The sequence below is a fragment of the Microtus oregoni genome, unplaced genomic scaffold (assembly GCF_018167655.1).
Source record: "Microtus oregoni isolate MIOR12 unplaced genomic scaffold, Mior012 000003F_ref0000135, whole genome shotgun sequence".
NCBI lineage: Eukaryota > Metazoa > Chordata > Mammalia > Rodentia > Cricetidae > Microtus > Microtus oregoni.
This window is the reverse complement of record NW_024543062.1, coordinates 18,782,693-19,069,350: the sequence shown is the minus strand read 5'-3', so window position 1 is coordinate 19,069,350 and position 286,658 is coordinate 18,782,693. Positions and strand designations below refer to the sequence as shown.

Genomic DNA, 286,658 nt, shown 5'->3' with positions numbered 1-286,658 from the left:
GTGTGGGCATGTTCATATGTATGCATATGTGTACATTGTGTTCATATGTGTGCATATATGTGTGCATGTGTGTATGTATGAGTGTCTGGCTCCCAGCACACTGACTCAGCACTCAGAAAGTCTCAGGGGCATTTGGATTAAAGGTGATTGGTCTCTACTGAGCCTGGTGTTGTGGATTTGGGGTCCGACTTGGTGGCAAGGGTGATGACCGCCGTCACACCTCCCCAAAAGATCCCTCCAGACTCCCTGGCAGGAGTGGCATCACCGACACCTTCCCCAATGGCGGGTCCAGGCATGGCTCTCCTCTCCTTACCACCTACTCTCAGTCTTTAGGACAAAGGTCAGAAGAACATGGCAGACACTGTGGGCTTGCCGTGCTGGAGAAAGTCAGCCCAGGCAACCAGATTCTTGTTCCTTACCTAGAGCCCCCAGCCGGCCACAGATAAGGGGTCCGCTATCCCTGGGGTGCTGGCAGGGGTTCAACACTGTTGAAGTATCACAGTCAGTAGAAATCACTGTCACTGTTGCTGAGTTCTCCGTGTTCCTGCTGTGAGCACTCTTGCAGTTGCTCAGTCTCCTGTAGATAAGCAAAGACACAGGAGGGTGGGCAGCTGTTGGATGCTCTGCCCTGGCTGCCTTCAGAGAGAGAACTGTCAATTACACAGCCCACCTTGACTACCCTTCTGCCAGCATCAGCCATCCTTGGGGAAACTGCCCAGCAACCTCAGCTGCTTGCACCAGCTCCTGCCGGAGGGGTCTCAGCCGGTTTACACTGGCCTCCTTACTATCACAAGCTTCCTTGAACTCTCCGTGACCCTTCGTCTGGACCAACACCTACCCTGGTGGCCCAGCAGAGGGACAGCAGTGACTGCGGTTAGAGAGGCAAGCTGCCATAGGTGCAAACATGAACCTTCATTTGCATGCGGTATTTGCCAGTGATTGGTGTAACTTAACAGACAGACTGAGCTAGTAATGTGCTGAGGAGCGCTGGCAACACAGACAGCCCAGCATGGTGACAGTGGCCGTGACTGGAGTAGCCAGCATGCTGAGCTGCAGAAGGCTCAGTAGCCAGCTGCCCTGGTGCTGAAGACATGCAGAGCTGCCTGAGTGGGGAGGCCGCAGGAGGCCCACAGGGCCCAAGGCCTAGAGGAGGAACCAGGGAGCATCAGCCTTGAAGGGCGACAGGGTGAGACAGAGCTGGGGGCAGCCCTGACAGGCAGCAGAGGGGGAGCTGAGCAGTCCACAGGCTGGGCTACACAGGGGTGAGGCCGGTGACTGCAGAGACAGCTGCAGGGTGGGCGGCAGTGATGGTGGCAGCAGAAGGGTGGCAACTTTGACAGTGTCCTCGCAACGGGAGGCAGCTAAGAGGCCAGAGCAGAGGAGGGGAGAAGGCAAGAACAGGAAGAGGGCTGAGGCTCAGAGGGATAGAAACCTGGAAAGACCGAGAGAAGAGAAGCTGCAGGCCAGATCATCTGAGTTCAAGAGAGCTGCTGAGCCTGGAGGGACAAGACTCTCGGACACATCCCACAAGCAGAGCTGGACACCGCTGCTGTCAAGGGCTGAGGAATTCCCACATCCAGGCCCACACGGAAACTGGTGCCAGTCAGAATGGTTAACCCTGACTGCCCTGGACCCACGGTGCTGTTAACACTTGTAGTGCAGAGGGGATTTTTACCAGAGGCACGCACTAGGGGGCGTCACCTGCTGCTGCTGCTGCTGCTGCTGCTGCTGCTGCTGCTGCTGCTGCTGCTGCTGCTGCTGCTGTAAAACCAGAGGAGGAACACAGAAGCTGCCAGGGACAGCACCTAAGGAGCCTCACCTGCCCACTACTGGGCAGAAGGGCCCTGGCCCACTGGCTGGTGGCTCTGCCCACTGAGAACTCCTAAACATGAGACTATAAATAATATTCCACCTCTTCCCTGTGCAACTTACTCCAGCACGTGTAGACAGTCACCTGCTAGGACTGGGAGGCCAACCCCACAGAATGATAGCTTAAAGGGGAGCTGAGACCCAGAAGCCCTTGCTGTGGCAGATTTAACCTTTTTGCTGCTGGATCAAGAGAAGTCCCCAGGTGGGCAAGCGGTCCTCCAAGGCACCAGTCGTGATGTGTGTGTGCTTGTCCAAAACAGACAAGTTGTGATGCCCAGGGCCTTGGAGGAGTCTGGCAGGGTTGAGGAGGTGAATACCTCCCTGTTTTTGTTTGCTTTTCCTGTTGTTCTAAGAAAATACCTGACGGGGCAGAGAGATGCTCAGAGGTCAGGAGCACTTCCTGCTCTGCATCCCAGCAGCCATGGGGGGAAAGGAGGTGGTGCCCGTGAGTTCAGGTGCCCTGGGAGATGAGAATAGAGAGGTGTGCCTTTTTAGTTCCTGAGCCATCTCTCCAGCCCGGGTGCTATGACTTCTAAACAAAAGGAAGACTGATCGACCGCCTCTTGAATGGTGCTAGGAAGACTCCGAGAGACCCATGGAGTGTGTCACTCAAACACCACCCATAGCTATAAGTGGGCAGACTTAGTGAAATCCCCACCCCTTCCACTCCCCCCCCCCGTGTTATCCGTCATCTAAATGAACACTAGAAATTGGGATGCTGGAAAATTGCCACAGTCAGGACCTGTGTTCTCTCCCCATAACCCACCTACCAGTATAATCCCAGCACAGGAAGGTGGTCACAGGAGGCTCCCTGGAACTCCCTGGCCGAAGACAATGTCTCAAAGGATATGGACAGCAGATGACACCCAAGGTTGTCCTCTGGCTTCCAAATATGTGCACGCACATGTGCCCATACATACTTGAGAAAACACACACACACGCACACACACATACACAAAGTCTCTGTTGTGTGATACTGCATAGCCCTATGGTCCCAACTACTGGGAGGCCGAAGCTAGAGGATCAGTGGAACCCAGGAGGTCAACCTGAGCAACACAGCCAGACCCTGTCTCCATCAAAACTAAACACCCGGCAGCAGCATCCCTGGGGAGGGCAGGAGAGTGAGGAGGAGACACGAAGCAGAAATGGGGCAGGTACACTGTAGGCACTGCCCCGTCCCGCTGTTCCTCCACAGCAGGTCTGGCACTGGGGCCTGAGCGTGCGGTCCTGGTTGGGCCAGTGTGCTTTTTGCTGAAGTGAGTTCTGAGTCTGGAACTCTGGAAGGGCCTGGATGATGCTGAAACACAGTGGGAGGTTGTGAGGTCCCGTGCCACAGACACTCAGCTTTCTGTGAGAAGTTTCCATCTCTCTCCACACCTCCCGTGTGTGCCCCTTGCGGTTCCTGCTGCCGCTGGCTCTTTCTGGTTTTGAGTCAGACCCATCTTTGTCTGCCCGACTCTGGCACCTGTCTTTCCTGGAAGCAGAAAACAGGGCCCTTCAACCCGGGTCACCTTAGATATGGGTAAATTCTGACTGCCTGAGGCCAAGGTATCCCCCACCCATTTGCCTTTGCCCAGCTTAGTCAGAGAGACATGTGACCCCAATTCTGGTCAACAGGTTGTAAGGAGAGTTCCACTGGGGGCTTCTGGGAAAGAGTCCATAGCTTCCATGTCTCTAGGAAGACATGGATCCTTCTGACCACTGGATATGATACATGAATGTTTGCCAGGAGCTACCGCTGATGCGTTGAGATTACGAGGCAGGCACGGAGATGACGGTGAAGAGAGATGTCCTTGATGCCAACACTGAGCTGTGCACTTAGCTAACCCCAGTACTGCTCCTCCGCGTCTGAAGCCTCACTCAGGGAGAGGGCAGAGTGCAGCTGTGCTCTTTTATTTCCAAGCAAGCCTTCGATGGCTCGTTCTTGATGGCTCCATTTCCAACCGGGCAGAAAGAAGGTCAATGACCTACCCCTGCGCTGAGCCTCCTGGAATCCCATGGGTACCAATCCCATTTGACCCAACCTCCAACGAGGGCCTACTCCGTGGGACCTGTACTTCCCAGTTACACTCAGTTCTGTGGCTTTGTGGGGACATCTTCATCCCCAGGGGAGCTAAATGCACTCAACTCCAGAGGTCAAGGTCTCCAGGCACCCACCACAGCCTCCTCATGTCCCTCGAATGTCAAGCCAGCTCTCAGAAGGGGAGAATTTTGAGGTTTTAAATGTCATTTAAAAGCTAGGAACGTAGCAAGCATGAAGCTTGGGTTCTACCCCCAACACCCCAGAACCTGGGTGTGATGGTGCATGCCTGCCATCCCAACATCCAGAGGTAGAAACAAGAGGATCTGAAGTTCAGGGTCATTCTTGGCTCTTGGGAGTTCGAGGTTAGCCTTGGGCTGGAGACCCTGATTCAAAAGTCAACAAAGTCCAAAAACGTCAGTTAGCACCCTATCATTAAAGAAGACACAGAAAGGTAAATTTCCTGAGGAAAGATGAAGTCCATCACGTTTATTACTAGAGAGCATGTCAGCTGGGCAAGCGCCAAGACACTGTGTGTTCTAGTCTAGTGACTGCGATCAACAGCAAGTGACTTAGAGGAAAAGGGGTTATCTCCGCTCTCAGTTCCAAGTTTCAGTCCATTACGTATGGCAGAAATGTCACACAGCTGATCACATACTGCCACAAGATCAAGGGAAAATGCTGGCTGGCTTACAGTTCAGGATCCCCTGCCTAGGGAATGGTGCCACCCACAGGGGACTGGGACTTCCCACATCAGTTCACACAAGACAGTCCCACCTAGACAGCCTCACTGGTCAGCCTGGTCTATACAATCCCACACTGAGACACTCTCTCCAGGTATCTGGGTGGCATCAAGTTGGCGGTTCAAGCCAACTCACAACACGCTAGACCACCATCACGCACCCTGTGGTGTCACCTTCCAGCAGCTGGCTGACATTTATGCCCATCTGCCTGGTGGGTTCACTCTGACTTCAAAGACGTACGCTTCTGGAGGGAATGGCTTTGTGCCGTTCACTGTGTGTCCTGCATCAATATCCCCGCAAATGCCTCACCTGGTTCATCAAAAGGGCGAAGAAAACCTCAGAAAGTGAAGAAGAGTGAGTGATTCTCTCCCATCACATCCCGGGACGCCACTCAGACATCACCCACAGGCATACATGGCTGGTGGGACTTAAACGTCATCTGAACCCAGCTAGTGTTGAAAACCATGCAGTCGCTCCTATGGGGTGTATATACATTCCTTTCTTCATGCTTGTGGGTGACAAACCACCTTAAATCCTGGGTGGGGTGGTGGAGCCAGGTCTCCCGAGGCTTCCTATAGTTGGGCTCCTCACTATAGCTGCCTCCTGGCAATTACTGATGAACAGATGGGTACTGTTTTGGTTGGTTTTATGACACTAGGTGCTCCCAGGGGATCCACTTATGCCCCAGGGGAATCTTTATAAGTTACTGAAAGAAACTCCCCGTGGTCCCTTGCCTGGGTGGGAGTGCCCCTCCCTTCTGCTCCTGGGGTAAAGCTGCCCTGTCTTCTCGGCTTGGCTCTTCGCAAATGAACAGAGCCACCACCCACTCAGCTGGCAAATCCAGGCCCTGGTCCAAACAGCATCAGGTCTGTGTTGCCCAGCAACTCTCCCCAGTTTTCCTTTCATGCCAGGCCATCCCCGTGTCACTGAGCTCGAGACAGGTCTCCCACCTGCCCTGTGGGCTCACGCCAGGCGACTCCATCTCTATCGTGGGCCGCAAAACAGCTCCCAGAGGTTTCTCAGAAACGGCTTTGAAATCCAATCCGGATCGCAAGTCTGCCTTGAGTGGCGTTCAACTTCCAGCATTCTGGGGCAAATTTGGATTTAATTAATTTCTCTTGCATTCCAAAGTTGAGTGATACTTTTAGTTTCTGCTCTTTCCTGGCCTGAAGCCTCACACCGCACTGGTGGAAAAACTGAGGGGTAGGGGGAAGGAATGCCTTCTCCAAAGAATTCACATAAAATGGATGGGAACTGTTGCTCCGGGGGAAACGATGGGTTTCCAAGCGTGCAAGCAGGGCCACGGGCTACCCTGGCAGTCCTTCTGTGAGTCTGGGGACTTCTGACTCTAGTAGGGCTTTGCTGCATCATCTGGTGTGTGACTGAACCTGGCGATTTCAGTCTTTCTGGGCCAAGTGTCTCTGCATCGCTGCCTGTGTGCCGTGCAGTGACCCAGCCAGGCAATCTGCATCGCTGCCTGTGTGCCGTGCAGTGACCCAGCCAGGCAATCTGCATCGCTGCCTGTGTGCCGTGCAGTGACCCAGCCAGGCAATCTGCATCGCTGCCTGTGTGCCGTGCAGTGACCCAGCCAGGCAATCTGCATCGCTGCCTGTGTGCCGTGCAGTGACCCAGCCAGGCAAGCTGGGTGTGTGGCTGCACTCTGTGACTTGTGTCTGATGTGTGTGACGGTGTCAACCTGATTTTGTTTCTCTTTCTGTCTTTGGCACTGCTGGGGATGGAAGCCAGGGCCTCACACACGCTCGACAAGTGCTCTACCACAGAGCCACGCCCCCAGCTCTTTTGTATTACTTTTTATTTTGAGTCAGGGCCTCATTAAATCGGCAGTCTTTGAACTCATGACCCTTCTGCTTCTGGCTCTTGAGGAGCTGGGATGACAGGCTTGGAGGCCAGGGGGAGCTGTAAACAAGGCACGGCTTTCATCTTGCGGTTCTGTCAGTCTGAGGTTGCAAAGAATGACTCAAAATAAAAGGTAAAAGCAGGGCTAGGGGTGGGCCGTCAGGATGGCTCAGAGGGTGAGAGCATTTGCTATCAGCTCTGGGGATCTGAATTCTGTCCCCCAGACCTCACAGGGTGGAAGGAGAAGACTGATTCCTACAGCATCGACTTGTTCTCTAACCTCCCCGTGTGTGTCATGGTAGGTGCATAACCCACCCCCAAATAACTGTAATATTTTTTAAAAGAAGGCTGCCCCAGCACATACAAAGCCCCTCTATCCCCATTGCCAAAATAAGTTCCACCCTGTCCACTCCAAAACAAACTAAAACGCAGATCTCTCTCTCTGTCTCTCTGTCTCTCTCTCTGTCTCTCTCTCTGTCTGTCTCTCTCTGTCTGTCTCTCTCTCTCTGTCTGTCTGTCTCTCTCTCTGTCTCTCTGTGTCTCTCTCCTTCCCTCCATCCTTTTCTCTCCCTCCCTCCTCCCCACACTCGGCAGGGATTTATGCATGAGTTTAAAAGCCACTGTGGGAAATCAGGTGGAGAATTTCTGCTCACCTCAGCAGTGTCCTGCAGGCCAGGAAATTGGTTTGTTTGACCCGTGTACTCTTCTATTCTCCTTCCTAGACTTTCTCCAAAACCCATCAGCCTCAGGGCAGCTGGGAAGAAGGCTCCAGCTTCCACGCGAAGCATCCTTGGGTCCCCTTCCAGCCCCGTGTTTAGCAGTGGTATGTCCTTGACCCACGCTTAAACTCTCTGATCTGCTGTTTCCAATCTGTAGGAATGGAGAATGTGGTTTTCAAAGCTAGTAGGACAGAGCAGATGACCTATGTCACCAGCCAGCATCTTTCCTTCCCTAGCTCAGTGGGGTTGCCCCCAAGATCAACTCAAGCATCGGGAAAGAACACATTTTCCTGTCTGTTCCAAACAGCATTTATCTTTCCAGGCCTCAGTTTCCCCTTCTCATTGGCAAAAATTCTGTGAAAGAAAATAAGGTGGTAGGGCCTGGGGAGAGGGCTTCGTCAGCAAAGTCCTTGGCATACAAGCATGAGGACCTGGGATGGGGTCCCCAGCATTCTGGTACAAAGTGGGGTACCATGGCACACAATTGTAATCATAATTGAGGAAGTGGATACAGGAGACCCTGCCAAAAAACAAACAAAGAAAACCAAGAACAGAAAACAATGGAGAGGAGAGAAAGACCTGAACATTGACTTCTGGCCTCTGAGTGCACACACACAAACACACATGTGAGAAAAATAATCCCACAGAAATGAAATCACATTAACAACCTTTGGAGAAGCCACTATAACAGAAAGCCCATGGTGGGGGTGGAGGCAAGGCGCTGGCTCCCCAAGCCTCTGGAACACTTGTGTTAGCATTCTCTAAAGCATTTGAGTTTCCTGGGGGAAACAAAGGACATGAAGTTTACATGGAGTTTAGTTAGCAGCAACCACAGTCAGCATCCGTGCAGTGATGAAGCCTGCTAGGGAGCAGAGCTGAGGTGCCCTTGCTGGGTTCCCCAGCCTGGGGTCCTTCACCAGACCACCTTTGCTTAACACCCACAGTGCTCTCTCCCTTCTCAGCAGCGGGTCTCAACCTGTTGGTAGCAACCGCTTTGGGGGTCCATATCAGCTACCCTGCATATCAGATCTTTCTATTATATTTCATAACAGTAGCAAAATTACAGTTACGAAGTAGCAACAAAAATAATTGGATGGTTGGGGGTCACCACAACCTGAGGAACTGTACTTTACAGAGAAATGCCCATGCCAGGGTATCCTGGCCTGGAGGACTGACCCAGACAGGGAGAAGCTGACCCAGTGAGTGCCACCTGCCCCTGCAAAGAATGAAAGAGCTCTTCGCTCTGGAAGAGGTGGCCTGCCAGCCTCAGCAGGGGTGACCTGAGATCCCAGGGTTTGGAGTCTGTCCGTCTGCGCCCCACCCCCACCCCCGGTGTGAGAACAGGCAGGCAGAGATAAGAAAGTAAGATCTTGGGTGTGGGCTGATGTGGCTCCCACTGGGTTCCCAATCCAGGAGTGAGGAGGAAAAGGGAAGCCAGCAGCTGCCACCGGACTGCCAGGGATGTGAGACTGCTGTCCTTGGAATCTGTAAATGGCAAGCCTCCATCCGGACTGTGGCTGTCTGAGGTACCTCAGGGAAAGATATCTCCAGCTCTGCCTGGCGACCCAGCAGCCAGCAGAGACTGGATCCCAGAGTAGGAACCAGCTGGAGACCCATGTGGAGACAAACAAAGGCCCCAGGTTTATTTTTCTCTGCACTTCTGCACATCAGCAAAATAAACCAGAAGAGGGGAAGCCGGGTGTTCTCAAGTCCCTCCACAGGCAGGAGCACCGAGGGCCACCAGCTGGGTGGCCAGGTAGAAGGCCACAGGACTGTCAGTGCTTGCAGAAGCTTATTGAGGGCTGAGATGTAGCTCAGTGACAGGGTCCTGGCCCGGTATGCCTGAGGGCCTGGTATGCCTGAGGACCTGGCCACGGATCAACAATCGGGTGAGATGGCTCAGTGGGTGAAGACACTTTCCACAAAGTCTAATGACTTGGGCTCAATCCCTAGGACTCACTTGGTGGAAGAGGAGAACTGACCCCTGCAGGCTGTTCTCTGACCTCTACTGAAGTGCACTGGTGTGTGTGTGTGTGTGTGTGTGTGTACAAATAAATAAACATGTAGTCTTCTAGCCCAGCCTTACCGTGTTCAGAGGGTACCGTAGACAACCCGTACCTTGCCCGTCCCTCTCCGTCCCCACACAGTAACGTCTCTGGCCTGGGTTGCAGTAACTGAATGGGAGTTGGGGTTTTCTGGGATGTCAAGTTGGAAGAGGGGCAGGCCAAGACAGGAATAGCTGTGGGCCGCTACCCTCTGGGGCCTGTAGATTTTCTACTCGAACTCTCTGGCGTCGGGAGGGCTTGAGACTGTTTCAAATTATCTGTGAATAAATTTCCCTTTGGATTGTCAGGCGGCAGAAGTGGAAGAAGTCTCTGGAGCCAGCACAGACCTGCAAGAAAATGGCTGCCAGAAGCTGGGGACTTGGCTCAGGGCTGCATGTTCACGGCCAAGGCCTCTGCTTCACCATCTGAAATGAGGGTCTAATAGCAACCAGGTTGGCCAGGAGGGACCCGAACAGCAACCCCCACACTCTAGGCTGGAGCAGACATCTCTTTGTCACAGGGTGAGCCCCGAAAATGAACCCTCTGACATGGTAGGCCACATCCTGCAGTGAGGAGGGGGAGGCTCTGTCCCCCTGAGGAAAAACACATTTTTGAAAGAGATTTACCACAGGAAATGGAGGTAAATTGCAGAAAGCTGTCTTGTGTTCACGGTAAACCTCAAGGAAATATGATCTTAAAATGAGACAAAAATTAGTCACGGAGGCTTCAGATGGAGGCGAGAAAGTGGGGTGAGGGTGGGTGGGAGAACCAGGCCCTAGCACAAAGGAGCTTGGGGAGCCCAGAAAGGGCAGCAGGAGATGAAGACAGAGGGCCAAAGGGAAGTTAGCATTGAAGATACAGAATGTGGGAACTCAACCTGCAGGTTGTGGGAGGGTCCTATTGTGTGTGTGTGTTGGCGCATAATCAAATAATAGCTTGACCACACTCACGGCCGGTTCATGGCTTTATCTCCTCAGGGTCTGAGGCACTGGCCCCATCTTGACTTCTCTGAGGTCAATCTTAATGAATATAATGATTGGTCTTGGTTGTCACCTTGACTGGATGGATAGATGCATAAGACTGGTGATCCAGTCTTAGGGGAGGAGGCGTCTCCAGAGGAGACTGACTTGGAAAGAAACCATTCAACAAGCTAGTGCCCAGGTAAGGAAGGCATCAGAGGAAGGCAGTACAAGTCCAAGCCCCTCTCTGAGGCATCTCTTTATGGCTGCAGCTGCTGTCGGCTGACCTCAGACTCCAACTTTCTGGGCATTTGAAGGTAGACTTGGTAGCCGTGACCCTCCGTGGAACTTTAGACCATCAATGCTGGACTCAGACTACGTAGATGGAGCAACTGCTGTTGCCTCTGTCTTTCCAGGATGAAGATAGGAAGTCACAGCACCACGAGTATAAAACAGCTAGTCCCATCCACAGCCTGGAGCCAAGAACTGTACACATACTGCTAGCTCTCTGTACTTACACAGTCCAAGACCCAAACCTAGGGAATGGCGCTGCCCACAGAGGGCAGAGTCTTCTTACATTGACAATAAAGGCTAATTTACAGTTCTCCTTTTTAATGTGCCTACTTTCTATCAGTTCTGTTCTTCTAGAGAATCCTGCCTCCTTCAGTGGAGACAACCAACCACGGGGGCTCTCTCGGGCTCAGTCTTGTGATGCCCAGCTAGCCTTACGGGACTCTGTGGGAGATCATGTGGCAGAGTCTTCTTTGCTAGGGAGAGAAGAGAGAAAGGACCCTTCTTTCCTCATGGACAATATATTACCTGCTCTGTTGCCTGTAACCACGTCCTCTCCACAGGACAAGGAAGAGGAAAGGGGTTGCCTAGGGGGGTGGGGGAAGAGCTGCCATGTTGCTGACTCAGCCAGTCTGCCATCTGTCCGCCTCTGAGTTTGTCCTCATGAAAGAGTAGACTCATGTTTTGTTGTTTTGTTTTTCTGTCTTCACATGTGGTGCACATGTGTGTGTGTGTGTGTGTGTGTGTGTGTGCGCGCGCGTATGTTTTACATGTATATGAGCACACAGATATGGGGGTGCATGGACACACAGGTTTGACATGGGAGTTGTGCCGAGCCCCAGCCTTCCTGTCTGTCTGTGAACGTGCCGGCGATCTATTCTGACCTGCAAGCGCAACTGTCAGCCCTAGCAGCTGTCTCACACACCTTCTCTTGGTGTCACAGAGCAAGGGACCTCCTTTTCGGTCCCAAGCTTCAAACAAGTACCCCTTTCATCAGAGACTGGCATGGCACTCCCCCCCTCATATACCTTGGCTTTTTACTACGGGTTGTGTTCATTAAAATGGCCCGGAGGAGAGCGCCTCAGGCAGGACACAGGCACGGCTAGCGACCCGACCCTTGAAGGCCGGAGCCTCGCAGCCCTAGGCTATGAGCTTAGCGCCAATGCAGCATTCAGACATGAGAAGTCTGAACAGAGACACACACCAAAGCTCTCTGGCCAGATTGTGGATCCGGCTCTAACATGCTCAGGACCAGAAGAACTCGAGACTTTTGAATACCTCTTTACATGTTGTACAACCTTAGGGTTGTAAGGTATGTATTTACTTGACAGTTTAATCACTGCGTGCAGAGCAGGGTTCCACAGTGTGGAATTTTCCACTGGAGGCATTACATCAGTGCTCAGAAAGGTGTTCGTTTTGGCAAAATGTGGTGTTCCCTAGCTGGAATCTCAGCACTTGAGAGGCAGAGGCAGGAGTATCAAGAGTTCAAGGCCATCCTGAACTGCATAACAAGATTGGACCAGCCTGGTCTACACAGTGAGACTGTTTCAAAAGAAAAAAAAGTGGGGGAAAAGTGAAGAGATTTTGGGACATTTCACATTTAGATTAAGTGACCAGAGATGCTCAGCTTGTATATGTTAAAAATACTTTTATTTATTTATACGTACATGTCCATGTACATGTCATGACCCACGTGTGGTCAAAGGACAATTTGTGGAAGTTGGTTCACTTCTTCCACGTAGGTCCTCAGGCTTGAGGGCGAGTACTGTTACCTGCTGGGCCACCTCACTGCTTCCCCAAACTTTTGTTGATAAGGTGATAAGGTCTGTAGCTTAGGGGTAGAAGTCTTGCCAAAGCCATGTTAGGCCCTAAGTTCGATCCCTCACTGTGCAAAAATTAACAGCCTATGTCCTGGGAAACAATATCTGTACTCTGGGTAATCCGGTATCCCACTATGTCTGTGGTAGTGCTTCTTGGCCCGGGTCAGCCAGAAAGGTCGCCCTGCGAGTCAATCCTGCAGCTTCTCTTTTGCCCCTGACTTTCTTCCTGGAGCCCACTTCTGAGATCCCACACGTGTTAGGTCCCTATTGTCAGGAAACTGTGAAGTTCCGTACCCCATAGGTGCTCAGTTCTCCAAGCCAAGGTATAACGGGGTTGGCATATAGAAGGTTCTGGGCTATTTCCTGGCTGAGTTCTGTAGGTTTTCCTGGAATGGGTGTCAGGTGTCTTCCACCCCAACAGTGGAAAGCTGCTACCCGGCATCCCATGCTGCTTTTGACTGTTGGCCCCATGAGGCTGAGGGACTTACTCCTGAGGGGATGCATGCCTGAAGTAGCCAATCACATCTTTCTCGCCGCCCCAGCCAGCCCTTCCTCCCAGCACCCCACTCTATTCTCCTTCTCCTACACCCTGCTCCTCCTTGGCCCTAATCTCCTTCATTTGGGGACATTTGTTGTGCCCTGGGGCTTCCCATTATCAATTCGTGTGGCTGGGGAGTGGAGTGGGCAGTAGCCCGGGGCCTAAGGAGAGGCTGCACTGCTAGGTCCCTCTGGTTGGCAAGGCTGAGCCTCTCTGCTGAGTTAGCCTGCGAAGCTACAGTATGCTTCGCGATGAGGAAGGGACAGAGTCACTGCCATCATTGAATCTGGGGAGATTGTATGACAGGAGGAGAGAAGGACAGAGGAGAGGGCAGAGAGACATCAGGAACCGGGGGTTCCTCTGCACAGGGGTGGAGGAGTAGAGGGTCTTGTGTCTGAGAGCCACGTGTGCATGTGTGTGTGCATACATACTGACACGTTTGGTAGACGAGGGATTAGAGCAGCATTCAGAACCTGGGAGACCTGGATTCTTTGGGTCATGAAAGATACGTGACAGGGAGCATGGCTTAGCCAGCTGATTCACAGTTGAGGCTGGGCAAGGACCCAGTGGAGAGATGGCCTTCCCAGAGTCTAGGTCTTAAGAGAACCCAGAATGACCCTGGGTCTGTCTGCTGTGTCAGCCCTCATGGCTGCTCTGTGCTCCCTCTGGCTAAAAGGAGACCGGGAGGTGGCCTCAGAGGTGTGAAGCTTGTCTCCCCAGACACAGCTAAAGCCTCCTTGGAGGACAGAATACAGGAGGCAGGATGTGGACCAAATCAGCTGAAGCACATGGGTACCCAGGAGAATCCCGCAGAGTGCTGAAGTGCCCTTCTGTGTGCCCTGCATCAAAGTGGTCGGGAACGGAAGGCAGAACGGCGAGGGCTGTAACAGCTGGCTACCACGGTATGGCTGCTTTTCTCTGGGATTGAAGCTTTATGCAGAAAATGTCTTCTTCAATACATGCTTTTATGGAAAAATTTTTCTTTTTTCTTCTTTCTTTTGCTTTTTCGAGACAGGGTTTCTCTGTGTAACAGCTCTGGCTGTCCTGGAGCTAGCTCTGTAGACCAGGCTGGCCTTGAACTCACAGAGATCCTCCTGCCTCTGCCTCCCATCTGGAACAAAAAAATTAAGATTTTATTTTAAGGACTGGAGAGATGACTCAGAGCTTAAGAGCACTGGCTGCTCTTCTAGAGGTCCTGAACTCAATTCCCAGTGGCTCACAGCTATAACATGATCTGGTGCCCTCTTCTGGTGGGCAGGGATACATGCAGACAGAACACTGTCCAAAACAACAAACAAACAAACAAATAAGATTTTATTTTTAAGCCAGGCAGTGGTGGCGGACACTTTTAATCCCAGCACTCAGGAAGCAGAGAAAAGAGGATCTCTGTGAGTTCAAGGCCAGCCTGGTTTACAGAATGAGTTTCAGGACAGCCAGGGCTACACACAGAAAAACCATGCTCAAAACAATAACAACAACAAAAAGTTTTTATTTTAAATTATTCATGTCTGTGTCTGCATGTGGCTATGTGCACAGGAGTGCAGGTACCTGTGGAGGCCAGCAGAGGGCGGCAGAGCTTCAGAAGTTACAGGTAGTTGAGTGCTGCCTGTCATGGGTGTTGGGAACCAGATTTAGGTCCTCTGGAAAAGCAGCCATTGCTCTCATAACTACAAAGCCATCTCTCCAGCCCTGGAAAATTATGTCATAAAATATTTATAATAAAACAGTAGCAATGAAAAGAGTGTGCTTTTAGGGGACCAGCAAGATGGCTTAGTGGGTGGAGTTTTTCCACCAAGTCTGACAAGTTGGGTCCTTCCTGGAACCCACGTTGTAAAAAAAGAGAAATGACTTCTGTGAGTTTTCTGACCCACATGTATGCTGTGACACACACACACATACACACACACACATACACACACAAAATGAAACAGTGTAATTTAAAAACAAATTTGTTTTGTTTTCGAGATAGGGTTTTTCTGTGTAGCCCTGGCTGTCCTGGAACTCACTCTGTAGACCAGGCTGGCCTCGAGCTCAGAGATCCGCCTGCCTTTGCCTCCTGAGTGCTGGGATTAAGGTGTGTGCCACTACCGCCCAACTTTAAAAACAAATTTAAAAGATGCTTTTAGAAGAAAATACTTTCTAAAAAAATATCATTTCTTACATTAAGAAGCCAGCCCTTTGGGTTTTCTTAGACAATGGCAAGTGCAGAGAACCTTCCAGATCCCCAATCCCAGCCTGGTATTGAGACCAGTAAGAATGTCTCCTTAAGGCAGGGCAGGGGTGCCGGGACCACATCCTCTTAGCTGGGGCTTCTGCCAACCTTGAAAATGTAGCAGTCTGCCGGCTCAGTGAGTGTAGTATCATCTCTTTCGACTTCACTGCTTCTCAGTGTGGCCACCCAACTGTCTCTTTCAACCCACCCACCCTGAGAGGCCAGGGCCTTCATCCACTCCATTTTACAGATGGCACACTGAGGCCCAAGGTGAGTCCATCCTCCGAATCATCACCTGGGCAGAGCAGGCGACTGCAGGACTCTGTTCTGTTTCCTGGGTCTCTCTCTCAGCTTTGATGGCCTGTGTTCAGCTTTGGCACAGAGGAGCCTTGGCAGAGCAGCCGGCCGGGGCTTCCCTTCTTGCCTTTGGCGCTCTTCCTTTGAAAGCAGCTGGGTTCTCTAGAGTTTGACACGTTCCTCCACTGTCACATGCTGGAGCTACAGAAATACATCCCAGAGGATGCCTGCAAGCTGGGCTAGCAGGCAAAGAAGGGCTCATTAGCACAGCTCACTGGGGACCCAGTGGTGCTCAGAACGGCGCTGGTCCTACCTGCAATCTCCTGAGCCACTGCATGATACACAACCAATAAATGCCTCTCCATTCCTCCCCTGGCGCCTACTGCTGAGCCCTGCGCGCAGCAGGCTTCCTTAAATATTTACCGAAGGAGCGAATCTGGCTGCAGCGCCTGACGAAGCAGGAAGAATCCATCGGAGAGCCTCGGACACCACCGTGGAAATGCATTGCACCAATCTGTGGCCATCTGTCAGGCTCTCTGAAGGACCAGAAAAAAAGCCATCAACTTTCCCAAAATAACAGTGGCAGGATTTCCTGGAGTGGGTAGGGCCGGCACCGGCTATAGCTGAAAAATGGGACCAGCATGCTGTCCTGCACTAGGGGACTGGGGACGGCCCTGGGGACTGGGGACAGCCCTGCCAGGAGTCCAGATGCTTCCCGCAAGAGAAGAGCCTGCCACTCATGCCTGCTCCACCTCTGCCCGGGTCTTTCACCACATCCGCTGCTAGTCTCTTCCCTATGCACCTTTTGGTGGTGGCTGAAGAGCTGGCAACAAGTCCAGGCTCCCATGTGGGTCCAGTGTGTGACTCTGGACCCTTCCTGTGCCTCAGTTTCCTCATCAACACCATGGAGCTAAGAGGATCATTTTCCAGAGAGGGCTGTGAAGAAGGTGGGGACAGATGAGAAAGATGAAATGGCATCAGGTGTGATGATTTGCACTTGCCATCCCAGCATTTGGGAGGCAGAGACAGGAGGATTACCATGAGTGCTAGGCCAGTCCTTTGAGACTCTTCTCAAAACCAAAATCAGGACCAAGGAGATATACAGGGGTGTACACACTTTCCACCGAGCCTGATGACGTGTTTGCTCCCCAGGCACCACACAGTGGGAAGAGAGCACTATCTCACACAGGTTGTCCCTGACCTGCACATGAGTGTGTGTGCCCATGCACACACACACACACAAACACACACACACACAACTTTAATTTAAAAACCAAAAATAAGAATAAAGCATTTACATAGTGTGCATTTGCCAAATGTGGCTGTTTTTATACCCACACCCAAATAAGGCGTGTTCCTCCCTCCGCCCAGAGGCCCTCTGGTCCCTAGCATCCCCTGCATCCACCCAGAGGCCCTCTGGTCCCTAGCATCCATTGCAGCCTAGGCTGCAGCCATCCACAAATTTGCTGCAGTCAGGGGTCTATTAACCACTTGTATCTGGGAGTATATGTGTAGTGACCCTCACGTCCCCATGGGATTCCTTCCACGACCCCTTGTAGATGGTGGCAGGGCACAGAGCCCTGAATGTGTTGTGTCCCCTCGTCTAGCCTTCAGGGTGTCACACACACCATAGTTGTCCCCTCCCCCCTCATACCTTGACACCTCCGCATCACTGTTCTTATGGGTTCATAAGTGAAATTTGATTCATCATGACACCCCAACAATCAGTCCATGTTCAGGGATGATTCTGGGCTGTAGGTGACTTCTCTCTTGGGCCTGACAGTGGGCACTGCTGCCTGGGGTTCCCATGTGGTTTGGTGCCTAACATGGAGGTCTTTGTTAGGTCTTCATTGCTGTGACAAATGCCAGCGCCAGAAAACTTCAGGGAAGAATTAGTTTGACTCGTGGTCTTGGCGGTTTGGGTTCCCAGCCAGCTGGTTCCATTGCTGTGGACCATGGGTGGCTCTAGCCTTCAGGGACTCTGGGAAGGAGAGCCACTCACCTCATGGTGGAGAGGAAGCAGAGGGACAGGCAGGGAAGGACAGGGCAGCATATAACCTCCAAGGACCTCCCCCACCGACCCGCTCCCTACAGCAAGGCCCAGCCTCCTTTCAATTCCATCACCTCATGAACTAGATCCTAAGAAGGACACGGTGCCTTTCCCTTAGGAGCTCAGAACCCACCAGTTAGTACAGACTAGGAGACGTGGCCCTCATCCCCACCTAACCCTTGGCCCTTTGCAATCTGCCCCCATCCACAACTCTGGAGCCCACGGTTGCCCCAACCTAAACAACCAGGACCACAAGGGGCCCATAGCCCTCTCCATGTTCTGCTTGGGGCCAGTGTGACAGTCAGATGGAGCTCCCTCAGACAAGGGGCAGTGTGGAGCAAGCATGGACACCCCTCTCCATTCGTCTTCACACCCTTCCGCCTGACCTTGTCCAATCACCCAACCTCTGGGACATCTGGGAAGTTACCTGTTTGTCTCTCCACACCGCACTGCCATGAACTCACTGTCAGAAACGTAGACACCTTTTTGTGTTTTCCTTAATGTCACAACAGTAGAGTTACAGCTACTTCAACCTGTCAGCTGCAATTTGTTGAATAGTCTCAATTTCCCTTGAGAGACGGAAGCCTAGGTTCTTCTACTCTGATCATAACTGATGATATTAGCTCTTGGATCACACATATACCACATGGTAAATCAATAAATCCATCCATCTATCCATCCAACATCTATCTATCTATCTATCTATCTATCTATCTATCTATCTATCTATCTGTATCTATCATCTACATCTGTCTACCTATGTCTTCCATCTACCCATCTATCTATATATATATGTATTATGTATGTATCTATCCATCCACCTATAATCTATCTACATCTATCTGTCTATCTATCTATCCATCTATCTATCTATCTATCTATCTATCTATCTATCTATCTATCTTATCTATCTATATCTATCTTCTACATCTGTCTACCTATGTCTTCCATCTACCCATCTATATATATATATATGTATGTATTATGTACGTATCTCTCCATCTATCCATCCACCTATAATCTATCTACATCTATCTATCTGTCTGTCTCTCTATCTATCATCTACCTACATCTGTCTATCTATCTATCTATCTATCTATCTATCTATCTATCTATCTATCTATCCATCCATCTATCTATCTAGGCTACAGAACAGTCCAAAAGAGTCAACAGTAGAACTCAAGAAGCTTCAAAGAGGCGTGAGAAGCAAATGCCCAAGGCTTACACAGTGGAAAATGTCCTTGTGGGAACTGGAGGAGGAATTGGCCTGAGGTCTGCAGGAAGTGCCAATACAGAGTCAAGCCTCGGGGTCAAGGTTAAGCTGAATCTCAAGTCGAGTTGCGGGACCACAGAGGATGTCAGAGTCCAAACAGATAAATGGCGGATGGATGGATGTCAGTTAGTGTACAGCAGGGCTGAGTGTCATCTCCTGACATGGCCGAGAGTTCTCAGCCGGTGGGACCACACAGTGGGTGATCAGAGGACAGGTTTGTGGGTCACCGTCTCAGTATTAGGTGTCCTCCTTTCTGTGGGGTCCAGGTGAGGGGTTTGCACCCTGTCCTCTATCTGGGTGTCTTTTATGTTCTCGGGCTTAGATGCCCTGATATGATTTTAATTGCCCATGTGTTCACGTGGCCCCAGTTTACTTTGGTGATTTCAGAGGGCAGAGTCCTTTCGACCCCTCCGGATCCATCATTTACCCGTCTGTGAGTCATGCGTGGGTCTGGACAGTTGCTTCATTCACGTCCACCAAGGAACAGTCGGCCTCCATGCACTGCTTGGGAGATGGAATCTGGCCTGAAAGCCTCTGTGTTACCTAGCTTGGACTCAGAAGGCACAGCCTGACTTCCAGCAACGCCCCTCCCTTCCTGGCTACTGAGTGCCCGCTTCTCCCAGCAGGCCTTGGGAGAGGTTCTCTGATACCTGCCTGGCTTCCAAGGCTGCAGACAACAGCCCCTTCATGTTGCTCCTGAGCGAACTCAGCCAACCTGGCTTGCTCAGCCCCACAGAGGTGAGAGAGTTTGCTGTTTGCCGCTCCCAGTAGGCAACTGGTTGGGAATGAACACAAAGGACCCAGTGTCTGTCCCTGGACGCCAGCACATGTGCAGCCTCTGCCTCGGGACGGCTTTATCAGCCACATACAGCTCCAGCCTTGTTTTCTCAGGTGTGGGGTAAACCCATGGTCTCTAGTGCAATGGAGCCAGCGGCCCCGCCTGAAAGATCATCAACCATCGGCACAGTCGGAGCTTGTCGTGTGAGCCCAGGGGCAGACCAGACAGGCCAGTCTCCAAACCCCACAAAGTGCCTTCTTTCTCCTCCATCAAAGTCCTGGGGCAAGGAGGGGCCAGTCAGGCTTCAAGATGTCAAGAGCGAGCTGGCAGGATGTGGTCGCTCCTGCTGCCAGGCAGGGAACACAGGAGCAGTAGTGTGGGAATGGGCACAGACTCTGGGACCTGGGCCAGAGGAGGGAGGAGGACACTGAGCCTGCAGGCTGGGTGGGCCAGAGAGAAAAGTGAGAACGAGAGGGATCTAGGGAAATGGGATAGGTCTGGCAATCAGGCAGAATCACCCACCCTCCCACCTATCCATCCGTCTCTCCTCCCATCTGTCTGTCCATCCATCCATTCATTCATCCATCCATCCATCCATCCTTCCTTCCATCCATCCATCCAGACATCTGTCCATTCATTTGTTCATCCATCTCTCCATCCATCTATCTATCCATCTACCCTCTATCTGTTCATCCATCTGTCTGTCCATCCATTTATCCATCTGTCCATCCATCCATCATCCATCTATCTGTTTAGCCATTTATCCAGTCATCTGTTCATCTCTCCATCCATCTATCTCTCCATCCACCCATCTATCTGTCCATCCATCTGTCTATCCATTTATCCATCGGTCCATGCATTTATCCTTTTGTTCATCCATCCTTCCATACATTCTTTTATCCATCTGCCCACCTATCCATCTGTCCATTCATCCATCCAACCATCCAATCATCCATTTTCTGGTCCTCTTCTCCTTTGTCCCTTCATTCCACTCCCCTATCTGTTCTTCATTCTACCCTTCCTTTTTGGCATCTACCTAAATATCTCCTGACCCTTCCTTTCTTCTGCTTTTTTCCTTCATTTACTCTACCCTTCTATCCACCCATTCATCTTCACTTCCTCCTGCCCAGCCATCCAGTCCATCCAGCCCCCTCTTTCCCCACGATTGAAGAAGTCCCCCCTCCAGTCTAAATACTGCAAGGTGGTGAACTGTGTCCAGCACTGACCATATGGAATCTGCAGGTGCAAAAGGCACATTAAAAAGTGACATACAGAACCAGTCGTAGGAAGGAGTCCGTCACCCACTCCAGGGCCACTCAGGGCAAGTCAGCAGAGCTAGTAGTGACAATGGGATGGAGGGGCCCCTGGCTTCCTGTGAGGATGTAACAGGCTTATTAGAATGATGTCGTGGGCTAGCAGGGAGGTCAAATGATTGCTGAGGACAAAAAGGCTTGGTGGGGACATGTCTGGAGAAGGGACCTCTCAGTTAGGGGCCCAGAAGGCTTACAGATGGCAGCACTGGAAGTCTTAGGCTTCACAGTGGAGCCAGGCTTGTTCTGCAAAGGGTCAAATATTCTAGACATTGAGAGCTAAGAAGCAAGTCAGCGACATTATATAGGTTTTTGTTATTGTTTTGTTTTTCGAGACAGGGTTTCTCTGTGTAGCCCTGGCTGTCCTGGGACCAGGCTGGCCTTGAAATCAGAGACCCACCTGCCTCTGCCTCCTAGTGCTGGGATTAAAGGCGTGGGCCAACACACCTGGCATATAGGTTCAAAATATAACAACTGGGTACAGTGTTTCATAAAAGTCCTACCAGCAAGGATAGTAGAATTCTCTTTTTCACATACTTAGGCGTGTGTTGGGGGAGGGGTGCGCATGCCACAGTGCAAGAGTGGCTGTCGAAGGGAAACTTGCAGATTTGATCTCTCTGCTCACAATGTGAGTCTTGGGAATTGAACTCAGGCCGTCAGGCTTGGCAGCAAGCACCTTAGCTCCCTGAGCCATCTCATCAGCTCAAGCATGACATTCATTCTTTGGAAGAATTGTTGGGAATGAAACTGTGCTGAGCTGCAGGTCAAGGTCTCTGTCTCCTGTCTCCTAGTTGAGTCACGCTTTCAAGTCTGCTCTGGGCCCACAGACCACAGAAGGCATGACTAGAACATGCTATGTGGGCCACTGTCTACGACCTCTGCGTGGGTCAACATTCAGATAACTCTCCACCCTGTGTGGCCTATAGAGCACCCAGGTTTAGAGGCAGTGACTTTGTCCTTGGGTGCAACTGGAGACTCTCAAGTAAACAGCAAGGCCAAATCAATATGACGAGGACTCTTAGATAGCCATGTTGGCAGCTGCCATTGAAGATTCTGGAACTGGTGATAGAAAAGATATCCAAGGAAGGAACTCAGGGTAACCCTGATTCCTGTCCACTGTGTGTGTTGTTCATGGGGATCTCCAAGGGGCCATCACCAGAGACGGGTGGCAAGGTTGCTGAGACCTTTGAAAAACAGAATTAGGGTTCAGAGTGAGTTCCCAAGTTACCAAAGTCACCAAGATGGGGCTGTGAAATTGAAGGTGTAGAGGCGGACGGCCTGGATATTGACAAGGTCCTATGTGGGACCTTAGACAGCAGGGGCAGCAGATAGGGGTCAAGCAGTCTAGGAACCATGGCCTCCAAGCAATGGCAGGTGGTGTGCACTGGAGCCCTGTGCCAGCGTGGGATGGGATGGCATGAAGTAGGGTCGCTCGGGGCAGGAGAGCTGGGACACTCCCCAAGCTCACTCAGCGTGCCTTTTCTGCTGCTGACTGCTCTGTAGCCAGCAACCGGCATAGGAGTTACCACTCGTGGGTCTGCGCTGGACTCTCCTGGAAATGGCTCCCAGGTCCGCACTCAGCCTTGTCCTCTACTGCTGCCCAAATGTCACCAGTGGCCTGGCCTGTGCTACCCCATAGCACATAGCTACATGCATGTTAGCCCCTTTCCTTTGGCTCTAGTTTGTCTTGCTTGCTTGGAATGTTGTTGCCATCTCCACTGGATGTCACTGAGGACCATGCAAGGCTGAACGCCTCACTCCTGGGGCATTTTCCATCTCTGCCTGGCCGGCTGCCTGCTCATCCAGCCTCCGCTGACAGGTGTGCTGGGCCTCAGACCCCCTCTCCCCCAACAGAGGACCCAGTGTGGGTCTCACCCATAGTCGCTCTGGCATTCAAATCCTTGGTCACATTCTCACCTTGTGACCTTCCCGGGGACACTTACCTTTGCTGAGCTATGTTCTACGATTCACTTCCCAGCCCAACATTCCCACCCGGCTGCACCAGGCACCCACCAGGATGTCAGGAAATGCCTGTGGTGTTCAATATCATACCCCTGACACGGCGCCCAGTGCCCGACAGATGCATAAGTGTTTTCTGGAAGTTTCTACCGAGTGGCCTGTACCATCAACCTGTTTCCCCATAAACACCAAGACTCCATTTCCGGTCACAGGAACACAGGGCCTGTGTTCACAGCCTTGGGTCAACACTGACCCAAGCCCTGGCATTTCCCGATTCCTGCCACTGGGCAGAGTCTGGGTGCGGTACACATGCAGCCTCTTTTCCAAAACCATGGTTGGTTTGAAGTGAGAAAGCGGAGGCCGGGGAGGTGCCCTTCTGGCCACGAGGCTGTTTTCACGACTTCTCACGTAGCATCAGGAGCCTGCCAGCCGGACCCACACTGCGGCCTTGTTCCCCTCAGGCCTCCACATGAACCCGCCCAGGGGCCTGGCTCGCCTCTACCACTGGCACCGGTCAGAGAGCGCCGTCTGCCTTCCATCTTGAACCAGCTTTGTGGGAAGTGTAGGTGGACGCTGGGGGTGGGCTGGTGTGCCCCTGGCATCCCAGCAGAGCTGTGCCCCAGGGCAGAAGTTTGGCACAGGAAGCAGCATGAAGCTTTGCTTGTCACCAGGAGTATGAGAACCAGAGTGTAGGCCGGTAGCATGCGGAGCTCTTGTAAGCCTTTGCTGTGTAAGATGCCACCCCGGCCTAGCTTGAGGGACTAACTGGTGGGGCAAGGCTAGGACAGCAGGGATGTTCAGGGAAGACTCTGGTAGGGAACCTTCTGCGGGCCGCTCACACTTATGTTGGTGAATGTGGTGGGAATGTGGACACATGACCGCTCTGACTGGTTCTGCCGCTCCAGGAGCGAGCAGCCACGCGAGCCACAGACAGCCGTGTCTCACAGGACCCTGGAAGACAGGAAGCACTTCAGGACATGGGTGAAGGCAGCGCCTTTCTCTTCTTTTCTTCCTTTCTTTCCTTCCTTCCTTCCTTCCTCCCTCTCTCTCTCTCTCTTTCTCTCTCCCTCTCTCTCTGTCTTTCTTCTTCTTCCTCTCTCTCTCTCTTGATTTATTTTATTTTTAGATTTGTGTGTGGGTACCTACTGAGTCCAGAAGAGGGCTCTGGATTCCCTGAAACTGGAGTTACAGACAGCTGTGAGCCTCCAGATGTGGGTGTTGGGAATCAAATCCAGGTCCTCTGCAAGAGCTGTAAAGAAATCTTTAACATTGAGTGACCACTTTTTTCTTCAACAGGATCTTATGTACCCCAGGCTGGCCTCAAACTCACAATGCAGCTGAGGATGTCCTTGAACTCCTGATTCTCCTACCTCTGCTTCTTAAGTTCTGATTGCAGACCATCATACTTGGTGCATGTGGTCAGAGAACCCAGGGTTCCATGAGTGTCTTTCCCACTGAGCTACTTCCCCAGCTCAACTCTTTCTGGATTCGTCTACACAGGCCCAGAACCTCACCCAGTCAGAGCAAATGCATTCTTCCTTCTTTCCTGAACTGTCACCTCCTGGATCAGAGATCCCAGCAGGGAAAGACTTTGGCAACCTCGAGAAGGTTTGGTGTCATCCCCCGTGAGTATCATGGCGAGCTATTTGAACCAGAGCTGGCCCACACTTTTAAGAGCATCTGAAGTTGTGGATTTTTCCCCTCCCCCCTTCATGGACGTCAGCTTCTTAAGTAGTAACAGCCGAATTTGGGAACCCATGTGTCTGAGGTCTGCATGGGTCCTCCGGGCTCGGCGGCTCCAAATGACTTTCTGATCTAAGAGAACAGAGAGCCCAGAGGCTGTCCCCATGCCTTCCGGGGAAGCTGAGCAGTTCTGCACCTGTCTCTGGTGTGATGCTGCTGAACCCAGTCACCACGGGCGACTCTGGTTATTTACTATAAAGTCTACATTTAGAGAAATAATTTGCTTCGAAACCGCAGGGTCCATGTTTCAACCACACGCCTGCCACAGGTGGCCAGTGGCTGCCACACTGGCCAGTGTCCATGTGGACTGCGCCCATCTCCGTGGAAGCCTAAGGGAGACTCACTTCCTGTGACTGAGTTTCCCTGTTGGCTGGTGTTCTTTATACTCTTCCAGAACCTTCTTTTAAGGGTAGATTAATACACTTAACACAGCAGGCCCCAGGTACCCACCGTCTGTGACCCCCAAGGATGTTTTATGCCATTCCACGGACGTATCAACTGAGACACCGGAAGCCGCCTGTCTGTGGGAAATGGGCTGGACTCCCCCTTCTCAGCCGCCTCCTCCATCTGTGTAACAAATGACCTTCACAGGGACGGATGAGTCAAGGCCTTCACTGAGCCAGCTGCAAGTTGATCAAAGCTAAGCCAAAGGCCATGGGAGTTGCTTTGAAGTGGGCCCACAGCAGCAGAACAGAGTTCTCTCACCACGCAAAAGGTCCCTTGCACCCTGCGGAGCTCCAGGAGCGCTGATGTCACAGGGTCAGAGTGTCACCAGCTTCCTTCCCCTGTTTGTTTGACTCCCTGGAGTTCTGCCTGCAGTGAGGTGAGGCCCTGGGGCCTTTGCAGGAGCCCTGTGGGGCTGGCTGCTGTCAAAAGGGGGGTGGTGTCACTTCCCTGCAGTTTGGGGACATCTGGCTGCCTGCTGAGCCCAGCGCTACCACAAAGGGCAAGAGGGGATTATGGTCACTATTATTTCAGCCGTCTTCGAAAAAGAGAAGCCCTAGAATGCAAACTCCTTATTTGAATATGTCCACTTGAACAGACCACTGTCCTTACAGGACTCCAAGGACATGGGACAGCTGTGTCTTAAGACAGCGAGTGCCACATCTTAAAGGCCATGTACATCTGTCACGCCCCTGGGGTCATTCTGTGAGCCCACCCTGACTCCGGTCCCTATTCCTTCAAGAGCTTGGAACTGCCCAGCCCCAATGCGCTCAGCATGAGTGGGAACGAACTGGTTATCAGCCACAGAGCCCAAGACCAGTGAGAGGCTGGGACCAGCAAGATTCCTGAGATGGGATCCAGACAGGGTCTGTGGTGGAGGTCTGAGTTGTTTCTGTTTCCTGCTGGTGGCATCATGACACTAAGTCTTTCTTTACCAGCTGGGGTCCGTGGGGGAAACCTGAATTCTATGGTGGGCCGGCTGAACAGAATGCCCAAGGCAGGGTCTGCAAACATGGCTCACTTCTTATGGTGCCTGGAACGCTTGGTGGCCACCTTCAGCAGCAACCGGAATGGGTAACCTTGGGGTCCCTCATCTGACCTCTCTCCCTCCACCCTGATCTATCATCAGAGCCTTTAGAGTGTGTAACAGGCACAAAGGGTGTCACTCTGCACCTTGACTCTGGAAACTTCTCAGTGAACCTACAGATTCACAGCAGGCCGCAGTGGGCTCAGTTAATCATGTGTGGGGAAGGAGGTGATAGCCCCCGTGAAGGAAAAATGGCAGTCCCCTAGCCACCAGAGGCCACTCAAGCTGTCAGCAGTCTGCTGGGCTTTGCTGGGTCCACCCCCCTTTAGAAAGTGTGTGTGTCACTCATCCTAGGGTGAGAACAGGTATCACCCGGGAAGGAGTCACAAGGCTCCTGCCCTAAGCACAATGTCAGCTTCTCAAGAGCAACCCCTGCAGATAGAGCTGTTTTTCTTTCTGGCCCCAGAGTTAATTATCAGAACTGAACTGCGAGCCTGTTTTCCTGTTGGGTCTGCCGGTCTTTACAAGCCGAGGGCTCGGGGAATCATGTTGTTCAGGCCTTGTGCGCACAGTATCCAGCCTGGCACACGCAGCAGCCAGCCGGGATGAATAAAGTCTTTATCCATAGTCCCCGCTCTTTCCCAAAGCGAGGCTTTAAGGTAGCCTACAAAAGAAGAGCATCTATAAAGAATAAAATAAAAAGACACCCGTTCTGATGCCAGGTCGGGTGGAACAGTGTCTCCAGCTACCCTCGGAGCGTCAGTGTGTGAGGATTCAGCCCTCCACTTCCTGCTAGTCAGGCAGAATGAAGGGCACAGCGATTCCTGTTTATTTCTGTCTCCTAGTTCTAAAATACATCTTACGTTGGGTTTTAGTAAGGAACATCACGTTGGAGTGATCGTGACAACTGTGTGGTAGCAAATGTGTATAAAAATTTCTGTGTGGGAAAAAAAAAAATTTCTGTGTGGGCCAGGCTGGCCTTGAACTCACGGAGACCCTCCTACTTCTGCCCGCTGAGTGCTGGGATTAAGGGTGTGCGCCACTACAGCTCGCTGATGATTCTCCTTCTTTCTTTGTTATTGTGTGTGTATATGTGAGTCTTTATGTGGATGTGACCCTGTGAGTTCAGAGCCCATGGAGGCCAGAAAAGGACATTGGGGCCCCTGGAGCTGGAGTTCCAGGCAGTCGTGGGCCGCCTGAAATGAGAGCTAGGAACTGAACTCGGATCGACTGGGAAGAGCAGCCAGTGCACTCAGCCACAGAGCCAGACTCTTTGTTCTTTAAACCAATCCCCAAATGCCCCTTGGCTGGAGAGACCATTTCTGGCCACCTTGCTCCTGTGCCATCACCTCTGGTCACATGACTTTGTTTCATAGCAAGTGTTGCTCCGCAGTCACCCTGGTTCTTGCCTGGCTCCCCTTCTCAGGAGAAAAAGGAATAGACCTTAAATAATGTCATACAGCGCCTTGCAACTGCCACCTAAATATCGTATATTCTGTGCCTGAGTGACATCCCCAAATGCCAAGGATACAAGCAGTGGGCGAGGCCACCGCCTACAGTCATAGATGCTATGTACTGCGCAGCTGACACTTCTCTAGGCCATGGTGCCTGATGAACACACACACAAGCACATCACACACGTACATACACACACACACACGCACATTCACACACACACATACACACGCACATTTACACACACATGCACATACATACACGCACATACACACACGCACATACACATACACACAGACAAACACATCACACATGCACATACACACACGCACATCACACACACACACAGACACACACACGCACATACACACACAGGCACATACACAAACATGCACACACAAGTTTTTGTTGTTTAATGAGGCAGTGTAGAGAGACATACAGAATCTTGACCCTGGGCCACTGTGACTTGGTTGGGTGGCATCTTCCAGCCTGCAGCCAGGCCATCAGCTCAGCTGACTTCCTGGATTGGGACCAAGAGCACCCTGGACGACACATAGAACCTGGCACTGCTCCCCAAAGCCAGCGGCTCCACAGGACTGAAAGTGGCTCACACCCCTGCTGTGGCTCAGGTATCCCCATCTCCTGAGACAGTGGCTTCTCCCCTTAGTTTGCTGGCCCTTTGGTTTCTCAGACAGCCTAGCAAGTGGTTATGGATGGTACCCCCTCCCCTCTTTCCCAAAGTCAAGAACAAAACACCAGAGAACCATCTGGCCATTTCTCCAGGTCTGCTGGGGCCTTGCCTCAAGGTCACAGGGGACGGTATTCACAATCCATAAAAGTGACAGGAGACATCCCAGTACCTGTGTTATTCTTGGACTGGGGCTCCATTTTGGAGACAAATGAACCCCACTTGAACCCCAGGAATGGGATCGCTGAGGGTATTGTATATCTCCCTGTGGGGCACGCAGCAGCATGGGGCTGGGGACCCTCGGGATGTATGAGTTCCCTCTCACTTTGTCCTGCCTGGCTGTGGCCCTTTCGTCTGTCTGAGCTTCCACCCAAGGATGGATGGAGGTGACCAGGTGACAAGGTTAAGAAGTGACATTCCGGCAGAGAGAGAGCATGGACAAAGGCCCCATGGCAGAAGCTGACAAGGAGGAGGGCCAAGGCAGCTGGCACGGAGGTAGCAGAGGTGTAGGGAGGTGGATACAGACCCAGCCACACCAGCCCGGTGTCCTCAAAAGATAATCTTGCCTTATTCTGTAAGCCAACAGGAAACCATGGACGATGGCCAGGGAGGCCAGGACTGGGGTTGGAGCATGCAAGGTTAAAGGTGCCTTGGGCAGCCGTCTGCCAGTGTATCTGTCTGATCTCTGCAAAACTTACCATCCAAATGACAAATGAAACCCGAGCTGTGTGGCAGACACCAAGGAATGCAAAGGGAAGTCTAGAATGGCATCTCCCACTGGAAGAAAAAAAAATGTGTGTGTGAACATATATGTGGAGGCCAGGCACAGACCCTGGGTGTCTTCCTCAAGTAGGGTCTCTCACTGAACCTGCAGCTCACAGGTTTGACCTGACTGTTTTTGACCCAGGGATCTTCTTGTCTCTGCCTCCCCACTGCTGGGAAGACGCATGCACTCCCCCCGACACACACACACTGTATAGTTTGGGGAGTGCCCAACCAGGTAGTTACCAAGTAAAACCCATGTGGGGGTGACATCAGGGGTCATGCCACATCTGGGGTGTCTCCGCCAGCATAAGACAAGGTAAATGGAAGGAGCAAACCACCAGCTAGAGCTCCGTGGTCCCTCAGGGTTTGAAATGTTTTATTTCTGTTATTTCTGTAACATTATGGGGAGGCACATGCCAGCAAGTGGCCTGTGTATCTCTCAGGTGTCCAGAATATTCCGACTCCCGACTCCCGTAGGAAAGGATGTACCAGAGAGCCTGGGGCAGGCCAGCAGTGGGAGGTGGGCTCAGGCTGGGCCATCTCATTCTTGGAACATTTTACCTGTGGCAGTGACCCCAGGCTGCCACGCCCTGTCACAGTCAGGTGTCAAGAAGGCCTGCAGTGACAAGCCAATCCCTGAGCTGATTGGAAGCTGTGGCTTCCAGTGCCATCTCATGTTCTCACCGGAGTGATGGGGGGCAAGGGGACCCTCCAGCAGAGCCAAGGGCCATCTCATGTTCTCACCGGAGTGATGGGGTGCAAAGGACCCTCCAGCAGAGCCCGAGGCCCAAGCTGGTTTGCTTCTGTGTTAGTGAATGGACACAACACTGGTCCTCATTTTGTGATGTGGGCTGTCTTACCCTCCCCAGGTTGTCACGTGAGAACATGGCTCCTGTCTGGCTCTGTACTGTGGTTCCCTGAGCTTGGGCCATTTGGTTCCCAGACCCTGTGGCCATCTTTCCCTGCCATCCCAGGTGACCTGGGAGGCTGTTTTCCTGTCCTGTTTTAGAGTCTTCTGCTGGGGCACACTACAATAATCCAGTTCAACACCCTTTTCTTTTCTTTTTTTTTTTTTTTTTGATTTTTCGAGACAGGGTTTCTCCGTAGCTTTTGGTTCCTGTCCTGGAACTAGCTCTTGTAGACCAGGCTGGCCTCGAACTCACAGAGATCTGCCTGCCTCTGCCTCCCGAGTGCTGGGATTAAAGGCGTGCGCCACCACCGCCTGGCTTTCAACACCCTTTTTTTTGTTTGTGTTTGTTTTTGTTATTAGAGACAAGGTTTCTCTCTGTAGCTCTGGCTGTCTTGGAACTCACGCTGTAGACCGGGCTGGCCTTGAACTCACAGAGATCCGCCTGTCTGCCTCCCGAGTGCAGAAAAAGGCGTGTGCCCAACTTTCAACATCCTTTTATTGTCTCTGCTTTTCCAGTTTTCTATGACCGAAGGCCACAGTCCACAAGCACCCCCACCACCAAGCGCCGGAGCACGCGTGAGCCCTGCCCCCACACTAGAGCATTGCCTCTTCCGGCATTTCCTACACCTGGAGCCCCTGCAGGCAGCCTTCTACATCCATCTGCTCACATGTGGTGTGATGTCTCTGAGTCACGTGTGTCCTTGCATGTGTCGCAGATCCACCCCTGGGCCCTGCTGACCAGTCTTCCCTAAAGGACCTGCTGCACTCAGCAGTCGATGGACAGTTGGGCTGGCTGTGAAAAGATGGTGCGATGTTGTCCATCATGGCCTGCAGGTACTCGCACAGACTTTTCCATGGCTCTGTTCCCGTCACAGACTCACTGTTACACTTGTATTTAATCGGAGGGTCCTGCCTGGCTGTTTCTCCGTGTTCATCCCCTTTGCATTTCCATCAGTCATGCTTGAGGGTTCCAGTTGCTCCAAATCCTTGCCAACATTTGATACTGTCTGTCTTTTTTAGCCTTAGCTATGGGGTTGGGTTAGGCTCTGAGTTAGGCTTCTGTCTCATTGCTACAACCAAATGCCTGACAAAAGCAACTTAAGGAGGAAGGGTTTATGTAGGCTCACAGTCTGAAGCAGCACAGTCATCACAGGCAGAGAAGCCAGGGCAGCAAGAGCAACACTGTCACCAGGAGGTGACTGGCAACATTGTACTCCCCGTCAGGAAGCAGAGATGGATGCTGGTGCCCAGTTCATTGTCTCCCTTTTATTCAGTCCAGGAGCCCAGTCCAGGGGACGGTGATGGCCATATTTGGGTGCATTTAATTAACTCAATCTAGAAACATCCTCGGAGATGTGCTCAGAGACCTGTTTCCATGGTGATTCTAGATTCCATCCAATTATCAATCAAGATGAGCCATCTCTGGTCCCCGTTCTGGCTTTAGGCTTCTTGCTCTTCCTTGCTATGTAACTGCAGTTCCTCCTTCTCGGGCTCTGGGCTTGTCAATGATGGCTCAGCTTCAAGCCACGTCCCAAGAAGCCTGCCTATGTCCAAGTGGTCTTTGAACCTCTGCTGGGCTGGGTTGGCCTATTGCAAGATGAAAGACACAGAAAACTGTCAAATCACCCTAATTGTTCCATCAGTACCAAATCAGCCTACAAACATGTGGACCAGCCAAGATTGATCCACAGTGCTGCCAGCAGCCCTGATGCCTCCAAATACAAGAACATGAACTTCTATAGATGAATGACTAAATCTGGGGCTGCTTGTTACTCAGCATGACTAAGAAACAGATAGCCAATACATCTCACCAGAAGACTGAAGCTGGGAGATAGATTATCTACTAGGCCCTCTTCTAAGCTTTTTCACGAACTCAGAATTGTCCATTGAACAGATGAGCAAACCAAGGCTCAGAGAACTGTAACCACTCACTCTAGGTCACACAGCAGAAGTCAGGGCAGATAGTTGTGACTCTGAACCCAAGACAGGTGCAGAAGCCTGGGGCTTCCTTCACCCATTTGACAGGTGATAATTGGGCAACTACCATGTACCAGGTTGAACAAAATGCTCAGGTCAGAGTGTTGGCTCCAAAGTCACACATGGCCTTTTCCTCGTGGAGTATGGAGTTTGAAACAGGATGGTCATTTGTCAAACGCCTCACCCTGGGAAGAGTGCCACACAGGGAAATTTCTCCTTGTAGTGAGGGAGTGAACTGGGGGCCTGGCCTAGAGGATCAGGAGTCTGGCTTGGCCCTGGTCATGCCTGCCTCAACTCACCATATGATTCTCTGTTTCTACCCTGATTCCTTCCCCAAGCCCTGTCACTGAGAGGCCCAGAGGATGTATGTCCAAAAAGTTATGCTGGCATGCACTGACAGCAACAGCCACCTCTGCGTGTGTGTGTGCATGCACACACACATGCATGTATGTATGCATGTAAGTGTACAGCCACATGGTCATGACAGGGCTCATTCTTTTTCTTGTTTTCATTTTATGAGTGTTTTGCCTGTATGTGTGTATGTGCACCTGTGGATGCAGTTCCTGTAGAGGCCAGAAGAGGGCATTGTATCCTCAAGGACTGGAGTCACAGACAGCTGTGAACCCGTGTGGATGCTGGGAATCATACCCAGGTCTTCTGGGAGAGCAGCCAGTACTCTTAACCTCTGATCCATCTCTCCAACCCCTCAACCATTTGTTAATGTTCTTCAAATTTGCTTCACTCTGTCCTGCTGGAACACTAGCTTTTCTAGGAGACTGTAGAGGTGCCGTGAACAGGTGAGCAATTCTCATCAGTCAAGTGCATTCAGTCGAGGACAGATGTCGGCAGCTGGCCCAGCCTCCGTGCTTCTGCCCACACCTTTGCCTGGCACTGAGTTCTGGCCACCCAGAGGAAGGGGTACCACATCTCACTTGTGCTGGGTGCTGTGTGAGCAAGCAATAGCCCTGTGTGCGTGCGGTGATGACTTAGTGCAGTGGTTCTCAACCTGTGGGTTGTGACCCCTTGGGGTCTAATGACCCTTTCACAGGGATCACCTGTTAGATATCCTGCATATTAGATATCTACGCTATGACTCATAACAATAGCAAAATTGTAGTGACGAAGTAGCAGCGAAAATCATCTTATGGCTGGGGTCACCACAACATGAGGAACTGTATTAAAGGGTCGCAGCATTAGGAAAGTTAAGAACCACTGACTTATTGTTGACCAGAAGTGGGTCATGAGATGCGGAATAACAGGAGAGGCAATGGCTTGGCATGCTCCCGGCGTCATGGGAAGGGAACAGGACAGAGAGACAGCCATGAAGACAGCGTTACGCAGCAGGTCACCACCAGGTAGCTAGCTGGGTCCCGGCCCATGAGCTGCCTCTCTTAGCCACACGCAGGGCTCCTCCTGGGAGGCGAGTGTGAGCAGTGGCCTCTTGCAAAGGGAACGCCACCCATCCAAGATGCCTCCTGCCACAGGAGGTTTCGATCTGCGGATTATTTTGCAGTGTCCCTACAGCTTTGAGGAGAGAGATGTGCAGGTTTTCCTGAACACAGTGGCTCTTTCTCTCTGCTTGCCTTGTCTGGTCTCTGTCCTGGTTTGTTACCTCCATTATGACAGATGCATCTTAGCAAGACCTAGGCCACTTGTAGGCCCTTGGTCCTCCTTCCTCAGTGTCCTGGCCTCCACTATCACAGACAAGTGCAGTCAGATGGGTGGAGGGCTTGGCCGTAGAGACGACACTGCCACCAGATGGGATAGCGCCTTGTGTGTCATGTGGACATTTTATGATGGCTCAGATGCCAGGTGAACGGCACCCACCATCCTCTCTGTCGGGTCCCCAGCAGGATTTCGTTCACCTCACAGTTTGGGATCAGGTGTTTTCATGCCCTGCCCCCCAACCTGTTAAGTTCTTAGGGTTTGGGCTGCTGCTGTCCCTGTTGGCATCACTTAACCTCCACAGTGAACAGGGGAGGGCTGCTGGGGACAGTAAGGGGCAGTAGGGGATGGGAGCAAGGCCTGATGGCTCAGCCACTCACCTGGAAGCCTGAGGCAGGACAGTCACAAATTCAAGGCCAGCCTGGGCTACAGAGTGAGACCCTGTGTCAAAATAAGAAATGAAAAGAGATCTGGGAACTGCAGGATGAGCAAGGTTCTAGGTTCTGCACTAGGACTTCAGAAGAAAGGCAGTTGATGCTGCAAGGTGTCCACCAGAGAAGACCGTCTAGACATGCTTAAGCTAACAGAAGGTCTTTATGGTCTGGAGAGATGGCTCAGTGGTTAAGAGCATTGCCTGCCCTTCCAAAGGTCTTGAGTTCAATTCCCAGCAACCACATGGTGGCTCGCAACCATCTGTAATGAGGTCTGGTGCCCTCTTCTGGCCTTTAAGCATACACACAGACAGAATATTGTATATATAATAAATAAATAAATACTTTTTAAAATATTTTTTTAAAGAAGGTCTTTATTGGCCACTGGGTGTTGGCGACCCCAGCATAGCACCAAGCCTCTCTCAGGGTGAGCTTTGAAGCACAAAACCACATATTGGTTGACAGACCTCAGTTAGCAAGAACTGTTATCCAGAAACAGAGCTGCAGGAGCCAAAAAGCAAGGTTAGTGCAGTTAGGGATTCCCCAGAACTATGAACTCTCATGGATTGGGTCTTTGTTCTTGTTGGTGGAGGTTGATCCTCCTTGTGGGGTTTCAAGGCCTGAGTGGTACTCCCATCACGGCATCAGTTGTGTTGAGGTCTGGGGCCCTGTTACACTGGTGGAGTTTTACAGATATTAGATCATGTAGAGGAAGAGGAGGCCTGAAGCCCGTGAACTGTACCAGCTCCTAGACTCCTAAATTTTCTCAAAACTTTAACAACCTCGTTTTCTTGACATTTCCTTTGATGCTCTTGTGGTCCAGGCTCCCAGTTTTCCTGCCAGGCCTCTCTTCACCAGACACTTTCTAGTTTTCTTACCGTGGCTTGGAGAATCTGTGTAAACAACACCATGCTTCGGGCTGGCAATCGACTAATCCTGGGCTAAATCTGGTCCGTGGCATCTGTCTGTCAATAAACCTTCACTGACACATAGCAGTGCCTATTGCTACCAGGACAGATCCACAAAGCAATCTTCCACATGCACAGATCAAGCACGCTGAGCCAGTGAGGGGTACCGAGGGTGAAAGGTGGGGTACACATAGTCAGAGCTTCAGAAATTCAGAAAACCTGCCTGGGTTCCAATGGGCATGGCCCATGGACCACAGGACACCCCCAGCCTTCAGTCGGCTTCCCTTCCCTTCCTGCCCCTTCCTGTTCCTTGAGCAAAGGATGCAAGACAGGGCCTTACACACAATGCATAGGTTTTTTTTCGTGGAGCCACCCCCATCCCTGTTCACAGGCATGACAGTCACTGGCCACAGATGGTACAAGAGCCCTGGAGCTGGGGTAAGTCACATTGGAATGTGCCACACCTGCAAAAGACATTGATTTTAATGGGTTTCAATGAAAAACGAATGCAAGTATATATATATACACATATATATATGTGTGTGTGTGTGTGTGTGTGTGTATCAATCTCCAGATTAAATTATAATACTGGACAAAGGGACTGAATAAAATATGTGATTATAATTCATCTCACCTGTCTCTCTTCCCACCCTCACTGCTGTGGCTACTAGAAAAATCTCACCTGCCCATGTTGTCCCATCTGTGTCTCAAATGCTGCGTCTGTCACTAAGTCAATGATACCGGAGCATCCGTCTTTGGTCCTGTTGTCAGACGCTAAGTGAGATCAGGAGCTGAGTCTCCCGGCCTCTGGGAGCCTCGTTAAGGGGAACAGCATGGGTAAGCAAATGAGATGTCACAATCGCCTCTGCCCCCTGCTCTGAAGCCTGTTTCTTTCCCTTCTTTTAAAGTTCTGTCTCCTGTCACCTGCTCCTCTATAGTGTTCCTCTAAAACCTCCCACCTCTAGGATGCCCAGATGGCCCTGTTTCTGAGCAGATTCGGTCTTTCCTGGGCAGTCGCTCTGCGAGTGACCCTGCATGTCTTTGTCCTCCTCCACCCATCACTATTTTTGGGGGGGGTCACTGGTGAGCCCATTCTTCCCACACCTGGACCCCCCAGTGTTTCCACCGATCCTTCTCTGGCTCCTCCTCAGTCCCTTCAGATGAAAAGTGAACCAAACCTTGTGGAGTGCCTTGTGTCCCTTTGAGACGGGAGGAGGGGACCCTAAAACAGTGGCTCTCAGGGAATTACCATGCCCCCGAATCCCATGCATCGGAAAGAGCAGACAAGGCCCTGACAGGGAGTTCCGCAGCCTCGTGAACAAGGCTCGGGTTTTCATTTTGTCCTGTATGTAAAAATTCTAACACTGCCCTAGGAAAAGGCCAGAGAAACTAGAAAGTTCTCTCTCCCCAGATGCAGCCAGACTGTAAGCAGACCTGTTTTCTTTTTATCAACCTCTGTTTCCTAATTTCTTTGAAACACAGGGAACACAGGGTTTACCAACTTAGGTGTCTGGTTCAGGTTAGCTCACTCACCCGCCCCCATGGCTCGAGTCTCCCTCAGGTGGGTAAGGTGAGGAGGCCACTCTCATGGACAATGAGGCCATTCCTGCTTGGAAATGCCTATCTCCACCTCGCTGGGACCTGCCTCTGCTGCCCAAGGTCAGAAGTGCCTGTGAGGGACAAAGCCATTCATGTCCTCCACACCAGGCCACCAGAGAGTACCCCAACGCCTTGTATCATTTTCAGGGTACACTGCAGAGCCATAAACAGCTCTCCAGGCCCCAAATTAAAAAGGCCTTTTTATTGGGGGAACAGACACAAACAAATGCCAGGCTCCAACTGAAATGAAAAAACCAACCCATGCCAATGGCTGCAGTCCACACATTCAGGAATGTGCCAAGCCTGTTGGTGTGTGCACGAGGAGGAGGGAGAAAGGTCCCCAACCAGATCAGCATTCCCAGCCTCCAGATCCAAGGTCCTGGACCCCCAGGAAGAAGGGTAGACACCCCCTCCCAGCCAAGAACTGCAGCAGAAGGCTGCAGCCAGGGAGAAGGGCCTCTTAGACATGACAGGGAAGTACATCCCTATCTGGGCCTGCCACTCCTCTGGGACCCAATGTCAGCTGACATCCTGTCTTTTTGTCTGTCCTCTGCCAACAGGACTTGGTTCTTAGCTCCATGCCCAGTGGTCTGATGATGACAAGTGTCACTAAGCCCAGAGGGATGTCCCATCCAGGGACTCTGTGACAGATAGCAGCCATGTTACAGGATGGTGCAGCTAATTGTGTTTGCCTCTTTGGGTCTGCAGAACAGAGCCCAGGCGGTCCTGTGTCCCACTCGGCGTCCACAGATGTCACCCAGCAGCAGAGAGAGCATCGGAAATGAGAACCATACAACTCAGAGTGAGCTGATGCTCAGACCAAGGGAACCCCAAGGATGACAGAAGAGCCTAGGAGCAGTTGTCACCCCACACTCAGACTGGCCACAGCAGGTCACAAGCCAAGTCCATCCCCAGCATAGCAAAGGAAGCTTCCACTATCACCGTGAGCAAGGCAGAGTGACAACCAAGGGGCAGGGGCATGGGCCCATTCTTAGGGGTTCTAACATTGTCCCCCTGTTCAAGACCACTGCCCTGCTCTCAGGGGAGCTGAGCTGCGGACAACCGGCTGGGCAAGAACAAGGGACACTGAGCCACACTACCGTGTGGGTTGGGCACTGCTCTCTACCTCTGGGTCAGGGAACAGAAACAAGGAGGCTAGAGAGACAGCACAGAAGTCAAGGGCCCATGTTTCTCCTCCAGGACCAAAGTTCATTTCCCAGCACGCACAACCAGTGCATATGCACTCAGGAACACATACAGACCCCTAATTGATTATAATGCACAATAAACCTTAAGAAAAACAGAAGAAATGAGCTATAAACACTAGGGACAGAGGAATTAGTAAAGCAAAGCAAACCCTTCTTCAGAAGGCTGGGCTGCAGGTCAGCAGTGGACTCTCCTGGTGTGTGCAGAGCCATGGACAGTGCGCATAGGAAACGGGGAAAGAAGTGGGCCTGGACAGACAGCTCAGTGGCCAAGAGCACTGCCTGTCCTTACAGGGGACCAGGGTTCAGGCCCCAGCAGCCACATCAGGCAGCTCACAACCTCCTGTAACTCCAGCTCCAGGGGAGCTGTTGCCCTCTTTTGGCTTCCACAGGCATCTGCACACACACACATACACACATACATACATACATACATATAGACACACATACACACACACACACAGATATGTACCTGTGCATGCACACACACACAGAGATATGCACACATACACACACACATACACACATACATACATACATATAGACACACATACACACACACAGATATGTACCTGTGCATGCACACACACACAGAGATATGCACACATACACACACACAGATATGCACCTTCACACACACATACACACACAGATATGCACCTATGCACACAAAGATATGTACCTGCAGGCACACACACACACACACACACACACACACACACACAGATACGCACATGCATATGTACAATTTTTTTCGAAGCTGAGGACTGCACCCAGGGCCTTGGGCTTGCTGGGCAAGTGCTCTACCGCTGAGCTAAATCCCCAACCTCGCTTACGTACATTTTTTTTTAAATTAAAAATAATTAACAGTCTATGCAACCCCAAACCTCCACAAGTCTCCATCCTTACAAGTTGGCATAGTCTTTGTCCCAAGCTTCAGCTTGCTTCACCAATCAAAAACTCATGATGCCAACATTGTTGGGATCCATCCCACCTGCTGATCTGGGCCCTCTTCAGCTGCCATGGGATTGGTTCCTAAGGACAATCTCAGAAGTTCTGTGGCTCCACACACGGAGAGCTCTGCCAGAGAAGGGCCCAGAAGGATTCCTGTGTCTCCAGCCAACCTCATCACCACCTCCCCCAGACCTGGGAAGAGCAAGAAGCAGAGCAGAGAGGATGCAGAGTCCCTGGCTCCCGATGCTCGCAGGCCAGTGACTCAGCCTCGCCTTGGGGCTGGCCGCCCTGCATCACTGTGCAAACCTGAGGTAGATGCAGATTCAAAACTACTTTCTCCAAGTTACATCTTACTTCAACTACCCTATGTGTACTGCGGGCAGTATAGGCAATGGGGCAGGGTGTGTCCTATACATGCCTGTGTGTGTGCACACACATGTGTGTGTTTGTGCATGTGTGTTTGTATACATGCCCTATACATACATGCCTGTGTGTACACACACATCTGTGTGTTTGCGCATGTGTATTTGTATACATGTGTCCTGTAAAGGAGAGGACTTTGGAGACCCAGTGCAGCAGAGATTTGGCAGTGAGTCCCTTGGCATCTATGGTCACTTCTGTAAGCAAGGTTTAACTACAGAAAACATTGATCCTTAGTTGTTTTAGAAGGCAGAGGGTCATGGGTGCCACTGTGCCCCCTCACACTTGAGGGTCTGTTAGGAACCTCAGAATTTGACCCGATGAGACCCCAGATGGGATGGACCCCAGGTGTAGGATCCTATCTGCTTCATCTGCTCTGCTCTCCTGTCGGTAACAGGGTCTGGCAGACAGAGTTGAGATTCTATATTCACTGGTCAATAGGATAACACACCCAAACAGGCAGCAGGCAACACTGGGGGGGCCTGGAGTTCTATGCCATACACCACCAAGGTGCCGAGGCTGGCAAGAGGCCAGGCAGCTATGCCCCATCCCTGCCTCAAAGCTTGACCTTGTCCCCATTGCCACCTCACCCTCACCATTGCCAACACAACTGGCCAGGCAGTATGACAGCCAAAAGTGCATGCCTAGACAAGTGGCACCCTGCCCTGCAGCTTTGGGAGACCAACGCAAGCCGCTGCCGGATTCCTCCTTCTGGACGGGCTCTCTCTCTGAACCTGGAGCCTATGGACTCAGCTAAGCTGACTGAGCAGTGTGCTCAGGGTATCCACTGGTATCTGTCCCCAAACGCGGTTACAGGAACCCACCAGCATGCCAGCGCGCGCGTGCGTGCGTGCATGCGGGCGTGCGTGTGTGTGTGTGTGTGTGTGTGTGCGCGTGCGTGTGGTGTGCTTTGGGATCTGACCTCAGGTCTTCCTGCTGGTATGGCGGCCTGCACCATCTCTCCAGCCCGCTTTGCTTTATGTAAATTTGCCAGGCAAATGGAGAGTATATGCAAATGAGCGAGCGCACCCTCGTAGTGTCCCCAGCTGCTGCTCCTTCCTGCTTTCCGAGGAATTCCTTTCCAGGTCGACACTGGGTGCCCCGTGCGGCCTCATTCCCCTCACCTCTCACTGTCCAGCGTTTGTTCTATAACGTCCCTTCTGCCTTTACTAGGCTAGCAGCTGCAAGGCGCCATCACTCATGTCTGAGGAGAAGCTGCAGGAGCCAGGTAAAGCACTTGGCACTCAGATGTGAGGACCTGAGTTCGGATCCCCATGAAGCTGGATGCAATGGTGCCCACGTTCAATTCTAGCATTCCTATGTCAGGATGAGGTGTGGAGACCAGTTTTTCCCCCTCAAAAACAAAACAGGGTTTGAGACTATCACCAAGGGAGGGGGATTCCTGGCCTCTGTGTCTGGGGCCAGAGTAGCCAGCCATGGGGACCCTAACTTTCACTAAGACTCATCTTTGCAGGGCTGGAAATCTCAGGGTTCATTCCAACATGGAAAGTGTGCTCAGTGTCTCCCCACACCCAATCTGCAGCCCAGTGAGAAGAAAGATGGTCACGGGGCAGGCGCCATGGAGTGGACTTCAAACCTATAGCTTTGAGATCCAGTCCAGGACTCCCTGGCTCGGGCACAGACTCACTGTAAGTGGTACGTGGAATTTACAGTCGTGACCTAGCCTCTCATGCAGTGCGAGATTTACACAGCCGCATGTGAGCGTCTGTGTGTGAGTTTGCATGTGTACCTGGAGATGGAATTATGTGGAGGGTGCTAACAGGCAGCTCTCGGCATCTGGAAGGTGTCGGGTTTAATGCCCAGAGCTGCTGGCCAGTCAGCTCAGAGCTTGTGTGTGCTCTGGCTGCAGCTGTGCAAACTCCACAGCCCCAGCCCGAGGCCCCTATCACCACGCCGCTTTGTGAGCCTTCCCTGTGGCCCTGGCCCCAAGGCACTGGCCTGGCACAGGCAGGTCTGTCTGAGGCTACGTTCCTTCCTGCCCAGGAGGGAAGCAGCTCCACGAGGGTGAGGCCACACCCAGTCCTCTCCCAGGGCATCCCACCGTGCACCCCACCCTTCAGGGTTCTTCCTGAAGGTTCTCTTTATTCTCTTTCATTATGGCTGTCACTCAGCTGACAAGGCTGACAGGAACACAGTGTGTATGTAGGGACTTGGGGGCATTTGTAACCCAAAAGTGGGGGTGGATTTGAGGTTGACAGTTGACCCCAAAAGCAGAGACAGAATGGGGTTGGGGTGTGACAGCAGGGGCTGAGCAAGGAGCAGAGAACAGAGGGGCATAGGTGGGATTGTCCCATGAGGCTCCGGCCTGCACAAATGCCACCCAGACGAAGGAGGATGAAGTGGATCACATCTGTTAACTCACTCATCTGTCCATCTGTCTGTCAGCTGTCCATCCATCCACTCATCTATCCATCCATTCGACTTTCCATCCGTTCATCCATCCATACATCCATCCATCACCCACCTATCTACCTATCCACCTATCCATCCGTCTATCCGTCCATCCGCCCATCCGTCCGTCTGTCTGTTTGTCCATCTAACCACTGATCTATCTATCCATTCGACTTTCCATCCATTCATCCATCCACCTATCCCTCCATCCTCATGAACAGTCTGGGCTGGTCTACCCCCTCCACTCGGGAAGCCTCTCTGTGCCTTTGCGATGTTCTGACCCACGTGGGGAAACAAGAACCAGAGACACACAACATGAGCAGAGTGCCAGGCCCGGGTGTGCGTGTGAGGACGGCAGAGTGGACCTCAATGCTCACGAGCCTGCTGTTCTGGCAATCGGCCGAGGGCATCCCTGTCACCCCCTGTTCCTGGTTCTCAATGCAGGTGCCAGCTGGTCCCTACAAGTGGAATACACTCTCAGCAAGTGTAAGAGATGCCCCAGGGCTGGAAGTCACAGGTCTGAGGCACCCTAAGGTCGTACATGCAAGCCTACATTGAGCAGCTGGAGGTAGGCAAGGAGGACAGAGGTCCCAGCAGCCCCGTGAGGGTCCAGTTGGCCAGCTTGGGAACAGGATCTGGCCTTGACTGGTTGCTTCACTTCAGATCACGACTGCAAAGTGACCAGCAGTTTGACCCTTCTTGGTAAATGAGCCGGGGGCCTTCACAGCCTTCCCTGTTCTCCTAGGAGCCTGTGAAAAGCGGGTGTGGGGGAGCTGGGACCAATCACTTAGGGTGTCCCCACCTCCTTGAAAGGAAGGCAGATAAGTCAGCACCCATGCCTGATTTTCAGGGCTGGCCTGCGTCCTACCTCTGCTTTCTGTGCTACTTAGGCAACAGCTGCCACAAGTGGCTGTCGGTGGAGCCAAGTGCCAACTACAGTGACAGTGGCTGTAATATAATAGCAACCATGACTGCAGCAAGCCCTCGTCCTCTGGGCTCACTCTTCTACCAACGCATTCAAGTACTTCATAACCTTGGGGGAGGGGCTGTCATGTGGCCCATTTTCCAGACCAGGAAACTGAGGCGGAGAGGCTGGGTATCTTGTCCAAATACCAAAAGATGATAAGTGAAGATGCGTAGACAGAGTCACCAAACACAATGCCCACCCCCCTCCTGAGCTTTGGGCACATTGAGGGACAAGCCTGAAAAAAGCCAGAGAGACATCTCATGACAGATGAGGAAGCACAGGGCCCAGAGAGGTTGAGCAACAGGTGCAGGACGCCCAGCTCGCTTCTTGCACAGCTGGATTTCAAGCCCAGAGTGCGTACATAGGTCAGGCGGCATTTTTGACGAGTTTAAGACGTGTTAGAGTAGTTTGGGGAAACTGAGTAGAGAGTACGAAAGATCCTGGCCTCTCCCTTTCGGGTCCATCCTCTTCCCACTCTCGGCTTCTCCCTGTGGCCTAGTCACTCAGAGACACAATAATCGATCGATGCCACCGTTAACATCAGCACCATGGCACAAATTCCGAGGGTTTTAATAATGCACAGAGACAGCTCTTCACCACTCCAGTGCCACACAGCACAGCTCACAGCCCTGAGCCTCTTCATACTCCCCCTTTCTTCCCTGCTCTCTGGACTCCTGACACCCCTGGAGCTTCATCTCCATGGTTCTGTCTGCTCTAGCTCCCCTCACCCACAGCAGGTTGACCCCTTTACGGACTCGGGTTCTCTTTGTGTCTCTTTATGGCTATGGACTCTTTTCTTGTCTTTGTGTACCCGTGAGAGGGCTGGGGCCTGTCAGGTTGTCGTCAGGGCAATACCATCATGAAGAGGGTCCCAGGTTTCCTGGGTCCCAGGTTGTTCCACCCCCAGGGCCCTGCAAGTTCATCCAGGGCAGAGCCCAGCAGTGGGCAGCCAAGAGAGTCGAAGGGCGATTCTGGGGCAGCTGTTGGGATGGAAGTCCTCGTCTATATCCACAGAGAGACACATGCCAGTCCCACACAGGGCATTTCCCTGCAGTATCCCATGATACCAGGAGAGTCACCATCGACAGAGGAGGGCCAGGGCCTCCGTAGATGCTGACTGTTGTGTACCCGTGAGAGGGCTGGGGGCAGGCCCCAAACAGGGACATATAAGGATACCTGCATTTGGTTTCATGGATAGAAACTTCCAAAAGGGGGGGAGCAGAAAGCCGTCTGTGAGCTGCTTGCCTCACACACATGAGGATGTTGTGTTTGATCACCCAAACCACTATAAAAAGCCAGGGGTAGCCTGCACACTTCTAATTCCAGTGTCAGGGAGGCAGAGTCTGGCAGGGTCTTAGCTCCCACTTCTATTCAGTGAGCTCCAGTCAGTGAGAGACACTGTCTCAAAAGCCACATAGATGGTTCCTGAGAAAGAGTTGACCTCTGGCCTTCACACACATGCCTCTTTCCAGAACACACATATACACACATATATGCACACACACACACATATTTATGCTCTCATGTACACACAAACATGCACACATACACACACACTCTCACATTGTCTCTCTCTCATATATACACACACACTCTCACGTGCTAGCGCTCTTTCTCTCTCTCTCTCTCTCTCTCTCTCTCTCTCTCACACACACACACACACACACACACATGTTGGAAGATACAGGAATCTAAATCCAGCATCAGGATAGGAGGGGCTGGATTAGCATGGCCAATGTCAACCCATGGAAAGGTCTCCAGTGAGTGGCCGCAGGGCTCCATCTCTGTTCCTTTCCCTTCAGTATTTGCTGAGGGGTTTCCACGAAGCCTTCATGGGACTGTGCTCAGGGTCAGAGGCACACAGAGGAGGCCTGCATGGCACTGGAATATTGAGGGCAGAACGTGAGGTGAGTTGTGGCGGGAACCAGCATCCTAACAACGTAGAGCGAGAAGAGCGAGGATGCACAGACAGCGTGGGAAGGGAAGGCGGCCCGGTCTGCTCGGCAGTCGCTCTCAGGTGCCGGCCTTCTCTAGGAGCTCACATGCACCCCATCGCTCCCCACAATCACTCCATTGTGCTCCTCATGGCCCTGGTTAGTCCATGCTGGGCTTCATACAAGGGTCGCATTCATTGAACTGCCTATAGGAAGGAAAAAAAAAAGAAAGAAAATGCAAACATACACCTTCTCCCATAAAGAGACTCCCAGGAGTAGAGAGCCTTCTAGAACGCAGTGGAGCCTCTGTCAATTCTTCTGAGAGGCTTTGAACTTAAAAGATTTGATGGCATTTGACACACCTACCATGTGCCCACCCCCTCCAGCTTCTGGGGATCAGAAAGGGAACCCCACAATTTCCGAAGGCCATATGCTCCTTGAAGAGGGTTGAACCAGGTAATTGGGCTGCAGAGTGGCTGGGGGAGGGGCAATGAGACAGGAGGTCAGGGAGGGCTTCCTGGAGGCAGCAGGGGTTGCAAGAGAGACAGATCTCATCCCCCACTTTCCCTCTGAAAACCTAATGAGAACACAGAATTTGCTTCCCGAGCCTCACCAAGATCAGAGATCACTGGAAACTTCCAGATGACCGGCTCGCTGCCCTGCTGACTTCTGAGCAAAGGCCCTCATCCTCTTGTGCTTTATCCCATGCCAAGAGACTGGCGCTCCCACGAAGACAGGTTCCCCACCCAGGCTCGTCTCTGCAGAGTTCCAGTTTGCTTCTGTGTTGAGAAATTGGTTAACGAAAGAATTCAGGAAATTGTTGAACAGAATTCAGCATTTCTCTCTCCTCTTTCTCCCTCCCCTCTCCTCCTCCCTCCTCTCCTCATCTCTCTTCTTCCCATTTCTCTCCCCTTCCTTCCTCCTCCTCCTCACCCACCCCCCCTTTTGGGACAAGATCCCTGTAGCCCAGGCTGGCCTCAGACTTACCACGTAGCCAAAGATGCCCTTGAATGTGAGTCCTGCCTCCCCACTTCTCAAGGGCTGGGCTGGCACTCAGTTCCAAGGCTGCCTTTTCCTTCCTTATTTTCTAACCTTCTTTCCTTTGCTTTTGGTTTTCTTCTCCACTTGGATTTTGAGCAAGAAACCTTCCTACCCACTGTAATATGTTTCCCCATGAATGTCACCAACCTAAGTAGGCCAGAAAAATAGTAGTAAAAGGTAAGGAGGACGGCCAGGAGTCAGGATAAACAGCGGTCTGAGAACCTTCCAGAAGAAAGCAGTGTCCGCTGCTCCGGCCTAATTCCTCCAAGGGCAAGCTGCCAGTTTACTTCCCAAGGGGTGGTGTCCCCGTGGCAAGACAGCCTCTTTAAGTCCTCGGGTAGGAAGGGGCAGCACTGGGGACTCCTGGAGGGCCAGGAGCGAAACAGGACTCTGGGTTCTAGGAAATCAGCCATAAGCTCAGCACCTCCATCCTAGTGCTGCGGGAAGCACTCAGGCTTGGAAAGGAAGGGTGTTGTTGTTTTGGTTTGGTTTGGTTTTTCAAGACAGGGTTTCTCTGTATATCTCCGGCCATCCTGAAACTCACTCTGTAGACCAAACTGGCCTTGAACTCACAGAGATCATCCTGTCTCTGCCTCCCTGAGAGCCGCCACCAGAGAGGAAGCTTTTGGGGGAAGAAATCTTTCTGGACCATGGACCCATGAGAACTTTAGCCGTCCAGGGCCCTCAATTGCCTGTTTCTGTGATTGGCTTGAACCACGCCTGCCAGACCCATCCTCTCCCTTCAGCGCTGCTCAGTGCACACGCCACAGCCAGGACTCTGATCTGCTCGGTCCTCTGGGGCCCAGGCCCACCTGCTGTGCTCCTGGAGTCCGTGTAGGTGGAGAAGGACCCTTAGGAGGCTTCCACGTGGCCTGTTCCGTGGCCACATCCATCCCCATGGCTCAGAGAACTTGCTGCCCCACCCTCATGACCTGCTTGCTTCCACAAAGCCCCAGACAAGCCATCCCTGTTGGAAGCAGACTGCCAGCCTGAGCTGCAGGGGGACCCAGGCACCTGCTCTCCCCTCTGTCATCCATGCCTCTCCCCGGCCTCTGAAGTCAGTCCATCAGCCTATTCGTTCGTGGTGTGGAACAGCTGGAGTCAGAAATGTTCCTTCCGTTCATCAAGTGGGAGACCTTCCCTAGTGCACCCCACGGCCACGTGTGCACCAAAGACTGGGCGCAAAATATCAACAGCTTGGCGAATTGGAGATTCCGTCCATTCATGTCTCTTCAATCTATCTGTCCTTTCAGCCATTTATCCATCCATCCACCCACCCATCCATCCATCCATCCATCCATCCATACATCCATCCTCATGAACAATCTGAGTGAGTCCATCCCGTCTACTCAGGAAATGCTGTATAGAAGCCACTCTGTGCCTTTGCGATGTTCTGACCCACTTGGGGAAACAAGAACCAAGGACACATGACATGAGCAGAGTGCCGGGCCTGGATTGCGTGTGCGGACAACAGAGCTGCTGGCTCAGATGCTCAGGGCCTGCCAGCTGCCCTCGCCTTCCTTCTTCCCATGTGCTTCTGCTCAGCTGTTTTCCCCCGCCCTCTAGGAATCTCCTCTGTCCCTTTCTGCAGTGTTCCTCACCAGGTGGCTCACGGCCACCCTTCCTGTGTCCTCACTTCACGCTCCTCTGATACAAAGGTCGTGTCACAACCAGATCGAAGTGTGCACACCACACCTGTGATCCCAGTGCCCTGAAGACGGACACAGGAAGATGGCAAGGATGGGGCCAGCCTGGGCTACATAGTGAGACCCTATGCCAATACACAAAAGAAAATAAAAAATGGAATCTTTAAAAAAAGCTGGGCATAGAGGCACCTGCCTTTAATCCCAGTATTTGGGAAGCAGAGGCAGGCGGATCTCTGTGAGTTCAAGGCCAGCCTAGTTTATATAGTGAGTTCTAGGACAGCCAAGACTAAGTAGAGAGACACTACCTCAAAAAAACAAAAACCAAACAAACAAAAACTATTAGCAGTGCATGCCTAGGGCCTTTGCCCGTGCTGTTCTCTCCCTTAGGGATGAATGCTCCTCCCAGTCAGTCCCTTCTCACCCATCTGGCTTCTGAGTGTACGGCTGCTGAAGGAACTCCCCTGGGTGGGGACCCCAGGTGGTCCCTCCGTCCCGGTCATTCCCCCACCACTCCATGTTATCTGTGCTGTTTGTAACTATGAAATTATCTTCTTTAACCCTCCTCTCTTTCTGTCCGCACCGGCCCAAGGCCTAGAGACCAGCCTGGCATCCAGCAGGGACCTCGCTGGCACCTCCTGCAGCGAGTGATATCAGATAACAACCATCCCAGGAGGGAGGCCCTTTGCGTTCCCTTGGCTCCTCAGAGCCCTCGTTGCCCTGCCCAGCCTTACAGCCACGCCTGGCATCCCAGCTCTGCCTTGCCTGTTGCCTAGGCATGGCGCCAGGCGGCTTCCTCCACACAGCCCTCCGTCTGCACTTCCAGCTGGAAAACCACACGGCCTGGACTCGGATCTGCCTTGAAGGGTGACTGCCGCGATTTGTTTGCTACGTTGTGTGGTGCGTACGCAGCCACTTGAGGGCATGGGGGCACCTCTTCTTTATGTCTTTAAGGTGGCAAAGAGTGCTTCTTTCAGTGTAAGGACTGGACCCTGGTCTCCCCTGAGGTCACGTGGTCCAGGCTAGCCTCAACCTCCTCATGTAGCCAAGGATGACCTTGAACTTCTTCTACTCCTCCTGCCTCCACTTCCTAGTGCTGGGATGATGCCGTGTGTGCCCGTGTCTGGCGGCTGGGCTTTACGGTCTGCTGTCTTTCCGCACAGACTTTGCCGTAGCCCACAGAGTCAGGGTGCCCTCAGATGCCCGATGCTGTTGCTGCCCCTTGAAACTGCTCTTGAGATTAGTGCAGTGCCTTGCTGCACCTAGGAAGGAATCACAGAGATGTACAACACCCATGGTGAGCTGTCACCAGTGGGGACAACTCTGTGCCCCTTGAGCTTCGGTTAACAAGGGCATTATTGGGAAAGCTGGGGTCATCTGATAGGAATAGAAGTTATGTAATCTTACCCCCTCCACGGACACCCCCTCCTTTCAGGCTCCTGGGGCTGGATAGACTTTTCTTTGTCCTTACAAGGTCCAGCCCAAGCAGAGCTGAGGGTCCAGGAAACGTGTTGACTTTTAGACAGCTCTGCAGGCTGGACAGCGAGATGCCTCCTGCACACATCGGGGGTGAGCTGTATCCATGAGGGTACACACGCTTACATCTCGGGGCTGGGCTGGGGAGCGCTTCAGGTTTGGGCTTTGATTACAAGATTCATTCAACTTTCCAAAACCAAAATGAGGGCCTCTGGCTACTTCAGGAACCCCGGGCTGGCTGGTGGCCACACCTGGCCTGCAGCGCGTTCTGCGTTTTAATGGCCCTCATCACCAGCTTCATCCCACCGGCTTATTTAACTGCACTCAGAACATAAATAGGTTTCTGTTAACGGGAACCGGGAGACACTGGAAAAAGAGCCATTTCACCAGGAGCCCCTTGAAGCCGGAGGTGTGAAGCAGCGAGTCCACGGCCAGGAAGAGCCTCCCGGGGTGAGAATTGAGGCCCAGGACAGCTCCAGGGTCCGCCTGGCCCGTGCAGCTGCCTTGTTATTTTGTGTGAAGCTTTGGGGCCCCAGCTGTGCAGTCACCACACTCCTCTTCCCTCTCCCCATTGGGCTGGGAGTAAGATCTGAGCAGGACATGACTGAACTAAACACAGAGATGGCCTCTCTGGCCAAGCGGGGACATCGGTGGCTCAGGCTGGACCCAAGTCAGGCACTGTGTGAGAGTTTCTCAGGCAAAGACCCTAATCCCCGAGCTGGGAGGGATGGCCTCTGGTCCAGGTGGAGGGTCTGCTCAGACATACAGTCTGGAACGCCACAGTTGTGGGGGAGCTGGGCTTCAGTGTTCCCAGGACAGACAATACAGCACCTGCTACTCAGAGAAAAGGCCACTGTTGGTCCCCTTCTGTCCTCTTTTCTTTCCACCCATGCCTTCCTGGCTGCCACTCAAACACTGAGTTGATCAAGGATGAAGACCTGTTCAGGGAGGGCCAGAGGTATACGCCACCCAGACCCTTCCCCTTGTCTCTAATGCTGAAGGGTAAGCATGTGTCTATGTGAACACGTGTGCCTGTGCCCATGTGTGTGCATGTGAGTGGTGTGTGTGTGTGTGTACATGTGCATGCACATAGGTGCATGTAGGATGTGAGTGGGCACGTGTGTGTAAATGCGCTGGTTAGTTAAATTCAGCTCAACAAACTTGAGTCACCTAGGAAGAGGGGGCCTCAACAGGGAGTCAACCCCATCAGATTGGTCTGTGGGCGTATCTGTGAGGCATTTTCTTGATTAGTGATTGACACTGAGGGGCCAGCCCACTGTAGGCGGTGTTATCTCCACGCATGTGTTCCTGGGTGCTATCAGAAAGCAGGCTGAACCAGCCAGGGAAACAAACCAGTGAGCAGAGTTCCTCCATGGCCTCTGCTTCAGCTCCTGCCTCCAGGTTCCTGCCTCAAGTTCCTGCCCTGGCTTCCGGGGACAATAGACTGTAAACTGTAAGCTGAAACAAACCTTTTCCTCCCCAAGTTGCTTTTGGTTGGTGGCTTATCACAGCAGAAATCTGAACTAGAACAGTGTGGGTGTACACGTGAGTAGGTGTAAGCATGTGTGTGGATGCGTGTGTTTGTGAAGGGGCACTGGTGTGAGCATGTGTGTGAGTGGGTGTATGTGTATAGGTGTGTGTAAGGACACACAGACAGCCTGGGGTATGGGGTGGGGTTCCAGTGGGGAGGAAGGGCTGTACCCACTTCTGTGCAGTCTGCAAGGGCCCCTGTGCTGGCTGGTTTTATGTCAACTTGACACACTCTGGAGTCCCCTGGAAGGAGAGACCCTCAACTGAGAAAATGTCTCCAGAAGATCGCTGTTGGGCATTTTCTAAATTAGTGATTGACAGGGGGGCCCAGCCCATTGTGGGCGGTGCCGTGCTGGCCTGGTGGTCCTGGGTGAACAAGCCATGATAAACAAGCCAGTAGGCAGTGTTCCTCCATGGCCTCTGCATCATTTCCTGTCCTGTTTGAGCGTCTGTCCCGACATCCTTCAATGATGGACTCCAACGTAAGCCAAACCAACCCTTTCCTCCCGACTTGCTTTTAGTCCTGGGGTTTCTTTGCAGCAGTGGCAACCCTAAGTCAGCTCCTTTCTGGAACGTGGTGAAAGAAACACAAATAACTCCTAAAGCTTGAGCCACGGGGACCTGTGCTCTCTGGGAACGAGGTTACCCAGGGACTGTGGGGGCTCAGGGGCAGGTGGGGAAGAGCACCCAGGGCTGGGGGTGGGGGTTCGGAGGCAGGTGGGGAAGAGACCCAGGGACTGTGGGAGGCTCAGGGACAGGTGTGCCAGGGACTGTTGGAGCTCAGGGGCAGGTGTTGAAGAGCACCCAGGGCTGTGGGGGGGTTCGGAGGCAGGTGGGGAAGAGACCCAGGGACTTTGGGGGGCTCAGAGGCAGGTGTGCCAGGGACTGTGGGGGCTCAGGGGCAGGTGGGGAAGAGCACCCAGGTACCGGAGGTGGGGGGCTCAGGACCCTCCTGGTAAGTGGAGTCCAAACAGGACAAAGATGGGTGGATGGGTACGTGCAGCTCTCTGGTGGCGCTGTGCCCAGCTCTATTCTCAGGACACATACAAATCCACTGTCACGTGTCCCTGTTCTTCGTTCTCATTGACATTTGGCACCCTTGCTGCTGGCCTCTCCCCGAGTCTGTTAGCTGTGGAGCTGTCTCTGAAGGCCACAGACTGCCAATCTTCCCTGCCTTACCTGTTTCATGACCCTCTGGGACTCAGTGACAGCCTCACCCCGCATCCATCAGAAGAGTCTGCAGGCTGGCTTCCACGGCTGTGTGACCTTGGGTCGGTTGTTTAACCCCTCTGAGCCTCTAGGACTCCATCTACTTTATCTAAGAATGCAAAAGCAGAGTCTCATCTATTGTCAGGGCTAGTGTTCAGGCCACATGTGTGTTCTTGCGAGCGGCCCATGAGGGCCCAGTCTGCCCTAGGAAAGGTCAGTTCAATGGGGCTTGGACTAAGAGGCCTGTGGTACCCCAGAAAGAAACCATTTGTCTTCACGCCCTAGCGGCTTGGCCTTTCCCTCTGACAGCGGTGAGTTCTCCCTGCAAAGAATCCAGGGAAGAATTCCAGGCACCTTCCCTCTCCTAAAGGGGTGTGTGTATGTGGCACATATCAGGAGCACCCCACTTACCCTTCCTGTGACATATTTGTGTCCCCCATCATTTTCTTGCTTCTAGACTTCCCTCTTCAATGTTGGAAGTGTTGGATCCACTCCCAGCTCTGCTTCAGAACCTTGAGGTATGGAGCAGAGTGTGGCACGCTGGGCTGTCACTGGCCTGCTAGTGACAAACCTCATTTCTAGCCCCCCACAAGATCCCCGGCAGCTGCAGCTGCACAGAATCTATGGAAGCTGTTGCCCTTTTCTTGCCTCTGACATCTCCAGACCATGTGGCCTCAGGAGGAGTCAAGTGCTGGCAGGACTGGCTTTCAGTGAGCAACAGCCCCAGGCCTGTGGCTGTGGATCCCCATAGGTCAGAAGTAATGACCACAGTCACCTGCGTGGGCGTTCATTTGGCATTTGGCATGAGGCTGGGCTTTTCCTGCCCATTGGTGTCCATGTGTCTTCAGTGTTACCCAGCAGAGTTTGGGTCCTTCCATGTGCCGGTGTAAGGAAATTTCCAGAAGTCAGCCTGCATTGTCTTGAAAGAGTCACTGATGGAGGAAGTGTCTGTTCAGGGTGAATGGGTCAGAAGTCAGGACTGCAGGAGGCGAGGGCTCAGGCCTACATCAGAGACAGCAATACAAATGTCACTGTCACGTTTAAAAGTCAAAAACAAATGTGGACAATTAAAAAAAGCCACAGGGTATCAAAAGATTTTATATTAAAAGATTTTATTTTAAATTATGTGCCCGTGTGTGTCTGTGTGTAGGCTTATGCACACTGAGTGCAGGAACCCATGGAGGCCAGAAGAGGGCGTTAATCTGGAATTGAGTTACAGGTGTTGCCAACAGTCCAATGTGGGTGGCGGGATTTAAACTCTGGTCCTCTTTCAAAAGTGTGATGTGCTCACCCACTTCTCCAGCCTGATATCCAAGTTTAAAGCAAAGCCAGGGTCTGTGGTACAATGTTACTTTAACTAGGCAAAGGTGTGCTACATTGGCTTGTGCCGCCTTTGTTTAACTACATGAAGATGTGTTACATTGGTTTGTGCTGTGTTTGTTTAACTATGTAAAGATGCATTACTGTTTCCCCTTGCCTGCCTAAGGCACCTGGTTGGTCTAATAAAAAGCTGAGCAGCAAATAGCTAGACAGTAGAAGGATAGGTGGGGCTGGTGGGCAGACAGAATAAATAGGAGGAGAGAAGGAGGGAGAAAGAGATGCCCAGGGCTAGTCAGCCAGGCAGCTGCCAGTCAGACACAGAGGAAGCAGTGAAAGCAGGATATACAGAAAGAAAGAAAGAAAGAAAGAAAGAAAGAAAGAAAGAAAGAAAAGTTAAAAAAACAAAAACAAAAAGCTTCAGGCAAAACGTAGATAAAGAGAAACAGACTAAATTAAGTTGTAAGAGCTAGCAGAAAATGGGCCTAAGCTAAGGCTGAACATTCATAACTAAGAAGTCTCCATGTCATGATTTGGGAGATGGTTGGTGGCCTAAAAGAAAGCCTGGTGCACTGGTCCTTAATTTGTATTCAACTCACCTTCAGTGGCTTCCAGAAGGTTCTTTGGGGCTGTTGAAAGTTTGAGGGCAGGACTTTTTCTAGCGAGCAGTGGTAACCAGTGAGCTCCAGCACACAGCACTAGAGAAGGCCATACTTTCACATTCCAGAGAGGACTGTCACCAACTTTATCCTGTGAAACTCAGTGACAGAGACCCATTCCTGGTCACGGGGCCCCTGGCTGAAGTTTCTTGTGGGTCCCATTCAGGCAGCCAAAGCCCCAGGTTCATTCCTAGATGACATAGACATGGGCCACATGCTTTTCTAGCAAGAGTTCATCCTGCCACGTCACTGTGACAGCCTCTGGGGCACCCTGTTCTCTGCCACAGGGCCTTGCATCCTGCTGTTCCCTCTACCTGGATTTCTGCTCAAGTGTCACCTCATCTGGGAGGCCCTCCCTGATTGACTGGCACAACCACCTCTGGTTATTCCTGCTGGTGGTACCTTTGTTGAGCCCCAGCCTGCCTTGCTGGTGTATCTCCCTGGTTCACTGAGCAGATCTGAGGAGAGGCGGCTGCACCTGAGTCCAGGTCTAGGCACACCTACAGGCCAGAGGACTTGGAGGACAAACCTCCAGGGGCCACTCTGAAGCTGGGGTCTTTCCCTCTGTACAACAGATGTGTCGGAGATGTACTTGCCCAGGTCGCTTGCCCCCTATGCTGTGTGCCAGCCTATCCAGTAATCTGCAGGTATCAGGGATCCTGTGTCCAGATGCAAGACTGGAGGCAGGGTGATGGGATGCCCTCCAGTCCCTGCCAGAAAGGCAGAATGGGAGCCGTGGGTTCAGCTCCTGTGGGAGATAAAGCGGGACAGGGTGGGCAGAGTTCTTTCCCTGAATAAGACTGTTTAGAGCAGTGGTTCTCAGCCTGTGGGTCGAGACCCTGGGGGGGAAGGGGTCAAATGACCCTTTCACAGGGGTCACCTAAAGTTCAAGTGTTTACATTATGATTCATAACAGTAGCAACATTAAAGTTATAAAGTAGCAATGAAAACAATTTCCACATGAGGAACTGTATTAAAGAGTCAGCATTAGGAAGGCTGAGAATCGGGTTTTAGAGAAACCCGGAAAAGCAGGTGTTGGGGGCTTCTGGAAGTACACACACACACACACACACACACACACACACACTTCCCCACCCCCCCAGCTTCCTAACCATCTCCGTGCCTCCACTTTCTCCAGAAAATGGAGATCAAAGGCAAGCATGCTTTCACAGGCGGACTTGGAGAATTAAACACAGTGGTGGGGAGAAGGGCCGGGTACAGCCATCTACACTCCAGGTGTCCTTCATTACCTGGCCCCAAGTGGCCCCGGGCTTCCCTACCCAGACACATACACAGAGGACTCAGGTGGTCCCTGGAGCAGATCTTGATCCTGGGTCTTTTGAGTATACGGCCCCCACTGTAAGTGTCCCCCTCCCCCACTGCCCCTTGCCCGTTGCTGAAGGTGCTTTTTCTCGGAGACCCAGGCCAGGTGAGGGAACTGCATTGGCCTCGCGGGTGGCTCAGCGTTCTTGCTGAGTTGGCTGTGGACTCAAGTCAGCATTTAACACCACCAGGGTGGGATGGTGGTGCCTTCTGCAGGCTGGGGGACCTTGCAGTCCTCACCCTGCCCTGACCGGGTGGGTGGCCGGGGCGGGAGCAAGAGGCACAGCAGGAGGAGGGCGGGGAGGGGGCGGCGCCTGGGAAAGGAGGCTCAGCTGGCGTCTGGAGGCGGTTGCCTCGGGAGCGGGTCTTAGCTGGAGCCGCAGGCCGTAGCCTCCTTGTCTCCGATCCAGTGGTGGCGGGGACCCGAGCTGCTGGGGCCCGCACTCCGCGCCCGCCAGTCATGGTGGGTCACCTGCATCTGCAGGCCATGGGGGACACGCGGGAGCAGAGCCGCGACGGCTTGCTGGACAGTCCCGACTCGGGACTGCCCCCCAGTCCCAGTCCTAGCCCGCCCTTCTACGCCCTGTCGCCGGGCACCCTGGAAGCCCGTGCCACCACCGAACCCCCAGGACCCAGTGAGGCGCCAGCGGTAAGACGTGGGGACCCGGCAATGGGAGGGCCATGCAAAAGCCAACATGGTCTCCTCCCTCCTGAGGCGGATTGGAGTTGCACCGGACTCACCAGGACCTGTAGGCTGGGAGTTTCAGGGTGGGTGCTGGTGGGCTAAGTACTGAGTAATGTCCTGGTACCCCCAAAGTCTACCATCTGCAAAGGGGCCTGTTGTGGCCCTCTGTCCGTAGGTCCTATCTGTGCCGCCGCCGCCGCCGCTGCCACTGCCGCTGCCTCCTGCCCTGTTGACCCATCCCAGGGCTGCTAAATGGAGACATTTTTGAAAACGCAGCTAGCTCTGCCTGAAAGCCTTCAGGGACTTTGTCTCGTGGGTTGTAGAAGTGGAAGTGTTCTCGGAGCTGCGACTTTAGGGCTGCTGGACCCGCTTTGCCTGGATTGCTCTGGGGATGGGGCAGAAGGAGCAACTTGAAGAAAGGACGGCTGAACACAGCGGCATGACCACGTCTGTGGCTTGATGGTCTCCACTGGCTGTGCTAAGACCTTTCCCGCCAAGGTGTGCGGAGCACAGGGAGCATTTGAGGCTCTTTAAACAATTAATGCCCAGCCTGCTTCCCCCTCCAGGCACTGACCTAGTCCAGGGCACAGTTTGGGTATCTAAACTTTTATTTAACTCTCCCCAAGTGACTCAAGCATGCAGGGAAGTTGGAAGCTTATCTTGAATTAAATTTGCATCTCTCTTTGGGGGGTGGTGGTCAAGGTCTTTCAGAGCAAATACTAGTGAGCAATGCTGTTCTCAGGAACCTTGGAGACAGGCCAGCAGTGTTCCCGCAGCTGTGGGTTACCTGGTGTGGGCTGCGTGGGGGGGAAGAAATCCCAGAGCATACTCTGAGGGAGATCAGAAAGAAGGGAGCGGGAAGATGTCGCTCCAATTCTGGGTGACCCAGAAACCTCCTTCTGCACGGAGCTCTGGATGCTTCCCATGCCTTCTGGGCCAGCCATAGGCGCTGTGAGAACAGCAAGCCGGGCTCGTTAGCCTGGCTCTGCAGCTGTTACTGTTTCCTTTGCTGGCTAAGTAGGTGCCAGCTACGGAGCTGTACTGCCATGCTCTGTGACTTTGCCTGGGCAGGGAGACCCGGGGCCGCTGGAGCCCAGATAATGAAGGACACCTGGTGTGTGGATGTCATTTTCCTCAGGGATGGCTCTCCCCACCAACGTGTTTAATCCTTGCAGTCGGCCAGTGAGTGCTTACATGCCTCTGGTCTCCATTTTCTGGAGGAAGCTGAGGCACAGAAAATGGTTAGGAAGTTGCCCAAAGCTGCCCAGAACAACCTGGTTCCAGTGTGCATGTGAACCCGCCCTGGTTTTCACTGCAAGGCGAATTAACGGCTTTTACCCTTTTAAACAGAAAAACAAAATGTGTAGCTACAGGGTCGAGGTGCTGCTTTTCATAGCGAGAGGAAGTTGTAGCCCTGGCAACCTTGCCTCAGGTTTGGGGCCCCAGTTGTGGCCCCGCCCATCTGTCCATCTACCAGTCACCACCCACCAGGATGCCCATCTCCTTGAGACCCCCTTCCTTCTGTACTATATGGTTTAATGGCCACCCTGTTCCCCTGCTTGGGCAACTCCTAGGCCCAGGTCTAGGCAGGCTGACAATTGCCAATCGATTGATTGATCTGCTGTGTGGGATAAAAGAAGGCTGCCCATGACTTGCGGCCCTAGTTTCAATTGTGTGAGGAAGAGGCTATGGAAAGGAGCTCACATCCCCGGCTCCCTCCCAGCCTTAGTGTCATGGTGAAGAACTGTCATTCTAGTGGGGGGGTACAGCCACTGCCTTCGGTGTGCGGCACAGTGCTGGGAGACATGGCAGCCGTGTGGGGTGACTACCACAGACAGGCAGGTCGGGAATGGTGCCTCAGAAAACCAGAGGGAACCAGGGAGCCGATTCTAATCATCCAGGGCTGAGATGGATCTTAGTCTAAGAGGGTGGCCTGTACCAATGTCCTGTGGCAGAACGCGGAGACCAAGAGAGGTCTAGCTCCAGCCCTGTTAGCTGAGGCTGGGAACTGATGCTCTGGTTTTTTAAAATAGGTTTGTGTCTTTTCAGTTCCATGAGCCCCCCGGACCCCGGATTAGAAACCTCAGGCAGGGATGTGACTGAAAAGTTGGGTACGAGGGATACAGAAGTGGCCTTGTGTGTGTGTGTTGGGGGTGCTGCCCTCCCAGGTAGCTCCTGGAGAACAAGAGGCGTTGACTGGAATGGGGGCTGCTTGGCTGCTACCTTCACCCCTGAAATGCTCAACCATCCATACAGGGCTAGATGAAAACAGACTGACCCTAGCTCGGCCATCCAGATAGGGTTAGATGAAAACAGACTGACCCTAACTCTGCCACTCTGGGCTCCAAGCTGGACTTCTGCACCAGGTGATAACATCGGGTGCCCCCACTCCCTGAATTCCATCACAGCTGTGGTGCGTGGGGCAGGTATTCAGGGAGCCAGGTCCTCCTGGCTGAGGACAGACAGGCTCCCAACACTGACAAGGAGTTTGGGCCACTACCCCCTAAACACCCCCCCCCCCCCCCCGTCTGGTTTTATTGCCCTCAGAGGACTGCAGGTGGTTTTCAGGATCTGACCCGGGGGCTCTCTGGGTGTTAGGTGTTTGCTTAGACAAACTCACTGCTGAATGACAGGAGGTGACAAGAGGCAGCGTGGGGAGTCGCTGCCTGGGAGACTCCACCTCCCCAGTCTCTCCTGGTTGATTCATGAGGAAGTCTAGGTTCAGTAGTGCCAGGTAGACTGTGCTTCTGATGTCACTCTGGACTATCCAGAGGGGCGGGCTTCCTCCTCCCAGGTGGGTGCAGATCTGGGCTCTAGTCCAAGCAGAGCGGGAAGGACATGATACAGGTGTCACTCTTAGGGCCTCTGCCCTTTCATTTCTGTGAAGGCTGGTGTGAGGTGAGGGGGCTGGTGCCTGGAGTCAGGAAGGATGGGTGGACAACGGACAGATGGACAGATTGAAGGGAAAACGGGAATGGAGATGGGTGGACGGAACGGACAATGGATCGATAGGCAAAGGGGACAGGGCTCAACAGAGCCATGGTCTAGGTGAGGTGTGTGTGCGGGCTCTTGTGGAAGGGAGCCAGTATAGGAGGTGAGTGGGCGGAGTCTGTTTGCAGAGGCAGTAGGGGAGGCAGGCAGATCTGCCGGGGCCTCCTTCCACCTGGCTGTCCTTCACCTCTCTCCAGAGCCCAGCCCCCACGGTTGGGGCACCTGCCTGGAAGAGTCTCACCTGGAGTGTGAAGAGCAGACGGGACACACCCTGACAGGTGTCAAGGGAACCCACAGCAGCCACCTTCTGGGAAAAGCACCACAGATAGGACTGGCTGGGAAGGTGCACAAACAGGTGGTTTAAACTACGCAGGCCACACTACCAGACAAGGCCTAAGGAGGGCGCTCTCTGACTGGTGAAGACGGTGAAGTTCATTCCTGGCTTCCAGTGGTAACATCAGTCTAGTGACAATCTGTGGCTTCTGCTGGGAACCCTTGGCTAGGGTAATCTGTGGTACTCTAGCTTGAGATGCCCCCCCATCTTCACCCAACTCTGGTCTTGTGTCTCTGTTTCTAAGGACGCCAGCCATCCAGTTAGTGCCCACCCTATCCCGGGGCGACCTCACGCCTCTAGAGACCCCATGTCGGCTGGAGGTTTCACCCATAGCAGGGGGTTTGGAACTCAACTACCCTTGTGGGGACAGTCAGCACCACCAGTTTTCTGGCTTGCGGTGGGGACCCATCGTGGGGACCTCTCCTAATTGCTCTCATGACTGTTCCCCAGGCTGTGCTTCAGTTATCTGGAGCCTAAATTAGACCCTTGGGGGTCTCCTGACTTCTCCTAAGCAGGTGGCATTTTCTGCCTAGTGTGGCAGACTGGAGGGAGAAAAAGCTCCACCGCCCACCGGCCATCAACTGCCCTGGTCTCCTGCGGGGAGGACAGGAACTTGGGCTGCTATGGCCTCTTAGCTTCCTTTCCTCCTGGGCCAAGGTTAGAGTCAACCCAAGCCCATCACTGGAGCTCCTGGTCGCAAACATATTTGACACACAGCTAATGACAATTAGAGCTTGGGAGGATGAGACAGGAGGATTGCTGGGCGTTCCAGGCTTGGTCGACAGAGTGAGACTTAGTTCAAAACAAACGAGAAGCTGCCGAAGGTGTCTTGCAGAAACCCATGTAACCCCTTGTAAAGTATCCACGTGGCACTGTGTGTGGGGGGGAGGGGAGTGGCACAGCCATGGAGGCCCTGGCTGTCTGGTCCCTCCAGCAGCAGCTAGTGGGGCGTTCCCCTTCCTCACTGATGGGTGTTTATTGGTCTAATGATTTCCATGGGCTGTGGTGCTATTTGGCCCCGTGGCTGTACCCAGGGTCTTGTTCACCTAGGCCAGCACACTGTCACGTGGGGCTGTCTCTGTATTGTACCTAGCTCTCTGCCACAGCGCAGTATCGCGCTCTCTGTGGCTTTGGGTTTTCCCAGGGCGCCAAGGCTTTCCCATGTCGCTACACCTCCAGTCAGCCATGTTTACATGGGCCAGGCAGTCAGTGACCATTATTCTCAAAACTTCAGCCTTGGTCTCTACTTTATCCCCATCTGCCCAGGTGACCAGTAGTTAGCCAGCTGCCCTGGGAAAGGGGAGGCTGGGGTCATGGCCAGCAAGTAGTGGGGGGGGGGGGGCGTTGGAGTTGGTAGAAGATGGTATGGGGGAGGATTGACCTGCCCTCAGCCTTCCTTCCCATCTATCCTGTGTCCCAGAGCTGCCAGAGGATGCTGAAACCTAAGGGACTGGCCAGCCTTCAGTCCAAGTGTAGGTTCTACACAGTTTCACAGTTCAGGTCACAGGCGCACACTGAAGCGCTGCAAGCTGTAATGGGAAGACTCAGATTTACCTTGTATGTTTATGTGCGCTATGTACATGTCCAGTGCTCACAGAGACCAGTAGGGGGCAGTTTGTGAACCACCATGTGGATGCTGGGATCTGGGTCCCCTCCAGAAACAACAGTATGTGCTCTTAACTACTGAGCCAACCTGCAGCGTCTTGGACAATCTCTTTAGAAGAGAACAGGGCCCTGATCCCTGGAAGGCCACCTTTCTGGGGCTTTCTGTGCTCCAGGAAGCCTACTGAGGCAGATACTGTGGTGTGAAGACCGCAGTGCATATAAAATCTCAGGATACCTGCCCACCATGCATGCCCCAAGGGTGCTAGAGCCCCCCACCTCCATAGTCACCATAGGGCTGTAACCCAGCTTCTAGGGGGGACACTGTCTTCCACCTAACACAGCTGGGTTTTTCCCGTGAGCTCTGCAGGCCAGCTGGAAGGTGAGACATTCTCAAAACAACCCTTAGTCAGGGTTTTGACTGCAGAAATCTACAGGGGGTGGCTAGTGGCTGCCACCCAGTTCCCTTCCCTTCCAGCCCTAGAACCCTTGGTAGACCCCTTGGGTATGTTGTGCCCAGCTGCTGTGTCCCCAGTGGACATCTGGGCTCTGTTCTCTCTCTCAATGCCTGCACTCCCTGGGGGCAGCTGAACTGTTTTTCCAGTGGGGCCCTTTGGAGAGCAGTACCCCCTTCCTCCATTTGAATTGGGGAGCAGTACCCCCCTCCTCCATTTGAACGGGGAGCAGAGCACCCCCCCCCCGCCTCCTTTATTTGAACTGGGCTTTATGTTCGACTGACCGAGTCACGTGGGAAGTCTGACTGAAATGGGGCTGCCCAGGTAGCAGTGTTGGGTCCCCTCTTTTTCCATCTGTCTCCAGGTTCTCTCTGTGCACCTGAGGTTGGCCTTTAACTCTTGAACCTCATGACGCCACCTTCTGCGTGCTGGGGTTACAGGTGCGCCACCCATTTATGGGGTTCTGGAGATGGAACACAAGGTCTCACGCAACCTCTAATGCCTGAGCCAGTGCCCCAGTCCATTGGCTGATTTTTTGATTCCAGGTGAATCAAGCAGGGGCAATGGTCCCGTGGTAGCAGGCTCACTTGGTGTTTTAGGCTCTGCAATGCTCTGTACCGTGTAGAACACACCCACCTCTCTGAACTGAATGCTTAGTTCTTCAGCCTCAGCCTGGGTACATGTTCTCCCTCCTCAGCAGTCACATAGGACCCCGTGCTGTGCCCAGGGCACGACAGTTGCTCAGCAAACTTACCTTGTATGTGTGGGGGACGCCAAGCCACAAACAGCCTCTCTGGTATTATTCCCATAAACACCTCATCTGGGAGTTTGTGACGGGGTCAGTGCTGAAGTCACTCGATACTGAGGTTGCCTGGGGTCCCCTGGGAGCTGGGTGCGTCCACCTGGCCCAGGAGCTATCTATCCCACCTGGGTGCCCATGCATGGGGACGACAGTCATGCTCCGCCCTCATGGGGTCACGCAGACAGGGATGTGGGGATGTCTGTCTGAGCCCGTTCTCAGTACTGGGGGTAGTGTATAAATCATGACCCCCCCCATTTCTTCACATAGGCCACTTCCCTCTTCCAAAGTCCCCCAGCCCAGGAGATGAGGCCCCGTCTGCTGCCTGTATTCTTTGGAGAGAGCATCAAGGTGGACCCCGAACCTGCGCATGAAATCCGGTGAGTTGGCCAAGAGTCAGGTGGGTGGGTCCTCTCTAAGGGACCCTGCCGAGCTGGTGAAGGGGTCCTGCCTGTGAGGGCAGAGCAGCCAGTTTGGGGCTCAACAACTCTTACCCTCTGGTGCTGCCATGCCCCCCCCCCAGGCCTTCTTGGATCACTGACTGGTCCCTCTGAATGGTGGCATCACCCACCAGCCAGGGCTGTGGGAACCTTCATAGGCCTTCCAATATAACAAAGTTGGGAGTAGACTACAGGAGGCACCTGCTTTCTTTTCCCATGTGACCTTTCCCATAGTTAGCCTCTGCCCCCCAAATACTCCAACATAGATATCCCTCCATGGTGACAATCCAGAGCCACAAAGCCACTGCCTAAACAGCATCCATCATCCCAATCGTGTCCTTTTTAGTCTCCCTCCAACCCCCAATTTAGGGTCCAGCTGGGACTTTGACCCTTCACAGTCAAGGTCAAAAGAGGGTTCTGTGTAAGGCTAGCCCACCGAGGGTGGTAGGCTAACCACCTTCGTTACCTACTGTCCTCCCCAGCTGCAACTCTGAGGTCACCTACGCCTCAGAGAGGTACTTCCGTGACAAGATCTTCTATGCTCCGGTGCCTACAGTCACAGCCTACAGTGAGACCATAGTGGCGGCACCCAACTGCACGTGGCGCAGCTACCGCAGCCAGCTGACCCTGGAGCCTCGCCCACGTGCCCTGCGGTTCGGAAGCACGGCAATCATCTTCCCCAAGCTGGCCCGCAGCTCTTTCCGCACCACGCTGCACTGCAGCCTCGGTCAGCCACGCCACTGGTTCTCCTCCAGCCTGCAGCTGCAATGGTGTGGGGAGGCCGTGCCCAGTTCCCACAGCCTCGAAGTACTTTGAGGAGCCCAGGGTTGGTGGCAGAGGAGCGGAGTCTGGGAGAGGTCCTGGAAAGACGGACAGATAGACGGGGGCTCGGCCTGGAACCTGGGCCCTGTGGTCTGGACCAGCGAGCATGAGGCTGCTTTTGGCAGCCTGTCCCTACCACAAGCTGGGCTGACTGTGCCTCAGCTCCAGCCTGGAGGAGTCTGAATGCATCTTTCATTACCTTTTATAGCTGCCAGGCTGTATGGCTTCGGGAGCAGGGCCAAGCATGTCCTGGTGTGCCCTTGAGGCAGAGACAGCCCTGTGTACCACAGGACACAGGACCCAGCCTCAGTAGTGGCCCAACTCCCAACCTCCTTCTCAAAGAGGAGCGTTTCCAAAACAGGTCATTCAAACGTGCTCATCCCCGCCGAGAACCCTAGGTGCGGAGGGCTGAGCTGGCTTCCCTTGGGCTGAATTGGCAAAGACTGTGGCCTCTGGCTGCCCAGACCACATCCTTCACTATGCAGGGTACTACCCTCCAGGGCAGTCCCAAGTGTCCTCACAAGACACATTCCCACCTAGCTTTCTGGCGGGTGCCCAGGGAGGCTTCAAGGCTAATGATGGGACATTGCCAACACCTGCCTATGGCTGGCTCTGGTTGAGGTTCTGAGCCATGCTGTGGACTCGAGAGGAAGTGTGTCAGCTCCTGTTGGCCTTCATTCTCACCCAGGGCGGATCCTACCGTGACAGCATGATTTCTGAGTACCAGGCTCACCCTTCACCCTTGCATCTATGGTGTTGGGAAAGAGAGCCTTGATTTTGTCAAACAACCTGGGGCTGGCCCATGGTGCCCAGGCTAAAATGATCCCCCATTTTAAGTCCATAGAGGTAAAGATGTCCCTTTAGCCTCAAGTGTCCAGTAGCTGGAAACCTGCCCGCTGTCCCTGTGGTGGCTCAGTGGAGGGAAGGGACACCCTTCGTGGGGCAAACAGAACTCAAATGGCTGATAGATTCCCGTCTATATAGCTTATCAGAGGTGCCTTGTGGTTAATGAACGACCTAAGTTGTTGGTGACTTATCTTAATAAAACATACACAGCCAGGATGCCTTCAGTTTCTGAGGTGCCCTGGGGTGGGGGAGGGGAACCCCACCTTTCCTCCCACTAGCACTGCTCTCTGAAGGACCCTGGCTCCCCTGCTCCTGGGGGACAGAGAGGACCCATGGTCTCTGTATATGCCAGCCTGGCCTCTGGCTAGGCAAGGGCCCTATCAACAATCTACGGTCACAAGTCCTAACTGGCTTTCCACACTGATGGCTCTCATCTGTTTGAGAATATAGGGGTCCCCAGGCTTCCAGCTTAAAATGTGGGGAGCTTGGAGAAGCCCTACACCCCAAGTTCCCCCTCAGCAGATTACCTGTCCTGTGGTCCCCAGGGGACCTGGAGATGGGGAGAGGTGCCAGGTCTGAATAGTTCCTGTCCCAGCCCTTGGGACTCTCCACCCAAAGGTCATGTTCCCAGTTGCCCTGCCCTAGGGTGCTTTGTGTTGGGCCTTTCACCCGGCCTTGCAGTACCAGGAAGGGAAGACCCTATAGTGGCCCTGCGGTGGCACCTGCCCCCAGGGTGCTAAGGTTGGCAATAATTGAAAAGTGCCCTGTGCCTGGAGGCACCTTTTTATTTATTTATTTTTTTTGAGATAGGGTTTTACCACATAGCCCTGGCCGTCCTGAATTTTGGGCTGACCTTTAACTCACAGAGATCCGCCTGCCTCTGCCTCCTAAGTGTTGGGATTAAAGCGTGTGCCACCGCGCCCAGTTTGCAGCTAACTTTTTTTATCCTGCAAAATGGGGGAAAATCTGCAGCACCCTTACCTGGAGTCAATTTGAATCCCATTCCCGCCAACCAGACTCATGTCCTGCCTGGCCTCTTGCAGACACCCCACTTTCTCCGTGGGCAGGAATAGAGAATCTTGGTCCCGAGCCCAGGACTATTGGGGATACTTTTCTCCTTTTGTCCATTTACCTTGTTATCACAGTCCCCACAAGGAGCAGAGAGAAAGTGCCCAGGAATGGTGTGGGCTGGGAATTCAAGAGGTTCTGATGGAGGTGACAGGTGGGTCCCCAGAGCTCCCCGGAGAATCTATACCAATTGAGTGAGGCTTCTTTGTTGGCCATCTTGGCTTCATCTGGCATGGCCTCAGATCCCTGGACCAGCTGCCAAGGATGAGGGACATGTCGTCCAACACAAGCCACGAGTGGCTTTCTCTGCTCACGCCGGCACCCCGTGCACCCAGCTGACAGAGCACTCTGCTTCAGCCATCACCACGGGTGTTCTACAGAAGGGCAGGCCACCGGAGAGACACCCCAGCTCTAGCGGCTGCTTCAGGGCTTCTCAGCACAACCAGCGCCCTTGTGTCCTGCCGACCTACTTTGTAGGCCAAGCTTGACCCAGTCCTTTCCCACCACCCTCACCGCTGTCGCCCAAACCAGTTTAAAAAACCAGCCATGGCCTTTCTCACACATTCCCGGTCCCCACCCTGGTTTCCAAGTGTCTCTGGCTAGGCCGCACCTCACTCTGTTCCGATGGGCTGTGTTCGCCACAGCTCTGCCTCTCTCTTGAAGGCTGTCATTTCCAGGAAGTGCCCCTGACTGGCCTGGTCTGTGTGTTCCTGAGTAAGTCCAGGAAACCGGGCATGGCATCCACCCTGTGGGAAGAGCTCTCCTTTGGGGAAGGGGTCACGTTATAGCTGACGTCATGTAGGAATACGTCTCTCTGTATTATGAGAGCCAGAGAACATGGGGGTTCCTAGAGCAAGGTGTGCCCCAGCTGGACTTCATAGCGTCATCTTCCTGGGATGAGAAGTCACATGAGCCTCCATTTTAAAGACAGAGTGAGGACAAGCTACTCACAGGAGACAAAGACTCGAAAGGCATGCGGAAGCCACAAGCTCTGCCTCCACATTGTCTGGGCCTCTCAGAAACAGACAAGGAAGAGACATGGTTTCATGTCTGAGAGGCAGAGATGGGGCTGGGCTCAGACCAGCTAACTCTATTTGGTGGTCGCCAAGGAGGCAGCTCAATGGTCTGACAAAGCAACCTGCCTAGCCTAGTGGAGCTGGTTATGTCCAGGGTGAGGCCCTACAGCGCCACCTGCTTGCTGGCTTTTGTATTGCAGCCTGGACACAGGCTGAGCCCTACCAAGGCCCCTGTGTTCTGGCCGGCATAGTACAGGCCTGCATGTGACTCCCAGGTTTCTGCTCATGACTGTTCCTGTAGTTCACAGATGAACTCAGGGCAACTTGGAGCCCCTGGAGGATGCAAATGCCTCTCCCCACCCCAGACATCCCAGGTAGCTGGCACCGGGTGCTTGGGGTGCACTGGGGAGGTGGTGCTGGGGTCAGCAATACCCACCTCTCGTTGTCCACTTCCTCTTTCCACTCCCTTCAGCCTTCCCAGCTACACCTCTGCCCAGGGCAGGTGTGGCAGGTATGGCTGCTTTGGATTCCCAGGCTGCCCCCTGCTATGGAATCTCTTTCCTTCAGGCAGACCCACTCACCCGCTAGTAGAGCCAAGGTGGGCTTCCTTCTGGACATCTGTCACAGCATCCTTGGCTGCCTGGGTTTGGAGCTGAGGTTTGGGAGAAGGCTGACTCCTTTAGTATAAGGCAGACACCCTGGCAGGTGTGTAGTGCAAGGCAGGGCTGAGCTCACGGCTCTGCCCGATGTGTAAACTCTGAGTGGACGGCCTCTGGTGACTCCAGCCAGCACCATCCGCAGGCTATGGTATGAGAGGCGCCCAAACCTGCCATCTACACGGGTAGGCCAAGGGAGTTCAACCCAGGTCAGTGTTGGGAAGTTGGAAGCTAAGAAGAAGGCCTCCTCCCTTGAGTTAATCAGGCAGTGGGTGCCAGAGGCCTAACATCCCATCCCTTCCCTCGGGAAGTCCCTCAAACCAGTTCTGGAGACAGGTGAAGCGGACAGGTAGAGATCAGCTGGACCGGTTGGTATCGCACGCAGGGCTCTGCTGTGCAGAGGGCGTGTGTAATCGTGAGGGGCGCCAGGCTGCAGGCTCAAGGCTACAAGCAAAACACACATCTCCGTGTGAAGTCCGGAAGCCCCCTTGGCTCTGCTGTGGGAAGGAACTACTAATGGCTGGTTTTCATGTCACCGTGTCACAAATCCTCACCTGAAAAACTGTCCTGATGGTTTGGATGTGGCGAAGCCGACCCTGATGGCGGGTGGCACCTTCAGGCAGCAGTCAGATAAGGAGCCTTCGTCAGGAGAAAGGTCATCTCGCCCTTTGCTCCCCATGTGGCTCTGCCCTCCCTGGCTGACCTGAGAACTGGAGTTTCTAAGCTTGCATCATGCAATAGGGACCAGCAGACTCCAGAAACCTTCCGGGCTCCCAGATGCCAGGCTGGTACTATGGATGCACGCCACCTTGTAGACTCGGTGACTAAGGGGTGTCACCCCTGCCCCAAGTGAGAGGCAAGCTGTTCCGGGACATTCGAAATGTTGAGGCATTCAGGATCTGGCTCTTGTTACGATTTTAAAGCTAACTTAAGGAGCCAGAGAGATGGTTCAGTGGTCAAGGCATTGGCTGCTCTTCTAGAGGACCTGGGTTCTGCTCCCAGCACCCACACTGGTGGCTCATAGCACCCGTAACTCCAGTCTGATTTCTGCCGGTACCAGGTAAGCACGTGGTGCACAGATGTATATATGGATCAAACATCAATGCACATAGAAAAATAATACAAATATTTTTTAAAAAGCTTATTCTTAATAAATTCTGATATCTATATATATATAGATATCAGAATTTATATACACACAAATATATACATACAGAATATATATACATATAGAAAGACAGAAAAGAAAGGAGGGATAGAAAGGGAGAGGGACAGGGTGAGAGAGTGTGTGTGCACAGTGGATCTCAACCAGTGGTCATGACCCCTTTGGGGGTTGAACGATCACAGGGGTCATATACCAGATATCCTGCATATCAGATATTTACATTACGATTCATAAGAATAGCAAAATTACAGTTATGAAGTAGCCACGAAAATAATCTTATAGGTGGGGTCACCACAACATGAGGAACTGTATTAAAGGGCCGCAGCATTAGGAAGGCTGAGAGCCACTGGTCTAGAGGACCCTGACTGAAACAGACCACCAAGGTGGCAACATGGCTCTTTTGAGCCTTTTTATGCCAAACCCAAAGATGTAGGATCGGTCATTTTGGTTAAGCCAAAAAAAATACCACCAACACAATGGGCCAGAAAAATAAAATAGTTCATAGCAAGAAACAAGAGTTGCCCAGGACACCCTCACCACAAATGTGACAGACACGCACCCTTGTCGCAGATGTAACTGCTGGACATTTACACTCATAAGCAAGAACACTAGAAACCTCGCCATGGACAAGGACCCCATGCCTACTGTAAGACAGTAATCTTCTCCATGTAAATGATGTATGTACGCTGTCACTATGAGTGAGAACGCCTGCCACCTTCACAAGCATCCACCCTAGGCTCCCATTGCAGGTGTGAATGTCTGACACTCACCACAGGTGTGAACACCCCACAACCTCATCACAGACTCAACTACTCAACCCCCCCCTGCACGCAACACCGCATATTGTCAACACAAGTGTGAACACTCCATGCCCTTACTCCAGGCACAAACGCCCCACAGTCACTGTGGTGTGAACACCTAGCAGCTTCTGCACATTGAACCCCTGTACAATGACCATGGGTGTAAATACCCAATGGGCTCCCCATAGGGTACCTGGTGGCTTCCCCATAGCCGCGAACACTGGATGCCCTCTGGTGGCACTCTACCTGGGGTGCTGCGGTCGTTCCGCCACCGCTGTCCAGTGAGAAGCAGAGTGGAAGCTTTGTAACTTGAGTATAATTTGCTTTTTAATTGGAACAACATGTGTAAATGACAGAATGCCGCCGTGCACAGATGGCGGCCACAGAATATGCATCAAGTCCATTCTGCTCAAGGAAGGGAGGAGGGCGGGTGCAGGGCTGTGTGCCGGCGCCCCTGCCCCCCAGTCCTGCGTATAGTGGGGTCACCGCCTTGGCCGGCACACGCCTCTGGAATGGTAAGCAGAGGCCAAAGCGCAGCAGCAGTAACGAGAGTCTCCTTCCTTGTGTGAAACGTCTGAATTAACTCATTGAAGGTATCAAAAATATACCCTGTAAGCCAACACCATTTACACCTGCCTTCCCTCCATCGCCACAGCGACGGCCGGAACGGTCCAGTTCCTACAAACATCCGTGCCCCAGGCCATGCATGGACCCTTGTGCACCCACCTGTTTGATGGGTTCCCAGTCTTGTGGGCTGGGTGGCCTTTGGGGACTGTGATGACAGCACTGGGGCAGGATAAGCTGGGAACATTTGTCCAGAGCGCAAGCGAGCGGGCTGGGGGCAGAGGGAGGGGCGGGGCCACGAGCTCAGCTTAGACTTTGGTTCCAAATGCGTTAAGGGGCGAGGCAGTGGCGTGGAGGTGCCTGGTCATCCTGCGTTGGGTCCCCGCTGCCCCAGATGCATGCGTGCAACTGACACATGATCGCTGTACCCCCGCCGGGCCCTCTGTTCTCCGCTCCTGTGCACTCCCCTCTCAAGCACCAGGTAAACATCCCCTGAGTAAGGTCACTGCGCAGGGCCAGCCCAGGGCGGGAGTCTTAGTTAAGGCTTTAGACAGGCAGGATGCCAGCTCTGGATGGACAGATGGGTGGACGGACAGATGGACGCGCAGGCAGACTCAGGGGCTCCTTCCTCAGTGGGGAGAGTCAACAGCTGCCTGCTCCATGCTGGGCTGCTTCTGCCTCCTGCAGGGACCTGGCACTGCTCCCCTCCAACTTAGAGTCACTCGCTGTCCGAGAGTGTCTCATACTGTGAACACAGCAGTGGCTTGGGCTCCTCATCCCAGGCATGGTGGGGACCAGTCAGGGGCCCACTGCCTGCGGCCAGGCCGGGTGGAGGTGGGGAGGCCATGACACCTGCCTGGAGCCGCATAATCAAAGGGTTGTAGGGGAAAGGCGTGGACCCTGTGGGAAAGATGAGAGCACTGGAGAGGGTTCTGTGAGCAGCGTAACCACCCCGGGACCCTGCTGCCATACCAGGAGTCAGAGCCTGGGTCTCCTGGGCTGGCACCATGCAACCTTATCCCTTTGCCTCTTCACTGCACAGCCCTGCCACCTTTGGCTTAGACTGTGTAACCTTTCCATTTCTCTCTCTGGTCTGCCTTCCACTGCCTTCTGCTTTTCTGCCAAAACCCTACAGTGCTTGATAGGCATAAAAGGATGCCAGGCTCTTCTGCAGAACTGGTCTGGCCGGCTGTGCGGATCCTCTGATCTGTTGCTTCCTACACCCTTCGAGCTAGGGGGGCCAGGGACCACCTCTCTTGGGTGGCCACCTTACCCCTTGTCTACATCCCTACCCTGCAGACACGCACCTGCAGATGAGGGCCGGTCCTCCCACACCCGGTTGGTGAGGGGTGTTCGGCGATTGCAGTCCCCTTCTGAGTGTACTGAGGAGACAGAAGGTGGCCGGTCTCCGGACCCCAGGCCTGGGGCTGGGGACTTGGCTTTTCGGCTGCTGGGTCTGCCAGAAACCTTGGCTTTCCCGCCACCACCTGCAGGGGACAAAGTCCGGAGGGGATGAGTTAGATGGTGCTGATGGCAAGATACCCACACCAACACTGAGGAGGGGCAGTGGGTAGGGGACTTTTGCCTTGGGGAACCACCTGCCTCCTAGGGCTCCTAGACAGGAAGCTAGTGTGAGAAGCCCTGAGCCGGGAGACTAAGAGTTCACCAGATGGCCCAATAGAGGAACATTTTAAGGAAGGTTGGTGACTACCCTTCTAGGTGCCCCTCCAGGACTGTACCCCCTCAGTGAGAAGCATCAGATCTTGGCTGAATGACATACACTGCCCAAGATGGCCCTGGGCTATGCTAGACCTGAAGGCCTCTACTGAGAGGTCCAGACCTTAAGGCTGACCTGACTCCCGAAGCAGACAGCCGAGCACCTCTTTGGTTGTGCCCTTACTTGGGGACGGCAAATGCTAACAGGCATTGGCCAAGTGGGAGCTGACTGTGTGCTGTCTGACCTTGAGGGGTCATGTGCACACTAGACTCGTCCCAACACATGGTGGGCCTGGCCACTGCCATCCCTGACCACGCAGCAGCGGAGGAGGGGGTGGGACGTGGGTAGCAGTGTGAGCACGGGAGAAGCAGCAGTGCTGGGGCCGAGGGGGCGCCCTCCACAACATGGGGTGTCAGACCAGTTCTGGATTAGCAAACTAGATGTCAAACACGCACAAAAATAAGGCTCCCAAGCTCGAGGAGGGAGGTGAGAGGATTAACGACACCGGGGTGGGGAGGGACACAGCCGGGCGGGCGGGGGCAGGCCTGCAGACCTGGCGAGGTGAGTGCGTGGTCACTCCGTCCGTCAGCAGTGGTTATGGGCATAGCGGCAGCGGGCAGGCTGGCACTGGCATTCAGAGGGTTAAAAGCATTGGCGCCGAGCGGCGGGGGCTCTTCCCACTGATCATATTTACCCATAAGCGCCTTTCTAATAATGGCCTCTAGCCCCATGTTGGTGCTGGCGTGTTCTTGCACCGCCTGGCTTCTACAGGTCATAAGGCCTGGGAGAGAGACAGACAGACAGACACATGGGGGCCGGGGCCAGGGAGCCAGAGGGCGCGAGAGAGAAAGGGGAGGGAAGAGAGAGAGACACAGTGAGACACAACTGCAGTGTTGTTCATCCCGCCCACCCGCCAGTCTGCTGGGTATTGAAACTGCTTCTGACGGTCCCTGCAGCTCATGGCTGCTCCAGGGAGGGGGTCTGGGGCAGCTAGAGGATCCCCAGCCCCATTCCTACTCTGTCCTCAGGAAATCAGAAGTCTTCTCTTTACTCCAATGCCAGCTGAGGCTGTTTATTTAATTTTGACTACAGTGGGTGGCCTAAGAGGAGGCTGTCAAGCCAGAGCTAGGTGCTAGGGATGAGGGGAGTGGGGTAGAGATCCAGCCATGGTGTTCTGGAGGGTGGATTCCAGCAAGGACGTGGGGAGGGAAGGTGACCAGAGGACCCCCTGCGCTCCCCCCTTTCCTCAAGGGGGTTAGGGACCTCAGTTTGCCTGATCCCCCAAGCTGGGCTCGCCTCCCCTGCCCCATCTCTCCCCATAGGAGCCAGAGGAGAAAGGTATAGAGCTGGGCACAAGGGATGGGGTCACAGCCATGCAGTTATGTGCGTGCGAGGACAGGGCAGCGCTAGACAGGTGTAGGGCCACTCCACCTGAGCCTCTGCAAACCCTCTTTATCTGGCCCCTCCCTCCCTCCCTCTCATGAACTGTGCTCTGGGACGTTTTGCAAATGCCAGGCTGGGCAGACTCAGGATGCTTCCAGAACCTCTTGAGGGCTGGAGCTTGATTAGCAGGCCTGGAACCACAGCCACTTAAGAGGATAACAAGCTTGAGCTAGCCTAGTTACAGAGTGAGTTTAGTCCAATCAGTGCTAGCCTGCACGATTTAGAGATAACTGACTCAGAGTAAAAAGGAGTAAGAGGATAGACAGATGGTCACTCAGGGGCAGGACACTTGCTGGGGAAGTACAAGGTCCTTGCTTCTATTCAAATGCCAAAAGAAATCCTTAAAACCCAGACAAACAGAAAGAGAACAATGGAATAACCAACAACCACCAAACCAACCTCACCCCAAACTCAACAAACCAAACCAAAACCCCCAAATCATTACCAACAACAAAACCATGAACAACAACAACAAAACCTTATCTGCAGGATTCCCAGCCTAGGCCACAGGCCATTCTGTGGAGTCCTGTGAACCTCCAGGCTGCCTGAGCCTAGTGAAAAACCGCAGGGCCCAATATGCTAGCAAGTCCCTGGTTTGTAAACTAGCCAGGCTCCTGAGGATGGGAGGGGCAGTCACTTTCACAACCCCACTCCAGGGTGACTGTTGGTGGCCCAGGCTCATCTCCTTCACTTGCATTTCAGGCAAACTTGGGGCCAGGGCCACTCACAGCAACAGGTATCTTCCCTCAGGGCCAAGTTATCAACAACAAAAACAAAACAAAACAAAAACAAAAGTGACCTTCCCAACAGGGGTAAACATTAAAAAACACAACCCCAAATAAACAAGCCCCACCTACTCCTTCACATCCAGAAGAAGGCGGAGGGGGACAGGGGAGCCTCCTGGGCCTTGTCCCCAGGGTGTTGAGCTCATGGTTCAATGGCACTGGGCACAAGCATGACTTTCCCCATTTATCTCTGGCAGGATATTAGTGTTACCGGCCAGGCCTGGAGATATGTCTTGGAGAACTAACATTTAAGGGAAATTTATGAGTAGGTACACACACATGCGTGTGTGCGTGTGTATGTGTGTTTGTGTGTACGAGACAACTAAATTAGGCTTTAGTACAAATCACTCACTGTATTGCCCTATGAATTTATGTACATATACCTGGGTGTCTAACATCTATATCAACATTTAGAACACTCTAGAAACATTTATTTCCAACCACATTATTGCCTTGATTGAAGTTTCCTTCTGCTTGGGGCTCAGCAAAGTCACCAGTATGTTTCTGGGCATGTGACATTCCCTGCCAGAACCCCTCCTCCCTTCCGCTTTGCGGCTCCTGTGGTCCTCTGCAAATGTCCCCAAGGATGTGTCTGACCATCTTGTTTGCAGGGTCCAAGGCTCCACACCCCTTGTTCCTCTGGCATGGAGTGCATGTCCCCACAGATGACCCTGGGCCTCACTCAGTCCCCTTCAGGTGTCACCAAGCCCATTTGGTCCCACCCAGTTTTTTTCACAGGAACAATACAATTATACCCATGGAGACCATGGCCAGGAGCCTGGAGCTCCCCCCCCCCCCCCAAGACAATTTAAGTCCCAAGCACCTTACAGAGAGCCTGCAATTTCTGCCACAAACTGTGAGTTTGACACCCATTTCCGTTATGCATCCTCATTTGATTTCAAGGCTGAAGCTCCCCATGGAATCCCCAAATGGAGACTTTAGTATGAGGGATGCCTGTGTACATTCTAAGTTCAGTCCACCTGGTTCACATTTGGTGACACTCCCCAGCCCCAGCAAATGCGCAGGTGTTTCCAGGTGATGTGTACCTGACTACTTGAGGAACCCTGACCTTAAACCCCAGAAACTCCTCACATGGGGAAGACTCTAGGCAGCGGAGGCTGGCTGGCCTGCTGTGTCACTCTGGGTCCACTGACCCGAGAAGAGGGGTCAAACTTGACCCTGAATCAGCAGTTGGGGAAGAGAGCTTGCTATGCAGACACGCGGGAGGGTTACCTGCTCCTGTGATGGCGGGCATATTGAAGATTTCCGTCCCAGGCTGGCCAATGTCTAGAGATGGGTGACAAGGTAAGCAAGGTCTGAGTTCACCGGTTCTGGGAGATCTGCACCCTACCTGTCCCCTGTGTAGTCTGAGCTGAGCATCTGGGCACAACCAGGGACCTAGTAAGCTCCAGGCTGAGTCTGCCAGTTGGCTACCAACCTAGGCTTGTGCTACCAGCATGGGCTTCTATAGTCAAGCTCCGGAAGGGGAGAACCTTGCCCATCTGTCCAAGCCACCCAGGAAGGGAACTACTGCTGGGAGGGGACGGTGCAAAGCCCTCACTTGTGTTTCCAGTGCGTTTTCCTAAGCATCTGGTCCATGTGACCCTGAGCTAAGGATAAAGGTCCTGTCCACCCACGTCAGTCCTGGTGAATGGCGCCCTGTCTGTGGCATGATCCTGGAGCAATGTGCTATGCTCCCTGGCACTCGGGTATCTGCACAGGCTTTACTGAGCGCCTATAGCGTGCAGGGTATTATTGTCGCACTGCATACCAAGCCAGTTAGTACTGGCAAAATGTAGGCTCCTCTGGGGTGGGGCTTAGAGTATTAGCTTCCTCCCAGTGCCAGTCCCAGCCCTGGCTTCCCCTTACTGTATTCTGGCTCGTTCCGGTTGTGGGTGTTGAGTTTCTTGTTGATCTCCTGTTTCTTAGACTTCACCATGGCGGAGTTGCTCTCAGTCAGCTTACTGAAGAAGGCTGGCGGCTGGGTGGTGTTGCCTGGAGACTTGGAGCCCATTCTGAGGGAGCAAGAGATGCCCGGGGTCAACAGGCTGGCCACTGCCCTTGCAAGCCTTTAGCAAGAGGGAGCTCAGCCTGCCACTTGAGTCACAGTGAGGTGCTATAAAGACCAACCATTTCCCCATTCCAGGCCTGCTGGGGTCCATACTTAGCCTTGGTTTGGGGTAGCTTGTGAGCGTCCAAGGTGGTCTATGAGTTGCCCCAAGAACCTCTTGCAGCCAGTTTTAACACAAGAAGCCCCAAGGACACACGCTCCCTGAGGCTGGAAGCCTGTCCACTGTGTCCCCATCCACCTCTACCCTGTCTGGCCCAGCTTAGTTTACTCTCAAATCCGCAGTATGAATTAGGCTGAGATCCTAGATGGGTCAGGGTGCTGCCAATGAGTCCCATGACGGTTTTTCAGCTGCTGAGCTGTGAAGGGGCTAACAGCCGCCGCAGTAGAGGGCTGAGGCCCTGGTGTACATAGAACTGAAACTGCTGCCTCCGGGCAGGGTTTGTGCCCTGGGTACCTGGGCTCTCCCGGCTCCCCGTCCCGATACAGCAATGGGTATGCAGTACTCCGAGGGTGTCCTGGTTCAGTCAAGCCCTCTGGTGGGGACACGGGTTCAATGCCATCCTCGCTGCTGCCCAGAACTGATGTTTTGCTGGGTTCTGGAGACCTAATGGAGACAGCGTCAGCCAAGGGTAGAGCTCTTCCCGGCAAAGGGGACAGCCCACTGCCCACAGCAGGGCTCCACTATAAGGCAAAGCCCTGCGTGTTTCCCTGTGAATGGCCAGAGGGTGGCAGCTGAGATATGGAGTCCCCTGGGCTGCTGAGACTGGTCCATAGGAGGAGCTTTTGATTTTTGTTTATTTTTGAGTCAGGACTTGCTGTGCAGTCCAGGCTGGCCTAACTCCGTGTCCCCAGAGCCCCATCCAGGCTGCCCAGGGTGTTCTGACCCTGAGACACCCGTGCCAGAACCTCACTGTTCCCCTGAGATCCGACGGCCTATACCCGGGCCTCTCGGAGGCCTCGCTCCGGTCCTGAGCCAAAGGCCCACCTATTCCCATGCCCGGAGCACCAACCCAGCCAAGGTAAGAGTGTATGTGTGTACATGGTACGGGATGGCAACTCGCTTCTCTATGCCTCAGTTTCCCCATCTGCTCAATGCTGAGTGGTATGTCTGATCCCTGGCTGAGTTGGTATATATAGGGTACACAGCTGGCACCCTACTTTGTGCTGGTTCTGGGACCTTAGTGAGCTTTTACTACCCTGAACATCAGTTTCCCATCAACCCAACACCCCATTGAGCTCAGCCCCACCCCACTGTCCCTCAGTCGGCATCTGACGCAGATGTGAGTATATCCTCACCTCTTGCCCCCTTCACTGTGCGGGGATCCCCGGGCTGGGGTGCCATGTTCAGGGGGTGGGAGGTAGAGGTCACTAGGTGGGCGGCGGAGATCCAGGACAGGGCAGCTGGCTCCAGGGAAAGAGTAGAGAGGGGCGGGCAGGGGGCCACTGAGCTGCTGTGGGTGGTGACGCGTGTAGTCCTGTGTGATGACCTCCTGCAGAGAGGGGGGGCAGTTCAGGGGCCAGTCTGGGAGGGTAGGCAGAACCCTGATGCGATTTGTCTCCTGAGTAAGTGTCCCCATGTGGCCTTATGGTGATGGCACCAAAGGACTGGGTGTGCTGGCCACTACATGGTTAGCACCTGTCAGACTCTGGGATGTCACCCTCATACCCACTTGCTCTCCCAGCGGCAGGGACAGAGACAGGCACTTACACTGATGTGCTGAGCCAGGGTGACCACCCTCTGGTGACCTTTGATGCCTGGGGCAGTCTGGAGGAGTGGGCTGGATGAGGGTTGGCTCTCGGGCAGTGGCCGCAGATGTGGGAGGTGGGCAGCATCCCCACTGAGCTTCATGGGGCCTGAGGACACAAGAGAGCTGTCAGGGGCGGGGGACAGCTTGGGGTTGCACCTCAGTTTCCCCACCTGACGCTCTCCCGGGTGCCACCTGGCTGCTTGTGTCGCAGATCCCCCTCCAAGTGGCTCTTCTCTAGCTCCTCCAACGGTTTGGAGAGCCCCTTGTCGTGGGTTAGGCTGGGCGAGCTCACAGGGCTAATGGGTTCCACCCCATCAGGGCTGTAGCCAGCTCCACCGTGGTAACCTGTAACAAGCGGGCTGGAGTCAGAATGCGGCATGGGCCTGGGCTGAGGTGCTGGCTGTCTCCAAGCCACTCCTCTAGACTGGCTGGGCCTTAGGGAGTCTGGCTTGGGCAGTGGGGCTAGGGTGAGGAAAACAGACTGGTGGTGGTGAAGAAATGGGAGGGCACATGTGTACAGCGGTGGGGTGGGGGCTCAGACTGGACTATCCCTGGGTCCCCTGCCTCCTCTGACCCAGCGCACAGAACCTCATTCTCTCTGGGCTGGATGCTGGCGTGGGAAGGAGAGGTGGACACCCAGCCTTCCTGGACAGCCTTAGCCCTCTTCTCCCCCACCTTATTCCTGCCTTAACTTCCTCCATGAACAGGGGCAGCAGTCAGCTGTAGCCCCCACATCCCCACCCCCCTAAACGAAGGTGCAAGTGGTGGCAGGAGATGGGAGGCGAGTCGGAGTCCAAACCACAGATCCATTCATTAAAGGAAAAAAGGCGAAAAAATCCAAAAAGAAAAAAGGAAAAAAAAAAAAACAAAACCAAAAAAACTCATGATGAAAGGATGTGCAGATGATGAGAGCCCGTGCGGGCTGGAGTCACCACAGCGTGTGAACTGACCAAAACCAACCAAAAAAGGGGGGGAAAAATTAAAAGCAAAGATCTGAAAATATCTTTAGGCCACAGATGGGGTAGGCAGGCGGCGGGCCGGAAGTCTTACCGTCGCCTGGGGAGTCGTTGGCCAGCGAACCTCCTTCTCGCGGCCCCCTTTCGTGAGCAATTTGACGCGTGATTATTGCGTCTATGAACGTGGCCGCTGTCAGGGTGGTCTTACCCAGAGAACGGAGTTCCAATTCCTGGATGGAAAAGGGTTTACTTTGAGTCTTTTCTCGGTGCAGATCTGAGGCCGAGGCAGGCGCTGGCGGGTCCGGACTGGCATGGTGGGGTGCAAGGCTCTTTGCTGGGGTGCGGGCGATGGCTGTGTGGCTGGAGCTGGGGGGTGCTAGGGATCGGGGCTCAGAGCTCTTGTTGGGTGAGGAGGAAGGCTCCCGGGCTGGGGGCTTGGCGAGGAAGGCATGACCAGTGTCCACACGGGGCCGCTCAGGCCGGGTAACCCGAGAAGTTTCCTTGGGTAACAGGACGGGCTCCATGAGGGTAGGGTAGACCCCTTCAAGGGTGCCACCGAGTGGGCAGTGGGTAGCAGGTGGGAATGTGGCAGCTGGGCGGACAGGTGAAGAGGTGGAAGTGGACCTGAAAGGGAGAGAAAGAAAGGTTCAGAGAGTGTTGGCCACCCCCTCGGAGTCCCTGCCGATGACTAATAGATGCTTGCACTCCGAGACTCCCAAATAAGCCTGCCCTCCTGGACTGACCTATGCTGGGCCATTCAGTCCCTCTTGCCCAAAGCTTTTCACTGAGTTCCTACCAGGCACCAAGTACCATCCCAACCCTGAGAATTCAGCACCAATTAAGGCAAGGATGACAGAGCTTCTGAGAAGACAGCAACCCATGCAGGAAAAGACAGACTATTCTTTCCCAAGGATGGCCACTGCCACACGGCCAGATGCAATGGAGGTGAGCAGAGGGCAGAAGCCCAAGCAGGAGGCGCTCCTAGAAGCTGGCACAGATGCATAGCCTCTCAGCAGCAAAGCACACGAACCAGGGGACACGGGACTGGCATCCCGGGCAGCACCAGCACTGCAGCTCCACTAAGCCCCCTGTTCCTTTTTCTTCAAATTGGTCTTCCTGAGCCTGATATACTAGGTACCACCAACTGACTCATGCTCACAGCCCATTACCCACCACCTGTCAGCCCATCCGTCCGTCCACTCACCCACCGCCCACACGTGCATCCATCTGCTCACCTCTCCATCACATCTACCTATCCATTCATCCATCTCCCACCCACCTTTTTATACGTTTCAATTCACCCATCCGTCTATTATCCACCCACCTGCTCACACATGCACCATCCAGTTGCCCATCATCCACCCGCCCTCATGCCGGCCCACTCATCTGCTCATTCATCTATGTTTGCCTACCTGTCCATCACTCTGCTCTCATCCACCCATCCAACCACCTACCCATCCATTTATCTGCCTCCCCTCCAACCCATCCATTCATCCACCTGACCCATCCATCTGCCTGCATTCCCACATATTTATCCATCTACCCATTTGCCCACTCATCAGCTTGCCATCCACCCACCCATCCATCCATCCATCCATCCATCCCTACCCCTGCAACGCAGTTAGCCTCATTCTTGCTCTGTCCACCCATATACACCTGTCTACCCAAAGCATGCTCTATCCACCATCCTGCCCAGCTACCTGTACATCTATCTCATCTACCCACCGCATACCCTTCTCTGAGCCATCCTCCACCTGCCTCAACGCCACCCATCTACCCACTCTCTCAGAACATTCTTGCCAATACATTCCTCCACCCACCTACCAATCTTGCCGTCTGCTCGACTCTCTACCCATCTGCCCATCCACACAATCCCCTCCCACTCAGCGCATCCATCTGTGTGCCCTCCCCCCAGGCTTGTTTCCCCCCAGTGCCAACCTGGCCCACCTCAGGACCGTGGGCGTGCTGGGTTCCACGGAGGTGACCACGCCCTTCATGCTCGTGTTGTGCAGCACACTGGGCCTCTGCTGCAAGGCGTCCTGGGTCCGGGGGGAGATGGGCGAGTGCTGGTGGGTGTGGGAGGCGGGGCGGCTGCTGCCCCCAGCCCCGCTGCTCTGCTCCGTACCTGGTGACAGGCCGCCGAGTCAGGGGGCAGGCCCAGGTGGCCCATGAGGACCTGGGGGTGGGGCGGGGTCTGGGGTGCCCTACCGGGTCTCCAGATGGGTGCATGCTCCACTGTCGTGGTAGACGTGAGGATGGACTTGTCTCGTTCTCGCTCACGGTCCCGTTCCCGTTCCCGCTCTGACGAGGATGTGGCAGTTGGTTTAGCCAGGTGAGTGGGGCCTCCTGGAAACCCCAAGGTCAGAGTTTGAGCTAGAGCCCAGTGGGCAAGCATTTACCCAGCGAGCAAAGGAATGAGGCACGTACCCACCCACCCACTTGGTAGGCGCACCTGGGGACAGCGGTGAACTGCTGTGGCGGCTGCTGAAGGGTGGGGGCGCCGTGGGGAGGTAGGCAAGGCGGTCAATGGCGGTGGCAGGGGTGCCTGGCGTTGGTGGCACCAGCACGGGCAGGTGTGGCACTTGGGACAGGTCGATAATACCTGTCGGGGGGGATGTCAGTTGTAGGAGCCTGGCTGCCTAGGCACGTAGTACCTCTCAACCAACATTTCCTGAGCCAAAGCACTGCCTCCCCCTTGCAGACAGCCCTGCCCTACAGTCAGCTCCCTGCGTTCAGGCCTCGCCCCCACAGCCCCCAGAGTGGCTTCAGGATCTACAAGGTCATCTTTGAACAAACCTAACAAAGGGACCTAGGCTATTTGAAGACTCTAGGAATCAGTGCTCCAAACAGCCTCAGACTTTCTTTTCTCTTTCTTTTCTGTGATTTGTATTGAGAGCATATCACGTAGCCCAGGCTAGCCTCAAACTCTATGTAGCTGAGGCTGGCCTGAACTCCTGATCCTCCTGCTTCTAACCTCCTGAGTTCTTAGAGTAGAGGTGGGCAATACCACACTCCCAGCCTGTGTTCTCATCTCTCGGATGCTGAAAGATGATGCACACAGGCTCAGAACACGTCAAGGCCCATGTGCACAACAGCATGAGATGCCGCTACTCACACTGTCGCTAGATGTGAACTGATACGAGAAACACCGCCCCTCTTCTCCCAAGTCCACCCAGCCAACCGCTGCACTCGGTGGCATCCACGTGGCCCGTTCTGCTCACCTTGCATAGCGCAGGATACACAGAGACACTAATATCTTTTGCACACCACAGCACAGGAAGGCACAGGACAAGGCTCTGAAGGACAGTCCTAGGCCACTTACCTCGTGGGCCAGCGGCATAATTGAGGGCCAGCGAGGACTCTCGTGGCGACAGACCCCTCAGCATATCAGCGCGCTGGGCCATGGCAGAGGCAGCATTGTGGTGCATTTGCTGCGAGGTGATGTAGTCATTGATAATGGTCTGGCGGTTCTCCAGGGCCGCAGTGTCAGGGTAGCCGCGGATGAGGTAAGGTGGGTATAGGTGTGGGTAGGCGGGGCTGGGTGCCAGGTGCCGGGGCAGGTAGTAGGCCGCGGCTGCTGGGGAGAGAGGGAGGGTCAGGTGCCCATGCCTGACTTTGTGCTCCCTTTCCCCGTGCACCCACATGCCACACAAACGTGCACACAGAGCTTAAGACACTCTCCCTGATTGTGTGGGGTGTCTGCTGTCAAGGCTGTAAGAACCACTCCCAATATAAATATCAAAATATAGGTCTTGACACCCAAACAACGGAGCTGTGAAAATGGCTGCGCATCATGGCACACACTGGTGCCCTCATTTAAGACACCTGCAAAGCACAGGTAAGTCCTGCAGGAAAAGAAGCCCACTGAGAAACAGGAGACCCAGCCTGACCCCTAGAACCTGCTGGTGATCTCAGAGCTAAGCCTACCCTGCCTCCACTCTCCAGATCCTGAATGTCCCACCCAGGAAATTATGACCACCACACCTGCAGGCCCAGGGTACCCACCTGCATCCAAATGGATCCCTCGGGGTATGGAGGCGGGGTCAAAGGCCAGCGGGATGTGGCTGCGGTACAGGTCCACACCACTTACGCCGCGGAGCAAGTGTTCATAGGGGGAGATGGGGTGGGGGTGATGCTCGGGCACAGTGCTGTGTGGGGACTTGGCGATCTCCCGGGGTGTGGATGTCAGCTTCCGGTCCTGGGATGCCTTGCTGGACAGAAGGCTGCCTGTGGGGACAGGTCACCTGGTCTCAGCCTTAGAGGAGAGCCACTGGGCTATGCTGTCAGCAGTCCCAGCGTCTCTGGCCTCTGTGTGACTTATGACAACATCGATTCTCCCCATCACTGCTCATTCATTCATGCCATCAGCCTGAATTCTCCATGGGCTGGCAGTGCCCATGATGAGAAGAGGGATCACCCCAAGAACAAAGCAGACAAGATCGCCGAACCCCGAGGAGCCACTGTCACAGGTAAGAGACGGATGACAAGGAAGGGAGCACTGGCTGGAGGTGGCACAGCCTCCCCAGGCCCTGACATCTGAACAGGGTGACGAGGGCTACCACATGCAGCTTTTGTAGAAGGAGCTGAGAATGGCAGGGGAACTCAAGGAGGAGGATGGGAATCAGAAGTAGAGTGAAAGAGGGGACCCCACATATGGCGTTTAGACCACGGCTACGTTACTGGAACGATGTAGACTAAAGAATGGGAACATTTCCTTTAAATATTACTATTGTAAATGTGTGTGTGCACATGAGTGTAAGTACACACAGGCCATGATATGTTGTGTATGTGGGGGGAGGAGGGAGGGATGGGGGTCAGAAGACAGCTTCAAACGTCCCCACTTTCTGTCATGGCTGAGCCGGGGACTGCCCTTCCATCTCATCGCAAAGCATGAGGATTGCAGTTGTGCTGAGTGTGCCTGGCTTATGTGGGTGCTGGGAGTTTGAACTCAGGTCCTCATGCTTGTGCAGCAAGTACTTTAGCCACTGAGCCTCTCCTCAGCCTTAATGGAAATTATTTTTGTTTCTTTCTTTTTTTTTTTTTTTTTGATTTTTCGAGACAGAGTTTCTCCGTAGCTTTTGGTTCCTGTCCTGGAACTAGCTCTTGTAGACCAGGCTGGCCTCGAACTCACAGAGATCCGCCTGCCTCTGCCTCCCGAGTGCTGGGATTAAAGGCGTGTGCCACCACCGCCCGGCAATGGAAATTATTTTAAAAAGGTTGGTAAGAGGGAGCAAAGAGGCTCTGTATGCCGTGTGGTGGCAGGGCAGTAGACAGACTGGTGTGGCAGGAGCCAGTGGCTGGCAACCTGTGGGAGCGTCATTCACTCACCTTCCTGAAGACGTGGCGTGGGCTCCCGCGTAGTCACAGGTGAGCCACGTGGCAAGTGGCTGGTGAAGGGTGCCCCATGGTCTTCGTAGGTCAGTGGGCTTTGCCGTGGCTTGCCTAAATCAGGCACTACGACTGGGGCCCCACGTGTGATGGAGCCTCCTGCACTGCTGCTGGTCCCTGACCGGCTCTTTAGACTCTCTTCGTAGCAGGCACGCTCCAGTGCCCGGGCGTCGGCCATCATGTCTAGCGGATGCAGGGCAGGAAAGGGCCGGCCGGGACTGCCGATGATGGAGCGCACATCGTGTTTTTTGGTGCCAGTGGAGGGTGGCCCGGAGTCGTACTTGAGCGGTGTGCCCTAGGAAGAGGGTGCAGGTCTGTACTGGCTGCCCGGCTGCTGCCCTTCCTGTACTTCTTTCTGCACAGGACAGGGTGGTGTCTTGGAGCCTGGCTGCAGCCCCAGAGCCGCCCACTGATCCAGCCAGAGGAAGGCCAACTGCGGGTGAATACAACCTTCCTCACCCTGTGGACCTCCACCATCCTGTAACATTACAGAAGTGTAAGCCAGGCACACCTGTGACCCCAGGCTGCAGCTCCAGTACATTCTCTATTGGGGCTCAGAGGGCACCATGGAGAAGGGAACTGTGCGCTGGACATCATGGAGATGATCCTATGGCCCTCGCCAGGCTGGAAATACTGGGCACAGTTAGGCCCCATATCAATTTCTACTCAGTGTTTTTGATATTGTTGAACTTTAAAATTTTGGGGAAGGGTATTAAGCCTGAGTATTGCTTTGTCTAGGGTAGCCTAGAACTTAAAGTCCTCCTGGCTCAGCCTCCCAAGTGTTGGAATTCAGGAGGGCCCAGTATTTTGGTTAATGTTCTAAAAGAGGGTGGCACCTTGATGTTCAAAAGAATTCTTTAGAACCATTCTAGCCCGTCGCTGGGTGTCCTTGGCATCAGGTGACAGTCCCTCCCTAGATGTCTTTGCCCAGCTGCTTTGCCTTTCTCTTTCCCATCAAGCCATGGCTGTGGGTGGGACAGTGGCTCTAGGGGTGGGACCAGGTCCCCAGGGAGCCTCTTGGTGCGCAATGTGCAGGTGGAGATGGAGAGAGTTAGGGGTTCACGACTTGGGTTTCACAAATGCCATAAGCCACCCAGAGCAAGCTGCCAATCTCTCTGGGCCTTAATTTATGCACCAATGCCACGGGGTCAGTATGAGCACATCCTTAGGCTCCTCCTATGTGCTCCTAATACCTGGGTGATGGAACCCTCCTTGAGAGGCCGTGGGGCCAGGGGCAGTTCAGGTGTGCGGCGCAGCTCCTCTCGCGGGATCTCATGGATAGAGCGGCCCGCCTCCTTCACAGTTGCTACCACACCCTCGTGAGCTGGCTTCAGCTTCAGGGGACCCAGAGGGTCCAGGGGCCGGGTCTTGTAGGTCTCGGTCAGGTCCCGCGGTGGGGGTGGGGGTGGGGGTGTGCCCTCTCGCTTCAAGAGCTTGGCCTCCCGACGTAAGTAGTCCTCCTGGGCCTCCACATATGACCGCGGGATTCCTGCCAGGCAGACAGCATTGACTCTCCATGGCTTTGCCTGGCTCAGCCTGGGGGCTCCCCATGCCTAGATCTAGACTGCCTGAGTTCAAACCCTCTTTTCCTGTGTAACCTTGGGTATACATACTGACTTCTCTGAGCCTATTTCTTCATATGAAGTGAGGGCACTAACTGAAACCACACTGTGAGGCTCATCACAGAGACATGAGCTGAAGAGTCATTCAGTCTGAGCCTCTCCAAGCGCAGCAGCTGTAGTGACTCCACATGCATGGGGGAGGGACGTTCCCTGTTCCCAAACCCCTAGCCTCTATCACCCTGAGGACAGAATTGCACCAAGGGACAGGGGTAGGGGTGGGAGTGTACCTTGTGTGATGGAGCCTCGGATGTGATGCTGCTCCTTGAGATGGGGGCTGTGCTGCTCGGGGATGGCACGGCCCATGAGTCCTGGGGAGGGAAGGGATGGTGTTACTTACCATAAGGTGTCCAGAGGGCTGGGGGTCACCAATACCAGTCTCCTCCCTCATGACATAAGACCCAGCAAGTAAGAGTCCCTTTCCCTGGCCCTGTTCTACTCTAGGCTGAGTCTCAGTTTCTCAGTCAACACTGGGCCAACATCGAAAGGCTCCCTCCAGGAATGTCAAGATGTCACCTTCCTTTCTACTCCAGCCTGGGTGTCTGGGAGGCTCATGGGACAGCAGGCCACTTACCCTCGATGCTGGCTGAGGTGATGGTCCTGCCCACACGGCCCTCCATCATATCATACGTGCGCTTAGGGGCAGCAGTTTCATGGGGTGGACCCGAGCTGCTCCTGCCGTCTTCCTTGGGGCACTGTGACACGGATATACCACCTGGGACCAGAAAGAACATACAGTGTGGGGTGGCTGTAGGGTGCTGGCACCATAGGCATGGGGTTTGGCCTGCAAACAGGTAGAGCAAGGAGGAGGCCCTGCCATCCCACTGCTGGGAGGCAGGCTGGCTGAGCCTAGGAGACCCTGGAACCAGCTCAATTGAAAACTGAGCAGGGCGGTGCGGCCCTCTGTTGTGTTGGTGGGTGCGCATCTGTGCCCATGGGTATATCCTCACATTAACAAAAACACATCAACACAGTTTGTGTACACAAGGAAGCTCCCATAAGCTTCTGTGTAGCTGTGTGTGCACAGATGTGTGTGACCACATGAAGCCATTTTACACTAGCATGCCCAGCAGTGAGTGGCTTTGCTTCAGTAACTTGGGACATTCTGAGACACGGGAGGTCACAAGGAGAGGGCTGGCAACTGGAGCAGGAGAGAAGAGAAGACGCACCCTGAAGTGCTTCAGACCCACTGGACCCGGAAAGGACAGAGGGCATCCAAATCTCCACACAGACAGGCTAGGTCACAATCTGAGGTTGTGGAGGCTCCCAAGCTGTGACTCAGAGCTCGGGCTAGGACCTCTGTCAGACAGCTCTATCATTACCAGGGGCTGTCAGCAGGACACGCAGCTGGCACTGCAGTCCTGGTCCCAAGACTGTGCTCCACAGGCAGGTACCAAAGCCACACGGGCCCACTTGTACCTCCAGGACTAAGAGGCTGTGGGGCTCAAGGAATAGAGAAGCTGGCAGGTCCCAGGCCTGCAGTTGGTAGTACAGGGGATGGGTACCTGGCCATTGGGAGATACTTCCTCAGGCACAGGTTCAAATCTTGGGCTGCACTGGCCACTTTGTATGGCCAGAGAGCAGTGTGTCATGGCTCTGCCACAGGTTTTCCCTGTCATGGCTCTTAAAACTGCTCCCAGCTTTCCCAGCCTATGCTGGGGGAAGCCCCCAAGGCCAGCCCTGACCTGGGTGGTATGCCTGCAGGACAGAAAGTCACTCCCTAACTGCTTCCCGGTATTACCTTAGCTCTACCTGTGTCTAAAGATACCTCTACAAGCCCCACAGCTCCTCACTAACCAGGGCTGCCTTGTCCCTCCAGGGCCAGTACTATCTTCTCATATGGAAGTATATCTATCTCCTCAACCTGTGAAGCCTACCTAGAGTAGCATAGCACCAGCTCCAAAGGCACCCGCCTGCCTTCCACCCTGCCTGCCAGGGGATGCATCTGGCATCCCAGCTTCATGCCTCCTAACCAACACTGGGTTTCCAGCATAGCCCTTGCAGGGGCATCCCAAGCTGGCAGGCAGGTACTGTCTGGTGTGTTCTTGTTCTGTCTTCTTGTTATGTCTGTCTTGAAAACAGAGAGCCTGGAAATGGAAAGAAAGGGGGACAGGCACAGCCACACCACCTAACTACCACTGCCTCATGGCTGTCTGTGGTCTGTACTGACCTTCATAGGACAGAACGTGGCCCTTCTTGCCCTCATAGATGACATGGCCTTTGGGCAGGGTGTCCTCTCGTGCCCGGTCAAGGCGACTTGGGCTGTCCTCCCCGACGATCCTGCTGATGGTCCCCTTGTAAAGGACATCAGCTGGCGTGCCCTACAGGGGGAAGAGGGATGAGTATCCAGATCTGTGGGTGACTCTCACCACCCACCACCCACTCCACCACTGAGACAGAACCTCACTCAGCACTGATGCCGGCGTCCCTCGTCACTGGCTTCCTAGTGCCTGTGCTGTTGCTGTTGTGAACATCCTTCCACAGACGCTATAATAGTATTACACTGCTTCATAGAGACAAGGTCTCTCTTTCTATAGTTCAGGTTAGCCTGGAATGCACCATCCTCCTGCCTCAGCCTTCCGAGAGCTGGGACGACAGGTCTGAGCCATCACATCAGGCTAGCTGCTATTACTCTATCTACTTCAGATATGGAAACCGAGGTATGGAGCAGTTATGATCACTCAGGAAGCTTTTCCCAGCCTAGAACTGCCAGCTGCTATAGACTCAGTACTCCTGCACCCTCTGTCTACCCTAGATGCCACCTGGTGTCCCTGAGGACAAGTCTGACCAACTAAGAAACACTGATTCAGAGCAGGTAAGCTCCCCACCAGAAGTGTCAAACCAACAGAATTCAGTCTTGTGGGGTAGGATCCACCTTAGGTGACTTCTGTGAACATGAACGGGGTCACTGGTGTAGCTCTGGAGCCAGACCTGATAACAGGTCACTTCGCTTTTCTGAGACATCCACATAACGAGGACTCTGGTTTGATTCTCAGAAACCCCAACAGAGTGCCCCCAAATCCTGAGCTCTCTCCTGCTGTCCCCATGGGGTAGGAGCAGGATGGGCTGATTCTGGGAGCCTCCCCTTTACCCAGAGCCTGGTTTTCTAAAGCATCTGATGGGTGCTTGCCAGGCCAGGTGTATGTTAAAAAAAACCCAGACAGGCTCTGGGGAAAAGGGAGGCTCTGCTGTCTGGGGGCTCCAAGCATGGCGGGACTGGCCTCTGAGGACAGAAATACAGACAGACCGTGGTTTTGTTCTGCAGAGCCAACTGGACAAAATCCAAAGAACATGGGGAGCCAACACGACCCACTCAGCCCGCTCCAAGACCTGAGCGCAATCCTGGGAGATGAACAGGACATGGGACAGCATGACCTTGGGCTCCAGGGTAGCCAGACAACAGCGGGGTGCAGTCTCTACCTGCCCCCCATGTGGGTCCTATCAACACCTTTGCACTGACTCTGTCCCAAACAGACAGGCCCCTGAGCACAGATCTCACTCCCTTTAATCAGTGGAAAGGGTCTCCAGCCTTCGAGAGCCAGCACCCTCTGACCTGGCCCAGAAGTTCTGCATGCTGACCTTGTGACCTTGCTGACCTATGACCTCCTTGGACTAACTCTCCTGGTGATAATATTTTTGTCAGAGGGGAAACTGAGTCAGGGAGGGTCACTGGTGCCAGAGCATATGGCTGAATTTTTGCCCCCCAGCTCCTGCTCTTTGCCTTCAAAAGCCCAAGATTTCCGAACAGACTCCAGGGGAAGCCTGGGGCATCAAAGTCTGTCAAGGTATTGAGTTGAAAGGACACTATGGTGGGCAGCCTTGAGGCTGGAAGCCCTCTGAGGGGGTGTGCTTGACCACGCCCAGTGGTACTACGTCTGGTACCTTCCACCATGTGATATGCCAGGAGTCAGCTGCCGATCCTACTTCATGTGCTTCTTCTGGCCATGCTATCTGACATCACTTGCCTCTTCCTGGCCCTGGGGACTTTCTGAGTCCAGGCTCTTCACTGATTTGTGACTCCTGACACTCTGGTCACCCTGCCTGCATCCCTATCTGTGGTTGGTTTCTGCCGCACCTAACTGCCTGAGATGTGACATTTGTTCTATTTATCTCCCTAGACCTGCCCCCCCCATCCCCGCACAGTGGCCATTCAGTCCAGCATCTCTCTAGACCTGGCCCCGCCCCACGGCACAGTGACCATTCAGTCCAGCATCTCCCTAGACCTGGCCCCGCCCCCCGGCACAGTGATCATTCAGTTCAGCATCTCCCTAGACCTGGCCCCGCCCCCCGGCACAGTGATCATTCAGTCCAGCATCTCCCTAGACCTGGCCCCGCCCCCCCGGCACAGTGACCATTCAGTGCAACATCTCTCATCTGCTCAGAAATCATCCCATCCCATCCCAATCCGTTCTCCCTGCCTGCACCACCCTGCGCCCAGCACCTACGTGAGTGATAGAGCCACGGTAGCTGGGGCCATCTGCGGCCCGGGTACTGGGGAGGCCCTTGGTGATGCTCCCACTGGCGGTGGAGCCCAGTGCTGTCCCTGGAAAATGAAAGACACAGCTCTTAGGGTCCCAAGTCTGAAAGTCACCCAACTATCCCCACTTCAGTGTCTCAAGGGTGAGGAGACAGCCATGAGGTGGGCTTTCGGGCTCTCTAGGAGCTGAAAATGGTTGGCTGGGTCTTACCTCTCAGCACAGAGGTCTCCTGAGCAGTGGGTACTCCCAGACTCTCAGGTGGCCCAGTCTGACCCCGTGGGGACAGCTGTTCCTGCTTCACTCCACTGAATGGGGCTGGGGGTGGGGAGATAATACACAGAGGTCTCAGGCTGCCTCTTCCACCTCCCTAGGCCAAGACTGCCCACCCCTCAACAGAGGTCACAGGAGCCAAAGGGTCATGGGTACTCACCCAGCTTCTTAGGGTCCACAGCAAGAGGCAGCCCCATGGTGAGAGGGCCCATGGGGGCCTTGGCATGCTCTGAGTGGGGCACTCGAAGCTGTACAGACATTCCCTGCCAGGGCAAGGGAACAGGTCACAGCCAGACTCAGACTCAGGGAGAGTCCTGCCTAGGACCTGAGGATATACTGGACAGGGACATGGCTCTGGCCCTCTCAGGTACAGGGCTGCGGACAGACCGACACCGCGATGCTCACATAAAAGGACACAGTGCTAATGCTTTTGCACATGTGTGCGGCGAGGGCAGGCAGGACTCAAAGGCGATCAAAGCTTACCACACGACACTCTACAGCTTCTGCAGCTACAGCTCCCCACTTAACAGGGTGAACTGAGACCCAGAGATGCTGAGTCATTTGCCTGAGGCCCAACAGTGGAATGCACAGCCTCATCCAGACAGCCCCATTGGCTGGTCTAAGCAGCAGGCCCGAGTGCCAGTCACCACCCAGCACCACGGCTTGAAAGCTCCCGATGATGAGGAGGCCCGGCCCAAGAGGCACTCACCTGGGAGATGGCACCTAGCTGCCTCTCAAGTACGCCTGGATGCTTGGCAGAGGAGATGAGGGGTGGGGGGTTAGAGATGGGGGGACGTGGTAGGACAGGCCGGACACTATCGTGGAGGTTCAGAGGCAGTGAGTGACCTGCAAGGAAACATTAAGTTTATACTGGTGCACCTCCACATGCTTCTGCTTCAGTGACCTGAGCCCTCCACTGGAACCCTAAAGTCCTGGACTTTCCCTCCACACCCGCACCCCCACCTCCCATTCCACATCCAGGCTTCTAAGCCAGCGCTACATTGCCACTCCTTCCCTAGGATTCGCCTCCTTACAGCGGTCAAAGGGGCTTTTCCAAAGCCAGCAGACCAGACCATCCCCTCCCTACGCCATGAGCCTACAATGGCTCCCCACAGCCTCTAGGAGAGTCACCTACAGCATGGATTTCAGGGTCATGTGACTGGGGGTCCCTGGGCTGGCTGGGTGGTGACTCTCTGCTGTGACAGCTTGATCTGGTGCCAAGTGCCTCTACTTTTTCTGGCCTTTTGCAGATGTTATTCCTCTTGCCAGGCATGCCTGTCCTACTCTCCAATCTCCATTGGTACACTCATCCTTCAGGGTCAGCTCTACCTGGGCTCGTCCCTGCTGATGCTGATCTTTGTGGCCGGGTTCCTTTTAATGGTAGTGAGGCTTTCCAACTGCTCTCACGGCATGTCAACAATCAAGGCTACCCCCACCTTCCCACCAATACCCTTAGGCTTAGTCACTGGTGGAAAGTATCTTCCATGCTAGGCCTCCCCATTGCCAGCTCAAGCACCTCCCATGGCTCCCTATGGTCATCACAGATAGTATGGTAGCTTTCCCAAGTCTCAGGGGGTCCCCAGCTTCCCAGTACTGAGCAGGCCAAATCTTCAGCCTGGTCTCATCTGACTAGGACCCTTCACTATGCAGTCCTGTGCCAGCGCAAAGAGCTGGTTGCCACTGACTGCAGAGACACAATTAGCAGTGTCACTACTCACTGGGAGGCGTGTAGGAGAAGGCAGAGGGGTCTGGGACGTGCGGGGAAGTCTTGATCACCTCCCGTGGAGGGATGGGGAAGGGCAGGCCCGATGTCCAGCGTGGGGGCTCAGTAGATAGCTTCGGGCCTTCAGTAGGGAAGGCCGGAAAGAAGGAGGGTTTCTCTGCTGAGAGAGGGAGGAGGTATGCAGTCAGGGAATGCTCTGCCATCCTTGTGCCTTGCAGCCCCACTGGCCAGCTATGACAGGACTCCAAGCCACAGGGGCACAGGGATATGGTAGGGCGGGTGTGCTGCCAGGCATGTCCCCATGACACTTGCTTGGTACGGGACTGGCTCACTGCATGGGCCACAGGGCTCTGGGATTGATAGTCCATCTGTGCCAGGCAAGAGGGCTTGTAAGACCCCCTCAGGCAGGGTGGCACTCACTACTTCGGTCATCTCCATCCACAGAGTTATCACCCATAGCAGAGCTGAAGAGGCACACCAGAGGGCCTGTGACAGAGGGCCAATCTTTGTTTCAGGGCTCCCTGCAAATGCCACCAGCTGGGTGCACAGGACCAAGGTGATGGGTCAGGCTTGCTGATCAGAGACGGCAATGGATGTGGCTGCAGTAGCCACTCCAGCTGACCACTGGTGCAGAGGCTGTCCGCATACCAGCCATCTACTATATGCTAGTCACTGGGCTGCGCCCCAGCCAGGCATTGATAAGCCTGTATGGGTGCATACAGGGGACAGTGAGCAACCAGACCGAGACCAGTGACGGAAGAGACCTCTCCAGTCAACTGAAACTCATATGGCTATAAACAGCAGTAAAAGGTAGCACTCTACAGGATGACACAGTCAGTTTGTCCCTTCACCCTCCTAATGAGAAGACTGAGGCCCTAGCAGCTGAGTGCAGGGGAGAGCTGGGAACGTAGGCAGCTGGCAGCAGCCCAAGACCTGTGCCTATCACGGACCTACCCTGTGACTCTTGGGTCCTGGATGCTCAGAGTCAGGTCAGCACTCACCGAGGCTCCACAAGCTCTCGTATTAGCTGCAATCTGTTCTAAACTGCAGGCCCTAGTTGGATGCATTCTGGGAATCACAACCCACCCAGAAATTGTGGCGGACAGGAGCCCCAGCCTCAGAATAGGATGAACTTGAGCTACCCCCACATGATCCTAGATTATACTGAAGGTAAGAAGTGGCAGAAGCAGAAGTCCAAGTGTTACGGCCCAAATCTCCCCTTAGGGAAGGTTGAACTCTCCTTGAACTCATGCCCTGGGGAGGTGATGGATACGTAAGAATTGGCAGGGGATTCACATCCTCTACCATCAGGAAGTTCAAACACTTGGTGTCCTGGCTCCCTATGCACCTTGGCTGCCCTGTCTAGCTTGGCTCTGAAGAGCTAGGGGACAGAGATGAAGTCTCAGGCTGGAGGGAAATGGGGTCAGACCCAGTCAATGCAGGCAGGAGGCTAAGAGCCAGGATGGACAACCTGTTCCTCCAGCAGGGCCTAGGGATCCCGAGGGACCTTCCTGGCCTGGAGGTTCCCTGCTGGAGCCAGGACAGAGAAAGCTGGCTTCCTGAATGTTGGGTTCATGTGTCCCCTGGGGAGCAGAGCTATGGCCAGACACGGAGAGACAGAGCCTGCCGCCAGGTGCAATGTTCCCCAGGGAGGAGCCTAGGAAACAAGGCAGCCTCGGCCCCATGGATGGGCCCAGAACCAGCCTCAGGGACCATGGGCTGCTGGTTGTTTTCCCAGGGTCCGGGGCCCCAACCCAGCAGGACCTGACTGGCCCTGGGTGGCTTCAGCCCTACTCTGCCACAGCTGTCTGACCTGAGCCCGACCAGAGCGTCTCCCCTCCCCCTACTGCCACTCCAGGTTGTCATTCTGAGTCTGGCTGGCTTCTCACAACACACTGTGTTCTACACCACATTTAGCCCCTTAAAACCCACCGGTCACTGTAATGTGTTCCGGCCCCAGCTCCAAACAGACAGACACCTCTGTCCTCATACCCCATGGGTCATCACTACATCCCGCTGGCTTGGCCTCAGGAACAAACGCAAGCCTCCCCTTCCTCCCACGTCCAAGGCCACCTGTCACGTCCAGGCTGCCCCAGAGCTGTTGGGAGGAGTGCTTCAGCCTGCCTCCCACCCCTGCCCTACTCCCGTCCGCGCTTTCTCAACAAGAAAGCAGGCACTGATTTTTTCCCCCAAAAAACCCTAATCAGATGCCGCCGACGCCCCCACCCCAGCACAGTCGCTCAAAGCCATTCTCCACCGTAGCCACGCAGTCTAGACCCCATTTCTCTCTGACTCTTCTGCCAGCCACAACCTCCTTCAGCAATTCTTGGGCCCTGAAGGATCTTTTCCCGTCATCCCCTACCCCTGCCTGGCCTTGCCAGATCCTTGCTGGACACACAGCCCAGACTGTCCTGCCCCTGGCCTGCCCCACTTGTTTCTCATGCCTGCCACCGCCAGCTTAGGCAGCGACTTTACCTCCCTCTGACAACCCTAGTACAACGTCCAAGTGCCATGGAGCCCTGGTGGATACCACCCATTCCTTGTACGAAAGGCTCTGCAGTATGTGCTGAAGAAGAAGGGGTGCGGACAGTGGGCAAGCCATGTGTTAGCCAGTCCAGCTCAGGTAAGCCCTGCTCTTGTTCCAGAACAGAGATCCCCATGGTTCCCTCAGGAGATCACATGCAAACTGATTCACACCAAGGAGAAGCTGGCTACATATATGTTCGCATGTGCAAATGTGCATGCGTGCGTACACACACACACACACACACACACACACACACACACACATATCAGGAGTCACCAGCACTAGACTGCCTCTGGTTTCTCAAGAGCCCCCAGCCCAAGCTGTTTCTGGAGCTTGTGGTTAAGCCCTGTGATGTGCTACCTTATCTATGTGCCTCCCCAGCCTGGCCCGCACAGCCACGGGAGCTGAGTAGAGAAAGGGCTGTCCCTCACTCTCGGTGCACCCGTGTTCAACACTCACCCTCTTTCTCGGTAGGAGGTACCGGGCTCCGGCTCTTGCCACGTGGACTTCCTCCTGACTGCTGAGACACGTCACCCTCTGGCTGTAGGTGTTGCGTGGGTGTAGGCACAGGGGGAGCTGGCTTTGGGGGTACTGTGTCCTCCCGAGGGGGTTCATGGACCTTGGTGACCTGCTGGGGGGTATAGGGCAGGCATGATCATCCTAGCCCCATGTCAGAGGCTGACAGGTTGGGGAGTGGCCGTGTACGGCCAGCACGAAAGCCAGGTACAGAAAGGCAGCCACATCCTTAAAGTCTCCATGTGGAGGCAGAAAGAGTCTTAACATCAGATATAGGGGTCACCACCACCAAAGAAGGGCCTGTTTCATCTGCCCAGAGCTAGATGTGTACTGGGATCCACTCTACCTGACACACCCTACATCACTGGTAATCAGGAGTAAGAAATGGCCATGTGGGCTTTGGGGGGAGGGGGGCGCTAGCAGTGAGACCAGGCACACATGTCCAACATCAAAATGCCTAACAGAGAGGCCAGCTTGGATCTCCATGAACTCCTGCCTTCAACGTAAAGGCCAAGCCTAAAATCTCAAAAGGGAAATGGCCGAAGAGACTACACAAAGGCCGCAAAGACAGACCTGACAGAGCCAGGGCATTAGTTGGCTGAGGTGTCGTTGGGGTCTGGGGGCTTGCTGGCAACAGTTGCCTGCCTGGGACATGGGAGAACCTCTGGAGGGCAATTGATCAGATTAGCCTTCCCGATAGATCTCCCATCTCCTCCCAGCCTCCCTACCCTACCAAGAGTCCTGTGTCTAGAGTCCCATCTTTGGGAGCCCCTGGCCTGGGAAGAGCTCCCACCGGCACTACTGAGCACACAGAAGTCAAGATCAAAGTGGGCTACCTGGATGCAGGGTTCACTCACAATTGGGGGGATGGCGGCCGCTCGCTGCTTCAGCTGCTTCAGGTCCAGCGGCTTCTGGGGCGAGGTACTGGCGCGGGGATCGCCGGCTGGGGTAAGGAGGCTGGGCCTTGGTGACAGCAGCCTGGGGAGGGACAAGCGTCAGGTCAGGCTGGAGCATCAGCCACAGGCTCTCGGAGGGCCTTCCTGGGAAAAGGGGCTGTCCTGCGTCCATGGCTTCTCCTTTGAGTCCTAGAAGGTGGGGCCCACCAGCGAGGCCCTTAGCCGAGGTCCAGGTGCCCCGTCAGCATACACTGCTGGGCAGCAACACTCCTCTGGCCCCCACACACCACTGTTCCAACGTGGCCTCGGGGCAAAGAGACAGCTGAAAAGTCCTAACGGGCGCCTAGGCCACAGGGGCCCTCAGGGAGTGGCCAGAAGGACACAGACTCAACCGGATCAGGGTGGAGGGACATGGAGAGATTCCCTGGAGATTATTCTCGGCTGGGCCCTGGGAAGGGGCTGAGGACTCCACTAATTGGAGCCTGTGTCTGCTGGGCCCAAGTATGGCTCTGGGCTCAGTCCTGTCCAGTGATGGGGGCTGAGCTATGGGCTACAGCACTAGAATTAGGACAGAGGACAAATCTGGGGTGGGTCCTTGAAATCACTACGGTCTGTGTGCCTCTGGGTACTGTGGCTAGCCTGACTCCAGCCACGTGAAGACACACAAGCTGGAACTTCAGCCTTTTGGGGTGAGAACTGCTGACAGCCGGGGCATGGTTAGAGCCGCAGGGGGCAGAGCAGAGGAGAGCATGCTGCCGTCCACAGATGGAGGGGCACAGGCTCTGCTGTGACAGGACACGCATGCGACAGGCCCTGCGGGTAGCAGCCTACTGCCCGCATCTGCCACACACTCAGCCAAGCGGGGAGAGCAGACAGGATGACGCCTGCTGAAGCTGCCTGAGGCAAACAGGGGGGACAGGAAGAACAGGTCACCCTGAGTCCTCCAGCCCTCCTGTCCCACCTGTCCACACCCATGGCAGGGGCTCCTCTGCTGCTGTCTTCACCAGACACTTGGCCCTAGTCACATCTGGCTCCACCCTGATATTTACCAGCATATCCTGATATCCCGTCATTCACTTGTCCCTAGCCATCCCCCTCCTCCCCCTTGGTATTTCGAGACAGGGTTTTTCTGTTTAACAGCCCTGGCTGTCCTGGAATTTCTTTGTAGACCAGGCTGCCCTTGAACTCGGACATCTGCCAGCCTCTGCCACCTGAGAACCGGGATTAAAAGTGTGTGCCACCACCACCCAGTTGTGCCTAGCCATTTTAATGGCCAGCTTTGGTAAACTTAAACTGAAATAAAATACTGCACCGGCTTAGGAAGATGAACGGACAACTTCTCTAAAGGTCATGCCCAGACTGAGTATGGTGGCAAGACACCTGTCATCCCAGCACTGGGGAGTCTGGGCAGAAGATTCTACAAGCTCAAGGCCAACCTAGGCTACGTAGTGTGACCCACTTACAAAACACAAAAAAACAAAATCAAGGCTACACCCACTAAATCCACACTGAGCTAAATCATACTCAAGAGGAATGAAGACACACACCCCAGAGCAACCCACTCATGAGTGTATGTACCTGACAAACTGCTTAAGCCACACAGATATGCACAGACTAGAGCCATCTAAATCACGGAGCCCTGACCCTCATCCCCCAACAGAAGAGCCCCCAAAACACAGTGTAAGAGAGGCCAGACACAGTGGCCATATCCCGTTCCCTTCAGAGGACACTGGACCAGAGCATCAGTGGACACCATAGCTGGGAAGGGGGTCGGGTCTCCTCTAGGGCGATGGCCTGATCTGTAGTGACACTGTGAGACACTGAAGACACCAGTGTCTCAAGACTGTGTGCTCTACGTGGCATGCTGTTGAGCACGCTGTCACAGCTTTCTGGGGCTACAAAGAGGAAGGTAGGCTGTGATGGAGGGGACCACCACGACACAGCCCTTGTTTCCCAGGAGCGGTAAAATCTGGGGAGCACCGTGTTCCCTCCATCTGTGTACAAGTAGAAAACAGTTCCAAGTTCCAGTGCTGGCTGAAACCTGGACCTCTGTGTGTGTGCAAATCCATCTCTGCAGAGACGCAAGCTGTGTTGCTAGTATGTGACAGTTTGTGGTGGGAGCCAAGGCTTTCTCCACCGGAACCACGGGCCTCAGTTTCCCCATTCTCTCCAGGCAGGCATAAAACTAGAACAGTATCCCAGAGCTGGAGAGATAGCTCAGAGAAGCAGGGTTTGGGCCCTAGCACCCAGCTCCTAACAGGCCTCAATTCAGCACCAGAAGATTCCATGCCCTCTTCTGGCTACTGTCCTCTGTGGTGCCTGCATGAATATGGTACACGTATGTTCAGGCCAGTGTACAGACACACATAAATACACGGGCAGGAGAGATGGCTCGGTGGTGCACTGCTCTTGACTAAAGTTTGATTCCCAGAACCCATGTCAGGGGGTTTACAACTGCCTGTAACTCCGGCTCCAGGGATCAGATGACCTCTGGCCTTCTCATGGTACCAGAACTCATGTGCATATACTACACATGGGCACATAACTGAAAGTAATAAATCTTAAAAAAAAAAAAAAAGAGCTCTGACAATTTCTGTCCCTGAGACAAAAAACCCATTGGTCCCCACACTCCCTACTCCAGGGCTCTGTGAAACCACTGAACATTGGCTCGGATGGCACAGGGCCTTTGTGCTGGCTCTCCTGTCTGTCCTCAGATGGCTTCCCCTCCACACTTCACTAAGACCAATGACCACCTGCAAGTGCTGCCTCCTTCAGAAGACTCACATACACCAACCTTTCCTCTCACCTCACCAGCCTCACCAGAACCGAGCACCTGGTAACTAGGGCCCTGTTAGTCCTGCTCCCGGTACCTTCAGGAGCCGCTCAGTACACGCTGCACCAAACACCACAGGCCTGGCCCCTGGGTCCAGGGTCGGACAACAAAGCAACTCTTGGGATACATCTGTGCCTACTGCAGGTGGGGAAAGCAAGCTGGGCGGGGGCGGGGTGCTTTCCAAGGCCAAACCCTGCTGGAAAGCACCAGGCTCCTCCTCTGGAGGTGAGAGGACTGCAATCCAAGCCTCCTGGCAAACTCCAGGCCAAGCTCTCCCAGAGGAGCCCGAGTCAGGCCGGACGGGCTCACCCAGAGTTTACAGACAGCAGCCCAGGCTGTGGGCCGGCCGATGCTCTCATTCTCCTGCCATCCCTGACCACCCCCATGGCGTGGCTGGTGAAGGACCGGTGGTAAGCTTCTAGCCAGGAAGTCTAGCTGCTCCCTGAGAGCACAGGTGAGCCCCAGGGCAGCAGACTGTAGATCCCACAGGGCCTGACCAGCCAGGTGTCCTGAGTTCCAGCCCGGAAGTTAAACAGCAAGCAAGAAAGCCACCAAGCACCAGAAAGGGAGGAAAGGCCACTCACTACTGGCTGGTGCTACAGGAGACGGGACTGGGACTGAGGGAGCACCAGCCTAACCAGGGCCTACACAAGTCTGAGGAGGAGGCTAGTATTCAGGGTGGCGCCCCCCAGGCCCAGCTCTGTGACCTATGAGTCTACCGCCCAGACACTGCAGGAGGATGCTGGTGCTACCTGCGGCTTTGTGGCACTCTCACCTCAGTAGAGACCCTGGTGGTACTGAAGCTGACACAGGGCCATGTGTCCCCCACTGTGCCTGACAGGACACGGGGCACTCAGAAACCCGCCGGTCAGCTTCTGCCGACCATCTGTTGCCCATCTGCTGTATGTGGGCCCTACCAGTGGAGTCCTCGGGGAACACGTAAGGCCCACAAAGCATCCACTTCAGATCTACCAGTCCCAAGGGGAAAGGAGAGCCAGGGGAAGCAGGAAAGGCCCTGTGTGGGCCGGTCTGAAGGTCATGGTCTCCTCCTTTGCTCTGCCGGAATTTTTCAGAGACTTGAGAGAAGAGAAAACAGACTTTGCTGTTTGCAGTCAAAATAAACAGAGCACACTGCCTCATCACAAAACATCTCCTGCAGCTGCCCAGAGGCGGGTGGGGCCATCCAAATGTGATCAGGGAAGGGTTCCAGGCCTGCCCTTGAGTGCCCAGATGGTCCCACCTAAAACACGGTGCCCCTGGGGCAGGGAGGATCCAATCAGAATGCTCCCCAAAGACCGGTTATCACTTCATGGTCAGGGGCCTCCAGTGTCTGGGCCCTTGATGGGATCATGTCAATCACTGCCCCTACTGCTGGCATCTTCTCTGCCATCACTGGAGGACCTGGTTCGCTTGCTCCTACCCCGGGCCTTTGCAACAACTGTTCCCGCCACAGAAGGGAAGAACTGGGTCCCTCCCTACGTCCCAGACCTAACCCAGGGCCCTGTGCATGAGACCTTGTTGGGCAGCTATGCTGAGCCATCAGAGAGAGACTGGCATCCTTGAAGGAAGTAGGAATTTGGACAAAGAGGCAGCTGGGATCAGAGTGCTGTGTCTACAAGCCAAGGACTCCAGGGAACCATCAGCAGTGAAAGATGCTGGATGGGTAATTCTCAAGACACCTGTACGTGGACCTTCTGCCTCCATTACTGATTCTTCCAGCCACCAGGTCCGGTTCACAGCTGGTGGACACCAACAATACCACTAGCACATTCTCCCCCTGAGTCTTCTATGGCCACCTCACTTCCAGATCTCAGCTCCAGCGTACCCCAAACGTGACTTCCTTCCACTGCTCCCTTCTAGAATGAATTCCCTGGTGTTGCTCTGAATAAGAATGGTTTCCATAGGCTTATATTCATAGCTTGACTGCTTAATTCTCAAGGAGTGTTCCTATTGGAAAGGATTAGAAGGAGGTGTGGCCTTGTTAGAGGAAGTGTGTCACTGGGGGTGGGCTTTAAGGTTTCAAAAGCTGAGTCAGGTTCAGGCTCAGTATCAAGTCTGCGTGTGTGTCTGTCTGTCTGCCTATGAAGAAGGATGAAGCACTCAACTACTTCTCCAGCACCATGCCTGCCATGCTTGCTGCCATGATCCCCACCTTGATGGACGATATGGACCATACCCCTAAAACTGTAATCAAGCCCCCAATTAAATATGTTCTGTTCTAAGAGTTGCCTTGGTCATGCTGCCTCTTCGTAGCGATATAATAGTGACTAAGACACTTCCACTTCGGGTCTCAGTCTCGTGTTGGCCCCCACAAACCAGCCACAGACTTCAAGGCAGGCAGGGCCACCTGTGTTGTCTTGGCAGATGGGGGGGGGGTGTTCCCTGTGTTGGCAGAACACACAAGGACCAAAGCTCACAGTGAGGACTGCCCAAGGTTCTCACCTGCCCTTGTCACCTCCCTCAGGCTCGTCCACCTCATCAGCACTGCAGGTGGCACTGGAGTCACTGTCCTGGGGGGCACCCGAGCTGGAACTCTTGGTTGCAGCAGCCTTGCTTCCAGCCTCTTCCACCTTGAGTGGTGGCTCAGACACAGCCTCGACGGCCTCTGTGCCCTTGGCCTTGTCCTCGGGCTCCTCCTCAGCCTCATCCTTGTGGTCACTCTTCACACTCCTCGGCGGCTCCTCAGGGGCCTCGGGCTCCTCTGCCTTTCCCACATCGATCACCTCTTCACCCTCAGATTTCTGCTCCTTGGCATCCTCTGTCTGAGGAACTGCAGCCACCTGGTCTTCTTGTTCGTCCTCGGGAACAGCAGCCGTGGGTACGGCAGGTGATGGGGGAGCTACTGGGGATGGTGGACTACTGGCGTCAGGGGCTGGGCAGGGCTCAGTGGGGGCCGTTGCAGGTTCTTCTGGCTGAGGGATAGGTGGCTGGGTGGTAGCAGGCAATGCCTCAGTGCTGGTGGGCTTGGGCCCATTTTGCCCAGTGTCCTTGGTAGCCTCCATGCGTGGGGAAGGGACACTCTCAGTATCAGAGCTGTTGTTGACAGTGGCTATATGCAGAGGAAAAGCAGAGGGGGATGAGCTGCTATGTGGGAGGTGACAGTACTCCCAAAGAATACCAGAACAGCCCCAGGTTCCTATACACCTAGGTGAGCCTTGTCTCTCCCACATCCCTAAAGACCCTTCCCAGGCTGCCCAACCTGCAACTTCAGCTTCTCCTTCCTCTGTTCATAGACTGGCCAACCCAAACCCTGGTCTCTCCAAAAGCCAGTGCCCCTACAGGGCCAGTCCAAGGACAGCCTCAAAACAGGCCTTCATCTGGGTCTGAAGACATAATCTGACCTCCATTCGGCTCAGGGCCCAACTTTTGGTACTCCCATGGGAAACTCAAGGCTTCTCTCAAGCTTCAGTTTTCCCATCCACAGGACAGGGAACCAAATGGCCATGGAGGCCAGAGAGCAACTGTATAGGCCCAGGGACCGTAAGTCCAACACAGCATGGCTGACAACGTAAGGACAATACAAGACCATTACATAGGAATGCCCCGAAGGAGCATGCCCACTGCTCCTGCTCCGCGGGTTTTCCACTGTGTGTGTGTGTACACGCACATTGGACTAAAGCACCAGAGACCCAGCTGCAGCCTGACTCCATAGCTTTTCTCATCTTTGGGTCTCATGTCCCTCCATTTTCTGTAAAACAGACATCTGGAAACAAGGCTGGGGACAGAACAGGGAAAAGGACCTGGAGCAAACCCAAGAGAGCAGGGCACGCTGACCACAGCACAGGAACAGACACTGTGCACAGAAAAATGCAGAGGGCAAAGCAGCACACGGCGCGGTACAGGGAGAGAGACATATGATCTCGGACACCCCACTGTCCCCGCACCCCCAGCTCAGCCACAGCCACATTCTTACCTGGGCCACTGCACTCCCCTACTCTGGGAACATCATTGCCAGAGGACTGTAAGGCTGGAAAGAGAGTTAGAGAAGGGTTAGAATTGAGGTGGCAATAATCCTGTGGAAAGGGAAGGGGTGTGGCTGACAGAGGGCAGGGGGCCCACAGCAGTTTCCACAGGACCTCCTTGCTCAGCTCCCAATGGAGGCCTTGGCCACCCACAGCTACGGTGACCTGCAGCAGCCCGCACAGGCAAGGTATGTCCGTCCAGGGTCAACAGAGCCCTGGCCAAATGCCAGGGACACAACCCAATGGGAGTTTCTGTGGCCTCCAGCCTTGTCAGTCAGTCCCCAGGCCCTTTCATTTGTCAGTGCCTTTGGAGTCTAGAGAAGGACACCCCTCCTAGAAATGGTGTCAGTAACATCAACAGGGAACTGGCCATGGGCATGCAGGGCATGTGACCCTCAAAAACCTCAAGATCGGGGTACTCCTTAGCACACTGACAGGAATGGAAACAGACACAGAGAGGTAATCAAGCTGCCTGGGCCACAGAGTGCATCTGACCTCTGGGCTTAACCCTCATGGCCCAACAACAGGACACAGGAGGCTGAGGCCACTGAAGTCCTGTGTACAAGCAGACGGGCCCCTCTTGTCTGTGGGTGTCTACTACTCGCTGTCAGGCATGTCCACACCAGCAGCCCTCAGTCAGGCAGGGGCTGTGACAGCTGTGGCTGGGCCCCACCCTAAGTACTTCCCAAGTACTAGGAAGGAGTAGCTAGAGGCTCCACTCTGCAGGGGGCCAGAGACACCAACTGGGTACTCAGGGTGTTCACCTAGCGTGCTCAGGGAATCTGACACAATGGGCACTTCACAGCCCATGACAGGAAAGAGCACAGGCCCCTTCCCCTGGATGGAGGTCACAGAGCATAGGTCTGGGACCAAGCTGCCAAACCAGGTCTCAGGAGACCCGGAGTGACTTCTTCACTCCTCAGTCTCCGGTGCTCCTGGTGTCACCGCCTCCTCGGGCTATGGAGACAGAGATGAGCCTATGACTCCCATGACCATTACCACACAAGGAGGTTCAATTGGTTCCTGTCCTGCAAGGGCAGGACCTCACACAAATACTTGCTAGACCTAAGTCACATCATGGTCCCCAGGAGGGTGTTTCCCTAGGATCCGATTCCCCACACTGAAGATAGGCCCAGTGCCCTTGGGTGTGAGAAGCTAGCTGGAGCCTTCCACACTGCTGTCCCAGGAATCCCCAGATGATAAGAGAGGCCTCAGAAAGTCTGGCCCTGCTCCTAAGGAGGTTGTGACCTCCCCCTCCCCCAGTATCTGGGGCTCACTTACTCCCTACTCTTGCAGGCAGTTCTGTCTCAACAGTGGCCCCTCCATGCTATGTCCACCTTGCTCATGAGGATGACTGGGAAGGCATTCAATAAAGGGCTCGGGGCCGGGCGGTGGTGGCGCACGCCTTTAATCCCAGCACTCGGGAGGCAGAGGCAGGCGGATCTCTGTGAGTTCGAGACCAGCCTGGTCTACAAGAGCTAGTTCCAGGACAGGCTCCAAAACCACAGAGAAACCCTGTCTCGAAAAACCAAAAAAAAAAAAAAAAAAAAAAAAAAGGGGCTCGGGTGTTTGTCACCAGCCTAGAGCCCAGCCTGGGTGCTGAGAGGACTCGTGGCCTGGCCTCCCGGGGTCACTCCAGGCCCTACGGTGAAAGCATGTGAACTATGGGGAGGCAAAAGCGAGAAGCCTAGTCAGGGCTTCTCTGTGGTCAACCCCAGGCCTGGCCCGGGAAATCAGGAAATGCTCAGGAAGACAGAGACACAGAACGGGGTGTGTGTATATGTCCACTCCCTCCCCTCTGAGGAGAGCAACTTTACCTTCCGTCTCTTCGGCCAGCTCTTCCTCATTGGCACTGGCACCAGATGCCTCCATCTCCTCGTCCTCGGTGGCAGGTGGGAAGGCTGTCTCCTCATTTGCTGCCGCTGGGGTCTTCTTTTTCTTCCTCCGTGCATTCCTCTCCTTCTCCTGGGACAGAACAGCAGTGGTCAAGGCTGGAGGCGAAACATGCCTGAGGCCCAGTCAAAGCTACCAGGGCAGGGAACCTGGCCACGTGGCTGTACAGGCAACCTTCCCACTCGGCCCATCAGAGTGGCCACACAGGCCAGGGCTATTTTTATCATAGAGGCTTCATAGTGCCGTGTGTCCCAGTGGGACACTGGGCACGGGCTGGGCCAGCATGGGAAGGCCACAGTGTCACAGTGCACACTCAGGGCACCGTGGTTGGTAGAGGAACTGTGAATACAGACTCAGCGAACACAACAGGGCCCCTGCCCTCAAAGCCAGCGACACACGCTAAAGGACTCGGGACAGACCAGGGGCCACGGCAGGACTAGACAGGGATAAAGAGGGCACAGGGCCAAGTCAGCTGGACGGGTGATCAGGTTTCTAATGGAAGGTGACACTTGGAGTGCAGGTCTGAGCACAGAGGGAGCATCCAGGCAAGGTCCTGGGGTGGGGATGACCATCTTCAGTCTTGCCTTTCCCCAGCCCAACAGGGCCCAGCTTTTCTCTCCCAGCAGGGGGGCATTTAACATCTCCTCCAGGCTGAACTTGTGTGCCCTACCCTGAGCTGGGCACAAGTCCAGAACAGACAAGGCTTCTCTAGGCTTGGTGTGCAAAACAGAGTCAGCGCACAAACAGGTCTCAAACTGACCAGGATTGCCTGTGGGGGACACTCTGCATCTACCATGCTGCAAACCTGGTCTGGTATGAGGGAAAGGGTGTGGTCTGAGGGGCCAGTGGCACCCCTGGTTCTGACACCATCCAAAGGGAGTCCAGGTGGGGCCTCCACAGATACAGTCACTGAGGAACAGACTAAGTGGGAAGAGGGGTGTGGAGGGCAGAGACACAACGCAACTGAGGATCTTTTCGGGGAGAAGACTGAAGACAGGAGAGGGGAACACAGACCAAAAAAGGACGACGTCAGTAGCTGGTGAGAGACAACAGTTCTACTCGTCTGGCTGGTGACATTCTGTCCTGGAAATACAGCACACCCATGCTCTGGGGCGAGGGCCTGCTGTCTCCACTGCCACGGAGCACAAGGCTCTGAGGTACAGATGTGCCATCTCAAGTCCCAGAGACAAGGATCTTGGGACACAAGAACAAAAGGGGAAATGCGTGCTGCCTGCTCATCACCACCTTTAGGCTTGTCCTGACTACACACAGACCTCATGGGACATCTGCCCTGCCACCCACACCCACACAGGGCCTGGTCTTGGCACCTCCCAAGAGGCCCAGGCTCCAGTCTGCGGGCACAAGGATGTTGTGGCATGTGGCTGGGGATCCCCTTCCTTTGTCTATCTTTAGCAACAGGAACTAGGCAGCAGGTTGCAGGGATACTCACAGGAAACAGGAGCTCATTGGCCTGCCAGAGCCTTGGGCAGACGACACAGCACACCCTGTGTTTCTAGAGCCTATGGAAAACCCAGCCATAACCTCAGCACCAAGGGGCTGGTAGGTAGGCCCGTGAAAGTGACATGTTGGAGATACAAACACAAATTATACCTGGCATTTACTAAGTACCCGGAATCTGCAAGGCGTACAGTCACATGACTGCACAGAGCTACCCTGCCAATCAGGGTGTGTCGCCCCTGCTTCTAAGACTCCAGGCATTCCCTAACACCTGGACCGGGCCCTCCATCTCTAGTCCTGCCACTCTGCACGATCTCAGTCTGCGTCTCCAGCCCCCATGCCGGCCCCAGGGACTTTGCACAGGCCGTTCCCTGCCTCAACACCCTTTTCCCTGATCATGGACACTCACTTCCTCAACTCTTTGCTCCAACGTCATCTCCCCAGAGGCCCTTTCTGATCTCCCTGGGGCAATTAACCAATGCCCTCCAACCCTCACTCTCTCTAGATCCCTGCCTCAGTAGTTCTTGACCAGACTTAACTCCTCATCAACTGGGCCTCTGCCTGCTTCGCTCCCACACGTGGAGTAGAGCCAGGCACTCCGTAACCATGTCATTACACAAACAATCCTCAGAGACAATGACAGCTACTCGGCAAGGCAAAGCTCAGAGCTAAGGAGGGCTGCCTGCTAGAGTTCAAGTACATCCCTGCCCGGAGCGTCTCCCAGCAGCCACAGAGAGAAGATTGCAGAAGGAAGCCAGGCCAGCAGGGCCGAGACCCAGATGACACACTGAGCAACCTGGAGGCCGAGCCCCGAGGGCCAGGACACAGACAGAAGGGCAGCCTTCGGCCACATGGAGGGGGAGGGAGACCTCAGAGAGGACAAGGCTGCCAAATGTTACATAACCTGCGACACAGGGCTCCGCCCAAGCTCCCGTTTCCTGATGAGTCTCCAGCAGCCATGTGCAGGTCAGGCCTGGGGTGAGCAGGAGGGGACACCCACTGACCTCCTGTCCCCCTGCCCCCACTCCCTGGGTGGCCAAGGGTATGTGCCTTCCTGCAGTCAGATGGTGCTGGGCCAGCAGCCACTTAGGACTCACAGGTAGAAATGACCCTCTTGTTCTTGTGATTTTCCTTTTCAGACAGGGTCCTATAGCTCAGGTTAGCCCTGAACTCCTGATCTTCCTGCATCAAGCCGCCTGCGTGCTGGGACTATGGACATGGACCATGCCTCGCCTGACCACTGTCTAGGGGCAGCGGGATGTTGAAGGGGCCGGAAGCAGACAGCCCATGTCAGGGGTTTCTACAAAGGCCAGTTCACATACTCACACAATGGGGTGCTTGCCCTGGACTGGGCTATCTGCTCTTAAGGTTGGCTGGGGAGGGAATCAGGCAGCCTCTATAGGCAGCCACCAGGGCAGCTACGTGAAAAAGACAAAACCAGGGACAAGGACCCCCTTCCCGATCACCTTCTCAGCTCAGGAGCTCACCCCACAATGGAGTAGCTAGTTCCTCCGGAAACTCCAGCCACTAACTCTGTCCTACTCAGTGACCTGGGCCAAATGCTGGACTTTCCACAGGGGACGGCACTGGCTCCTCACACGCTCTCCAGTAGGTGCTTCCCCGTCCCTGTTTTATTTATTACGCAGGTGCAATGAGGCCTGGAGGCCAAGCTGTGTGCCCTGAGCACCAGCCACAGGACAGCAGAGCCAGGGTACAGACCCACCGGCCACGAGTCCACTGTACTTTGGAGAGAGTAGCTCAATGCATGCATGCACATGTCCATCTGGGATAGGCACAGGACACTTAGAAGACACCTGTACCCTGAGCCTTCTGCCATCAGCACCCCAAGACTGGCAAGTCGCCTCACAGCCCCTTCTAAGAACTGCACTGAAACTTCTGAGGAAGACCCCCCTCCTCAGAGTCCTCGGAGTCTATTGTTATCCCTCCCATTTTAGTCAGAGAAACTGAGGCACAGAGAGGACAAGACATTTGTCCAAAGCCACACAGCCTACAAGTGACAGACCTTAGAATCACACACACGTCTCCTGGGCAGTGTCTATCAGCACACAGTCCTTAGTGGCCATAGCTGCACAGTGACTGCAAGGGCCTCACATAGCCAGAGGACAGGGTTGAGACATAAGTGGCAAGGAGTATAACTAACAGCAAGAGGCAGGAAGCCCCATGAAGTACTTCCCCTCCACAGGTACCTCCGTTCGGACCCACAAGACCACCTGCAGTCCCTCATCTTCTGCTCGGGTCACACAGGTGCCCAACTCACAAACTCAGATCTAGCTTCTCTCTCTAATCCACTGGGTACTCAGGTCCCACTGTCCCATTGGGGGTCCCTGGGGGCAGAGGGAAAAGTCCCCGGGGAACGTGAAGAGTCGGGCAGTCATACACTCAGAAGAACCTGAAGTGGAAGCCATGGACCACAAGGACGGCCACTGCAGCCCTAGTGGGCTTCTGCACGGGGCCAGAGGAGAGCTCTGGTGGGCTGCCGCTATCTCTGTAGCATGCCATGTCGTGGTACTGCCGTATAACTGCTCTGGGCCTCAGCAGGCTGCAGGAAGAGCAATGCATCTTCAGTTGTGTGAAGTCCGCACGACTTTAAACCCATGGAAGGATGGATGCAAGGCCCCTCCTAAGCCTCTGATCACAATGGGACGTTGAAGGCAGGGGTGGCTGTACACTTCTACTTAGGTGGCTAAAGAGCCTTGCCAGGCCCCAGTTTTTCCAGCCCTAAGATGATGACGATCACAAGTGTGTCCAAGATGAGAGAGAAGATAGAGGGATGGCGAGAAGGCAGTGGGGTCTCCCCAAGGCCCTCCTGGCCGTGGCTGCCAAAGAGATCCCACATGTACCTCGCAGTTTTCAGTGTGGGATGCGTCTGGCCCCACGTCCTCCTCCGGACTCTGAGTCTTGGGACCCTTTCTCTCTTTCGCTGTAACCCTAATGCCCAATGGGGCAGCCAAGCAGAAGCCAAGCTGCTTACTTAGGGCTCTTTGGCCTCTGGGTCTCCAACCCAGGGCACTGAGGGTGGTGGCAGATTCCTGGCTGAGTCAGGGCCCAGCCCACCCGTACCTCCCCATGCAGGCGCCAGGCAGCCAGGGGCCACATGAGGGAGGCCTGACTGTGGGAGGCCTGGCTGTCCACAGTCCCCAGGGAGCCCAGCCCAGGAGTTCTGGCCCAAACTCACCATCTTTAGCTTGTGCTGCTGAAGGATCTCATCCAGGTTCTGCCTCTTCTTGTAGTTGAAGTAGAAGTTCTTACACTGGGACACGGTCTTGGATCCCACCATGCGGGCGATGGCTGACCAGTTCCTCCCATGTTCCAGGAGGCCTGTGGGTAGAAGACAGGTGAGGGCTCATGCCAGTCCAAGACCAAGGAGCACAGAGCACGGACAGGGATCAGGGAAATGACGACGGTGACAGGCATGGCCCCAAGTGAGGCCTCGTTTAAGATTCTAGGGGGCAGAACACAGAAGTCCCCCCACCCCGTTGTTCCCTCCCCCGTTGGGCGGGAGCTATGGTGACCCAGCCCCGACTCAGCACAGCTGCAGAGAGGCCTCAGGAGAGTGAGGCTGTTTTCCGGTCTCACCGTAGGTGAAGGGGAAAAAAGCAGTGGGAGAGCAGAAGCTGGAGCAGGGCCAAGCTGAGGAAGGGAGCAGGGTGAGCTTGGGCCCTCACACCTAAGGGACCACACCAGACTCGGGGCCCACCTGGCCTGGCCGAGCTCAGCAGCCAAGGATGAATCTTTCTCAGGTCACAGCTTGAGACCACACGGGGAAGAAACTCCAGCTCGCAGGCCTGCCCAGCCCACCAAGGCCACAGACCTCCCTGCCCACGAGCTTATAGAAGTAAGAAACGGACAGGGTGGAGTGGCGTACACCATTCAGCTGAGGCCACAAACCCTGAGCTGGAAGGCTACTTGGATCCTCTGTTCACACCTCAGCAACCTTCAGTGGGCCCCAGCTTCCCTGAAGGCAAAGCTGGCCACTTTCCCATGGCAGTGGCAGAACCTGCCCCTGGGGGTGGAGGTTAGGCGGAATGACAGCGCCGGAACCACTCTGTAATAACACTCAGATGCTTTCCCATCACTGAGCTTCAATCATTTTCCTCTACACAAGTCAAGTTCAAGCTCAACACTGGGCTGTAACTGTAACTGCTAGGGGGAAAACAGGGGGGAGGGTGGACACACAATGACTATCCACCCTTATCCACCCCCTCATTCAAACCCCAGTTGGTGGTGGCTTACAAACAAAGGAAACAGCAAAACCCCCAAGCACACCAGCAAGTGGCCCCCTAGGTCTGCATAGTATTGAATGAAGTCTGTCTTGCCCTGCCCCCACACCCTGGTCCCGACCGGGACTGTGAGTTTCCCACCCACCTCAACCCAGCTCAGAAGTGGGTCTGAAGCCTCCGCTTCCCACTGTAGCAGCCTTAAGGGCCCCATGGTATGGAGGAGGCACCGGACAGCCAGGCCACCTGCTGGCCTGCAGTGACCACAAGAGCCACGTGGCTCCATAGCTGCTTCTCAGGGATCCTCAAGGACAGGAGGCACGGAGGGCCAGGGCTCGGGATCAAGTGTAACTCAGCCCCTGACCTTTCCCTCCACCCGCGCCAGCAGCAGCTGCCACTTCCAGAACCTGGCGGCTGGGGCTGCGTTTATTTATATTTCCCGAGCGCGCGGGCCAGGAGGGCCCGGCAAACACGTCAGGCTGCGAGGGATCGCAGGCCTGGAACCCCAGGGCAGGTCTCCATTTGGAACTGTTGGGGGTGGGGTGACCCTGGGGAACAGACATTTCCAAATTCAGTTAAGTCAACAAGGAGTTGGGCAGCTGGGTCCCTTAACTAACTCAGCTTATAGAAGTAAGAAACGGACAGGGTGGGGGATGACACTCAGCTGTTCCTGAACACATGTGGTCATCAAGGATCACTGGGCAGAGGTGTTGGGGAGCCCCTCCCAGAGCATGCCACACAGTCCTGGAAGACACAAGCTTCCTCACGCTGGGGTGCCGTGCACAGCAGCACCTCACACCCACAATGTGGACTCAGCCTAGCTGTTCTGTCTATCCCGGGGAACCCTTCTGAGAATGCCCCAGCCAAGCCTGGAGCCCAGATGAGTGCAGCCTCCTTCTAGGGGACCGTGGCTGCACCTAGAAAGGCAAGAAGAGGCACCAGGGAAAGAGGAGCTGTGACCACTGGTTCAAAATTCCAAGTCCCCCCCACCACACTTCCAGCCACAATTTCCCATAGCCTCATCAAAGTCACTGTCACCAATCAACCCCACCCTCCAGCCCGATCCCCAGCCGGGGGCCACTCACATCCTCTCATCTGCGTCTCCCCCTCGGCCAAGTTTTCTGGAAACATCCGGCTAGAAGGATGCTCCAGGGAGTGGAGCGGTGATCAGGAGGCTGTGGCAGCAAGGCTGCTTAGGGCTTCTTGCTGATATGCCCTGGCTGTAGCTCCGATCACATCCTCAGGAGCAGTGAGGGTGAGAGCAGGCACTGGGGGCGGGAGCTGCTCACCGCCCCACGGGACCCAGGACTCCTCCAGCCGCTGCCACCAGCTGCCTCAGTGAGTAGAGCGGTGCCCTTCCCGCTTGGGAGGGGGGTGAGGGCAACGACAGCGGGAAGTTGTCAGTTCTGTACGCTGGGTTTCTCTGTGCCAGGCGTCACCAGTGTGCACGCGGCATCCGCAGTTCTTCCAGGCACCAGTGTTCTCAGGGAGGACACTTGGGGAGGGTGCTGGCGGGGAGCCCCCAGACCCACCAAGCCACATGAAATCCAAAGCCCTGGGCAGGACGAACCGGACAGCTGTGTCCCTAAGCAGCCAGGCTGTGGGACCCAGGGCTCTGTGCTCAGCTCTTCTTGCTGCCTGACCCAGCGAGCCGCGTCAGGACTGAATGTGACCTCCAGACGCAGCAGGCGGGGGCGGGCGGGGGCCGGGCACAGGCCCAGGTTCGGCTGGGCGGGCCAACTGGCATAGGCTCCCTCCCTCTCTCCCCATCCGTGGCAGCGTCAGCAGCGGTAAGAACAGACTGAGGGATCCAGAAAAACAGAGCTCCCACCCCCGGCAGGCAGGGAGCAAGCAGCCTCTTCCGGCCGCCCGCCAGCCAGCCTTCCCCGCCAGCCAGCCGGTTCCACCTGCGGTCGCACCCCCCCTTCCTCACAGGCCCCCAAAGCCTGGACCAGCCTCCCAGAGGGCTGTGGGTAGCCAGGGCTGGCTAGCTTTCTATGGGGTTGGGGGTTGGGGAACTTGGAATCTGCTTGGGAGTACTCTGACACCACCAACCATTTGGGGTGGGGGAAGGACCTGGGGGCCCTGGCTGTCTCCTACATCCTCTCTTCCCCGAGAGCACCTGCTGCAAGGTCCCAACAGCTCTCTGGAGGACAAGACAACCGAGCTGCCTCTACAGCAGCATCCGGTCAGGCTGACTTCCACAGCCAGCTTGTCCCTCTAGCCCTTGCCCTTCCATCCTGCTCTAGAAGCCCAGAGGACAGGGACAGGCAGCTCGGAGCTTTCCTGTATCCCTGTCCCTGTGTGCTCAGTCACATCCCAGGCCAGCTGGCGGAGAGATCCCCAGACTGCTGAGAACCCAGGTCTTTCCCATGGAATCCCACTGTGCTCCACAGAGGAACTCCAAAGGGGGCCTATGAGAGCATGCCCCCTGTGGAAATGTCAGTGTGTTCCTGGAAGGAAACCAAAGGCTCCCATCCCAAGGTTGAGGAGCTCCAGAAAACAGACAGTTCTACTGCTCCCAACCACGAGAAGGTCCCAGGACATTTGCATGTGTCTAGGAAGCATTCTGGGCCCTGCCACTGGCCCTCAGAGGGGTGTTTCATCTCCATAGCATCGACTCCCCCAGACCAGCTCCTCTGCTGCACCCTTCCACCTATGGGAGCTGGGGCTGCAAGAGATACTCAAGAAAAGAACAAAGCTCTAGACACCCGAATGTCTGAGGCTGGGACCCATGATCCCAGTGTCTGAGGCTGTGGTCAGGTCTGGGGAGTCCTGAGTTGGCTCAAGTGTCCCCAACACTGGGCGCAGTGGCCCCACGTGCTCAGTGCGACTGCTGCTCCAGTCTGCCTTGTGGTCTCGGGTTCTCCCACTCCACCTCTAATTTCTAAGGAAGGAGGCAGAGGCAGCTACTTAGGAAGTGAAATTGGCCAAGACAGGAAGTGAGGCAGGGGGCCTGAGTCAGGGCCTGAAGCTGGCAGAGACTGAAGGAGCCCAATAGCCACAGTGGGGAGGAGGAAATGGTGGCCATGGTGACCCTTTCTCATGTGCCACCTGGGGCCCATAAAGTGCTCCAGTGGCTCAGGGGCTGTGACTGTCCCAGTCTGGATCCCCTGCCAGTGTGCCTTGTGGGGCATAGGGAGTCCTGGGGGGCATCAGGGGATGACCTCCCCCTTGACCTGCCCTGGCCACCTTCTCATCCTCCAGTCTGCTTAGACCCACCTCACACCTGAGATCCCAGCACTTCTACTTGCCAATTACCACTACAACAGAGGTACTCTATAACATGCCAGACACTTGTGAGCTAGTCAAAAGGGAACCACCACCTAAGGCCATCTGCCCACTTCCAGAGCCACAGATGCCCTGGTCTGCAGGGTCAGAATACCCTGTCCCGAGTGCCTTGGCCGGCTACACACCTGGGGAGGGATGTCTCACAGAGGCATACTCCTCAACCATGCCGCTTTCTCATGGGCAAAGCAGAAACTAATTGTTCATGGGAACATGGGGTCACTACCTGTCTCTTCCCGACAAGGAGTAGGATGCTGGCCCAGAGTGAGGGACGGCAGGAGCTGGACCACATCTCTTTTAGGACACTGATGAGGGGCGAGAGTCTGGCAATACCTGAGTGCACACGGAAGGAGCCCTGCTCTCTCCATGGGAATCATCACAACACAAGAGGCCAAGAACCTCCAGACATGCTCCTCCAGGACCATCTCCATCCTGCCTATGGAGAGCTCCATCCCCTCCCATCATCTGCTCACGTGGGCAAAGCCCAGCCCTGCACTTGTGGCCTCTGAACTCAGCGCACCAGCCACTGGCTGGGCACACTTGACCAGGCTACCTCACTGCTGTGCACAGGGCGCCCTAGGAGATACACAGTGCATTCTTGGAACAGTCAGCCTGGCCTGGCATTGGGGACAGCATGAACTCTGACAGAACAATGGCTAAACACCTCCCCACCAGGTCTAGGTACTCAACTGTGAAAACATTGAGACCAGACCATATCCACCGGCAGGCAGGGCTTACATGGCACGGTGCCTGTTGAGCAGAGCTGGTACGAGACACTTGCCTCCACTGCCTGCTCTGGAAATAGTATGCAGTGGTCTAAGCACTGTAGGGGCTCCCTATCCTCCAACCACTGGCTCTGCCCAGGATCAGAACTCCAGGACAGATTAATGTCTTCCTGGGGCACTTGAGGACATTGGCCCAGCCCTGCAGGCCCCTCCTTCCCACTGTGGCCCTTGTCCCTGAATATAAGGGATTCCTTAGGAGGCAGCTTCCTGCTCAGGTTCAGGCTCCACCTAGCATGAGCCCAGGAGGGCAGCCCCCTCAGCACATACACCACACAGAGACGCTGGTTGCCAGATTCCAGTTCTATCCATCCTCTTCAAATAATAGCCAAACACCCCAACCCCACCATTGTCATCAAAGTCTCTGTAGCTGTCCACTGCTGCCTGTCACGTGCTCATTGTCTGGGTTCCTAACCGTCTCACTTGAGTGCACTGCTCCCGACACAGGGCTATCTGCTCCACTGGTTGCCCTCCCTTCCTTCCTTCATTACTTGGAAAAACAGTAGCCCCAGGGACCAACCGATTTACTCTCCTCACCACTCAGTCTTGCTCGGCAACTCGAGAGCCTGGGTTCCAATCCCAGATGCCCACTTCTCAGCTACGTGATCTTGGGTAACACACTCAACATCTCTGGGCCTCTTTCTTTATCTGCATAACAGCAGCTGCCTCAGAGCAGAAGTGAGATGAAGAGCCTTCCTCCATGGTAAGCTTGCCCTCCACTTGTGGCTCAACAATTGCTTGGCAGGCCATGCCCCTGCATCACACCCCCAGGATACAGTGAGGATTAGCCTGTGCTACAGGTACCCACTCAGACCACATTCATAGGAGGCCGAGCTGAGACTCCACACTGAGTATACCAAGGACTGCACACGTCTGGCTCCTTCCACCTTGGTGGGAAACCTGGAAGGCAGATCTGCCTGCCTCTTTTTAGATAAAGAGCAGATAAACTGAAGCCGAAGTGTGGAGGCCACCAGACCAAGGAGCTGCAGAGGTAAGGGGTGGGGTACAGGCCAATATGCCTAAGGCATCAGGATCTGATACCAAGGCATCAGAAGGTTAACTATTGACTAATTATTCACTATTTTTTGATCAATAAAGTCACATGGATGTGGCTGGGCTGAACAATGCTCCCAATGTAAGTTTTGTATCTACCCAGAAGTTATGCATAGGGAAAAGGGCCTGTGGAAGCAATAGAGCGAACACAGGGCAAGACGGCCGTTCTGATGGGGCGAGCTCACAAGAAGGAAAGCTGTGTTTAGGTGTGGTGACACACTTCAGTAGTAGCACTCAGGAGGCAGGGGTGGGAACTTCTGCAAGTTCAAGGCTTGCCCAGGCTACAAAGAGAGCCAGTCTGGAAGGAGGGAGGGAATCTGGATATATGGAGAGAGGGGTGGCCAGGCCATGAGAGGATGGAGGCCAGTCCTGTGAGGTCATCACCTTAAGTGGGTGCAGAACCTTCCCTGGAGGCCTTAGAAGGAACATGACCCTGCCCCCACTTCGACTTGACACCTCTAGCCCTGAGTAAAGGAGAGAAACAACTCCCATTGTGTTGGAGTCTGCAACTAGTCACAGAGATGAAGAAAGTGAGTGGTCGGAGATCACACAGACAGGAAGTCCAACTGAGTTTGTCTTAGGGCTGAGTTCTTCTGCAGCTGTCCTTCACAGCTGGGCTGCGGAGTCCTCGGTGGCTCTGGGGACACCTGGCTGCTTACCTGCCTGGGTTCCCCCAGGGCTTGGCTCACTGTAGACTCTTACCCCACACTGGGCCAAGGATGGGTGAGTACCATCTGCCTGGGACACAGCTTGGCGGGGGTCATTTTCCTCTTTGAGCTGTCAGCACTCTCTCAGCAGGGTGCTCTGGAACATTCTTAGCCTCTCACCCCCACAGGCAGTGGAAAAGGAGCTACCACGGGCTGTGCGCACCTGCCTCCCCGCCCCCGCCTCCGGAACAGCCATCAGCAGCCACTGTGAGCAGGCATAATTGTCCAGATTGCTGTAATTCACAGCAGCAGCCCGCGCTGGCGCTCACGGCGCTATTTCAAATGTCACTGAGCAGGGCCAGTGCACATGGGCCCCAGGATCACTGGGGACAAGTTCTCGGCCCTCCCTGCAGGCCCTAACCTTGAGACAGCGGCATCAGGGCGCCCCATCCCAGCTGGTGAGTCATCCCACCCTCCTCCCACCTCCTGATCTGCCCTTCCAAAAGGAAGAGAGAGCGAGCAGCCTCCTGGTGTCAGGCAACAACAGCTATGAGCTGATGACAGCATGAGAATATGGAGGGATGTGGGGGAAGGAGGGCACCTCCCCGAGCAACTGCATGGTCAGTATGCTGAGCCCCACATGTGGACAAAAGCAAAGGCGGTCACATGACGTCCACAGCAGCGTGCACAGCCCAAGGCAGGGACAACCCACCACTCTGTCACCAGGTGAGCCCACAGGCAAAGTGTGTGGAGGGGGAAGGGGTGTCACACTCCATGTGGTTCACGTAGCCCTACAGCCTTCATAGTTTTATGAGGAACTCTGAACACAGTGCTAAGTGAGTGCAGCCAGGCGTAAGGACTACAGCGGCAGGAATCATTCCTGTAAGTGTCAGGGCGAAATGACTTCCAGCCACAGACCGGAAGTCCATTAGTGCTGCCTCACCCTTGGACTGATGGGCAGGAGGGACCGATAATTGGTATGGGATTTCCATCTAGGGTGTGGGAAGTTGCAGCACGCCATTGTGGGTCTTTGTAGGTGCGTTTTGTTTCGCTGTTTGTTTGAGACGGGGTCTCGTGGTGCCCATGCTGGCTTCCCACTTGCTACATAACCGAGGGTGACACTGAACTCATGATCTTCCTGCCTCTGCCTCCCAACTGCTGGGATGGCAGGCATGTGCTACCATGCCCAGGTTAACAAACTGCTTTTCAGTGGTCAAGTCTGTTACACATACTTTTCAGAGATTAAACCAAGGGAATCGGACCACTACGTAAAGACTCTTTAGAATTCATACCACAAACCACAACGTAGACATGCACACACAAAAAAACAAAGAACTGGCAACATGGCCCCTCTGGGGTGACTGCATATGCACCCAGCCGGCTAGAGACACTGTCACAGAGTCCCATGAACAGACTCCCACACTGTGCTTTCTGAGCAACGGTCCTGCCCTCAGGCCATGCCCACCTTGGCTAAGAGAGGGTGCAGGCCAGCAAAGATGCATGTCCAAGTGGAGAATCAGGAACACTAAGAGCATCCTCCTGCTCTCAGGCGGTATGGACACTCCTACTGACCCTCAGCAAACCCCACGAGTGAGGAGCTGGGTCTGAGGACCAGGGCCACAGGTGGCGGTGGTAGCGGCTTTGTTAAAGCTCCAGAAGAAAGCAATTGGTTCGCACTGCCCACACCACAGACTGAACACAGCCACCTCGGTCATAGGGCAGGGCCTAGGCAGAGGCAGGGCAGGGGCAGAGCGTGAAGGGTGAGAGGCCTGGGCTGGCTTCTGATCCTCAGTGTATCACTTCTGGATCTATGGGAGACCTTCAGCCTCAGCTCCTTATCCATGATAGGACGCAGGGACAGGAGGGGACAGGAGCGACTTCTCAGAGAGGAGTCAGGGTAAAAGACGGCTGGCAACTAAGGCAGGAGCCAACTGCAGTGCCACACTCAAGTAAGCAGGTAGCTTTGTGTCTCTCAGAATATACAGGGGAAGTAGGGACAGATGCTCACAGCTGCTAGCTCTGGGACCGTCAGTAAAAGTTGCCTATCCTGAGACCCTTAATGCCTGGCTTTCACTCTTGCAGCCGTCCTGGATGGCACTCCTATCTTAGGGATAGGTAAACTGAGGCTCAGAGATAGGTCACCAAGCTGGAAAGTGAAGGCCTCAGCCATGCTGAATGTAGTTTCTGGGAGCTTTCGATAATGTTACCAGGGCCTTAGGGGAATCCTCTCAAAGGCCGGGTTCTAGTGTCAGGGCTCAGAGAGAGGCTGGCGATAGGGGTCTTATTTAGCCAGTAGGGTGGAACCGCGAGGTGACAATCTTGGAGGGTATGATGGCCTAGCCCAGCATGTCACAAGGTCACAAGCAGCTTAACACCAGTTCAGGTGACCCCTTGAATTCAGATGACCCCCCTGAATTTGATGTAGATAATTCCATGACTGTCCCCACGGCTGTAGCCCCACGCACTGCAGAACACATTACTCCAAATATTCAGAGCCCAAACCTGCACCCAGCATGGGAGTCCTTGGGGACCCGTATGAGAGCCACGTGCACACTTGTGTGATGACAAGAAGACCTGAGTGCCACTGGCACTGTGGCCCTGTCTTGACGGCCAGCGAACTGCCACTCCACCAGGACCTAGTTCAACCACTGTCACTGGCGACTCACGCACTCAGCCTGCAGGCTTCTGAGCCGTTATAATTTCAGGTACACCCTGCCCACCACTCACAGAACACACCCAAACTCTAACAGATCCAACTGGGGCTCTTGAGCCCCTGATTCAGGCCAAATGCATCAGTAGTCTTGCATGGCACTCTGGTGCCTGGGACAAACTCAGGCACACAACACAGCATCATGGTACCTTACCTTTCTTGGCTGTCTCCATCTCTTCCTCAGTCCAGCGAGAACTCTCGTTCATCTCCATGGTAGCTGAAAGGGAGAAAGGCAATTGGTGGAAGCCCCATAGATTGCTTTCCCTGCAGTTGGCTCTGAGCCAGCAGAGGCCTAATTCAGCTATCCCTTAACACAGTGCCTAATCCTCACGCTAGGGAGCCAGGTGCTAAGCACATGTAAACCCTACAGTGCACTGTGGAGAGGTGATCTGCTATCCATACTTGTAGACAAGGACACTGAGGTGCCTAGGGACTGGACCACGGCTTCTATCTCCACATGCACTTTGCTAAGAAGGGAGTGGCCCACCTGGGGACGAGGTCACAAGGGTAAGAGAGAGATGATGCGCAGGAACTGCAGGTAGACAGGGGCACCACTGTGCATAGCAGGCCATGTCACGCCTCCTTGGGTGCGACCTTCTTAGTATCTAGAATCTAGATACCCAAAGCCTACTACAACCATGACCATCAAAAATAGCTCCTCAGCATTTGTCCAAGACCCATGAGTGACATCACCATGGCTGGGACTCCGAGTGTGCTGATGACTGTTACAGTCTTCCCAGTTTGTCAGAACACAATGAGGTACCTCAGAAGGGACAGTCAGGCACACATGGGGCAAAGTGGCCTTGTTTGAACTACACACTACTCTCCATCCGCTTACACAGGTGGCCTGCCCAGAGCCCAGCTACGAGTCCCTACTGGCAGAGGAGAGTTGGGAACCCTATACAAACTGAGGGACAGAGAGTCCAGCAAGCAGATCAAGGCAGGAGGGGAATGGATAGGGTTGCCTCATGACAATCTCTCCATTCCTGCTGCTGAGCCCTGCTATCTCACAGACCTCACAGAATTCCGCTTCCAATGGCACCCCCAAGGAAAGATAATTCTGGAGCACTGAGAGATGCCCATGGTTTGTTTTCTACCCTTCAGCTTCATCCTAGCATAGGCCAGGCCCTACAGGACTCTCCTGCAAATGAGGTGTGCCTCTGGAACACTGCTACCCAGTGGCAGCTGACACAGGATCCATGATCAGTGGGGCTGAGATTGAACCCCAATTATATCAGCGATGTGGGTAAGGAACACTGCCCTTATATAATAAATTATATGAACACTGTTCATATAATTTATTAAGTAAAGGCCCAAACCAACTCTCTTGGTTTGTGGAGTGAGGACTTAGCACAGATCCAGGGAGCCCCTAGTAGAATCCGTGAGAAACAAAACAGGGTCTCACTATCATTCCATCTGGGAAGAGACCCAGGAAGCCAAGATGACCTGCAGCAGAGGGTGGACATGCACTGCTGCCCCTGGTGGCTACCCATGGAACTGCAGCTCAGCTCTGTCTATTGGCCCTCTTTTTATCGAGAAGAGGCAGAATTTAAAAGCCCTTCTAGGTCAGAAAGGAGAACCAAGACCCACAAAGAAAGGTACAGGTACCGCCAAGAAACTGTCCTCTTAGCAGGTAAATTCACCCAGCTCATCACCACCCAAGGAAATGGCCACACAGCTCAATCTTCTGATTTAAGACAACAAATGGGGCCCAGGTGGGGGAGGGGTGAATGTTACAGCCTCTTCCGGGTCCTAAATTCTGCCTGTGTCCAGGCTACTGGAATCTCTTATGTTCTTTTTGGGTGTAGCAGTGAGAGAATGAATGCCCCAGGTCACAGTGAGCTCAGCAGGCAAACGCTTAGATCTGAACTCCAACCACAGCGACCCACAGTTCACTCCAACTTCAAGGAATCCTAGCAGGAATCTCCCTGTGTCTCAGCTCTTCCCAGCCTCTCCTAGTCCCCAGGCCCTGCTTACCCAGCTCTGAATTCTGCTGAGGGGCAGCAGCCTCCTCATGGTTGGCCTCGTTGGCCATGGAGCGGGTGATGCGGCCTTTGCGGCGGCCTTGGCTGTTGGCAGTTTTGCGGCCTTTGGAGGTCACAGTCTCTTTCTCATCGTTGTCCTCCCCAGAAGTGTCATCTGTCTTCTCCCTGCAGTCATGGAGGGGAGACCAGCATGGATCAGCTAGGGCTGAAAACCTCAGGACAACTGGAAGAGACCTTTGGGTCTCTCTCAGAGCTGGTGAAAGGGAAGAGGTGATACCGGCCAAAAGGGCACTGTGGGCAGGCAATGCCGTGGGCAGGCAGCCCTCTGGAACACTACCTTAGCATCAGAAGGGCACCGGGAGGCTCTACAGGTCTGGGGAGAGAAGGGCAATTGTTGGGTAGTCAGTCACTTGACTCCACAAATCACCAGTGGGGACTCACTGACACCACACAGGGGGTCTACTCGAGGCCTTTGAGACTCTCTACAGTCTCTTCACTAGCCAGAGGACTTAATTCTGCATCCCTACAGAGCAGTCTGCCAGGGTTCCCAGTACTGCATGCCTGGGGAATAGCAGTCCAGCCCTAGCTCTCTGTGTGTGTGCGTGTGCTGGGGTTGGGGGGTGGGGGGGTGTCACATGACCTGGGCACCCAGCTTCTCAGAAGCAACTGGGGCAGATTTATTGCCTCTGTCACCCATTCATCTTCCTGAAAGACGCTGGCTGGAGCCGTGGAGACAGGGAAGGGGGAGGCACTGATGTGCACAGGCCCATCACAGGCACCTGCGGCCCCTCCACCTTCTCCCCCAGCTTGGAGTTGTCAGGTGCTAATGGGAGTGACTATGGTGGTGGGGGCTGCCAGACGCTTGCATCCCTGTGTCCTCCCGAGGCTCTTCAGCCCACTCTCCCTCTTGGACCTCAGGGGCTTTGGGGAAGAGGCCAGGCTGAGCGCCAAAGTGGCTGTCTGGATTTACGAGTCCAGGAGCAGGGCTCAAATGAGCAATCAGTCTTCTAGGTCTCTGGGGGGCTGCAGAGAGGGCGGGGGATGGAGGGAGCAGGGGCTGAGGCTTCCGGGAGGAGCAGCCTGGGAGAACTGACTAGGGCTCCAAACTGGCGCCAGGCACCGCTCCCCAGGGCCCAGGTGTGAGCGGAGCAGCTGCAGGGCCTTACTTGCTGAGCTCCTCTTTCTCGTTATCCACATCCTGCTTCTCCTCCTCCTTGTCGGTCTCCTTCTCCTTCTCCTTCTCCTCCTTCTCCTCCTGGCTGCTCCGTGCCATCTGCTGCTGCTGCTGCTGTTGCTGTTGCTGTTGCTGCTGCTGCTGCTACAGCCCAGGGAGCAGAGGCAGGAGGGAAAACGGGAGACAGGTGAAGCTGGGGAAGGGAGGGACGGTGAACACAGAGGCCGGGGCAGCTGGGAAACCAGCCAAGTGGGAGAGGCAGGAGTCAGAGGGAAGTGAGAAAAACACCGTGCCCTGACACAGGGGCTCAATTCCTGCCTTCTCCACTAAGCCCAGTGGATTGACACCTGCAGAAAGGCCTGGAGCGGGGACAGTAGGCAGGGTGCAGGCCGGCATGCCGACACAAGGTGTGGAGAGAGAAGGCAGGAAGGCAGTCCTCTTCGCCTCCATTGTTCCTTCCTGGCAGGAAAACACGGCGGTCCACATGGCTCTAGGCCTTATCTTTTGCGGGACTAGGCTACACAGCGGATAGACAGGGACATCGCGGCAATACTTGTACAAAGAGCAAGAGCCTGACTTGTACAGTTATCATGTGCTCTTCAGGCTACACTGTTACTCTGGATCCCCAGAGTCACCCTCCCCACCACCAAGAACCCCATGTTCTCGGAAAGGAGGGGCCAGGGCAGCCATGCATGACTGCTGACTCCTCAGCTGGGCACCAGATGTCTGTCAGCCAGTCCGGGCCCTGCTTTCAGATCCTACCCCTTCAAGAGGCTCAATTCTGGCTGACAGAGCTCCCTGAAGCTGGCACTGAATGGGCTTTTGTCAGTTCAACAGTGTCCCTTTTACATGCGCTCAAGGTGAGTGCCATGGAAACCAGGGGTCTGAACTCAAGGAGATGGAAGGCAGGAGGAATTCCTGTGCCTGGTCTGCACTTCACAGGTGTCCGCACATGGGGCGTGAGCTGTCTCCTACAGGCGTGTGGTACCCAAGCCACTCAGCTGCATCTCCCACTCCTACACACAGGGGCTGTGGTCCACTGTCTTTGGGGGCTAGGGGAGAGCACTGGAACCGAGTCTAGGACCTGGACCTCACTGCCCAGGGTAAGAACCTTAAGAGGTGTTCCTGCAGCCTGGTCTGAGCCCTGTAGATAGGAGTGACAGAAGATTCACTTTTATGCATAACAGTCCCTTGGCCTGAATGAAGCCGTGTGCTTGGCCCCTCTGACCAGCTGCTTGAGGTTGGTGAATCACAGGCTGGTTGGCAGCACCAGCCTAGGGATCTCGGGCTTGCAGTGATCACATGGGCAGCTGTAAGCTGTGGTTCTTGGTGCCCGAAGGCTGCCAGACCCTAACCTCACCAAAATCACCATGATACCTGGCTAGAGGCAGCATCAATATCTGAAATGCCCCAGCTTAGTCAGAAGCAGTGGGGTACACCTGTAACCCCAACACCTGGAAAGTAGAGACAAGAGGATTGCAGCCCAAGCTACATAGTGAGATCCTGTCTCAAAATAAAACCATTCAAACAAAAATAAAATCAATTCCTAGGTTGCTCCAGGGCATTTCCAAGTTGCAGACTGGGACCTTAGACTGACTGGCAAGTTCTCTAATGGCTGGTGAAAGGACTTCAGGCTGAACCCCTAGGTTCCAAGGCACCCAGCTTGGTGTTGCCACTGTGTGAACAAATGGGAATGCCATATGACAATAAAGCTTTATTTACAAAAGCAAGTGAGGGGCCGAGTTTGGCTGTAGGCTGACTCTAGGCTAACCCTGAGGCTCCCTATATTCACCTAGTCCCTTGCAAGCCTACTGCTGGAGTCCTCAGATCAAGAGTGATGGAAAACTTCAGGCTGTTTGTATCCCATGGCAAAAGGAATGCCCCAGGAGACTTCAACCCCAGCTTGGAGATCAAATGCCACCATCCGCCATGACTCCCAAGCTTGCAGTAGTAGCAAGTAACAATTTATCAGTTATAGTCAGGGTAGCCATATATGTCCCCCACCCCCAGATCACAACACTATGGACACCCTGAAAGGCTCCACAGGGAGTTGCAGGTGTCCAGATCTGCTAGAACTCATCTTTTTTTTTTTTTTCAGAAAAATGACAGCTGTAAGGATAGATGCCAGCTGACAACGTGCCTAGGATGAGACTGTGTCCTCATGTCACCTTTGAGCTTCTTGTTCTTCCCAACAACCCTGATATTACACCTGTTCCAAGGATGAGAACAAGACACAGAAGTCAAGCAACCCATCTGAGGTCACAGAGCACTCCCAGCAGAGCCTACAGCCAGACGGGACCTCCAGCACAGCCCCGGGGACTCTGGGTTCCTCCAAGTGGAACTGTGGCACCTACTTTATTCCTATCTCAAACAAACCCTTGTTTACAATGGAACACCAAGGCCCCCAAAGTGTGGAGCCCACCCCTACAGAGCATGCTCTGAAGACAACAAGCCCAGGAGTGAAGTGTTCCGAGGGACAGCAAAGTAAGACCTTCAAGGGGCACATGCAGCCCTGCCTGGCATGTATCCCCAAGACCCCCGTGTGTGAGGAAGTAGGCCTGGTAAGACTCAGCCTCTGCACCGAGTCTTCAGGTTTGTGGTAGCCAAGACCAAAGGAAGGCATTTGGGATGCCCTGGGTTCCATCCCAGCACCAAACTTAAACTTGACAATTCACAGCCATACTGACATACATTCATTCATTCATTCATTCAACAAACACTGTACTACCAAGAACTGACAAACAAAACGCCCCAGCAACTGAGCCCTGACGGCTTCCCTGTGCAGGGAAGGGAACCTGAGGGGTCGGGTCGGGTGGGTGAACAGGAATGGGGCGTGGGACCAGAGCAGAGGAAGTGCACAGCAGCTGGGGATACCCCATCCCTCCCTCCCAGGGATACACAGCAGATGCAGGCTCAGCCATCAGAGGTGTGCTGAAGCCATCTGAGTTTGTGGAATACTGAGGGTCAAGCATGAAGCATGGCCACTTTGTCATTAACGGAAACGTACGCCTTGTGGTTGGTGTGAGACGGGGCGGGGAGGAGTGTTACTGTTTTGTTTTGAAGATAGGGCCTCACTTTGTAGCCATAGTTAGCCTGGAATTAGCCTGGAATTTGCTTTGTAGACCAGACTAGCCTCAAATTCAGAGACAGCCTGCTTCTCCCTCCCCAGGTGCTAGGCTAAAGGTGTGTGCCACACCAGGTCAGAGGTCAGCGTTTAAACAGGCATGTGGCCACCGTGGGCCAGCCGGCCTAGGACTGTCAGGTTCCCAGCACTAACTGTTCACACTCTCCCGAGCTATCTGCTGGGACACACTTTCACCCGGGCTAGCCGAGTGCTGGAGCCGTGTGCTGCATCCCCAGCCCTAAAGGTCCCATTTTAAATCAACTGGGGGCTGGGGTGGGACCTGGTGGGCGTGCTGGCTGGTTTGGCACAAGCTTGAGTCACTTAGGAAGAGGGGATCTCAATTGAGAACATTAGAATGGCTTGTGGTGCATTTTCTTGATGACAATGTAGGAGGACCTAGGTCACTGTGGGCAGTGCCGCTCCAGGATAGTGGTCCTGGATGCTATAAAAAAGCAGGCTGAACAAGCCAGGGAGAGCAAGCCAGTAAGCAGTAGTCCTCCATGGCCTCTGCTTCAGTTCCTGCCTCCAGGTTCCTATCTTGAGTTTCTGTGCGGTTGAACTGTAAAGCTGAAATAAATCTGTTTCTACCAAAGTTGCTTTTGGTCATGGTGTTTATTACAGCGCCAGAAATCCTTACTGGGACAGTGGGCAAAGAAAGGCGCTTGCTGTGTAAGCATAAGGACCTGAGTTCAGATCCCAGTACCAACATCAAAAGCTGCACATAGCTGTGTGCACCTTTAACCCTAGTGCTAGCGGGGAGGGAACGACACAGATGACTGGGGTTTGCTAAGTGGAGACCCTGACCCACGGAAATGGAACAGAATAACAGACGGTACACCTGTCATTCTGCACGTGTGCACACACACATGTGCGTACATACGTGTATGTACACACGTACACACACACACTTCTAAGCAGCCCTGCTACCAAAATAAAATCTAACCTGGGACATCCATTTTCTGGGTCTACCTCCATACAGTAGCTTGCTCCCATTCCCCTCTTGCCTTCAGAAGAGGTCACTAGGAGTCCCTTCCTGGGGTCTTTGCACTCACTGTGCCCTTTGCCAGGCCAGTTCCTTCTTATTGCTCAAGTCTGGCCTCATGTGCCTTCTAGAGAAGCCCTTGGGGCCAGATCCCTGAAAGCTACCCTTGCTCACGTGGGCCCAGGACTTGAACAGTCTTCCACACCACCTCAAGCTGACGTCCAGAGACCTCATGTGTCCCGCTCAGAGTCACCTCATCAAAACAGACCCAAACATGCAGGGCCTTCCCCGGTGGGCGACTCCCAGTGCTACCAATCTGGTATGCAGTAACTAGCTCTTAGAAGCATCAGGGTCATGTCTGTCCGAGAGATGGATCGTGTCCAAGCAGCACCCACACTCCCACCTCCAACGTGGTCAGTTTGGGTAGTGGGAAGAGCTGAGTCTTCTGTGTTGTGAAGGTCCTGGCCCAGGCAAAGGTCTTGAACCTTTATCATTTCCCACAGAAGTGACCCAGCTTGCTCTACCCACAGGGCACAGCCTCTCCAGCCTCCTGGGCTCCCCAAATGCCAGCCCTGAGCAGATTCCCCTCTTGGCAGGGAGCTGGGCAAGAAATCAGGGATGTCTGCTCAGCTGGGCCTAAACTGGCACAGATCTGCCTTGCCCAGAACACACTCAATGAAGCAGCTACCCAGCCTGCCACAGGCCCTAGGCTGGAGGCCTTTTACTAAGGTCTGCGACACAAGCACATTCCCAACCAAATGGCCTAGCCAGGGCACCGTGGTTCGGTCTGACCCATAGGCCCTGGTCATCAATTCCTGGTGACCTCACAGGCAAGGGGCAGCTAGCTGGTCCTCAAAGAGTGATACCATACACTGGCCAGCCTGTCTGGTGCTGCCCTGGAATAGCCTGCTGGTCATACTGTTCCTGGCCAGGCAACCTGGGCCCTGCCTGGGAACAAGGTCAGCTGCCCCTTGGCAAGCAACCAGAAAAAAGTGTGTGGGTGGGGAGGAAAGGTGGATGGAGAGGTGATATGGGGACAAAGAGGAGGTGACACAGGGTCAGAAAGACAAGGATAGACAGGAAGGCAGACAGAGAGCAGGAAACAGGGCCAGACAGAAAGGGAAAAGATGAGAGCCCAGAGCGGAAGCCATGCACAGAGGCAGAGAGTGAGTAGCATGTGTGGCCAAGGCCGGGAGGAACACAGTGTGACAGAGGTTGAGAGGGGCAATCGACAGAACAACATGAGCCAGGATGTGAGGGTTGACATCAGTGAGGATCAAGAGCCTCTGCCACCAATGTCCCCCTCACTCAAGAGGGGCTGGCCTAGAAGTCAGGAGTCCAGGACAGACTTTTCCTAACTGGAGAAAACCGCCCCAGAAGATCTAGCTAGTCTACCCTTGGGGACACGCCTGCTCAGTCACAGGTCCCTCACAACATCTGCAGGCTCCAGGTTTAGGATAAAGAGACCACAGTGGTTGTGACAGTACAGCTGTGACTCTCCTCGGCAGATCTGGGCAAGGGACCAGGAGTGGCCATCAGACCGCTGCCCAGTCAATGGGGCAGCTCAGGGAAGGTGCCAGAGAATGGTCCGAAGAATGAGTGAGGAGGTCACTGTCCCCAGACTCTACTCCTGAGCCTTCCTCACCCTGGGCAGAGGCCAGAGAAGCTTCTGGAATGGGAGCCACCTTGTTAGCTAAGCAGTAAGGTGAGCCTGCCACTCCAAATGGCTAGCTACATTCCTCGCCCACGGGAAGCTGAGGTCAAGGAAAGCCTCACTCTCTCGGCCAGAATAAAGGCAAGCACTGCCTGGGTGGGCTGAGAACTGAAGGTCACTGGTGGTCACTGCTGGTATCCAATGGCTTCCGTGAGGACTTTATTATAACCTATAGGTTTTGTTTGTTTGCTTGGGTTGTTTTTGCTGTTTGTTTGGGGGTTTTTTTGCTGTTTTTGGTTTTGGTTTTTAGAGACAGGATTTTTCTCTCTGTAGCTTTAGAGACTGTCCTGAAACTTGCTCTGTAGACCAGGCTGGCCTCAAATTCACAGAAACCCACCTACCTGCCTCTGCCTCCCAAGTGCTGGGATTAAGGGAATGCACCACCACCGCCCGGCTACCACTATGTTTTTTAAGTGTGACCACTGAACAAGTACTGACACAGGGCCGGTGGGATCCAGACAGGGAAGGGCTGGCTCTCAGGTTCAGGTCAGCAGAGATGCCTGAGGGCAGGTAGAGGACACTAACAAGGTAAATACCTCCTCTTGACCTGGCCACACAGCCCTGCAGGGAAGTGCTTGTTACCCTGTCCTTAGCCATCTCAGCCCGTGTACAGACACTACAGAAAGGGTCCTAAGGGTACCTGAGGCTCTCTGTTTGGGTGCTAGTTCCTAGGGGTGAGGTTCTCAGAGTCACTAACAGCAAGTTCTGAAGAACCAGAGAGCTTTGGCTTGGACAAGCTGGCCACCAAAGTAGGGAGTAAATCTGAGAATCCACTCTCCACAGACATCCATCCCAGTGTGTTCAGAGGGGTATGGGTGCTAGATACCCAGGTGTCCCCAGGTCACTTTTCTGTTCTGTTCCTCTCTTGGCTCAATCCCACCAAGGCAGAGATGGAAAGAGCATGTGGGGAGGGGGAGGGGATCATGGGACACCTGTGTGGGCTAGGAAAGACAGCTAGTGCAGGAAATGTCACTTCTCCAAGGTGGTATGCAGGATGTGGAGCGTGGAGAGGGGGAGGACCACTGGCACCTTAGCCATCTGGGAAGTCCCACCTGGTGTCTTATCTACCTTGAAGCTCTTCCCTGGAGAATCTGAGAGATGGAATTGCTTGCTGGAATCCCAGTGTGTTCCTGAACACATGGACTCCCCTAGAATGGTAGTTCTCAAAGCCTAGCATCATACAGTAAGCATTTAGTACATGCCCTGATGAGCACACACATCTGTGTACCAATCAGCCACCTCCTGGGAGCCCTCTGCATGGCACTGCTGTGCTGAGACGCAGAATGGCCACTTGTGGTGTCCCTAAGCAACAGTGTGGCTTGAAGTCACAGGAACCACACCAGGACCACAGCATCTACAAACAGGGGCCGCCCCAGCCAACGGATGTGCAGAGATGAGGAACAGTGTGATGGGGGAGACCAAGATGGCAAAGAAATGGACAGAGAGAGATAGCTTAGCAGCTCCTGGAGGCACCAGAGGGAACAGGGACCAAAGAGCAGATGGAGACAGAAGCAGCCGCAGCACAGGCACACTGGGCGGGGCCACCCTCAGGTGGGAGCAGGTGTCTGCCCTCAGCTGTTTCAGGGCATATCACCACAGCAAAGAGCCCAGTTAACACAGTCCCTAGAGTTCACAGCTCAGCAGTAGAACTTAACATGATGCATTAGCCGTGTTCCCTATTCTTTCCATTGTCACTATAGCTATGACACCTCTCACCATCATGGTCATCATCATCACCATCACCACCATCACCAAAACCAGCATCATCACTGTGGTGGCTTAAATGAAATGTTCCCCATACTCTCAAGCATTTGAACACTTGGGTCCCGAGTTGGCAGCACTGTTTAGGGAGGCATGGGAGGTGTGGCCTTATGAGAGGAAGTGTGTCACCAGCTTTGAGGTTTAAAAGTCACCCGCTGCCCCTGGTTTGTTCTCTCTGCTTGGTGCTTGTGGTTCGAGATGTGAGGCCTTGGCTTCCTGCTCCTATCACCATGCCTGCAATTTGCTGCCACACCTCTCTGCCATGATGGACTCTTAACCCTCTAGAACGGTAAGCCCAAGCAAACGTGTTCTTCTGTAAGCTGCCTTGGCAATGGTATTTTTATCATAGCTACAGAAAAGACAATCACCGCCATCACCATCATCACCAACACCATCATCAACCACTATGATCACCAGCGTTATCACCAAAGCCATCACCTCCAGCAGCAGCAGCAGCAGCAGCAGCAGCACTACCACCACGGCAGGCAGCAGCACCCCTCTACTTTCTACGGCTAGGAATGGAGATTTAAACAGGGTCCCATGTCTCCATAGACCCAAAGCCTCCCAACCTCACCACGCCTTCTACTTGATAGCTAACTGACCTTTTGTCTATTAGTCTAGAACATTCCTGGACACAGCAGCAAGACCTACAGCATACCCACTGCTCTGTGCCACACAGCTGTGGAGTCACACATCTGTCAGAAGTATGAGTAGGTCAGCCCACTGTGGGAACATAAAATGAGCTGGAAATCCACAGCCACAGACCAAGTCCTGGGTGTTTCACTGAATGTGCACACACGAGTGTGTTTGTATCTGTGTGCTCATATACATGGAAGCCAGATGAAAACCTCAGGTTGCTCAAGAACTGTCCACCTTGTATTTGAGACTGGGTCTCTCTTTAGGACCTGCAGCTTGTTGATTAGATAGGTGGGCTGGGCCAGCGAGTCATGGGTCCCTGTCTCTACCTCTCTTCCACTAGAAGCATTACAAGCATGTGCTACAGTACCCAGCTTTTGGTGTGAATTCTAAGGACGAAACCCAGCTCTGACGCTTACACGGCAGGGACTTTGCCAGCTAGCCAGGCACTCTTTCTGGGGTGTTTCACTTTACCGACTCGCCAGGCACTCTCTTTCTGGTGCGTTTCACTTGTCTCAGCAGACTGGCCTCCCAAACTGTACTCTGCTTGAGTGAACTGGAAAGCACCTGTTTTGTGGGGCAGCAGCCCCTACTCTTGATGGTCTGTCCAGCCCAATATGCCAGGGGATCTGGCCTGGGAGAGGAAGATGGCCAGCATACAGTATCTCTCCACCTCCCAAACACCACAGCCACAGAATCCCTGGCCATTGTGTACCAGGGACCCATGCATTGCCTGTATTTACTTAACATCTTCCAGAGGTCAGCCAGTTTTTACTAAAGGTGGACAGTGACGTAGGCTATGCAGTAACGGCTGTGTGCCAATAAAGCTTTATTTACACAGAAGCAGCGAGCAGAAACTGCAAGCTGCTGGCACTCTAGGCTCACTCGAGACACCAAGGCATGAAATGGGCATGGTGACAACTAGGTAGTTCTCCCCTCAAATATCCATTAGTGAAGAGGCAGAGTTATGAATGTTTGGTGGTTCACCCCATTGTCCTGGGCAGTCTGAAAATGTGCTCCCCACCTTAGAAACTTTTGCGTGCATGGGTCTCTTTTCTGCACGTATATCTCAGTACCATATATATATACCTGATATTCATGGAGACCAGAAAAAAAAAAAATGAACTCCTGGGACAGATGCTGTGAGCTACCATGTGGGTCCTCTCTAAGAGCAACCAGTGCCTGTCTGCCTGCCTTCCTTCCTTTCTTCCTTCCTTCCTTCTTAACAAGATGTATCTGTGTGATCTTTGCTGCCCTGGAGCTCTGTAGACCAGGTGGCCTCAAATTCATAGAAACCCGCCTTCCTCCCAAGTGTTAGGATTAAAGGCATGCACCACCACGCCAGGCTGTAGTCAGTGTTCTTAACTGCTGAATCATTTGTCCAATCCTGAAATGTGGCCTTTTAGCCGTAAGGACTATGGACGGGATAAGCCATGTGCCAGGGATGACCCAGCTAAGACAGAAGCAGCAGTTTGTTCCCCAAATGCACTGCCAATATCTCTCTTCAAGTCAGATGCCACAGAGGGAACCCTAACAGTATATGGTTTCAATCATGAGGGATCCTACAGCGCAGCGGCCCAGGCCCCAAAGTCAAGCAAACCAGATCATCTCTTACCTGACTCTTGCCTCGGCGCCGGTAACTCCGCCTCACCAAACTCTTGTAGTTTTCATTCTTCTTGGTCAGGTAGTAATAAAGAACACACTCGGCTACTGTCTGTGGGACAGAGAGAAGACTCTGAGGAGCACGCAGGGTGAAAGGATTCAGAATAGGAGCCAGGCGTCAAAAGCCCGAGTTCAAATCCTAGTTCCTCCAATGACAAGCTGGGTGACCCTGGCCAGTCTCACCAGCTTGTGTGTGATGAGCACACTGATCATGCTACTATCGTCGGTTACTCTGAATGAGAAACACACAGGACAGAGCCCGGCATGGAGAGACGGTAGAGAGTTATGGGTTATCAACATAGGTCCTGTCCTTGCAGCTGTAACAGGGCTGGCATCACAATAGCCCAGCTCCCATGAAGGCCTCAGGCACATACAGCTCCACAAACCCAGCCTTTGCCACACATGGCCCTGTGCTTACTCTCCAACACATGGAGTCCAGAACAACCTCCCCCAGAACTTAGGCATCAGAGACAAGAAGCGAAAATAGATGTGTGTAGTGGCAGTTGTGCCTGAGATGTCCATTCCTATATCAAAACAAAGACCACGAGGACTGTGGGGTGGGACAGACCCCAGCTGCCTATACATCAGGTCACCCCTGGAATGAGCCATGCACAGACACTGTGCCCCCAGGGTCCCCCAAGCCAACTCTTGCCCACACCCATGGCCCAGCAGAGAAACTGCCCTTCAGCCCAGGCTAAACTTCCTCCTGGTCTGACCTGGATGTCAACCGCATTGGCTGTCACACTGCCTGGACCTACTGGGCATTAGCAGGAACCTTGTGTCCTAGAGGCTCAGGCCAGCCTCATCTAGGCCCTCTGAGTGCCTCTTCCCCTCAGAGTCCCATCCTCTTCCCTCCCCCGCAGCCTTGCTCAACCTCCAATTTTGAGCCACCCTGACTCTATGGAGCCCTAGCCTTAACCTAGGACTGTTGGGTCGCCCACACGCAGCAGGACACGTCACCAGCCAGGTAGGTCATTTATAGGGCTGATTTCCAACACTGGTTCTTCAGGTACTGGATCCCAAAGGGTCCTAGAATATAACACCCCCACGGCAGATGTCAGGAATGGTCATTGCCTTTGAAAATGGCTGTCTGGATCCCATGTCCCACCTCCCACCAGCTGCCAGCAGACCTGGGACTCGGGCCAAGGGGCCAGCCAGGGTGGCTGGTGGGCATCCCACTGCTGAGGGACTAGACACATAAACTATGGCCCTCAAGGGTTGGCCATGGTAGTCTAAGGTGCTGGGCCTACAGAAGCAACTCCAGCACAGAGCCAATGCTGCTACGTGCCCACGCTAAGGGCTGTCCATGTGCCATCAGCCAGCCTAGTGTTTAAGTGAAGGCCACATAACTGCCCTCGGGTGACAGTTGTCAATGTGACTCCTTGTCAACAGGAGGCAGAGCTAGAACAGAGTGCTCGAGGCTCAGGTTTGGGGGACAGGTGGGGTTCAAACATCAATCTGTAAGAATGTTTATTCAGAATGATAGAGACACTTTAGCCACACACTGGAAGTATCTGGACTGTTAGGAAGCCCACAATACTCATGGACTCAGAAGGTCATTCTGGAAACACAGTCCTGGATGCAGGCCATACCTGGCCACAAGGCCTCAGCTGGAACGTGGCAAAACTCTCTAAACTGGCGCCTATCCCTGTGTACTGGGCAAATGGCTGTGTGATGCCAGTCTCCACAGCTTTGCCGCCTGGGACTGAAGCCCGAGGCTCCTCCCCATCCCGGGTGGGGCCTGCATGGCTTTTCCCCCTGAAGAAGGAGGCGGAGGCAAGAAAAAAGATGGAGCTGGCCAGGGAGACAGAGGAGGAGCATGCACTCCACCCAGGGCAGATACCGGCCCTGGGGAATGGATGACGAGCTGGCTTAGTACCCAGCACTGCCAGCCAGGAATGGACGGACACTCACCTTTCTCTCCAGGAATGAGGCGATCAGGCCAAAGTTCTTGGGGTGCTGCATGAACCTGGGGGGCAGGGGAAGGGGGAAAAGAGACAGGCATTGAGGCTAGGCGAGGCTGAGGGAGGTCCCGCAAGACAACCAAGAGCTGAAAGTGCCCGGGCGCCTGCCACCCCAGCCTGGCTTGGCGGGGCGCCGCCCCGCTAGCAGATCTTCAGGGCGTGGGAAGGGCTGTGGGGCAGGGACCAGGGGCCAGGGCGTTCCTCTGAGTGACTCACTGGCTGTAATGCCTTTGAAAATACATTTGTTTGTCTTGCCGCAGGCTTCCAGGAAAAATGAGGACACGGCATTCAGCTTGCCAGTGGGGTCCCCCCCCCAGACCTGCTTTTGTGTCTTTCCCCAGCTGGGTCTGAGAAGCTGGGCCTAGCTCAGCCCGGCCTAACTCAGCCTACGCCAAGCCTGCCTGAATGAGGCCAGGCCAGCCAGGCGATAAGGCCTCCGGAGTGCTGGAGCAGAGCCTCGGATGCCCAGGAAAAGCCAAAAGTGGCTAGAGCCGCAGGGGGTGGCGGGAACTGGCGCCAAGCCACCAGCTTCCTGTGAAGACTGAACATTACTGGGAAAGCCAGCCAGCTGAAATGTCAGGGCCAGGCAGCCGTGGGGGTAGGGACAGGGTCAAGGCCCGCTCACACCCCAGGGGTGCTGAGTGGCGTCACTGGGCCTGTCCTCTAGTCTCCAACAACTTGCCACCACCCCGGTATCTCCTGGGGCAGAAATGGCTGCCAGCAGTACCGGGCTAGTTCTCACCAGAGCCTAGCCTGTGTTGGGCTGCCCCGCCTGGCCTCCAGGTGGCTGGGCACCAGGCCAGAGGCCTCTCCCGCTCCCCCCCGCCAGACACTGGGGAATCCGGAAGGGCTTCTTAGCTCTTCCCAAGGAAGCCATGGTAGCAGGGCGGCAGGATGGCGGGCTACCCTGCCAGGGCTCCGCCCACCCAGGTGGCAGGCAAGCCTGGGGCACCTACCACTCTTGCCCTGCCCCTATACCTTCTATAGGGTTTCCTCTGGCAGTAATAGGTCCCAGGACACCAGGAACCAAACGTAAGACACTTTAGGGCACGTATCCCTCTCCCCGTCATCAGTTCACTGGTGACAGGTTAGAGTCAGGATTGATGACACAATCTGCAACCCAGCAACTCAAGTGGCTGAGGCAGGTGGACAACCAGACTGGGGTAAAGTGAGTTCCAAACCAAACAGGGCAATTTAGTTAAGACCTCATCTCCAAAGTATAAAAGAAAAAATTAAGCCATGAGGCTCAGAGGTCCTCAGAGGTGGGCATACATGAGGTCCTGGGTCCAGCCTGGCACTGGGCACATCATGCCACTGCCGAGGGGGCATTTGTGGGGTTCTACTAATCACAGGTTAATAAGGCACCAAAAGGAAGTCAACCGTAGCAGCACATGCCTAGATTACCAGTACTATGGGCTGAGGCAATAAGTTTCAGAGTTCAAAGCCAGCCTGCGCTGCATAAAGGCAGGCCATAGTGGCTCATGTTGTGATCCCAGCATTCAGGAGGCCGAGGCAGGAGGGTCGAGACCAGTGAGTCTGAAGCCAGTCTGAGCTATGAGACTCTGTCTTAAAAACAAAGCAACAACCACCGAAAAACAACAACCAGACAACAAAAGTTCTACACATACATTAAGCACACAGAGACCATCTGGGCTTATGAAAACCATATTTGGTATGCCCGTGTGACTATCCCCCAAATAACACCTGAGTAACGACTGTTCACGTGGACTTAGATTACATCTGTTGTTGTGACCAACCCTGAAATAAGAATGGGGACACACAGGTCTTAGGCAAATCATAAGCGACAATAAGGGACAGGGTGTCCAGAGTTTTTTGTGTTGGGTCAGAAGTAGCAGCCAGCAATACCAGGTCGGTTCCCACCAAAGCCCGGCCTCTGTTGGGCTGCCCTGACATGGAACCCTCACGGGCACTAAGAGAGCACTATATGGCCATGCCCATTTTACACAGGAGGAAACTGAGGCTGGACGGAGACTGCCTTGTGCAGGGTCAAGCTGCTGTTAAGCGGTAGAGCATCTGTCATCAGCACCTTGGCAGGTGAGGCCTCCACAAAGGCCAGGACCCTCCAAAGACCCACTTAGTATGGCGGCGTCCTGCACAGACAGAAGATAGATCCAAAGTAGATACCGGCTATGGAGGATCAGAGTAAATCACTATACCTGAAGAGGAATGGTTCAGCCACACAAACACCCACACAGTGCTCATCCACTAAAATAGCAAGCCCACCAAGGGACCTGGACACACAGGGCCTCAGTCACCTCAGGACCCAGGACTGTCCTCTGGCCACTGTCCTGGGGTCACATCATACACCAGACAGAGAACAGGAGTTCCAGACACAAGACACAAAGAGACCAAGGACTAGATGCCCGCGGGAGCAGCTCCTCGAGGTACATCCCCTGCTGACCTGTACTAGGGATAGGAGACCTACTCTATCAGCCCTCTGAGAATGTTTTGTGTTCTCGTGGCCAAATGCCACTCTGCAGCCACTCTCAAGCCCTGTGCAGCCAACAAGAATGATCTGGAGTGGGGCAGCCTATTGTTGTACAGCGCCCTTCATAGGGCAGGTACAGTCTGACCCTAGACAATGGCTCCCGAGCAGGCATAAAGACAAAGGCCTCTCTGGAGGGAAAGCAGGTCAGCCACTCCGCTCAATGAATGCCCGCTGCACAAGAACCTCGCTCCCAACAGGCCCTCCTGAGCAACATGCGGGCCTCCGTCCCCACTTTACTTTCTCCTTTCCTGCCTCCCGTCCTGGTCCTCTCTGAGGAGGGCTTTCTGCCTCTGGTGGAGGGTTTAGGACTCTGTTTCAAATGAGATCCACCACCCCTTCCAAGGCCCCCGAAGCATGTCTCTTTCTGCCTAGAGACCACCCCTCGGGTCCTCGCCCTGGGCTGAACTGGTCTTCCTCTACCCAGCAGCTCCACACTCATCCCCCTGAAACTGTTACCCAGAAACCTCCTGATGTTCCTTTTTTTCCCCATTTCTGAGACAAGATTTTTCTGCATAGCCCTGGCTGCCCTGGAACTTGCTTTGTAGACCAGGCTGGCCTCTAACTCAGAGATCTACCTGCCTCTGTGTTCCTAGTGTCAGGATTAAAGGTGTGGCCACCACACCCAGCTGAGCTTCATCTCCTACCACCCCTGGTTCCTGCCCTGGATTATCACAGTCTGTCCATTCCAGCTGGACAGCTGCAACCTGCCTCTGCCATGCAGCTCTGTGCCCGTGAGGTGTTGTCACCTCTCTGCGCCTATGTGGGGGGAATTGCCTGACTCAAGGCTGTGGAGAAGGAAGAGGAGACAAGGACGTAGTTCCCATGGAGATGGAAGCAGAGATAAGAGTCTAAGGACCCCAGGGTACCACCGGAGCAGGGAGAGTTCCGGACAGACTGTCCCTATGGCTAGGGTGTGAGGACAGAGAAGACGCAGGCAAGGCTCCCAGGCAGCCAAGGAGGGCACTCACTTCTCACGGAAAGTGTCCCTCTCCTGCTCACTCCACATGTTGGTAACCTGGCGGTCCTTGTACACCTTCATGGGGTCGTCCATGAGGCCATTCATGTTGATGAACTTGATCCTCTGCTGGTCTGCATCGTATAACATGGGCGGGATCACTGCCAGCTGACGCATCTGCTTCTCCAGGTTCTGCAGCAGAGCAGAGGGTGGGGTCAGAGGGCAAGTGAAGGACCTAGCAGGTAAGGAGTGAGCATCCTGGGCCTTGGACATTGCTGGGGTGGGGAATGAATTAAGAGCCAGCAGTGGCTGGTGCTGGTGAGGATTTAGAGGCATGGGATGGCAGGAAGGCAGAGCTATAAATTCAGTACAGAATATGAGGCCTCATCTGCAGCAGCAGAACCCATGAAACTCGGGGCCACGAAGGCAGTGTAATAAAACACTGTGAGGGCAGGGACGGGGTACGGCCCAGCCCGGCTCCATGCACTCACGGGGTGGCACATGTCTGGTTCAGAGCCAGGAATCCAGGGCACAGTACAGGCATGCAGAGAGCCTAGCCACCTACCTGCCAAGTACTCACAACCAGCATCCCCTGGGGACTCAGCTTGCCCTGCCCTTCTGTGCTCATCCACCCGTGTTGGGGAAATGCCACTGACTGCTGAATGTCTCCTGACCAGTACTTTCTGGTTCTGAACCAGACTCTGCCTCCAGCCTTCTCTGGGAATGTCTCCCCCAAGGGTGGCAACAGCAGTACTCTTGCATGTCTAGGACCCAGGGAAGGGTACAGTGTGGGGTAGACAGAGACACCTTCCTGCTTCCAGAGGAAATGAAAGCCATGTCCACATCCTAGAGCTGCTGGTGAAGCGGCCACATCAGTGGAACAGGTACTGGACCCAGCCACATGGTCGCCAGCCAGCTTCAGGACTGCAGCTGGTGGCTTTTCGAGGTCTGCTTTCTGTCCCCAAGAGGAGGAAGGTTTTTCTACAGAACTATGGCAAAAGGACATCCCTTCAAGGCCAGGCATCTGGGCATCTTACATTGCGCTGGAGTGCCCGCCCCAAGCCAGTCAGGCTGCTAGGTGCTTGGGGCTGTCACCGCGCACAAGGAGACAACTTAAATAGCCATCTGTGGTGCACGGGCGAGGACTCGGCTCAGAGAACAGCTACAAAGGCGTCACCAACTGCCCTGTCCAGCACCTCATTTTAGTGTCCATGTAAACAGCCTCAAGGGGTTCAAAGGGGATGGGGTGCTCTGGCCACCTCTACCTATGAGCAAAGCCACTGGAAAGGAAGCAAGGGTTCTGGGACATGGCATTCTGGGTCTACTGTGGTGCTGGCCATGGGGACAAATGTCATACTGGACACCTGGTCCAGAGACCAGAAGGGGGCAGGCCCCGAGATGGTGATTATAGGTGGAGTCACCAATACTATGGCACTAATGTCCAGGTGCTCCGGGGAGGACCACAGGACAACAGGCTGGAAGACAGGCTCCTATAGGATGGTCCTCAGCTGCTCCACCTCATCCCACTGCCAGGCTCACCTGCTACTTCTGCCAAGGTCAGTCAACAGAAGGCATGAAATGTGGCAGTGGGAGAAGAGTGAGGGCTACCTATCCCTATTCATCAACCCAGCCTTCTGATGTCCCTTCTGGGCACCAGAGGTTGCAGGTTAGTGAATTTCCTCAACTCTGTCCTGCCAGGTCATCTTCCAGTTTGCTGGCATCTCTATCAACTCTGCACTCTGAGGGACAGGCACGGCCTGGCAAGACCACTGGTTACTAGTGTGACCACAACACCCGACACTGGTTCTAACATGTGCCTACCACCAGTCTCTGGACTGAAAGGCTCAGGGTGGCTTCCCTTCCTGTTGGCACCTGCCTGCTGTGGCATAGAACACAGAGAGGGACACGCAGAGACAGTGGGGTGCCTATGGCATCATAGTGGACTCACCTCCTGCTCAGATAAGCCATCAATGATCTCGGAAACCTCGTGTTCACTGCGGGCAGCTGACATGGAGAGCCCGCTGCCACGCTGGCCCACTCTGCTGGAGACCAGAGGGACATAGTTAGGGTCAGCCCTCCTACTGAGAGGCTAGGCTGGGTACAGGGGGCAGAACATTCTGGAGGGTAAGCGTGGGAAGTTAGGGCTAGGTCTCCCACCTCATAGGCCTGGAGCCCCTCAGAAATGCCAACCCCTGAGGCTACGGGGTAGCAGCCCATCTCCCATGAACCAATCTAATAAGGGACAGCAACCCACCAGGGGCCCAGTGTTGCCTCCAGCCTGAGGGCCAGGTGCAGGTCTCTGGGCCTCAGGTCAGTTCCCAAAACCTATGCTGCCATGGGTGGGTGAGACAGGCCTGATGAACCTGTGAATGCAGGTGACCACTACCTAGTCTCATTCACTGAGAACAGCCCGCCCAGGCTGTGGCCTCAGTAGGGACAGGCACACAGCTAGGAGCTGAGTGAAGCCACCCACCAACCACCCTAGCTGAGTCTCATTCAGCAGCTTCAGGGGTGTGCGATAGAAGGAGAGAGGACAGCAGGGAGACATTCATGAGTGTCTGGGACCAGCAGGTGCTAAGGAACCCTAGCTCTAAGTAGGAAGCCCTGTGGTGTCACTCTGTGACACAGGCCACCAGGTGCCCAAATGGGCCAGCACAGCACTCAGCTCCACTTGCCTCACATGTATTTTCTTACATGGGCTCACCTCACTTTCACACGCACTCAGTCCTGCATGTGTTCTAACATGGGTTCATCTCTTCACCCTCATCCCTGCACACGCCATCTCTGCGGTGCCCTCACTTCTACAAGCATTTGCCCCTGCATGTGGTCTCTCTCTAACATGGGCTCCTCTCTTCACCCTTACCCCTGCATGCACCACCTCTGCGGAGGAAGCTCTTACTTCTGCATGCGTTCTTGCAGCTCCCGCTGCTTGCGGATCTCCGGAAACTGTTTCTCGTAGTACTCCCGCACCTTGCTCTCCTTGGCCCTCCTCCGTGGATTGTTCTCAATGCGTTCTACCTTCTTCTCCCACGCCTCCATGAGCTGGTCATAGCGCTGGCAGAAGCGCTGTTCCTGAGGGAGCACGGACAAAGAGAGGAACGTTGGTGAGGACCAGATACTGCCCGCTGTATGTACTCACACCGACAGATGGGGGATGGACAGGCTCACTTTGTCACATCACAGAGCTCGTGGCCCCTGGAAAGCCATGGGTGCCCCATGAATGCTATGGCCACTCCTTCCCCAGAGCTGGGTCTCCTCATCTGACTTGGAAGCCACCAGGCCCACCAAGTTATTATCTCAGTCAAACAAACAAATGAGAAACAGCCCTGGACCAAAAGGCTGGGCTCATGCCCTCTGCTCACACTGGCCACCATGGACCCTGCACAGTTCAAGCGGGGTCCTACTACTTCAGGAGGTGTCCTGGGCAGCATGGCTCTGTAGAGCTCTTATGGCCCAGGAAAGAAAGGTATTCCCAGGGAGCGTCCACTTTCTTGTAGTTCTTCATCCATTGTCCAAACCTAAGAACCCAAACCCTAGGAGACATTGAAAGAAGGCTCTGCCCTCCTCCGCATATCTCCCAACCAGTCAGAGCACAGCCACATGCCCTCTGTAGATCCAAGAGAATCATTTAAAAACCGCACCTCTAGCAGTCACAGGAGGACCGGAGACATGGTCGCATAGCAACCCGGTATGCTCTTGTGCTCCTCCAATGCTGCCACAGTGTGTTTAACCTTTGACCAGAGCACCCTGTGCCCGTGGCTCAACAAGAGGTGAACGATAGCCTGGAGTGTGGGACCCCAGCAGAGAGAATGGGGGTGGACACCACCAATCCAGCCTAGGCCTCTAGGCTCCCACCAAGGTGCCCAGGGGAAGAAGAAAGAACACTCTATAGAGACCAGAGGACGGAGACAGCGGTGGATACCAGAGCTGAAGGCAGTCAGGAGCCAGCGGAGGGCCGGGGCTGTACCATCCCTATCTTGCAGACAAACGACAGGGCCCCAAGACCTCAGAAATATCCCATGTGCTCCACAGCCCCAGGTACCAGCACAAAGTTTCAAGCAGCTCCCCTGGAGGAAGCTCTGTCTAAAACAGGACTCTCCAGGTCTAACCACATATGCCTGCTACAGTCTGTGTCTGCATCTACTAGGGAATGTGTGCACCTGGTCCAGGGGGTGTCCAGGGACAGCAGGATACCATCCACAGGGAAGGAGGCTTTGCCAGGGGAAGAGGCAGACCTCTGTCAGCCTGCCGGATGGGAACATGGAACATGGCCGACAGGCCTCCAGCACACTTGTTCTGACAGGAAGGAGTGAAGCAGGCTCCTCTCTGGGTAGGAACCGGCCCCAGCCCTGGGGTCTGACTCGACAAGGCAAGTAAGCAGAGCTTTGTGGGGAGGCCCACGGTCCAGCTCTCCAGGCCTTGCTGGAAAATGAGAACGCTCTCTGTGTCCCTTCCTGGTGCTGCGACATGGAGGCCTCCCATCCGTAAGCTGGGCCAGCTGGGCTGCAAAGCCCAGGGCTCGGAGGCTTCTCCTTACCTCTAAAAAGCAGTCCCCTCCTTCCACAGTCCCAGTCACAGAGAGTTTCCTTATGACTCCAAGCCCACCCCAGATTCTCCTCCACCTCACTGGCTCCTTGCAGGAGCCACGGGGACCTCTGATATGGGACACTGGATAAGGCTGAGGCTGGGAGCTCTGTGCAGACTGCAATGAGCATGTAGCGGTGACAAGGCGCGACGGCAGGAGCGGACCTCCATGCTTGCCTTCTCCTCACCACAGCAGCAAGGCCCTTCCCTTCCTACCTGCCCTCACGCAGCAGAGATCTGCACACGACCTCCTGCTCTTTCTTGCTCCTTGCATCTAGAAATGGCCGCTCCTCCTCTGCGGCCCAGGACCCCTTCCCCACCTGAGCTTATCTGAAACTCATTTTGTTGCCCTTGAATTCAGGGCAAGCCCTGCCTACCCAGGTGGATCTGAGCACAGACTCAGGAACCAGGCAGCCAGACACCAACCCAGACCTGACTACTTCTCAGCTGTGTGACACGGGGTTCCAGCTCCCCTGCCTGACACACAAGGCTGGGAAGACAAATCCACCTCAGTGCCTGCAGCCAAAGGCATCTAACTGGTGACCACCCTCCTCTTCACCCACAATTTGGACTCAAGCATCAGCAGCCGCTTCAGTGTAAGTAGTGCCTAGCTGCCACCTCCTGTTGACTACGTACCCGCAGGCTCCAGGCACTACTGAGTAGCCCCGCCACACCAGTACCAGTAATACCAGTAGTACCAGGCCGGCCTGACTGAGGAAGGAGGTGGGGACCACCCCGCAGCCCCATCTGACACGGCTTCAGGAAGGGTCAAGTGCAGCTGAGCAGAGCCTTGAGGCCAGCCTCCGTCCTGCCTGCCTCCACCGCTCTCCTCACCAGCCTCACTTCCCCACTGTCTCCCAGCAGCCCCAGGCTTGAATGGAATGGATGATCACCAGCCAAAGCCTGACGCTGGTTCAGTGCCTAACCACGGCCCGCATGCAGAGAGCCCAGGAAGGGCACCGTTCCCCGACTCAGGACCACAGGACAGACACTGACTGTGTAGACATCCTGATGCAGGGAGCTGAAGGCACCACTCTGATGTTGACCCCACAAACTTCTTAGCTACACAGTTCTGGCACTGTGCAAGTAGGCATGATGGCAGGGTGTCGCTCTGCCTGGCAGCTCAGTCAAAGACAGGGACCTGGCCTCCATCCCTTAGTCCTGGTCTCCCGTGGGTCAAAGTGCAGCTGCTCAGGGCTCCTCACGCTGCTCGCCCTGCTTCAGGAAGAAGGACCACCGCCCACCACCACAGACCAGGGGCCTTGCTGCTTTCCAAGGGTTGCTTTTTGACCTGGCTGGGGATGGGGAAGGTTCATTTCTCAGGGCCCGCCTGCCTCTATCTCTCCCTAAAATCTCCCTGGGCACAAAAGTCCATGATGGGTATTTTTTAGAGTGAATTGAAGACTCCCTTCTTGGGGCTGAAAAGATGGTTCAGCAGTTAAGAGCACTGGTTGCTCTTCCATAAGACCAGTGTTCAATTCCAAGCACTCACATGGCAGCTCACAACTGTCTGTAACTCTTGTTCCAGGGGATCTGACACTCTCACACAAATATAGATGATATACAGATATACAAATAAAAAAGAAAAAGAAAAAGAAAAAAAGACTCCCTTCTGAGCTTCATTGGCTCCCCATTCCAAGCACTGGGAAAGGGGTTAGGAGCCCTAAGCCCCCCTCACCACAGCAGCTACCAACTCTATGGCTCATCTACAGCATTCTGCTTTGACCCAGACAGCCATTCCAACAGCTGCAGAGCCAACAGGGACCTCGGGGTCTGACTAGCCTGGCCTGAAGAGGCCCTGACTCTGGGATGGCAATGGGGGCACAGGGCCTCATCCACTACACCAATGGGAAAGAAGGGTTAGGGATGGGGATTTGGAGAAGGGCAGAATAGAAGCAGGACACCGTTGCCCACGGTGTTGAGGAGACCGAACAGGACTCACTGCTTTCATATGGCATGGAGGAGACAGGACAGAAAGGGACTCACTCACACACTGCTTGCATGTGTATGGAGGAGACAGGATAGGACTCACCCACTGCTTGCGCGCGTGGTTCCTCCGTTTGAAGTACAGGATCAGCTTCTTCCGCATTGCCTGGTTTCTGGAGAGCACAAACAAGAGTCAGAGATGGCAGCTCTCAGCTTGTCCTCAGTCAGATGAGAGCCCGGTTTGCCCCACAGAGCTCATAGTTCCCGTCTCTCAGTCCCAACACATGCCAACCTGCACCATCCTTGTCTCCTGAGTCAGCAACGGGTACCAACCAACCAAGTTCAACCCCTGGGCCCCTTGCCGCCCAGAGGCAAACAAGTCATTGGCCTGGGGACCCTGTCCGGTGAGTGGATAAAGGCATCAAGGGGTCTCCAGCTCAACACAGACAGACAGCTTCCACTCAGCACAGAGCAAGCAGCCTGACCACACAGGCTCCACAAGGTTCTGCAAGTACTACTGAGGAAAGGGGTGGGGAATTCCGAGGAGAGAAAAAGAGGGGCGGAGACGTGGGGAGAAGGACAGGAGAGAGAAACTAGGAGAAGGAAGAGAGAGAGGAGATCAGAGATTTACCTCAGAATGGACAAAGATTTGGAAAATGGATATGGGGTAGAAAAAAGACATAGGCAGGTAGGAGGGTTCAGACTGCAAAGAGGGAACAGAAATCCTGAGGGAAGGCACAGCAGCCATGGGATACAGGACTCTGCCCACCCTACCCCACCACTGAGCATCAGAGACCCCCTACTACCCATAACCCTACTACACTGAGCTAGGTGCCGTGACCAACCTCTGGGTCCTGTGGGAGACAGAGAGAGGCCTTGGGAACTGAGCTTGCCCTCTCTAACCTGGGCTCATAGCTACATCACTTTTCTGGTGAGGGACCCCCAACTTCCCCATAGTGCCAGCGTGTCCCCAAGCCACCAAGAGCTTCCACTACTGGGAGTCACCTTGGAGTGAAAGCCTAGAGGTCCCAGGCCTGTGACCACAGATATGGCTCGGTTGGTAGAAAGCTTGCCTAGGAAGTACAAGGCCCTGGGTTCAATTCCCAGCACCACATGAAATGGGAGCAGTGGTCCACACCTGTAACCTCATTATTTGGGAGGTAGAGGCAGAGGATCGAAGGTTTAATCACTCTCCACCGTGTAGAGAGTTTGAGAAGATTCTGGACTGAAAGAAGGAAGAATAAAAGGCGACAAGAGGTGTGGGAGGAGGAATGCAGCCTCCTCCTCCTCCTCCTGGAAGAACGGAGCCACCACCAATCCTGATGCAGTGGTGTACAAAAAAAAAAAAAAGAAAGAAAGAAAGAAAAGAAAGACACAAACTTCTGCGAAGAGACAGGGGAGGACTTCCGCAGTCCATGAAGTCAGCAGCCTGCTGATAACAGACACGAAAGGGGCTGAGGGTACCTGAGCTCCAGGGCTTGGCAGGACAAGGTGAGGTTCAGGGAGGGTGTGACCCCACCTGTGCCCAACATGTGCCTGGTTAAGCTGAGGACTAGGTGTTAGAAAGCCCTTGCCTACTGTGGCAAAGGAGACCAGCCTAAACCAACGTGGGGCAAAGCAACATGACTGTCTGAGGTCACCAGGCGAGGAACCTTCTTCTAAGTGTCAAGTTGGGAGCGTAGGCCCCCAACCCCTTGCATCTATCCCAGCCCCCAGGCCTGGTCTGGACTCCAAATCCCAGCAGGCCAGGTCCTGACCCCTCCCCAGGGTATTTAACTGAGCCCCCAAAAGAGGAACACATGGTCCCTTTTCCTTCCTCCCGGCTTCCTGGTTCCCCCTCGGGGCCACCCGAGAACACAGAACTCCTGTTAAACCTGGATATTTCTTAATTTAGCTTGTTTTGATTTGGCTTGATTGGGAATTTTGTGTCGGCAGGGAGCTCACGTTAAGAAATATTCTTAACACTAAGCCTGAGACCTGAGGACCAAGGCTGCTCTGGCAGAGACTGAGTAGGCACACAAAGCCAGTGACTTGGGAACACCAGGAGGCCGCTAACCCAGGCTGGGTGATGGCTGTGCAGCCTCACCCTGCTCTGAGACTCGTCTGCCATCCAGCCATGGATGCTCCTGATGGTCTCACAGTGCCTGGTGGCCTCCTGCACGGCCCTCTGCCAGCATGACATGGGGCCGCCGTCCCTCTGCTAGCAGTTCGAGAGATCCAAGCCCCTAAGGCCAGCCTCCCAGTCCAGGTGGCAGGTTCCCTGGCATTAGCTTGGCAGCTACGGACACTCTCCATGGCAAGGCAGAAGAGGCAAGAGGCGCACAGGTGACCTCCACAGGTCTGAAATCACCCACACCAGGAAGCCAAGCATGAAATTAACTTGAAAGTCACGGCCAGGCATGCAGGCAGAGAAATTAAAATGACAGGGGCCAGGTCCCCAGGGAAGGGAGCCTTCCCACCTCAGCAATTACAGCCGACAGTCAAGGAGCAGTGGCGGCTCTGCTCCCTGGGTGGCAGAGCTCCCCACCAACCCCTCCATCAATCTCACTGTCCTTGTCACAGCTGTCACATCCCACACGAGAACTGAGCTTGCCCGTCTCCCCATCTCAAGTGGGGGCCCGTTCACGGCTGTCTCCCAGGAACAAACAGTGCCTGGCGTGGATCAGCTATACAGAGACATATTTGGTGAATGAGGAAATGTTTGGTGAATGAGGACTGGATGAATTAGGAGTAACCGTCTCTATGGTCAGGGACTCAGAACAAAACCTCCAACACCCCTCCATGTGCAGGGTCCAGATGTCAACTTGGGCGAGGGTATTAACTCAGTGGGTCCTCAGTGGCCCCCAGGGCTAGTCCCACCTTACAGATGGTGAGACAAGAGGCCCTGCTCTCAGCACCCACACAAGGCAGATCTTGGCTTTCCAAGTTTCCTACCTGCTACGTGCCAAAGACACCAACCTATGGCACTCTTGGCCTGCACACCTCCCAGTGAAGGGCCGCTCTGACAACACTGTTTTATGCAGGGTTTGTCTGTCTGTCTGGCTAACCTCAACCTCAATCTCTCAGCCTCCTGAGTGCTGGGATCACAGGCACACCCCTGACCTGACACCACTCGGTCCACTTTATCAAAACTGAGTCTCTGCAGAGATGTGACGCCAAAGGTCCTAGCTCCTCCTTCAGGGCATTCTCATTTCCCCTAGTGACCCCCCCAACCCCTAGGGAGCTGAGCGTTCCGGCTCTTTCTCACCCAATTAGGCAGTAGCCCCAAAGGCCCCCAGGCCTCAGCCAGGGCCTTATCCCGCAGGCCTGGGAGCTCCTGACACTTCACCTGGGTAACACGCCTACTGTCTTCCCAGCAGTTTCCGGGCCCTGAGTCTCATCATGTCACTGAGCAAGCCACCCCTCTGGGAACAGTCTCAGTCCAGAAGAGACTACCCACACCTTCAGAACTTGGTGCACCCCTCCCTGCCTACTGTACCCACTCCAATACTATGAGCTACTGGGACAGCCCAGCCCCCATGCGTGAGAAATATCCAGAGAGGTAAGGGGCAGGAACAGGACAAGGGAGGGTCTTTGACCAGGAAGAAACAAAGAGACACCAAGATCCCCGAGTGATGCTGTGTGGTTAGACCCACGTTGATTGGCTCACATCTCTGTGGCCTAGTAAAAGCCATTCAGACTTCAAAGGTGAACTGTATGAAAACTCTGTTCAAAAGCTATTTAAAAAAAAAAAAAAAAGGTCAGCCAGTGGTGGCACACACCTTTAATCCCAGCACTCAGGAGACAGAGATGGAGGCCAGCCTGGTCTACAGAGTGCATTCCAAGACAACCAGGGCTACACAGAGAAACCCTGTCTTGAAAAAAAATCAACAACAAAAAACAGTAACAAAAGCAAACAGATGCCAAGAGCCCTGTGTTCCAGTCCCAGGCTTCATTATCCCTCAGATTCAACAACAGGCCACACAGGGCAGCAGGATTGGTCAACAGAGCCAATGGCCCCATCTTAAGTCCCTTGGTCCCCAGTGAGCAATGGTACTCTTTTACCAGTAAAGACGTGGCTTTACGGTATCACATATTGCCCAGTCCTGAGCTGGGAACCATGGACGCCAGGCCCTAACCCTCCATACCTCACTGCCCACAGCTCTTCAGGGCTTTCCCACGGTGTCCTGGGCCCTTTCTCCCAGTGGCCATCAGGGTGAACCTGAAGATAAACCTCCCAGCACAGCGCGTCCTACAGTAAAGGCCACGTCTTTGCAGATGATGACCAAGCTGGGAGGATAAGAAGCACCCTCCTGGGCCTGGCTGATCCTGCCTGTGGCTGCGGCAGTCTGTGGTCTCAACAAGCTCAGCACAGCCCCAGGACCTCTGTGCTTCCCATCTGCCTGGATGCTCCTCCACACGGCCCAGCAGCTGCTCAGCCTTCAGCCGGCACATCCTGCCCCAGGTCTGGCTAGCGTCCCTTTCCCCTCTCCTATGACTCCATTTCCTCTCTTCTCAGGACTCCTTCACAGTGAAAGATTATGTGCATTTAACAGCACAGGACTGAAACGGACAACGGTGGCCATGACGTTAAAGGAACCTACGTCAAGCCTCAGCGCTCCAAGCTCATAATACACTCACATATGAACTTGACAAACAGAAAACTGACTGTATTTAAGAAAGTTCACTCCGTCAGAGCTATATTTTGATTAATACCTAGAATCGTGCAGAGGGGTGGTCACCCCAACCAGTGTAGACTCAAGACCAGAGCCCCCCTCCCTTTTCTTCCTTCTTTTCGTCTTCCAAGTTTGTTTGTTTAAAGCCACTGGGGTCTTACTTTGTAGCCTGGTTACTTTTTACTCACCAACCCCCTACCTCAGCCTTCAGAACACTGGGCCCGCAGGTCTATGGCACCATGCCCAGACAGATTCAGTGCCTAATAGAGCCACAGGGGCATCTAAGAAACCCATTCTATTTCTACCCATGTTGTCCAGACTCCACGGGGTGGGAATAGAACTCGGTGACATCAGCAAGCGAATGAATGAATGAATGAATGAATGAATGAACGAACGAACGAGTGTGTGTGAGTAAATAAATGAATGTCCCAGAAGCCAGGCTTGGTGGTACATGCCCCCCACCCGCCGTGACCCCAAAGCAACTATGACAAGCCCTTCCAATGGCCTGTCACCATCCCTCTTCTGCAGCCCCTTTCCCATGAGGACCAGCCAGTTGGACAGGACACACACAGAGGAGAAGCAGGACGATTCAGCCCTGGGCAGTGAAGCCAAGCCAACAGAGACAACCATGGAAGCAGCTGGGCCCAACACTGCAGGGCCAGTGCAGGGCCCACAGGGTCAGTACTCCAGGAGACACAAGAGGTTGGCCAAGGTGTGACCACATACAACTCCAGAAGCCACACAGGGACCTCCTAGAACCCAGCATCCATGACACTTGAGAACCAAGAGGGACACTAGCTTCCTGAACACTGACCAGATCGCTGTATCGCCACCTATCGAGTCCACCAAGCCATACTCTGAGGCCACCTGTCAATCACCCATGTAGGCCTACTATTCCAACCATCCCTCACACCCTCACCTCCTGCCCTCCCCAGACCTGACACCACCATGTGCTCCAGACCTTCTGTCTTTTTGTTTCTAGATGATGAGAGGCCTCTCTCTTCCACAGCCCACTGATGAGAGAGAGCCACTCCCATTAAAGCAACGCACAAAGTAGGCCTCCTGCCAGGAGTTCTACCTTCCCCCAGCATAAGGACAGCAGCCATCAAACTCCAGCAGAGCCTGGCATCCCTGCTTCACCCCACTATATGACACCTAAGAGACATGGCTCGGGAGGCCTCTGAAATAAAGCTTACAGTTGCTTCAGGCACGAGTGTGCTCCACAGAAGTCCACAGCTAACGCTCCCCACGCCTAGCCTGTCTCCTGACACCACAGCCTCCTGCCTCTAGTCTCTGTTCCCAACATGCCACTCCTTCTGCCCCAGGCCTGCTCTGAGCCCCAGCTTGGGCTTGGCTCAACTGGGGACTTCCACCCAGACTGCCTACTGGTATCCTGATCCCCAGGACTGGTTGGTCCACGGCAGCAGTGACTCACATTTTGATGTTTTCATGGTACTGGCGTGTGTCGGACGGCTGGTTGTACAGTGGCTGTAGGAGAAGAAAGAAGTTTATCAGAGATGGATGGCGTGGGTGACAGAGTGGCGTGGGGCTAATGTCACCAGCCAGAACCCAGACCATGCACCCTCAACCCCAGTAGCTGTCTGCTGGATGGATAATCAAGGCTACAGAGAAACAGAGGATCTGGCCAGGAAAAGGCTGAAAACTGTGTTATCAGGCCCGGGTGCAGGGACCAGACTATGCCCCATCCTAGGCAAAGTAGTTTATCTGCAAGATGCTTAGCGTTGGCTTAGCATTTAGATCACCATGGAAACCCACAGCCGTAGTGCTAACAAGGCCTTTTTCCTGGACCACAAAGACCAAAACAAACCAAGAAGCTGAGGGCAGCGGGTGGCAGACACAGACAGATACACACCCTCTGCAGAGCCCAGCTCCAACTGCCAAGAAGTGACCTCTCCCCAGTGGCCTGAGATGCCAGACGCCCATGAATGCTGGGTCATGTACACGTGTGCACACAGTGGCCACAATGGCAGTAGATATAAATCTGAGAAACATGGAAGGAACATGGGTGGGCCTCATGCTGAAGACACCATAGGCTCCCTCAGCAGGGACCCATGAGCCAGGGCCACCTACATGGGAGAACGGAGTTTCAAGAGCAAAGCAAGGGCAGTGTACAGTCATGGGACCCACCATGGGTCAGAAGCTGCACCAATGGTCTGTGTCCTCCATGCAATGGCTTCCTCTGTCCACACAGCCTGCTGGAGGGACATGGAGAGGCCACAGATAGAAGGGGGATCTGCCCACTACCTCCCCAAAGGTCTCTGCTGGCCTCCAGATTGTAGAGCCAAGGCCACAGGTGTCTAACTACTGAGTCTCCTGCTTTGCAACAGTGATTGCTCACAGTGCACCCACTGCACAGATAGGAAGCCTGAGGACAATGGCAAACATGCCCACAGCCTGAACTCCACCCTACTCCCCCAGCTGCATCCTGCCCCTGCCTCCTTCCATGCCCTTTCCTTACTACACATTCACACCTACAAGAACCTTGTCAAGTCCTGGGTTCCTGGGCAAGACAGAGACACATAAGGATCTGTGCGAGAATTTCCACGGGACCAGTGTGAGAACCACACCAGCATCCTGCCCCTGATAGACCCCTACCACTCAGAGACAAGGCCTGTCACCTGCACCCAGGCCGGCATCAAGGACACCAATTCTCATATCCCTTGCAACTCATCAGGGGCTCAAATAGTCAGGCTCACTGCTCTCCTGGTGATAAGAGACCACGGACCAGCACCTCCTATGGGCGCACAGCCTGAAATGGGGAAGCATTCCTCGTCTAGGAGGGGAAAAATGGATAAAGCAACAAGAGGACCAGCAGTCAGACTCGTTGCAGAACTGCCCAGAGGGGAGGAAGGGGCCAGCACTGATGAATGAAGAAGGTTGCAAGGCCACATCTCAGGAGTCAGGGGCCCTATGAAGATGCTCTTTCCTGGCACTCAGGGTAGCAGCACCTGATCCTCTGTGTCCCCCAAATGCCAATAAAAAAAAAGCCAATGTGAGTAGGCATTGCTTAAGGGCTCGGGCTCCAGGGATAGATAAGGCTGGATATCCTCATCTAGAAAATGGGTACACAGCAGAGGACCCACCTCACAGAATGTGTGAGTAGCCCAGAACATTCCAGATGTACTGACAGGTTTGCCATTATTTGGGTTTAAAGATGGTGAGCTGCCTTACTGGAGCAGGAAGGGGTGGAGGCCATGGTCACTGACCCCATGGGGCAGCGAGCAAAACGTGTTCCCAGCGTGCGAGGACAAAGGGAACACCCACGCCCAAGAGGGCAACAGGGGACAGACCCCAATCCACCTTCTGGGGAGTGAGGACAAAGCTGTGGCCCTAGGCACTGAGGGGCTCGGCTGCCCCAGTGAACACCTCATATAGAGAAGCCACCAAGGGGGCTCAGCGCTGGGACAACACCCTCAGGCCATCCTCACAGAGGACTGGACCTGGGGAGGGACAAGGACAGCGGGTGGCTGGCACTCTGCTGCAGTAAGGGCATGCCTGCCCTCCCCATTAAAGACAATGGTCACAGCTGCACAGTGGAGCGCTGGCCAGCTGTGGGCGTAGACACCCTGCAGCCTGGCTGCAACCCAGCTCTGGGGTGACCAAGCTTGTAAGAGATGGAGTGACAGCCCAGCCCACAAGGACACTGGGCTCTCAGAATAACGCGCCTCAGAGCAGGAAGGAAGCGAGTGACTCAGCTATGCAGAGGGGAGGCCCCAGCATCCCTCCACCGCCTCCCACCTGGTCGGCCTGGTCCCTGCACAGCACAGGGCCCTCTTGGGGTACACTGAGCTGTAGGAGTCATGGACACAATGCCTACACAGATCTCTAAACTGTACCCTGACTCTCAAGGCAGAGACCCTGAAGCCCCCACCTCCCTCTCCTCTCTTTCTCCCTCTGGGACACAGAGCAAGATGGTCACTACCTTGTCATTGCTGTGCCAAGGTTCCCGGATGTATTCAGTAGCCGAAGAGGGTCTGACTGTCCTGATTTAACTTTGTCAATTTGACACTACCTAGGGTCATCTGAGAGGAAAACCTGTCCCCTATGGAGGGGACTGCTAACTGACGCAGAAGGGCCCAACCCACTGTGGTCAGCATCACTCCCGAGGCAAGTGGTCCTGGGTGTGTATGGCTAAACAGGAACTTGTGAGAAAGCCAAAAAAGCCAAAAGAATGTTCCTCCGTGGTTTCTGCTTCAAGCTCCTACCTGAATCCCTGCCCTGACTTCCCTCAATGATAGACTGTGTCATATAAGCTGAAATAAACGCTTTCTACCCCTAAGCTGCTTTAGTGTTTTATCTTAGCACCAGATTCATGGTGGCCCAAGTGACCAAAGTCTAACCAACCACCAGCATCCTGGGAGGCCAGTACAATGTTAGCCTTGCACACACATGGCAGCAGCCCCATGAAGACCTGGCCACACTCACAGCGAACACACACCTTCCCAGAGAGAGAGAGAGAGAGAGAAAGAGATGGAGTATGGGGGAATATGTGGGCAAAGCACCATGCTTCCTGAGCCTCTTCCAGAAAACAAGGTGGCAATACCCAGAGACCTAGCACAGCAAGTGCCCATTAGCAGGTGCCCCCACCAGTCCAGATACCAACACCTCCAGGAACCAACTGCTACAAGCATTAAGCACAAAGGTCATGAACCCCCTTCCTGGTTTATGTCCTCAGGCCCGACACATACAAACACACACACACAAACATACACACACCCGGTCCCCAAAATCGATCAGAAATAAAGAGGAAAGAATGGCAGAAAAGGGAGACAGGCAAGATGCACTCACTGGTGGGAATACACAGTGGGGCAGCCACCTTAGAAACCAGCCAGGAACTTCCATAGGAGAAAAACAACAACACGGGTGCCAGCTATTCTACTCCTAGGCACAGACTCAAGAAAGACAAATGCTGCTTGCTCCTGCTCTTGCGGTGTGGCTTCATTCCCAGGAGACGAAAACAACAAAAGGTCACCCAACGTCATCAACTGAGGACGGAAAGATAAAATGCAGACCAGAAACAATGGAATATGCTGCAGTTCTGAAAAGGGATGAAGAGCTGCTTCTGGCGACAGGGTAGACGAGGAAAGTGCCAACAGTATAGGAGAACACGAGCACCCGATGCTGGGGCTGGGGGAGGCAGAAAGGAGGGAGAACAGTAGACCATGGGGCTGCATGGCTCCATTCAGGGCTCCAGAAGGACCAAGAGCAGTGACACAGGGCTCCTTTGGACCACAACACGCAACTGAAAGGCTGAACTGTGCAGCAGGCGGCACAGATCGGTGACGAGTGTATGAAGAAAGCGAGAGACCCAGTGGTGGCACAGCAGCACAGGTCCCAGGTGCAGGATGGGGTCACAGAGCCCACCACAGGCAGTACAGGAGCTCTGCTCCCATCTGTCTGCTCCAGATTCTTTAGGAATAGACTGTTAGGGTACAGCATGGACTCAGCCAGGAGGCCCCCTCCCCCAGCCTTCAGCAAGAACACAGTACCCATGACTCATGTGTGCCCCAAGTGTCCTTGCACACACCACAGACCCACATCCACCCCATGCACCAATGCACCAGCAACACCTGCCACCTGCAGCCGATGTGATCCAATGCTGTACCATCGGGTGCAGGTTTAGGCAGTAGGGGGCAGCCCCCTCTGCACCACCCCCTCCAACAGTTCCCCTGAGGCTGGGCTGCTTCCCACCCTGCTACAACACAGTTGAGACCAGCAGGACGATGATAATAATCATTGCAGTCATGGCCACCCTTTCCACCACAGGCAGGCTCTGTCCCAGGCAGAAGCACTGAGACGTCAAGAGTCTTACAGAGGGTTACATAGCCATCAAGCTCAGAGAAGGGAATCCAGACTAGTCAACCACTGCATGGGCTCTGATGCGGAGCTACAGTGGCACGCCAGCTTCAGGCTTCAAGGCAGGGACAGGCTCACTGCCCAGCAGCCACTCAGTTATCTGTCAGCATCCTTATCAGGAGGTGTTGCTGCTTCCTGCCTCCCTCTGGGGACAGTGCTGGGCAGTACATGACTTCCCCCTCCTCCTTCACCCACCCAATACCTGCTGCCAGACCCCATTCTTCCATCCCACTCCTCCCAGCCTGCCCAGCCAAGCCACCAGCTCACCAGCTCCACCTGGGGCCCCAGCCCTTCCAGGATCCGATGTGCAGCTTCTGCTTTCTTCTGCAGGGCAAAGAGAAGAGTGGAATTAAAAGAGGACTCGGAGCAGACTGGTACCAGTGCCTCTGGAATGCCCAATCTGCATGAAGGATCCCCGTTAACCCTGTAGAAGTCCCTGGGCCCTCCCAGGCTGGCCCCAGCTAGGGGTCTGACCAAGGCTAATCAGGCTACAGCCTCACCCGCTAACTTCTGCCAGGCTTGGATGCCTCGAGAGTCTGCTGACCTCAGAGCCAGTGCAGTGGAAGGGAATACCGGAGCCGTCTAGGATCCCGTCTCACAATTGAATGATTATTTCTGGCCTATGTCCCCTCCCTTCACAAACCAGGACTCATTAGGAAAACAGAAGCGTGCTGCAGAGAGCCCCATGGCTGCTGCGGGGGCACCCCTCAATAGGCTGGATCTCGTCCCCTCAGGCCAATGCATGAAGACAACATTGTGCCTCCGTCTGGCTGTCTGCCCAGACTGGGACCACCAGGACCGACTCACAGGAAGCGGGGAGTGAATGGGGGGCACAGGGACTGGAATAGGGGATACAGAAGCGGCTGGAGAAGCCTGAACCCATGTACTAGAAACCAGACAGGTGTTGAAGGAAATTCGGGGTGCTATAGAAGTCACCATCATTACCCAAGAGCTGTACCCCGCAGAACCAGCTGAGGCTAGACAACCTCAACCTACCAGTACCCAGCAGGGGCAGTGGGCGGGCTTCAGCTGACAACTAGTCTGACCTCTGCCAAGAGCTAAAGCCCAGCTAACCAGGAACAACACCCCATTCTTGAATCCTTTGTGCCAATCTGGGACCCAAAGACCAACAACTTCAAGGTGTGGCCAGGGCACAAGATCAGGGGGCTGAGCTAACACTGGTTCGGCTACGGTATCTTGGTGTGTATCGTAAAGCTCTGTGGAAAACAGCAGGAACTGTGTTTTGGTAAAAGGGGTGGCACCAAACACAGAGAAGCCCCCAGGAACTGTGCTTCACACAGCTGGAGCACGATCTTGGATCTGGGATTCTAGGCAACCCTGTGCCCTATAAACCATACCCACTAAGGTGGTAGACCCACAACTTCTACAAGGGGCTGAGGGGCAAATGTGCTGTCCCTCCTCGGGGACAGGGGACACCCAGGAATGGTGGGTGGGAACATAGAAGCAGTGACATACACTCACCACCCCAACTCCCACACACTCCCTCCCTCACCATCTTCTGCCACCCTGGGAGCTGAAGCTACCCTTCCCCAGTTAAGTCCTGACCTATGGCCCTGCTTATCCCAAGCACTCCATGTCTAGACACTTCAGGCCCTCCCGCTTCTTTCCTGTTTGCCATGCCGTCCCAGCCACCTGCCAGGCTCTTCCACCCAGACAGGTCTCAACGTCCCCAAATCCAAGACTACACTATCCTCATCTGACCTTATGGCTGGTTTGCTTGCACACTAGACAGGGACAGTCACGGGATGGGGGCTCCAAGGAGGTACCTGCCAGGTTCACCCCCCTGATCAGGATAAGGCAGCAGCCTAATCAACCAGGCTTCACTGAACCTCTCCCACCTGCTTCAGAACAGGACTACAGGGCTCTCAGTGGACCCTACAGTGGCCTGCCTTCCCAGGTCATCTCCTAGCCGGTCTCCCCAGCCACCTCACCACACTGGCACACAACAGGCACTCAGCTGCCACCCCAACACCAGCCCTGGCATACAGTAAGTCCTTAACAGCATTACCTGTCACACCCTTATGTGGAGACAAGGCCAGGTCACTGCAGATGCTGGTACACACTCATTAGAACTGAACCAGCTCACCCAAGGGTGATTAGGGCAACCCGGAGGTCTAATAGGCCAGCTTCAGACTGCAGATGCCTGTTGGCCAGGAGGTCTGAGGTCACAGGGACACAATCCAATCAAGGAAGGCAAACCAGCACTGGATCTGGCCCAGCCCCTGAGCCAGCTCTGACTACAAGCACACCTTGGGCAGCCTGGCCACCAGGACAGAGCATTAGAGGCAGGTCCTTGTCCTGCCTCTTTGTGGGAAGGAAGGGGGATTAAAATTTAATCCTATTGATCCCAAGGAGCTAGGCCCTGCCATTCCTCAGGGGAAGCTGGGGAGGTAAGGCCAGCTCCAGGCCTAGCCCAGGCAGAAGAACAACAGGGGTATTATAGGTGGTACCCCCCTGCCAAGCCCTGCTGTGCCTGGCTGTGATGCAGCCCTCAGCGAATACAAAAGCAGGAACAGGGAGGTGTTCTTGATTAGAGAGAAAATGGAGAGACCTCACTTGAAGCAGGAAAGCTGAGCCAAGGGAGCAGGAAGGTGGCCTCGGGGACATGTGTCCAATGGCTGGAGGGAGCCACTTCTCTGATCACCTTTCCTTGAGCGAGTTCAATCTTAGTTCTTTGTCCCAGCCCCAAATCTAAACAGCTGTGCAATCTCAAGCAAGTCCCCTGCCCTCTCTGAGCCCCAGGATCTTCCTTAGCAATAAAGAACTCCTACCTACTTCCTACAGAACCTGAGGCACGAGCCTAACCTACCCAGGTTCCTCTGGCTTTGGTTCCCTACTCTCAGATACAGAGTTGGAAGCAGTCCAAAGGTCTCTAGAGAATCAGCCAATCAGAGGGCTCCAGAGGGGTAGAGACACAGGAGCATCCCTTCCATCTACCAGGTGTCAGGTGGCAGCAGCTCACTAGCAAAGCAGAGGGGACTGTGGCACAGAGGCCCAGAATGAGACTCAAACCCAAGCATGGTTCAAATCTCATGTCTACCACATCCCAGCTGTGTGGCTCTGAACAGGTCACTCCCCACACCTCCCTTGCCCGTCTGAGCCTACCATGCACACCTTCCTAGGACTGGCCAGGCAGCTAACTATCAGTATAAAGATATTGCTATCACCAAGTGTGTCACTGGATCTGCTGAGCATGTGGGAGGTGACAGCACATCTCGGGGACCAGCTGGTCCCTCACTCTCCTCTCGCCTGACACCTATGCCGTGCAGTGTCCTCTCCACCCGTTTGTTCCTGAAGGGCATACCCGGTTCTCGTCGTAGATGATCTGGACCAGGCTGCGGTGCTTTGATTCTATGGGTGGTGGCGACACTGGCTTCTCGGGCTCAGGCGGCTTGGCAGCCTCCTCCTCCAACTGTTGCTGTGGGGAAGGGGACAGTGTGAGCGGTACAGGCCGGAAGCCGAGGCGCTGTTCCCCCCCTTGCCCGCAGCCACACACAGGAAGTCAGGCTGATCGCCATTTCCTGTGAGTCACCCAGGCACTCTGTGCCCTCCTTGGTCAGACTCCCTGGGCTGTGCATCTAGTTTGGACCAGGCTTTCTGGGTCCAAATCCTGCCCTGGAGATGGAGCGGGGGATGGGGGTGGGGGGAAGTACACTCTTCCTCAATTCTCCCCTGGACTGCAATGAGGACTAATGAGGCCACGCAGGTGGAACACTGCTGAATTTGCAAGGGGCAGCCCCTCTTATCCACTACCACCACACTGCGAGCTCCACAGCTCCAGGAGATGCTGCAGAAAGAGTGAAGCCCTCAGCCTGGAACACTACTTCTGATCCTTACAACCATGCAACCTTGGGGTGCTACATGTCTCTGAACCTTCCGGTCCTCCCTTGGGAATGAAGACACCCTCTGAAGGCTAAAGCAGGAGGTATGAGGAGAGTGCTGGGGGAGGCAGAAAGAAGACTTGCCAGACAGAGCTTTCCATCACACCATGACCACCACCATCATGGCCACACCATGACCATCATCATCATGACCACGCCATGACCACCATCATCATGGTCACACCATCATCAGTATCATAATCATTTTCATCACCATGATCAACACCATCATTGCTACCACCAATACAACTACAACCACCACCATCATCACCATCCCCATCATCATAGCCACCATTCCCACAATCGTCACCACTATTACTATCATTACCACCATGATCATAACCACTGCCACCATGGCCATCAACATCATCACCACCACCCATCACTATCACTAAGACCACCATCACCAACATCACCATCGCTACCACTATGATCACTATCATCAACATCATCGTTACTATCAAAATCATTATGGTACCACTCTCACCACTACCATCATACTTATCACCACCCTCACCCATCACTAACATCATCATCATCATCACCACCATCTTTATTACCATCCCAACTATCACCATCATCAGCACCTCCTCCACCACCATCATCATCACCATCATCATCATCATTGCCATCACCATCACCACCACCATCATCATCACCATCACCATCACCACCACCATCATCACCACCATCATCACCATCACCACCACCATCATCATCATCATCACCATCACCACCACCATCATTGTCACCAGCACAGGCCTGTGTCTTCACACTAGACCTCTCCTTCATTCCCTCATACCTGCCATCCCTTCCTGCTGCTGCTGTCAGCTTTGCCTCAAAGAGAGAAACCAAGATCAAAGAGTTCAAGGAACAGACCTCAGGCTACACAAGAGGCTCATTAATGCCTGCTGTGATGACCTATAAAAAGAGCCATGGATGCTATTGGAGCATGCTCCACTCTGCCTGTGTGCACACATAAAGCTGGCATGTTCAGTCACATAGGAGCAGAGGTTCATGGCCCCAACAGGGAGAAGATGAGGCAGGAACAGTGAGTACTGAGCCAGATGAGCCAAGCTGCTTTAGTCCTACAGTGACCCCTGGTGGCGGCTCTCACATTCTAGCCAAAAATTGAAAACAGGGAACCTAACAAGCAGGAAGTTCCTCCCCAGGAACCAGAAGAAAACACTAAGACAGCACACCTCTCAAGCCTGAGGTCAGACCTTAGTCCCATCACTCTGGGCTCCATAGTCACTGCACCCCTCTGGCCCTCAGTGTCTCGTTCAGTGTGGCCTGGCAGGGACGCTGCAGAGTTCTCCGTCGGCCTGGCATGGCTGACCTGACCATACCAGGACCCAGCCTTACCCTGGGATTCTGAGCCACCATCTTGGGAGCCCTCACTGCCCTGCTCCCAGATTCCACTCATCTCCTCATGCAAGGAACAGCCATGGGCTCCTGCTCCAACATGGGCAGCTAGAGGTGCCTCTTCCAGGAAGCCTTGGTCCCCAACAGGCTCTGGACTCTCTGCTGGAGTTCAGGTGTGTTAGCCTGATGTGCCCAGTCCAGGGCTTCTAGACACGTCCCCCAAAACCAGCAAACCACATGGCTGAGGGCACCTGGGGATGTGGCCCTTGGTCCCTGCCTCCACTGGAGTACCCCTCCCGTCCTCACTACTCACCTGCTTCTTCTTCAGCTTGGAGATCTGCTGCTCCACCATGGTGATCTCACGGTCCACGCGGTCCATGTTCTGGATCAATTCCTCCTTGGACAGCCGAGATGGGGCCAGATCCAGCTCGGGATCAGCGTGAGGCGGACTGGGGGGTGACACAGGCTCCAGCTTGCCCGCCAAGCTACGGTCCTGTAGGGGGACAGTAGCAGAGTATGTGTGGTCACCCAAGTGACCCCGAACCTCTTTTCCAGCCATGACTTCAGGCTGTAGCACACCAACTTCCTATTCCAAGCAACCACAACTCTGTATGTGGAGCCTGCCTTCTTGTCTGGTCCTGGCCACCCTTCCCATGGCATGTTCTCTAAAGGCAAAACCGAGGAGGCTGCCGTGTCACCTGAGCAACATCAGTCTCTACCACCTCCTCTTGGTCGTATCCCTCCTATTCCCCCAAGAGAAACAAGACCAACAGTGACCCCTAGGCCCAGCTCCACACGCTCTCCACAGACGCATGAGAGTGTATGCAGGCAGGCTGCAGGCCTGAACTAGAGCATCAGTCAGCTCTTCAGAAAGCACCGTCACAGCACACAGGAGCAGCGGAGTTGGAACCTGGGGCTCTAGGTTTGCTAAGCGAGCATCTACCATGGACCTATTACCTAAGTCATTTTTTACTTTCAATCTTTTCAAGATTTGTTTTATTTGTGAGTGTTTTTCCACATGTATGTACATGTACCACATGTATGCCTAGTCCCTCTGGAGGTCAAAGGAGGGGTCGGAACCCTTGGAGCTGAGAGTATAAACAGTTGTGAGTCACAAATCCTCCTAGCTGCTGAGCCTTCTCTCCCTGCTGCCCAGGACGTCCCTGCTTGAGATCCTCCTGGCTCAGCCTTCCCCACACAGGGATGCTGGTCCTGTGCTCTTTTTACTGGCTCTTTTTCACTGTGGGAACCTTTCATCCGGGAACTCCTCCCTGAGGCTGAACTGTGTACCTCACACATGGCCCTGCACCTGGCTCCTCCACGGTTTCCTCTGTTCTCTAGCTGGAGTCAGGGACCACCCAGGCTGAACCGGATGCTCTGGGAACAAAGGGGTCAGGAAAACTGCCCAGTTCTCTTCTATATAACACTGGGCTCGGATCCCAGGCCCACTCTGTAGGACTCAGCTCTGTGACCTCGGATAGTGCGTGGGTGCGGTCTGCCTTGGTGTCCTATCTGTACAATGGGGAGAGAGAGACAGCAGTAATTTCACCTCCTCAGGGAGTTGTGAGCCTTGTTGCATCCAAAATGTCAGCCCACAGTCTGGCACAGTTACCTCTGAACAGCACAGACAAGAAAACTGTCCCTACCCTGGCTCCCAGCAAGGCCAGCCGCATAGGCCAAGGCAGCAGCTGTTGGCAGACATGGCCAGGCAAAGCCAGCGGCTGCTCCCCACCCCCACGCAGCTGCACTCTATGGACACAGGACGCTTTATTCCTGGGAACAACTGCAGCCTGGGCAACCAGGTGCGCCACCTACCCCCACCCCTACCACTCCTGCGACTAGAAAGGCCTACAACTCCTATGTGTCCCCCTCCTTAGGGGTCTCCATCCCCATTAGCTCGCTCCCAGCCCAGACATGAGGACAGAGGGACATGACACACTGGGGACTCCAGGCCCTCCTCCCAACAGAATCCTCCAGAGAACTGTCTCAATATTCATCTCAAAACAGAAGGTGGCGATAAGTATGATCCTCTTTGCTGTTCCCCACAAGCGGGGGCGGGGGGGGCTGAAACCATGGACCAAACTCCTTGCAGTGCAGCATGGGTTCCAAAGCCAAGCCATCGACACAAGGTTCTGTCTGATGCAGCACACTTAGAAGATGCAGCTAAACACCAACCACACATTTCCTGGACCAGGCTGTCTTTCCCAGAGGCTCATCCTTGGGACCAGGCATGAAATGACCCAGCCCATACCCCCCACCGTGCACACACACATAGCAGGTCCCCGACACTGATCTAAACACTCCCACATAATAAGCCACAAGAACAAAGGCCATGGACTGTGAAACACAATCACAGAAACATCCAGAGGCGGGGAGAATCCACCCACCAAGACCGTCTACAGGGCTGGGAGAAGCCATTCGAATGACTCCTTCACAGACGTAGGGATCTTTCCAGGAGGATGACAGATGGGGTGGGGATCGACACCCTGACCAGTAGATACTATCCTACTGCTTCCTCAACAGATGCAGACCAGTGCCCGGCATGCCAAGATACACTAAGGGCAGCTGGCAGGGCAGCCTCTAAGTGTTAGGTGACTTTGCTTGTTCACCCTCCTGAGGACAGACAAGCCCTGAACCCAACAAGAAAGCAGGTGGCAGTTTAGTTCTCTCCCCAGTCCGTGAGTCAATCTGTCTGTTGTCAGTCAGAGTCTGTCAGCCAGGCAGCCAGACTCCACCAAGTCAGTCACTCTGCCTTGTCCCATGCCTAGGCAGAAAGCTTCAAGGGCTCAGTAAGACATGTTCGGTTTCTGACATAAAGACCTGTCACAAAAGGCCTGGGAAGGGGAACCCAGGGCTGATTTCTTCCAATTCCAACAGAGGTCTGTGGCCAGCCAAGCCAGACACAGCAGCAGGCTCCAGACCAGAGTTAGGGGAACAACAGAAGTGGCTGGCCTGCGGGGGGTGTGGGGTAGGGATGCTCAGAGTCACACACGCTGTCCCCTCAAGCACTCTAAGAAGCATAGACCATGGTGATGGCAACCACCTGGGCTGAGTTCAGCCTGAAGCTACCAAACCTGGATTTCATTACAGGTGCCAGAGTTTGTGCTTGTGCTGGTCTCCCAAGTCCCAACCACCCAAGGACCTTTCCAAGAAGGTTCTCAGTGACATACTGAAATCACCTAAAACAAAGCTCAATGAATTCCCAAGCACTGGGAAGCCTAAACAGGAGGGCACTGCCAAACAGTGGGGAGCCAGACACTCCCCGCAAACCCTGCTCCTGCCTCCAGCTGGAATCCACACAAACCACGTTTGCACTGAAGAGCCGTGCATTCCATCCACACCCACCCAGTCCCCCTGGAGCCTGGCTCCAGCCCAGCCGGGGCCCAGGCAGGGGAGAGAGCAACAGATGGTGGGACAGAGACAGGGACACACAATCAGGCAGAGAGGAGAAGCAGAGACCCGAAAGGGGGTGTGTGCTGGCTAGCTTTATGTCAACTCGACGCAAGTTATAGTCATCTAAGAAAGGACTCTTGATTGAGGAAATGCCTCCGTAAGATCGGCTGAATACAAGTCTGTGGGGCATTTTCTTAATTAGTGATTGATGGGGGAGGGCCCAGCCGTTGTGGATACTGCCGTCCCTGGACTGGTAGTCCTAGGTTATATGAGAAAGCAGGCTGAGCAAGTAATGGGAAGCAAGCCAATAAGCAGCACTCCTCCATGGCCTCTGTATCAGGCCCAGCCTCCATCTTCCTGTCCTGCTTGTTCTTATTCTAACCTCATGTGTTGATGAAGATCGATGTGGACCCATAAACCGAATAAACCCTTTCATCCCCAAGTGGCTTTGGTCACGGTGTTTCATCACAGCCACAGAAACCGTAAGACAGGGTAACAGGAACATCTGAGCCACAAGTGGCCTCACTGGGTGACTGTGAGGACAAGACCCTCAGAAGAGCCCGAGGCTAGGACTGGGACAGCTGGTGACAGCAGAGAATGACAGTTTCCCATGGATATAAAACCCAGAGCTGGTCCTGGGACACCCACCTGCTACCCAGTCATGGAGGCCATGCACAGCCCCTTCTCCTGCCCGGGAGAGCGAGCTCAGGGGCTCTAGGATGGGGAGGAAGAGCCTCTCCCCAGGAGCTGCCTACCTGAGTCCCATCCCCCAATTCTAGCTCTCAGCCTAAGTTCCAAACAGGAAGATCTTGGCACGTGACAGATTCTGCAGCCACTCAGTGCCAGCCTTTCATCCTTGCAGCCTTCCTGGGCATACCTTCTCCTGCTGGCTGCCCCATACAGGACCCCGCCTAGCCTGAGGATGCTTGACTCACCCTCTTTGGGTACAAGGCAGCGAGGAAGACCTCACCCTACTGCCCCAAATGGCCACTCTCACTCTCAAGCCTAGTCCCTAGCCGCCGCCACACCCACAGTGATCAGATGTCCCCCCCAGCTTCCTGGCAGCACTAAAGGCAGTCCTCCTGGACATGGAGACACCTAGACTGTCAAACATAGAACAGGAAATGGCCATCATGGTGGCACTAGTCACAGGACTCAGGACCTGTGGGGGGAGAACGGAGGAAGAAGGGATAGACAGACGGTACAAGTGGGTGGTTGGACAAATGGAGCAGCGGGGGGGGGAGCATATGGCAACAGAGCATGTGCGGAGGCTGGATGGTAACTGGACCGGGCAGGTGGGAGGTGGGAGGTGGACAGACAAAGGTAAGGCAGAAGGGGAAGGAGGGAGAGAAGGGGGCAAGCACAGGGTAAAAGGGATGGTGGGAGGGAAGAAATAACATTTGGGCAGAAGAGATGCAGGAGAACAGAAGTTGGAGTGAGCAGGTCACCACAGCACAGAGCCCAGCGCCACACCTGTCCAGACTCAGTACGGTCAGAAGAGTTCTGTGCCAAGGAGACGTCACAACATCCCATCAGGAACTCCCAAACAGCTTTGGGTACCCACTGCCACCAGTCCAGCAAGCCTTTGAGGGAAACACAGGGGAACCAGGCACACAACAGCCAGTGTCAGAGTCTAGGGGTGGGGCCGGGTCAGGTTTGAGAAACCACAAAGATGAGCAGGAGGCTGGCATGGAGAGACAATGTCAGGGCTCGGCCATACCAGACCTCATGGCCATTTGAAAAAGAGCTGAACTTTCCTGCCTGGGAAAGGAGCTCTGGGACCCAGACAGCTCCATGCTGTCCTCACAGGACCCAGTGGTGGAGGGGGCACAAGCAGGCAGCAGGGGCAGGTGAGACAGGCCACTGCCAGTTAAGGTAAGTGATGATGCCCCAGGGCAACTGACGCTAACACAGGCTAGACAGTGGCTAGACCTGGCGTCTGCGTGGTAGGATATGGGTGCTGGCAACAGGCTGAGTGGGTAGAAAAGAAAGCGGAGAAGGGGGTTCTGGAGCAGCAGAGAGAAAGAGCTGCCTGGGGTAGGCGAGTGTCAGTCTGTAACTGACAGACGTCAGTCTGTAACTTCCAGGGATAGTTCGGGTGGGGAATAAGAACTACCTCAATGAAGCGAAGCCCATGTGCATGCCCCTAAGATCCCAGGTACCTGCCTTAAGTCACCAGAAGGGGTCACAGTAACCAAGCAGAGCAGGGCTGGGGGGAATGGGCCAAGAACATTCCAGAGCTCATGCCAGTGCCTTTACTCTGCTACAGAGGCTGGAGTTTGGCCCTGTCACCTGGTCCAGCCTTTAGGGGTGTGTGCAAGGCTCACAGTTGAACCCTCTATCCAGCTGGCCCGAGTCATCTACTACAGGGCCTGACTAACAGGAGCAAGAGAGGCTCAGAGAGGTCCTAAGCCCGGGGCAGCACAGCAACAGCGTGGGGACAAGAAAACAGACATAAGACTTAGATCAATTCGGCCCAGAGTCACAGGCCTGTCATGGGAGCTACATGCAAGGCCTGCCTGGGCTACACAGTAAGTTCTAGACCAGCCTGATTTAGCAAGACCCTATTTAGGAAAACTAAAACAAACAGAAAAAGTAAACAGGGCTGAAGAGAGAGCTTCGTGGGTAGAGTGCTGGCCTAATAGAACAACAGCGGACAGCGCCAAGCTCCACCCCCAGCACAGCCGGGTGAGTGACAGAACGGGGCTAAGAGAAGGAAGACCACTATCTCACAGAGTTCGAGCCATCTCCACAGAGACAGGGCCCACCCTGACTCTGCTCTGGGGCTCCTCAGGCCCACGTGGCTGCAGATGTAGACCCGTCTTCTAGCCTACCTAGTACCCAAGAAGCCAGTTAAGACCTGGGCGGCAGCAGGGCTGTCTGTCAGTTCACCAGAGGCCCTCAACTCCAGGCCCTGACATGTCAGGTACCATCCCCGCTTCGTCCTGTCTCATGTTCAGGAACACTAGAGTCCCCTTCCCCAGTGTTCAAACATGGGGCAGTCCTGGCTGTCCAGCCTAATATATAAAGCCAGGAGTTCCAAGCCACTGTGTCATACAAGAGGTTACCTATGCAGCCCAGTACCAATGGGGCAGAAATAATGTGCTATGGTGGACACGAGGCTGACTTCAGGCCAGTCAGTTCCTGGCTCTCTGCTCCACAGCTTCGCGGGCCCTCACTCCCACTACCCAGTAACTCCGGACAGTGCTAACAGTCATACAGAGGGTCTTGGCACAGGGTCTGTGCACACTCCTGCTGACTAGAGATACCTTTCCCAATTCTTCCCAACACCCATGCCTACTCTCCTTGCCTGACTGCAGCCCTAGCGCTCAGTCCCACTCACACTCATGCCAGAGCTGACCTCACTCCTTTTGCCCAGCCTTTCCCTGCCTCCACCCCCAGCCCCTTTCTTGCCCACAGCAGCAGTGGCAGCAGCAGAATAGCCCATCAGTCTGGCTGGGGTGTACCTTGGTAAGGTCTTCAGTCCCACTGGGCTGCCCAGTGGCCAGCAGAGGCGATGGACGCAGCAGGGTATCAGGTAGTAGCTCCAGGCGTGGGCGCTTGCTCTCTGTGAATTCTATGTCAGGTTTGCCCAGCTCAGGCAGGAAGGTGCGAGACTCGGGGCGCAGGTGGAGCTCCTGAGACCTGTGAGAGGCCAGGGACACACATCACACAGGAGATAGAGACTCAAGATCAAGACTCCAGGTGTCCACCTAGCCAGGTTCTCACGAGGAGCCTTGTTACTTGTTACAATACTCTGTCTTCCCTAGCAGGAAGGGACATGATTCTAATTCATGAGGCCTTGTGGTAATTGCCCAGCCTGAATCATTCATTGCAGCCTCGAGTCCCCACAGACCCTCCTGAGTTGAGCTACTAAGAATGCAAAGACACAGGCCTGAGAAGCACTATGGGGATCGAGCAAAGAACAACACACCCAACTCTATTCCTTTGCAGACATCGCTAGCTGATCACAGAACCTCTGCTGTTACACCTGGTCTAGCCAGCAGGTGGAGAGCTCTGAGTTTCCTGTCTCTTAACCAAGCTCCTCAACCCTGGGTCATAGCTGCCTCCTCCTCCTGCAAGTTCACAGCCCCGGCTCCTGGGAGATCACAGCCCTGTCATGGCTCTAGAATGCCATCAGGAGCACATGGTACCAGGAAGGTCTGGACCCCCACCCCCACCCCCGGCAGCATTACCCACAAAAAGTCATCATCTACCTGAGAGACACCACACCAAGACAAGGAGCCACAGTTTCTCCTCACCTTTCACTCCCAGGCTGGAACTCAGACAGCAGTGAGGGCCGCCTCCTCTGTGGCTGGATGATGGAGCCAGGTGACAGGTGAGAGGCGTAGTCACGAGGGTGGTGTTGGTACTCGAGCAGCCCCACGTCCTGCGGAAGAAACAGAATGGTAAGCGAGTGCAGGAGCAGCAGCAGCTTCCTTGCCGCCCTGCACCAAGAGGCTCGGGTGCATTCCCAGCCTACATCTTTCTAGACACAACTGCCAGAGTGATGTTCCCACCATGCTGAGTCCCGTCCAGCTGTAGGGCTGAGAAACCATAATGCTCGACTCTACACCTCCCCACAAGGCTGCACCAGGACCTGTAGCGCGCCGGTATTACCCTACTGTCCAGCTGGTGCACTCAAGCCTGGGGGAGGGGAGTTAAGCATGGCCCCTCCAAGTCCACAGCTTGCAAACCCCACCTTTACCACTGCCCACAGCATTCAGTTGCTGGTTTAGAGAAAGAACCACAGAGAATGAGTCACTTATCCCAAGCCCTGCCTATGGACACAGGGCTGGGAACTGCCTAGCGGGGGACTGGTTAGCATTAAGTACCCCTTGAGACCCCAGGTATCTTTGTGGATGGGGATCCCTGTGAGAGCCAGGCTCAGACACCCCAAAGAAGGGAGGGCTAGCCAGTGCAGACAGGGCTAGAATGATGGCCTATAAACCCAGGTCTCAGTCAAGCAGCTGTTCTAGAGCCCCGCCCACCATGGGGAAGAACAGCTGGCACACACAGTATGGGGAGGGAGGGAGAAGCTGTACCCTCTCACTTTGAACAGTGCCAGGGATTTCACTGGCCTGGCCAGGCCTGGGTCGTCATGGTCCATGGACAAGGCCTCGACCCTGGCCTACCCTTGCAGCAAGAATGCTGGGGAGTCAACACCGTTGACAAGTTCCCCCAGCCTTGACGTCTGAACTCAGTGTCAGGCTCCTGCGGCTCACTAGCATCCTCAGTCTTAACCTGGATCCCACAGTCCCTAACTAGAGCCTTCCTACATTTTTCACATGGGCCAAGATCACTTCATCTCTATGGGAAAATGAGAGGAGGCCGGGGGGGGGGGGGGGGGGCAACTGTGCACATCTAACATCTAATTGGAAAAACAAGACAGGCTTCCAATCTGTGCTGTCTGCCTAGACACTTGATTACATTGCATGGCAATCGATTAGTGATGTCTGACTAGGTGATAGCTACAGAGAGCATGGACTATAGATAAGTTAATTTTCCTTTATCATACTTTCTTCTCTCTCTCAAGACAGGGTTTTTCTGTTTAGCCCTAGCTGTCCTGGAACTCGCTTTTGTAGACCAGGCTGGCCTTGAACTCACAGAGATCCACCTGCCTATGCCTCCTAGGTGCTGGAATCAAAAGCCTGTGCCACCTTACCCCACCCCCCAGCCTTTTTCGTCCTTATTATTTTGTTTGCTTTAGATTTTATCTTTAATTATGTGCCTGTGTATATATCTATGTGTATATGCACTTGAATGCAATGTCCACACAAGTCAGAGAGAACACTGGCTTTCCCTGGAGCTGGAGTTAGAAGTGGTTGTGAACTGCTGAACGTGGATGCTTGAAACCAAGCTCAGATCATCTGAAAGAGCTGCACAGACTCTCAACTGCTGAGTGTCTATCCAGCCACTGGCTGTGTGTCTTAAAGCGGTTCTTAATCAGTGGCACCAGTCAAATGCGCTGAGGGTACGGAAGCAGCTGGGTTCCTGTTCGGGAAGAGTGAGCAACCTCAGAGACCAAACTGCGAGGGAAGGAGCTGGGGGGACCTTGCAAAAGACCCCAGAGAACTGTGGGGTCGAATCCATGGGAAGGACACGGCTACCAAGACGATCCTACAAGGAGGACAAGAGGAAAGTCCCAGAGAGGACCCTGAGGGGAAGACTGTCCCAAGTTACCAGAGCCAAGCCCTCTGCACAAGTGGACTGACTAAAGTGACCCCCGAGGCAGTCACAGAGGGGGAACATGGTGGGTGGTCACAGAGCAGGGAAATGGGACAGCCACAGGTGGCAGGCCCTAGTCTACCCCACAGATGATTACAGCAGGCCTGACTCAGGAGACAAGGGGCACCCCAGTCCCTGTATATTTCCACAGCAATCAGAACAAGTGGGGAGCCCCAAGAAGCACACAGTACTCCAGAACAAGTCCAGCAGAGGGAGGCCACTCCTGTGAACCCCAGATCCATAGGTCACTCCTAAACACTGCTCATTCCTACAGAGCCTCACCTCGGGGCTCTCACTCGGCCTGGAGCACTGCTTGTCCAGGAGGAGCCTAGCCTGTCCCTCCTCTTGGACATTTAACTCCATTGTCAATATCTGGCTCCCCACTTAAATATGCCCCCCCTCACCTCATCTTCACTCACTATTCCCCAAGAGAACGTCAGCTCCCCAAGGCAAGAGGGTTTCTTTGCTTTCACAGCTTTGTCCCCAGGGCTTTGAAGCTGGCAGGTGACAAACCTAACCAGCATTGTTGAACAAATGAATGAATGAGAAGTTAACGAGTGAGCAAGGGAGTTAACGAAGGACTAAATAGAGGAGGATCCTAAGTCAGAGCTGTGACATGTGCAGGTGGTACAGGATCCCTTGGTGTGCCCACACACCCAGGACATCAGCCCAAGCCAGCATCCAGTTCCACCATGCCCTATGTGGCACAGCAGAGTTTGTGACCAACTGGACAACAACCCGCAGGTCCATCCCAAAGCAGAGTCAGCCAGCGAGGCCCAAGGCCAAGACTAGGGACAGCCAACTTCATCAGACATCCCTGGCACACACCTTGTCAAGCACTGACCTGCAGGTACGTGGCTCTTGCACCCCAACGCCAGCAGCATGGAGCCAGGGGTGGGGGTAACAGACTGTGGGATCTGGGCAGCAAAGCCTGAGGCTTACAGGAAGCATGTTACCCCTGGATGACAGGAGGGGACTAACTCTCTGATGCTGGGGACGGGGATCTACAGTCGGGGCTCCTACAGTAGCATCACACAGAGTTCAGCTCACGTCCCAAGCATGATGTCATCTCAGAGAGAACCCCAGCATTTTATAAAGCACCTCACCTGTCTGAAGTGAGAGGGCAGAGCCTCCAGGAAGAAAGGCCTACTAGTGTATGTATAAATGGCCCAGACCCAAACATTATGTTCCCCAGGCCCAAGGAGCCACAGACTGAGCTGGTCATCACACCAGGGCTGAACACAAGGCTCCTTAGAATATTGTTTTCTCCTTTGGGGCACCAGCCTTGCTGCGCCTCCATTTCTCCTGTTCTCTGGCCTCTCTTTCCCAAGACATAAGTGTTAATTCAAGCCCAACACAGTTTCTCATGGCTGTGCTCTACCAGCCTTTGGGCACAGAGAGGGGGAGGAATGGGTTGGGGTGGGGAGTGGAGAGGTGGCTGACTTGAGGAAGGGCCTTGGGGAAGGACTTGGGAGATGAGGTGGGGAGGCTGAAAGAAGGGGCTGCAGGAAGGTTGGACTAATGGAGAAGGGGGGAAGGAACGTAGGTCAGGGAGGGTCATGGGAAAGCTACAAAGAGACCAGGGACTCCAGATCACCAACCCCAGCCTTTGTCAAGCCAGCAGAGAGAAACTAAGAAGCCTGGATACCCACTAGAAGAGACCCTCATGGTCCCCAGGGAGCAGCAGAGTTCTGCTGATGGCCCAGCAAGGGCTAGAGGCCAAAGAACAAGCATGTCCCCTGGAAAGGAGCACGTGGGCCCTACCAGGGGACAGACATGTTCCAACCTGTAGCTATCCCATCAGGCCACACTCACCCCAGCGGGGTTAGTAACCACTAGGTCCTGCTGTGGCATCCTGCGTCACCAATGGCCCAGCAGGAGATCAGAAGGTGCCTAGGGTCAGCTAGTGACCCTAAATGCTGGGGAAAGGTCACAAATGGGGCAAAGAGCAGGAAGGCAGGTGCAAGGGAAAGGGCTACAGCAGCTAGAAGACACCCTGAGACTGGTCATGCACAGAGAAAGTAGATGAGCAATATGAATGGAGGAGGACAAGAAGGAGGCCCCAGGCATTAGCCTGGAGGGCAGGGGGAGCCCCAGGCAGGGCCTCTCCAGGAAATGGTTTGAACAGTATCAAGGCATTCTTGTGGGTGCTCTCGTCACCCTACTCTACAGGTGACAGAACTGAGAGCCCCTAACATTAAATGGAAAGTCTGGGTTCCCAGCTGATCACTGGTTATGGCTGTGAGGCAGTACCTCAAACAGCAGATGGTGACTAATGGTGGCATATAAGCTGGGGCCAAGGAGTGCGGGATCCCAACACTGCGAGGCTGCCCCGGGTGATGGCAAGGGCTTGCCTCCCCCCCTCCCCCCAAGGCCCTGACGCTCCGAGAAAGCCGTCTGTGCACTACATGGCAGACACCCTTCACCACAGCTGCTCTACACCTAGGCCCTCAGTTCTTGGGGAGCCACTGTGCATGGCACCTTGAGGCCAGGCCCTGGGGGCTCAAGGGAAAGCATACTTGACTCACAATTAGAGATATCTCCCACACAGATACAGCTCTGTCACAGAAATGAACCACACCATCCAGGAGGGACAGACATGAGCCTAGAGACACATACACACGCAAGGCAACTCCCAACCAACAGGGGCTTATACAGCTCACACCCCTTCAGCCAACAGACAGGAGCACGGTATGCAACAGGCATATAATAAAGGCCCACAGAGAAGACTCGAAAGCCCAGCCGCCTGCATGCTCTTCAGTAAGAGGGGGGACAGGACCCTGGCAGGGGCAGACACTGGCCTCAGCTTTACAGTCAAATAAGCACCAAGACCTTGAGGGTTAGGAAGAAGGGGGTGTGACCTCAGTCCCAAACCAAGCAGAAACGGTTCTGACTGGGAAAGTGGTGTATACCACAGGTGCCCTACTGCACATGCCAACTCCACTGTCAATCAAGATACAACAAAGCGTCCACTCAGTCTAGCCCCAGCCTAGACCGTCCCACACTGGAATAAGGACTTGCTAATGTAACCCAGACTGGTCTCAAAGTCACAATCCTCCTGCCTCCACTTCCTCAATGCTGAGATTACAGGCCTGCATCACTACCCCTGGCTGTCACCAGTGTCCCGACTGTGACCAAAGCAACATGGGCCCGGCAGCCTGGTTTCAGAAGGTGCGTGAGAGCAGCAGAAGTGGTACTGGGCAGACGTGCCCCTTACCGTGTGGGACCGGGCTATCTGCACCGGGTAGGAGATGCCATGGGGCGGATAGCGGGGTTCAGCAGCCCGCCATGTCTGTGCCACAGGCTGTGTCGATCCTGACATGGTGGTGGGGTCCAGGTAGCCTCTGAAGCTCAATACACTCTTGACCACAGCTAGGACTAAGGACTGGTCTCGGTCATCTGATGGCAGGCGACCTGGTCACAGGTGCCTGTGGAGAAAAGAGAAAACAAGTTGAGCCTGAGGCAGCTGGTCCACAGCCACAGAGGCCTAGTCCTTTCTCCTGCCTGAGCCTCTCCCCACTGACAGCCCAAAGCCACAATGCCTTGCCTACCTTCCTTTCACAAGCCATATCCCCACTAGCCAGGGCCTCGACCAGCAGACTTGGGGACCTCCATTGTGGACAACATACCCACAGCCATCCGATGGCTCCCACACCCACCTCCGTCAGCCAGCTCACTCCACAGCTGGGACTTTCCAGGTCTCCAGGGCAAAGTTCTCCAAAAGCCCCTGGCAACTCCAGCTCACAGCTGCTGGGCCTGTCCCTGGATCGTGTGCTAGCAGCACAGTACACACCAATGACCTACCATGGGTCACAGGGTGACCCAGGCAAAACCTGTCTGCCCTGTCGACCTCAACCAGAGACTGCTGTGTAATGCGGACAGAACATACATGTGGTTGACCAGGTGCCACTAGGAGTCAGGGAATTGGATGCTGAGGGTCACAGCAGGGACATCTGGGACCAGACACAGGCGTCCGAGACAGGAGGGCACCAAACAGGACCAGGATGCATAAATGCCACCTTCCAGGCCAGAGTCTCCAAGGCTAATAGAGGAAAAGCTCTGAGAATATCCCAGTGGTCTCAAGGATGGGAACCTGGAGGCTGCAAGAGCCAAGAGTGTGGGAAGACTGAGCCCCTCCCCACGGTCCTTCCCTTCCCTACCTCTCCCTCAGGCAAAACTCCCTTCCTTTTCACACTGCACCCCAGAGCAAGGCCGGGGCTTGGACAAGGGATCAAGGACAAAGAGACTGACCAGTTCCCTATAATTTCATCCTGACCCTTCCTCATAACTGCCCTCCAAGCAGCAGATGGCCAACGTCAGCCAGTGAAAGGTCTCATATAGAGAAACGAAGCAGGGAAGGTGAAGATGGCAGGTCCAAAAGCCACAAGCCTCCAGCCTGGAGGTCCTGACTACATACCAACTATGTAGGTCGGACCCAACCTACCAGTGTGAACTTCACATTCAAACCCTGACTCCTAGAAGGGTCATGTGACCCAGACATGCCAATCAGACTGTTGGGGAGGGAGGCAGCGACTGGCACCTGAGGACCCAATGGAACGTCATGTCATCCCTGAGCTCCCGGAGCGGGAATCGCTTTACTCAGACGCCCTGGCTGACTCTGTCACCTGCTATCAAGAACTCCGGCTCACACAGACTACCTACCACCAAAATGAGACGTGTCACACGACACTGAAGAACAGAAGAGCCAACGTGGCAGCTGTACTGTGCCTTAGGCAAGATGCTGCCTTGGGAGGGGAAGGCGCAAACAAGTCTACACCACACCTCCTGCCTGGTTTCGGAGCTGGCGGCACCACCAGTGCAACCCCACCCTGAGGCTGACCTCCGTCCTGTGTCACACAGACACCGTCAAAAGCCTCAAAACCGCTATTTGATTTGGGGATACACAGGAAGGCTGGGAGGTAGAAATGACCCTCAATGTCTATTTTCTTTGCCTGTGGAAATATAGGCACGGAGCCCACAGGCTCTAGAGGCTGAGAGAATGCCTCTCTAGGCCATCTCTGGGGAACCTCATGCCTCAGCCTGGCTTGGCTGGCTTCCACCCCAAAATTCATAGGGCATCCACTGAGAACACGGGAGCTGCATCATCCAGGGTCATCCGGCCAACACCTTTCCAGTGTGCCCACACAAAGGGCAGCCCCAAAGCCAGAGACAGTAGGGACCCCATCCCATGAGTTTATCTGACCCACACTTCACCTCTTTTACTCTCAGCCTTGTTTGTAGCCAGATTGGAAAACAAACACAAATTAGGAAGACAATTTGGCAGGTTCTCAAATCCTGAAATACAGAATTACTGAGGATCTGCAACCCCGCTTCCAGGCACCCGAAGAACTGACAGAGTCAGACAGACACATGCATGTTTAGAACGAACCCATTCTCAACAATCACAAGACAGAAATGCTCACCAGCATGGCCTGCCCATTCGGTGCAAGCGCTATTTAGCCAAAAAATAAAATAAATAGACCGGGAATACTGACATAGAGCACACCAGACGACTGCAGGGTGTTAACACTCAGTAAAGAGCCAGACACATAAAACTAAATACAGTGTGTGACCAAGTCACACAAATGTCCACAGAGGCACAGCGCAGGTCAGAAAGGAAAAGGGTGGGTACCCAGGTCCCAAACGGGTTCCAAACAGGCTTTGGAACAGTCCTGAGAGGAAGGAAGCAGAGTGTCCAGGTGGGGCGCAGCATCACCACAGCAGGAGCCCAGAGGGGAGACTAGAAGTTATGTATCTGAGAAGGCCACTGAATTAGATAGAGGGAGGTCACTCAAGGCTCCCCAGGAGCAATGGGGAGCCCCCAACAGGGCTGAGGGACAGCACAGCGTCAGTGTTTTGTCATGGGTAACACAGCTGTCAAGTCACTATAAACGTCCAAGCTAGAGACAGACTGTGGGATGGGGCGGCAGCGACAGGGAAGGGAAGTAAGCAGATGGCACAGCATCGGGCAGGAGGCAGACAGAAGCCTTACAAGCTTGCAACAGGGAAGGGACATCTTCACACACCTCACGGCAGAGTGGCTGCAGCCCGAGGACAGCAGGTTCCTGGCGGCACAGCCTGCCAGGAGGAACCTGTCTAGGCAGTGCCAAGGGAGGAGCTTGGAGGGCAACAGGCTCTCAGTAAGGCAATCTCAACAGAGCAGCTTCTGTAGAACAAACAATGTCACCCTACAAGGGCAGGGACTGGCTGAACCGGGGGTGTGCACCACTACAGTCACAGCCTATGGCAGAGACATCCTCCAAGGCCAACCCTGGGCAGCACCCACCTTAGGTGACATGTATGCCCACATCCCTTGCCCACTTTTTTCTCCTCACAGTGCTGGCTGGCTGGCATAACCGGTGCTCAGCAAAGGACTATGCCCAGCAGAAGTGGGCCAGCTCCAGTTTTGTAAGGGCCCACCTTTGTACCCACCCCCAAGGCAGCAACCTCCTTGTAGGACTGCAGGCAGGTATGTGGCACTTGGGGACACTGCCTGTCAGTGGCCTGGCTCAGACATGGAGATGGAATAATGCGGAACAGCAGGACAGCAGAGAGAGGCTCATAGGACGCGCTGTGTGTGGCACCAGCCTGCTGCTTCCTGCTAACAGACAGCACACAATGACACCAAACTTACAGTAGGACAGGTGGTGACAGGGGCTCCCCAGAATTGGAATGTGTGTGGCAGGCAGAGGCCAGGGCTCACATCCACCATAGGAGCCAGAGTCTTTGGGTAGGCTGACAGGTTCTCTTGGCAGGGGACCCCAGGAGGACATGGTATAGCCCAGTTTCCACAGACGCCAAGAGCCTTGTGGACAGGAACCACAATGGCCATCCACCTGTCAGATCTGCCTCCATGCTCCCGTGTTTCTGTGGGAGCCAGAGGCCGCCAGGCACACCACACTACCACATGAGAAGTGTGACTTCCAGCGATGCCTTCTATGGGGGTTTCTGAGGCTCCTGATCAAACCTAGGCATTGGTGCAACTTTAAAGGCTCTGACCCCATGCCCCACATCATCCTCCCGCCACACAGGACTCTTCCTCCCCAACTCAGCCCCAGCCGGGATCAAGCGCATAGCCAAAGCAATAGAGAAGGAAGGTCAAAGCACAGTCTCTTGGTCACTAAGTAGAAATGATGCCAAGAAAAGCTGCCCAATCCTAGACAGTTCCCCTTTCGACAGAACCACATAAACTACTGTCCCAATGGCTAGAACAGGTTCTGACACCAACTCCACCCTTTATGCTGCTGTGCAACCTTGAACTGGGTAAAGACTTCTCTGTGTTTAGCTGGGAGGCCTCGCGGACAAGCTATCTATGAAGAGGTACAGGCCCGTCTTTACCTCTAGAAACGCACTGTCCACTGTCGGGGGAAAGCCTCCAAATCCCCCAGCTTCCATGTGGCCTCACAGGGCCCACTTCCTACACTGCAACAGCTAGTCCCCATTATGGCCCCACTCATGTGTATGAATGTGGTGAAGGCTGTGAGCCTGTCACCAAGCACACCTGAACCATTCAACAGATGGGGAAACCAAGGTACAGGGAGCAGCTCTCCTCTGCTCAGGATCACACAACACCCTCCGGCCTTGGCCACTTAGACACTGAAGAAATCTAGTTAAGCAAGCCACAGATTCTGGCCCCAGCTTAGCCACATGGGTGTTCCTGGGCTGTGGCTAGCCAAGGGCTCCTGCCAAGGCAGACAGAGCCACTTCTTCCTCAGGGCTTCCCTTGCACTTAGATTACTGTGCATGTGCACGCACGCAGAGACCAGAGACCAAGCTTGGGTGTCATCCCTCCTTGGGACCTGGAGTTCCCCGAGGAGCTAGACCCTTACCTCCCCAATGTTGCGATTACAAGTACATGCTATCATGCCTAGCTTTTCTCCATGGACTCTAGCGATGGAATTGGCAAGACAAGCACTTCACTGACTGGAGCATCTCCCCAGCCCACCACTGAGGGCAGTTAAACCATAGCCGGTAATTCTCAGGCCCCACTCCAGGTCCCCAGCCACTCTGGGTAGCCTCGGGTTGCTATCGGCCCTCTCCTCCATTTGGTCATGACGGTGGCCACTTCGCCCACAGAGAAGAAGAATCGGACAATGGGCTGGGGTATAGATGTGGCGGGGTGGGGTGGGGTGGAGTGGGGGCTGGGTAGTGACACTAGCTGAGGGGCTCTAACAGTCTGCCTACTCTAAGTTCTGGTACAGTGACTGCCAGGGAAGCAGGTCACTAGACAGAACCACTTGAGACATAGGCCTGTCTCAGCAGGGACACAGCCTGAGACCCAGGCCCTTCTGCACAAGAGACTCCAAAGGGGACACAGAAGCAGGTGGCCAGAGATAAACAGTGCCAACCAGAATGCGGAAGCGAGGAGTTGAGGAGCATGGGGGAGGGGTTTCAGGACAGAATATCACAGGGTGAGAGCTCCGGAGATCAAAGGCACAACACTAAAAAAGCGTTCAACACTTCACAACCATGCAATTCAAAACACTGAGGTAATTACCACCGTGCAGGCACAAATACACACACACTAACACCTCCTCCAGGAGGCCCCTTGATGGAAAGTCCTGTATGCCCCAGAGACTCCACGCAGAGCACAATGAACACAAGCACCCCTCTCCAACTCACCTTACTCAACAAAACCTGAGGTTGGCTGGGCCTGTCCAATAGTGTCTCACCACTTGCTGGGCTGCAACCATCAGCTCAGCTTGCCATGCAGGGGCCAAAGGGACATCAGAAAGACCTAGGCTGGGAGGAGCCTTTCAGAACCTCTGACTTTAACGTAAGCCAGAGTCCCACATGCCCACCTGTTCACCTACCCGCATATTTGGCTGCCCAGCCACAGCTGTATAGCCACTGTATAATCTGTTTGTTCTTCCCTTCTCCTCAGGACGCTTCTGGAGGAATCCAGGAGAGATCATTGATGGCCTGAAGGGAACAGCAGACGGCCACACGTGGATGAGGACCAATGTTCCAGCTGGCTACTAGCTGCCCAGTGGTAGGACTTCTGCAATTCAGTTCCCTCCCCCAGTCAGCCCGGGGCTGACCACAGAACTACCTACCCAACCCTCCCTGTCAGCCAGGGGAGAGACCTGTGGCCCCTGGACACTCAGCCAAGGGGACACCCACTTTGTATCAGCACAGACGGAGCACATACAGTCACCAGTGATGGCCCCAACAACTCAGCAATAATCAATGGTAGATCTGAGGCTGGGCAACCACGAAGGGTCTGGAGGCCCTGTGGCCAGGAGCCAAAGGCAGCACCCAGATAACAATAGTCCCCAGAAGCAGTTCCAGGTCTTAAGCCCACTGGGAACCCCAGAGTGGACAGGACCAGCTCACCTGGGAAGAGGGCCTAGAGAGACTAAAGAAGAGTCCCCAGGCCCCAGAGCACACAAACCAAGAGAGATTATGGGCAACACAGATGAGGGGCTGGGCTAGGAGGGCATGCTGGCCCAAATACTCTAGGCAAAGCTCAACTTGGAGACATATGCCAATATGGTCTCTGAATAACCAGTACACCAGCCTGCCACCCAGACACAACGGAGGCCTAGAGAGGCCCAAGCCAGATGGGCCTGTGCCTTCAGACAACCAGAACAGCACCCTGCACGGGAGCAGTACCTACAACAGGGGGAACAACATGCCAGGCTAGGAGCCCTGGTGACAGCGAGCCTTCCTCTGAGCCTCATTTACTGTAAAGAAACACACTAGTAATCAACGTCAGGCCAGTTAGGGGTGTACACTGGACCCCGTGGAGACTGCCAGAGGTGGTGACCCCGGCCTCCTTTGAGCACACCACCCCTTGTCTCACTGGCAGCCTCCCCACAGCACCCTACAATTAATTAGTCCCAGGCAAGAAGCAGGCCTCAAACTCACTACGTGCCTGAAGATGACCTTGAACTTCTGAGCCTCCTGCCCCCAGCATTCACAGGTGGGTGTCCTGTCACTGTCACCATCACCGGGCTCCAAGCTCTCCTGCACAGGGCTGATGAGTGCAGTTCCAAAGAAATAACATCAAGCACCTGGACTCAACTGTGCCTGAAGCTCTGTTTAGAGTCCAGCCATTGCCATGGGAGACCCAAGGGCGTGATATCCAGACACCAACTGCTAAAGCTCCATGGGCTCAGATCTCCAGCCTCCAGGTCCCTCTTCCATGCAGAATGGAGAGAGAAGGAAGTGATCAAATGAGCAAGCATCTGAGTAGGATCCCAGCCAGCCTCGCCTCCTAGGGCCAAAGCAGGCGTGCCCGACTCCTCTCCCCGCTATTGGTGGCTCTGACGGGGACACAGGCCTTGTAGATGGTGTTTGAGAATCTGGGTCAGTCCTTGGCAGCACATGAACTCCACTGCCTGGCAGTAACTGAAGCAAGCCTCCACGAAGGTTCCACAGGAACATGGCGACCTCTGAAGGCATACCTGATCATTAGCTGAGGAGCCCAGAGCCGATAAGAAGCCCGCCAGGCCAAAAGGACCCTGACCTCTGAAGGCATACCTGATCATTAGCTGAGGAGCCCAGAGCCGATAAGAAGCCCGCCAGGCCAAAAGGACCCTGGATAGTGAGTCGCACACTTGCCCCTACCATACCCGAGAGTTTAGCTTCCTAGAATTTAAAAAGGGGTCAGCCGGGCATGGTGGCACACATCTTTAATCCCAGCACTAGGAGGCAGAGGTTGGCGGTCTCTGTGCATTCAAGAACAGTATAGTCCACCTATGAGTTCCAGGAAGATCCAGCCCCTGGTGGGGACAGGCAAGACAACCTACATGATGTGGGAGTGTCATATATCAATCTGTTGATTTCACTGGTTAAGTAATAAATAAACTGCTTGGCTCATAGCTTAGAACATAGGTGGGTGGAGTAAACAGAACAGAATGCTGGGAGGAAGAGGAAGTGAGCTCAGAGACTCGACAGCTCTGCTCTCTGGAGCAGAGAGACGCCATGCTCCGCTCTCCCGGGCAGACGCACACGATTCAGCTCCGACCCAGGATGGACGTAGGCTAGAATCTTCCCGGTAAGACCGGTACTCACAGATTATTAGAGATGGGTTGATCGGGATATCAGAATTAGCCAGTAAGGGCTAGAGCTAAAGGGCCAAGCAGTGTTTAAATGAATACAGTTTGTGTGTTGTTATTTCGGAGCATAAGCTAGCAATGTGGGCGGCCGGGTGCCGGGGATGCAGCCCCGCAGCTCCAATTACTGCACCTACAGGTATTCTTTTCCTTAGGCCTCTCTGCTTTTGTTCTCTAACTGTGTGCCTGGGACAGCTCCATGTCTCACAGTGGAGGATGAGACTCTTTCCATAGGGCAACACTACTTCCACCCCAGGGTCTAAGTGGTCACCATGGTGACAGACCAATAGTAACTGCCTCTGCCATCTCTGTAGCTCTGCTGGCATCCTACCCAGCCATCTAACCACCTGGTCAGAGATCCCACTCTGACAACACTGTGGAGGTCGCAAGCACAGATAAGCCTCTTCCACCCTAAGTGGTCTAGGTGTCCTTACTGTGGTAGCCATGGTGCCCCAATCCTGCCTCCTTCCTGAGACTCCCCCTTGCTTATAATGGCACTGATCAGGGATGGGGCCACCCAAGACATCCAGGGTGATCCTATCTGGAGTCACCCTGCAAACACCTGTCTTCTAAATGCTGTCACGGATTTGGGGTGCCCACACTTGAGCAGATCCTTGGGGTCCTGTTTGCTCCGCTGCATCACAATCTCTTCTGAGGCTCTCTCCTAAGCAAACTTCCTCAAGCCCACAGCTAGGCCCTAGAGAGTGCCCAGGGAGCATGAAGGTACATGCAGGGACACCTAGGGGCATGGTCATGGCCCAGTGGCCCCTCTGGCTGGCAAGAAGCCAGAGTCTCATGCCCCAGGCTCTTGGGAGAGGCCAGCTCAATGACTCATCCACTCACAGGCCAAGAGGCTGGAGGTGCTTGGGGAGAGGAGAGAAAAACTCAAAGCAAAGGACCCGGCTGGGATTTGTACACAGAAGCACAGACACTCACACAGACAGACAGACAGACAGACAGACACAGACAAACACACACACACACACACACACACACATTAACCCTGACCTTGAAACCTTGAAAGGTTCAGGAGTAGCCCAGTCGTGTGACCCTTCCTACCCTACCAGGCCCCACAATGCCCATCCGCCTGGGACCTGGCTGTAAGGGCCTCCCATGACATCACAGGTGAAGGAACTGTGCTGGGAGCCTGGAGGAGATTGGACCAAGGGACAAAGGGTGCATTGTCAAACACAACTGGAGGCAGGGGCAGATCTTCTGCATGTCTGGCTCAGTGCGGCAGGAGAACCCACCCCCAGTCTTCCAGAACAGGGCGGGTAGCCTGGGCAGTGTCTGTGCCAAGAAGAGAGCTCAGTCTGGGAAGTGGGCCTCCCAGAGCTGCTCAGGGCCTCCCCTGAGCCAAGGATAAGAACAAGGCCTTGTGGGAAGGAAGCAGGATAATCCCCTAAGCACTCAGCATCACCCTGAAGGCAGACAGACACACAAATACCATTCATTCCCTTCACACTGTGTGCCAGTGTGTGCCACTTACCCTCTCTGAGCCTTACATGACAGGGTGATTCTGGGCTCAACTAAGGTGTGCAAATGCTCACATCCCCACCCTCTCCAAGGCAAAGCTGGCCGTCAGCACCCACACCCACACCTCGAGCCAAGAGCCCTACTTTCCTTGATCCCAACCCCACACCTCCAGGATTTCTCTCAGGAACTAAGCACCCAGCACACAGAGTATGATATTCCACCTTCTCGAAGTGCCATAGGCCTGTCAGGCCCAGCCACCGTGTCTCAGGATGGAGGAGCCCATCTATAGCCAAGGAACATACATACACACACATCACACTCACATACATACCCAAACTCATACCCTACACACATACATACAACCTACACATGCCACACACACATATCACACTACATACACATAAACAATAAATAAAATTCTCTATCCTTTTTTCTCTCTCTCCTCCTACACCATACACCTACATATATACACACAAATACCACTACATGCTGACCCCTCAGTCTAGGGACAGGCCTGGGATACTCCCTTGATATCAAGTCGGGTAATTCCCAAGAGGCTCTCTGCGGGTGCTGCAGGCACAGCTGAGGGAATCACTAGGGCCCAGCCTGAACATCTGTGACCCCCCCCCCCCAAGTTCATACACTAACATCTAAAAGTGAAGTGAGGGCATCAGGAGGGTGGAGACTTTGGGAGGTGATGAGGTCATGAGAAGGACCTGCGTCCTTGCAACAGAAGCCGCCCATAGACAGCTGCCTGCACCCCTCCTCGGAATGAGTCTACAGCTGGGACAGACCAGCCCTACCCAGGACAGCACCCGACCTGACCTCCGCCAGTTAGTGTCTTGGTGGTGGGCTGACGGCTCCAGAGCTGAGAAGAGCGAGCAGTAGCTCAAAGGCCCCAGCCTGTGTATAAGAGCTCAAAGGGCCTCAAGGAGGTAGGCAGAATGGATACCTAGAAACCCCAGCTGGGAACAAAGGCACAGGATCAGTCAAACACAGACAAAGGAGTCAGCACAGTCTCTCAAGGGCTCACTGGAGCAGGTGGGGCAGAGCAGGTGGGGCAGAGCATCTCAGGAGAGGCAGGTGCCACAAGCTTAAAAGTCCTGACACGGGACCATGGCTGAGGTCTACAAGCAAGAACAGCCTACATGCTCAGGGGGAGTACTCTCCACCCCTCACTGCCTCTCCAGGCTCTGCCCAGGGAAATAGAAGACCCTAAACTATGACCTCTGACCAGAAACAAGCCTGCACCACCCCCACAGGATGGCTGCCAGGGCTTGAGTGTGAGGCAGCCCCTGGGTCTGAGCACTTGGTCTTAGCACTGCTGCTTTTAGGGCATGGAACCTGGTTAGAGGAAGTAGGTCATTGGGGGTGGGCCCTAAGGTTTCCTAGTTTGGAACTACTTCCAGTCTGCTCTCTGCTTTCTGACTGGATGCGCTATGACCAGCTGTCTGCTCCACCCTGATGGACTGTACCCACTAAACTGTGAACCAAGACAAATCTTCCCTTCCCAAAGCCACGTCTCACCGGGCATTTGGTCACATTTACAGAAGTAGTATAGATGGTGGCGGAAAGTCCCCTAACCTAGTCCTGCAGGGTGCTGAGGAACCTAGGCAACTCTAGGCACATTTTGTCATCCTGACACAGGCTAGGGTCATCTGGGGAGAAGGAACCTCGATTGAGAAAATGTCTCCATCAAATTGATCTGTAGACAAGTCTGTGGGGTGTTTCCTTGATCAATGATTGATGTGGGAGGGCCCAGCCCATTGTGGGCGGTGCCAACCCTGGGCAGGTTATCCAGAGTTGTATATGAAAGCAGACTGAGTGAGCCACCTAGAGCAAGCCAGTAAGCAGTATTCCTACATGACTTCTGCTTCAGTTCCTGCCTCCAGGCTCCTGCCTCAGCCTCCCTTGGTAGATTATGACTTAGGGATGTGTGAGCCTATAACACTTTCCTTCCCAAGTTGCATTTGATCATGGTGATTTATTATTAGAAACCCTACCTAACACAGAACCACCTGGGTACAGATGGAGCAAGCTCTGCAGTATACCCACTTTTGAGAGTGGCCATGTGTGGGGCTCTAGAAGTTTCCACCCAGAACCAACAGTTCCTGAGAGACACGGTTTTCTGTCACACAGAGACCATGCCAACAACACAGCAGGAGAACCAGAGATCACACCAACAACAGAGTAGAACCAGAGACCACACCAATGACAAAACAGAAGAACCACAGAGACCACGCCAATGACTGTATCGGCGTGAATAAACGCAGGCAAATATTAAAGAATATATACAAATTTAATGATTAAATAAAACTTACAGAACCGAGGTTCCCTCGTAGCACAGGAGGTAGGAAAGAAAAGGGGAGGAGCCGCCTCCTGCACGCCCATTTATCGGTATGCATTCGCCAGAGGCAAACCCGCCTCCTAAAGGGGCTGGCTTAACCCTACAAATGACAAAACAGGAGAACCACAAAGACCACGCCAACAGAGCAGGAGAACCACAGAGACCACGCCAACAGAGCAGGAGAACCAGAGACCATGCCAACAGAGTGGGAGAACCACAGGGACCATGCAAACAGGAGAACCGCAGAGACATCAATGACAAAACAGGAGAACCACAGAGATTACACCAACAACAGAGCTGACAAACCAGACCATGCCAATGACAGACCAGGAGAGCTTCGGAGACCACACCAAATGAAGACCAGAAGAACCGTGGAGACCATGCCAACAACAGAGCTGGCAGACCATGGAGACCATATCAAGGACAGAGCAGAAGAACCAGAGACCATGCCAATGACAGAGTAGGCAAACCAAGGGACCATGCCAGTAGAGCAGGAGAATCACGGAAACCAAGCCAACAGCAGAGCAGGAGAATCATGAAGACTATGCCAATGACAGAGTAGGCAAACTACAGAGACCATGCCAGCAGAGCAAGAGAACCACAGAAACCATGCCAATAGCAGAGCAGGAGAACCACGGAAACCATGCCAACAGCAGAGAAGGAGAACCACAGAAACCATGCCAACACAGCAGAGAAGGAGAACCACGAAGACTATGCCAACGACAGAGCAGGGGAACCATGGAGACTATGCCAATGACAGAGCAGAACCACAGAGACCATGCCAATGATAGAACAGGAGAACCACGAAGACCACACCACCAGCAGAGCAGGGGAACCATGGAGACTATGCCAGTGACAGAACTGACAAACCATGGAGACCATGCCAATGACGGGGTAGGAAAACCATGGAGATCACGCCAATGACAGAACAGGAGAACCACGGAGACCACACTGACAACAGAGCAGACGGATCATGGAGACCACACCAACAACAGAGCAGCAGAACCATGAAGACCACGTCAACAACAGAACAGACATACCACAGGGACCACAGCAATGACAGAGCTGGCGAATGATGGAGACCATACCAAAAACAGAGCAAGAACCACAGAGACCATGCCAATGACAAAGGAGACAAACCACAAAGGCCATGCCAATGACAGAGAAGGCAAACCACAGACCACACCAACAACAGAGCAGGCAAACTATGGTGATCACACCAACAACAAAACAGATGAACCATAGATTATGTCTATCACAGAACAAGCAAGCCATGGTGACCAGGCTAACTATAGAGAACAGAACTGATCACACCACTGACAGAACAGACAAACCAGGCAATTACACCAAGGATGGTGGAAGGCAAACCACATGATCATGCTGACCGCGGAGCAAGGCCATCGCACTGATGAACAGGTGGATCGCAGCAGCCCCCATACTATCTGATGACAAGAAGGCAGTCATGTGGCCGGCAAGATGACTGAGCAGGTAGGGGCAAACCTAATCACCAACCCCCAAGACAGCCACAGAGGAAGTAGAGAGCATACACCCCAAAAAATGATGTAATAAAAACCTTCTTGTTGTTGTTTTCAAGAGACAGGGTGTCCCTATGTAAGCCTAGGTGTCCTGGAACTTATTCTGTAGACCAGGCTGGTCTCGAACTCACAGAGATCCACCTGCCTCTGCCTCCTGAGTGCTGGGATTAAAGGTGTGTGCCACACACACCTTAAAAAGCTTAATAAAATCTTTTTAACAAGTACTCAGTTCAGGGGACTATGACCTAATGGTCACATAAGCCTGTCAAAGTACTGACCTCTCACCCCAGCCTACAGATGAGGAAATCAGAGCTCTGAAGGCCGAGTCAAATCACCCAGCCTACAAGGTAGATTGAGCACAAACACAGGACAGCCTGGTTCTGGGAGCCATGGTCCTTCCTTCACATTTATTCCAAGGTACATGGAGACTTGCAAGCTGTTCTTAGAGAAGCCACTGCAAGCCATGATCTCGTGTGCCCTTCCTAGAGATGCCCCAATGACATGTGCTTGAATCACTAGAGTTCAATTTATCAGGGTCAGAACCAGGGAAAGGACACTGAGCCAACCAGCCTCGGTCACACCTTCAAATACTTGCTGTGCACATAAGGATATATGCATATAAGCATGCACACATTCGAGTATGTATATGTACAAGTGTGTACTTTTCTTATACTGCAGGCTCATTGGCCACCACCTGATACAGCAAACCTTGCTCTGGGCTTCCAAGCAGGCTTCTCAGGAGCAGGGACAGTATCACTACTCCCACAGAACAGGACAGAGGTGGCCTCCCTCAGCTAGCACTCTCCAAGCAGACCAGAGCAATAGGGGCATTACAGGCCACACTTCAGGACTTTGGGAGGTCCAGGACAAATGGCAGCAGGCAGCTGGCATAGTGGCCTAGACAAGAGAGAAACTCCCAGCTGACTGCTGCTGGCCAGACAGGGGAGGCCCGGAGCCAGCATCCAGCATCGGCACCATCCGGTGTCACCTACAAAGAATCACTGCCACCGTCCACAGGAATACTGGTCCTCCCACCCAGGCCTAACCCCCAGGCCACACTGGGCAGTGGCAAGGACCCAGGCTCAAGGGGAAATAAGTTAACAGTCTTGCAGTGAAGGTCAGGTGGAGGCCTACCCCATGCCAGGGTTCACTCTGCAGAGTGAAGCGAGTGTGGGGAGAATTACGGGTCTTCCCCTGGACACTACTCAGGACTGCTGCCCCACTGGGGCTTCCATTGCTCCCTCAAGGCACCTGGAGGCTAAGGAGTTCCAGGGCTTGACCAAGGCCACATGTCCTCCAAGGTTCGGGCTGTATCTTGAACCTTAGACTAATCCCATTATTTAATACTACTACTTCAAGATGGCATGTACCACCCTCGGACCAGGTAAGTCCACTATTGTCATCATTATCATCACTGCCAACCACAACCCCTAACCCTGAACCAAAGACCCATGGCCTCAGGTCCTTTAAACCATATGACTTGTTAATGACCTCTTGTGAGATGGGAAAACTAATACTCCAAAACAGAAAGTGGCTTGTCAGGGTCACCTAACTTGAGACCTGCCCCAGAGCCTCACCTGTGGGTGCTATTCCTCCTCCCTTTACCCCCACACCCACAGGGCCCTGTTGTTCCACTCTGCACTCAGGGTCACAGGTCTTAGAGGTAAGATGGGCATACTGGAGGCCACACAATAGGAAAAGGGATTGAAGGACAACCAGGGTCTTTGGCAAACAAGCCATACCTTCTGCAGCTCCCACAGCAACCTGAACTTGGGGGTCTCGGAAGCCGCTCCCAGCAGCCCCAGTACCAGGCCTGGAGGAGTTCCTCCCCCACCCTGGGCTTGCTGCCGCAGGCTGCTGTGAGCTCAGGAAGCCTTTCCAACTTTCCAATGTTTACCCATCTCTTGCTGCCAAGGCCCTGGGCAAGCCTGGGCCGGTGGCCCTTATTTCAAACCAGACAGGGCACTGAGCCAAGTTCCACTTCAGTGGGGAGGCAGGCTGGGCCCATGCTGCCTGCACCTGGCTCCCCCTAGCCCAAGTTCCCAGGTCCTCAGGCCCTGGTCCTATACAGTCCACAGTCATCAAGAATGCCCTGCCCCAAATCCCAACCTGCACTGTCCAACCATCCTGCCACACACTGGATGGGCGTGCTCAAGGCAAGCAGCACAGTGCCTGAGCCACACAGCCCCTCCAAGGGCCACCAGCCAGCATCCACTGCCTCTCAGGATATCCACAACTTTTCCCAGTAAGATAACCTACTGTCCCATGTACAAAACCCGAGACACATGTCCATCCTTCCAGGGGGCTCCCCATGCACCCAGCTGGCTGACAGAGACCCATAGGAACCAGGGCCACCATACCCGAGCAAGTCTGGGCTAACCAGCAGGCAACTCCAGGGGTCCCAGGGCAGTACCCCTTGCCCATATACTGCAAATCACAGTCCTCTGGTCTGTGGTACCATCCCTAAGTCTAAGGATACAAGCACCCTGAGCTAGGCAACTTCTCTTACCAGTGCATGGCCAGCAACAGCCTGAGTGGGCTCCACACAACTTGCAGGAACTCTCCCATACAGCAAGGGAAGGCCAGCAACATGCCGGCCCAGGTTAGCATGTCCCGCACCCCAGACCTGGTCCATGAGCATCTGGGGGCCAGCTCTTGACCAGTGACAGGGCCATCCTCCGTCCAGACCAAGTGGGCAAGGGGCGGCCACACACAGTGGCCGCACCCCTTCCCGCGAGACTTGGGCTCCCACTCCAGCTGGGGAGGCCCCGGTAGGGACCAGCAGCTTGCCAGTCCCCTAGGCTTCTGTCCTAATGCCCCCCCCAAAAAAAAAATCAGGGCACTGGAGGCATGTCAGGAATACCCTGGAGTGGTGTGACCCACTGTGGGCCGCTACCAAGACGCAGGCCCGGCTCTGCGTCCGCCACCCAGGCCTATAAACACGGAATTACATAAGTCCACTCTTGTTCCAGAGCCAAAAGTACCGAGCTGCTAGCAGCCTTGGCAGTCGGGACTAATTCCTCATCGCCATGGTAACCCTGGCGGGCTTCCAGCCACTGGGGCTCAACACTGCAAGGCCTTTTTATAGCTTTCGAGAAGCCCTCTCCCTCCTTGCTGCTAGCAGGGGGACCAGCGCCAGCCACGACCCCTCCTTTAACCATTTCCTCCCAGCCAGTCCCGACATCCTCCAGTCCTGCAGGGCCAGATGGCCAGAGGAAAACGCTCCCGTCCTTCCGATCTCAGCTAAAGGAAACAGGACCTGGGGCTCAGGGCCTGGGTCATCTTGGTGGCAGGCCCAGAAAAAGGCAGAGCCAAATGCACACAGAGGCCAAAGGAGATGGCCGGATGCTCGGGCAAGCGTCAGCACTGGCCGTGACTTGCTGGGTGACTCACCTCAAGCCCGACCTCCTCTGGGTGTGGGCTGTGCATCTTCTCAGGGCAGGCTGGCTCTGCAGCTGTGTGGCTCCGGGCAGCAACACTGGGGGGTTAGAACAGTGGTTCTCAACCTTCCTAATGCTGAGACCCTCATGTTGTGGTAACCCACAACATAAAATTATTTTCACTGCTACTTTATAACTATAGCTTTGCTACTGTTATGAATATTAATGTAAATAGCTGTGTTTTCCAATGGTCTTAGGTTATCCCTGAGAGAAAGGCAGTTTGACAACCCCAGGGGTCGCAACCCACAGGTTGAGAACCATTGTGTAAGGGAAAGCCTCAGGATCTCAAATAGCACCCAGGAGTCAGGCCAACAATGTGTGCCCCAAAGGCACCATGCAGGATGCCCAGGTCATGTAGACAGCCTGTAGCTGGGCCAAATGTGGAGCCAAAATGGGAACAAGGAAGGTCTGATCCATGAAAAGATGAGGCCAGGGAGGGGTCAAGAGGAGGAGGGGAGAAGAGGAGGAGAGGAAGGGAGGAGGGAAGGAGGGGAGAAGGGGAGGAGGAGAGGAAGGGAGAAGCCAGTGTGCTTCAGTTGTAGACACACTCCGCCTTCATCCATCTCAGGAGCCACTTAGGATGACTGACAATGCTGTGCCCAACAGCTCAACCACAACCACACGAAGCAGGGAGCCCGGATCCCTGCCATCCCCACAGCATGACAGAAAGTGGGCACACTGTTGAGCCCAGGAGGAATTTATAAAACCCAAAGGAAGCAGTCCCAGACAGAGACTCCCCTGGGACATGAACCAGGGTCTTGGTGGGTACCCACAGTGCCACAGTCAACAATAAGCCTCCAGTCAGCTTTAGGACTAAGGCTACATAGAGCAAAAGCTGTGCCCACTGAGATTATGAAGAGATCAACAGTCACACGGAGACCAGCAAGGAGATAGTCAGGCCCTCCCTTGCAGACCAAAAGATCCCGCCAGCCCTCCTGCCAGCCCTGTAGTCAGTCCCAAGGAGGATGTTCAGGTTTCTGTAGACCCAGCCCTCTACAGCAAAGGTAAGGTGCCCACACTGCAGCCATCTTTTACAGGAAGGGGAAACTGAGGCATTAAACAACTAAAGCCCATCTTTTCAACTAGGATACAAAGCTGTCTTCCTGTCCCTGGCTCTCACTGTGACACCAAGAGACTGAACCATAGTCATGCCATCCAAACGCCACCAGGAAGTTGTGTAGGCAAGCAGCTGGCCCACAGGCGTGTCCCCCCCCACCCATTTTCCAGTAGAGGCTGCAGGAGAACCCTGCCTTCCACAAGGCTGCCCTGAAACCCACAAGTACACTTTCAAACCCCAGTGAGCCAGACCAAAGTGAGGGCAGGCTGATACCCTGGCCATGTCCCTTCCATGGTCATGCCCACAGCTGTTTTCTTGGAAGATATCAGGCAGCTCAGTGTTTGTTAAGTGACTTACTAAGCCAACATATCATCAGAAACCAGAAACAACTACATGCAGGGCCTTCCAGACAGCATTAATTGCCAAAACTAAGTTCAGGGTCACAGTGAAGCAGCCTGTGGTCTTCTGGGCAAAGGCATCACCATCCTGGCCGGCAGCACAGTCAGCCAACATCTACACCACACACACCATTCCCAGCAACCCGGCTGCTTAGTGCAGCTCCATGTGATGGGAAAAGCTGGTAAGGGCAGTCAATTCGAGTCAACAGGAACCAAAATGGAGACTGGACACGTGTGCTCGGCTGCCCCGCAGGGCAACTACTTGTGGCCTATGAGAGGACCGGCCAAGAGAAACATTGGGGAGATCTGGAACATCAGAGGACCATGGCCAGCTCAACATATAGCTTAATCCCCCAAGCAAGCTGCTTCCTGGTCAGTCAGGAAGTGAGGCAGGGACAATAAACGGGAGAAAACTAGAAACTGTTGCTGCCACCTCGTCCCAAGCCTGGGCACCAGGGCACAGAGGCCATGCTAGCCTCAGTTTCCCCATCTGCAAGGACACTCTACGGCTACATCTCCACACAATGGAGTCTAACCACAGAGTGGTAAAGCATGAAGACCTGGACACACTGTAGCATAAAGGGACCTCAGAGCAGAGTGCCCCGAAGTCAGAAAAAAGAATACACAAGGTTCCCATCTGAGACTATCCAGAGACAGGATAGCCACACACACAGCCTGGGGCTGAAGACAAGGGCAACGCGCCCCACAGGGCACAAGGAGGCAGAACAGTTCACAATCAGACAGAGGTGGCCAAAGCACAATTCTGGGTGCTTAGAACTGACACACTGATCACGCACTGAAAACAGTTCATCTCAGGTGGAGTGGTGGTGACGCACACCTTTAATCTCAACGCGTTGGAGGCAGCAGCAGGCTGATCTCTGAGTTCAAGGCCAGCCTGGGGTCTCACTAGGTGTAGTGGTGCATGCTGCAACCCTAGCTAAGGCAGTAGAGGCTGAGGCAGGAAGATGAGGATTCCACAACTTTGAGGCCAGCCTGGGATACAGTCTGCGTCTGTATCCCAAAGGCTAACCACAATCACAATCTCAGCACTTGGAAGGCTGAGGCAGGAGGACTGTTTTGAGTTCAAGCCATCTGAACCGCACAGTAAGTTCCATGTCAGTTTTAGATACATAGTAAAACCCGGTCTTAAAACAGCAGCCGAGATTCATCTCATGACTCTACCTGAATGAAAACCAGAGGTTGGGCCTCTGCTAGGCGCCCACACCTCTGAAGAGACCCCTGGGCCCCAGGCCTGGAGCTGTCGGATATTCCAGAAACATGTACCGAGCCCCTACTGTGTGCAAGGAGCACTGTGCACACGGCAGCAGTCACAGAATCTAACATAAAAACAGTATGTATGCTCACCCGCGTGGCTGCAGTGACAGCTACTGGGGGAAGGTGTGGGATGGGACCTCATTCCAGAGGCTAGAAATTCAAAGCCAAGGTGGTATAGGGCCCTTGTACCCCTCAGCTCCTAGTGTCCTGTGTCCTTCAGCTGCCGCAGCATCAGCTACCTAATGCCTCCAGCCCACAGAATGCCCTTAGAGTCTCGATATTCGTCACTGGGTCCATGTCCATCTCCATCGAAGGCAGCCCACCAAGACCCTCTATTCAAAGATCACATCACATGACTCAACTGAACACCACAGTTCAGACTTTCAGAGAGAGGACTGTGCTATGGCCTCTCTCCCCTCCCCATCCCCACCCCAGTGCTGGGCACAAGGGAGCCAACAGTATAGCTACACCCCCTCAAGCCAAAGGTAAGCCACAGGGCCACATTACTGGACAGGGCCTGCCAGATCCAGTGAGACAAAAACCATGGAATCCAAACCCCTTCCAGAGAGGCATGAGGCAGCCAGCTCTGCCCCACAACAGAAGGGTATCCTGATGTAGGTGGGTCTTCTATCTATCTGTTGCTTTCATTGGTTAATCAATAAAGAAAACTGCTTGGCCTGATAGGTCAGAACATAGGTGGGTGGAGTAGACAGAACAGAATGCTGGGAAGAAGGGAAGTGAGGCAGATGCAATGGAGCCAGCCGCCAGATCAGACATGCTTGGATCTTTCCCGGTAAGCCACCACCTCGTGGTGTTAAACAGATTATCAGAAATGGGTTAATCAAGATGTGAGAATTAGCCAGTAAGAGGCTAGAGCTAATGGACCAGGCAGTGTTTAAAAGAATACAGTTTCCGTGTAATCATTTTGGGTAAAGCTAGCCGGTGGCGGGGAGCTTGGAGGCGGGAAGCGGCCTGCTGCTCCTTCTACAGTACCCTCGTCCCTGTCAAATTCTCCAGGCACAGGGGACTTCTCACACTGCACTAGAATACCCTTGGCCCACTGGCATAGCACGGCAAGGCCAGGGCTGTGGTACACTATCCTATACCCAAAGGGGCTACCTCCTCCACCCGAGATACCAGCCACCCAGGCCTCCCCCAGCAGCAGCTGCAGCCACAGCCATGAAAGGCAGTAGCCACTGCCCCGGACTCTGAGAACCCACACCCAGGCAGAAGTAACACAGAGATGAGGCACCCAATACTCCCACAAGGACTTGACCAAGCTAGGACACAACATCCCCAAAATGCCAGGCACCGAACTATAGTCTACACAGGCTCCATGGTCCCTCACGATACCCCTAAAGGCACAGCTATCCCGGTGTGGAGAGACAGGCAGTAGGCTAGAGAAAGACAGCAAAACAGCCAAGTCTAGTCACTTTGTGCTCCGCTGACCCCACTGCCAAGAAGGATCATTCTGGAAAGAAGTGTCATCGTCCTGGGCCCCAACTTTCTCAAAACAGCATCTGCAGACGTGTCAGACATAACTTCCCCAGACTTGGAACTTTCTGGAACAATCCAAAGACTGTCCAGAAAGGGGGGGGGGGGGGCGCACACTCTGAGATTAAAGTCACAGACTCCAACAGGACGGCTCTGTCTAGCTTTCTTTACTCAAGCCCCAGTCTGGGCTCACTCCCTTCCTTCTGGAGTCTGGGACACCCCTGATCACATCACCACCCTTTAGTCACCTCTCCCTGCCGGGGAAGAAAGGCATTGAAGAATTCACTGGGGAGAGAAGAGGCAGGAGAGGGACAGCCTCCCAGTTTCTGGGGTGGCAAGAGTCAGCTGGTGACAGGAACAACCACCACAGAAGAGCTGAGACAATGGCAGCTCCCCACAGCGATGTCTGTACTCCTGGATCCAGCTGTAGCAGAACAAGTCCTCCTCTCTGAGCTCTTCAGTCTGAGCACCATCAGTTCCCTCTCTCTGGGATCTAACTTAACCTCAGTGCCCTTGCGCCCGACCTCAGGTCCCCTAACTACTGCCCCTACCTGACCTCACCTCTCACGGATGAACCTCACCTGCTGGCCTTCATCACCCTTAGCAAGCAGCACTTACTGAGGAAGCTAATACTCCGAGGCCACTCACAGAGCCTGACCCTACACTGTCCAGAACATTCCACATGTTAAGGTGCAAAGAAGATCCTAAAGTAAGGGAAACAACAAGGAACAAGGCTGGATTTCAGCTCCACGTGTGGAAGGCAGCTCAGACCTATGTGGCTGAGGCAGCTCTAACCTACACACAAGGCTGAGTGGCCTCCAGGCCACCCTGAAAGTCACCCCCACCACCAGCTCTGCTCCTACACCAGAGGGCTGAAGATAATCAGAACCCCTGGTCCTTCCACCTGCTGGCAGTGGGAGCCCATGCCGGTCCTCCTCCCCTGAGCCTCCATCTCTGTGGAATGGGTTCAATGATGGCTACCAGAGGGAAGAGACACAGAGCTAGCTTTGTCCTTAGTGAGATGCAAGGTCATCAGAGTATCGTCACTGTGGATGCAAGGCCATCATGCAAAATGACAAAACTGCTCCCACTCCTGCACAACACTGCGCCCACAGCAGGGAAAGTACTCAAGATGCCCACAGAGGATAACCCAGAGGCTGAGGCAGGAAGAACCCAGGTCTGAGAGCTGTGTACTTCAAGCGAGACACTAAACCTCTCTGTGCTTGGGTCTCCTCAAGCATAAAGAGGGGATGATAGCACTCGAGAGGTTTGGAGGTTAAATAAACTATCATCAAGTGCACTGTGGGCGCCATTACAAACCCCACTGCTATTATCATCCCTGTCACTGTCATCGCTCAGTGACTTCAGATCTGAAGTCAGCTTTACAAACCACACTGCGGGGACAGAGCCAAGGCTGGGGACCCCACCCACCCACCTGGGCCGCACAGGGCCCCTAAAAAGCCACCAGCCAGGGCCAACGACCGCTGCTAGGTGGAGGAGACACATGTCGGAGCCGAAGATTAAAAACAAGTACAATTATCGGGCAGGCATCCATCCGTAATTACGACTCTGATGTAATTAGGCACCCCGCTAACTTCATTACTTGTTTATTTACGGGATTGCTTATTTGATTTACGGGCCTTCTTCCCCCGAAAAGTTGTCTTAGCTGACACCCCCTCAGGCAAGGAAGGGGGGGTTGTAAGGAACAGGAGGTCCCCCTCCCCCCCTGCTGCCACCACTGTTCCTGGGCTTCCCAGCATCAGGCCCAGGCCTCGCCCCCACAACAGCTCCTCGGAACTGTGTGTGTAATTTTGCTTAAGACAGCAGGCTAGGTCAGAGCAGACCCTTGGCAGACCAGAGCCTGACATTCACTTCCCAGTGCAGGGTGCCAAAGGACAGGGCTTAACCCAGAGGCCCGGGCTCTCCTCCACACCCTTGGCTCTGGAGCACAGGAAACCCTGGACAGAAGGCTGAGTTCTTGGCACGACCCTCCAGGCTAGCGAATGCAGAGGTGGAACTTCCTGACAAGGAGGAGAAAGTGTGTAAGCCCAAGTCCTATGTGCCCATTGCCCTCACAAGGAGAAATCACCTCATGCAGAGAAACCACGTGTGCCTCAGTTTCCTCCTCTACTAACCGGGAATGTTCACATCGCCCACCGCCTGGTAACCCTGAAAGCGTTAAGTGGATGACTCTACCCAACAACGCACCGTGGTCCTAGCCCACACAGTAAGACAAGAAAAAGTAAGTAATCACCTGGGACTAGGAAGAAAAGACAGAGCCAGTCCTGGCAGGTGTGTGACTGTCTCACTCATCCAAGCTTTCCACCATCCACCAGGTGGCCAGACAGAACCAAAATGCAGCCAATGTTGAAGTGTAAACGAAAACGCGACAGAACTCACTCAGGCAGCCAATGGAGCAGACCGACAGTAGCAAGTGCAGGCTAGGAAGCAGGGCAACCGCAATCCCCACATCCTGCCAATCCCCACACCCTGCGGGTGAGACAGCGCTTCCCTGGCGGCTCCACACTTACCATGCACCTAGCATCCCACTCCTAGAAGTGTGTCCAGGAGAAACAGAGCCGCACTCACAGACTCAAGCAGGAATGGTCCAGGAGTTTCCTCAAAGCCACAGCTAGGAGGACTAGCGCAGCAAGCTGCCGAATATGACACACTGGCACCATCCCTGCCTGGCAGGATGAAAAGATGAGCCATTTCTTGTGCAGAAATGAGAAAACTCAAAACCGCGACGTGGAAAGAAAGAAGCCGGGCACAAGAACATGCACACTCTGTGTAAACATGTGCATTTACACACAAACACACAAACAGGTGTGCGCGTGACAATGGGGGTAAAAACCCTCATCCCTTAAGATGGCTGCCATCTCCAGCAAGCTTGCCGAGGTTCACTTTACACGTGTGACAGGCAAACCATGCACGATGCTTGGCTAAGGCCCAGGGGCCATTTCCCCACCTCGTGTCAGGGCTCTGGGTTGTCCTGACATTAAGAACAATGGGTAGGATTGGTCCGAGCTCAAAGTCACGTTTATGTCTCTCTCATTAAATCATTTCTCTTAAATCACTTTAGTTTCTGTCCCCTCAGTTTCTTCATCTATAAAAACCAGAAAATGGGGCTGGCGAAATGGCTCAGAGAGGAAAGGCGCTTGCCACCAAGCTGACAAGCTGAATTCAATCCTGGGGCCCACATGGCGGGAAGAGAACTGACTCTCACAACTGTCCTCTGACATCCTCCTGAGAGACAATGTGCATGTGTGCATGTACACACACAACACACACAATGTCAAAACTGTTTTCAAGTCCTAAAACGAAGCAAGGTGAAAGCACAGACTGTAGGCCCTGGTATACAGCAGGGGCCTTATCATTGCTGCATAAAATGATGGCAAGGCAAGCCCAGTGTGGGCAGGGCATGCTGGGATTCTTTTAACCCTGGCAAAGGCAACAGGCAGGACTCGGCTCAATAAACGCCTCCAGGTCCCCCAGGATCAGGCCAGGGATCTGACTGAGAGTGGTTGTCCAGGGTAGGACAAGGGTCTGGTTCCATGGGAGCCCTCTTCTCTCAGGAGACAGTTAAATGTAGAGGCCTGTGAGGAAGGCCCCCGGTCACCCTAGGGTCACTTCAGGCCAGCATCAGTTCTAGAATAGGACACGTGAGGAGAGGTGGGCAACTGGAGTGTCCCCATCCAGTCACACTCACTGGAGCACAGAGAGGTCAAGCAGAAGTCTCCCTGATGACAGAAAAGGACAGCCACAGAGGGCAGACACAGGGAGAAGCTACAGGGCTGGGGCGATTCTGCTGCCTCCCACAGGTCTCCCACAGGCCTATGGGGCTGGCCCTGACGACCCAGTGAGCAAAGGGGAGGGCACGCATAGAACAAGCAAGAGGGGGGTCCCCCGGGCCCGATTAGCAGGGCAGCTGCAGGCAGGCGGCTCAGCTGTCAGACTCCGCCATCACAGGCACCATTAATTGCTGTCATTTGAGGGTGGCCCTGGGGGAAGAAGGGGGGAAGAGGGGAGGGCAAAGAAGGAGGGGAGGGCAGGGAAGGAAGACAGAGGCCTGACCAAGGTTCAGCACCCTGAGCTGGGAAGGAGTCAGAGGATGGAGGGTACTGACCCATAGGGAAGGAAGGGGGAGTCCTGTGCTCCTTGACCTGTATAACCACGGCCAGGGCTTGAGGACAAAACCAGTTCCACAGTCTAGGTGGGGTACACAGCAGAGTGTGAGCCCACTAACCACACCACCAGAATTCATCCACTCAGCCCTGAGCACATGTCTGCCTGCCCTGACTGTACTCCTGAGTATCCTAGCCCCCCAAAACCTCCCGCAAATACCAGCTTCCGCTTCCCCTCTGCATCTCCCAGGATACATCTCAGTCAAGGCTCAGGTAAATCCCATCCCCCACCCGAGCCTAAAACTCCAGTGGCAGTGGCCCTCCTCTAGAAAACCCTAGAGCCCCCACTTCCAACTACAAGGTCAGAACAGCAGGGCCAGGCCCCCCACAGAACCCAAGGTCCTCAGCAGCGCAGAGCCATGCTGGGACTTCATCTTCGCCTTACTGCCCACATCTGCAGCGCAGGGACAGTGACATGGCACTTTTCAAGTGCTCTGGGGATTACATAAGGTCATTCCACAAAGCATTCAGCGGGGACCTGAGGGTGTGCAGGTGGCCAGCTGATCATTCAGACTCCTGTGCCCTCTCCCTCATCAGATCACCCACCCCAAGGGGTCTCCAAAAGGCCTCATGGCCCTCTGCCCACTGGGGATGGGGCTCAGGACATTCCTAGCCTGTTCCTGCAGCTCCCAGACAGCCTTGTCTTAGCCAAGAAGACGCCTGGGTCCCTGGCTCCCTGCCCTCCCCCTCTGTCTGCTCCCCTCCTCCCGCAAGCATGATGGATCGCCCCAGTGGAGGAAGCTAAGTGCTTGCAGACAAAAAGCCCTTTTATCGTCCTCGGGTGGGCCACTGGCGTGACAGGCAGATAAGTCAGGCTGAGGTGGCTCCCCATTAGGCGAGATGCGGATGGATGGAGAGCAAGAGGTTGGGGGGGGGGGCGCACAACCAAGCCGTTCCTTCCACTCTCAAAGACCTGATGGACAGCCCCACCCCCACAGACTCATGCCCACCCTTTTCTGCCTCAGATGAAACCATAGCCTATGGCTGCAGAAGCAGCTCACTTGGTAGACTATGTGCCTGGCGTGCCGTGTTTGAGCCTTAGGACCGCACAAACCAGGTGTGATGGCACACACCTGCAGTGCATGAACGATGGAATCAAAAGAACCAGAAGTTCAAAGCTGCATAGCAAGTTCAATGCCAACCTGAAAGAGCAGAACGGGGGGGGGGGGTGTCCTTCCCCTCCTGACTATTGGGATGCCTCAAAGACTCAAGACAATGAGAGGTATCCTAGCCAGACACCCCACAAGTGAGGCAGTGTCCTGCCAAGCAGGCAGCCCCATGCCATGTGCACCATCTGCCTAGATACCCTCCCCCAGACACCTCCCTTCCCCCTTTCTCAGGCCTCAATCAAACACTGTCATCTTTATTTTACATGTATAGGTATGTTTGCCTCCAAGTATGTCTGTGTACCACATGTGTGACTGGAGTGTGTGGAGGCCAGAAGAGGGAGTCAGATCCCCTGAAACTGGCATAAGAGATGTGAGCTACCACATGGGTCTGTGAAACTTGGCCAGCTCCTCTGGAAGAACATCCAGTGCTCTCAACCGCTGAGCCGTCCCTCCAGCCTCAGATGCCATTTTCTTGACACTCCATATGAAACTGTACCCCACCCCACACACGCACCCCTTCTTTCCTGAGCTCATTCTTCACCCATCAGCACCTCACATCAGCCTGGCTGACTGCCGGCTGTGCACTGAGGACAGGACTCCTGTCCAGCCTGACAGCCATCTCCAACACCCACTGCACGGCCTACACACAGGAGGTGCTTCACAAAGAGGTAACAGTTCAAGGAGCCAGGCCTGTCATGCCAGAGGCAGAAGAATCTCCAGTGCAAAGCCTGTTGGGGCTATGACGTGAGTTCAAGGGGAACCAGGTCAACTTAGTGAGACCCTGTCCCAAAATAAAAAGGAGCTGGAGGGCATGACTCTGTGGTGGGTACCATCCCCAGTACCACACAAGAAAGTAAATAACAAATAATCGAAGAATGGATAAAGAAGGAACTCTTCCAATGGGAAGGGTAGAGAGCTCAGTCCCCAGCTGCTTCCTGCCCTACCTGGAAACCCTGAGGGACCTACCAAGCGCCAGTCCACGCCGCTCCCGCTGGCTAGACAGACTCTGGCTCCACAACACTCCATGCCAGCTTCCACCAGAAAATCAAGCAGTATGGGCCCCACACACCCCAGACACAAAGTAGAAATAAAGATAAACCTACCAGAAACTTCCACCAGGAGGCTGCGTCCTCAAAGACTCAGGAGAGCTGTGGGGAAAAAATGGGGTCTTGTTACTAAACATCACAGCTTCCCCTGTAGATAGGGATTTCCCACAGAGGCCCGATGAGGGAAGCCCCTTAACAGGCAAGGACAGAGAAAAAGTCAAAGAGGCAGGCTCAACCAACCCAAATTTCAATTACAATGCATTACAAAGGGACAGCTTCCAACCCCAACCCTTTGGTTCCAAGACCATCATGGCCATGACCCCTGCCCCAGCCACTCCCCCAGGACCTGAGAAGCAGCAAGAGTTGACAACTGATGGCGGGCACATTTACCACCAGCACTCAAACCCCTAACCGAATAGTACCTGGTAACAAGCATGCCACCCCAGATACACGGGGGGCAGGAAAATCATGTATTCAAGGCTGGTGAACTACCGAGTAAGTTCAAGGTCAGCCTGAACAATTTAGTGAGATTCTGTCTAAAAATAAAACGTACAAAGAGGGTTTTGGAAAGGTATCTGGGTGGTAGAACTCCTGCCTAGCATACATGAGGCCTGTAGGCTCAATCACCAGTGGCATCTAGACAGAACAAACAGAAGTCCTCAACCCAGTCACCATATAAAGACTGATACAGCAGAGAGCCTGAATCTAAACCATCCAGAAGGGAACAATGGCCAATGGCCTAGGGCAATACTCCCAGAGTGAGGGTTAAGTCTGGAGTCACCAGGATTGCTTGCCAGGGTGGCTGGAATTAGACAACATCAAGTGTTTGACCAAAACAGGGAGCAGCAGGAACTCACAGGAGCTGAGGCCATCAACATGGTGGAATCTGAACACAGCCAAACAGATGTTTGCTGTGTGACATCAAGAAACAAACAACAAACCATGATCCCAGAGAAGCTAGGCTAACTTGTGGGCACCATCAGAGACACCCATAGTGTCACACTTGCATCTGCACCCACTGCCTCATGTTTTTTAATGTTCAAAACAAATATTCATTATGTAACACGCACTGGCCTGAAGCTCACCATCCTCCTGCCTCAGCATCCCCAAACACTACAGTTACAACCCTGAACAGCCATTCAACATTCAGGAATTCTTTATTGCGCAGCAGAAGGATGAGTAGGGACAAAGCACAGTTGGCAGCGCACCACACAATCCAAACACCACTGACAGCTGGGACCCTAGGCATGTCTGGCATCCCGACCTCGGGCCTCCCTCAGAAACAAGCTGTCCCCAACGTCATCTCCAAGACCCCTCGCAATGCACCAATATCTCGGCCTCAAGTGGAGTTTGAGAATCCCTGTCCCTAGCCAAAGGCAAGAAGCCAATAAAGGGGAAGTACAGCGTGTCTAGGCTCTGGAGCAAGTACCCCAGGTTCCCAGCTCTGCAACCTGGAGGCCAGGAGCTTCCCTCTCTGTGCCTTCACATGCATCTCTGAAATGTTAGCAGTAGCAGAAACATCAACCTCACAGGCATTCTGGAAGTGAGTGTGTAAGGAGTCAGGATGTGCACACCCTGCATGCTCCCATGACTGCTGGTTGGCATCGCCAGGGCTCGCAGCCCAGCTCCAGAGCCTGCACTCCCACACTGCCTGCCCTGGCAGGCCTCTTAAACTCCAGGCATGAAGGGGCAGCTGCAGGCAACTCACAGGGGATCATCCAGTCACTTCTTTCTGCCCTGTGTCCTCTGTAAGCCTTTGTTTGCTGTGATGCCCCGGGGCTTGGCACCGGGTCCTGCCATCTGCAGCAACTCCAGAGACAGGCCCTGTGGGAAGCTGGAATGGGGAGGACAGGCATGGCTCCCGGAAGCTTCAGAAAGCCAGCCACCTGCAGCCTGTCTGTAATGGGCTGGGCAGCTCCAGGCCTCAAAGGCGGGCACCCTCCCTCCCTAGCAGTAGGAAGACTGACCCCTACCCTAGGAGGTCAGCTGGGAAATGGGGCCATCCCCTCCAGGTCCTCACTGCCTGCGAGCCCTGTTTGGTGATGGCAGGATCAGTGGGTCCAAGGGAGGTAGTCCCTATTTAGGGAGCCCAGCTGGACTACCGAGAGAGGCGACTGCCACACTGGCAGGAATTGCCAGCAACACAGACAGGAGACAAAGTGAGAGCCAGGGTTCCATGCAAGGCACTGGACAGGGCAGGCATGGCTGCCCACAGAGGGACAGCAGGTAAGGTTCAGCCTGACCAACAAGGCCTTCAGCCAGGTCTTGGCTAAGGAGAAACAAGCTCCCATGCTGCTTTGAAGAACAGAGTGGAGGCCGTGGGAACATATGAGGAGGTGAGAAATCAAGGAATGGCACCTAGCAGACAACCGGGTGGGTGATTCAGGAGACAGCACCACCCGTGGCGGAATGCAAAAGAGCCTGTGGACAGTTCAGAGTGGGGACAAGAAGATGGCCCAGTATCGCGGTCCCCATTTAGTTCTGAGGTGGGTGTCCCAGCTGCTCAGGCAGGAGGCCGTGGCTGGAGCCCAGAGCGGCTGGGGCACCAGGATGGATGGACACAGGCCTTGACCTACTTTTTTTTCATCGTCAACTTGACACAACATAGACTCACCTACGACCAGAAGGGACCTCAAGTGAAGGGTTGCTCCTATCAGATTGGCCTGAGGCCATGTCTGTGAGCCTGCCCTGTGACTGATGTGGGTGGGCACAGCACACTGTGGACGGCACCATCCCTAGGCAGCTGAGCCTGGATGGTATGAAAGCCAGCTGAGCACGAGCCAGAGTGAGCCAGTAAGCAGCGCTTCTCACGGTTTTTGCTTCAGTTCCTGCCTAAGCTCCTGCCCTGACTTCCCTCAATGGCAGGACCCGGAAAGTTTAAGCAGAAATGAACCCTTTCCTCTCCTAGTTGCTTTTGGTAAACATGCTTTATCACAGCAACAGAGAGCAAACAATAACAGGCACGCACGCCAGGCAGTGGTGGTGGTGCTTTTAATCCTAACACTTGAAAAGCAGAGGCAAGCCAATCTCTTAGTTCAAGGCCAGGCTGGTCTACAGACTAGCCAGGGGGGAGAAAAAAAAAAGACAGGCACGTACAAGTGTGTATAAACGCACACATATTACCCAGAGAGACAGCTGAGTTCCCGTGTGCAGTACTCTTAGCATGGGGCTTTGCCTCCTGCCACTAGGAGCCCTCCAGGCTCCAGGCTCTCCCCAGCACACTCCCCTCAGCACTCTCCCTCCACTGCCGGTACTGTCACATCCACTATGGCCTGTCTGGCTTACAGCCACTCCTGTCCCTCTCCCTGGCCAGCCAGCTCACAAGCACACAGCATGCAAGCGTACTCCTCTCCATCCCCTGTGCACACTTGGCAAGAAATCCAGGCCTGCACGTCCAACACTCCTCTCACCCAAATGTACCCCAACAGCCCTCAGCAGACACACTGAGTGTGGGGTGTCCCTCCTTCCCAGCTAATATCCAGCTGCCCACTTCATCAGCTGGAGGAAGTTCCAAGGGCTCCTCCTGCCCCCTGGGGCTTAGAAGGCAGTTCCCAGCAAGGCTGCTGGGGGAGGGGCACTTTCCAAGGCACCTCTCCCAGGCCTCAGGCAGAGCTGGCCTCAAAGCCAGGCCCATTAGCTGCCTGTCCAACTCTGCCCCACACCCCATCCCTGTCTTCCTAGGACAGGACAACCAACAACTCCTCCTCTGGGAAGCCACCTAATTGTAACCCTGCACCTTGCACCCTGCTCAGAAACAAAGCCACAGGACAGCAGCTGAACCCCCTGCTTCAGAAGGTAGAAATGTGACCATAAACAAGAGGACAGATAGACGTGACTAGCCATACCTGCCCACACCCTACAGAGCCATCAGGAAAAGCAGCTCCAGGGCCATTCAATGAACCCTCCAATAGGTTTGGAGGCGGCAGGGGAAGGGGGATGAAGAAGTGGAGCTGCAGTCAGGCACTCAAGATCAAGGACCAGCTGGCTGGGGGGGGGGGGGGGGACAAAGGGAAAAGCGGGGAGGGGGGACACGAAGGGGGTGGAGGGGACAGACACGACTTCTGCGGAACCTGGAAAGGACATAGCTGCAAGAAGAAACAAGGGGCACTGATCTGCTCAGCCTTGCAGGAGTTACAGGAGTGACAGGGCCAGCCTGTACATCCACCCAGGGCAGTCTCTGATCTTGAGGCAATGCACCTCCCTAGACCCTATCTCCCTCCCTCCCACGTGAAGAGCTAAACAGTCTGCAGCAGGGACCCAGTAGCAAAGCCCAGCTCTGTGCTCAAGGCTCCAGACAAGCCACGCCCATGCCTCCCAGTTCCTGTGTCCCTGGACAGATGACAGAAACTGTCCACCGGTGATGATCCCAGGAGGCGCTTGGCACAAATCCCCATTACCTCCCAGCCTCTTTCTGGCCAGCAGTCACACTCTCCATAGGACAGATGACCTCAGTCCCCAGTGTGGACGGGCAGGGACTCTGGATTCCAATTGTAAGCCCTGCAGCCCACACTCCAACCCGTACCAGCACTGCTCCAGTTCCACCTAGTTCCCGCTCAGGATCCTCAGCTTCCACAGTGTCCCCCAGAAGGTGCCCGAAGAGACATCTCTCACGAGGAGCCCTCTTTCCTCCAGATGACCACCAGCACCCCCTACCCAAGCTCTATAGCCAAGAGGAACACCAAAAGAGGCAATATCCTAGAGAAGCCCTTAGACACGTATCTGACCCGGCCCTCGTGCACGTGATGCACACACCCCACCCCACCCACCCCATTCCACCTCTGTGCCAATCCAATACACTACTGCAGCTTGAGGACTCCGAACTACACAACCCAGCTGCCCAAAGCTGGGGCAGTTAGAGCCCCAAGGCTCTGTGGGAACTGGGGGATCCCCCACCCTCCCAGGATAGCCTGTCTGGGTACACCTTCCACACCAGGTAAACAGGAAGCCTACCCTGTCCCCAAGGGGCCTGTGTCGCTGTGGGAGCCAGCAGCTGAGACAGCCAAGCAAAAGAGGCCGCTCCACCGCCCTTCCATTTAGAAGCCACAGGGATATTTTATTTTCCCTCTCAAGTGACAGCTGAGACTCCCGCCCTCGGCAGCTCTCCTTGAAGCTGCAGAGAAGCAATCACAGGGAGGCCACCAAGGTCTCAGCTCTAGCAGCTTGGCTGCCACAGACACGGCAGGAGGTGGATGGCAGCAGCCTCACCCCTGTAGCCCTCCGGTGAGCAGGGCAGGGGCTGTGAAACCAAGGCCAAGAGGGCCAGCAGCTGGCGGAGGGAGGGACATCACATGACAGAACCTTGGTGACAGGGCGAGGGTACACAGGATGCTCCCAAGGAGATCACAAGGTCAGGAGAGATATGTAAAGCAGACCCCACTGTCACAAGAACCCGCCTCTAAGTACATTTGCCTGGGTCCCCAAGACATCAGGCCTTTTCAATCTGGGTATAATTAATGACAAGGGGAACTCACGCCACAGGAACCATAACCACAGCCACCATGAGGGCTTCATACCAGCCTTTGTAGTGTCTCCTCAGCCCTGTGAGCCCAGCTATCCCGACCCCATCTCATGGATGGAGAAAAGCCCTATCCCCAGAACCACAGAGTCAGAGAGAGCTGGGGGGCAGTCTTGGATCCTCAGGACTTGGGTGTCTGGCCCTCCACCTACACCCGGGAATGGGCTTCTCAGAGCAGCCATCTAGCTTCTCACCCAGGGTGGGGGGAGGGAGGGCGGATCTACAAAAGGCAGAACCAGAGGGAGCAATTAGAGGTGGAGGCCTGGAAGAAGCCACATCGACCGCCTTCCCAGAGAAGGGGCCTCTCTGTGGTCAGAGGCAGTCTGGCTCACAGCCAAGTATAGGCCAGGCCAGGACAAACCAGGCCGGGAGCCCACAGAGGCCCAGGCAACCCGACCCGCCATCTGCTATCCACCTGTCCATCAGCGCTCTCCCACATGGGCCCCAGCCCCATGCAAACCTTCACTCCCAACAAGCCCCACTCTGGTTTTATTATTATTAATTTTGGTTTTTGAGCAACTAGGGGTGCAAACCAGGCCCTTGTGTATGTCAAGCAAGCACCCCCCCAACTAAGCCACCACATCCCCCAGCTTTCCAGATGGGGGTAGGGAAGGGGGAGAAAGGGGTCAAGGCCCCACCAAGGGGACTTCACCTCCCCAGCTGTCTCCACATTTCCCTGGCCTGGGGAACAAGTAGGGCAGAGATCACAGGAAGGGATGGGGGTGCTGCCCTTGGGGCCCATCTGCAGAAAGGACATAGCAGGGCTGCCTAACAGACCTAGTGTGGAGTCAGTCACCAGGTTCAGCCTGGGGCTGAGTAAAAATCACCAACAATCCCCATCACGCTTGCTCTAGGAGGCTCAACCCAGAGGTTGGGGAAAGCAGGCTTGCTGCAGAGTCTCCGCTGCAACCCAGGAGCAGGGATAGGCCACTAGAGGCTGCATGTGCTGGGCCAGGGGCTAAGGCGAGATCAGGGCCACAATCGATCGCCAGAATACAATTAATTGCCTGGGTCAAGAGGCAAATTAAAGAGATCTGTCACCCAGGGCTCAGGGGATACTCAAGAGTCCTGCAACCCAGGATGGAAGAGGCAGCAGGCATTGAAGGTGTCATGGAGGAGGCAGACCCTGGCTCTCCACACACCATTCACCAAGTCCCCTGTGAGTTGACACCGCCTGACACATTTGTCCACACCACAGTGCCCAGGAAGATCCAAGATGGAAATGCCGCCATCTCCCCGGCAGACAGTGAGGATCTGCCCTTTGCCCTGCGCTTGCTGCCAGCCTGGGCTGAGCTACCCTGAGTCATCTCAATGTGTCCAGTTTGTAAAATGGGGTACACCACATGACCCCTTCACTCTCCACACCACCACCCCAGCCTTGCTGACCTTCCTCTTGGACCCATCACACAACTGGAGAAACTGAGGCTCAAGGAGGTGGGGGGGGATCTTCAGACACTATTCCTAGAGGTCCTAACTCAGCCTGCGCCTAGAAGCCAAGGCCACATGGGAGAAGAAGAGGACCCAGCCTCTACTCCAGGAGTGAGCAGTACTGACTGATTTCACAGCCTGGTCCAGTTGGAGATTTCTGTTTGGTAACAAGAGCTGGTGACTCTCCCAGCCCCACTGGGGTGACAAGGTTGTGTGCACTGTGACCATGTCCCAAGGACTCCAGATCACAGATATAAACAAACAAGTAGGCCTGCCTCTCACTCAGGGCAGCACTCGGGTCACCCAAGGGCCCATTCCCAGTCAGCAGCATGGCCCTAGAGCACAACTCTTAATCTTAGAATAGGGCGAGGCCCCAATTCAAATTCCTCCACTACCCGTTCCCCGCTGACCTAACATCCTCTCTCTCATCTTAGAGTGTCAAGCTGCTGAGCCAAGCAGACTAAAGAAGAAAAATTGAAGCTGCTTAGTAAAGAAACATTCAGGCCAGGGAGCTGGCTTGGCAGTAAAGACTCTTGCCACCAAAGCTGACAACTGGAGTTCAATTCCTGGGATCCACGTGGCTTTAGAAAAGCTGACTTCTGCCAGTTGTCCTTTGACCTCCATACACGTGCCGTGGCAGACATGTGTGGTACCCCACACACATACACAACAGATAAATGTAATGTTTAAAGTATCTATTTATAGGTGTTTTTGCCAGCATGTATGTCTGTGTGCCAATAACTGTGAAGGTCAAAAGGAGTCAAATTCTCTTTAACTAGAGATAAAATGGTTGTAAGTCACTATGTGTGGGTGCTGGGAATCGAACCTGAGTCCTCTGTAAGAGCAACAAGTGCTCTGAACCACTGAGCCATCTCTCCAGCCCCCAAAATAAGTGTTAAAATAAAAATTGAAAAAAATAAATCTTCATTGGTTTTCACATGTATTTATTGAGATGAAATTCAAGAATCATGAAATGACAGAATCAGGACAATGGGGATAATTCAGTGGACAGCCATTATTATCTAGTTCCACAACAGCCTGTCACCCTAAAAGTGACCCTGTCCACACTGAAGTCTCTCAAGCACCCTCCCCACTGCTCCTCTGCACCATGGTTTGTCCTTTCTGGACGTTTCCGTGGCTCACACGCCTGGAGCTTTCACATACCCCTTCCTTCATTCCACGTCACTCCACGTCACGCCTGGAGCGTTAGCACACCCCTTCCTTCATTCCATGTCACTCCATGCCGCTCCATATCATGTTGGGGGGCGGGACGAGGTGCTGCATTCCATTTTGTGGCTGAGTGATACCTGACTGTGTGGACAGGTCAATTATATCATTTTTTGAGATTTGTGTTTATTTTATGTGCATGAGTGCTCTGCCTACAGCATGTATGCATACCACATGCATGCAGTGCCCATGGAGGTCAGAAGACGGCATCAGATCCCCACAGGTGGCTCTGAGCTGTCATGTGTGTGCTGGGAACCAAACCTGGGTCCTATGGAAGCACAGCCAGGGCTCAGTGGCTGAGCCATCTATCTTTCCAGTCGCATGGCTATATATTTAAATGAGGAAAAAGAAGTGTTTTAAGTAACAGCAGGGCAGGGGAGACAGCTCAGTGGGTAAAGAGTTTACTTCGTAAGTGTGGGGACCCGAATTTGGATCCCCACCCATACAAAGTCAGGTATGTTGGCATGCACCTAGGCACCTGTGCCCCAGTGATGCCCCAGTAATGGCAATTATGGGAGGTTCAAACAGGTGAACCTCAAATTCCCTGGCTGGCCAGCCTAGCCTACTTGGTACATTCCAGGTCCCAGAGAGGAAATGGCTAAAGACAATGCAAGAAGAGCCTAAGCAGGCCTCTGAGCCCTCACGCACACATGCTTCCTCCACACATGAAGAAACAGTATGGCAAAGTGTACGATGTGAAATTCATACACACGGAAATGTGAAAAAATTGTTAACTGAATAAATAAACCGTTTCCTAAGAACTAATTTGTAAAATTACAAACCAAGCCTAATGCCTATAATGACACGAAACCTGGTCCATGGAAGGAGCCAGCCAATGGGTGGGCAGGGTTTGTGGGAGCCAAAGGCCCCAAACCCACCTTGTTCTAACTCCCCAAAGCCCCAACTACCTGAGGCTCTGGAAAATACCATGAGCTGGCAGCAAGCAGACACCGTGTCTGTCTCTAGGGAAAGGCTTCAAGGCAGGTGGAACAGCATGTGGGAAGGCAGGCCCACAGGGGAGAAAATGCATTGAGATGGGGAAGCCACCGGGGCAGCATAGAGCCCCTCACTGGCCCTCAGGCAGGACTGTATTGGTGGTGATTGAAACTGGAAAAGAACCTACACCCCAATGTGCTTAGAACAGTTCCAGGCTTAACCTACAGTCAGTGGTGGTAGCCATTCCTGTTGCCTACGAGAGACACAGCAACAGGGTCTCTATGCCCAACACTCCTACCTAGACATCTTAGAAACTGCTAGGGATGCTTGTGGCTTTGTCCATGAGAATCCCACACCAACTAAGTCCCCTTGCCACACAAGCTTTGAATGATTGGACCATAAAAGCTACCCCTGCCGAGCAGGTACCAAAGGCACGGGCTCTTTAGGACCAAGGCACAATGTTTCTCTTCCCTGAATCCAGAAGATTCCAGTCAGCTACTGCCAAGGGCTGCTGAATACACTGGGCAAGCCCACTAAGCTCTCTGGGCCTCAGGACTATCTACACATGGGGACATGAAAACTGAATATGTAATTAGATGTAACTCAGGCTTCTTCAGCTAGGCACAGGCCTCAGGCTGCCCCACGGCCTAGTCCAGATGCTGGCAAGGAATGCCAGCAAAGAAGCTCTAGGCCCCTAGCAGGGGAAGCGGAGAGTGGAGGATAGAAAATCCTGCTTCCTCCGCAGGCCAGGTGGCTCATGGCCTACTCAGCTTTTATCTCAGAGGAGATAAGCTGCCTGCTCAAGTTCACGATCAAATGAACCCACTTAATCCCCATAGGGATCTGGGCTGAGCCGCTCCCAGGGCCTGTGGAGAAGGGCTACTGATGCCTGACTTTGCAGAGGGGCCACACACACCATGGGTGCCACATGCTGGGCAAGGCCACTCACAAAATCATAAAGGAGCACAGAGCCTTTCTCTACGGGGGTGGGTGTGGGTGGGGGGTGGTAAACCCAGGCTGACTTCCCTCACTGCACCACCTGCCCCTTCAGAATAATCTGTGCCCCCCACACTGAAATGCCAAGACAAAAGTAGCAAGGTCAGGGCATCTGCAGTGCCTGGCAGACACTGAAAACATTTCAGAGACAATCTACAAACAGGCCCCGGCACCAGCATGCTCAGCTGCATGAGGCTTCCTAGCCCTAAAAGACACAAAGAGCCGTGGGAGGAGTGCCCCAAGGGCACTGGGCGGTCTGTAGGCATTTCTGCTGTCACAAAAGCGAGCACCAGTTTACAGAACCAAACACTGCATATGCTGGACCTACAATGCCCGCCCTAGGAATGTGAGCTAACCTAGGCTTCATGAGACACGTCTCAAAACACTTAGTGAAGAGGGAATGAGACCGAGAGCCCCCCCTTCTCCTGCCCACCAGGAGTTCCCTCTAAAGGCTGGGCTATGCTCAGACTGTTTCTAACTTCCCCACTTACAGAAAACATGGCTGCCAAGGCTCAAGCCCTGCCTGCATGCCCTGGCAGAGTGGCCGCCTCAGCACAGGAGCAGGCACCTTCCGGGAAGTCCCCACACCTATTTCCTTTTGTTCCCCAGTGTATGCAGGATGGTCCAGCAGCTTCTTCCCATCATGATCTGCCAATCACGAGACACACTATCCATGACAGACACTACTCAGATGACATCAACCCACAAGTCACAGATCTCGACACAAGTCTAATGACAATGGGGACAATTACTACAGTCAGTGGCTTGGTTCTCAAGTCCTAGCTCCACAAACAAGCCAAAATGGGTAGCACTGTCTCAGCCCTGTGTTACATACAGGGAAACTGAGGCAGCATGATTTAAACATGCTGAGGCTATGTGGATGTTGGTGAGAGAGGGGATTCCGAGATTCCCAGAGTGCCATGGGTTCTAAGGCCAATCTTCTTGAGCATGGGAAACGCCAGGCTGGTGGCACATAAAGCTGTCACTGTTCCCCCACTGCTGACCTACAAACCGGCAGGGCCACACAGCTCACTGTGACAGCAGGCTACAACACGTCTCATGCAGAATGACGAGACCCATGAACTCTGCCACAAGGACACAGTGGAGCCCAAGCCAACAGGGAAATACACTGGCCTGAGGAGCAGAAAGATGTGGGTGAGAAAAGCCCACACCCAACCGAGGCAGCTTGGGCTGGTCTCCAGCAAGGGAAGCTGGTGGCGATGTCCTGTGATCTTTATTTGACCAGCACATCTCCTTATCTCCTTGCCACCTCGCCCAGGCTGGTAGAAACAAGGCACTTCTGCCCTACAGCCTCTGTACCCAACCCCATGAGGGCACCCCCAGTCAGCCCAACCTCCAGAGTTTGCCGGGGGGGGGGGGGGGGGGGGGGGGGGAGGACACACACGACACTTACGTAGAAGGATCTCATTTCATTTCATCGCTGCTCTAGTTTCTGGCAACCGGCCCAGAGGCCTTGGTACAGGAGCGGGCAATTTCCGCCTTTCTCTGCATCTGGGGAACTGGCCTCTGGGCACTGCCTGCAGCAGAGAACCCAGGGCACCTGCCCCTTGGAGACAAGGCCATGGCTGGGGGAGCGCATCCTAAGGAACCAACTGAAATTTGTCAAGGGATAAGCTAGGGACACGCTGTTCCCTGGCCATCCACTGGAGCTGGGTACACACTGGGTTTGAGAGAATATAATACAAAGAGAGAACATGGGACCACAGACTACCCCCTGTCTTCCAGCCTCCCCCTTCCTCCCCCACCTGCCTGGCCACCCCAGCCCCCAGATCCCAGGACATAATGACCACCAATGTCCTGGAGGTCAGGAACAGCCATCATCCCCAGTCCCAAGCGAGCAATGGCTCAGTATGAGCTTCCTCTTTGGTTGTAACAAGTGACATGACCAGGCAACAGATAAATCCATCTCCACCCTCGGTTTGGGGATGGGAGCCCCAACAATAGAGCAAGGGGAAGACACTGGGTGGGGCTGAGCCACCCATAGCTAGGGACCCAGAGCACTGCTCCCCATCTTCTTCAGCCCTGGCCTCCAGCCTCTTGGTCATGAAGACCCTAGCACCCCACCCATTCCCCTGGCTCCAGCCGACTCGCTCCCAAGTCCCACCTGCAGCCTCCACTCTCCTTTGCCACTTTTCAAAGCATACAGCATCCAACACTCAGCATCATTTGGAGACTATTTTGCTAAAAAGCCTCCAAAATAAGTGCATCAGAGCCTCGAGAACCCCCAAGGTTCACCCCACAAACCCTAAACTCGAATTTCTGATTTTGGTGCCCAAGTAATAGCCTCTCCATTTCCATAGGGCACAATGGACATGCCCAGATCTGCCACCCATATGATAGATCCACCCCCAGAACACAGCCTAGCGTTTTATGAAAATGTGACTCGGATCGAGCCTGTCACTGGAGACCTGGCTCTAAGTCAACAAGAAGTAACTATCAATCAGTGTTTTGGAGGTTTGGGGTTTTGTTTTTGGGCCAGTCATGAGACCCAGCAGGGACACAGGAAATTTTCTCCTCCCCAACCCCTGTCAGCAGAGCTGAGGCCCTAAGAACAATACTGGCACCAACCAAGCCTCGAGCTTCTGTGAGCCCTCCAGGTATCACAGGCCAGGTGACAGAACTCTGCAAGGCACAGCTGGGCAGCAGAGTGAAGCATGCATGGGAAGCTCCCAGAAGGCCAAGTGGCTGGCAGGAATGAGGACTGTAGAGGTTGTTAGCTAGGATGGGGTCTCACAGCCACCCAAAGATACTCAGACAAGTCTGGCCCTTGGACCACCAGGGAACCAGGTCCCCTATGGCAGTACTGAAGGGACAAAGGTCAGCCCTGGCCTGTGACAGGAACTGAAGGCTGACCCAGGGCCCCATGAAATAGTCTCTTGCTTCAAAACCCTTTCTGTCACCTGTCCAGAAAATGGGGGAAGCACTGTCCAAGGGTCAGAGAGGGTAGATGCAGCAAAGGAGATGGCCTCCGGTGCCAAGACCCTCCCACAGTACCATCTTGTCAGCTTCCCCTGCCCCAGTTCAGCAATGTCCCCATCCATGCTAGCTCCTCTCTCCTGGCCGTACACATCTCAATGTCTCCCAAACACCCAGAAGTACTCTTTCCAGAAACTGGGGGGCCCAGATGACCAGCCAAGGGAATCAAAGCACAGGTAAGACAGCACAAACGTGAAGGTCACACAGCACACTTGCAATATGGTCCCACAGACTTGTGACAATGGAGGAGCAGAACCCAGGTGCCAGGTGACACAGTAGGGGGGACACAGCTTCCTGTCCAAGTAGGGACTGCTTGCTATTTATAACACGCAAGAAGAAGCCAAGAGAGCAGGGTAGACCTCCCTCAGTGCAGAGTCAGCCAAAGCCCAGACGCCTTGGAGGGTGACCCTGAGAGTACAAGTTGCAGTGACCAGAGAGGCACTTGAGGGCAAGGAACTGTTCCTACCCAATCAAAGGGAAGGATCCCAAGGACAGACTAGGTCCTGCCAAGGCCACCTGCCACCCAGGAAGGGGCACAATGGTAACGTGTACCTCAGTTTCCCTAGCTAAAAAATGGGGAACTGGGCACTCTAGTGACTGAGGCTTAGAAGGGTCAGTCCAGGACAGGCACTGTAAAGTTCTGATATCCCCAACCAGCTCTGGCACCAGAGCAGAGGGAGGCCTCTGGACACCACCAGGCACACCTGTTCCTAAGAGCCAGGCAGGGGCAAGCCAGTGGACACAAGGACGACATTCACCCACACACATGTCATGCTGTTAAAGGCAGTTGGCCACTGTACAGATTCAGACACTGAGGCTGGGCAGCACCTAGGCCTGCACCTCAACAGTCCAGAGCAGTCGTGGTGAAACAGAGAGGGCTGGACTCCGGCACTGAAAGCCTGGAAAAGGCAGCAGACATGAGGACAGATGGGAGACTCAGATCTCCGGCAGTCCTGGGGCAGGTGCCCTGCACCCAGCATGCAGTCTCGCCATTCTAGAACTTGGGGTATAGCTGGGGGTGACAGACAGCAGCAAGAGACAGCCAATGCCAGGCATCAGAGGACTAAAGAAGGGGGACTCAGCCCGGTGAGGGTGTAACATACTGACAAATCAGGAAAGAGCCCTTGGGACAGGCGATGTGTGAACAAAACTGATGATGGGGGGGGGCGCCTCAAGGGGGAACACCTCGAACAGAGATGTGCAAAGGCCCTGGGGTGGAGGCATATATAAGGAGAGGTAGCTGAGACCAACGTGGCGAGCACAGAAGGAGCAAGGGGCAGAGGGAGAGATCAGCTGTACCTTACCAGCCACTGTGAGGCCTGGTTCTACCACTGAGCCAGCTGGGTCGATGTGACTGGATTGTGTGTGTACACAGGCATGGGGAGGTCAGAGGACATCTCAATGCTGCTGCCCACGTCCTGACTACCTTGGTTTTGGTTTTTGTTGTTTTGAGAGAGGGTCTCATCCTGTGGCTTTCCAATTAGGTCAGCCTGGCTCACTAGCAAGTCCCAGGGATCCTATCTCCATCTCCCAAACAACTGGGATACAGCAGTGGCTTCCCCACCTTCCTAATGCTGTGACCCCCTTTCAATACAGTTCCTCATGCTGTGGTGACCCCCAACCAGAAAGTTATTTCCTTGCTATTTCAATAACTATAATTTTGCTACTGTTATGAATCGTAATGAATGCAGGATATCGGATAGGCGAGCCCTGTCTAAGGGTGGTTGAGAACCACAGGTTGAGGACCACAGGATTAGACGCTCACATGTCTATGCCAACTTTACATGGGTTCTGGGGACTGAACTCAAGTCCTCCTGTCTGTGCAGTGAGCACGGTACTGACAACGCCTGAGTTATTGTTTTTCTGTCTGTGTGTGCTCATGTATAGGGAGCATGGGCCATAGCATGTAAAGCCTAAAAAGTCAATTCTCTCCTTCTACATTTACATGGGTTCCAGGGATCAAACTCAGGTCACCAGACTTGTTAAAACAAGCACCTTTACCTGCTGAGCCACCTCAACCAGTCATGGTGACAGGCCCTGAATCTGTGATCCTTCTGCATCGGCATTCCAGTGCAAAGATTCCCAGCACGCACCGCCGTACCCAGCTGACTGAGGTTTCAATGGCACCTATGGCGTGGATGGCTGGAGCGACTGCTGAGAAGCAATCCACTTCCCAGAGTGAGTAGAGAAAGGAGCAGTCCCCAGGTGCTCACAATTCTCTGTTGTGGGAACCAGACGGCCAAAATCAAGAGCAGGGCTGGTCCTTCTGGGAATCCCAGGGAAACTCATCCTTCACCTTCCATGTTCCCAGGAGTCTGTAGTCCCAGACAGCCCTGCCTCCGTCTCTTTCCCATCTTCTGTCCACATGCCTTCATGTCAGCCCCTCCTAAGAGGACACCATGCTGCATTCAGGGGACACCGCCCTGCGGTATAGTGTCACCCTAAATGCTGATGTCCACGCTGACTCTTGACACTAAAGGTCACATCCTAGGGTTCTCCAAAGGAGAACTTGAGTAAGAGGAGACACTGATGAACCCAGGCCAGGAAACGGTCCATGAATAGAAAATAGATGGGGACAGGAAGCTAGGAAAGGTGGGCCAGGCAGTCTGAGGCCACAACCTCAGCCTCCCAAGTTGCAATAGGACCACCCAGGAGCCACTGTGCTTACAGAGAGGCTCAGCTGGCCAAGGGCAAACCTCTAGGGCCTGAGGGTCTCCAAGAATAACAACACCTCTCCAACCTCGTGGCCAGCTTAGCCTCCCCCAGCACGCTGATCTTGGTAGCTGATCTTGGTAGCTGATCTTGGTAGCCGGTATCAAGCATGGAGATACTGGGGATTGTCTCAGAGTGGCTCAGCAGGCACTGCAGAGACCAGCATGAAGACAGAGGGGCCAGAGACATCTCTAGGCCTGGCTCTGAGACTTAGGCCTTGAAGTTCCCAACAGAGAACATCCACAGACAAGACCAAAGAAAACTCCAGCCCTGCCCCCATCCACCAGCACTGGAATGTGGGATCTTCCCACAAGGGTGGGCAGGAGAATAGACCTCTAATGCAGTAAGTGAGACATATTCAGGAGGTAGAGGGCACCTGTGGGGTCCCCTCACATCCCTCCACTTGCCTCAAGAAGGGCTCTGAGCTAGGAAGTGACAGCAGGCTTCAGGGCTAATAATGAAAGGACCTCAGGGACGCTACCTGAGTCCTACACTAAGAGCAGAAGCCCCGACTATAAGGGGGTCCCTGACTCCCCCTTCGTCAACTTAGATCCTGGGATGCTGAGACCCTGCTGAAGATGGCAAGAGGGGCATGTACCCCAGCTCATGAGCTTGGAGCAGCTGGATCACGCCTGTGGGGTAAGAGCTTCCTTTCACCCTTTCGCACCCTGCAAGGTCCCCACTTTGCTCTAAGTCCACAGCAGCCTGTCCACACCTGGGCTTGAGCAGATTTCCTCAAGGGTCCAAAGTCACAGAATACCAAGTGCACCCAAAGGCAGAGGGGAGCCCAGTCACCAGCCCGGGGAAAACTGGCCATGGGGGTGGGGGTGGGGAACATAGACGGATTCTAAGGACACCTGCACAATAGAGACTGACCCTGGAGGCCACTCAGGCCAGTAAAGACTGACCCCAAGACTACTTTCCCAAAAGAGACTGGCCCTGGAACCCACCCAAACCAGGAAAGACTGACCCCAGAGCACCTGGATGCTGCATTCCCCCTAGCAGACAGCCCCACACCAGTCCCAGGCCCAATCCCAGCTCCAGCCACACCTGGGGCTCTCAACCATCTCCCTTCCCAATACAGTGCCACACAGGTAGGTCAGAGGAAATGGTAGGCACCTGAAAGCGTCTGGGGCAGTACCCCAGGGTCCCTGGGCACCAATAGGTGACATACCACCCCAGGATACATTCTTACTCTATCACCAGACAGGTGGTGGTGGCGCATGCCTTTAATCCCAGCACTTGGGAGGCAGAAGCAGGCGGATCTCTGTGGTCTACAAGAGCTAGTTCCAGGACAGACTCCAAAGCTACAGAGAAACCCTGTCTTGAAAAACCAAAACCACAAATTAAAAAAAAAAAAAGAAAGAAAGAAAGCAAAACCCAAAAAGAAAAAAAAAGTCACTCTGTCAAACCCCCAAGGCGCCCAAAGGTACTTGCTCAGAGTTTAACTTGCTAAGCCACACCCCAGTCAGCCTCAGTTTCCCCGAGGGAACATTGGTGGAAAGAACACCCTCACCCCCACCGCACTCAGGAGACAGGTTTTTATAGACACCCCACTTAGCACCTTCCTCCTGGACCTCAGCACTGAGGCAATTCTTAGGAATCCCCACGATAAGATAAAAATCAATGCTGGAAGCCAAGACAAAGGAATCTGGACTCAGGGAGATATGGATAAAAAACCCAAACACAGACTCATGCTAGTAAAGGCAGGCTTGCAGAGCTGCGTGGGAGCTCCTAAGCCACCAAAGTCAAGAGGAAACAGTGGGTTAAAAACGGGTGAGAATTCTGAAAACCATCAAGTCACCCAGAAACTGCTCAGCACTCCACACAAGTAGTTAAGAAGCGAATGGACTGGGCGCAAAGCCAGTGACCTCCTCATTTCCCCACTGATTACAACTGTCAGGTACCACTACCAGCCCAGGTGACTGGGCTAGGGACCCAAGCAAGAAGCAAGAGTCTTGGAAACATTCAATATGACTTCTAGACCCTGTCCAGGGCCTATGTCCTCAAATGCAAAAAAGTCAAAGGGGTCGAAGTACAAAGAAGTCAAAGGACTCCCCAACACACTGTTCTAGCTGTGTAGACCAGCCTTTCAGAGTTGGGAGTCAAACAAGTATTTATGGACCCCACCCAAAAGCTGCACTTCACAGAATCATTTAATAATAATAATAATAATAATAATAATAATAATAATTGCAAGCCTTTAATCCCAGAGCTCAGAAGGGAGAGGTAGTCAGACCTCTGAGTTCAAGGTCAGCCTGGTCTACACCATGAGTTCCTTGTTCCAGGACAACAAGGCAACACAGTGAAACCTGGTCTTGGAGAGGATGGGGATCGTGCAGCCATCACACCAGCCCAGGCACCCAGGGCACCAAGCAGCGGGTGGTACCCTTGTACTAAGTATGCCAGAACACAGACCAGAAAGGACCAGGAATGACAGACAACCAGTATGCAAGAGGGTCACACATACAATGTGTCACCAGGGATACACAGGAAAGTGGCTGGTGCTCCGCCAGCCTGCACAACCCAGTGTGTCTGCCTCAGGAATGGAACCCTGGAGAGCTGTCAGCAGTAGGTAGCCACCCCATACTCCCTACTGCCATCGTTCTCCCTATAGGCCCCAGCGGCTCCTTTTATAAGAGCGCTTTTCGCCCGATGGTGGCGCACGCCTTTAATCCCAGCTCGAAGAAGGCTAGGCGGTGGTGGTGCACACCTTTAATCCCAGCACTAGGGAGGCAGAGGCAGGCGGATCTCTGTGAGCTCGAGACCAGCCTGGTCTACAGAGCTAGTTCCAGGACAGGCTCCAAAGCCACAGAGAAACCCTGTCTCGAAAAACCAAAAAAAAAAAAAAGTGCTTTTCGATGAAGCCCAGAAACTTCTGCAGTTTACAAAACACAACTTCTTGGAGCTTTTTCTTTTCTCTTTTGACAAATACACAAAAGGCAGCATCAGCCACCAGCCTAAGTGAGCCAGAGCTGTGTGCACAAACATGTGGCAGCCAGCTGTGATGACACACGCCTGTTGTCCTAGCACTCACAAGGCTGAGATGCGAGTCCCAGGCCAGCCTGGGCTACAGATGAGTGAGACTCTGTGGTGGTGTGAATGACGACGGCACCCACTGACTCAAAGGTTTGAATGCTTGGTCTCCAGTGAGTGGAACTGGGAAGGTAGGAGGTGTGACCTTGTTGTAGAAAAATATGTCACTGGGAGTCAGCTTTGAAACTTCCAAGCCCACACCAGACCCTATCTCTGTCTGTGTGTCTCTCTCTGTCTCTGTGTGTCTGTGTGGTGTAGGCGTCTGTCTCCTTCCCCTCCCTCCCCCTCCCCCCCCCCTCTCTCTCTCTCTGCCTGCTGCCTACGGATCTGGATACAAAGCTCTAGTCTACTGCTCCAGTTCCATTCCTGTCTGTTTCCCACCATGATGATCCTGAACTAAACTTCGGAAACTATAAGCAAGCCCCCAATTAAACACTTTCATGAGGGCTGCCTTGGTCATGTTGTCTCTTCACTGCAACAGAGCACTGACTAAGACAGACCCTGTGCCACCCCCACCCCCCCCAAAAAAAGGAGAAAGAAAAGAGTCTTTGCCATATTATTTCATAGCAAAGAAAGTCTCACTTACAGGAGGCAGGTCCTCCCCAGAGGACCAGAGGAAATAGCACACCAGGGTCCCGGCTGGGTCAGCAACCACCGCATCATGCATCACTGTGTGCCATCCAGCGCATAAAGACAGAGCCACCTAAGCATGGTTCACTCCAGCTGCCTGCTGAGCCTGGGAAAGGGGAAGTGGAAGGGTGTTGGGACCTTGACTTGGCAGAGCCCTCCTGCACACCTGCTTCGAGAATTCCTGGCACTCCAGCCATATTACCTGGGCCTAGGGCTCCCTGGCCCACCAGTTTCTTGCTTCTCTCATTATTAACGGTTAAGTTCAGTAGAGCCTGTCTTCTCAGCTACTCTGGAGGTGGAGGCAGGAGGACTCCAAGTTCAAGATCAGTCTGGGCAACTTTACAAGTCTGTTCCATAAATAAAAAGGCAAAGAGAAGCAGGATGTGGCACAGTTGACTGAGAACTTACCTAGCTACACAAGGACCTGGCTTCAATCCTGAGGACTACAAACCAAGAACAAAATTATAATCATTCCTTTCCTGGGTGGTACCGATCTTACTACAAAGGCTCAGAAGCAGAAGACACAATAAAACAGTGGTTCTCGACCTGTAGGTCTGACCCTTTGGAGGTCATACGACTCCTTCACAGGGGTTGCTGAAGACCACCTGAAAACACAGATCTTTACATTATGATTCATAATAGTAGCAAAATTACAGTTATGAAGTAGCAATGAAAATAATGTTACGGTTGGGGTCCCCACCGCATGAGGAGCTATATTAAAGGGCTGCAGCGTTAGGAAGGTGGAGATCACTGCTCTAGAACATCCCCACCACTACTAACTTTCCAGCGCCAGAGACTGGTGAGAAAAGGAGGCCGTAACGTGGGTACCCAGGCCGTAGGAAGGAGGCTGAGAACAGGGGAACACTGAGCCACGCATAGGACAGGCAGACCTTCAGGATTCAGGACAGCATGGAACACAGAAAGCTGGCAGAACATGGGGTGGGGAATGAGATACTTGGTGCCAACCTTGCTCCTACATTCAGCTCCACCCCAGTGGCCACTGTGCACAGGGCAACCAGACAGTCACCAAAGCTGTTTAAGTGAACTAAAATTAAATAAAGCCGCCTGCTCCGTAGCTCGGTGCTCTGGACACAAAGGGAAACACAGGAAGTCACGATATGGTCTTTCCAAAACACCCCTAAGGTATCCCAACCATCAGGATTACTACAGAGGGAGGGGGAAACCCCCAGATATACGAGAAGGTACCATTCCTACCCTCATCTCCACAGCACTCTCCAGTCCCCCAAGCTGCTATTGATCTCCCCAGCAGGTTGATTACAGGTGGGAGGGGAAACCTCAGCTCAGAGAGCAGAGAAGCAGCTGAGCCAAGAGTCACCAACCAGGGAAAGGGGAGGAGCCCTGAGTCTCCAGAGGGCCACAAGCCCCAACCTGGGGTCAAGGGAAGACACTAGACCGGCCAGACACAAGAGGAGCCTTCCCAGCAGCCCTTCAGGAGGGAGGAGTCCAGACTGGGGATGCAGCTCAATGGTATAAATACTTGCCTGGCACACGGGAGCCCATGGGTTCAACCCTAGTACTACAATAAATAAGCAAACAAACAAGGAAAAAAGATGACAAAATGCATCCTGTCCAACCAAACAGCAAGTACAAAGAACATGAATCCCCATGACAAATTAAGTCTTCGCTCTCAAATGGGGAAGCTACATTCAGTGACAGCAGATCCGAAGCCACGTGCCGTCTTGTATGATCCTCACGATATTAAGACCCCAGCAGCAGTGGCGGCGGCAGTAGAAAGGATGGTGGTAGCCCCATTTTACAGAGGAACAAACTATCAGGCTCAGAGAGGTTAAGTAACCTCCCCAGGGCCAAACAGACTGTGCCATTGCAGTGCTGAGCACCAAACCTTGGCCTCTGCAATCCCCGCTAGTTTCCGCTGGTGGGGGAGGGCAAGGTTCCAACGAGACAGATGAGAACTACAGGTTCCATAGGCACCAGCCTGGCGCACCACTAGTGAGCCAGAAAAGACTGTTTGGAAGTTTTACAATGCTAAGTCAACCAGCAGCTTAGTCAAAGCGGATCAGGCAGCCTATCCCCTGCTGTGCTTCCATGATCCTTTCGGCATCTATGAACCAGAAGATAGTGACTAGCCAGGGGCCCAAGGGCAGGACAGTGTGGAGCACCTGCCCTACCATAGTGATGGAGGTGACTTCACTCACCACCACCACCACCACATGTACACAGTTCCCCTGTGACCTCAGGCAACTGCACCCTCTGACCTGTGGCACTCTCAGGAGCAGGACCTCTGCCAGCACAGGCAGATTCCCCAGGGAGACACCCACAAGAGCTGAGCACTCCAGGCAGGATACAGGGCTCCCCCTTGCAGCTTCATGCCCTGTTAGACACCATGCTAAATAATTCAAACCCCTGTTTTCATTTCAAAATAAACACAGCACTGTCGCCAAGGCAGATGCCAAAAATTTGCATGAATGTTTGAGATAAAATGAGACTTCAAAGAAATGCCAGCCTGCCGCTGGCACCGCCCCCTCTCCGAACCCTGGGAGAATGAGTTCCCAGTCTCCAAGCTGCTCTCCTCCCACAGCCCTGCAAAGATCAGCAGGTGCCACCTCATGAGAAAGGTCGGTTCCTGCTGCCATCCTCCCTGCAGCTGGCCAAGGCCAAGGCTGTGTCCTACATGACCTGTGAACAGTCCAGGTGTTAGTTCCCACTTCCAAGGCCAGGCGTCAAACCTCTCTGGGCCTCTGTGACACCATCTATAAGATAGGACAGTTACGTCCCCACAGGCCAAGCCCACCTCAGAATGTTCCAGAAGATTCATGTCCGGTGCACACACAAAGACAATTTCTAAATGCTGGCACACACAGTAAGCGCTTGCTGGATGTCACCATTTTGCTACTGCAATTGCAAAGCTATCAGTTCAGAGAAGAGAATTCACCCGACACAACAGAAAGTGGATTTCTGATCAGCCTCCTATAAGGAGGTTCACCTGGCCCTTCCTTCCCAGCCGCTGCTCCTCCCCAGGGAGGCAGATCTTCTGAACTACCTTCCCCGCCTGGCTTTGTGTAGCCCTGCCCTCCCCAGACAGTTGTCTCAGCTCACAGACAGACACACAGAGACACACACACACACACACACACACGCAAGCAAACACTGTTATCCCCCGGGCACCTTAAGCAGGAATCACCAGCTCCTGCAAGCTGCCACCCTTGCAGGGAACTGTACCCAAGTTATCACCTGGGGAGGCTGCTATATGGTATTGTAGACACGAACAGGAAACAGAGCAGGGAAAAACGGCATACAGAGGTTGAAAAAAAAAAAAAAACAGCTCCAGCGCTACTGATATAGCTCGTGAATGCCAGCTGGATCAATCTCCGGTCTAACTGGGTGGTGAGAGGGTGCCGCCCCCATCTGGGAAGATAGCACCAGGTTCCCCACCAGCAGCTTTGGGTGGGACCCAGCTAGAAACAACAGGTCCATTTCCAGCCAGGACTCCAGGGTCCCTGTGGAGAAGGGGATGTGGAGTCGCAGCACCTGCTGGCCCAGAACAATCCCACATCCAGTTGTGTGGCAGCTCAGTTCCTGTTTGCAGAGCTAGGAAACCTTTGGGAGGCCACGGGAGTATTCACTGGGAGAAAAGAAGGGATTAAGCCATGAGCCTTCACTAAGGGGGGGGAGGGGCACAGCCCCAGGCGGGGTCTCCATCCCTCACCAGGGCCTGACAGCCACATTACCACGGACATGGGTTTATCAATAGTATTGATTCCTGGGTAAGCGTAATAGCTCCGTGGGAAGAGGCCAAGTCTGGACACTCACCCCCACCCCCACATCTGGACCTGAACACTGCAGGCTCCCCAGGCACCCCAAGGTAACAGCGGTAAATTTCCAAGCAGGGCCATGGCAGGAATGCAGGGAAGCTAGGCAGTACCCGAAATGCCCTCACTACCCCCTCCACCACTCCGCAGCTCAGCTAGCTGCCAACTCCGTGTTTGCCTGTGTTCAATGGGCTGAGGCCTGGCCCTTCTCCATCCTGTAGGGCTCCTCCATCCTGGGGGCCTCCTCCATCAGACCCTCCCAGCTCCCAAAGGTGAGGCGGACACTCCCCATGGGTTTCCCCAATCTTGAGTACAAACAGAGCAAGGATGACAATCCGGTAATAACAGTAGTCACAGTAACCTACCCAAGGACCCTCTCACAGACTCAGTTCACGGAAGCACCCCAGACCTGGGAACTGATTTTTTTTCACCCTCACTCTGCAGAAGAGAAGACGGAAAACACAGACAGGTGAAGTCATCTGCCCCCATCAGAGCCACCATCTAAGATTCGAACCAACAGGCTGAGCGGCAGACCCAGCAAGAATGCTAAGGTCTCAGGCCACCTCAAGCTCGCCTCAGGCTCCCTGACTATTCTGCCCGCTCCTCAACAATTCAAAAAAAAAAAAAGGGCCACCCACGAAGTCCCCAGCAGTGGCCTGAGATGCCACCCCCACGCGCCTGGCCTCAGAGCCCCTTTCATCAAAGCAGCCGCAAGGACCAGAGCAGGATTCAAAAGGGCAAAGTCAAGGCCACCCTAACACTGCCCACAGAGCCCCCAACACTGCCTCCCACTTCTCCCTCCTCCCTCACACATCCCTCCATCAAATCTGCAAGGATGGGGAAAAATCGTAATCGTAATAAAACCAGTTCTCACCAACGGGGGAGTGGGGAGGGGAGGAGAAGGGGAGGAAGGGAGGAGGCTAAGATCGAACGGATCCGCCCCCGCTGCCTGCACCAGACTCTCGGGGAGGGCGCGCGCACGCCGGCGGGTGGACCTGGCTGCGCGAATAAAGCTACAATGTAAAGATTTTGCAGCCGTCGCTGCTTGGCGCCCCCAGCTCACGGGGGCCTCCGGGGACCGCCCGTCTGGACGCCCGCTTCGCTCTCCTCCCGCAAGGTCGGGAGGGAAGGCCGCTTCCCACGCGCGTCCGGGGGGCGCTGGGGCTCCGGGCCTCCCCGCTAGGCTCGGATCTGTAACTTCCCAAACTAGTGGCATCCCAAGTATCCGCACCGCCAAGGGGAGGGAACAGGAGGCGGCGCCGCGTCACCGGAGGGGGAGGGGGCGCGGCCGCCCACAGGATCCTCGGGTCCCCAGGATGCGCCATCCCCAAATCCCCCAGGCAAGCTGCCCGGGAGGGGCCCCAAATCTTTGGACTGCGCCAGCCACCCTGAGAATCAGAGTTCTCAGGCTGCGCCACAACAGAGGGTCCACGGGTCCCCGCCTGCTCCACACCAAAAGGTCCATCAGTCAGTCCTCAGGCTGCGCCACTCTGCAGGGTCCCCTGTGCATGGCCTTCGACAGACCGGAGAGTATTGGGGTCCTGGCCTAAATTGCCCGCAGAGTCCCCGGTTCCTGACCTGAACCACCCGTGAAGGTTCCCAAGTCCAGGCCTGCACCTCCCTGCAGGGTCTCCGGGTCTTAGCCTATGCCATCTCAGAAGGTCCCCAGGTCCTGGCTTGTACCACCCCAGAAGAGTACTGGGGTCCTGGCCTGCTTCATCCAAGAGGGTCCTGGGTCCCGGCCTGCACCTCCTTGCAGGGCTCTCCAGTCCTCAGGCTGTGCCACCCCACAGGATCCCCAGGTCCTCAGGCTGCGCCACCCCGAAGGTACCCGGGTCCCGGTCTGTACCGCCTGGTGGGTCCCCGGTTCTTGGCCTGTTCCATCCCGCAGGGTCCCCGGTTCTCGGCCTGCTCCACCCGGCAGGGTCCCCGAGTCCTGGCCTGTTCCATCCCGCAGGGTTCCGGGTGCGCGGGTCGCGGCCTGCACCGCCCTGCAAGGTCCCGGGAGTTCCCGAAGTTCCCGCGCCCCCGCGCGCGCCCCGCCGCGCCGCCTGTCCCCTCGGGGGCGCCAACTCCGCCGCGTGCGCCGCCCCGGCCCGGAAGCCACCCGCTCCCCGCCACCCTCCGCGCACTCGGCCCGACTCACCTCGCCGGCGGCGGCACCGGGCGCTGGAGCCGGGCGGCAGCGCCGATCGGGCTCGAGGACGCGGCGGGCCCAGGCAGGGAGCCTGCGGTCTCCGCCCGCCGCGCTACGACGCGGGGCCCGGGCGCGCGGGCCGCTGCGGGGCGCGCATGGCGGGCGCGGGCGGCTGGCGCGGGGACGGGGATGTGGCCCGGCCTGCGCTGCCCGCGGCTCCGCTCCTGGCGGCTAGGGGGCGGGGCGAGGGGAGGGACCTCGTGAAGGCCCGCCCAAGCCGCCTTAAAGGGCCCGTGTGCACGCCTTCCAGGCCTGCGCACCCCGCGGCGAGCACGGCAAGCAGCGTTTCTGGCCGGAGGAAGGCGGAGCAAGCGGCTCCCCGCCCCCTCCCGCTCCGCGAACCCCAGAGACTTCACGGGAATCGCGTTTCAGCTATTAAATTATAACTCAGGAGTGTCCAGGGGATGCGGAGACGACGCCCCGGGGAAGGCCACCCACGGAGCCCTCAGAGACGCGTGCAGATGCTCAACGACGCGCTGGGCCTCGCCTCGGAGATCAGCCCATGGGGAACGCTCCGCGAACCCCAGCCAGTGGCGAACAGGTTTAATGACTAGCATATGAGATCCTGGAGAGACCAACGCTAGTTCACAGCACGCGGGTCTCGGTGCGGTGCCCTGTTACCAGGGCTCATCACGTCCAAGAGTCAACACCCATAGGTAATTTTCTAGGACGCCTGCATAGGCTGCGCTCTGAGCCTGTGGCCCACCCTTGGACACACAGCCAGGACCATTCGACCCCAGTAGGAACTTGCCCACTAGCTTCAGGGGCTCACTGACACACACACACACACACACACCACAGTGGGCCCTCTCAGCCTCTGATCTCAACAGCAGCCAGGCGGCAAGGGAGCCCAGCCCTGCAGCCGCCTCCTCCCTCCTCTTCTGCTTTCCCTAGACGCGTTGGAGAGTTTGAATTTTTTTTTTCAATTTAACTTTCCTTTTTTGGAGTGAAGTCTCAGCAGATTCGGTTCTGCCGAAGAGAGAGCCTCTTGGGAGCTGGGGAATGGCTGCGGCGGGAGTGTGGTTGCCAGGTCAGGGGCCTCTTCCTCAGGGGTGCTGGGGTTCCTGCACCCATGCAAAGGGTTCCCTCTCTACCCCTGAGCTTTGAATAGGGGCGAGGGCGGGGGGGGGGGGGGGTAAATGGTGAAGGGGAACCGAGTCTAAGAGTGGGAAAAAAAGGAAGTGTACGAGTGGGCGGGTGCCCTTTGGAACAGGAGTCATAGGTCAGGGGCACACGCCCATCTTGTTTCACCCACTCTGGTAGCCCTGTCTAGCTGACAGTGTAAAAGCCCAAAACCAGAGCTGCAGAAGGCCGGTTGAATCTGCCAGGGAGAGGGAAGAGACAAGGCTAGCCCTCCCACTCCAACCTTCCTACTGGTCCCCTGGAGTCATCTGGGGACACTCCTCATTTGCAACCGTTCAGGTTTCTCTCTTAGGCCCCAGAGTCTTAGGGAAGCCTCACCAGGAGCCCTGGAGCAGCTTCTCCACCCACATCTCTGTAAGGCAAAGCCGCTGAGGCCAGAGGAGGACACAGCCCTCAAGGGGACTGGTGGCTTCTTGCCACCATCTACTGCTATAAACTGTGAAGCCCTGTCCTACTGAACCACAGGGAAGGTCAGACACACTCCATGGTGACTCTGAAGCTTCATTCCAAAGGCCTGGCTGAGTCTCCTGTTGATTCCCCATGACCTAATAGTAGGCCCAAGTCTGAGAAACAAATCCTGCCCTGCCCAAATGCCCCAGCCACAAATTCCCAATGGGTGCTCCCACACAGGCTCTAGAGAGACATGCTGGCAGCAAGAAACCTCAGCTGAGCTGAACCCACCCCATCCCTACACCCTGGCACCCCGACAGCTACTTCCTTCATGACGCCCCACCCTGTGTGCTACTGGGCACTTAGGGGTGGGGAAATAAGGGCAGTTGATAGGAAGGCAGCTTCAAGCAGTGCCTGAAGAGCCTGGATTTCAGAAGTGGCTCAAGGATATTCTGCGGTATATCCTGCCTACTGATGCCTCATGAACATAAGAGGAAGGGGCTGCTGCTGTGGCCCAGTGGTTAGAACACTCGCCTAGCATGATGCTGCCTTCCTGGGTTTCAGGTGAAGCACTGCATACACAAAGCATGATGGTGCACGCCTGCAATCCCAGGACTCAGGAGTTTAAGGTCATCTTGGGCCAAATAGTAAGGTTCAAACCCAGCTTGGAGCCTTGAATCCAAGAGACCTTGTCTCAAAACAAATTACAAAGTAGGGAGAGATGGCTCAGAGGTTAAGAGCACTGGATGCTCCCTCTGAGTGACCCAGGTTCAATTCCCGGCACCCCATGGTGACTCAACCATCTGCAACTCAAGTTCAGATGACCCAACAAATCCTCTGACCTCTGCAGGAACCAGGCACACCCCTGGTGCACACAGACATGCAGGCAAAAGTACACATAACATAATTTTATTTTTGGTTTTTCGAGACAGGGTTTCTCTGTAGCTTTGGAACCTGTCCTGGCATTCGCTCTGTAGACCAGGCTAGTCTTGAAACCACAGAGATCTGCCTGCCTCTGCCTCCCGAGTACTGAGATTAAAAACATGCGCCACCACCACACGGCAAAATAATTTTTTTAAGTAAAATAAATGAATCCAAGTGACAGCCTGGCCTGGTGGTACACACCTGTCCCCCCAGATACTTAGGGATGATCACAAGTAGTAAGCAGGCAGCCTAGGCTACAGAGTCAATTTAAGGCCAATCTGGGAAACTGTCCTAAATTAGAAATAGAAGAGGACTGGGGACATAACTCAGTTATAAAGTACTTGTAGCTCAATAAGAGTGCTTGTAGCTCAGTCGGGCGGTGGTTGCACACGCCTTTAACCCCAGCACTCGGAAGCAGAGGCAAGTGGATGTCTGTGTATTCGAGGCCAGCCTGGTCTACAAGAGCGAGTTCCAGAACAGGCTCCAAAGCTACAGAGAAACCCTGTCTCAAAAAAAGTAAAATAAAATAAATAAAAAGAGTGCTTGTAGCTCAGTGGTAGAGTGCTGTTCAGCATGTGTTAAGTTCTACCTTCAATACCTAACAACCTAATAACAAAAACCTAAACAAATAAATCCATTTCTACCTATTAATCATTCTGTCATTTCTCCTTAAGTGCTTGGCAAATTACTGAAGGTCATTTGTATATGGCTGTCTCTCAGCCAACCATCTTCAGCCCCACCCTCTGGTACCATCCCCTTCAAAAGTCCTTCTTCAACCTCCTGTCTGAAAGCAGCCAGCTTCAGCAGAGTGCCTTCCACTTCCACACCTGGTCATTTCCTTCATCCTCCACTACCTGAAGCTCCCGTGGGCGTTTGTCGCTGAGGTATTGTCAGTGAGAGTGCAGACCGCAGCGCAAGCACCAGACACTCAACAAAGATGGGCTGAGCGCCTTGCTTGACGGGTGCAGGCCTGTCACCCCACCACTCTGGAGGCTGAGGCTGGGGAGTTCAAGGCTAGTCTGGGACACACAGGGAGGCCCTGCCCTAAATAAGAAATTTCAGGGAAGGAACAAATCCATGAATAAGGAAATGAGTGGATGGAAGAGCAAGAGGTGACTGGTCCTCAAAGTACCCTGGGAATCCAGAGGATAAAAACTTGAGACTTGGAAGGCAGAGGCAGGTGGATCTCTGTGAGTTTGAGGCCAGCCAGGTCTTCAGGGTGAGTCCAAGGACAGCCAGAGCTGTTACACACAGAGAAACGCTATCTCGGAAAACAACAAGAAAAAAACCACTTGAGTTTTTCAGAATGTATCCAGTGTATCTCACGTTCATTTCCAACTGCCCTCATTTCAACCTCTGAGCAGTTAAGACTCCTCAGACTACAGCCTTCTCCTCCAGTAATCTACTCAAGTTAACAGTGCTCAGCCACCAAGCTGTCAGAAGAAGCCTCTGGTTCTCCTGGGCTACTCTAGAGAAGCCAGCATGACAGGCTCATAATTCAGCTGAGAAACCACAGGCCTGCCCAGCCACCCCAAGGACCAGAGCTAGACATCACAGCACGTGCAAAGGGTCTGTGGTATGCTGTCTATACTGAGGTGCCAAAAGGCCTGGGGCCAGGTCTCACACATACACAGAACTGTTGTCTGCAGAAAATTACAACCCCTCTGGCAAGTTAAAAGTCCTCAGGCCTGATGTTTTCAGCCAACCCCAGTCTGGAGGACAAATAAGAGCCAGAAGCTTGCTGCATACCCTACACCTGTCCCTGAGCCTGAGGACACCCTGCCTCACGCCACACATTAAATACTAAATGACTTGGGAGGGAGTGACCGCTGCACCTGCCTGCCCCACCCTGCCCCACCCCCAGGGCACAGGCATCCACCAATGGGAAGTGAAGCCCTAATTTCCATCATTTCCATACATAATAGGCACTAGCTCTGTATTAGGGTCCTCTAATTGCAGCAGTGAAGAACAAGCCTACAGGGGATGGGGGAGCTCACAGCCACAGGGTGAGCCACCCTTCTGTCCTCACAGTCCTGGGAGAGCATCTCTGAGGATGTGGTTTGGAGCCCCCAGCCTTCCCCCCCACACACATACACGCACACACTCACACACTTCACCACAAGAAACTGCAATGTTACCCGCTTCCTCGTCTGTCTGGACTTTATTTGTCGCACTGCCAGCATTTCAGAAGGAGCTGAGCAGGGAATCATGAGAACCATAGTGCCATCGTCCTGGCTGTCAGGAACCAGGGCACCCAGAGGCTGCCTCAGCTGCTAGCTTCTGGAACAGCAGGACCCTGGCCACAAGCCCTGAGGTCTAATGCAAAAGCCCCATGCACAGCATGTAAAATCAGGGCTGGATAATTACATCTGTATGTGTATGTCTCTGCAGGGACATCCGGAAGGATGGTCACTGCCCCGGGTACCTGCTGTGTGCTGTAACCTTGCTAGAAGGACAAGGATGGGCAGGTGCTTTGTTCTTGTTTTCTTTTGAACCCAGGACTTTGAACACAGTAGGTAAACAGCCTTCCACAGAACTACATCCCCTGCCCCAAGTGCATAGTTAAACAGAAGTAAATATACCAGAAGCCAGGCTAGGTGGGATGTGCGCTCAGAAAAAGGGGGTTAAAGGGAATCAAGAAGGCAAAGCAGGGCCCAGCAGTGGTGGCACATGCCTTTAATCCCAGCACTGGGAAGGCAAAGACAGGCGGATCTCTATGAGTTCGAGGCCAGCCTGGTCTACAGAGTGAGTTGCAGGACAGGCTCCAAAGCTACAGAGAAACCCTGTCTTGAAAAAAAAAGGGGGGGGGCAGGTGGGGCAAGAAGGCAAAACAGTGAGCTGAGGGGTGGTAGGCCAGGCCTGGAACAACCCAGACAACCAAAAGCAACAAGCTGTGCAGAGTGCCAGTGCAAAGGCCCTGGTGTAGCCCAGGAACAACAGAGGATCTGTGGGAGAAGAGTGGGTGGAGAAGCCATGAGGTCTGGGTTGCAATCACAAAGGTCACAGGAGAAACTGATTCCAGGACACACCAACAGGTCATCTGCAAGGACCACAGGGATGCAGCTTTGCTCTCTTGGGTCTCAGGGACATCTGAGGGGCCTGGGAGGTGGGGGGGGGGAGGGGAGGAGGGAGCAGGAACAGAGAAGGGCGTGGGGCCTGGGAACAGGGCTGGAGGGAAGGAGAGTCTGGCTTCCACTATATCCCTTGTGGAATCTTTGACGATGGGTCATGAAAATTCCTGTTTTTCTCCCAGCATGGACATCTGGTTCTGAGCACACTGTGTGTTAGTTTCCTTGGGTCTGGAGCTGCTGCGTGAGGCAGGCTCCCCTTGCATCTTTGTGTCACATTCCCAGCTTCTCGGCTTCCTGGAGAATGTCGGGAATGAGTCCCTGGGTGGCCTGGCCTCCCCACTGGGCCTGGGAAGGCAGCTTTATAGTTGATGGAAAGCCCCCTCCCCTACCCCAAACCTCCAAAGGGCCTGGCTGGTTATACTGTCTTGGGGTCCAAAGCAGCTCAGAGTAGATGGACACAGAAGAGCCATCTAGAGCCTGGGCCCAGGTCAAGACTAAATCAGAATCCAGAGGCTAGTCAGGACGTGCATGAGCGTTCCCTCCAGTCTCTGCTGGCCACTCTTGGGTTTAGTATGGCAGTCTCTGAAGAGTCTGGAGGCACCAGGTGGTGGTGACACATGCCTATAATCCCAGCACTCTGGAGGCAGAGACAGGCAGATCTCTGAGTTCAAGGCCAGCCTGGTCTACAGAGCAAGGTCCAGGACAGCCAGAGCTACACCAAGAAACCCAGTCTTAAAAATAAATAAATAAATAAATAAATAAATAAAGGAGCTGGAAGCATGGCACTCCAGATATCTCAAGGACATAAAAGCTCACCAGGCTGACAGACAGTCTCAAGCACCTCCTCCTCAATCCCAGACAAGGGCCATGCAACAAGAAGCCATCCAAGATGGAAAGGACCCAGATTCCAAGGGGACACATCTGGGTTTTCCCCCAGCTGAGACTCCATCAAGCCATTCAGCTGATAGAGAGGAAGCTGGCCTGACTCCCGCACGCACAGGGAGCCAGCCCTCTGGCACACCTGGGAGGGGATAGCACAGTGGCCAGCGTGCCCAATCTGTCATCCTCATCCGGCTGTTACCTGGCCCTTCAAACCCAATGGGTCTGTTCTGCAGGCTCCCCAGCCTGAGGTTTAGGGAAGCCGTGGTGTTTTACATCCATGTGCCGATCCCCCTGGGACAGGCCCTGGCCCTGGCCCTGGACTAGCGGGGTAGGTACCGGCCTCACTGAGAGGGTAGCTTCATGCCTCTGTGGAGCTGTAGCCCCTAGGCACCCGAGAAGTCACTTAGCAACTTTGGAGATGTCGCCACTGCAGAGAGCATAGCAGGTGTCAGGAAGGAAGCGCAAAGACAGAACATAAGTGAAAGTGCCACCCACGGATGACTGCCTGCGAGGCAACTGCCCAGGGATCCCAATGGCTCAAGAGAAGGGAGTGTCTAGGGGTGTCTCGCTAAGGAGTTGATGTTCAACATGGATGCAGCAGCCTTCTGGATGGCGGTAGCAGGGAACCAGGAAGGCATGCTTGACTGCAGCTTCTCCCTAACACTCTCTTCTAAATCAGAAAGAGCAAGGGCCACACCCAAAACTTTCTAGCTAGACATCTTACAGAGGTTATTGGTCTAGAGAGCGTGTGACGTGGTACCTGGGCATCTATACGTACAACTAAACTGGTAGCTGTGCAACTTCTGGCTAGTCACTCAACCCCTCTGATCTTTGGTTTCCAAATCTCACAGCTTACTGTGGGAATTGAATGGTAAACTATGCTGCCGAGTCTGCTGGGAACCTGAAGATGGCACTATTGCTGTCATCGCCATACAGGTGTGAAAAGTGAGGCTCAGAGATGTGCATCAGGACCCCGATGTAATCCAGCTGAGAAGCGGTTGTCTTGATCACTTTTCTATTGCTGAGCTGAGACGCCATAACCAAGGCAACTTATAGAAGAAAGGGTTTATTCGGGCCTTGTTTACAGTTTCACAGGGTAAACCCATGACCATCATGGAAGGCAGCAAGGCAGCGGGCAGGCAGACATGGTGCTGAAACAGTAGCTGAGAGTTCATATCTTGTGACACAACCATGAGGCCGAGGGAGGAGCGACCTGAAAATGGAACCTTGGAACCATCAATACTGCCTCCAGTGACATGCCTCTTCTAAAAAGGCCACACCTCCTAATCCTTCCTAAACAGCTCCACTAACTGGGGACCCAGCATTCTAACATATAAGCCTATGGAGCCATTCTCATTCAAACCAGCAACTGTTGCCGTCAGTACACAGCTGCTTGGGACTCCAGAGCCATAGGAACCACCGCATGAGGTCCAGGAGGCAGGGCTCTGACTTCCCTAAGGAGGCGGTACACCAGTGCAAGCCATAGCAGCCCCAGATGTAACCACACAGACAGGCATAGGTCAGCATTGAGCTGGTGTGGGGCCCTCTTGTCATGCATGGCACCTGCCACCTCAGGGCCAGTTGGAACCTCCCAGGTTGTGTCAGCGACAAGGAAAGCAAGCCATGAGAACAACCAGGAGAGAAAAGGGCTAGGCAGGGAGACAACCCAGTTCCTACAACTCATCCCTTCCCCAAACCACCCCCTCTAACACTTCTACCTGGGCTTCAGGACCCATGAGGAACATGCCTGGCACTCAGGACTATCCCAGAAAATCTGGGCCACCGCTCTTCACTTCCTGGGTGTGCTTCAAGAAACCTGCGCTTTCTGCGGCCCCCAGGATTCCTATTTCATGTTTAGAATGACTTGTCATCCATGTAGAGTTGGGGTGCTCCAAAGCCCCAGAACCAAGAGAGCATGTAATATGTCTAGTGAAGACAGATGGTTGACAGATTGGGAGAGAGATACATAGATACACATACAGGAGATAGATGATGGTCAGATAGTCATATGATAGATAGATAGATAGATAGATAGATAGATAGATAGAAGGACAGATAGATAGTTGACAGGTAGAAAGAATGGTTGATAGAAGATAGATTATATATAAATGGCAGAAGATACATAGATCAATAGATAGGCAGATAGGCAATCGATGGGTAGTGTCTTAGGACCTGGCTGACACAGTCAGCAAGGCCACAAAACTCAGGGTCAACAGTTTGCCAGTTGGCAGTCCAGGAAGCTGAGTCTGGACCTGGGACCCAGGCCAGCTGCCATGAACTTTCCATCCAAAGCCTGGAGGCCCAAGAGAAGCTGATCTTCCAGCTCAGACCCACGAGGAAGGACGGAAGGACACCTGCTGTTCTGGCTCTCAGGCAGTCAGACAAGGAACTTCCTCTCACGCCCAGGATCCTCAGCTCTTTCTTCTCAAGCTGCTGCTGTCCAAGAAAGTCCCACCCACACTGGGGACACCATCAGCTTGGTTCATTCTGTCCACTCACTCCAGAGCCGGTGCCTCCAGAATCATCCAGAATAATGTTTGGCCAAAGGTCTTCACACCATCCCACCTCCTGATAGGGCCTCTATTTAGCTTACGTATTTTGTTGGTTATCTGGCCCTTCTGATGTGTGTGTAAAATTGGTAGGAATGTGGACCTGATCCATCTTGTCCACTGTTCTGTCTCCAGTACCCAGAACAGCACTTAGCAAAGAGTTAATGCTGATGGAATGGTTCCTGAATGGCTGCATGAGTGTAAGGAATACAGATGATATAGGTGTGAGCTTCAGCTGGGCGCTGGTGATGCCCGCTTGAATCCCAGCACTTGGGAGGCAGAGGCAAGGCAGAGGATCTCCAAGTTCAAGGCCAGCCTGGTCTATGGAGTGAGTTCCAGGACAGTCAGGGCTACACAGAGAAACCCTGTCTTGGGAAAACAACAACAACAACAACAACAAAAAACAAACAAACAAACAAAACCCTTGTGGGTCAGATTTCTAGGAAGGAACAGCTGAAAGGATTTGTCCTTTAGGCTCAGGGTTTCTGAGGGGTCAATCCAGGGTCACTTGGGAGGGGTCATAGTGACAGGAATGTGTGGAAGAGAAGGCTGCTCTCTCTAAGGTGGACAGGAAGCAACAGAGGGGATGCAGCCAGGGACCCCCAGTGACACAGTTCCTCCATCAAGGCCCGCCCTCTGGCTTCTACCTCCTCTCGACAGCACCACCTGCTGGGGTTGGAGCCTCAGGGAGCTACTCAGATTCATCCCAGCTTCTTAGTGTCTAGATCCTTGTGTTCTCCCTGCCACACAGGACAGGGGTGATCTGTGAAGCCAGCAGGAATTGGCAGGTAGGGTTTGACATCAGACTAGCTCACAAAAGACCTTGTGAATTTTGTGTCTCTCATGGGGAAGGCTACATTCTGGAAACACACAGGTAGGTCTTAGAGATGTCCCCAAGATGGGGAGCCAGAGCTTCCTGCCACTCATTACATTTAACAGGATAGCCACAGGAGGTCCCAGCATGACCCTTGACTTCAAACTTGAGAGACCCCCAACTCCACTCACCTCCAAGCTACAGCCCAGCTAGGCTATGCTGGGGCTTCAAAGTAAACTGAGGCAGGCTGAGTTGGAGATCACAGGACAAAGTGCCAATCCTTTCCTGCTGTGTACCCCAGCTCTGTGGCCTCAGGACAACTACAACTCTGAGCCTCGGCTTACCCAGTAGTAAGAATGGCCAGCCACTCCCCCACTGCCCATGCAGGTCTGAGTGGGCCAGGCAACTGCAGTGCCGAGACACTCCCCACCTCACCACCCATCTTGCTCCCCCATGGCCTGAGATGAGGGGGCTCTGACAGCTGATCTTTAGACCCCATACCGGGAACCTGCAATGGGGTTCTCACTGCCTCACACTGCTGGCACAGGCCAGCAGGCCAGGGCAGGTCCGCTTGCCTAGGCAGAATACATTCAGGCTTTTTCCCCTCACCTCAAGCCTTTTTGAGGCTTGAACAAGGTTCACTTTGAGGTATGTGGTGACCCGGGCTTCTTGGGGACACACTATGTAGCCAGGTGTCCCATGGGAGGTGGCCTGATTGGGGTGGGGCGGGGGGGAGTCATATTGCTCCTGCAGGGCCCATTCAACTCTGTACGGGCACATACCCACCATCTGCTCCAAGCCAAGGTGGGCAGGGCCGGTGAGGTAAGAGACACTTAATCACAGCCTGGAGCTGTCCCGTTGCAAGCCAGGAACATGCTGTAGGATCTTCTGTGGCTATGATAACTGATAACTATGCTACTTGTCCCCATGGCTGCCTTAACAGGTTGCAATGAGCACCTATCCTATGAAGCTTAGAGATGCTGGGGCTGCTTGCTATGTAGCAGCAACTTCCTAGGCTCAGCTCCACCTAGCACTGTCTAACTATCTCCATAGCACTGCATAGGGACTATGGCACACACAAGAGGCAAAGAGAGAAACTGAGAAGAAGGACAGAGCTGATACTGAGCAGACCTAGGGCTCTGCTGAGATCATTTATTCCTTGTTCTTATGGGACCTGTGTCCTAGTGAGGGACACTACACAAAGGAATTGGCATGCGATGGTGGTTGTAGAATATGGTCCTGTGTGTACAGTACTTGCTGGTAATGAGCCCAGGTCCTAAGTTCGATCCCCAGATCTCATGTTAAAAAAAAAAAAAAACAAGCCGGGCGTTGGTGGCGCACGCCTTTAATCCCAGCACTCGGGAGGCAGAGGCAGGCGGATCTCTGTGAGTTCGAGACCAGCCTGGTCTACAGAGCTAGTTCCAGGACAGGCTCCAAAGCCACAGAGAAACCCTGTCTCGAAAAACCAAAAAAAAAAAAAAAAACAAGCTGTGCATGCTGACACACTGATCCCCATGCTGTGCATGCTGACACACTGATCCCCATGCTGTGCATGCTGACACACTGATCCCATGCTGTGCATGCTGACACACTGATCCCATAGCTGTGCATGCTGACACACTGATCCCCATGCTGTGCATGCTGACACACTGATCCCATAGCTGTGCATGCTGACACACTGATCCCCATGCTGTGCATGCTGACACACTGATCCCCATGCTGTGCATGCTGACACACTGATCCCATAGCTGTGCATGCTGACACACTGATCCCCATGCTGGGGAGGTAGAAAGACAAGAAGATCTCTGGGGCTCAGTGACCCCCCACAACCAAGTTACTTTGGCAAGTTCCAAAGCTGTGAGGGGCCCTGTCTCAACCATAAGTTTGAGGCACATAAGGAATGATGCCTGAGGTCCTCGGGCCTGCACACGTGTGTGCATACTAACACGTACACAGCAAAGAATAAACTGGAAATGAGAACACCAGAGAACACCAGCCTTTGGGGGAGATGGCAAGGACATACCGGCCTCTATAAAGAGAGAAGCAGTCGTGGTGGGGATATCCACAGAAAGGCGTTTCAAGCAAGGAGAACGGGAAGTGCAAAGACCCTGAGGCAGAACAGGGAGTTTGGTGTCTACAAGGTGCAAACTGTCCATCTGCCCTTCCCTGTGCAGCAGGGAGTCTGGTGGGTTTCCATCTCAGCAGGCCCTGCGGTCAGTTCTCCCTTCATAGGGCATGTGCGCGCACACACACACACACACACACACACACACACACACACACACCAGGGAATATGATGAGAACTAAAGGTCTCAGGACAGAGAGGTGGCAGAGCACAGTAGGGGACGGGAAGGTGACAGGAGACCCAGTCCCCACCCTGCACTGTACAGTGAGAGCCCCATTGAAACTCAGTGGTGAGAAGCCTGGGCTTGAAGGAGCAGAGCCCATTTGTTCCAGTGAGGCCATCAGCTGTGGTGGTCATGTCAAGGCAGAACTGCAGAGTTCCTCTTAACCTCTGCACACTTTCTCCCACACTGCCCCATCCCCCACATACAAGCTTCTCTGCAAAAAAGGTAAAGTCTGGGCCAGGATATAGCCAGAGATAGAGCGCTCATGTAGTACCTGTGACGCCTGGTACATCCTCAGCATCACATGCACGTGTGCATGCACACACTCACATATACACATGTGCACACACTCACATGTGTATGCACACACGCAGGAACACTCACACAAGTGACAGTATAAGGTCTTTTGGCCACATGGAAAAATTCCATCCATCCTATGTGACCTCCCGTCTATCCCGTGACTCAACCTACATCCTGAGAGAATCCCTTGAGAAAGTGTCCCTGTGCTTAGACAAGCAGGCCGAGGAGGTGACTGCAGAAGGGCTACCCATGTGAAGATGCTCCTCAGATGCCTGCCCACATGGACCCCAGAACAGAGAAGCCTGGTGTAGTCATTGGCCAAGGCGTCTTATACATCAAAGAGAAAGAACAAGCCGTAGAGATAGGGATGAGACCAGACACAGAGACATACAGCACAGCAGGTTCTGTTGGCTTAAAGGGTCAGTTTAGGTACAGCCAACCCCAGTGAGAAGTGAGCCGCTTCTTCAGGAGGACTCTGGAGTAAAGGCTGGGGCTGGGCTCACAACACTTGTTGAGGGTGGATTGACTACAGTGATAAGGTTGTTCTGGGAACATTCCTAGTCAGGACTGGTGGCACACACCTGTATCCCCAATACTGAGGCAGAAGGATTGCAAGTTCAACATCAGCTCAGGCTACAGGGTGAATTCAAGGCAAGCCCTGGCTACTACAGTATGGAAGTCTGTCTCAACGGAACAGAACAACAATGACAAAAGCAGATGGCTCAGTGAGTGAAGGTGCTTGTTGCCACACCTGACAGACCTCAGTTTGATCCCTAGAACCAACCTGGAGGAAGGAGAATCCCAGCAGGGTGTCCTCTGATCTCTACACCTGCACAGTGGCAAACGCACACACGACACTCAAAAGTTTCCCTAGGGAGGCCTGTGCACTTTTCTGAATGCATACTGGACGTCAACAGAAAGCTTTCAAAAGTATAGCAACTTGGGAAGAAACATGAGCTGTCCAGGAGCCACTGTATGTGAGGGTGAGGGGCATGTGAAGGTGTCTGAGGCACCATGGAAGCCGAGACCAACACCACCTACTACCGTAATTGTCACACCCGCGGTGGGGGCTGGAGTTGGGAACAGAGCTCAGTTATGTGCAGATGGAGGAGCTGGGACAGTGTTGCCTTTGAGTGCCATTCTAGAGGGTTCTGTTCAGCACCCAACAAAAGCACATGTGTCCTTGGTCACTGGGTGGTCTTCATCATTGATGTTGCCTCCTTGAAAGCTTTGATAGGACCAGGAAACATCTCAGCAAATGTCGGCATGCTCTGTATGCTTACCATCCTCCATCCTCTGCTCCCAGCACAGGCATCACTAATTGATGCCAGCACTTTCGTCCTGCGATCCCAATTCTGTAGTCTAATTCCTTACGACCATTCCAGAGTTCCTGATCTAAGTGCCTACTCATGCCTCAAGCGAGAGTCCCTTGGAGTTGCACCCAAAAGACACTCCTGTTTACAGACAAAAGGCCAGAGAAGCGTCCCTCAGGAGCTGCAGCCAGAGTAAACTCCCAGAAACCAGCGCTCTCAACGCCCCCACCCCCACCACCCATCACAGCTGTGGCTCAGAACCCCAGCTCTTCCTGCTGCCCCCATCAACATGTGAGCCTCATGGGGTTCACTTGGGCAGCCCAGAAGTAGCACCGTATGAGACTATAATCTACCACAGGGTTATCCAGAGCACCCTGCTCTGACCAGCTTTTTTTTTTTTTTTCATTATTTAACTTTATTTTATGTGCATTGGTGTGAGGATGTCAGATCTGGAACTTGAGTTACAGACAGTTGTGAGCTGCCATGTGGGTGCTGGGAATTGAACCTGGATCCTCTGGAAGGGCAGCCAGAGCTCTTAACTACTGAGCTATCTCTCCAGCCCCTCTGACAAGCTTTTAGTACCAGTGGTGGGACACAGTATAGGGAGACAATTCCAGAGCATTCCCGTTAACTCCAGGGCCTGTCAGGCCACACCTCTATCCTAAGACATTTGCATTAACTAATCATAAACTGATTAGAACCATGGCTTGCTCTGGCCGGGACCATCCCTCCCTGCCTAATAAAGGACATCTCAAAGTCCCCAGAATGCCATCACCTCCACACAACCTCTAATGTGCTCTCTATGGAGGAGCAGCTCAACTCTGGTTCAGAGCCCTGCCAATCAGGGCCTGGTTATGGGAGTCATCAACTCAGAGGATCTCCCTTCCAGCTCAGGCTGCCACAGTCACAGCTGTTGCAGCCCCCCCTCCCCACCCTCCCCACCCCCCACCCCCTACCCCCCCCCACTTCCTCACCCCCCCACCCCCGCTGCCCAGGAAATCCATAGTCAGCTGCTGTTACCTCCACTCCATCCCCTCACCCCCATGAGTGTGTGCAAGCACCCAGATCCAGCCATTCCTGAAACTGTAACTTGATGAAGGCTGTTGGAAGGGGGTTTCTTCCTCTGGGCAAAAGTCTGTTGACTAATACAGGTTATTAAGATAAATCTGACTGGCTTTACACATGGAAATTACCTAAAAACTTATTCGTGGGAATGACTTGGCCAGACAGAGTGGGTGTAGGGCTAGGTCACAGTTCCCACAGCAGGGACAGTGAAGAGAAATCCAGAGGCCCTGGGTACTCAGCAGCCATCTGGGCCACCAGGGTGGTCTCTCAGGAAGACAGGAAATTGACAAGGTCCCCACAAGTGAGCCATCTGGCCATGCCCTGTTCTTGCCACCAGCCCCCCCCTCCCCCCGGGGTTCCCAGAATCCACACTATTTTCCCTTTTGTAAATAGAGAGACTAGGAATGTGGCTCATGATGGCTTGCCTGTCATGTATGAAGAACCAGTTCAGTCTCCAGCACTAAACTGGGCATGGTGCTGAGTCCTGTAATCTGAAGACTTGGGAAATAGAGGCAGGAGGATTGGTAGTTCAAGGCCATCTTTGTCTACATATTGAACTGGAGGCCAGCCTGGCTACATGAGACCATAGTTCCCCAAAAAAGGTTTTTTTATTTAAGGGGCTGGAGAGATGGCTCTGTGGTTAAGAGCACTGGTTGCTCTTGCAGAGTATCTGGGTTTGGTTCCCAGCACCCACATGGTGGCTCACAACCACCTATAACCTCCAGTTTCAGAAAATCAAACATCCTCTTCTGAATTCTGAGGGCATCAGGCACACATGTGGTTCACACATATGCATGCAGGAGAGACACATAAAATAAAATACCCAAAAAGTAAAATCGGGTCCTGAGTCCTGACCCATTTCAGGCTCCACTGTGTTCTAGTAAAGTCTCCTGGACTGCTATTGGGCTTAGTTGTCGTTCAGAACAGACTCTCTCCTGGGATAGAGAGGACATTTGTCCTCAGTACAAAGGCTGAGCCTGGCACTCCTCCTGACATCTGACACACAGCCTCCTTACTGCCCACGCAGCAGGGCCTGCCAGTTCCCAGTACTCTCAGATTCTTTTTCAACTCACCTGGGAGCTGTTTGTTTCCTTAAAGCAACATGCGCATGAGATAAAACAGATTCAAGTCTGTTGCCGCCTCCCCAGCCCGGGGTTTCTGTCCCCAGCAGCAGGCACAGGTTGGCTGCTTTTGCTGGGACATACTGGGCATAGTGCACACAAGCATGCCGGACGGGTCTAGAATGATGGCACAGCTGGGCTTTGCATGAGGCTGAGTCTGTCAAGGGCACAGCAAGCAACAATAAAGAGCAAATACAGAGGAGCAGACAGAAAAGTGTCATTGGGGCTAGAGAGGTGACTCAGTGGTTAGAGCACAGGTTGCTGCTGCGGACGGACCAAGGTTCAATTCCCAGCACTCATATGGTGACCACAGCCATCTATAACTCCAGTTCTAGGGGATCCAGCATCCTCTTCTGGCCTCCCTAAGCACCAGACACATACCCGGCACACAGACATAATGATTTTTTTTGTGGGTTTTTGTTTTGTTTGTTTTTATCTTTTTGAGACAGGATTTGTCTGTGTAACGAGAGTGCCAGATGGAGTTAAAGGAAGGTCGGGTGGTGGTGGTGCACACCTTTAATCCCAGCACTTAAGAGACCGAGGCAGGTGGATCTCTGAGCTTGAAGCCAGGTTGGTCTACAGAGCAAGTTCCAGGACAGCCAGGGCTACTCAGAGAAACCCTGTCTCAAAAACAGCATCATCAACAACAAAAACAAAACAAAAACACAGGAACACAGAGAGAGGGAGAGAGAGCCCACATGGGACAAACAGCACATTCTCAGCCACCACCACATCCTTCCTGATTGTTTTTGTCACCCCAGGGGGAAGCCTGTACCTGAGAGTTGGTCACCCTCCTGCTTGCCCTCCACCGGCTATGCCCATAAAAGTCTGTCACAGGAAGTTGGTATAGTCGGTTCATTTTGTTTCATTACAATCTGTGTTTCTTTTCATTACAAAATGTCTTTGTGTGTGCATGTGTGTATCTGTGTTATATGTGTATGCGTGTATGCACGTGTGTATGGGATAGCTCACCTGTGAAACTTGGAGGTTATAAATTGGGGACAACTGTCTTCAATCACTCTCCCTGCACCCCAGATCACTGGGCAGGCCGGCTACATCACTGGGCGGATTGGCTGCATCACTGGGCAGGCTGGCTGCACCCCAGCTCACTGGGCAGGCTGGCTGCACCCCAGCTCACTGGGCAGGCTGGCTTCATCACTGGGCAGGTTGGCTGCATCGCTGGCTGGCCGGCTGCACCTCCAGCTCACTGGGCAGGCCGGCCAGTGAGCTGGAGGTGCAGCCGGCCTGCCCAGTGAGCTGGAGGTGCCTCTACCTCCCCAGCACTGGGGTCACAAATACCCACCACTGTGGCTGTTATTTTTTTTTTTTTTTTTTTTTTTTTTTTGGTTTTTCGAGACAGGGTTTCTCTGTGGTTTTGGAGCCTGTCCTGGAACTAGCTCTTGTAGACCAGGCTGGTCTCGAACTCACAGAGATCCACCTGCCTCTGCCTCCCAAGTGCTGGGATTAAAGGCGTGCGCCACCACCGCCCGGCTCTGTGGCTGTTATTTTAAGTGGGTTCAGGACCTCGTGCTTTTTTTTTTTAATTTGTTATTGACTGTTGATTTATTGATTGAGACAGGGTCTCTCTATGTAACCCTAGCTGGCCTGGAACTCACAGAGATCCTCCTGCCTCTGCCTCCGGAGTGCTGGGATTAAAAGCATGTACTACCACGCCCGACTTGATTGGCTTTTTTTTTTTTTTTTTTTTTTTTTTTTTAAAATATTTATTTATTTACTTATTATGTATACAATATTCTGTCTGTATGTATTCCTGCAGCCCAGAAGAGGGCACCAGACCTCATTACAGATGGTTGTGAGCCACCATGTGGTTGCTGGGAATTGAACTCAGGACCTTTGGAAGAGCAGGCAGTGCTCTTAACCTCTGAGCCATCTCTCCAGCCCCCTTGATTGGCTTTTTTGACGTAGTCCATTTATCAGGTCCTATTGGGCCCTGCACACCGTGTGCAGGGCAGAGTGAGGGTCTGCTCCAAGTGCACACCAAGGGTTTGTAGTGGTGGTGGGGGACCTAGAGGTCGGCCTCCACACAAGCCCGCCGTCCTAGCTTATAGCTCCTGGAGAAGCTGTAGCTAGAGGCCGTCCTGAAGATGTGTCACTGCTCTGACACCACAGAGTGAGTCCTGTCTCTCAGGACATCATATAAAAATAAAAGCCTTTGGACCAGAAATGCAGGCTGTGACAGGACCAGAGGGAGAGCTTTGGGGACAGGGGTCTGAGAAAGTGTTGGCAAAGTTCTGGGGATCCAGCCATGGGGCCTCACACCAATCAGCCATGGAGGCTCACACCAGTCAGCCATGGGGGTTTACACCAGTCAGCTATGGAGGCTCACACCAGTCAGCCATGGGGGTTCACACCAGTCAGCTATGGAGGCTCACACCAGTCAGTCATGGGGGTTCACACCAGTCAGTCATGGGGGTTCACACCAATCAGCCATGGAGGCTCACACCAGTCAGCCATGGGGGTTCACACCAGTCAGTCAGCCATGGGGGTTCACACCAGTCAGTCATGGGGGTTCACACCAGTCAGTCATGGGGGTTCACACCAGTCAGCCATGGGGGTTCACACCAGTCAGTCAGCCATGGGGGTTCACACCAGTCAGCCATGGAGGCTCACACCAGTCAGCCATGGGGGTTCACACCAGTCAGCTATGGAGGCTCACACCAGTCAGCCATGGAGGCTCACACCAGTCAGTCATGGGGGTTCACACCAGTCAGCTATGGAGGCTCACACCAGTCAGCCATGGGGGTTTACACCAGTCAGCTATGGAGGCTCACACCAGTCAGTCAGCCATGGAGGCTCACACCAGTCAGTCAGCCATGGAGGCTCACACCAGTCAGCCATGGGGGTTTACACCAGTCAGCTATGGAGGCTCACACCAGTCAGCCATGGGGGTTTACACCAGTCAGCTATGGAGGCTCACACCAGTCAGCCATGGGGGTTCACACCAGTCAGTCAGCCATGGGGGTTCACACCAGTCAGCCATGGGGGCTCACACCAGTCAGCCATGGGGGTTCACACCAGTCAGCCATGGGGGCTCACACCAGTCAGCCATGGGGGCTCATACCAGTCAGCCATGGGAGCTCACATCAGTCAGCCTAGCATTTGGAAGGGAGATTGCTGAAAGTTTAAGACCAGTTTATACTACATACTATACAGTGAGTTCAAGGTTAGCCTGGGCTACACAATGAGATCCTGTCACAAATAAATAAATACATAAATAAATAAAATAAAAATAAGAGCAAAGGGTGGTTGGAGAGAGGGTTCAGAGGTTAAGGGAACTTGTTGCTCTAAGAGAATACCTAAGTTCCATTCCCAGCACCCATGTCAGGCCAATCACAACTGCTCCAGGGGCTCAGAAGCAGCTAGGGGACAATTTGGCCCAATCATGCCACAGGTTGCCACTTCAAAGTATCAAGAAAGACCACCTGAGCTGGGCCAACTCCACTGTTGGTGAGCAGGGAGACTCACCCCTGCGGAGGTAGGGCTGGGGCAGGGTGATATACTGCCTGCCAGGGGTTGCCACCTCTATGCCATCTGTGAATGTGACTGAGGCATGTCGAGCCTGCCTGAACCCCGAAGATAAGGCCTACAGGGACCCCCAGAGTGTCATCTTCTTCCCGTTTGCTCTCTTCGGCTCCACCCCAAGGCTTCCGAACCACTTTCTTCACCGCCAGAACTCTTCCCTTAGATAGCCACTCAGTATCTGCCTAAAGGTCAGCGTCCCTTCACACGGAACCAGGCTGAGGTCTGGCAGGTGACAGGGCACGAGGTGTGGGGGGGTTGACTTAGGGATCTTCCTTCCTCCTAAGAGGCATTGCTGTGGGACCTGAGCACCCGTTTGGTGACTGAGCCCCAGCCGCATCCCTCATCAGCACCTTGCTGGGCTCTCTGGTTTCCAGCCGGTCACTCAGCCAGCTTCCACCTTCACGTTTTTCAGCCATTAGGGTCACCTTGGGACAGCTAGTGTGGCTCTGCCCGGAGTCAAGGATTCTTGCAAACAGTCTCCTGTGAGCCCCGCAGTCTCACGACGTAGATCTGTTACATAGATCCCATCAGACTGCAGAAATGGAGGCATGAGGGTGTCAGAGAACCTGCCGCAGGACACAGAGCTGGGGCGGTATTTGTTCAGTTCCCTGGCCTGACACTCAAGGCCAAAAGCTTTTCTGTTTTTTGTTTTGTGTTGTTTTTTTTTTTTCATTGTTGTTATTGTTTCTGGGGAGTTCCATGGGCTGAAACCTCAGGCTGGGGTGCAGTAGCCTCCCTCTGTCACTTAGTTCTCACAGCTGATGACCAGAGGTCAGATCAGGGTCAATCCAGTGAAACCCAAGAAGACCACCAGGGGCAAGAGCAGAGCTTGCAAAACACTTTCCAACTCTCCTCTTTGCTCTTCTAAGGCTGGGAAAGGTCATTGACCTGCAGGGGTCATACAGCCGGTCACACGTGTCTGTTTTTCTACTCCCTGGACGCACTGAGCAAGTCCTGTCCCAGGGCCTTTGCACACACCTGCTTCCCAGCCTGCTGGTTTATCCTCAGGGCTCCTCAGGATATCGCTACAGAATCTTCCCCAGCACACCCAAGGCTGTCCACCCGCCCTCACCCGCCATGAGGATTTCCTGGCTCCACAACAAAGTTCCCCTGTCCCTCCCTTTGATCTCCAGAACAAGGAACTTGCCTCTGGAACCCGTTCTCCCCTCCGTGGCATTTGGTGGGAGCTCAGCAGATGTTGGTTGAGTGAATACATGACCCCTAACACAGAGCCGAAAGGCAGGTTTTAGATGTACATTTTCAAGATAACGGAGCCGAGGCTCGTGTAGCAGATCGTACACAGAGCACCTAGAAGGAAGGACCCATGTCCGCTTGATCTCTCCCAACCCAGAACACCCCAGGGATGGCTCTAAAAGAGACCCCTCATGCCCCCACTCTGCTCTGCCCCTCCTCAGGATCAGTGCTGTGGCTGGCAGCTGTGTCCCCTGAGGCTCAGCGTCAGACTGTGGTGGCAGGATTAATCTGCCCTTGGGCTGAGCTGGCTCTAGTCCCAGTGAGGTGGTGATTGTCACTCTGAGAGAATAGGGCGCCTCTCGCCATGGCAACAGGGACGTCACCAGAGAAGTGTCTGAGCATAAAAGGGGGAGTCAGGAGACACCCACAGGCTTCGGCAGGAACGTGGTGTCACGGCCTCCGTCTGCTTGGGGACAGCTGCAGGGAGGCGGCCTGTGATGGCCTTCCCAAGAACTACCTGTACCCTGTTCTTCCGGCAGTAGGAGGGAAGCCGGTGGGGGACACCAGAGCCCATAGGTGCCCAGCCTCCTCCCAGGCCCTTTGAAGTGAGCCTGGCATCCAAGAAGGGACAAGAGAGGCACGGAGGCCCCTCAGGAGCCTCTGAACTCACATCCCTGGATTCTCACAGGTGGGTCATGGTGGCCTCTAAGTGTCAAAGCCCTCCTTTATACTGTCACTTTTCTGTCTGTTTGTTGCTACTGAGGCAGGGTCTCCCTGTAGCCCAGGCTAGCCTTGAACTCATTATTCAGCCAAGGATGACCTTGAACTCCTGACCCTCCTACATCTACCTCCTCCCAAGTACTGGGATCAAAGGAGGTGAACACCGCTGTCCCCAGCTTCCTACCTTCTTCAGTGAGTGACTTAGAGTTCTTAGATTTTGTTGAACCATTAAGGGCAACACTTGGCAGAGGCTCCATTGAGCCACCCACTGGCCCTGAGCCTCAAGGGGAGATACAAGCTTGCGGAGTCCAGGGCATCTTGGCTCCTAGCAGACGGCACCTCCTAGAGCTGACTGAAAATTCGTCATCTCCTCTTCAGCTTTGACCTTCCTCTTTGAGGGTGGCTCATGGTCCCGACCTCACTGCAGTGGGTAAGCACACTGGTATGGTTTGGGGCCACCCTTAGGGATGCTAGCTAGATTCTTTGACAAGGTGAGAGAAGGAAGAGCTAAGACTATGCAGGCCCCAAAGCTCACCAGCAGCCTCTCTGGGTCCATCAGAAGACCCATTAGCCCCTGACTTGGCATAATCATTTATTTTGAGTGTTTTTTTTTTAAAGATTTATTTTTATTTTATGTGTAGGAGTGTTTTGCCTGTGTGTATGTGTATCACATGCATGCAATGCCCATGAGGGCCAGAAGGGGGCACCAGATCCCCTGGAACTGGCGTTACAGACAGCAGTAAATCAGCATGTTGGTGCTGAAAATGAAACCCGGGTCCTCTGCAAGAGCAATGAGTGCTTTTAACAGATGAACCATCTTGCTAGGCCCTATTTTTGGTATTTTGTGACGGGGCTCACTATGTCACCCAGGTTGACCTCAAACTTACAATCCTCCTGCTTTAGCCTCCTGAGGTGGAGATCACTACACTCAGCAACATAGCCTGGATGTGGTGGTGCACACGCCTTTCAATCCCAGCACTTGGGGGGCAGAGGCAGATGAATGTCTGAGTTCGAGTCCAGCCGGGTCTACACAGAGAAACCCTGTCTCAACAAACAAACAAACAAACAAAAACAAAACAAAAGCAATGTAATGTTTTATAGATTGCATTCTTTATTCTTTTTCCTGGATAAGTAGTATTCTATTAGAATACTCCTTTTTTTCTTTTCTCTTTTCTTTTTTTTTTTTAAGACAAGGTTTCTCTGTGTAATAGACCTGGTTGCTCTGGAACTCACTTCGTAGACCAGGCTGACCTCGAACTCACTGAGATCCACCTGCCTCTGCTTCCCAAGTGCTGGAATTAAAGACATGCGCTACCACTGCCCGCATTCTTTGTTCTGTTTCCTGGATGAGCTGTATTCCGTGGTGTGATTACGCAGCAGTGTATGTGTTTGGTCATCAGCTAATGGACCTATGGCTGTGTATATCTTCCTGCTGGGATGCTACTGTGGACATCTGTGTGGTGGAGGATGCGTCACAGCCCTTTTCCTGGGGGTATAACAAGGCGTGAGCGCTCTGTCACATTCCAGTCATACTGCACTGCTGGACACCATTTCTTTTTCATTTTCTTTTATGGTTTTTTGAGACAGGGTTTCTCTGTAGCTTTGGAGCCTGTCCTGGAACTAGCTCTGTAGACCAGACTGGCCTCGAACTCACAGAGATCCGCCTGCCTCTGCCTCCTGAGTGCTGGGATTAAAGGCGGGCGCCACCACCACCTCCGGGTCCATTTCTTTTTTTTAAATAGTTTTTATCGAGCTATATATTTTTCTCTACTCCTCTTCTTTCCTCCCCCCCCTTCCAAGATCCCCATGCTCCCAATTTACTCAGGAGATCTTGTCTTTTTCTACTTCCCATGTAGATTAGATCCATGTATGTCTCTCTTAAGGTTCTCTTTGTTGTTTAGGTTCTCTGGGATTGTGAACTGTAGGGTGGTTTTTCTTTGCTTTATGTCTAAAAGCCACTTATGAGTGAAAACATATGATAATTGTCTTTCTGGGTCTGGGTTACCTCACTCAGTATGATGTTTTCTAGATCCATCCATTTGCCCGCAAATTTCAAGATGTCATTATTTTTTTCTGCTGCATAGTACTTCATTGTGTAAATATATCACATTTTCCTTATCCATTCTTCAGTTGAGGGGCTGTTTAGGCTGTTTCCATGTCTGGCTATGACAAACAATGTTGCTATGAACATAGTTGAGCACATGTCCTTATGGCACGATTGAGCATCCTTTGAATATATATCCAAAAGTGGTATTGTTGGGTCTTGAAGAAGGTTGTTTCCTAATTTTCTGAGAAATTGCCACACTGATATCCAAAGGGGCTGTACCAGTTTGCACTCCCATCAGCAATGCAGGAGAGTTCCCTTTACCCCACATCCTCTCCAGCATAAGTTCTCATCAGTGGTTTTCATCCTGGCCATTCTTACAGGTGAACACCATTTCTTACCAAAGCCCTTTGACCCCAGCCACTGCCTATCTAGAGCCTCAGACACCTGTTACCCAGGAAGGCAGGACGGACAGAGAGGCTGCCAGAGGGTTACTCCATTTTAACAGCCAGAAGAAAGCAAGTTAGGTGATCGAGCTGATCATGGGCCTGGCCCTCCACAATTTTCCTTTCTCTTTCTCCCAGCTGCAGTGAAACTCTGGGACATGGCAAGGCCAGAGGCCAGCAGCAGCCTGAAGCCTCAGTGACCACGAACCTCTCCACATGGTGCTGCCTGCCCCTCACCTGCCATGTGGGTGGGAACCATGAGCACTTGGGGCTGGAGAGATGGCTCAGTGGATAAAGGTGCTTGCTGCTAAGCATGATGACCTGAGTTCCATCCCTGAGATCCGCATATTGAAAGGGGAGAACAGACTCCTGCAGGTTGTCCTCTGATATCCACATAAATGCCATGGTACTGCATGTGTGCACACACCCATACACACGTGCATGTGCACACAAACACACACACACACACACACACACACACACACACACTAAAATAAGACAATTTGAGTACCAAACACTGCTGCTCTAGGGTCAGATGACAAGGGTAACCTGGGGGTGGCAGTGGGGCAGTGAGGACTGTGGCACATTGGACAGCTCCCACCCTAACCCTGGAAGAGCTGCGGTGCCCTCCAGCAACCCCTCCCCTATCCTATTAGGCCAGAAACCCTGGCTCTCCTGGCTGCAGGTTTGGCTGTCTGTAAAATGTACTCAAGCTGGGCTAGCAGGACTTTCCCTCCATGCCCTGGAAGTCACCAGCCATTCCCTTCCATCCCCTCAGCTCATCAACCCTGGGGCAGGACCACAGTAGGTGAGGGTTGGGGTGTGTGTGTGGGGGGGGATGGGCAGGCTGAAAAGCGGAGACCCTATTGTGGACAGGATGAGACTTGGGCTCTGGGAAGCACGGTCTGCCTGAGGGCCATGGGGCTGCTGGTGAGGCTTCAGACAGATCTGTAGACTGCATACCTTGCCTTCCCAAAGGGCCACAGGAATTCCAGACACTTGGTGGCTGAGGCAAGAGGATCACAAGTTCAAGGCCCATTGGACTAGAGTGAGCTCAGAGCCAGCCTGAGAAGCTGAGTGAGACTATCTTCCAGAAAAGGGATAAAGAGAAGTGGCTCAGTGGTAGAGTGCCTGCTTAGGCACGAGGGGGGGAGTGTAAGAGGGGATGGAGGGGGGAGGGGCTGATTTATGGGGAAACTTTCCTTCAGTGGAGCCCAGAATCATTACACTCCCAGTCACGATAATTACTGCGCCCCTGAGTAAAAATATTCATCTAGAAAGCATAAAATTATAATGACTTCCTTGATAGAACTGGAACAAGCACGAAGAGATGAGCAGGCAGCTAAGGGGATGGGTGCCCACACTCAGCTCCACCCCTTTGCTGGCTCAGGGATGGTTGATTACCAGGAAGTGATGGGAGATCACAGGAATTCTTGCCTGGCCATGGACTTAGTAGGTAGCACCCATCTCCCACTGAGGCCCTCACCCCCACCCCAGGAAACCCTTCCCAGCCTTGGCAAGCCAAGTGCTTGACCTTCTGCCTGCTGTGTGTCTTCAGGATGGTGGCTTCCCCTCTCTGTTCTCATCTATCGCATGAGGCAAATGAGACCATTGACTCCCAGAGCTCTTCCAAAATGTGTGTTTGTAGTTGCTGCGTTGGCCCAGCCAATGGCCTCTTGGATGTGAATAAACAAATGGATTCCTTCTCCCTAGGCCTGCTGAAGTGTGGACAGACAGGCAGGGCACCTTTCCCTGTGTACCTGCCGGCCCTTCCCCTCCTCTCCAGCACAGGTCTCTGTGCCCACAAAGGCCTCCACATTCCTGCCAGCAGGGCTGAGAGTTCATCAGAAAATCAGTCACCTCTTGGTCATCACACCTGAGAGATCTTAGGGAACGGAGAGGCTTGGTCTGCGTGTCTCAGCAGAGGAACAGGAGGGAGGAGAGGTCCAGGGATCACACCAATGTGATCAGAGGACACACGCATCCACACCTGTGCTCACACCAACCTGTGCACATAGGATTCATATACACCCATAGACCTGTGCACACACTCAGACCTGTGCTTATGTTCCAGACTGTGCACATATCTGAAACCCATGTATACACTCCAGACCTGTGCACGCACTCAGACCTGTGCACACACTCCAGACCTGTGCATGCACTCAGACCTGTGCACACACTCAGACCTGTGCACACACTCAGACCTGTACACACACTCCAGATCTGTACACACACTCCAGACCTGTGCACACACTCCAGACCTGTGCACACACTCCAGACCTGTGCACACACCTGAAGTCTATGTATGCACTCCAGTCCTGTGCACACATACACTCCAGACCTGTGCATACACTCAGACCTATGCACACACTCCAGACCTGTGCATGCACTCAGACCTGTGCACACACTCAGACCTGTGCACACACTCAGACCTGTACACACACTCCAGATCTGTACACACACTCCAGACCTGTGCACACACTCCAGACCTGTGCACACACTCCAGACCTGTGCACACACCTGAAGTCTATGTATGCACTCCAGTCCTGTGCACACATACACTCCAGACCTGTGCATACACTCAGACCTATGCACACACTCCAGACCTGTGCACACATACACTCCAGACCTGTGCACACACTCAGACCTGTACTTATGTCCCAGACCTGTGCACACACTCCAGACCTGTGCACACACCTGAAGTCCATGTATGCACTCCAGTCCTGTGCACACATACACTCCAGACCTGTGCATACACTCAGACCTGTGCACACACTCCAGACCTGTTTACACACCAACCTGTGCACACACAGATTCACATACAAACATAGACTTGTGCACACACTCCAGACCTGTGCACACACCAACCTGTGCACACACAGATTCACATACAAACATAGACTTGTGCACACACTCCAGACCTATGCAAAAACATTCCAGACCTGTGTACACACATTCCAGATCCATTCACACACATCTGTGCACACACCAATCCATGCACACACAAAGACCTGTGCACATACCCAGACTTGTGCAAACACTGACCCATCACACACTAAGACCTATAAACATACACAAACCTGTGCATACACACAGACCCATGTGGGCACCTGACCCTGTACACATACTTATACTATACACTCCCCAGAGCCTGGGTACACATCCAGGCCTGTGTATACCCTTCATTTTATCTGTGGAGACTGAGACCCAGTATGAAAAGATTAAAATCAAAGTCCCCGATTTGCAACCTACAGGCTTGTCCTTTAGGAAGGGCCACTGTCCCAGAGGTGGGCACAACAGATGTCTATATAGTGAAATGGCACCAGAAAAATTAAAAGCAAAAGAGCATTTCTCTGCAGCTGGTGCCCAGTGGCTGGGTGGGAGAAAGACAGCCCGCTACCAAGGCTACCAGATATTCCAGGGGCTGCTGAGGTTTTCAGTTCTGCCTTGCAGAACTCTAGAATTATGCTCCTGGCGGGGGGGAACCTACCTGACCTGTGCAGGGTGCCAGATATCCCTCTCCCAGCGCCTCTTGTCTGTTGCTCATCAACGTGTATGGAGCGTCAACTGTATGCCTGGCACAAATCAATTAATCCTGTGGGATTAAAAAGAAAAACCCATCAGAAACTAAGCATGTCAATCAGAAGTGGGTAGCTGGTAGCTGAGAGCTAGAGAAACCAGGTCCAAAATGCAAGTTGGGAGTGGGAGGGGTGGGAAGGGGGTGAGGGAGGCAAGATGGCTCTACTGGGGTGGGGTAGGGTGGGATGGGGCAGGGGAGTATGCCTGCCACCAAATCTGACAACCTGAACTTGCATCCTGGGACCCACATGGCAGAAGAGGCCAATCCCTTCCAGTTGCTCTTTGACCTCTACATGCATGTACCTGCATACACAATAAACCAATAATGTCATAAAATATAAAAAATAATAATTTAAAAACATATAAGCAGGATTGGGCTTGGGGAGGGAGTGGAGGGCACATACAGGTACCAAACTCCGCAGAGTGTCTCCTATCTATTTCTTCATTCCCTTCAGTATCCAAAGTCTGGCGCAGGACAGTGTGACTGGCTTGTGGTCACCTCTGGCTAAGGAGGGTGGCCCCTTGGTTGGCGGTCCTTTAGGGAGATGGGTGCCGAGGCCTTTCCCTGAAGGCTGCATGGATAGGCACAGAGTGGTGAGAGCAAGGGAAAGAGCGGGCAGCCACACTCACTGGAGCCTGGAGACAGTGTGTGGACCTCCAGCAGCTTCTGGGAGAGGCAGGGGCTTGGTGGGCTGTAGTCCATGTGTCACCCCTGCTCCAGGCCCACAAAACAGAGCTCAGCCCCAAGGTCCAGGAGCAGTGAATTCTGTATCAGTTTGTGGCTGGAGGCAGCTTAACTGGGAGGTTCTGCTTGGTGTTCCTAAATGAGATGTGGTCAGGGGATCTGTGGAGGCTCCATGGTGCTGGAGGATGCATCCAAGATGGTACCGTCCGCAGCAATGGCTGGTTCATCTGTTACCTGCTTCACGTGGTCAAACTGGGATTTGAACCTAAGCGTGAAGCCTGCTTCTAGGCTGCGGCAGTGTTGAAATGTGAGCAGCGGGCTACGTTCCTGGCACCCGCCGCCCGCATGGCTAGCTTTACACCCGAAATAATTACACGGAAACTGTATTCTTTTAAACACTGCTTAGCCCATTATATCTAGCCTCTTCTTGGCTAACTCTTGCACCTGGACTAGCCCATTTCTAATAATGTGTGTAGCACGCCAAGGTGCGCTTACCAAGAAGATTCTAGCCTACGTCCATCCTGGGTTGGAGCTTCATCGCGTCTGCCCCAGAGAGGAGAGCTATCGAGTCTGAGCTCACTTCCTCTTCCTCCCAGCATTCTGTTCTGTTTACTCTACCCACCTATGTTCTAACCTATGAGGGCCAAGCAGCTTCTTTATTTTTTAACCAATGACCTTCCTCCATCACGGCAGTGTATAGCTGGCTATTAGGGCGTGTCCTGAAGCCATCTGCCAGGTCACACGTTCCAAGGCAAAGCAAAGAAGCTGATGTGGGTCCTTCGGAGGCAGCTAATTCTGGAAGGGTTGTGTGAGGGATTGGGTCATGTGAATGGACCATTGTTCCCCCACCCCAGGAAGAGAAAGAGTCCAGAGCTTCCTCACTCTCCAGGAAACACCAGAATTCTTTAAATCCTAACACTAGGGAGGCAGAGGCAGGCAGATCTCTGAGTTGGAGTCCAGCCTGGTCTACAGAGAGAGTTTCAGGACCGCCAAGGCTACACAGAGAAACCCTGTCTCAAAAGCATACATACAAACAAACAAAAACTAAAAGAAAAAAAGAAAGAGAAAAGGAATTCCGTTGTGCCCACACCCTGATCCCAGGGGACCATGCTCTAGATTTGGGGAAATCTTACCCACTGGATGAGTCTTTATTAAAAACAGACAGAGATGACAGCCAAGAATGGCATTTTCCATGGTACGACTAGCATGCACTAGGCTAGAGTAGCTGGTGGGGAAGGCTGGGATGGGCTGAGGGTAGAGCCCAGGAAAGCCCATCAGGAGCACAATGGCTGCCTGGGCCTCTAGTGGTGGAAGGACACCTCCTGGTGTCTGCTAACAGGGTGTGGAGTCCTGTGTGGCTCTGTCTTGAGTACACTCCTTCTCCTTCATCAACCCTGAGGAGCCTGCCTATAAATCACGGAGCCTCGGGGACGTACTTGCAATTCCCCCACCGGTGAGTGGAACTCTGGGGCTCACTGGAGGTCCACTAGGCAGAGTTCACCGGCAAGCTCATCCTTGGTGCCTTCTGTTCCCAGGGGGACAGGGATAGGCCAGCCTGGCTAGGGGAGGCCCAACCCCTCCCAGGCCACAGGCCAGCCAGTGTCATCTTCCTTTCCTAATCCATAGCCTTGATTTCACACCAGCACTAAAGAGCAAGTAGGCGAAGCTCCTTTGGAAAACCACCCAGAAGCCAGAGGGCAGCCAGAGCCAGAGTCCGGGTTCAGCATTGCACCCTCCCCATAGGAGCTGAGACTCATTTCCCATCGGGCCTGCTTTGTATCCCGTGTTGGCCACAGTGATGTATCTGAGACCCCACCCTGGCCTCCAGTGGAGTGGACTGTGGCTAGTGTCCTCGTCTCTGGCCTCCACTCTCCAGGACTGAGGTCGGAGGATCTGTCCTCCTGTGGGTGGCCTTGCTCACACCCGCCACAGTCGACTCTGGAGACCTGGGAAGTGACCCCCACAGCTCTAGGGTTCGGTGATGGAGGAAGGTCATTGGTTAATTATAATAAAGAAACTGCTTGACTCTCATAGGTTAAAACATAGGTGGGAGGAGTAAACAGAACAGAATGCTGGGAGGAAGAGGAAGTGAGCTCAGAGGCCATGCTCCCCTCTCCCGGGCAGACGCCATGAAGCAAGCTGCCAGGTCAGACATGCTGAATCTTTCCCGGTAAGACTGATGCTACACAGATTATTAGAGATGGGTTGATTGGGATATGAGAATTAGCCTTACTGTAAGGGCTAGAGTTAATGGGCGAAGCAGTATTTAAATGAATACAGTTTGTGTGTTGTTATTTCTGGTGTAAAGCTAGCCGTGCGGGACAAAAAGCAGGCCTGCAGCTCCCACAACAGTTTGGGCCAGTTATTTTGTAATCCAAGATGTCTGAGGTCTCTTGGAGGTCTTGTGGGGGCTAATTCAAGGTGTGGACAGAGCCAGCATCCTCTAGAGGCTCCTGGAGATTCCATCTACCCCTCCCCAGCTCCTGGAGGCAGCCCTACCCCCACACCATCACCTTCCCCAGAGCAGGTACAGCATAATCTCATCCCTCCCCCACATCTCTGTTGTTGTTGTTGTTGTTATTAATATTCTTTTTAATAGTTTATTTATTTTATTTTATGTAACTAAGTGTTTTGCCTGCAAATATGTCTGTGTTAGGGTGCTGAATCCCCTGAACAGGAGATACAGACAGTTGTGAGCTGCCATGTGGGTGCTGGGACTTGAACCCGGGTCCTCTAGAAGAGCAGCCTGTGCTCTTAACTGCTGAGCCATCTCTCCAGGCCCTAGTATTTTTAATTTATTTATTTCAATTTTTTGAGACAGTGTTTCTCTTGTAGCCCTAGCTGTCCTGGAATTCACTCTGTAGACCAGGCCGACCTCAAACTCAGAGATCCATCTGTCCCTGCCTTCTAAGTGCTGGGATTAAAGGAATTCACCACCACCCAGTTTGTTATTATTATTTTTAAGGTGAGTTATATAGCCCAGGCTGGCCTTGAACTCACTATGTAGCCTAAGGTGATACTGAACCTCTGATCCTTAGGCCTCTAGTTTCTCCAGTGCTGGGATTACAGGCATAAGCCACCGTGCCCCAACCTGGGCCACCCCTGGTGGGAAGCACCTCTCGTGTTTGCCAGTATCATTCACCCCACTCACCAATGCCTCTTGCCCCCCTCACTGACCCTCCCATGAGCTGTCCCCACCAGAGGCCACTAGCCCAGACAAGGATGGCGCTGAGGTCTAAGGGGGCTCACTCACTCGGCCTGACGCTGGCTGATGGAGATGCTGAGTGTTCCTTCTTAACCACTATTTCTGGTTCCTCCTTCTAGTCAGGAACTGCGTGTTTTAGCTCATTTTCACCATCTACTAGCCTGGCTGTCAAGAAAGGATTTATGATCTATTATTCACTTAACCAATATTACTGTTCCCTACCTAATGGGGGTTTGCGAGCAGATGGAAAATCTCACACCAACCTGTCCCCAGGTCCTGGAAGCTATCATATGATGTTACAGGACCCCTATCATCCCAAATGTTGCAGTGTCCTCTCTGGTCCTCCAAGAGCACACAGGAACCAGGGAGGTCCAGTCCTGGTCCTCAAGGTTACGGTCCATGAGGAAACCCCTGGTGATGTTGTAACCATGGAACCCAGTACCAGGCAATGCTAGGTACAATCATGGAAGTGTTCCTCCAGCTTGTGTGCTAAGAGCTCACTGTGCATGTCTGGATTGCCACACCCTACACAGGGTAAGGAAGGATGGCTACTGATGTCCTAGCTGCTAGACTCTTCCTCCTGCCATAGTGTCCTTTCATGCTGGAGATGTGGCCCCACCAAAGTTTGCGCTGACGCTCTGGGTCACAATGAAGACCTGCTTCTGTTAGCCTGAGCCCTGGCCACACTTGTATGGGTTTGACCTCTAGGGCAGAGTCTGAAGACCAAGAGGAGCTGAGTGACTGAGTCCAGCCATATGGGACACCCTGTGCTGCTGTGACTGATCCCCAAGTCCTGAACGCCAGATCTCAGCTGAGTGTTGCCAGCTGGCAGGTCACTGTACTGACGGTCACCCAGGCTTGTGGGAGAACAAATCAATGGTCGTGGCTCCACCAGGCAGGATGCCTGGAGCTGTTTGCTCTGACCTCCCCTTCTGCCTACCCTCTGCTGTTCTGTCTGGGGGAAAGCAGCTGCTTGGTGTTCTTTGTGGCATCAACAGCAAGTGTGGCCTTGGGAGCCATGACACAGGCTCTAGAGGGCCTTTACCTTAGGAAACGGAGCCCAGGGGCACAGACACTGGCCCAGCCGTGCGTGTGACCAGTGTGTGAGTTATTAGGGAGCAGGACAGATATCAGACAGCTTGGATCCCTGCCCCAGAGCTAACAGATGTGGGTGTGGCGGGGTAACCACTCCACCTAGCACACCGGGGAGGTGGAAGATCTGATCAGAGCTGTGTTCTGCTCATGGGCCTGGTTTTGAGACAGGGTCTTGCTATGTAGGTAATCCTCCTGTTTTCAGTCTTCCACGTGATGGGATAACTGATGACTATTATCATACTATGCTTAAAAACTTCAAAATAGCTACCTGTGGGCCAGAGATGGCTCAGCAGTTAAAAGCACTTGTTACTCTGACAGAGGACCCAAGTTCTGTTCTCAGCACCCATGGTTCACAGTCACCTGTAACCCCAGTTCCAGGGGGATCTGATGCCCCCTTTGTGGCCTCTACTGGCACCGTATGCACATCACACATGGACATACATGCAGACACACACCCAGACATAATAAAAAAGAAAACTTAAAAACAAAGCAGCTAGCTGTGGAATAGAGAATTGACTCAGTGGGTAAAGGCGCTTAGGGTACAAATCTGGTGAGCTGAGTTTGACCCCAGAACCCACAGTGGAAGGAAAGAATTTTCTTATATATTTTCTGGTGCCCAACAGGTACATCTTAGTATGTGTGCCGGTATACACACACACATGCACACACACACACATGCACACACACACACACACATGCACACACACATGCACACACACATGCACACACGCACACACACACGCACACACACATGCACACACTTTACATTTTCTACACAAGCCTCTCACAGATGTGTTACTTTACACATCAAAGTTGGAGTACGGGCAGGCAAAGGGCACAAAGAGGCTCCAAGAGGGTAGGTAACCAGCCCGAGGGTCCACAGCTGGGAAGTCGTGGCTCTGGCTCCACCTTCTCACCAGAGAGCCATAATGAGTAGTGACCAGGCCACCTTCAGGGAGTCCAGATAGGGAATGGCACTTTCTGATGTCATCAGAAATCACTTGAGATGTCACACCCAGCCAGTACCTGAGAACTGTTGGAAGGTTGAGGACCGGGTCCCTCTTTCAGATCTGTCTGCATGGGGTGTGGTATGCCCCTTCTTCCTGGTCCCACCCTGGCCTTGGCCTGTGCTGCCTCTCTGTCTGAGGGTGAAGTTGTCTCTTTAACATCCTGGAATAAGCAGCAGCCTCACCAGGAAGCTTGCTCTAGCCATCACCTGTCCGCCACCACTGATGGGAGCCTGTTAGGAACCCTTCTCCCCTCTCCTGCCTCATTCAGGGTGGCTAGAGCCTTTATGGGATGGCTCTACCCGTGCCTGCCTGGGACTGTCCCAGCTTTGCATCAAGTGTCCTGTGTCCTTAGAATACCTCAGGCTAACTGGAGTCACCAGGGTGGTAGGTAGCTCTCTCTCTGGGGTACTGAACCAGTGACTAAATGAGCAGAAAACAGGCAGAGCCGTCAACACCAGGCTGCGGGAGCAGCCACTTGTGCCCAGCTCCAGCTGACCTTGGCCCTGGCTTGTTGAACTGCTGCTCCGACCTTCTGGATCTTTCTTTTTCCAAAAGACATCAAGTATACAGTTCTTACTGCAAAAACTTTCATTAAAAAATAATAATATACGAAACGTCTTCAAATTAATACAAAAGAAAGCGAGTCAGGGAATGGAACCATATGTGGATACATAGTCAAGGTTGACCAGAAAACCACGGTTCCCTTCTAGGGCAGAGAGGACTCCAGGGTGACAGGGCAGAGATGGTGGCAGTAGACCAAAGCCCAGAAGGGTGAGATGTCTGGTTAAAGGGTCCCCACACCCCAGGGACCTCTTTCCTCCCTCGCTCGCCCACCCCTCTCACCCAGGTGGCCAGCAGCCATCCCTCACAGAATGCGGTGTGTTTGTAGAAAGGAAGCAAACAGGCTGCCCTGCCGCCAGCCCTCGCCAGATGGTCCCCCGCATCAGCAGCTGAGGCCGCTTTGTGAGGCTTGCCTGCCTGCCTGCCTGCGTCAGAGAGTGCCCCCCCCCCATTCGCCAGGCTTCCTCCTGCTCAGGGATCCTGCTCCCACTCCGCAGGTTTTTCTTGGCCCACACACAGGAAGGCTTATTCAGCTGGGAACCTTCTGGGATTCCTCACCCCCACAGCTTCATCCCCCTGTGACCTGAGCCCGATGCGCTGGCGTGGTTATTGCTAATTGTTTTCAGACAGATGGCTTGGCCCAGACTCTTAATTCCCCAGGCTAGGGGCCCTGACCTTGACTGTGGGCATTCTTGAAGAGACTGTTCAATCCACGCTGGGCAAGGACCACAGGCTTGGAGACAACAGCTTGGACCTGGAGAAGGGAGGCCGGGGCTCTCGGAAGAGTTTGGGAATTAAGGCCGAGTTGTCAACCCTGGAGCCTCCAAAAAATGAAACTGGGAGGGTCATGGCTTCTCTTCTATGGAGCCCTCTGGAATTGCAGCTTTTGCCAAATGGACCTAAATAGAATTCTTCCCAACTGGAGTGAGTAGGGTAGAAGCCAGGGCCTCCTCTTTGAAGTAGGATTCTGAAATAATTTGAAGACTGGCAGTTTACAGATCCCAAACCTGCTAATCGTTCAGGAAGATTCCAGATATAGACGAGGGTATAACTACCCTGAAGCACAAGGTCCAAAGTTCAGCGGAGTGTCCTGTACCTGCTGGGGACATCAATGGCAAGCCTCATCAAGCCCCTGACCTTTTGGGGGTTTCAGGTTTATGAGAAGTGGTGATATTGATTCATAAGTACTTCAAAAATGACAGGAATGTGCCAGGAATGGTGGCGCACACCTTTAACACAGCACTCCAGAGGCATGCAGATCTCTCTGAAGTGGAGGTCAGCCTGGTTTATCCGCAGTGAGTTCCAGGCCACTCTGGGCTGTATAGAAGGTACTTATCGAGAGAGAGAGAGAGAGAGAGAGAGAGAGAGAGAGAGAGAGAGAGAGAATGAACTGAGAGGCACAGCAGGCAAGGGTCCTCATGCATCAAGAGCAAAGGCCTTGGGGTAGGAACAGCTTAAAAATGATTTTAATGTTTGTGTTCTGTGTATGGGTGTTTGGCTTGCATATATGTACACCACCCACATGAATGCACATATTAAAATGATGTGTTTTGCAGGCATGCGTGTGTACCACATGAATACTGTTTCTACAGCGGCCAAAAGAGGATGCCAGATCCCCTGGAACTGGAGTTACAGAAGGTTGTGAGCTGCCATGTAGGTGCTGGAAATTGAACCCTGGTCATCTGGAAGAGGAGTCAGTGCTTTTAACTGCTGAACCATCTCTTTGGTCACCACTCCCCTTACACCTTGTTTTTTTGTTTTTGGCTTTTTTTTAAATTATTTATTTATTATGTATACAATATTCTGTCTGTATGCCTGAAGGCCAGAAGAGGGCGCCAGACCTCTTTACAGATGGTTGTGAGCCACCATGTGGTTGCTGGGAATTGAACTCAGGACCTTTGGAAGAGCAGGCAATGCTCTTAACCACTGAGCCATCTCTCCAGCCCGTGTTTTTGGCTTTTTGAGACAGGGTTTCTCGGTGTAACAGCCCTGTATGTCCTGGAACTCACTCTGTAGACCAGGATGGCCTCAAACTCAGAGATCCGCCTGCCTCTGCCTCTCAAGTCCTGGGATTAAAGGTGTGCACCACCATGCCATGCTTGCTCTTTGATTTTTAAGCTAGAGTTTCTCACTAGGACCTGGGGCTCCTCAGTTAGGGTAGGCTGTCTGGCCAATGAGCCCCAGGGATCCACCCATCTCTGTCTCCCCAGTGCTGGGTTATAAGCACACTCATCCGTATCTCTAGCTTTTTCCCTAGGGTCTGGGGTATCAGACTCGGATCCTCCTGCTTATGTAAACATTACTGACCCAGCTACCTCCCCTGAGCTCCCAGAACCATTTATAAAGTTCTCACAACTACATCAGAACTGGGGCGAGTCACATGACACCAAGTACCCAGAACTGTATGGGACACAGAATGTGTCAGTGATGGCTGTTGCTATGGAGACATACCTGGGGCACCAGGCCAGACCTGGACCACAAGGGAAGAGCCAGTGGCTGGTTGGAAGCCTCATCCTATCCTGCCCCCTCTCCCCGACTCACTCGTGGTGCCCAACTACAATTAAGCCGGACTGTTGATTTAAGATAGCTATGAAGGTGCTGAGCATGCCTGCTAATTTAAGCTTACATATTTTTAATCCTCCATTAACGTGATTTAGAGGGGAGCATGGATGGATGGCCATGATGAAATTAAAAGTCTCTGTAACCTGGTGGCTGGCTGCTGCTCCTAATGACAAGGACACAGGTTTCCCCCACCCTGCTGGTGGGCCTCAGACAGCTGCAGCCGCGTCTACAAGGAGCTGAGTGCTTAACGGCCCTGTAATTAATGAGCCCCTTGCACTGTGACAAGACACAGGGACATGTCCTCTGTGCCGACAGGGAGGTGACCTGCCTGTGCCTTTGGAGTCAGCTGGTCCCCCCTCCTGAGAGAAGTCTCCCAGTCCTCCGGGGGAGTGCTAGCTTCCACCCCGATGGCAGGGCACAGACAACGAGTTAGGTGCACTCAGCTGGAAATGAGCTGGCTCCCAGCCAGCTGAAAACCTAGCTCACTGCCACCAAAGGAGACATGAATGGGGCAAGTGTGAGAGGTGAGGCTGCAGGCTCAGGGCCAAGAGTCATCCGGACCCAGGACGCTGGCCACATGTCATTTCAGCACTGGGCACAGAACTGGGCACAGAGGGCTACAGTGAACTCCTCGACTGTCAAATAGAAGGCCAGGTCCTTAGAGCCCAGAGAGCCCCATAGGGAACTCTCACGTAGGCCTCAGAGCAAAGGAATACCACAGACCCCATTGCATAGAGCAGAAAATACAAAAACACAGAGTGAGCAAGCACTTGCCCCAGAGACACACAGCCAGAGACAAAATGAAACGGAGCTCTGTGGACTACAGAACTGACGTGTTATGTAGAATGTGACAGACACCTGGCCAAGGGGCTGCCTGTGTGTGGCCCATGGGTGGCCAGGGAGCTTAGAAGGGCCTGCAGTGGTGTCTACATTGCCAGCCATACCTTCCCGTGTCCCCACTGAGCCTGCAGGCTTCCAGGCATCATCTATATGCCAACTGCAGGCAGGCTCACAATGCCTGAGGTTTTGTGGAAACAGGGGTATCCCAGTGGCCATGTAAGTGACGGTTACCAACAGCTCTTGCAGGGGGTTCAGGGCATTCTGGGAGTCCAGATGTGTAGCGCCAGCACTACGTGACGGTACATGAACCTGGAACTAGGCTGGAGACTTAAAAACACACGCACACAGACGGGGACACGGGTCATCCTTGATACAAGAATGCCAACTTTATTGTGCTCCAGGGAAGGTTACATAGGGATCCTTAACTGATAGCCATGCCCCAGCTCTTGGGATTTCCAGCTGTAAACACTACCAGAATTCACTCCCCTGCCATCAGGAACTCATGATGGTCTCGTGCTCAGAGCAGCTGCAGGCACAGGTAAACAGTTGTTATGCTCAGTTCACTCCAGCAGGCAAAGGGTCTGGGGCAGGCAAAGAAAGTCAAGGGGCCAGGGGTCTGCAGCTCCCAACACAGACAAAGTCAGGATGATCCAGGGCCAGATCCCCATTTCAAGCTGTTTCTTCAACATCTAAAGGTCTTCCTGGAACCTGAGCCTCCCCGCCCCCCATGATCCCTGGGTCCCTCTAACTCCATCGCTCGTTCTCAGCTCTCCTTCCCTTCATTTGCCTTTTTCACTCTGTTGTGTCACCCACATCCACCGCTCCAACCCCACCCACATGTTGGCACCCTCTAAAGGCATGCCATCAGGTGGATTACCCACGATGCCTCACTATTGCACCCATTCATCTCAGATGGCACCCAGCATATCTGCAACTATCTCCTGCCTGGAGTCCAGGCCACATTACCAGCTCTGAGGGGTGTGACCTCTCTGGTACCTGCCTGGGAGGAGACCTTTCTCAGTACGGACACGGGACCATGCATCCATGCTGTGCCCACCCCCCACAGATGGTCCTGGATGCCCAGTGTTCTATCACCACTGTCCCTCCCTTGCCTGCTTGGAGTCTTACTACTATTTTCTCAGCACACATGATGTGGTAGGAGGAGCTGGGCACAGCAGAAGCTAAAGCAATCTCTCTGCTCACGGGTGGGTCTCGGAGCCGCAGGGCTGTGTGTCTTGCAAGTCTGATGCCTGAACTGTGATGGAGACAGCCTGTGGCCCCACATGTGAGCCTAGAGGAGACACTGGTGGAGGTACAGGGATCAGGGGACGCTCCAAAAACCCAGCATCCAGAAGGAGCTCAGCTTGGCTAAAGGCAACTAGGTCAGGTGTGGGTAGAGAAAGTTCTGGTGATAAGAACAGCCCATGCAAAGGCCCTGAGGCAGGAGAAATAGAACCATGGGAAATGAGGGCTGGCTGGGTAACAGCAGGTTGAGGCTGGCTCCCTAGCCCTCCCATCCCCCACTCCCTACTTCCTGCTCTGGGAGAAACAGACCCATGAGATACCAGCCAGGACCATCTGCCATCCATCCATTGCTTCTACTGTCCTGACAGGGGACAGTGCAGGTGCCAGGAATGGTGGGGATCTCTGGGTGGCCAGCACAGAAGGTAATACAAGTGAGGTGACAGTGATGGCCTCAGGAGACAGAGAAGGGAGGTGACAATGAAGGGTCCGGGCAGGAGGAAGTGTAGCCCGAGCTACTTAGTCACCATCCTCAAAAAGTAAAAAGGGGGCAGGAGAGATGGCTCAGGGGTTAAGGATGCTTATTGCTCTTGCAGAGGACCCAAATTTCTTCCCTGGGACCCCCACTGGGTACCTCATGAGATGCAGTAATTCTAGCCCCAGGGGATCTAATGCCCTATTCTGGCCTCTGCAGGCATCTGTACCTACACACGCACACCCCTCCCAGTACACACATACATTATGACTGGCAGCAGGGGCGTAGCTTTCCTAGGAACCATGAGAGGCCTGTGAGCAAGCCCAAGTCTTCTCTCCACTCAGGCCCCATTCGGCCTTGGCTGAGGGTATTAAAGTGTCCAGCAGCCAGGCTGATCCTGAGCAGGCTCAGCGAGCACTACCAGCGGCTACCTGCACATCCTCTCATCCTTCCTTGTCTTGGGTGCTCCAGAACCTTCTAGCTCTCTTGACATCCCAAGAGAGAGTCACTAAGGTTCTGACAGCGCCCAGCTGCTGAAATAACACCAGCAGGGGATAAAGGGATGGCTCAGCAGTTAGGAGTGCTTACAGCTCTCGCAGAAGACTGGGCTTTAGTTCCCAGCACCCACATCAGGTGGCTCTTAACTGCCTTGTAACTCCTGTTCTGGGGGATTTGGTGCCTTCTTCTGGCTCCTGAGGGTACCAGCATATAAACTCTGTGTGCGTGTCTCTCTCTCTCTCTCTCTCTCTCTCTCTCTCTCTCTCTCTCTCTCTCACACACACACACACACACACACACACACACACACACACGTGGATAAATCTTTGAAATAATACCAACAGAAGCCAACTGCTGTCAGATGGTGGCAGCGTCTGCCTCCTCTCCTTCCATCTCTTTCATGGCTCTGAAGATGTCACTGAGAGCACTGTGCCACTGACCTACATCTCCAGTCCCATTTTTACTCTTTGAGATGTAATCTCTCTAAATTGCCCAGGCTGGCCTCAAACTCACTCTTGCCCAGACAGGCTGTGATCATGTGTTGCCCCTGCCTCAGCCTCCCGCAAAGCAGGCTTGGAGCTGGATGCAACTCATCCCTGCTGATAGACTGGAAGGCAGCTGATGCTTGTATACTTACCGTGCATCCTGCAACCTTACTCAGCTGTCTACTCACACCAGAGGGTTTTGTTTTGCGGTTCTGGCTTGCTTTTACACTTGAGTCCCTGGGATATAAAGAAATTTTCCCTTTGTGAAGACAGTTTTATGCCTTCCTTCTGGTGATTGACAAGCTCTGGAGTTACCTGGTAGACACACCTCTGGACAACCCTGTGAGGGAGTTTTTAGGTTAGATTAGCTAAGACGGGAAGATCTGCCCTAAATGTGGGTAGTACCATTCTCTGGCTGGGGTCCTGGATGGACTAAACAGGAAAGAGCAAGCTGAGGACCAGCATCCACCTCTCCATCCCTGACTGGGGCAACAACGTGTCCATCCCCTGACGTTCCAGCCCCCTGTGCCTTCCTGCCATGATGCACTGTATCTACTCACAGTGCATTAGCTGGGCTTCTGTGTGACTCAGAAGAGAGGTACAGTGGCCTTCTTGTCTCCTCCACGATCTTTAGGGAACAGGACCAAGCATCTAACAGTGGGTGAGGTACCAGCTATCGGATCTTTGTGGATGTTATTCATCAGACTAAGGGGTTTTGCTGAGCATCTTTTCCATAGACAGACACCGTAGTTTGCCATTTGATTTCTCTATTTCTATTAATATGAACATATGATTTTTTGATTTTTGTTTTTTTAGCTGAGTTTCTCCTCAGAGGTAAAAAAGAGATATCTGTCTGTTCAAGCCACTGATCGGCCAACCTTGTGCAACTAGCAGCCAGCAAGCCCCCTCATTGAAGTGAGACACTCTGGGAAGCAGAGACCATGGGGATCATAGGGCTAAACTGCCTTTTCCATGCGTGCCCCTGGGACTTAAAAACTGGGTGTGTTTGTTGCCTCTAGCTGCTATCATCAAGTCCCACAGGTAGACTGAATGGGGTGAATTTACTTCACAGCTCTGGAGCCAGGCATTTGTGGTTGGGGTGTCAGTAGAGCGAGCTCCTGGTGTGAATGTGCTCTGGTCCTCTTTCCTGACTTCTAGAGAGCACCAGCCATCTTTAGCATCCCTTGACTTGTAGACACAGTATCCCTAGTTCCACCTTCATGTTCTTAATGCATTCTGCTTGTGTGTGTGGCTGGGTTACCACTTCTATTTTTAGAAGGGCATCAGGATTATTGGACAGAGCCTTCTGTCTTACACAGGGACCTGGGCATGGGTGGGGGAATCACTAAAACCCACAACGGTTTTTTGGGTGCCTGGCAACAGCAAAAGCTGGCTGAGAAGAAGCCACAGAAGGTCCAAGAGGAAGAAAAGAAGTGTATAGTCTCTTGAGAGGCTGACAGTGGTGATGGACGGCACCTTGGCAGTCTCTAGGCGCACTGAGGCCCTGAGGTGGGGCCTCCTTCCCCTAGGTAGGCTCCACTTCCATGCGCGAAGCGGCTCCCATGCCACACTCAACAGTAGAACTGAGGCTTCTTCACTGGCAGCTGGCCACCTTTGAGCAAGCAGCGGTGGCCTCCACAAGGGCCCAGTGTGTTCCTGTCAAGGGCTTGGCTGGAGTTCTGGGGCCTGCTACACACAGACGTGCTTTGAAGACTGGATGAATCGAGCCCAGTGTCTCCTCCAGTGACTGGGACTGGGTCAGGCAAGAGCGGGTTCCAGAAACCAAGGAGGGACAGGAAGGCCGTCTTGGCCCCTCTTCCCATGGCCAAGTCTGAGCTACAGCCTGATCTTGACATTCTAAGCTGACCACCAAAGGGTTGAGATGGAGGCCAAAATGAGCCTTATATAGGAATGAGGGGACGGAGTTGGTCTAAACATGCATTGTTGTTTTTAAATAATTGTGCATTTATTTTAATGTGTGCTAGACAAAATTTAACCACCTACCTCATGAATGCTGTATCAGATCATATTATTTATTTATGTGCATGATTGCTCTAGATGCATGTATGTCTGCATGCCAGAGGGGACATCAGATCTCATTATGGAAGGTTGTGAGCCACCATGTAATTTGCTGGGAACTGAACTCAGGACCTCTGGGATAGCAGTAAGCACTCTTCACTGAGCCATCTCTCCTGCCCTAGATCATGTTATTTAGGACAAAGCGACATCCTTTGAAACTTTAACAAGGGGCTCCTGGGAAAGGTCACTATATCTGGTCACAGACATATCGTGATGTGTCCGTGTAGAGAAAAACCATGCAGCAACAAGGACAGCCTGTCCTGAGCCATTGGGTTTATTTCTTGCTGCCATACAAAACACCGTGACCCAGGAAACTTATAAATGAAAGCGTTTTCCGGGTGAGGTAGTACACGCCTTTTGTTAAATCACCAGCACTCGGGAGGCAGAGGTAGGTGGATCTCTGTGAGTTCAAGGCCAGCCTGGTCTACAGAGTGAGTTCCAGGACAGCCAAGACTACAGACTAGAGAAGCTTTGTCTCAAATTTAAAATAAAGAAAGAAAGAAAGAAAGCATTTAATTTGGAGGCTTTCGATTCCAGGGGATTGGAGTTCACGATCATCATTCCAGAGAGCAGGGCAGCAGACAGCGCTGGAGCAGCAGGTGACAGCTTACGTGTAGAGACAACAACCTCAAGGCAGAGAGAGAGAGAGAGAGAGAGAGAGAGAGAGAGAGAGAGAGAGTAGAGGGTAGGGAAAGGAAGGGGCAGTAGAGAAAACTAACTGTGATAGGCTTGAGGTTTTGAAATCTCTAAGCCCACCCCAATGACACACCTTCTCCAATAAAGACACACCTCCTAACCCTTCCCAAATAGTTCCACCAGCTGGGACCAAGTATTTAAGCATATGAGCCCCTGGGGCCCTTCTCATTCCAACAGCCACAGCCACATGTAGACCAGGCTAGCCCTGAACTCACAGAGATCTGTCTATCTCTGCCTTCCAAAGTTTTAAAGGACAGGGTAGCGCTGCCTGGCCTCTCTAAACAGAGGGCCTGATGCAAAGGCTAAGATGCCATCTTCCTGGCATCACACCTTGCTGTTATCAGGTCCACTGTCCCCAGTGGTGTCCTTAGTTACTCCTATTGTACCATTATTCTATTTCTGCTTGGACCTCACTTTGCATATGGCCTTCCCAGTCCCGTCAGGACAGATGTCCAGGGGGCAGAGAGGTCCGCCCTGCAGAGAGTGACAGTCTTCTGCCACCTCTTGGGACATTGGCTTTGAAGCTCAGACTACACGTGGTGGCCTCTACCCAGCTGAGGTTCTCTCTGGCAGCTGGTACTACCCCTGCAGAGAGGCGCGGGTGGAGCAACCCCAGGCCAGCAACCATAGGCCTGCCACTGCGTCAGGATCCCTGTTCAAGGACTGGCTGGCTGAAGCCAGTCAGACCGACACTTCTGCTGGTGTCCACTGCCAGCCCTCCAGAGGCTCACACTCAGCGACAGAAGAGAGAAGATGGGCCGGGCGGTGGTGGCGCACGCCTTTAATCCCAGCACTCGGGAGGCGGAGGCAGGCGGATCTCTGAGTTCGAGGCCAGCCTGGTCTACAAGAGCTAGTTCCAGGACAGGAACCAAAAGCTACGGAGAAACCCTGTCTCGAAAAATCCAAAAAAAAAAAAAAAAAAAAAAAAAAAAAGAAGAGAGAAGATGGGAAGACTGACTCCGAGCAGCTGCTGCCATGGCAATGAAGGAGAGTCCGTGCTCACCAAGTCTCCTGACACCACCCAGTGTGAGAGCCACACAGCTTACCTTCCTGCCATGTTCTGTGGCCAGCGATGCTAAGGGGCAGAGTGGCCCATGTACTGTGGGGACAGACTTCCTTATTCCCTCGAGGCATGGCCATCTCAGCTCCCACTGTCAGGTGGACAGAATCTGTCACTTATAAAGTGGCCACTAAACCGTGGGAGTAGACTCTGCCACCCAGAGTCCCACAGGCACATCTGCCGAGACTGGTGGAGGAGAGAGGGCAGCCGCCATTGCTCAGCGTTGCCCAGCCTCCCTGACTCACCCTGTAGGCCAGCTACTTGCAGCAAGCTGCCTGGAGAGAAGGTGACGTCATGAGAAAGGGAAGAGGATGCAAGTAACGAGGTCCTTTGAAGGTGAGGTGAAGCACACCACTGGGGACTCTACGCTCAAGTGGTGCCCACACTGAGCCTTCTAGCATCAGAACAAAGCTCCACCCCATCCCCACCCACCCCTGCTAGCTAAGCAGACAGATCTGACATTATCCACTTGACCCCCTGTGTGCTCAGCTGTACAAACCCTCATCTGCTCGCTCCCTACAAAGCAGTGGTTCTCAACCCTCCTAACGCCGCCACCTTTTGATGCCATTTCTCAGGTTGTGGTGCCCCCCAACCGTAACATTTTTGTCCCTACTTCATAACTGTAACTTTGTTACTGTTATTTATCTTATGTATATGAGTGTTCCATCTGCATGCACGCATTTATGCCAGGGGAGGTCATCAGATCCCACTGGAAATGGTTGTGAGCCACCATGTGGTTGCTGGGGATTGAACTCAGGACCTCTGGAAGAGCATAGTGTTCTTAAGCACCGAGCCATTTCTCCGTCCCCTTTGCTACTATTATGAATTGTAACATAGGCATAATTAGTCTGTGTTTTCCGGGGGCATTAGGCAATCCCTGTTAAAGGTTCGTGACCCATATCTGTGCACAGACCTCGATGTCCACATGAAAGCCTTATGTTGCCTTGGGCACACTCAGACACACGTGCACACATGTGTTCTCATAGACTATGTTCTCAGTAATAAACAGAAAATGACGTCAACTGAGCTTCATGAGTCTGGACAGTTCTGTCCCCTTCTGTACCTGCCTGGTCTTCCACTCAGAACTCCATGTGCCTGTGTGCGTGCACGTGTAAACACGCTTGAGTCCTCCATGCCCACCCTCCAGCTGCATGGAGTCCTAGGATGGGCAGTTGGCACCCTCAGATCTGGGGTAACCTTGGAGCCCTGAACACCCTGATCACTTGCTAATACCTGCCAACATGCCAGGCATTGGTCCAAATGCAGACCCCCCACAGGGAGCCAGCAACCACAGGTTTTGATGGAGCCTCAAGAATCTGTTCTTGCCTTGGAGCCCCTGTCCAGCCCAGCTGAGCCGAAGACATCAGCATGGTATGGACTGGTGGGTACGGCTGCCGGCCCACTCCTAAGTAGCCAGATAGCCAGCCATCTGCAGCTCTCCTCCCTTCCTTCCCCACTTCTCCCTCCATACCCTCCTTCTTCCTTCCGTTCCTCTTCCTCCTCCTCCCTTCATCTCCACTCTTCAGGCCCACAGAGCTAGGCCGCTCCAGAGAACCTGGGGTCGGATGCTGCAGGGCAGGAAAACTCGGCCTGGCAGGAGAGGGCCGCTCCCCAGAGAGGGAGAAGGAGTCATGACAGTCAGACTGGGTCTAGCCAGGCCCACTTCTCCCCACACTGCAGCCTCTCCGTTCTGAAACATTCTGGGCTTGGGAGACGCAGGTTGTCTGTTCATCAAGCCATTCATTGAGTAAACAGCCACTGTCTATTAAGTGTCAGAGGTGAGCAGGAAAAGTGAACTAGTAGTTATTGAGTGCCAACTGTATGCCAGTCACTGTTCTAGGAGCTGAGGACCCAGCTACACTCAAATCAAATATGTTAGACACTGTACTTCAAGCTGTGGACTGATGGTGTCATCCATCAGGTAGATGCTGACTGACCCATCTTCTACACACTTCTGGCTGCTAGGAGAGAGCAGAGAAGGGAACCACCGTGTCCTAAGTACCTCCTGTATGCCAGACACCAGACGGGCCATGGTTAGACCTTCCCAGAGAACTAACCCCGGGTCGGGGATGTGGCAGACGAGTGACCCAGGGCAGGATCTGAAGTATGGGAGATGCAGGAGATCCCACTGTGTGATCCTCTCAGATGGGCAGCCAGGGAGAACACCCTGGGCAATGACCAGGAAGCAGAGCCCGGAGGGAAAGGGGCCTGGTGGCCAGGAGCAGTGAGTCCCTCCCAGTGACAATGGCTCCCACCTGGAGGTGGCTTGGGTTGAGAACAGAGCTGCGGGGGCTCTCCTTTGAGGGGAAGGGGCTTGACCCATCTGTGTCCACTTGGCGTGGTATCTGGTGAGGAAGCCCTGGGTGTCACTTAGCTCACTCGGGTTCTGCCTGACACCCTGCCAGGGGTGAGGAGCCGGTGGCAGGGGCCCTGTCTTCTTGTTTCGCTGTGAGCTCCAAGGCTGTGTCCCCGGCTGACCTCTCTGCAGAAGTCTGGAGCTGTCAGCCTCGAGTCTCCGTGCTTTCAGTTGCCCCACACAAATGACATTTATTTATTCCCTCGCTTGGGAGCGTGGCGAGAATTAATTATTTAGCACGAAAGGAAGCACTTTGAAGGAGGGAAATGCCGAGGAGGCTCCGACTTCACAGAGCCAGGGGTGGTGTGCCTGCAGCTCCCACGGCAGTGATGGTGAGCCCAGGGTCCCCACTGCTGGGGTGGGAGGCTGGGTGAGGGAGGAAGAGGCAGTGGGAGAGGAATCTGACTGTTTGCTTTGTTCTAGGGGAGGAAGGCACCTTGTAGTTCACAGAGTGCCTTCTTCCCATGATTCCCCAGGACGTAGAGGCAGGGCCATCAGAGCGAAGGCATATTAGATTGAGGCCCAGAGGTGCCCAAGTCTGGTGTAAGATGGGACCGCCTGAATGCAAGGGTCAGTGGTGGTAGTGACTGGTGACTGTGTGTACCTGTGTGTACATGCATTTGTATTTGCACACATACCCAAATATATTTTTGCGTGTTTGCCTGTGTTCATGTCTCTGTGTGACCACAGCTCTTTGAGATGACAAGCCCCAGATCAATGACATTGGAACCTTAAGGACCCACAACACAGGGCTACAGGGCAGAACAGAACAGTGGGGACCAGAGGTCAGTGGGACCCCAGGCCAATAGGGCCCGAGGTCAGTGGAACCCAAGGCCAATGGAACCCTGAGGTCAGCAGGGACTGGAGGCCAGTGAGACCCAAAGTCTGTGGAAACTTGATGTCTGCCAAGATCCAAGGCCAATCTCTGAACTTAAACCTTGCCAGGATTCTCTCTGGGTGAGGCCTGAACCATCTGGAGAATGAAAGGGGGTTGTCAGCAGGGAAGTCGGATTTGATTATGTGAAATTGACCCAATATCCACCACTGGGTTGGAAGAAGGCAAGGGTGATGAAGCCAGGAGAACATAGTTTCCAGTCACAGGCATTAAGTTGAGTATGTTCCCTTTGCCGCAGAGAAAAGGACTGTGGGTGTACTCAAGCCTTTTCCCTACCAAGAACCAGGAAACCCCACAGAGTTGGCCATTGGGTAGCCTCTGGGATCTCAGCTTCTTCCTGCCTATGGGGACCTGGCTCTGCCTTGATTTACCCCCTGCACCTAAGTGGTCAGTATGATGCCTGCATTCAGTAGATGCTCAAGACCTCCTGTGCCTCAGTTTCCCTACCTGTGACACAGATCAAGGAAGTAGAACCACACTGTGGGGATTCAAGGGCCTGTCTCTGGCACATAGCAGGTGGTCCAGCCTGGGCTACCACAGGTCCCAAGGCCAGGTAGAAGCCTACACAACCCACAATGTTCTCAGCACCACTCTAGACAATCCTACCAGACCATCTCATCGTTACCACACAGGTAACGAAACATTCCCGAAGGAAACTCAAGAGATGGTTCAGAGGTTAAGAGCACTGGCTGCTTTTGCAGGGGACCTGAGTTCAAGTCCCAGTACCTACATGGTGGCTCACAATTGTCTGTAACTCCAATTCCAGGGGATCATATGCCCTCTTCTGGCCTTCTTTGTTACCAAGCGTGCACATGGTGCACATACATGCAAGTAAAGCATGCACATGGTACATACATGCATGCATGCATACATACATACCTGCATACATACATACATACATGCAGGTAAAATACCCATATGCATAAAACTTTTTAAAGTACATCTTTAAAACACTCTGAGAAATGACGTCCCATGCCCAAGGCCACCAGCTAGAAGGTGGCATGACTGACTGAGGCACACACCCAGAAGGGACAAAGGACCGAGGAAAGAGGGCCAGCCTGTGTGCTAACCTGCTGGGGCAACTCTGAATGCCTTGGCATGGTGCCACCTCGATTTTAATAGCCCACTGTGTGCCTGGGGCCAACAAGCGTTCCCAGCTGAGAGGCAGGAGGCTGCCGTGGGCACGAAGCCCAGCCACCGTGGCAGCTCTCACAGGGAACCGGGTGGAGCTGCAGCTCCGTGGGCAGCTGGCACACACGCTGGAGACTGCTGCCATGGTGACAGGGCTAGGCCCGCTCCCTGTGCGTGGGCCACATCCTTCCTCTCTGGGGACTGCAGGGCCAGGGCTCTGGAGACGCCTCTCCCTGTTCCCTGTCCCAGGGGTCATCTGGGGGTCTCCATGGATCCCTGGCCAAGCACAGGCTGGCAGGGCTTTAAACAGCTCAGGGCCCCGACCCCTTGTCTAACCTCAGACACTGAACCAGCTCGTCAGACTATCAAGCATCTTCATTCCTATGATAAGAAGAAGTCCACAGGGGAGGAGTGAGGGGCTCAGATCGTCATTATCATCGTTATTACTTTATTAATGGATGCTGGGCTTCTAACCTTGTGCATATGAGGCAAGCACACTAGGACTGAACCATATTTCATGTGTGCATATGTGTGCGTGTTTGTGTGCAGGTGTGTGGAGGCCAGAGGATAACCTCAGGCTCCGTCCTTAGGAGGCATTTGCCTCCTTTAAGACAGGCTCTCACTAGCTTGGGGCTTGTCCATTTAGGTTAGACTGGCCAGCTAGGAGACTCAGCAATTGTTTTCTGCTTTCCAGGGCTAAGCTCACAGGTACGTGTGTGTCATGCCTGGCTTTTCATATGGTCTTCATGCTAGCATGACAAGCAATTCACCCCTAAGACCTTTACCTCAGTCCTGTTTCTCTTTCTCTCTCCTAAAATCATGTTTATTATTTTCTATGTATGTGTGTGCTTGTATGAGTTTGTGCATCATGTGTGCAGTACCCACAGAGGCCAGAAGAGGGTATCAGATTCTCTGGACCTGGAGTCACAGGTAGTTGTGAGCTGCTATCTGGGTGCTGAGAACTGGACCTGGGCCCTCTGCAAGAGCAGCCAGTGCTCTTAACCACTGAGTCATCTCTCCAGCCCCTGTTTCTCTTTAAGAGCAAATAAATATCCCACAATTTTCCCTGGGGAAGCCCTTCTCATTGGCTAAAATTGGGTCACATGAAGGGAAATAGGAACCTTTGATTGACTGACACCAAGGCTTAGTAAACTACAGTTTGCTGGCTAAATCTGGCCCCTGGACTGTTTTTATTAATAAAGATTTATTGCTGGATGGTGGTGGCACATGCCTTTAAACCCAGCACTCAGGAGGCAGAGGCAGGTGAATCTCTGAGTTTGAGGCCAGCCTGGTCCCTGGGGCCTCACATCCGCCCTCTCTTGAAGCCCCTGCCCTACGATGGCCAGGTAACACAGGGCTAGGAAGAGAGGCAGGGTGCTCTGCCTACCCCTCTGTGGCCCTCACCAGGCGGCTACAGCATCAGCTGAAATCACCTCAGTCTCCACGTGGCCCCCAGGGAATCCCAGGCTGTGGCTTCCCAACTTCCTGGCTGTTAACTGCGAAAACAGGACAGAGCGCAATTTCTTTTTCTTCCTTGTTAAAAAAAAAAAAAATGTATGACCAAACCCATTTGAACAGCTGTGGAAAATCCCAGAAAAATCTCAGAAGTCCTGTCCCCACCTCCCGCTGCAGCAGTGATAGCCACAGCCAACAAGGCTGGAATCATTGAGGAACCCAATCCTAGGGACAGCCTACATGCCTCCAAGACTCTCTCTCTCTTTCTCTCTCTCCCTCTCTCTGTCTCTCTGTCTCTGTCTCTGTCTCTCACACATACACACTTGTGCCCATCACACAGACTGACAAACTGAGGCTGCTAGGAGAACATAGCCAGCCAACAGTAAGACAGGGTCACAGCCAATCATCTCTATATCATAGGCAACCTTAGGTTGGGTAAATTTCTGTCTCCGTTGTTTGCTTTTGAGAAAGGGTCTCACGATGTAGCCCTGGCTAGCCTGAAACTCGCTACATAGACCAGGCTGGCCGTCAACCCATAGAGATCCACCTGTTTCTGCTGAGATCAAAGGCATGTGTCACCATCCCTGTGTCTGTTTTGTTTGTGTTTAGATTTTTTTTTCTCTTTCTGTGTGGCGTTCCTCTGCCCGATTTCCTTTTGGGTCGTCCTTTGAACCGGCGCACGTGACCACTTTGTTCTTTGTACAGTGTTTGCTCTGGTCGAAGTCCAGTGTACCCAGTGGGTCAGAACAGTCCACTCCTAATCATCTCAATTTCTCAGGGGAAAGTTCCTTTGTGTGGGTTCCTGGGAAAGCCAGTCCCACCCGACTTGGGGTAGAGGACTCCAGCGTTCTGACACCCGCAGACTCAGAGATAAAGCCTACACTTTGTGGTAAAGAAAGTCCATAGTGACCCAGCCCTGAAGTCCAAAGAGAGCGTTCTAGCTCCAAAGTCTCCACTAGTGACATGGTGTGGAGGGTCTCATCCACACGCATGGACTCTGAACGCACGGCCTTTAACGCCCTGAAGCTCCTCCTTCAGCCATGGATAAAAATTCACAGAGCAGCCCTTGGTACCCCATAGTCTGCCTGCACGTCCAGGGCCAATCCCACCCAGAGCCTGTCCAGGGTGAATCTGGAGACATAACCTTGTCTCTTCATCAATGGAGGTTTGCTTAGCCGGTCACCACGGGGTCCAGCTGTTACAAAGTCAACATGAACCGAGCTGTGCGGTTCCCCAGTGACTCTCGTGAAAATGGGGACCTAGTTCTGAGTGTTCGCGTCAGTGGAGCTGACCCCTTCAAGGGACCTGCAGTTCCCTGAGCTGCCGAGAAGAGCCACACGTGGTCGTGGGTGGAACTCCCCTCTGTCAGGAGCCTCAGGACGGCCCTCCCACCTGGGTCCTGTTCCAGGAGGCACAGGAGCCACTGCAGAGGGTCAAGCCATCCCCGGGGAACCTGAGGCGCCTCCAGAGTCCATCAAAGCCAGGGCAAGATGACTGTGGTCAGTCCCTCAGAGGAGACTGGAGGGACACGGACACGTGAGCTGTGGCTTAGAGGTCCAGCTGGTGGTTGGCCTAGTGCTGTGTCTGTCAACTCAGTAAGGGTGGGAGTTTCGATAGGATTGCCTCAGGCAACAGAGTGGTTCAGTAACTTCTCCAAGGTCACACAGGTTCTGTCGCCTAGGGTAGCAGTCTCACTGGAGGAAAGAAGTCAGGCAGAAGCCATGGAGGGATGCTGTTTGCTGGCTCTCTATCTCCTGACTTGCTCAGTTTGTCTTCCTCTATATCCCAGGACCACCTGCCCTGGGGAGGCACCAGCTCACAGCTGCCTGGGCCTTCTCCAATCAATCACTAATTAAGAAAATACACATAGCTGGGGGTGGTGGCACACTCCTTTAAACCTAGCACTCAGGAGGCAGAGGCAGGAGGATTTCTGAGTTTGAGGCCAGCCTGGTCTACAGAGTGAGTTCCAGGGCAGCCAGGGCTACACTGAGAAACCCTGTCTCAAGAAAACCACCAGGGCCGGGCGGTGGTGGCGCACGCCTTTAATCCCAGCACTCGGGAGGCAGAGGCAGGCGGATCTCTGTGAGTTCGAGACCAGCCTGGTCTACAAGAGCTAGTTCCAGGATAGGCTCCAAAACCACAGAGAAACCCTGTCTCGAAAAACCAAAAAAAAAAAAAAAAAAAAAAAAAAAAAAAAAAAAGAAAACCACCAGGGAGGGGGGAGGGGAATAAGATGCACCAGAAGCTAGCCCACAGGCCAGTGGGGGGGCATTTTCTCAGCTGAGGTTTCCTCTTCCCAGCGCACCCTAGCTTGTGTAAAGCTGACATGAAACTAGCTAACAGACACAGCTGGGAGACATCCATCTGAGACTGAACCCAGGCAGCCCACGGTTCCTCAGCAGTGACTGAATAGCAAGGGACCGAAACTCAATAGGGAGGTCCTTCCTTCCTTCCTTCCTTTCTTTCTTCCTTCCTTCCTTCCTTCCTTTCCTTCTTTCTTTCTGTCTCTCTCTCTCCTTTGTTTTTGGTTTGAGACAGGGTCTCTCTACATAGAAATCTGGCCTCAAACTCACAGAGATCTATCCACCCGCCTCTGCTTCCCAAGTGTTGGACTAAAGATGTGCACTACCAAGCCCAGCCCAGGCTTCTTAAGGGAGATACACAACAGCGCATGGGTGAATCAACCTCTAGTCCAAGACGGCCACACCCCGAAACAGAGACTGGGCTGCTCTCAATCACGAGACTCAACAATGCTTATTGCTGGCAAACTTTATCTGCACTCAGGATGGAGCTCCGTGCAGGCCTGAAGTACGAGACAGCCAAGACAGCTGCCCCCTTCCCCAGCAGCTGTTAACAGGGACCAGTGCTTCCTATTTCCTGGGTCTGGAAAGTAGGAAGGGACTCGGTAGCAATCCTATACAGGACCCCTCAATGGGGTCACCCACAGCCAAGAGCAGAGGCAGCTGCCCCCCCACCATCGGATCTCCCATCCTCAAGTTGAAAGCACAGGCTCTCAGTCCCAGCCTCTGACCCTACCTACCCTTTTTCGTTTTTATAACTCACTATTGTTACAAGGTGCCTGCTCCATCTCCAGCATTGCATCTGTATCTTGGCAGAAGGAGCAAATCAAAGTTCCCTTCTAACTTCTCCCCTCCCCCTTCAAAGCTCCTCCCAGTGACACCCTCTTCATCTTCCTGGCTGGAGCAGTGTCACAGGGCAGCCCCTACATGCAGAATCTGGGGAAGGAGCTTACATAGGCCACCATGGTGTTGAACAGAACTAGGGGTTTAGGACTCAGGAAGGGGGGCTGGGTGTGCTGGGATCACTGCACAGACCAGACACACCAACCTTCTCATTCACAGGAATCCTAACTTAAACCCTGTTTATCTTACGTGTGTGCCTCTGCCTGAGTTTATGTGCATTCTGTGAGTGCAGTGTCCTCAAGAGGCCAGAAGAAGGTGCCAGATCTCCTGGAGCTGGAGTCCCAGATGGCAGTGAGCTGTCATGTGGATGCTGGGAACAGAACCCAGGTCCTCTACAAGAGCAGCCGGTGCTCCTAACTGCCAAGCCATCTCTCCAGGCCCAGGAATTCCCACTTGGGCTGGTGAGTCCTATAACTGAGTCGAGTCCAAGGTCCCTGGGCATTTGTGTCAGAACCTACTGCCCTTCCCACTAGACCCAACGAGGCTGGGCCTGAGGATCTGCTCTGGGTCTCTCTCTCTCTCAGTGCTGGGAACAGAACCCAAGTCCTCACACATCCTAGGCAAATGCTCTACCAAACGAGCTACATTGTCAGCCCTCTTTTTTATAAATTTATTTTAGGGGCTGGAGAGATGGCTCAGAGGTTAAGAGCATTGCCTGCTCTTCCAAAGGTCCTGAGTTCAATTCCCGGCAACCACATGATGGCTTACAACCATTTGTAATGGGGTCTGGTGCCCTCTTCTGGCCTGCGGGCATACACACAGACAGAATATTGTATACATAATAAATAAATATTAAAATAAAATAAAATAAATTTATTTTAATATTTTGTGTGTATGATATATGCATGTCTCTATATCAGTTACGTGTATTGCCCATGGGAGCAAGAAGAGGGGGTCAGATCCCCTGGATCTGGAGTCACAGACAACTGTGAACCCCTCAACCTCCGTGCGTGGATGCTGGAAATTTAACCCAGGTCTGGAAGAGCACTCGGTGCTCTCAAACTGCTGAGCCATCTCTGCAGCCCCAATTCTTATTTTGACTCATATCTCCTTAAGTTGCCCAGGCTGATCCCAGACTTATTCTGTAGTTCTTGCAGCCCTTGACACTGAGATCCTCCTGCCTCAGTGTTGAGTATCTGGTTTGACAGGCTATCACAAGACACTCTCGTCAAAGCAATGCTGCCCCGGTCCTTATGAGCTCATCTGCCTACTGTGAGAGTCCATTACCACCGTGCCTGTGGGCTGTGATATTCTGTCCTAGAAGGATGAAGTGTGGAGGACCACTGGACCTTCCCCTGAGGTTCCCTCTGCTCCTCTCAGCGATTGCATGCAATTCTGCCCTGATTGTCTGTGGTCAATCCACACAGGCTGGGAAAGGTTGACCATGGAGGCTCCAGGCAGCTATAGAGAAGCCTTTGTTCACTCTGGGTGCAGACTTTAGGGTCCCTCACGCTCCTGTCAGTCACCCCTTGCCCACACTATGTAGGGAAGCCCACTGAACTCATTTGGCTCCCCAGGGTGGCTGCGGTGGAACTGTATTTTGTCATTAGGGCCTTTTGAGGGCTGGATAAACAGGAGCTGGATAAACTCCTCAGAGAAGGAGTTTTGTCAACACAAGCCGGTGCCCTCAGACCAGCTGGACTCTGCCTTTCTGACTAGAGGGTATTGAAGCAGCTGCTCCTGCACCATGCCACTCTAAGGACTCCTGCCCTGCAGCCACCCCAAAGCAGAGATGAGCAGGGGACAGGAAGTGGCCGTCACAGGATGAGAGGCCCTAGCAGCTCACAAGCGATCCCCAGACAGTCCTGATGCTGAGAGAACTACTCACTCAGCAATGAAACAAGTTCTTTCTACACAACCCTGGCTGTCCTGGAACTCACTTTGTAGACAGGCTAGCTTTAAATTCCCAGAAGTATGCGTGCCTCTGCCTTCAAGTGCTGGTTAAAGGTGTGTGCCACCTTGCCTAGCCTAGCCACTCAGCTACTATTTGGCATGGCCTCATCCACGATAGGGGGCGACTGGGAGATGAACAGAGATCTGTCCTGTCTGCCTCGCTGTTCAGCTGAGGCAGGAGGATCCCGGGTTCCAAGCCAGCCTGGGAGCTGGGCACTGCAGCAGATAGGCCAGATCAAGGACTCCAGTCTTTGTCACAAGGACCCCGCCAGCCAGCAGACCCAGGGGATTCAGGGATAAATACTCAGTGTCTTTCTCTGCCCCAGCTATAGTCCCCAACAAGGTACTAGGGGGGCTATACCTGCGGTATAGCTCACAGGGCTCCCCCAGATTGTGCAGAGTGGAAAGGGGTTGACAGGTGGCTTCGAAGAGGCAGGATTATAACCTTCCACACAGACAGCAATGTGACAATGTACAGAAGCCACAAGCTGACTAACCTACAGTCAGCTCATTCCCTCAGTGGTTCCTGGAGATTCCGTGTTCTACTGAACCCTGTAAGTACTGTCTGAAGCAAGGGCTGGTATGGTGGAGACATGCAGACCCCGTCACAGGCCAGGAGTGCTGGTGACATACAGACCCTGTCACAGGCACAGGCATGCTGGTGACATGCAGACCCTGTCACAGGCACAGGCATGCTGGTGACATACAGACCCTGTCACAGGCCAGGAGTGCTGGTGACATACAGACCCTGTCACAGGCACAGGCATGCTGGTGACATGCAGACCCCGTCACAGGCACAGGCATGCTGGTGACATGCAGACCCCGTCACAGGCACAGGCATGCTGGTGACATGCAGACCCTGTCACAGGCACAGGCATGCTGGTGACATGCAGACCCCGTCACAGGCCCAAGCTTGCTTGCTGCCCCCAACAGATCTCACTTTCACTCACAAGCTACAAGCTCAGCTTTTATTTTGAAGTTCAACTATTGGAGCTGGAGAGATGGCTCAGCAGTTAAGAGCACTGGCTGCTCTTCCAGAGGACCTGAGTGAGATTCCCAGCGACCACTTGACATCTCCCAACTGTCTGTGACTCCAGTTCTAGGGAATCTGATGCCCTCTTTTGGCCTCTACAGGAATCAAGCTGGCATGTTGTACACATACATACTATACACATGCAGGCAAACACTTGTACACATGAAATTAAAAGGTATATTTTTTAAAAAGTTTAACTGTGGGTTTTATAACAGCAGAAAAGCCACTCTGTCATGGATCCATGTTCCGAAGCTGAGTGACAGGCTGGAGACTGGAGGTGGTGATCTGACCGGGATGAGACATGGTGACGCTCTTCCCTGAGCTTCCGTGCTCCCCACCTGTCCTGGTGCTCCTCCAGGCTTAAGCACCTGTTTCCACATAGACCACTGACCGTGAGGTCTGGAGTCGGCTCAGGGGCCGGTTATGAAAAGGAGGAAGACGACACAGGTGGGATCAACACCCTCCTTCCTTGCCAGACTTAAACAGCTTCTTGAATTATTGCTTTGGACAAGATTAGGAAAATCAAGCTATTGCCAGAGTCACTTGTGAGCAAACACAGGGCCTGGCCTCCAGGGGCTGATGTCCAGCAGGGCCGAGGCTGTCCTGAAGGCCGTGGTCAGGGCTGTGGACCAAGTGTGGACCAGAGGGCAGACATGGGCTGGGCAGGGACAAGGGATGACACCTAGCAAAGGAGGCTATTCCGTGTCCCCTTGTCCTGTCCTCCAAACATCCCACAAAAGAACTTGCCTGGCTAGGGTCCGTTTGTCCCCTCTGTCCCCCTCCGCCTTTTGTTTTGTGGTTCTTTGGGGTTCTTTGTTTTTTGAGATAGTCACAGATAGCGATAGTGACTTTCTCCCTTGGTTCCCCGCCCTGAACTGTGTGTGTCTGGAGGTCAGAAAACAACTCTGTGGAGCTGGTTTTCTCTACCCCTTTCTGTGACTCCAGGAATTGAACTCAGGTCACCGGGTTGGCTCAGTTCAGCAGGTGCCATCATTGCCTGTTAAACCGTTATGGTGAACCCCTTCTACTCTCCTTTTTAGTCCTCACTGGGTAGCCCTAGCGGGCCCTTCAAGGTGAGTCCTTCCTCAGGAGCCATTTCCTCAGGCTAGGGTCGAGACTGCAGGCCTCAGCTCCGTGGGTGTGGCACTACCACTGGGTTTAATTTTAAAAGCAAAATCCTGGTCGTTGCACATCTTTAATCCCAGTGCTCGGGAGGCAGAGGCAGGTGGATCTCTGTGAGTTTGAGACCAGCATGGTCTATAGAGCAAGTTCCAGGTCAGGCTCCAAAATCTACATAGAGAAATCCTGTCTCGGAAAAAGAGAAAAGAAAAAAAAAAAGAAAAATTTTCTCAGTAGTTTTGGAGGAAAAAAAAAGTAACAACGCAGGTTTATTTCTGATTTCTCTGGTTTCTCAGTCAGGGTGGGGGTGGGAGCAGCAGGGTTTGAGGAAGGAAATCACTTTAGCCCTCCAGAATGGCCATGTGTGGTCCGTCCTAATAGAGACCTTACCATGGGGACTGGGGCACCCTCCACGCCAGACAATAAAGGCGATTGTCTGGCTGCTGACCCTGCCGACCCCAGTAGATCTGAGTGGGGTCCCAAGAGGCAAAGATCCGGGGTCACTTGTGTGCCATTCTTTGGGTTGTCACAAATGCTGGCACCCAGGAGTGGTGCACTTGGGGGCACTGGAATCCCCACCCTACACTCTGACTGGCCATGGTGGGGAACTATCTGAAGCACCCATCCGGGCTCAGTTCTAGCCTAGCTCAATGCTGAGTTCTGAAGAGAGGACAGAGGCCCCTGTGGATCCCTCAGCCGCTCAGGAATGTCAGGGCAAGGTCACATGTTCCAGAGTGAGGCCTTTGCAGCCACAGAATGACCTAAGCAGGGAGGGGAGCCTCCTCAGCTACCAATGTCCCTTGGCTGGCCCCAGGCTCGGTTTTGACTGGGCCTCTGTCTTCTCCCTGGCCTTAGGCCATCCATTTACCAACTCCCTAAGCGGCTTGGAGATGGGCCTCTCTCACAGGGACAGCCCAATTCACCATCAAAAGTCAAACTAATCCAACTAGTTCGCATAGGAGCCCCTCCTTCCGGCCAAGCCGGGTTTACAGGGACGTTCAAGCACTACCTGGAGCTGAACTGGGACATGACTTCCTCCTATAACCCCTGTCCCAGCCTGGCCCTGTAGACTCAATAAGAACTTTGACAACCAGGGCCGTGCATGCTGTCGGCACTCAATCGATGCAGACTTTACCTTGTCTGAAGTGACAAGGTGAACCTGGGTTCTGGGTGGCTCCCTTCGCTCCCAATGCTCTGCCCCCGTCACAGGCCCTCTGCCGTGCCCCTCCCTCTCCAGACTCCACCCCTCTGCTGCGCCCCATCGCCCCCCTCCAGAGACAGCAGGAAAGAGCTGTATTAATACATTCAAACCTAATCAAATCTGGGTAATTTCACTAGTAACCTTCTCATAATTTCATCATTGTTTAAGGACCACAACGGCAACAAATGAAAGCAACAGGCACGGATTCAGCTGCCCAAGAGGAAGATGGAGGTTGCAGTTTATTAACCAATCTGAATTAATTTGATTCTGAGCCATTGTTAAATACACATCACAGCTTGGCAGTCAATAGCACAGCCTGCAGGTGGGGACCAGTGAGGAGCCCCAGTGAGCCAGGGCTCTAGGCCTACAGAGAGCTGTTTATTCTGAGGTCCTGGGCTGGGCCTTTAGAATTGGAGAGGTTGGGGGACCAGGGGAGACTCCCAGGAACATGGGTTCCCAGCTCTATTCCCAGCCAAACACTTGCTTTCTCAGTATTGGGAACCAGCAAGGAATGGCTAGCTTCAGGTCTCGCTGGATCTAAGCACCCACGATCCATGGGAACTGGCTTTTTTGGGGGATATGTCCTATTCTATTGTTTCCTTCTATGTAGAGTTGGTTTCTAAGCAGGGTCTTCCTGATGGGGAAAATGAGGGACAGACGTGACCACTTTTATATTGTGTATTCCATAATCTCCATATCATGAGAAACAAACCAGTATGAACGACTATTACTAGCTTAGCGAGAACACATTACTAAGGGTTGGCTTGCTTTGAGTTGCTACCACACAGCAGCCCAGATGACCCCAGCTCAAGGCTGGTAATAGGCAGATGCTGGCTAAACAGAGCCTGCTCAACAAAGTAACGGCCTTCTGGCCAAGGAGCTGGCAAGTGACTCTTCAGGTCAGAGTCCAGCAGGATAGTGTTAAAAGCGTGAAGTGCATCTGGGGGGAAAGTGTAGGCTTGACTCTCCTGCCGTTTGCTCCCAGACCAGATCTCCTCTGGGCAGCTGAGGTGTCCCTTGGTACTGGCCCAGAGCTCAGTCATGGTGAGCCAGACTATGCCAGGCTGGGCCAACAAGAGCCAGGCCACAGAGAGCCACCACGGATGTTAAGCCAGTGCAGAGGAGACACAGGGAGGTCGGGGAAGGCCTGGGTTCCATGGGTTCACCCCTGTCTCCATCCTCACCCAGAAGAATGTGGGTGGGTTTGGTGAATTCTCTGGAGCATTAGATTTTTTTCAAATTAAAAATTTAAGGGGCTGGAGAGATGGCTTAGGGATTAAAAGCACTGCCTGTTCTTCCAAAGGTTCTGAGTTCAATTCCCAACAACCATATGGTGGCTCACAATCATGTATAATGAGATCTGGTGCCCTCTTCTGGCCTGCAAGGATACAAGCAGGTGGAACAACATAATACATAATAAATAAATCTATAAATATAAATTTAAAAAATTTCAAGGAATCTGTCAAAATTTAAGGAAATGTGTGTGTGTGTGTGTCTGTGTGTGCGCACGCATGCGTGTGTGTATGCAAAAGCCCATGGAGCTCAAATGAATAACATCCCCTGTAGCTGGAGTCCAGTAAGATTACTGGGAACTGAACTCAGGTCCTCTGGAAGAACTCTTAAGTACCACCCCATGTTTTCAGCCTCTCCATGAGATAGTAGCAGCTTTCAAAACTTCCCAGGTTCGCTGTAGCACGCTTTAGAAATCACAGCTGGGGGTGGGGGTGGGGGTGGGGACCTGAAGAGATGGCTCAGAAGTTAGGTTCAGTTCCCAGCACCCACATGACAGCTCACAACTGTCTATAACTCCAGTTTCAGGGGATCTGGCAATCTTACACAGACCATACATGCAGGCAAAACCCCAATATACACAATAAGTTAAAAATAAATCACAGTGGTCGGGGACTGGGTAGAACCTCTTGCTGTGTGAGCCTGGCAACCTGGCTTTAATCCCTGGAATCCGTGAAGAGGTGGAAGGAGAGAATCTACTCCACAAAGTTATCCTCTGACCTCCAGGTGATTGCTGTGATTGCTGTGCATGCATGCAACCCCGCCCCCATATGCACGTCATACACATGCAATAAGGAATAAACAGCCAGGGCCAGGCCTGGTGATGTAGGCCAACATTCTTGCACTTGAGATCCTGCCTGGGCTATAGGATGGGTTCAAGGCAGCCTGAGCAGCTCAGTGAGGTCCTGCCTTAAAATAGATAGTAAAAGAGCTGGGTGCCGGAGAGGTGGCTCAACGATGAGGAGCGCTGTCTGCTCTTTCAGTGACCCAGGCTTGATTCTCAGCATCCACATGGTGGCCCACACTAGCAGCAACTCTAGTTCCAAGGGGTCAGACGCCCTCTTCTGGCCTCTGTGGGAACCGCATGCACACGCCACAGACATACATTCAGGCAAAACCCATACACATAAAATAAAAAATAAAAGAGTGGGCCATAGGTCAGTGGTAGGGCTCCTGTTTAGTATAAGACCATAGTTTTCATCCTCAGCACCAGAAAAAAATACCACAGTCTCTGGCAGACCCACAGCTCCAGAGGCAGGGCCAGAGAGAGGGGCTTCCCAAGGCAGGCTTGTGTCCTAGGCTGCTCCTCTCCTTCACTAGAATCTGCCCTGCACTAGGGTCTGGCCATCGCAAGCCAGGTTGTCTGGAGTGTTTGTGTATGCATGGGTGCATATATATGTATGTTTATGTGTGTGTGTGCACATATGCATGTGTGTTCAATGTGTATGTATTTGTATATGTCTGTGTATCTTTGTGGGTGTGCATCTGTGTGTGCATGTGTATGTGAGCTTGTGTGTGATGTTTACGGTGCAGCCATTGTTCTATGAAGTCATCCCTACCATCCCCTCCCAGAAGGTTTTCATCTCCCTCAACAGCAGCTCTGCTCCCCCCTGAGCTCCACCCCTCCCTCAGCCCTGGCACCCAGTGTCCCGCCTCCCATCTGTGCATGTGACAGCTGCAACTGCCTCCCACGGGGCCTCTTGCCATCTGGGAGCTGGCTGCTTCTCAGCTGAGTCTCCATGTCAGAGCATGTGCTACAACTCCCTTCTCTCCCCCGTCTCTTCATGTCTTAAATAGATTTCCTTTTTCAGAGCATGGGGACCCACAGCAGAGGCGTCAGCCGAGCCCAGGGAGAGGGAGGATACCAAGGGGCCCAGGATGTGGGTCAGGGTGGAGGGCTGTGTATGGGGGGGAGACAGGACCAAGTCCAGCAGGTGCAAAGGCCCTGTGGCCAGAGGCTTGCTCAAGGAGGAAGAAGGCTAGGGAGCAGAAAGTCCAGGGGACAGAGGCTGAGCCTCAACTCAGTCACTGCAGTTACTGTCCTTGGGCACAGAGGCAACACCGCCTCCCTGATGACAGGGCTTGTGACAGTAACTAGACCTTAGAGTCTCTGCTCTTCCCAAATCAAAGGCGATGGCTGCTCTATAGCCACAGAACGTGACACCCTTTGACTTGTCTAGTGAGCCAGGAGCACATTCCCAGGTCTGTGTTTCTGTGCTGGGACTCCTCACCTCCCTGGACTGGGGGAGACTTTGGAATAGGATATGTGCCCCACCTGGCCTCATGATCATCCATGACAATCCTGTGCTGCACGAGGCTGAAGGAGTTGGGAAACTGACCCAGCATCGTACAGCACCTGGCCCTGCAGCAGACTTTGAGCTCGTTGGAAACCACACCGCATCCCTGGTCCTCTTCCCGGATCCCAGCCTTGGCCATATAGGAGGCCACACTGGGGAGGTGTGGGGAGGAGACTGGCTGCGTTCCTGAGCCCAGGGCTTAACTGTATGGACCTTGAGCCTGGTTTCTACTGGAACCCAATTCTTACCCCCACCCTTAAGTGCCTGGCAAACCGTAGGCGCAAATGTAGAGAATCAGAGAGACCTCTTGTGTGCTGGTCTTGTTCTAGTGACAGACCATAGTCAGAAGCAAGACTGGAAAACTGCAGGGTGGGGGCAGGGCACAGAGGGACACCCAGAGGCTTTCAAGCAAGCAGCAGGAAGATTCAGGCCAGGAGAGCTGAAAGAGGTGAATTCCAGCCGTGAGCAGTTTGGGATGTGGAGTGGCCTAAGCGAAGGCCCAGAGGCCTGGCTGCCCTTTAAAAACCCTGGAGGGATCAGGAGGCAGATGTGAACAACAGCAAAGTATGAGGGGAGGGGAGGGGGTCACCGGTGTGAGGGGAGAGCATCCAGGGTCTTTGCTCTGAGGAAGGCGGGAGACGGGAGGTTTTAGAGCAGAGACGTACCATGCTATAGGTCTTAACAGATTTAACAGGCTGCTGCGTGAGAAATGGAGCTGGTGGGAGAGGTGTGGCCACTGGAAGCCCAGAGAACTGGATTACTGCATGGGTCTAGGCAATGAAGGTGGCTGTAATTTAGTGGATCGGTTAGAGGACAGACTGGGAAAGAAGCAGCCAGGGGTGACCCTGAGTCCTTAGTCCAGCACGGCCAGATGGTTC

General features: G+C 53.8%; 2 protein-coding genes across 13 annotated transcripts; one reads left to right on the top strand and one right to left on the bottom strand.

The window, feature by feature from the left end:
- The first annotated feature begins 54,809 nt into the window (after positions 1–54,809).
- Positions 54,810–63,619, top strand: LOC121446414 (refilin-A). The gene is made up of 3 exons (XM_041649029.1): positions 54,810–55,091; positions 61,579–61,688; positions 62,231–63,619. Exons 1-3 carry the CDS (start codon positions 54,903–54,905, stop codon positions 62,562–62,564), a joined length of 633 nt encoding a protein of 210 aa, XP_041504963.1. The 5' UTR covers positions 54,810–54,902; the 3' UTR covers positions 62,565–63,619.
- Positions 63,620–68,430: 4,811 nt separating this feature from the next.
- Positions 68,431–224,118, bottom strand: Ncor2 (nuclear receptor corepressor 2). 12 transcript variants are annotated; one of them, XM_041649369.1, is made up of 49 exons: positions 223,918–224,118; positions 198,561–198,605; positions 171,300–171,510; positions 166,117–166,244; positions 165,322–165,499; positions 158,775–158,954; positions 156,520–156,633; positions 153,462–153,518; positions 148,753–148,805; positions 142,769–142,835; positions 139,052–139,224; positions 138,101–138,191; positions 136,166–136,344; positions 132,639–132,693; positions 130,678–130,776; positions 120,838–120,989; positions 119,664–119,836; positions 117,841–117,903; positions 108,165–108,307; positions 103,435–103,582; positions 101,569–101,622; positions 100,098–100,704; positions 94,784–94,904; positions 93,870–94,041; positions 90,879–91,043; positions 89,870–90,006; positions 89,321–89,423; positions 89,101–89,205; positions 88,858–88,955; positions 86,583–86,733; positions 84,987–85,127; positions 84,643–84,723; positions 83,987–84,282; positions 82,734–83,088; positions 81,411–81,632; positions 80,728–80,979; positions 79,858–80,007; positions 79,614–79,751; positions 79,353–79,530; positions 77,614–78,029; positions 76,642–76,794; positions 76,410–76,555; positions 75,998–76,191; positions 75,156–75,305; positions 74,500–74,645; positions 73,864–73,917; positions 71,097–71,183; positions 69,993–70,172; positions 68,431–69,585 (listed from the first exon to the last, which is right to left on the bottom strand). In XM_041649369.1, the coding sequence occupies exons 3-49, from the start codon at positions 171,402–171,404 to the stop codon at positions 69,404–69,406; spliced, it is 7,392 nt and encodes a 2,463-aa protein (XP_041505303.1). In that variant the 5' UTR covers positions 171,405–171,510; positions 198,561–198,605; positions 223,918–224,118; the 3' UTR covers positions 68,431–69,403. The 12 variants fall into 12 exon arrangements, with proteins under 12 accessions (XP_041505303.1, XP_041505297.1, XP_041505298.1 ...); XM_041649363.1 differs by having other exon boundaries at positions 70,956–71,183; positions 138,101–138,194; positions 223,918–224,117; XM_041649364.1 differs by having other exon boundaries at positions 70,956–71,183; positions 90,879–91,040; positions 138,101–138,194; positions 223,918–224,117.
- Between the last annotated feature and the right edge of the window lie 62,540 nt (positions 224,119–286,658).

Coding starts and splice junctions, on each gene's coding strand:
- LOC121446414 (XM_041649029.1), top strand. CDS start 54,903: ATGGTGGGTCACCTGCATCTGCAGGCCATGGGGGACACGCGGGAGCAG. Junction 55,092..61,578: donor GACCCAGTGAGGCGCCAGCG/GTAAGACGTGGG, acceptor TTCTTCACATAG/GCCACTTCCCTCTTCCAAAG. Junction 61,689..62,230: donor GAACCTGCGCATGAAATCCG/GTGAGTTGGCCA, acceptor TGTCCTCCCCAG/CTGCAACTCTGAGGTCACCT.
- Ncor2 (XM_041649357.1), bottom strand. CDS start 187,141: ATGCTCATGGACCAGGTCTGGGGTGCGGGACATGCTAACCTGGGCCGG. Junction 119,837..120,837: donor GAGAAAGAGGAGCTCAGCAA/GTAAGGCCCTGC, acceptor CCATGACTGCAG/GGAGAAGACAGATGACACTT. Junction 75,306..75,997: donor CACAGTGAAGGGGGCAAGAG/GTGAGGATATAC, acceptor TGTCTCCATTAG/GTCTCCAGAACCCAGCAAAA.